The sequence below is a fragment of the Pelodiscus sinensis genome, chromosome 6 (assembly GCF_049634645.1).
Source record: "Pelodiscus sinensis isolate JC-2024 chromosome 6, ASM4963464v1, whole genome shotgun sequence".
In the NCBI taxonomy this organism is placed as follows: Eukaryota; Metazoa; Chordata; order Testudines; family Trionychidae; genus Pelodiscus; species Pelodiscus sinensis.
In genome coordinates, this window is record NC_134716.1 from 45,122,230 (window position 1) to 45,392,356 (window position 270,127).

Here is a 270,127-nt window from a genome sequence, read left to right on the forward strand (position 1 = left end):
GTAGTGGACAGGTATCCACATCATACAATGTCACACCATTACTATTTATTGGGTACTTGGCGCCCCAATCATGCTTCTGTTGTACTAGGTCAGTTATCCCTAGGTGGTAGGGTATGTCCCCTTGGCGTGTGTGCAAAGGTGGCACTGTGGTACCTGGGGCACATCCATAAGGGTGAGGATTGAGAAACACTAAACCCTGCTTTGCCCTATGCCCTGCTCTGGGCCTGCCCCTCAGCTCTGCCATAGCTCTGTACCTAGCTGCAGGCCCCCACCATGGCCCACATACTACCTCCCTGCCTTGGCCCCTGGCTGCAATTCCAGACCTGTCCCCAGCTGTGGCTCCAACCTCCTCCCTTCCCCCTGTCTGTTCCTAGGTTCCCTCCCAGAGCTGCAATCCCACTCTCAGCCCTGACTCTTGGAAGGAGGGCATGGGCAGGAGTGGAGGATGCAAACAGAAAAAATTTGGAGACCACTACACTGGGCACTGTACAAACTGAAAACAAAAGGACAGTCCCCAGCCCAAACAACTTACAATTCACTACCAAAAATTATACTTATTGGAGCAGTTGTTGGCAATCCCATCAAAAGCCAAAGAGTGATTTGGCAAGACCATTCTTGTTCTGAGACATTATGGCTGGTCCCAGAACAAGGTTGCAGTTTGCTGAAGGAGTTAATACTGTGTCTAAGAAGAGAGAGGTCCAGGAGTGTCAATCTGCCACCTTTCACAAACAAACAAAACCAATTAAGGAAAAGGGAAAAAAAAGTTAAAGTTCATTTCCATTTTTTTGGACAGCTTTGAACTTTCATTTCCTTTTGCTTGGAATGAGTGGTGGCAGGGACAGCGGTGGGACGGATAAGAAGGCTGCAGCCATGATTCTTTTCCTTTTCCCCTTCAAGTTCAAGTTCTTTAATTTGTGTAAATTTGGGAGAGAGAAGATCTGGATTATTCTGATAATCAAACCTTCTGCATTATTAAGTTATGATACAATTATACAGAACTTCAAGTAGAGGTGGTAGACTAAAGGCCAAACTGCTGGTTGTAATACTATGCTGTACACACAACAGTACTGAAATCATCTTCCACATTTGTAGAGGTATGGCTTTTTGTCTTTCCTAGTCACATTTTTATTGTAAAATATTACCTGTGAAGATCTTTCATCTTCATTTCAGTTTTAAAAGTACATTACGTACTAACCAGTAGTTGAAAAATCATAGGAATGTACCTGTCACAAACCTCTTTTTTAAGGCTAAAATAAAAAATATCTTCTCAAGATGCAAAAGTCCAGAGAGCTCCTTCTCTTGATGAATTATTATAGTCTATGGAAATTCCAGTGTTCTGAGCCAAAGTTCAGTGATTTATGCTCTTCTTAAGAAGAAGGAACGTAATTTGAAAACATGATTGTTTTGCAGACAAATGTGATTGTTAAGATGTTCCTGCAGTACATTTACAGTTTAAAAATCAGTCTTGAAACTTTTGTAACCATAAAATATATCCCTAAACCTGCTAAAGTGGGTTGCTATGCAGCATTTGATATTAGAGGGGACTGAACTTTCCAGTATAGTATACTGTTTAAGTGACTATGCATGTCACAACCTCTGCAGCAAATGTAACATCATTTAACCGGTCTAGTCTTTTGGGAAAAGTCTTATGGAATTTAATAGAGATCTATATCATTACCATAGTATTCTGATAAATGTGTTCACAATTCTGCAGAAAGAATACAATTCTCAATTGCATTCTATAGATTTTTAAAGTCATTTCTGTAAGTCTTTATTCAATTTCTATAGACCCCTTTAGTACATTGCTCTGCTCCTGGACTCAGGCAACCATCTTCCTCCATAATTTCAGAGCTTCTTGCAAGGGAAGACAGCTGGAGAAAGTGGAACTAAGAACATGTACATTGTTTCCTTCCCAATCACGGGAAGAATAAGAATGGCTATATAGGGACAGAGTAATGGTCAGTCTCTCTTGAATTCTGAGAGAGCCAGGTGCTTCTGAGGGAATGAATAGGACAAGACAATTTTAGTCCTTTATTGTCCAGTCTCCACCTCTGGCCATAAGAGATGTAAGGACACCCAGAGTACGGGGGCTGTGTCCTGACCATTTTGGCTAATAGTAATTGATGAGTTTCTTCACCATGAACCTCTCTAATTCTTTTTTTAATATAATTATACTTTTGGGCTTCACAACAATTCACAGCAGTGAGTTCGAGAGGATGACTGTGCATTATATGAATTATTTCCTTTTATTTGTTTTAAACCTGCTGCCTATTAATTTCAGGGGATGATCCTTTATTCATATATTAAGGGGAGAAGTAACACTTCCTTACTCACTTTCTCCACACAATTCATGAATTTTATACACCTCCTTCATATCACTCCCCCTCCTTAATTGCTTCTTTTCTAAGATGAAGAGTCCCAGTCTTTTTAATCTCTCTTAATATGGAAGCTATTCCATACCCCTAATCATTTTTGTTGGCTTCATCTGTACTTTTTCCAATTATAATAGATTTTTTTTTTAGATGAGGGGACCAGAATTACATACATACACTAGTCAAGGTGTGGGTGTAACATGGATTTTATATATAGCATGTGTTTATCTATCCCTTTCCTAGTAGTTTTGAACTTTCTGTGAGTCTTTTTGACTGCTGCTTCACAGTGGGTGGCTAGTGGGAACTCCATCAAAAATATATTGCCTTTACCTTGACCCTGTTCCAGGCTATAGAATCTCTTTTTAACAGTCAAACATTGACAGTGATAGAAGATTTCACAACCCTAGAACTGTACACAGTCTCAGTGTAGAAGGACTTGCTACCTACCACGCCCACCCTGCTTCAAATGAGGACTGCGGGTGGTGAGCTATAAAGGGGTTCATTCCCTACTGTAACAGTTCTGAGAGCCTTCCACCCAATTTCTGCTCCTTTAAAAAGTACCTCCATTATATCTTTCATTGGTCCATTTTATCTGATCACTAAATCCCTTCCCTAAACATTACTTTCATTGGACATATGCCCCATGCTTGTGTAGTGAGTTACAACACCATAACCTACCCCCCATTTCCTGTTTGCCCCTACTAAGCCTGAATCCCCTCTCAACAAGGTAAAAATGTCCCAACCTCATATTGATCAATCTGGTGGAGAGGGAAAAAAAAGCTTCCTAGTGCCCTGAGAAAGGACTGACTAGCATAATGTCCAAAGTGGATCACAAGAAATCCTGGTATTTAACTATTCCTATGAGAGGAAGGGCGGGAGCTGTTTGGTCTGTCCAAATAAAGAGGCTTTACTGTAGTGCCATGGACCTAAATATTTCCGTCCCTCCTCCCCCAGTCTTCTGGTCACCTGAGTCAGCATTCCCCTCCTAATCTGGCCTGAACCTGCCACAGCAAGTCACTCTTTCTCTAGTCTTTAAAGAAGCCACCCAGTTTTTCCTACTAGCCAGACAGCAACTCCTACCACAGGGGTCAGCAATAAGTGGTCCATGTGCTGGACGCAGTTCACCTGGATTATTCCCTAGCAGGCCACCAGATGCTTTATTTACCTGAGCATCTGTGGGCATGGCCAATCTCAGCTCCCAGCGGCCACAGTTCTTCGTTTCCACCCAATAGGAGCTCCAGGCTGCTTCCCTCCACTCCTACTGACTGGAAACAGTAAACTGTGGTGGCCAGTGGGAGCTGTGAGTGGCCATACCTGAGGATACTCAAGTAAAAAAGAAAAGCCTCTGGTGGCCAACCAGGGTCCAGTTCTGGCAAACTGTATCCAGGCCATAGGCCTCTTATTGCCCACCCATGGCTTAGTGCTTAGAAGTGCAGTGAGAGCATTTTTATGGAACATAGTTGCACAGGAAAGGTCATTTTAAACTTTGAAGCTTTATGTTGTTTTTGCTGGATTGTGTTCTGGTTGCTTTGTTGCTTAATTTATTCTGTGATCCTTTGTCATAAATTTCAGGTTTCTGAATGATAAATTCCACTGTTCTGGAAATTCCTGTTTGTTTTGGAAGCATCAGAAGTTGCTTATTCTGCACTGTAAAAATTTTTAGAGAAGCTATTTCATCTCAAATATCACATAGCATTACTGAGCTTTAACTAAATATATTTCATTTAACATTTTATATTTTGATTTTCACTTTCTCTTCTTTCACACATGCTGACATTGATTTAGTCACATCCAATACTAACCTGTTGATTTTTCTCATATTTTTTAAACTTCATTCTTGAGATAAATGTGGGATCACTCTTACATATATATGGTAATATAGGTTCTATATACTAGAATAAGAAGATAAATTGAGAGTATATATTCCATTTAAGTAAATAAAGTGATTGTATGGGCAGTTATTTTCTCATTTATATAAGCTATTTATTATTATTCTATTTGCAGAGCTAGAAATGTCAAAGGAATATTTTACCACAGCAACAAAAAGAAAGCAAAGTATAGCTCCCTGAAAACAAATTGATAATGATAAAATAAATTAAAAATTCATTGATATTATTAGGTCTCAGTGATTCTGGGTTGTATAAATATGCTTATTTATTTAAAATATCTCTTTAGTTCCTGAGTTAAGTGAAATGAAAATATCTTGGTGTAAAAAGAAAGTGTGCTTTATTTTATTTAGTATATTCTGCTAGTATATTTTTATATTTAATCTTATTAAATTTTATTGTATTACATTTCATTTTTTTAACTAATGGGTTTCATACTTTGTAGGATTAATTCTTTGCTTTTGTGGAATCTGAGATTATAACAAAATTAAACTGTTCAAAGATTAATATATTCTAAGGCCAGAAGATACCACTGTGATAACACAAACTGAACTCCTGTATAACACAGGCCACAAAACTTCCTCAAAAATAATTCCTTTAGCATATCTTTTTCTTTGGGCAGCGAGGAAGCATCCTATCTTGATTTTAAAATGGTCACTGATAGCGAATATACCATGACCCTTGATAAATTTTTCCAGAGCTTATTACTCCCACTGTTAAAAATCCTTTTCAGTATTCACTAACAGAACATGCTGTGAAACTTCCTAGATATGATGCATAACAGAATGTTACCCAAAAAAAGACATTTCACATTGCACTGCATACTGTAGCAAGTCCTCAAGCACAATACAAGTTAAAGACTCTTTTGCATCTTCACTATGTTTTACGATAGGTTGTAATGCTCCAGATGATCTTCTTTCAGTTTAACTGTCAAGCCTCTTCCTCTTTGTTTTGTCATAGATGTTGTCACTTTGATTAAACATAGATTAGTTACATACATGTTTGGAAGCAAAAAGTCAATGTTTAAATCCCAGCTACTGAAGCAGTTAATTAGAACTGAGATACACTAATTTGTGTTGGCCTGAAAGGCATTGTGCTTTTAAAATATAATCCACCGGCAATTAATTTGACAGATCAGAACAAAACTTACCATTAATGTCAGAAATGGGTACATGCTGAATTATTATAGCTCTTAAATGGTGAAACTTTCATTTCCATATTTTGATCAGTTTACTGCAAAGGCGAAGGCTCATAGCTGTTTTAAATTCCATGATGGAAACTTTGCTGCACCTGAAGGCTTATTTCTAGGTAGAGGATTCTACTGTTGTAAGAAACATCCTCTGTCTTGTCCTGACAGTAAAGTTCCCAGCTAACTGACAGTAGAAGACGCAGTCTTGTTATGTGTCTTATAACATTCAGTCTCCTGGCTAAACACAAAATAAAAATAATTGGAAGGAAGATTTATATACAGAAATTGCCCTTTAACCCATGTCATTTTTATCTTGGAAATATAGACATGGTTACCTTAGTACATGTAATGTGCACTTATTTATTTATTTAAACCCTCTCCTTTGAAGCGGCTGGGGAATAAACAGTAACATCTACCCAAGAATACCAAGAATATACTTCATCATCAATCTGCATCTGGTTGGGTGAGTGGTGGTGGGAGGGAGGGGGCACTGTACTTTTCTGCCACATACGGAGTCCTTTGCTGGGGGTGGGGTTGGCAGAGCTAAACACCCCCACTGAAATACACAGGAAGTACTTTTTTTGTTGTATTTTTCTTGAAGATTCAGGCAACCATTGCTGAACAAGTTATACTTTAGTCACATTTTTAAGTTTTTCTTCCGAACCATCTGGATTAGAAGTGTGGGGCTGGGAGAGGAAGAGGTGGAAAACTCTGCCCTTATTATAGGATTCCAGGAGTTGGCTTGGAATAGGCATGAGCCTATCATGCCAATTCTATAATCCAGCTTTAAATACAAGTCTGTTAGACTTTCTGTAATCAACACAGATGAAAGGGAGCTTTATGGAGAAGTCAAATGCAGACAGTCTTGCAGAGAAGTACAGGGAAGTTGTACCACAAATAGGGGAAGGAAGAAGACATAAAAGTTTTGTGCACAAAGATTACATCCAGATCTGGAATTCCTTACTCGCTTTAATATCTTTTTAATAATCTTTTCTTAGGCAAACTCCTGTTGAAGTCAGCAACAACAAGATTTAATCTGAGTAAGATATTTGTGAAATCTGAGTTCCAAATAACTCCCTCTGATCACAATTCCTGACCCTTTTTATAAGGCCACAGTTAAGGAATATGAAATAGGAACAGAAAAAAAAAAGTATTATGAACTTTGAGATATTTGACTGTTTACGTTTGGGCTGTGTCTAGACTGGCAAGTTTTTCCACAAAATCATCTGCTTTTGTGGAAAAACTTGCCAGCTGTCTACACTGGCCGCTTGAATTTGCGCAAGAACACTGACGATCTCATGTAAGATCGTCAGTGTTCTTGCGGAAATACTGTGCTGCTCCAGTTCGGGCAAAAGCCCTCTTGCGCAAATCATTTGCGCAAGAGGACCAGTGTAGACAGCACAGTACTGTTTTGCGCAAAAAAGCCCCGATGGCTAAAATGGCGATTGGGGCTTTTTTGCGCAAAAGCGCATCTAGATTGGCACAGACGCTTTTCCGCAAAAAGTGCTTTTGCGGAAAAGCGTCCGTGCCAACCTAGACACGCTTTTCCGAAAATTCTTTTAACGGAAAACTTTTCCGTTAAATGCATTTCCAGAAAATCATGCCAGTGTAGATGTAGCCTTGTTGTTTCCTACAGACGGGATCCCCAATTAAATTCTAAACTGAGAACACCTGAGTGAGATTATAGGCCCAGGACCTAAACTATGGTCTCCAGGACAGCAGGGCTACGTCTAGACTGGCCCCAAATTCCGGAAAAGGGATGCAAAGCAGGTAAGTCAGCATAGGGAAATCTGCGGGGGATTTAAATATCCCCTGCGGATTTAAATAAACATGTCCGCCGCTTTTTTTCCGGCTTGGGGAAAAGCCGGAAAAAAAGCGTCTAGACTGGCGCGATCCTCCGGAATAAAGCCCTTTTCCGGAGGATCTCTTATTCCTACTTGAAAGAGATCTTGGAGTCATCGTGAATAGTTCTCTGAAGATGTCCATGCAGTGTGCAGTGGCAGCCAAAAAGCAAACAGGATGTTAGGAATAATTAAAAAAGGGATAGAGAATAAGACGGGGAATATCTTATTGCTCTTATATAAATCCATGGTACACCCACATCTTGAATACTGCATACAGATGTGGTCTCCTCATCTCAAAAAAGATATACTGTCATTAGAAAAGGTTCAGAGAAGGGCAACTAAAATTATGATGGGTTTGGATCGGGTCCCATATGAGGAGAGATTAAAGAGACTAGGACTTTTCTGCTTGGAAAAGAGGAGACTAAGGGGAAATATAATAGAGGTACATAAAATCATGAGTGTTGTGGAGAAAGTGAATAAGGAAAAGTTATTTACTTGTTCCCAAAATATAAGAACCAAATGAAATTAATGGGCAGCAGGTTTAAAACAAATAAAAGGAAGTTCTTCACACAGCGCACAGTCAACCTGTGAAACTCCTTGCCTGAGGAGGTTGTGAAGGCTAGGACTATAACAAAGTTTAAAAAAGAACTAGATAAATTCATAGTGGTTAAATCCTTTAATGGCTATTAGCCAGGGTGTGTAAGGAATGGTGTTCTTGGCCTCTGTTTGTTAGAGGGTGAAGTTGGATGGCAGGAGAGGGATTGCTTGATCATTTCCTGTTCAGTTCACTTCCTCTGGGGCAGCTGGCATTAGCCACTGTCAGCAGACAGGATACTGGGCTGGATGGACCAATAGCTCCCTGTGGTCTTCAGAAGCATATGTCTGGAGGTGATACAGAATGCTTCTCATTCCTGTGGCGTATGAGTGAGTATACAACTTAGGCTGTGGCCTCCATCCAGATTTTGAGTTTCAATAGTCCTGCACCCCCTCCCACAATGCACTGAATTCGTGCCTTCCTGGACCATATCAGAGCAATTTTCTGCTGCTTTTGATCAATAGAGGTGAATGTTAATCTTGCTCCTAGAGCAGCCATCTAGCCCACTGACCCCACACGGATGTTGATCAAGATGTGGCCTGAGTACACCACTCTCCAGGACTTTCTTGTAGGGCAAGAACATGCATCTTTCCTTGGAAACTGCATGAGACTACAATAAGTGTGCATTGAATGGACTTTGGCCCAATGCCAAGAACAAATTACGTGCCTGAGGCTCCTGTGCAGATGTCAAAATACTCTTACAGTCAGTCTGGGAGGGCTCCCCATACACACCCTTAATACAATGAGCTGGACTGTCAAGGGACCTCACCTCAGAGTTTGAAGTGAAACACAACCCCTTTCTCAACCTTGTCAACCTCTCTGCCCAATGGGGTGCTAATGAAGATCAGGCTGAAGAGGTTGCAATGACAGGAAGCTCCAAAACAGCTAAGGATGAGGAGTGTGTGATTTTTGTGCCTCAACCCAGGTGAGCGAGCTGAGGAAGTGCCTCTGACAGACTCAAGAAGGACTCCAAGCTGTGGCAGGAGCCAGAACACCAGGCTGGCAAGGAACCCCTCCCCGCCCACACACACTCTTACCACTAATATCCGCCCCGTCCTGGTTCTAAATTACCATTTTTTAATCCCAGCTCCTGCTCTCCTTAACCTCCAAATGAGCCCTGAGCAAGGCATGGCTATAAATAATGATTTTATTGATTCCTGAGTAATCGCTGTTATGCATTTGGCAGAAGTTATATCTGAAAAAACAGATAATGAATGAAAAATCACTGTCCCCCTAAGTTTGCATATTTCTTGGCCAAAGGCTAATAACCTTGTGCTACAAGGAAGCAAAAACCTCACAAAGCTATGCAGTCCTAGAAATATGTGACAAGAGATCCCTTATGTTCCTGCCGTCCCTCCAGCAGCTGTCCAGGGTAGGAAAATGTCCCTCAGCAAAAGCAGAGGTCATTCTCTGCCTGCTTGCTTTACCAAGATGTGTGCACATGTGGTATCCTTCATTTCCCTTGCATTCTGGGAACCAGGAGCTCTGTGTATGTGAATGCGATCCAGCTAACTGTACAGAGTTTGTAAACCTGTACAGAGTTTGTACAGAGTTTGTGAACACTGGTTCAAAGCCCACTCAAGATGGAAGCACAAACTATTAAGTGCATTTGCTACACTGCACACATGTTCATGAAAAGAAGATTTCAGCCTACCAAACATGTACCGTGACTATTCGGCAGCAACTAAATTTGTAACTGAATTCCCTTTTGCGAGTTGTTTCTATTAATTATTCTGCTTCTGTGGTCCACCAAGTCTTGCAGAATGAGTGAATAGTGAACTTCCAATTCATATACTCATCCCTTTTGGTCAAATGTCAAAGACCCTATCCTCTGATATCTAGCTATTATGTCTAACATTTTGTTATGGCAACTACTCATGGGTAGATCATTGTTAATTGCCTTTGAAATCTGCACAACCATGACCCCACCAGTAGTTGGCAGCAGACCTACAGCTGTCAGGTGTTGCTAACGTCTATAGGCAATAGCCACCCACTTCTGCACTAGTATGGTTTCATTCAGTTGAAACTTCAAGAAATTGACACAAGCTCCTCACACAGTTCCACGAAGATCTCTTTTCTCATTTGGAAATCCTGAAGCTGCTGTTCATCATCTCAGGTTTCCAAAATGATGTAGTAATACAATCATACCATGCTGGTTTTCCTGCACCAGAAGTGATGGCCCACCCATAGCCAAACCAGGGCAATATCAGTATTCACCATCTTTGTAATGTGTGAGCTGAACAAATCGTCATTGACCTTCCATGGTCGCCATCTTTGAGTCAGAAAGTTGAGCCCTAATTCTGTCTTGCATCTCACTGCTCACCTTACTCCATTGCATAACCATTTGTCCCACAAAAAGGAGCAGAAGCAGAATTAGAACCACATCATTATTCCATTGCTTCTGCCTCGTTTGGCTGGGGAAAGATGTGATTAGGAGCTGGCATCAATAAATGAGTGAGGGAAGAGACAATACTAACAAGATGAACCCTAATAGTCTCCCTGACATAAAAAGACCTGGGATATTGCTCGTGAATTAGTAAAGCTACTATTGTGTCACAAAGGCAGCAGTTTTGGTGTATGTGCATATGCATAGTGTTATACTAGCATTCAGCACAGCATATGTTGAACTAGCATTCAGTACAGCACAGTTGGCATGACTATGGGGAGCATGGGCAATCATATCAAACACTTCTGAGCAGTGAAGTCAGACAGCGTAAAGCTGAAGTTGAATCCAGATAAGACTAAGGTTCTGTAGATCAGGAGGCCATCTGTTTGTAATGTGGCATGGCACCTGTTCTAGATGGGGTTACTCTTCCCCTGAAAGAACATGTACACAGCTTGGAAGTCCTCCTGGACCCTTTTTTAACATTTGAAGATCAGATTCCTTCAGGGACCAGGAGTGCTTTTGGGCAGCTTCGTTTGATCCGCCAGCTGTGACCCTTTCTGAACAAGCATGACTTGGCCACAGTGATCCATGCTCTTGTTACATCCTGATTGGATTACTGTAATAAACTTTATGTGGGGCTGCCCCTAAAGAGTCTTCGGAAACTTCAACTGGTCTAGAATGCGGCTGTTCAAGTCTCAACTAATACTCGTTATACAAAGCACATTATGCCAGTGCTTCGGCAGCTGCACTGGCTTCCGGTATGTTTCCGGGCACAATTTAAGGTTTTAGTTATGACCTATAAAACCTTAAATGGGGTATCTGAAGGACAGTCTTCTCCCATATGAACCTCCTCAGGGATTGAGGTCAGCTGGGGAGACTTTGCTTCGTGTTCCCCCACTTGTGGAGATAAGATTAACATCTACGCGGAACAGGGCATTCTCAGCTTTTGCTCCCAGGCTGTGGAATTCTCTTCTTTGGGATATTTGCATGGCGCCAGCGTTATCATTGTTTCGGCATCAGGCTAAACCAACCCTTTTTACTTGTGCTTTTATTAATGTTTGAATCTGTATGTGTGTGTTCCTCTTCTCTATATGTTTTTAGCAGGTTTTATGTCCTCTGGGGTCTCGTATTTTAAATTTTTATATATATTTGTATTGTGTTTAAACATTTTTTGTAAGCCGTCTTGAATATTTTTAAATAGAGAGGCATGGTAAAAATATTTAAATAAATAAATAAAAATAAATATGTCCACTTTGGATTGATATAATAATTTTTAAAAGGGAGAATGTGACATTTTGTTTTTCCTACTCTTAAAATTTCTGTTTTAACATAGTCTCCATTGCTTAGCACATGCTAATTTGTTCCTCATACAATCTGAACACTTCTCCAGATGTGCATCTCTCCACTAAACGTGAGTTATACACATCAGCTAGAGAATATAACCATTACAAAAGCATAATATTGACTAGGTAAGTTAAACAATAAAGCTAAATTATTCTTCTTTCAGGTTTACATGATTTAAAAAACAAAACCCTCAGGACGAGCTATAGTAAATTGGGTGATGAGAGGGAAAAAGGCCTTACATATGCTTCATACTTTCCTGAAATTTAGAGTAATCTGCTCATTCAGAGCAAACAGTATAATGGCAAGCATAGCACTTCAGGTTTTCCTCTAATACTTTTAGCAAAGAAGGATTTGCATTATATGTCCTTTGTCTAGAACAGCTTAGAAAGAAACAAAGCTAAAGGACTTCATATAGGGAGAAGAAAAAACTACACTGACCTTGGGGTTTAAATGTATTTTCATGAGATAAGGTGACCGTTGCATTCTTTGTTAGTTTCAGAATGAAACAGAGCCACAGGTCAGAGACCCTGGGGCTAATGAAGGAAAATAAAACTTGTAGTTCACTGCAAGAGCTGATTTATTGTCTTTGTGGAGTCTAGTTATTTTTATATCTTATTTTTGCTGAGTGCTTTTCCCCTGTGAAGCTGACTTTGTAATGGAAGTTTGTTTTTCCCTGTGGCATTTCCTCTTCTCTCACATTGCAGCCTAATTTTAAAGGTGGCATTATTTTGAACTGCAGAATTTTTGTGTGGACTGTTGTTTTGATTGCTATAAAGAAGATAAATAGAACTTTAGCATGGCAGCACAAGGAAAGAGATGCCATTTTTATGTCTTTGAGTATAATCATGTTTTTTTCTGTATTATTTATTGAGTAACAACAGTGTGCTTAGCACCATGCAAACATAGGAAGTATTACAGTCCTTGCCCTCAGTGACTGATCCAGGAAACAGCCTGTTCAGATGCTCAAAGAAGCCCCATCTGCTAACTCACATGCTTAAAGTTAACCATCTGCTTAAGTGCAAATCTAAAATACTACTGATATAGATAATTTTTTCACAAACAACTGAGGTAGTATATTGGACAGCCAAAGGAGTTGGAAGTGGTATAAGGATTTTGTAAACAGACAAGCAATTTATTTATCTAAAGGCTTCACTTCAATACAGGTAAGTTTAAATATAATTTTTACATGGTACCAATCACATGTTGTAACCTATGGGAATCTCCCAGATAAGGTTAGTCTTCACTTTGATTACAGGGGAACAAGACCTCCCATTTGGTACAGTTTCAGACACTTGGGATACTCTGTATGCATTTCCCATTCAGGAGTGAAAGGTCTCTCAAACAAACCAAAACCAACACACAAAACCTAAAAACACAAAACCCTAAAACAATTACAGTAGACTTCCGATAATCCGGAACCTGTGGGACCTAGATGGTGCCGGATTATCAGATATGATGGACTATCAGGAGGTACTATAAGCTGGTTATATATATACTGTATACATTATATACTGTATATAAAGTGTTCTTAACCCTTTTTACTGTACATACTGTATACAGTATACTGTAATGTTTTAGTTTTTTTAAGCCTTTTTTACCCTTTTTGCTCAGTTCAGCTGCTGCCATTGTTACCTTGTGACTCATTTTTTGCTGAGGCTCACTTGCTAGGCTCTTGCCATTTTGATGCCGGACTATCAGGAATACCGGACTCTTGGATGCCGGACTATTGGAGTTTTACTCCCCCACAGACACCCTTGTAGTTCTTAAGCTATGACTGCTTTTGATAACTGAGTTTCAAGGCTAGTGAATGCTTACAACTTCTATTGTAATTCTCTGTGCTCTGCCTTTCAAACACTGCTTGTTTCTGCTTCTCTGTGACCTCTGTCTCACTCCTGGCTTGTCCTTGTAAGGTCTTTTCCGTCCCTCATGTCCTACTCATTTTTGTTCTTTTCTATCTCTTCCAGAACCTCTTTCTGCAGCCCTTCTCCTCCCAGCCTAGCTGGCTGCCAAAATCTCATTCGTTTTATAAAGACACATGCAACTAGCAATATTAATTAACAGATTGGATTTTATTGGGTGGTTGAGCATTTTAAACAGGTACATGACTTTGGCTGGTTATGAGCCTATATAAAACAGTTTTGGATGGACTGGAAAGGGATTTAGAGGTGTCAGGGAAGCAAGAGGTTAGGGTTATCAAAATGCAAGAGGAATGTTAAGTGTAATATAGCCCTTTTGATATCTCAATTATAAATATGATAATTACTTTGTAGAGCATGCACAAAGTGTAAAAGCAGGTATTGGGTATCATTTTGTTACAGGACAGAACATCTGTAACAATTAGGAGTTTCAAATACCAGAGGGTTTTTAAAACATGAAGCACAATGGTAAACTCTATTAAACTGTAAATAAGGAAATCAGTGCTACCCAAGGATGCTTATATGAAGGCTGATGTATAAAAAAGTGACATGAAATCAATGTTTATTGTTAAACAGTGTTTAGTGTTGGCTAGACATTGATTTCTGTACAGGCTTGAGTTCAGCTATTTTAAGTAAAGTTCTGCAAGTTTTCAAGAACTACGAGACTTTGTTTTTTCTTGTTATTTATAATGTTTATCTAGCAAAGAAAGAATCTCAAAAGATTGGAAGTTTCTGAAAACTCCAGATACTTATTCAGCCCTTTCCCCGTTGTTTGACCTACATTACTCTGTTCTCCTTCATATTATTGATCTTACGTTCCTATTAGCTTTTTCTCCATCTTTCCTTCTTTATTCTCCTCCTAGTTTCACACTAGCATTACTAGCACTAGTGGTTACCTTCCCACATCATTATCTCAAGTCTCTCAATACAAATTACATATAGGATTACTGATGGCTAGGGGTGGGTAGGGAGAGGGAATCCCAAAGAAAATTTGGAACATATGGAAAATATTTGTACTGAGAATTATGCAAAACTCTTGTTTGTTTTATAGTATTTCCCCCGAATTTTGTGCTACTTATTATGACTCCCTAAATTTGATTTTGACTTCATTTCTGCATATTTTTTGATACAAAGTTAACTTTCCCTGAAAGTGGGTGTGTTTTCACGTAAAAAACTTTCCAATGTACCAAATATTTCATCGAAATGAGTAAATTTCTGAATGCTATAAACATTCATTGTGTCTTTTTTTTTTTTCATTTCCAGGGGATTTAAACACAGCACAGGTTAAAAAAATGCAAAAATGATCAGAAATAGTTATCATCCAATGAACTCATGAGGTGGTCATCTTAATATCATTCCCATTGAATAGAAACCCTCATTGTGGAAAACACCACCAGCAAACGCCAGCCTTCTCTGCATATTACACTTCATTTTTACATCAAAAGCTAGGTATGGGACACTTAGATGCCTTCCCCCCCACTCGTGCCCAGCTCAATGGGAGCAGGGGTTGCCGGGAGCGGAGGCGGAAGGAAGTAGGAGGCTGGCTTGCAGTACCTCACGTGCCCCGCAGAGCACTAGCTCCCATGGCTCTGCCCCTGTGGCCAAGTATTTACTGTGGCTGTCTCCTCTTCCCCAGTGAAGAGCAGTGGCACTGCCAGAGTAGGATGGACCCAACTGTTGCCAGGGGACCCTCAGAGGGACTGCTAGAGGGTTGTTGCTGCTGACAGAGCCCCACTGTGGAGTTGAGACCTTCTTGCCTGCCCCATGTGCGTCTCCCTGGTCTTGGAGGCAGGAGTACCCTGACTTTTCATGCTGCAGCTGCTCCTGCTTTCCCCAGGAACACTAAGTAGGCTGGAGCTACTCTGCCCAGTTCACATGTGGGTCATGCAGGCTGGGGAAGGTGGGGCAGGCGTGTCGCTATATGCATCACCCTCTCTCCAGGGTGGGAACGAGGTGACCTAGAACTGGCTCCTTTTAGGTTTAAGATCATGGAGGATTTTGTTCTGTTTTCCAAGAGCTGTCCTATAATCCCTCTACTTGGAATTTTCTGTTGTTTGGCAATCTTTAGTACAACAGTGGAGCAGCAACATTCAACCTTAATCTGGATTTTAAATTCAAATCCCGGGCTTCATTTGCAACTCCGATTGACTACATTACCACCCTAGTTTGAACTAGGGTGGTAGTGTAGACATACCCTCACTGATTTCCCCCCCTCTCAAATTTTTCATTAACCTCTCTTATGCGCACTCATTGCATGACTATTTTGAACTCCTTTATGTATAAAAACATTGTGTCCCACATTTACAAAAAAACACGCACACCTTCCACCACAGAAATTCTTGGGTACGGGCCTATAGTGGCTTCCCTACTGCTCCCTGGGCAGCTTGCATGGTATCTGCCCAAAGCTCCATCTGGGCTGTGGTGTGACTGCTCCTGGGCCTGGAGCCACCTGCATCTCTCTTTCCCCTCTCCAATACCTCTCTTTTGGCCCTCAGAGCTCCCTGCTCTCCCCACTCTCCCGCTTCCCACATGTCACTGCCTCACCCCCAGGAGCTCACTCCCTGCAAGCACAGGGCTCTGGAAGCAGCTTCCCTCTGCCCCAGGTGAGGACTCACAGCAGCCCTTGAAAGAACAGCCTGGGGCAGTCCCTGCCCTGCATACAGGCTGCCCAGGGAGCAGCTCTTCCTGAGGGGGGGCATGTTTCACCGTCTCCCCAAGAGGCAGGGGGGTGCTACCTGTGAGATTCTCTTAGGGAGCAGCACCACTGGTGGGTGTCACAGTGACACACACCTGAACAAGTGCACATGACCTTATTGTTGATGCACAAGACAAAACTCACTCCACTCATGGATAGAAAATCTTAGAGGGAACATTGCCTGCAGCCCTTAAAGCTGTGGCCACAGGGGAAAGGGCTTATGGCACATAGAAAGGGCAACCAGAGCAGACAGTGAGAAAAGTTTGCTGTCCCTCAAAGAGGTAGGCAAAGATGAAGAGCTTGATACACAACTGTATAGGAGGGTCTCCTTAAGCACAAGCCTCAGAGAGCAGTTACAGGAAGTGACTGCTTTCCTGATATCCTGCCCAAAGTGCTTCCAGGGTGCCTTAAATGTGATTCAGCCTCCAATCTCATCAGTGTGGGTTCTCTATTTTGAAACAGCTCTGTGCTATTTCAATGGGCATTTGCATGTAGTGTAGACATACCCTGGGGAGCCACATGACTACTCGTTGTTTTTAAAGTTACAGACTACATGGGTACTCCTCTGAGACAACCACTTTTGTCATTCCTTGTTGAAAGTGTTGTTAGAAACCCCAGAATTATCTTCTCAACTGTAAGAATGACCCTTCCCGAGTAAGGCAGGGAAACATTTTCAGTACAGTGAGAATGTGGTTAAATAGCTGCTTTACATGTTGTACCTGTCCTGTGGATACTATAGCATATTTTCCTGTTCTCACACTGGCATTTTTTTTCCTATTTGAAAGCATTGTTAAGGCAGTTCAAGCAATTCAAACTAATTATTTGCCAGGATGACATCTCAGAAGTACATTGAGCACTTATTAGTGTCTGTTAAGCAATGGAGCCTTGCTGAACTTTTACTTTTTGGCACTTAGCTTCAGGGCCTTTTATTGAAACCTGATGCAATGCCAGCACAGGAAACAAAAATGTCAGGTATACAATCTTCTGCCATCCACTCTATAAAATTAAGAACGTAACATTTGCTTTGAACTCATTAAGCTATTTTGCCTCATTATAAATAAATAAGAGCTACGTAATACCTATCTTTTGTTGTTAAAATACTTTCCCATCTGTATGAAACACCAAGAGTTCTCAGTTAAGAAAAGTTTTGTTCCTGTCCTCTGTCATTCAAGTAAAAGGGCTGGAATTTCCATGCTATAGTTTGAGTAGAAATATATCCACTCTAGAAATCTGGAAGAGCATAGAGCTTAACCACTGATGGCTGGGATTATTCAATTGACTATGAAGTGAGATGAGTTGTGCAGTTGCTCTGAATATGCTCGTTTCTCTGTGCTGAAAGCTGTACATGTCCTCAAAAATGTATGTTCACAGTGTGAAAAAATAACTGCAGTTTCTTTTCAAATGTCAGAGGCACAGCATATGACAAGCCTTTCACTTTTCAGCAGGGTATTCCAGCTGCCACAAAAAGCTTCAGAATTGCAGCTCCTAAGGTAAGGTGTCATGCCACATAAAGGTCAGGCATAGTAAACAATTGAGTTATATGTAATGCATTTTTGTAACCATTATGATTAAGATGTGAGAACTGAGTGAAACTAATTGGTCAAATTCTGCTAGGGCTTATCTGGGTTTCTTTTAAATAGCCAAAGAAAGTCTTCTCTGGGAGAACTCACAGCAATAAATTAGGGCCCAAAGTTGGTGCAGGGAATTTTTAGGGAGGTAAGGCAACACAAAATGTGAGGGGATGTGGTTATGGGTTAGCTGATGGTGGGCTGATTCAGCTTATTTCCTCAGTAGCCTGCAGCACAAAAAAGCTAATACAAAAGAAAGGGTTCCCAGGAAGTGGTAGCAGATAGAAGGAATCCTGTTGCTATATCTTTAAAGACCTGGGACCTGAAGCCTTGTAGAGAAGGTAGCACAGCGTCCCTTCTCCTAACCAGTAAAGATGAGTGGGAGAAGAGGCCAGCATAAATGCTGCATCTTCCAAGGTAGTGGGGTTGATGTCTGCAGATGCTGAAATGATAAGGAGGCTCCTGCAGTCCCCTGAGTTAGTAGGAACCAGAAGCCAGCAGCAGAGGGCTACTGAAACTCTAGCCTGATAACTAAGTGGTATCCGTTGAGAGAGAGAAGTTGCAACCTGGCCTCAGGAAGAAATGTGGGGATGCCTGGGAGAAGGGGGATAACTGCTAGAGTTACCCAACTCCAGGAAGAAGTCTGGGACTCCTCCCATGTGAAGAGACAAAGACATTAGGGCTGTCAATTAACACATGTTAATGCTTGAGATTAATGCAGGGCAGAATAAATGCATTAAAAAAATTAACACATGTTAGTCTAAGGTTACCACACATCCAGTTTTTCCTGGACATGTCCTCGTTTTCACCTGTAAATGTCTGTCCATCCGGCTTTTTTAAATGGCAAAAAATGTCTGGGATTCTGCCCTGCACAGGGGATCAGGGAGTGGGCAGTGGCACGTGCCTGTCAAATAGAACGTTTGGAGCTGCATGCATGGACTGTTCATAGCCACTCTGCACATGCTCCCCAGTGCCTGGAGGGAAAAGCATGTGGCTGTGATGGCAGGGGGTCCATGGGGAGGGCAGGTCTGAATGGGAGGGATTTGGCTTCTCCCAGAGTCACCGCGTTACCCTCTGCCCTGCTATGTGATGTCCTCTGGTCTGTGGGAGGGGTGGGGCATTGGGTTAGAGCAGGAAGATTGGGGGTGGCTGGTTCTGCAGAAGGGGTGAGGGCAAGGGAGGCTATATTCTTATTATTCATATTTGTACAGGGGTATCACCTTCAGCCCCTGGAGGCTCTCATCATTGGGCTAAGACCCCTGCACTCCTATACCTCTTATCCCACCCCTGACACCCATCCTCCCCATGTCCTTCACCGGAGTCCTTTTTCCCCGAACCAATGACCAGTCTAACTTACCCGCATCACCCACGGCAGCCAGCCGCAACTAGCTCTTCTCCTGGCAGGATAGACAGGAGGCCTGGGCCCGCCCTCACTCCAGGCCCCAGCCCAGGACCCTAAGGACAGGAACCCTTGTTCCCGTCCGGTTGGTGGGGGGGTGCCCCTTAACTCACCAACCCACAGGCTCCAAATGCCCCGTCGTGGGCTACTTCCTCCAGTCCCTCTCTGGGTCTTCTGTCCCCTCCTTGGCCGTGCCGATCCTCCATCCTTCCCCCCCTTCCGGCATTCAGCCTCTCGCCCTTTGAAGTCCCACGCTTCCTTGGCTCTGCCCTTCCTCCACCCCTGGCACCTCCCTGCACGCCTATGCACGTAGCCGTGGGTGTGGGCTGTGCTCATTGGCCACGTGCCACAGCCAAGGAAGCTCCACAATGCCTCGGTCTCGGGCAGCTCTCTCGCGCTGAGGCGAGTGCGGGAGCTGGTGAGCCCCAGCGGCAGGGGATTCGCTGCCCCATCACACATCCCCCCCTTTAAGTATCTTACTTCAGCCTCCGGTTCATCATCGTTCTCTTTTACGCGTGAGAAGACATCCACATTAAGGTGTCTTGCTCCTGCCCGATGTAGCACCTCGAACTGCAAAGATAAATACCATCTCATTATGTGAGGGCTGGTTTCTTTCATCAATTGGAGCCAGCACAGGGGGGCATGATCCTTTATATGCTTAAAAGAGTTTCCCAATAAATAATACCTTAGCACCTCTTTATGTTTTGGGGTCATGGCGATATGATGACATACTAAGGAGGTACGCTCCGGGACTGCCAATAGTACTTTTGGATAATCCCTGAGGACTGCCAATACTTCCTGCCACTGGTCTGCCCTCAGCTCATCCCCTAACCCTACCTCCTTGGGTCCTTCTAACTCCCTTGTCCAGGGCCCCAAATCGATGGGGATTGGGGAGAGGTCTATTAACAGGCTCTCTCCCAGGTTCCATTTTTTAAATAAGTTAACGTGGTAGACCTGCATCCCCTACCTCTTGCCTACCAACTGGACCTCGGAATCTACGATTCCTACCTTACGGATAATCTCAAAAGGGCCCTGCCACTTTGCCAACAGCTTTGACTCCTTCGTAGGCAGGAAAAATAGTACCCTATCCCCCAGTTTGAATTCTTTCAACTTAGACTCACGGTTGTAATACTCTGCCTGTGTCTCCTGAGCCTGCAGCATATTGGCCTTGGCGAAATCCCCTAACCACTACAACCTTACTTATCTAGATCCAGAATACCCCTCGGTTGCCACTCATATAAAAGTTCAAACAGGGAAAACACAGTGTACGATTGTGGGACTTCCCTTACCGAAAACAGTAAAACTGGTAACAACTTATCCCATTCCTGGGGGGGCCTCATCCTTAAAACATCTAAGCATACTTTTAAGTGTTCGATTAAATCATCCAACTAGTCCATCTGTCTGCTGGTGGTAGACGGACATACACAAGGTCTTAATGCGTAACAACCTACATAATTCTGTCAGCAATCTAGAAGACACATTGGTCCCCTTGTCGGTCAGTATCTCTTGGGGGATTCCCCACCCGAGAGAATATCTTCACCAATTCCCCGGCTAGTGTGGAGACTATAGTATTCATTAAAGGCACAGCCTCATGGCATAGTCCACGTGGTACCTCGTGGCATAGTCCACCAGGACGAATATGTATTGATAGCCTGCCTTGGACCTTTCTAAGGGACCCACAAGGTCCATAGCTACCTGATCAAAGAGTACACCAACCACCGGTAATGGTACCAGAAGTGCTTTTCGCTCTGACCGGGGCTGGGTCAGCAGGCACTTTGGGCAGGAGCTGCAAAAGTCCTGTACCTCCCTATGTACCCAGGGCCAAAAAAATCTTTGGGTAATTTATTGAAGGGTCTTTTCCTTCCCCAGGTGGCCAGCCCAGGGATTAGTATGAGCTAGCTGTAATAAGTGCCTTCGGTAACCCGCGGGTGCTAATAGTTGACATAGGGGTCCCCGTCTGCCTCCTGCCTCCGTTACCCGATACAGGCAGTCCCCTCATACCTCAAAGCAGGTCCCTTGGGGCCATCCTTTGAATCCACTCTTGCATCTACTCTTGATCCCCTGTCCTGTCTTGCTCCCAGGCCCTCTATAGGGAGGGTCCTCTTTCTGTTCCTGCAGGAAGTCTTTGCCCATCACCCAGTTGACTGTGTCGTTCAGGCCTCCCCGAGATGCCGCCCCTTGGCTCACATTGAGGGTCTTGTCTTTTTTGATTGCCAGCTTCTGAGCAGCTAAGGCACTCTCAGGCTCGTTGACATCTCTCTCCGGAACCACCCGTTGACTCTAAGTCCCTACAATTTGTTGGAACCCCGGCCAGGCCCACCCCAACACCACGGGGTATGCCAACTTCGGAGCTAGGGCCACTTGGCATATTACCTCTTCTACCTCATCCTCTATCTGTACCCATGATGTGGGGTAGGGCCGCACATCCCCATGTATGCACCGCATCCACACTAGCACCCCCGCCGGTTTGGATTCAATAACCAGATTGGCCCTAACAATTGTTTTCCCACACTAGGGTGGTTACCAGGGTTCCTTCTACCCTTACCCGAACCATCAGCTTTCCTGAGTCCCTGGGGTGGGCCCTGTGAGCTAAGAGCACTACTTGGCTGTTTGAACAGTCCATACAGGGACAATCTCTTCGGAAGTACCCCTCCTGGCCACATTCATAACAACACCCTCGGGTTTTTCCACCTCGTGTCAGACTATGTCTACCCTCATCCCCCCCTCCCCCCAGCTCCTTTTCCCTTCCCCGGGGTCTCTGTTTCATCAGCAACTAGTCTTTCTTCCTCCCTGTTCAGCGGAGGCCCACCTACCCACTGCCCCCTTCCTCCTTGGGATGGGCAGGCCCTCCCGGGTATAGGGAGCTCTACCCTGCCTCCCACTACGTCCTTACTTCCACCCCCCTGACCTTCGGCAGCTAAATAATCCTCCATCTGTGGAGGTTGCTAGTCGATGTCTACACACCCAGTGCTGGGCCTCCCCTGGTAGGATCTGTAAAAACTGTTCCAGTACTATAGTATTGGCCAGTTGGGTACTCCTACGGAATTCAGGTTCTAACCACCTCCAACAGGCCTTTCGTAATCTCTGCACCACCGCCGGGGGGCGCACCCCTGAAGGATAATGTTCCTGCTCAAACTTTTGTCTATAGGTCTCGGGCATTACTCTGGCCTGCTCTAATATGGCTTCCTTCAGTTCAGTTCATGATAATTTAAAGTATCTCTTGCCTCCAGAGCCCTATAGGCCAGCTATGCAGGTTCCGTCAAGTAGGGGGCTCATTGGGCCATCTGGCCGCTGTGGCCACCCTTTCGAATGTTACTAAATAGGCCTCGGGGTCATTCTGCGGGCCCATTTTCGTTAGTCGTATTGGTAGTTGTGGGGCCCCTGTCGGACTTGTCTCTCCAGGTGCCAGGTTCTCCCCCCGGCTCGTCCTAGAGCAATGCCCTGATGGAGCCACTGCTCACACTGGGCTTGTTGCTGGTCCGCCAACTCCCGCAGCAGCTCCCGCTGCTGTTCTTGATTTTGGGTAGCTAACAATTGAGTCTGTTGCTGCTGCTGTTGCCGTTGTTGTTCGGCCAGCCACTCAAACATCTTTGTTGGGTCCATCCTGCCCCCTTGTCCTATCCATCCATCCATCTATTTTTTTTTTTGGGGGTGCTCTCTGCCCCTCTCCAACAAGGGCTAGGGTTGAGTGCCCACATTCTCGAACATCTGTACAGGGGTATCGCCCTCAGCCCCCAAAGGGTCTCATCATTGGGCTAAGACCCCTGCACCCCTATACCTCTTATCCCACCCCTGACACCCATCCTCCCCATGTCCTTCACTGGAGTCCTTTTTCCCCAAACCAGTGACCAGTCTTTAACTCTCCCATGTCACCCGCAGCAGCCAGCCGCAACTAGCACTTCTCCTGGTGGGGATAAAAAGGGGGCCTGGGCCCGCCCTCACTCCAGGCCCCAGCCCAGAACCCTAAGGACAGGAACCCTTGTTCCCATCCGGTTGGTGGGGGGGGTGCCCCTTAACTCACCAACCCACGGGCTCTGAATGCCCCGTCGTGGACTACTTCCTCCAGTCCGCCTGTCCCCTCTCCGGGTCTTCTGTCCCCTCCTTGGCCATGCCGATCCTCCATCCTTCCCCCACTTCCGGCGTTTGGCCTCTCTCCCTTTGAAGTCCCACGCTTCCTCAGCTCTGCCCTTCCTCCGCCTCCAGTGCCTCCCTGCACGCCTGTGCACGTAGCTGTTGGCAGGGTTCGTGTGCATGCACCATGCTCCATGGCTGAGCAGGCTCCACATCGCTCCACATTGGGGTGGCTCTCGCACCACTGAGGGCTTCTGCTCCCCATGTGTGGGTGAAGAAGCTGGCGAGCCCCTGTGGCAGGGGGTTCGCTGCCCCATCACAGTATTGTTTAACAACACTATGGTGAGGGGTAATATCACTGCTCCTCTCCTTTTATAATCCAGAATGCTTCAATGAATCTGGTCCATTATATTTTGGTCAGATGTATGGTTGGTCAAGGGATAATATCATAATTGTAGTATGCTCTACCAGCTTGAAATGGACTAATGTCCATCCTTGAAGTAATTCAAATAAAGCCACACAGCATATTACAGTTATCTGTCACTTTTTGTCCTCTGTTGTTCATAGCAGTATCGGATATTCATCATCTTAACCCCGCAAGTCAGAACTGTTACCAAGCAACAACAAACAAAGGAGCTATACACAACCTTAAGAAGGAAAATGATGATGACACTATTCTCTTGGGGCCAATAATCTCTTTTGCTCACACTATTCAAAAGTCTTAGAACTCCATGATGGCAGACCCCTGAATCCATCAATTGCCTTAGCTTCAGCCACTCAGAAGTTCTTTGAGCATGGAGTAACTTCCCTTTCTTATGTTGGAATGCAGGGTGTGGTTGGGGGGGAGGGGCAGGAGTTAGAGGACTCTAGCATAGGTAAAGCAATTCATCTAACTCCAGAAATGAATCCAATGTTTGGCCAGTCTTAGTCTTCAGAATTGAACCGTATGAACATTGTGATTTTTTTTTAAAGGTTAATTTTATCTTTTTCATCAGGGTACCTTTACTCATCGGTCACATCATGGTGTAAATTTGAGAATAACATCACTGTAGTCAATCTACTAGCTCTCAATTTGCACCCCTGTCACTATGAGAATTTGTATTGGGATGATTGTTTGATATCTTTCTAACCCAACTAAACCTGAAATGGATGCAAAGTAATTATGGATTTTCATCACTGTTTGTCTGTTGGCTTTTAGGAACTTATCAAAAATCAATTTTTCCAGCATTTCAGCTGTTTTGTACTGGGAGTAAGCCGTACCATGTCAGCTCTGTAACTTTCAATGGCAGAAGTAAGCTGCACTTTCTGCACAGTGAATTATTACCAATTCAGCAAACATCCATGATTTTGGACTTCTTGTCCAGGAAGATTATGGGTATCTTCTTGCTGGATGAATTCCTAAAGAAGCTAAATATAGGTTTTAATATACCATCCAGGCACTTAATTTTCATTTCAATAATACACTAAAGAATATCAGAAATCATGCATGAAGGAAAACCACAATGTAGGTAATATTAGCCAGACTGAGGCATTTTTCAATCTTATTTCATAGTATTATAAATACATGAGAAAACTTGGAAAGCTTTCATTATATGCAAATAAGGCTTTCCTCTGTAAATGTGTTTCAAACTCAGAAGCACATAATTTACCTAAGTGGTGGTTGCCTTTTAACTTAGAAATGTTCTGGAAACGAGCAGAAATTAGCTCAAGTCAGAAAACATCTTTGGTTTGGCACACCTCTTAGTATAAATTCATTGCTATCATTTCCTCAGATGCTAGAGGGAAAGTGAGTTAGGATAACAGTGGTTACTATGCCGTAGAGGAAATCAATTTGTAAAAAATAATAATAAAGTCTTTCATTTAAAAACTCTAAATCAACTTGTATTTAATATTTAAATAATTTTTCTATATGATATCAAAATCCTACGAGTCAATGAAAGTTAAAAATTATACAAATTTATGCGCAATGAGAGAGACAAATAAATTCCAAAAAAGACTTGTTCAAGGTTTTGCAGGTATAGCATCTCATTTTAGCTCATATTATTCAAATCAGCAGTGTTTTAAATTACTTCATTTAAATTCATGTTCTATTACTCTGTTAATCACTGAACCATATAAATATAAGTCTACTGTGTTGTCTATCTCCATTAAAACAACTGATTTTTTCCAGCTTTCAAACTTAACTAATATAATACAAACTAGAGGAAGTACTCATAAAATGCAAAGATGTAATTTCTGGTTGTATGCATCTTAAAAAGATATCTGCATAAATATGTACTATTACAACAGCTTAAATTGTACTTTGTGTTGGTCAGATCTTATAATTATGTAAAGCAACAATAGGCCAATGAGTGGGCTGCGTGAGTAGTCTGCCTTTATTTCAGTGGGCAGCAAGACTGTTGTAAGCAAGATGGTTTCTCAGGATAAGGTAGTTTTGCTAACTGTGCTTATGTACCTAGAATTTGTGAGATGTGCCAGTTGAACCTTAGCAGCACTCTGATTGGGTGCAGAGGGAGCACACCCTCTTACAGTCAATGTTGTGTGCTATCAGCATGCATCTCACTTCATACGTCGTTTCTTTTCACTTTATTAATATTGGCAGGAAAAAAAATTACATGGATGGAAACCAGCAGAACCTGGCAAACCTGCATGTGAGCAACAGTAAACAAAGTATCTTGCAGGCTACACAGACAACCTCAATGAAGGGGACCTGCAGTTTCAGAAAAATGTAACAGCTATCTTCACAATGTAATTCATGAACAGTACCAAAACCACATTTGCTCAAAACATTGCAGGAAACAAAAATCTGTGGAATTAGGTATATTTAATATAAAGGCATGATCAAATTACAGTTACATTTTGGATTATTGCTCTCAATTTGAAACAGATGAGTAGCTGATTAATAGAAATTTGAGGTTCTTAAGAAGGGCAAACATCTTCTGAAGTACTGTAATAAGGGAACACCAAAAACCTGACAAAGTAATGCCAAAATAAACCCAGAAATGGCCATAGGAACTCTATTAAACATTAATAATTTGGAGCCAAAACATAACACAAAACATTGCAGGGATGGAGTCCTAACAGTCTTCAGGATATCTCCGGAATGACTACCCTGCCCTCTACTTTCCTTTAAAGGTGGAGTCCCAATGATCACTACCATGTAAGTTCTATTGAAAGAGCTTATAGTATTGCAGTAACATGGGTGGGATAAGTGTAACATGCATTCGTGTGGAGCATATCCACAATAACAATTTTGTTTCAAATGCCGTGGCTATGCGTTTAATATTGGGATAGTAATGTCACCTATAGTCATACCTTCCAGATGGAGAGAAGAGAGCACTAAGAGCAGTTTGGACTCCCTGTTAAATTCTATTTGGATGAGTAGACTCATCTCTTTCATGATACAGGAATAAACTTTTTAATTAGAATCTTAACCATCAACCATCTTCAGTCTCTTATTTGGTTTGGTTTTGTATTATATTGTTGTCTGAATCAGCAGATTCAAAACTGAAGTGACAAGGAGGAATTAGTCACCTAGATGCCGTTTGAGGCAGATAAAGGAAAATGTTAAGACACTACTGGAATTCACAGAACCCCACTCAGTTGTCACTTAACCTATTTGGTGTCTAAGTTCTCACTGTCAAAGTCTTTAAGGTACCTAACTTTTGGTAGCTGGGTACATGTACAACATCCTCAGGTATAAAGTTGCTGGACAGCTACAAGCCTAACTTCCCGTGGGATTTGTGAACCAGATGTCCTGCCTTTCACATTGAGTTTGATTCAGTAGGTATTCTCAGAATCGGCCAAATACATAAAGCCCCACACAAAACATAGCTGCTAGAGGTGGAGAGGTGTTACCCATCTTAAACGTTTAACTTAGCAATTAAGACAATTATGATGGTGGGAGACCCAAATTTGAATCCTTGCTCCCCAACTGGCAGGAGAATCTCTGGTTCTTCCTTATCCTGGGTGAACTTTCTTAAACCAGGGGTGGGGAACCTCAGGCCCGGGGGTTGTACGCATCCCCTGGATTGCCTGGATCTGGCCCCCCAAGGCTCAGGGCTTCCCCCAGAATTGGGGAGCACGCCTACTGCAGGAGTGGAACACACAAAATCTACTAGCCTGGGCCCCACTGGGCTCTGGTGTGTGAAGGGAATGTGGGGAGTGTCTTTCTTCTTCTCAGTCAGGAGCCACATCAGTTGGGTTTTTTTTTGGCCTCTCCCTTGTGTGAAGCCCCCAACTGATTTTTCTGTGGGTTAGTGGCCCATGACCCCAAAAATATTCCCCACCCTTGATCTAAATACTGCGATAAACATTATGGGAAAGTGGGGCCATGTCACTACCTCTTTCCTCAGGGTTATTAAATTGCTGGCCAGACTAACTTAGGTGACTAACTACAGGATCTGATGGCTGTGTAGCCCAAACAGATGTAGCTCTAATTCTCTTTGAGGAGTGGGGCTTAGGCTATATCTCTCTCCTTGGCATTTTCTATTGTCTAGTTAAGACACTATATAGGGAACATAGATGCTTTTATTTTCCCCCAGGGATGTTCCATCTATGCTGAGCCCTGAGGCCCTGCCCCACTCCTACCCTCTGAAGTCCCAACCTTAGTCTGCCTTTTCTGGCCACCACTGTACCTTTTACCCTAAGGCCTTGTCTGTCTGCTGCTGACTGTGCTCCACCCTACCCCAAACTCCTACTACTACTAACCACACCTACTAATTTATTATATTGCTTTTACTGTGAGTACTTCAGCCCCAGACCACCCATGGAGACAGAGTCAATGCTTATCATAGGGAGTCTGGCTACTTGACTCAGGTTTGAGAATTCTACTAAGCAGCAGGAAGTTAAATGTTGCAATGTCTCTAAGGACCCACAGTATTTTCAAACTAGAGGAACTAAAGGAATCCTTTGAAGTCAGGCAAATAACCCCTTCAAATTGACTCCTTTAACTGTATATGCAAGGTCATGAATTCCTTAAGGAAACTTTGTAACATTGTAGCAGAACACTACATTTTTTCATTGTAATCCTAGGTATTAGAAGTCTATTTATGACTGTAGAAGACAAATGTGATTCATAATAGTGAGCAAAGAAAACCAATAAAATATATTTTAAAATCAAACATATTTCCCTGATTTCATTTTAATTTTGTGTTATAATCAAAACTAATAAAACTTAGAATGTTTAAAATGTAAAGTTAATCAAGTGCTCATGAAAGCAGAGTGGATTAATGTAAATCAGGATGATTTAAATCCACGACTTATATCATGATTTAAATCACCTAGAAGAAAGCCTTGATTCAAATAATCTATTTTTAACAGCTTTTCCATTTGTACTTAAATTATTTTCTAAGAAAAGGTGCATTCATACTGGTTGATATAAACAGTAATATATGTTGATTTACAATTAAATGAAACTTAGGTTTGGTATCTTTTTTTCTACCTAGGAAAGCACTCTATATATGCATTTATTTCAGTAAATATATAGCTTAACATTTGCACATTCTTATCAATTAAACATTTTTAGCAAGTTAGAAAATGATGAATGGTATAATGCTTATTTACTAGATAATGTACTTTTTGTTCATGATTTGTGTCAGACTGTATTAGGGTAGTAACTGGTTTTACAAAACAGTATATCAGATGTATTAAACAAAATGTTCTTAAGTTCTGGATACATAAAATTCTCTTATCAAAGCATGTTTCACATTTACAACTAAATGATTTACTAAACATAAGGATTAACTGTAGTGAGTGAATTAAAGTGCTTAGGTCAGCATAGGAAAATTTTCAAACATAAATGAAAGTAACTGGTGCTTAAGTTCCTACTTGCCTAAGGCTCTCTTGAAATGAGACAGTCTCTTAACTTATTTAGCCTGACCAATTGTGCCATATTTATATAGCTTGATCTGAAAAATAGATGTTTTCCCGCTAATTATTTCTTTATATAGAAAAGCAGCCATTATCAAAAACCCTGTGTTAGAGGCTCATGGAGTCAGCATATTTACTTTTTATTGAAATGTTCTCAGATATTATAAGTAAGACGTTTAGACTTTGATACATGTATGAAATTCAGATTTTATTTTAAACAGATTTATTTGTAAAAAGAAAAAAGTTATCTTTAAATAACAAAATAAAAAAACACTGATTTTTTTTTTTTAGTCTCCCCTGAAAAAGTAATGGACTTTAAAATCCATCTTGCATGATGACAGATTGAACACTATAGCATATGAAACCTATTTATTTACAGGAAAAGCACTCCCTAAAGAGTGATATTGCTAACCTTCCTAATGTGCTTCCCAGGCCACATCAGTCACTGATATAGGAAAATGCAAGAACTGTAAGTCCATTCAAATATTTATTCAATTATATCTTATTAAATATTATATTTATTAAATTATATCTTAATTCAGACCATGATCTAGTAATAAGTTAACTTCACTACTGTAATTAGTCCCAATAATCTCAGGATAGAGTTCATAGCATTTCTATTTATTAATGGTTAATATATCTTTAACCATACCATTTTTGGCTTCTGTTCATTCTCTCATTAATAGAGTTGTAGCAACCATTAATCAATAATACTTTAGATTTGTGAATTTCCTTGGTGAGTTTTTGGGTTTATTTTAGCTTTCTTTAAGTAAAAATACAATTTATGTAGAAAACAAATAAGACTTCTATAGAGCTGTGAGATTTTTGTGGACTCATGGAAATGGAGAAATGTAGCACATAGAACTATTAAATGTGAAGTCTCATTTCATTGCATTCACGCTTCCACTTCTGTCCCCATTTATTGGTCCACATCACCTCCAAATTGCTCTAATTCATGTGGTGTTTGAAAATGTAGTGGTTCAACATTTGATACAAATATCTTCCATATTTGTTTTCAAGTTTCACAATTATCCTTGACCATTTTAGAGGTATGTAGTAGACTGGATATACTGGAAGAGAATGTGGAGACTTAGCTGTATTGGCAGGTTATTAACTTGGTTACATGAGTTCTGTAATTTGGCTCACTTTTAGCAAATTTCTTAAGCATATGCTTACATCTTTGATGTCAATAGGGCTTTATTACATACTCAAATGGCTTTTCTGTGTAAGAATGGGGTTACTTATACTTATTACATTAATATCTCCTTAAAATATCTGGTATACATTGCATTTGACAACAACACACTATATTAAAATAATATTTATGCTGCAAAGTCAAACATAGAGAATTGAGAAAATACTAGAATTAAGGTTGCCCTTCTCTCGTTATGATATAGTCTTTACTTTGCATGGTCACCTATTATTTTTTTGTCTGCAGGACTCCTGCTTCCTTTAGGGAATGGGTAGTTATTCCTCTTTTTTTCAACTTCCTCATTGTGTGTGTGGATGCATGCCTTTTTAGCGCACACCATGCAATGCCAAAATTGCCCATTAATTTCGGATGCCCAGCTAGAATCACCTAGGGCCTGCTTTTTTCAGAATATGTTTTAAAAATAGAACTTAATATGTTCAAAACTTAGTCCCAGTAAACATCAGTTGCATTTGTGAGCACTCAGCAGTTCTACAAATTTGGCCAACAAGGTCTCATGCTGGTTACGTCAAAAATGAGAAATACCCAATTAGTGGGCAGCTGGAAACATAGCGATTTCATTGAGTTGCTTAGCATCACATAGAAACTTCACAGAAACTCAGTGATGGCAAAGGCAGGGATAGAATCCAATTCTGTGCAGGCATTCAACATCTTTAAACAATATGCTCTCCTTTCCCTTCCTTCTAGCATTTTCCTTATTCACTGATCAGGTGCCAGATTCTAAAAATGAAACAGGGATGTGACGGATAATGACTTCCTTTGCTCCAAAAGTCTAATTCCCAGATCAGACCTTTCCTGTGCAAAAGGGAGAATGTGTTCATGTAATTAAAGACTATCATAATACATATGCACAAAGAGGCTGTGTCACATGGGCAACCTGAATTTTGGCATTTTCTAATTTTTTGAGTTTTTTTCCAAGCTTAATGTTTCTTTCATATAGGTATTTAAATGTTTTTTTATGTAATTTCCAAAATATTCTCAAAGATAAACTGAATTCTCTTCATATTGAATCATACAGATAATGGCTCCTCCAGCAAGGTCTCAACCTTGAGACCCACAATCCCTTCCTCACCCCTCTGCCTGTCCTCATCTTGCCTTCTAAACTTGTCTCCCTGTGCCTGTCCAACCTCACCCTAAGCTTCTTTCTGTGCAGGCATTCAACTTCTTGCAAACCCCATTATCTCCTCCCACTTAACTCATTTGTTAATCTCTTTGCTTCCTCTTATCATGCTACCTGGCTGGTAGCATTTGGATCAGGAAGAAGAGGGAATACTCTTCTCTCAGGTCATGTATACACTACAGGCAGTCCCCGGGTTACGTACAAGATAGGGACTATAGGTTTGTTCTTAAGTTGAATCTGTATGTAAGTCGGAACTGGCGTCCAGATTCAGCCACTGCTGAAACTGATTAGTTTCAACAGCGGCTGAATCTGGACGCCAGTTCTGACTTACTTACAGATTCAACTTAAGAACCCCAGGCATCCCCAAGTCAGCTGCTGCTGAAACTGATCAGCGGCTGATTCCAGGAAGCCCGGGGCAGGGGCTTCCTGTAGTCAGCCTCTGGTCAGTTTCAGCAGCGGTTGACTTGGGGACACCTGGGGCAGAGCAGCTGTGGTGCTGCTGGGTTGGTCCAGTAGCGCCCAGAGCGGTGCTACGGGACCAACCGGCAGCGCCCCAGCTGCTGTACCACAGGCGTCCGGAGCAAAGCTGCACAGTATGGGGGCAGCGGGACAGCCCAGATGCGCCATGGCTGTCCTGCTGCCCTCGGGCTCCGCGGCTTTGCTCTGCTTTGCTCCCCGTCTCCCTGGTCTGCAGACCAGGGGGACAGGGAGCAAAGCGGCGGAACACGCGGGCAGAGGACATCCCAGACGCAGGGAGACAGGGAGCAAAGCAGAGCAAAGCCGCGGAGCACGCGGGCAGCGGACAGCCCAGACGCATCTGGGCTGTCTGCTGCCCATGTGTTCCGCCGCTTTGCTTCCTCTCCCTGGTCTGCTGGAGATCAGGGAGACGGGCCCCGTTCATAACTGCGGAGTCGGATCCGCGTAACTCGGGGACTGCCTGTACATGGAAATTGATGCTCCAGAGGTCGATCTTCTGGTGTTCAATTTAGCAGGTCTAGTATAGGGCTGAAGGCAGGTCTGGCCAGAATCTGGTACTGCTCCTTTTGTGAAGAGTAAGGGAAGCCAACGGGAGTGTTTGCTCCCATCAGACTTCTGCCATATGGAGGGCATAGAAACACAATTTAAGATACGTTGACTCCAGTTATGTAATTAATGTAGCTGGAGTTGTATATCTTAATTCGACCTTCTGCTGTAATGTAGACCAGGCCCCAGTGTGATGCTACAATAACCCCCTTTGTAGATGGGAAAATCAATTTCAGAGAATGTCCTGCCTAGCCTGTACAGTTCTGCATAGGAACATGCTCTGCACAGATGAAATTTTTGAAGAACTTAACTAACAAACTCTGATATGTGTTCTTGTGCATAATGTGGGTTGGCTTTCAGCTAGGCCAATTTTGAGTAGACTTGCACAGAAGCATTAAAAGGCATATCTTGAACATAAGGGCAACACTCATGCCAAATTTCAAGCCACTGTTCCAAAGCCTGATGGCATCAGCGCTTCTAAAATAAAAGACTGAGTGATTTTTTTTACTACAGTCAAAATAACTGTCAAAACTGTCTCCAAATGTGTGGCTTAAGGTGGACTCCCAGCCAAGAAAATTTCAGCCTGAAAAGCAGAACTTTGACGAAATTTAAATTTATTATATACAGGATTTTATAATAAAAAACGTTGGACAACCTGAATTGTAAATGGTGACACAGGCTCTGTTTACAGAGATAGTGTGCATTTTGGCAGACTTAAAGTCCCACTGTCCGTTAGTTTCTTTCCATGGGGATTGTTTTGAACATTTTAAACTTCAGCTACAAACAGCTATCATTACAAAACATCAGTTTTCAAAGAATTTCACCATAAAGGAATCTTTTTGCCCCCAAATCATGGCATTTTTCCTATTAAATAGCATTGGCCCCAGTACCAAGCTGGAAAATATTCTGGATGGGTGGCATGATTCCGGTCTCATATTTCATTGCCCATTAGGGCAAAAAGTAAGCTTCATACTGTTATGAAGGGAGACATTCCCTGCTTTTAAATGTTGTACAAAGCATTTATTTCTATTCCTGGAAGATTTATTGGATTTAATCATGACTTTTTCTACCATTAAGAAGATATTTTTAGGTCAGTGCTGGGGTTTTCATCCCACAGCAGCCCTGAAGGGTTAAGGCGGCTTAAAAAGGACCATTTAATCTTCACAGTTGCACCAGAAAGGAGGCCCAGGGATTTACAAACGCTAACCACAGATGAAGAACAGCTGGAGGAGGAGGGGTGCTAGGTTTATAAAAAGAGGAAGGCTGTAGTAGCAGGAAGCTATATGTGGAGGGCCTGCAATTATTTGCTAGAAGTGAATAAACCCTGAAAGAATGGTCATCCCTATGGGAGTTAAAAGAAGAAAGTTTGAAAAGGCAGAAGCTCTGGGAAGGGAATTATGAAGATCCTGACGGCTGATTATAGGGTTCCTGGTCTAGAACCCAGTATAGAGGCAGGGTGTGGGGTCCCTATGAGCTAGTGGAAAGTAGGATAAGCATGTTGGAGGCCCCATCTGATGCAATGAAACTGATACCCCAGAAAGTGAATTATACAGTCCCAGCAGGCAGGCAGATGCATGAAGAAAGAGCATTGTGCATTATAGCAAGAGAGACAACCACAGAAAAAGAATGACCTGCTGTAAGGGATACCAAAGCGAAACCAAGCTGCTATATCACACCTGGACAGGAAGAGGCACGCTCACAGTAAGTGAACCCTGTTACTAGGTCACATTTAGAAATGTAATCAGTATATTATCTTCTTGCCCTAGAGACCTATACAGGTGAGCTTCTATTAAAAAAGGAATTTGGCTTTCCAGGTGGAAAAATATAGAAATAATCCCAATTTTCTAAATACCTAGATCATGTTCAATGGGGAGAGGGCTGTGTGCACACAGAGAGTGGGTTGATGCAAAAGTTTTAGTAGCATTCATTTGGGCTTCCTCACAAAATTTATTCAGGATTTTGCCCTACATAAGTAATATCACCATCCCAAACTCATGAGATAAAAATTATGCCCAACACTCCATGCTCCTACTTTCCCATAAGTGCCTACATATGAATATTACATACATCTTTCTATTTATGGTGTCTGCGTAAATTAATGATGTATCTTTCACATTGTTCGTGTGTGCGAAATACACGTTTTTACTGCTGAGGTAAACTTATCTTACTGCCCCACCTTCTTTCCTTTTCTGTTGTAAATATGGGTCTGCTCACAAATCTTATTTATAACTATAAATGTTGTGATTAATGGTCCAGACTCTTACATTTTTGTAGTTTTTTTCTTGTGTTTTACTTAAATATTAATCTAGTCAAAAAACAAGTTTGATAAGATTATTCCATTTGGAGAAATTCTGTCACTGCTATTATTGGGAAGGCTGTTTATTTCCATGCTTATCATAAAGTATATGGGAAGAGTATTGTTAAAGACAAACAGAATATTGGTGCTAAACTGGGAAATAGGACATAATTCTCTTGAAATTTCCCTGACAAAGTCTTGGCTAAATCTAAAAGTGCAACTGAAGAAGTCAGCCTTGACAAGGATTAGCTTTCTATTAAATAATGTTTCAATAAATGGATTTGGGTGGCATTTCCTTAATTTTTTTTCATAAGTTTATTGCCTCTGAAAAGATGTAGATAGTGACTTTTCTGTTACTCAAAGTTACTGTATAACAAGAAAAACCAAGCCAAATGATGTGTACCTCTTATAGGAATAAAGAGTCTTTAATCTCCTTTGGATAAAATGTAACAAATATTTACAAAAAGAGCAAGCGCAGTAAAAGTTGCTACAGTACTTGCAGTAATCTGTGAATATTTTTGGTAAATGCTGTAAATTCAATTCAGTGCTATTTGCCTGGCCACATTCATTGGGGTTGATCTTCATCGATCTAAATTGTGATATTATTTATCACAGCTATTCTGTTTATAGAAACTAATTTCATAATAAATTATCAGCATCAAGAGTTTTCTGCTTCAGGTTCCTATATTACTGATTTTTTTTAAACTAGATGTCTCCTCATTTTTTGTGTTTGAATAAACATAAAAATTATTCTTTTTTATATTTCTCATGGTTTCTGCATACACTTTACATTTATTTGCAGGATGTCTTTCTGCCAATCTGAGGAAAGACTTAGGCAAGACTTAATGTACTTCAGAAAAATCTTATCCTGTCTTATCAGTATTCTTTCAGTTTCTAAAACTCACTTTTCTCTTGCTTTAATCAGTGCTAAAATAGACTGATTAATGTGTTGCTTGTGGCATTGATCACCTCATGTCTTCTTACTGATTTACCAGCTTTTTTGTTATTAAGAATGCAGGTGCTATCCTCACCACCCCTGTATTCACATCCTAATCACTAAACTGCAATGTTTTTTTTTAAAAGTCATATGATACATCAAAAAATAGCTAGTACCAGGCTGGTTATTAATTTCCTTGTCAAATGCATGTGCTAACTTTATATGTGAAGTTGTAAAATCCTACAGTATGATCTTACTAGAACAGGTGTAAGACCAATAAGCTTAGTTGTGGAAGTAAAGGTGAAACAAATTTGTGCTAGATACAATAATGTGGGTTTATTTCAACTTACATATAGCAGTAAACAAAGCTATTGAGCTAAGCCAGCAGGGCTTATCCTGTTTTTGAATTTAAGAGTTGAAGAATTTAATATCTTTCACTCATGAGAGAGAGACATCAAATCCTTCGGAGGTCATCTTGAATACCTTTGGGAATATAAGCAACGAGAAGAGACTCCATCTTTATTATTCACTTTGGAGGATGACACCAAGCAATTTGATCTCTGATGTATCCGACCAGGCCAACCTGTTAAAAAAAAGTATACTGGAAAGAAAATTGTTTCTCTTACAGTCTGTTCAACATTGAGGGTATCTTGCTAAATTAAGTTTTGGACCTAAAGGCATAGTTTCACCCATTTGCCTGTAACTAACTGCCTTCTTAATCCATGCTTTCATGTTAATACACATCTTACTTTTACTGTAAACAACTCAGTGCTGTGTTTTGAAGAGAGTTACAATCCAGTTACAATGAGACCGTGATGTAGTGACTCTTTAACAGGGCAACAATCTTAATATCTGTGGTAGGGGCCTGTGAATTGCGGAGAAACATCTCCAAGAATCTTGGGGGCTGGAGATCCTCATTGTCATCTGCTAGGCAAAGCTTAGGGAGAGCTTTGAGGAGTTTGCTCATGAGGAGTATAGACAGAGAGGGGCTGAGACAGTCTAAGAGCTAGCAAAACTCAGTGTTGCTGAGGCAGAAGGGAAACAGTGACTCACAGGTCTGGGTATCCTCAGCAGCTAGTTACAACACGATTCTTTTAATTTTATTTGTATTATAATAGTGCTTTGCTGATCCAACTGAGATAAGGCTCCATTGTGCTAGGCACTGTACACAGTAAAATAGTTCCTGTGTCAAAATAGCTTGCAAACTAAACAGACAAGGAAACAACAACATTGAAAGGTGATGTACCCAAGCTCATACAGCAGGTGAGCAGCAAAATCAAATAGTTCATTCACTGGACTATTCTATTTCCTGACTTGACTTCATGTAGCATATCACTGAGGGTATGTCTACACTACAAAGTTAGTTCGAACTAACGGATGTTAGTTCGAACTAACTTTCATAGGTGCTACACTAGCGCTCCGTTAGTTCGAATTTAATTCGAATTAACGGAGCGCTTAGTTCGAACTAGGTAATCCTCATTCCATGAGGATTAAGCCTAGTTCGAACTAGCTAGTTCGAATTAAGGGGTGTGTAGCCCCTTAATTAGAACTAGTGGAAGGCTAGCCCTCCCCAGGTTTCCCTGGTGGCCACTCTGGCCAACACCAGGGAAACTCTATTGCCCCCCTCCCGGCCCCGGACCCCTTAAAGGGGCAAGGGCTGGCTACGGTGCCCGTGCCAGGTGCAAGCCTGCCAGCACCCAGCCAGCAGACCCTGCACCTGGCACAGATCGAGCCACCCACCCGATGCCCCCCAGCTCTCCCCCTCTTCCCGGGACCAGACTGGCGGCTCCCAGGAGCTTGCCCGGGACCGCAAGAGGCGGGCACCTGCCTGGGCTAGTGCGGACATCGTGGACCTCGTCCACGATCTCTGCACTAGGCACAGGAAAGTGGCCGGCTTGGGCAGGAGAGCAGGTGTGCAAGGGAATCAAGGGGGTCCACTGAGACCCCCGACCCTGAGCTCTGAGCTTACTATGGCCGTCCTGGGTCAGACCAAAGGTCCATCTAGCCCCGTAGCCTGTCTGCCGACAGGCCAACCCTAGGGACCCTGGAGGGGATAGACCGAAGACAGTGACCAAGCCATTTGTCTCGTGCCATCCCTCTCCAGCCTTCCACAAACCTTGGGTAGGGACACCACTCCTACCCCCTGGCTAATACCACTCCATGGACCCAACCTCCATGACTTTATCTCACTTCCCTTTAAACTCTGTTCCAGTTCTAGCCTTCACAGCCTCCTGCAGCAAGGAGTTCCACAGGTTGACTCTTTGCTTTGTGAAGAAGAACTTTCTGTTACTAGTTTGAAGCCTGCTACCTATTCCTTTCCTTTGGTGTCCTCTAGTCCTTCTTTATGGGAACTAATGAAGAACTTTTCTGTATGCACCATCTCCACCCAACTCCTACTTTTAGAGACCTCTATCCTGTCCCCCCTCCGTCTCCTCTTTTCTAAGCTGAAAAGTCCCAGTCTCTTTAGCCTCTGTTCCCAACCCCTGATCATTTTGGTTGCCCTCCCCTCTCCCAGCCTCTCTCTTCCCCTCTTCCACCTCCTTTTCCCAGTCTCCCCCAGTTTTGTTCAATAAAGACAGATTCCATTTTGGAAGACACGTTATCTTTATTTTGTACATCAAGAAGAGGGGCTAGGGAAGGGTAAGTGGAAGGAGGTGAGGGAGGAATGGGGCACGAGCCCCCGATGGGAAGGACTGGGCTGGCTCTGCGGGCTTCTGGGGGTGGAAGCTCTCCTGCAGCCCCCCAATTGCCCCCTCTCCCCAGATGGCAGCCTGCGGCAAGTGCAGCTGGGCTGATGGCCGAGTGGTGTGATGTGCCCAGTGTGGGCACTCAGGGCACTCCAAGCCAGGACTGCTTTGCAAGCGGGGCACCCCGAGAACTGTCTGTCCATGGAGTGGTATTAGCCAGGGGGTAGGAGTGGTGTCCCTGCCCAAGGTTTGTGGAAGGCTGGAGAGGGATGGCACGAGACAAATGGCTTGGTCACTGTCTTCGGTCCATCCCCTCCAGGATCCCTAGGGTTGGCCACTGTCGGCAGACAGGCTACTGGGCTAGATGGACCTTTGGTCTGACCCAGGGTCGGGACCCTTTAAGCACAGCCCTCGGCTAGCCTGAGACAGCATCTCCATGCTCTAAGTCCTCCTCTGATGCCCTGCCGGCACTGCTTCCGGCCATACTTAACCCCGCAAAACGCTAATTCGAACTAGTTTTTAGTTCTAGATGCATTAGTTCAAATTAGCTTAGTTCGAATTAACTAATTCGAACTAAGTTAGTTCGAATTAGCGCTGTAGTGTAGACATACCCTGAGAGGTGTTGCATGGATAGGTCAAAGATAAGAACTCTCTTTAGATCATACCATATGAATCCTTTCTCCAATTTAATTTCTCTTTTCCTGGGTTCACATTCTCTGGGTACTTTTGTTTGTACACTGCTTTGGGGAAGGATGTTATATAAAGCTGCAGGATTTTCTTGGATAAACTAGTTGTTATAAATTATTAAATCTGTGGTAATCAGGTGTCAGATGTATCCATTCTATTGCTATTCTACAAGATTTATGTATATGTATCTCATTTTTGTCCTCTCTGCTGATTAAGAGAACCTCACAGCATTACTTTATGCAGCGTGGACAGTGTTTGGGCAGGAGATATGCTGCTGCTATGTACCCCATCTCCATTCTTCAAGCTTCTAGTGTATTTTGCACACAGGTAGAGGATGCAGCTGAATGGTGAAGATTCTCCAAGTCTCTCCCACTCTCAGAAGGAAGTGTTGAGAGCAAAGACTTCTCCAGACTTTCCAGGGACCAACTCCTTAGCCCAGAATTCTACAATGTTTAGCTGTAGTATTTAGACTGGACTATACTCCCAACCTTTATTTTGTGTTTGGAGAAGCTTTTAATTGTCTCTGAGTAGTATGTTATCTTTCTTGGAAGCATTAAGATCTCTCCATTTCCTGTGTTACTTAGTAGCCAAAGAGAAATATTACTCTTATTTCTTGAAATTATAATTAGCAGGTAGGCTTAATGCTAGATTGCGGTGATCACCTGAAGAAGTGGGTTGTGCCCTCGAAAGCTCATGATGCTATCTACATTTTTTTTTAGTCTCTAAGGTGCTGCAGGACCATTCATTGTTCAAAGCTCTAATCCTGGGGGGGGGGGGGAAGCTTATGCATATGCATGGTTATGCCCACTGACTTCAGAGAATTACTTCTGATTTAAAACAGAATTGAGATGAGAAAGGCTGCATGTGACTTCTAACTGGGCAGTGACTCTTTAAATAGATTGATATTAAATTAATATGTTTCTAAACAAAATAGCTGTATATAAAATGCCATGCTTTCATAAAGCTGTACCAGGAAAGTGTTCTCACAACCCATTAGAACTTTCAGTGCAAACTAAACAGATTAATGCTTTAGACACAATTTCCAACGCTGATGATAACCACCACTATTTCAAACTCTGCTTGTTTCTTAATGGCTTTTTTCTAATGGGGTAATGAAGAGATGGGGCAATTATGTATGTTTTTGACAATATTTTGTGTTACTTGCATATCCTTTGTGTTCTAACAGCAACTTTCTCCAAGGCTCAAGTAACAGAGTAATTTGCCTCACTGTTTTTTTTTTTTTAAGTAATTAACCTTCTGCACAAAGTACTGATTGCAAAAATCAAATCCAGAAATCCAGCCTAGATTCTTTGTACATCACACCTCACATGTTATAAATGTGTCTGGAGCAGAGAGCTGCAAATCTGTATTTCTATAGATCCATGTAATCCTATGCAAACATAGGCTATGTCTAGACTGCAAGCCTCTTTTGAAAGAGGCTCTTTCGAAAGATACTTTCGAAAGAGGCTCTTTCGAAAGAGAGCGTCTAGACTGCATGTTGAACTTTCGAAAAAGCGGCTTGCTTTTTCGAAAGAAAGCATCCAGTGAGTCTGGATGCTCTCTTTCGAAGAAGCCCTATTTACATTGAAGAACGCCTTCTTTCGAAAGAGGAACTTTCGAAAGAAGGCGTTCTTCCTCGTGAAATGAGGTTTACCGCCATCGAAAGAAAAGCCGCGTTCTTTCGATTTAATTTCGAAAGAACGCGGCTGCAGTCTAGACGCAGGTGAGGTTTTTTCGAAAAAAGGCTACTTTTTTCGAAAAAAACCCTGAGTCTGGACACAGCCATAGTGGCATAGTGCTTCAGTGATGTAAAAATGTAGCTGCTAAAGTTACTTTAGCTAACTCATTGAAGTCAATTTACACTAGCTGAAGTTCTGTCCCCTGTTTGTGTTGTCTTATTTTACAGAAAGATGAAAGCACACCAACTTTCACTACACATTCAAATAAATTGTGTTTTAAGGGGTCATGACCCCAAACTGGGTCACCAAAATGTGTTAATGTCATATGGGTTCAGTGATCCCTCTCATTTTTCCCCCTTCCCAAGTTGAACAAATTTTATATGTACCAATATGGAGGTAATATGTGACACATCACCTCCATATTGGAGCACATAACAAAATTCGTGCAGCAGGGCTGGGGCCACGGGGTTCTGAGTGTGGGAGGGACTCAGGCCTGGGGCAAAGGGTTGGAGTGCAAGGATGTGAGGGCTCTGGCTTCAGGTTTGGCTCTGGAATGTGGTTGGGGATGAAAGGTTCAGGGCAGGGACAGAGGTTTGGAATGCAGGGGTGTGATGGCTCCAGATAGGGGTGTGAGTCCTAGGGCTGAGTCAAGAGGTTTGGGGTGAAGGAGGGTGCTCTGGTACTACTGCATGGACTCACTCTCCTTGTAGCAGAACCTGGGCTGGAAGGGACAGGCACCTCTCCTTGCTTGGCAGCTCCAGGCTGGGGCTGTGGAATATGTGCCCCTCCCTCAGCTCTTCAGGTTCTACCAGGCGATGGGTTGGTGCTGGGCCCTTGCCACAACAGGGGCCCTGGAGGCAGCTGTGGGAGAGGCAGCCCTCTGCTGATTATGGCAGGTCCCCGGGCAGAATCCTTGAGCACCTGCACTGAGCTAACTAGAAAACTCAGCAGCTATGCAGTTTATAGAGAAATTAGCATTTGAGGCCTGGTATGGGGGTAGGAAGGATCAGGTCATGCCTCCGCAGATCAGGAGGAAGGCCTTGAATAGAGGCGGCAGAGCCTGTGCTGCAATGATTCCATGGTGGCTCTGTCCTCCTGGGCTCGGCTTCCAATTCCAGGTGTTGTGCTGCAAGGGGTTGCATTGCTACTTGAGCGTGGCCCAGCCATCCCTCCTTCATGAGGTCACAACACACAGAGCAAGGAACCCTGCCACCACTATGGTGTGCATGACATATTTAGTATATTAACGTGTACAATGTAGGCAAGAAATATTTAGTAAAACTGATATTTTTTGTGCAAAATCTTTTTACTGGGTCACAACAGGCCATTCAAGTTTACAAATGGGTTCTGACTCCAACAGCAATTGAGTCTCACTGGAGTAATATTCTCTTCCAATAATCCAGTTTTACAAACTCTGCAAACTCATAAATTAGAGTGGTTACAGACCACTTAAATACCAAGGGACTTGTCATTCCCTCAACAAAGAAAGCAGGTGACGATCACTTAAGTTAGAGACATACACTTGTTAAACATGAGTAACAGCTAGAGTCAAAATAATAAGCTTGAAAGAAAGCTGCACTATCTCAAACTTTGAGGCTGTTTAGATCTGAATTTTGATTTATGCTCATCCATCCTAGTATAAGAACTTTGGTTGGTAAGACACTTACCAGCTGGAGGTTTTAAAGAGGAAACCCTTTAAATTATGGGGTGAACTTCTGACTCCTTTGAAGTCAATGTGGATTTTATCAATGATTTTCCAGAGGTAGGATTTCACTACTGATTGGCTAGCAGTTCAAGGCAATGATTTATAAACACATACTTGGTCCTTCCAAACCAATTGGGAAAAATACATGCAAATGCTATACTATGTTTTTCAACTAGAATAAATTACTATTTATTGCACTATGGAGCTGGGCTAATGGAGATGACACAATATTGGCATACCCTAGCAGTAGCAGTAGTTATTTTAGATATAAAATGCTGACTGCATATAGTTGTGGGGGAGAGTTACTTTTAGTGTTAAATATGTTTTCTAACAATCCCGGGGAATTCTTTGTTTTTATTTTTTTCTCCCCAACAGCTCCTTTGTTCACTGGGTTTGAAAAGTAATAATGGGTATCTTGTCCTTGTGATTTAACAATTTCTTTTCTTTGCCTACCATATTTGCATTCAAAGCACAAGAACTGTTCTATTTCCCAAGCCATGGTTTTGCCTATCCCATGAGAACTAGGAGCAAAATGTTCAACTTTAATTTTAAGTGCTTTTCTTATTAGATAGGACCCTGAATCTGTAAAGCAGCTATAAATATTACATAACCGTAATGCACTTGTTTTCAAGGTGCAGCTATGCAAATTTTGGAGGAAGAGTCCTTGAGTTCTGTATTTAGTGATTTGTCCACTATCTTAGTAATACAGTAAAAAGGGAGTTAAAATATGACTCAAGCATTTCAGTTCAGCAAAGTAAGGAACGAGTATTTCACTTTGTACCTTGTTTTTCTGCTGTTTTAATCACAAGGATTGGAGCCAATACCAGATCGTTCTGATACTGTACTTTCACCACTACTTTGATGTGCAATGAGCCAAAGTAATTGAAAACATCAGACTCCACAAGTCCAGCTGTCAGCAAAGTGACAAGTTGCATTAATCTTTCTCTTGAAGACAAAGGGCCATTTAGGTTTTATTTTCTTCATAATTCCAGTTTTAGACTTATTTCATTTTTCCTGCATGTATGTCACCTATGGGGTTCCTACCTCTGAAGCAACATTTATTAGAGTGAAGTACAGGTGGACATAGGGTAGATATACATATCTGTGGGCGAACTTTTCTAACATGGCCACAGGCTTTGATGGCCATCAGTACCTACCTTGTGACATCTGTGGCCTGATTTTTTTTTTATTGAGAACTGCAGTAATGAGGAGTACAGATAATAAGCATAACTGGAAATCCTATCTAAAGTTGACCTCTCCAAAATCAAGGTAACCAAAATCTGTGGCCTCTTAAACACTTGTCCATGATGCTTGTTATAGTAAATCATATAGTAGGTTAATGGATTCTGGTGAAAATTGTTTGAAATTTAGATTTGTATACCAACATAGGTGTAATTCAATTGTCTGAGCATCATGAAATGTTTTCTTGTCCTCTTTAGATGTACATAAAATTGGTTGAAAAGATTACTCTTTGGTTATGATGTATTACTAACAACAAACAGTACAAGAAAAGTTTTTTAAAGTGTATATTAAAATCACTTCATTGTGCCAGACTAGAAACCCTTTGCTAGTGTTTCTGAGCAGTCACGTTTGCTCCATTGGGATTGCTTGTGTGAACAATTGCTCACCCATAGGATTAAGAGATGCCTAGTCTGGTTCTAAGGGTATGTCTAGACTACAGGGTTTTGTGGACAAAAGTGGACTTTTGTTGACAAAACTATACCTGCATCTACACTACCGCTGAGTTCTGTTGACATAATGTCGACAGACCTCAGCAGTTTTGTCAACAGCGGTAAACCTCATTCTACGAGGAATAACGTCTTTTGTCGACAGAGTTCTGTTGACAGAAGACATTATTGTATCTACACTATCCTTTGCGTCTACACTTTCATGTCGACAAAGCAGTTTGCTTTGTCGACAGAACTGGATGTAGTTTAGATGTTCTGTCGACAGAAGCTTTGTTGATAGTATCTGTCAACAAAGCCTCTGTCGACAAAAGCCTGTAGTCTAGACATACCCTAATATGAGAAGGGAGCTCAATAGTTGTAGACCCTCATGCTTCTCCAGCAAGGTAAACTGGGTAATATCAAGACCCAAATTTCAATCTCTGAAAACACTGGGAATTTACAAAGTCTGTATCAGCCAAAATAAGAACTAATCATACTATTACTTTAGCCCTGGTCTACACAAGGGATTTATTTTGAAATGACCCCTCTTATTTTGAAATAACAAGTGAAGCATCCACTCTACCAAGTCCATTATTTCAAATAATGGGCTGGTTACTTTGAAATCTGTAATCTTGTTTTCCTCAGGGAATAACTTCTTTTTCAAAAGAGTTATTTCAAAATAATTTCCTTGTGTGGACATGCCCTTAGTGGGCTAAATTTTTTCACATTTGTTCATAAAGCAGAAACTTATTTTCACTCCCACAAATCCTTCTAACTTATGAAATACAAAGCATCTTTACACTAGTTGTAAGGATTCAATTGTTCAATGTACTTGGAGCATGATATGAATGACCCTTCAACTACATGAGAGACTGACTCAACTTCTAGTTCCTTGAAGTGAACTTGTGTTTGCAGAGTACAGTGACCTGTGAAATATTTTGATGACTGATTCCATAAGGCTGAATGTCACTGAATATTATTCAAAACTAATTATTCTGTGGGCTATTTAAACAAATTAAAGCGATAAATCATTTCATTTCAATTACTGTTAAATGAGGTGTTTGCAAAAGTAGCTTAGATTTTTTTGTAACTGAAAGGCATATTGAAGAAAGTGGTTTTTCATTAACCATCAATGAAAAATAAACTTGCTTATAGAGAGCCTTGTAGCTATATTTTTGTATTAAGACTAGATTGTGGGTGAACTGGGAAGGAAGGTCCTAAGGAAGTGTCAGCCATTGGTCTGTTCTGTGTCTGCTCCAGACCATCTAGAAGAGTTGGCTGGTTGTGGAAGGAGGAAGCTAGATGAAATGTATTATGAGAATGAGCAGGTGCTCATTGTGCTTGTTCTTCCTGCAGCATGTTCCTTTCTGGAGTTCCCTCTGGGGCACCAGTTTAGTACAACATTTTACTCAGTGCTCTGTGGGCAAATATTTAAGATATCCTAAATTCATATTCTTAAATATTGCAGAGATTTTGCAACAATGTTAAATTGCCATGATGTTTCTCAAAGCATATATTTGTGCCAAAGAACATAGATTCTAATTTTCATTATGGATGGTCTTGCATCTTCACTAATCAGATAAATAGCTATAGGGTAGCATGGCCGCCCACACCAACCTGTCAATTTCTAACAATTCTTTGAAAAAGCCAGAATAGAGAAGAAATGTATAGTAACTATAAGCTTGCTCTTGGACTATTGAAGTCAATAGAAGTTTCGTCACTGACTTGAGTGAGAGAATCGAGCAGTTAGTTGTAAACAGCATTAAAAAATGACAGTTTTATCTAAGATAGATAAAGGTTTCCTCAATGGTTTCCTCAGTCCCCATTAGTAATTCCTTTGAAAACTACAGATACAGAGCTAGTAAGCAATTTAAGATTTACAGTTACTCCGAGCAAACTGGGAGTTTTAAAGTATCACCACCTTACTATACTTGTAATTGCTATGAGTAACCTAGGGTACGTCTAGACTACATGCCTCTGGCGACAGAGATTAGGCTACCTGGTATAGGAAAATGAAGTGGTGATTTAAATAATCACCGCTTCATTTAAATTTAAATGGCTGCCGCGTTGAGCCGATTGGCTGTTTGTCAGCTCAGCATGGTAGTCTGGACACTCCATGGTCGACATCAGAGGCATTTGTTGACCTCCCAGGTATGCCTCCTGGGATGAGGTTTACCTGGGAGGTCGACAGATGCCTTTGATGTCGACCGCAGAGCGTCCAGACTACCGCGCTGAGCCGACAAACAGCTGATCGGCTCAACGCAGCAGCCATTTAAATTTAAATGAAGCGGCGATTATTTAAAGCACCGCTTCATTTTCCTAGGCTGGGTAGCCTAATCTACATGCCTCTGTCGCCAGAGGCATGTAGTCTAGATGTACCCCTAGTATATTAAGGGTGGTGGTTTTCTCTGGCAACATTGACTTAGTAACCATCACTCCAGATAACTTTTCTGTGTAATTATCTGACAAGGTGTTTTGGCAGTTATGGTGATCAGAGAGACAGATTCCCTTTTATTTCCTTTTAACAATCAAGGTTTTATTCAGCAAGTGTTGGCAGAGAGACCTGATCCCGCTCTTTGGCTGCCTAACTGCTCCATATGGTGCCTAGATTTTGTCTGGTGGCTATGCAAATAATATTTGGTTGTTACCATCCTTATGTTAGTTTTTCAAATCCTGCCCTGCAGCATGCCACTAGTGTTGGTCTTATTTAGTTTAAATACACTGAATAGCTTATTAAAATAGACACTATACTCTCTGAGACCATATCACCACCTACACTGATTTAACTGACACAGGGCCAAATGCTTACCTGAAATAATCTGGGCTAGGCCCATTTCACAATGGGATGGAGCTATCTGAATGATAAAGGATTCAGATATAATGATGTGTACAGTATAAGAACCAGAATAGAATTAGTGGAGAGTATTAAAAAAATAAGTCTTGCTTACTTGCTCAGAATTTTACATATAATTCAAGATCACTATTTCAGATGTCTTAAACACTTCAGAGGGACAGCCGAGTTAGTCTTTAGCAGGAAAAACTTTAAAAAACAACAAATAGTCTAGTAGTACCTTAAAGACTAACAAAACATGTAGACGATATCTTGAGCTTTTGTGGGTGCAATCCACTTCTTCAGATGACTGGAATATTAGAAGTCTAGATCCAAGAATAAATTTGCATTGCTGGTGCATATCTCCAAACACAAAAAGAAAGCTTGAGAGTATAGTCCAGTCTAAATACTACAGCTTAACATTGAAGAATTCTGGGCTAAGGAGTTGGTCCCTGGAAAGTCTGGAGAAGACTTTGCTCTCAGCACTTCCTTCTGTGGGTGGGAGAAACTTGGAGAATCTTCACCATTCAGCTGCATCCTCTGTCTGTGTGCACAATACATTAGAAGCTTGAGGAATGGAGATGGGTTACATATAACCAGCTCCTTCATAAGGCTCCATTGTGCTAGGCACTGTACAAAGTAAAAGAGTTCCTATGCCAAAATAGCTTGCAAACTAAACAGACAGGGAAATAAATTTATTCTTGGATCTGAACTTCTAATACTCTAGTCATCTGAAGAAGTGCATTGCACCCACGAAAGCTCATGATACCATCTACATGTTTTGTTAATCTTTAACGTGCTACTAGACTATTTGTTGATTTTCAAGTCTTAAACACTGTTACTCACTTACGTTTCTCTGTTAGGGTACATCTAGACTACAGGCTTTTGTCGACAGAAGTTTTGTCGACAGATACTGTTGACAAAGCTTCTGTCGACAAAGAGCGTCTAGACTACATCTAGTTCTGTCGACAAAGCAAGCCGCTTTGTCAACATGACAGTGTAGATGCGAAGGACAGTGTAGATGCAATAATGCCTTCTGTCAACAGAACTCTGTCAATAAAAGGTGTTATTCCTCGTAGAATGAGGTTTACAGCCGTCGACAAAACTGCTGAGTTCAGTCGACGTTATGTTGACAGAACTCAGCGGCAGTGTAGTCGCAGGTATAGTTTTGTCGACAAAAGTCCACTTTTGTCGACAAAACCCTGTAGTCTAGACACACCCTTAGTGTATGTCCCTTTAACCACATGAACCAACTTACTAATTTAAATTTTACATGCAGTCTTGTTGTAGCCATGTTGATCCCAAGATATTAGAGAGACCAGGTGACTGAGGTAATATCTCTCTTAATGGACCAACTTTTGTTGGTGTTAGAGACAAACTCTGGAGCTTACACAGAGCTCTTCTTTAGATCTGAGAGATATACTCATGGTCTCAGATAAATAAGGCATACAAAAATTGAGCATAAATAGTTAATAGAACCATTCAAGACAAAGCGACCCATTATCACCTCTCCAAGCATGGGAAGAGAGAACCTGGACGGTGGGGTTTAAGTGGATAATCAGCTACACATCTGCTGTTTCTATTCAGTCCATATTTTTAGTATCTAGCATTGTTAAGAATTTAAACTCCCAAGCTTATCTTTTGAAGGTGTTTGTGTTTCCTTTGAACATGAGGACTAAAGGGTCAAATAGAGTGATCACGCTTCAATGCAGAAATAAATCCCCTTCTGAATGCACACCTCTGTCTGTCACCACATTGGAACCCATATGTGGTGTCATCAAAGAGTTAGGACTTATATAGAAACACATCCTGAAAAAAATCTTTCTTGGACCCTCTCTCCAAGCTCATCAAAAGCTAACTTCCCATGGATCAGGACTCACCAACTCAGAGGTATCTGACACTGCTAGAACAACAGATGCAAAATCTGAAAACATCTTTCCTTTGCTGTTATGATCAATCCCCCCACAAGTCACTTTTTCACTGATGTACCTGCACTAAATTCCCTAATGATAACTATCTGGGGGTAACCAGACAATCAGTACATTTGAAACTTAATTCAAGGTGTTTGTCTTTCATCATTTTTCTATCACCTGTGAGTGAACACTTTTCTCAAAGTGATATCTCTATCTGGCTCTTCATCCTTAAAGGAAACTGCAAAATATTTTCACAAAATGTGCCTGGAAGTTTAATTGTATAACTGTGATAGATACTAAAAACTATGGACTGAACAATGACAATGGATGTATGTCTTATTGCATCAATCTGTAGCCCACTTACCGCACTCTCCCCTATACAAGGTGAAGTGACGTATTAACAACTCTCAAATTCATTAAAGGGGGTGGGGAGAGAAGAGCATTGAATGGGGAAGTGGGGTTTTAGGGGGAGGGTGTAGAGAGAAGTATGCTGGGATCAGGGCTTCTGGAGGAGGGGGAAGAGGCAGCATGGGGCCACGTTCAGGCTCTAGTTCTCTCTCTACACACACACACACACACACACACACACACACACACACACACACACACACACACACACAAAATTAAGATGCTTCTGCTGCTCCTGGTTAGAAAAACTTGTAGATGACATATTTGATTGTCTGGATTAATCTTGTTCTGGTGCTTTTCACTGTGGGCTATTATAACAGCATAATTTTCATTTTAAATGATTTTTAAATCAGCTGTTGATAATGGAAGATTTTCCTAATGCATGTGCAGAAAAAGATTAAGGTTACCTTGGGAACTTCTGCTTTGAATTTGCTACCTTATATAGTTTTAAAAATAAGAAGTTTAATTACATTTTAATATTTGATCATTTCATGGATATGTTCTGAGATGTAGCATGAGAAATGTTATGACAAGATGTTGGTTAATTGTGATTTTTTTATATCTGCATACATAGCAAATGCTGACCATGTTTTAATACTCCAAGACAAGAGTGATCATAGCACTCATTAACATCTCAGGAATTGCTTGAACAGTAATGTGAAGAAAAAATCAAAGTGACCAACAGGTCAGTTAGGCCAATGCATTGTTACTTTCTGGACAGAGATTTTCTTTGTAAAGGCAAATAGGTGACAATACAAATAAGTATATTGATCTTCATATGAATCCAGGAAGATAACCGTAGCTATATTTAGACAAGCCAAATTAGTATCTTAATTTCATTAATTTCAATATACTATTTATCAAGTGTCTTGTAATTATTTAAAAATGAAAACCAATACATCCTGTTCCTGTCAGCTACTTCCTGGAGGATATCCCCACATCTATGCAAAGAGGCATTGCCTTCAGTGATGTTTTGCACAGATACAGAAGAATACATCTTACAGGATCCATGACAGGTTTGTAATCATATTTTTGCTATATTGCAAATAGCTTTTATATTTGCTGATAATCACAATACAAGGTACAGTTTCAAAATGATATGAATGTTAACCACATAGTATGCACTGCTATCAAACATAACTGAAAACAGCATATTAATTATACATATTCTTGGTGACAAACTAGAGTTGATTTGGAATTTTTTGACCTTTTTTGGCTGAAAAGTGTAGATTTGTCAAGAACTAACCTTTCTGCTAGAAAAGGTCAGTGACAACTAACTTTTTAACTAAAAAAAATTATGAGCAATTCAAAACTGTCTGTTTTGCTTTGACATTTTCTAACTCTGGTTTTCTCCTTTTGTATGATTTTTTTTAATTTAAGCTAAGAACAGTTCAAACATATACAGTCAAAATCCAAAACAAATTTCAGAATTATTTAAATGTTTTGATGGATCTGTGACATATAGAAATTTCCTGAAATAACTTTGAAAAATCGTAATGAATTAAATTTAAATATCTTTGGATGTCACTGTATTACATGAAAAGATTTTGTATCATTGTGAGGCCTAGATGATTACAGGACCATTGAACAATATTGCTGACAGGAATGATCTTTTGGAACAATGTATAATGTGAATTACTAGGAAATATAAAATTCCTCCAACCTTTGCTTATGCTTATCCCTCTCTTTTGAAACTATGTCCTAAGGAAGGGACCATTGTCTATTCCCAGGACCTGAAGATCAAAGGCACAAGCAATATAAAGAACCAGATTGATCTGTCCAGTCTGCTTGTCTATTCTGCTGATGCTATTATGAACTTATTTAGAACCACAGGAAAAACTCTTTGGTGAGTTTGAATGACTGATTCAGGAGATACCTCTTGGTGGGATTGGAGGAGTGGAGTTCTGACAAACTTGTTAGTATGTATGTACATCCTTTTGTTTTATGTTTTCTCTGTAATTTTTTAATTTAAACAATTTATCTTTAAGGAGGAGCTCTGTGGTAACACATATATATGGGCAACTACCTGGTCATAGTCTTCCAAGAGAAAACAAATTGCAGACACTGGTGTTTTAAGATGTCTGGCTTGCTAGACATATTATAGTGTGGTTGGGGAACTACAGTTGGGAAAACCCTCAAGGAGAAAGAGGGATGCAGAAGAAAGGTGACTACTAGGAACAGGAACCCCTGCTTGACCACAAGGGGAAATAGAAGTCCTAAATATGCACTAGGGGAAGTTCTATGGCTTGTGTTCTTGTGGTCAGATTGGATCACAGTGGCCCCTTCTGGACTTGTAGTCAATGTACCTATGAGTTATCCTGAGCTGTGACAGAACCCAAACTGAAATTCAGGAAGTTAGTTTTTATTTTTATTATTTATTTATTTACATTTAATCACAATTGGAGGTGGGGATCTTTTTTTTTCAAAATCTGAAAAATAAAATAAATTGTGCAACAGGTATCTTTTTCTTGCCAGATCTAAAGCAAACCATTTTTAACGGTATTATGTGAAAAGAATATGAATGTCTAACAGCACAATAACTTGTTGTCACCCTCATTCTGGGAGAGGTGAGTGGTCCAGACATGGGATGATTCCTTGGTTGAGGCTATTAGTTAGATATAAACTATGGCTATGTCTACACTGCAGGCTTCTTGCGCAAGAACTCTTTTGTGGAAGAGTTCTTGTGGAAAAGGTCTTCCACAACAGCATTTCTACACTGCCATGTGCTATTGCGCAAGAGATGTACTTTTGCGCAAGAGCATCCATGGCAGTGTGAATGCTCTCTGGCGCAAGAAAGCTCTGATGGCCATTTTAGCCATATGGGTTTCTTGCACAAGTATCTACACTGCCTTCTTGTGGAAGAGCTCTTGCACAAAAGGGCTTATTCCTCATGGGGAGAGGAAAAACTCTTCCAGAAAAAGCCCTGTTTTCTGACGCTGTACTGTAAATTTACTTGCGCAAGACTTCCTGTGCAGTGTAGATTCTCTTCAAGTTTTTGCACAAGAACACCTGTTCTTGTGCAAAAAGCCTGCAGTGTAGACATAGCCTATGAGTTCAAGTCGATCTAAGCTATGCAATTTGAGTTACGTTAGTAACATAACTCAAGTCAATGTAGCTTAGGTCTACTAACTGTGGGCTCCACATTGTGCTGAGTGAAACTCTCCCATTGACTCCCCATACTCATCTCATTCAGATGGACTACCAAAGTGTATGTCTGAACAATTGGGAGTTGATTTAGAAGGTCTGTATTAGACTTGCTAAACTGATGCCTGGTGGATCGATTTTAGCAGCATCAATCCCAGCTGTAGTGAAACAAGCTCTGAGATAGAAGAAGGATAACTTGATCATTGCCTATTCTCTTTATTCCATCTGAATCATCTGACATTGGCCACTGCCAGAAGAAAGGATGCTATGCTAGATGGACCATAGGTCTGATCCAGTATGACCATTTTTATGTTCTTAAACTCTCTGAGTCATAGTCATTTTATTTTCATTTGGAATCTGGCCCCGTGACTTTGGCCTGTAGGCACTACGATAATACAAATTTCTAATAATTATTAGCAGTTAATGCATTCTGGTGGCTAAAAGCTGTGTGCTGGAGTGGTGGTTGTTTTAGGTTGGGTTTAATGAAGCTGCAGCCTGATATGTTCAATCCATTCGTGTTCTGTGTGTTTTATTATGTACGTAAGTGTGAAAATAGTTCTTATCCAACAGGTTTAAACTTAATTTATTCAGACCTATCTAAAATACTTACATGGTACACCACTTTAGTATTTGTGCCCCTTTTAATATCTTTAATGTATTTATCTGCATAATAGGCGTGTGAGGTTGAAATACTATCCCACTTTAAAATTGGGGAGTTGAGGTACATAGAGACTAAGTGACCTGCATGTACACATTCAGATAAACATCTGATTATCAGACCATGGGCTCAGTTTTACATATGATTCAGGCAAAAGAGCAACTGAGTATAGTGAGAATTTAATCTAAATATGAAAACAGGTTTTAATTGTTTACATTATTATTTAGTAAACCTCACCAGTTTTATGAGACTTACAGTAAAAAAAGTCCTAACCCCAAAGATATATAAAAAAAAGTCAAATCTTCTAGGTGTATTTAATTTGACAGACAAAGAAAGTGAAATATATTCCAGCTTGATATATAGAAATGTATATAAGAAGAAATTTATAGAAAGGTATGTCAAAGTGGATCAATCAGGTATATTAAGTTTCTCTTAGTCATTCAGATGGGAATGTGTTCTATTGCAAGAAGTATTCAAAATATGAAGTAGTAGGATGAGGACAAAAAAGCTAGTCTTATGATTTCTTATCTCTTCTGTCATGTCAATATTCACAGATGTGACATCCTGTTTAAAGGAATTTTCATTCTTCTATGAATGTGCAGGTATGATACAAGTGTGTAAGTGATATGACCATGTCACTTTATTAGAGACCAGAGATATTCCAGGGATTGAAAAATATGGATATCTCTTTGGGAATCTTTATGAAAGTAGCCATCCAAATGTCAGTTTAGGTATTTAACAGCTTTTATGGCTGTAATCGGCAGTAGACCATGTTACAAGTAATAAACATGTGCTGAACTCCATAAACAGAAATTGCAACAAAATGTTAACAACCACTTTGTTCACATGATTTCTCCAGCTACATAAAGAGCTGGAGAGGCTATAATAAAACAGATGTTATCTTATTTAAGGTGCAAATGAATAAACAATTGAACTTCAACCAGCTAGGTCAGTTGGATCCTGTAATTTTGGTATGTTATTCTTTGGCATCACATAAAGCATAGCTGTCTGTCTTCAAAGTAGATCAAGCTAGCTCTGTCATTATTGTATGGGTATCCATCTGAATATTTTAAAACTGTTTCAATAACAATTCACAGCTTCAGTGGTTCAGTTAAACTAGGGTTTGTCTATATTAAGGAATTATTTCGAAATAACAAGGCGAGTGTCCACACTACCAAGTCTGTTATGTTGAAATAATGATTTTGTTATTTCAAAATAATATCTCTGCTTGTGAAGAGGAATAAGCTTATTTTGAAATAGTTATTTCAGGAATTATTATTTCAAAATACCTTATTTCAAAATAACCTAGGGGTATGTCTACACTACCCCGCTACTTCGAACTAGCCGCGCGGCACGGGGTTCGAACGAGCGGGGATTTAAAAATGGCGGCGCCCCGCTTATGCAAATGAAACCCGGGAAATTCAAATCCCGGGCTTCATTTGCAAGTGCGGTATGCCTACATTACCCTGCTAGTTCGAACTAGCGGGGTAGTGTAGACATACTCTAGTAGTGTAGACATTGCCCTAGTATTTAAGAATTAAAATTAACATTTATAGTTAATGACAATATTTGTACTTGTTCATTAAGAATGTTACATAGATTATATTATAGAACTCTTAGAATACATCTACACTGCAATGCTATTTCGGGATACTAGAGTACCCCGAAATAGCTAACCCATGTCTTCACAGCAAGCCTGTTATTTCAGGTTTGCTATTCTAATGTCCCTGTAAAACTTATTCTACAAGGAGTAAGGGACTTGTTGGAATAGCTCTTTATTTCAAAATTTGCCAAATGACAAAATAAGCTATTTTGAAATAGCATTGAAATAAGCTATGCAATTTGCATAGCTCAAATTGCGTATCTTATTTTGAGTTACAGTGCTGCGTAGATTCACCTTTAGTTTCTTCAGTTCCTTCTCCAAAGAAAGTAAATTCCTTCACTGCAGATGGCTCACAGGAAAATAATGGTAAGACAACTAGACAAAGTTAATATCCCCTTGTAAGTACAACACAAGAGTGCAAAGATGTGAGAAGTTTCCCAAGAATAATTAGTACCCAGTAAGTCATATCTCTTAGTATTGTAAGGAATGAATAAATATGTTGATGGATGGGAACAACTAGCAAGGTGCTCATACTGAGGATGATAGTCAATTTGGAGCTCATTTCTTTTACTAGTGATCTTCAAGGCACATGCCAACATTAACCTGTTTCCCCAGCCCTCCTCCTGAGGACTGGAGGAAACCAAATGAAGAAAAATGGGAAGGGTATGGAGGTATTAGAAATAATGGAAGTTGAGATATCAAGGATAAATCTTTTTATTGAACTGCAATAATCTGCAAAAGAAGTCTGGGAGTAGTTGAGGGGATATAATAATAGTATTTGTGGTCCTGTGACCAACTGAACTGACTTTTTTGATACAGTGCACAGGGTACTGGATGGGCATATTATAAAGTGTTTATAAAATTAAATACAGCATTGAGGGGTTTTGAGTTTACAAATAGAAATGGTGTCTAGAAAAGGCATAAATATGCATTTTAAGTTTATCATCAACTCTTTCATAAAAAATGTTATTGCTTTTATATTACCTGTCAGAGGCTTTCTTTCTATCTGTCTACTGTATGAATAATATATCTGTCACTGAAGTATCTAGTTGTTGCTATCTAGGTCTCTTTTCCAAATTATTCTTTTACTTACCTTATCATTAATTCAACATGTCTATCTCTGAAGTACAATTTAAGAGGGGATATAAAAACTACATCATGGAAAATTTATTTTTTGCACTTAATTTATTCTGATAACTGAATATTTCTGGATTTTTGGACCATAGAAATTAGTAAATATATTTATAATAGGTTGTGATTGTGGAAAGTCTAATTTTTTACATACTATTCTCAGTGGACTTGAAAAAGAAAAATTGAAGTACTATAAATCTTAGTCATTAAACTATTCCCTTTAATTGCAACATAAAACTTTCCTGTATATACAATAATGCACAATACATTCTGACTGAGATTGTATCTGTTTATTACTGAACAATTGTCACATGAATTTTGGCCTGAATCCTGCAATTGCTTGACCACATGAATAGCTTTACTCATATGAGGAAATTTTTAAGTACATGCTTAAGTGTGTTTTGAATCAGGAACTTAAGCCAGATCTGGGCCTGGTTCAAGTCAGGTTCTGATATTCTGTGTGTCAGGTTCTGATATTCTTACTTGCACTTAGTATTAACTCTTGAGCAGTCCTGTTGATTTCAAAGTTATTGCTCCAGAAGTGAGGTACTTCTTGACGAGTGTAAGCAGAGTAGAAACTGCCCTATAGTAAATGCTATACTTCTAAGATATTAAAGAACTTTTGAATGTGTTGATTTTTTTTATTATCCAATAAGGACATCTTTAACCTCTTAATTTACTTCATTCATTCTTTTATAAATTTGGTGCCTTGTTTTCAAACTCAGTGAGATTTGGAAAACTTTCAAAGCTTTAATGGAGAGGGAGAGTTAGAGAGCTTGCATAAATTTCACCAATAAAGAATATTGTATATATGTTAACAACACTGGGTTGTTTAATTTTGTATTTCTGTTTTTCAATTTGGTCCACCATGAATAATTATCTCATCAATTTATAGTGAATTAAATCTGATGCATATTTTATATTATATGGTACATAGCGAACAACTTATCAGGAAGATATTATGTTCCTGATAGAGTTATGATCCTTCCTCCTGAATATCTATTACTCGTTTTAGTGTATTAAAGACATGAGTTATTTACATGGGGTAGTGACCTTGAAATTCTGAATGGCATAATGATGATGATACTGCTATTACATTATCTACTAATAACTGTATAGATAATGTCACTATTAGAGATGAATGAACCACTTTAAATAGAATGAGAATCACCCTTCTCTTTCTCTCTCACTCACCACTTCCCTGTCATCTCTCCATTTGTTCCCCCTTTTTCAACCTGAATTTTATTTTAAATGTTCTAAACTGTTAGGATAAGGTTTTGGTATGTTTAATCTCTCCGGATGCATCTATATTGTACTATAGGTTGAAATAAGATACAAAATTTGCATAGCTCAAATTGTGTATCTTATTTCAATGTTATTTCAGAATAGCTTATTTCAATGTTATTTCAGAATAGCTTATTTCAAAATTTGTCACTGTCTACACAGCATTTATTTCAAAATAAATTGCTATTCTGAAAAGTCCCTTACTCCTCACAAAATGAGGTTTAAAGGGAAGTCGGAATAGTGAGCCTGTTATATTTCAAAAATAATGGGCATGCTCAAAAGACACGGAATAGCTATTTTAGGATGCCTCTGCTATCCTGAAACAACACTGCAGTGTAGACGTAGCCTCCCAGTTTCCAGAAACTAAATACCAAATATTATTCACATAGCCTCTAAATCATCAATCCTAATGCAAGGTAAATGGCCAAGGTCCAAACTTCCCTTCCTTCTCTACCTCCCTCTCCCGCCTCACAAACAATAGTGATAGGTATCAAGTGTGTAGCTTTTTAAGAACTGGATTATTAAATATTTGTGTAGTGGACTGCAAACATTTTGAAAGGAAACAGAAGGATGTAAATGATACTGTTACAATTACAGTGGTCTTACACTGAAAGAAGAAAGCAAGTTTCTTATACTGGTTTAAGGAAAACCTAAGAGGAGAAAGGGAGAGATAACCAAGAGCTTTGGAAATGAAGAAAGGTAGAAATTGCCAGCTATATAGACTATCTGAAGTTATTTCCTTGTTTCAGCATATGAAGTGTGCTGATTACAGTTCTTGTGTGTTTTGTATGCAGTTTGATTTTTTTAAAGTATCTTCTGTGGCTCCAGGCAGAGGTTAAGTGCCATTGGTTTCTTGGTTTATATATATTTTCTTATTTTCATTAGCAGTCACACACTGAGGTTAAGCTTTTTGTATATAATCACTTGAAGATGTAAACTTCACTGTGGCATTAACTACAACTTGACATAATGAGTTATTCTGATAAGCTGCATGATTACTCACAGATACTGTACATGCAGTACCCGAATAGTTGTACATTTGTTTTAGAAAAAAGGTATTGGTTCATCAAGTCACCCACAACCTCAGTGATCCATGATAGAATTTCAAACAAAAGCATTTGATTTGTGTGAGCCAACTATACATGTTTTCCTTCTCCCTTCTGAGAGTTGCATAATTCATTCCAATAATGCATCCGAGGACTTGGTATGTAATCAAGAAAAGCACTGTGAATTTAACAGCAAGAGCAAAAGTACTTGTAGAAACAAACCCCACATTTGTTACCTATGAAAAATGAACAATTACATAAACATTTAAGGTTTATTTCTCCCTTTTGGATACAGTCTTAAGAAATTTGATAGTAAATGGTATCCTTCCTATAGAATTTTTAAATTAAAGTATGAGATGCTCTACTGATTCAATCTTCTTTATTAAATTATTTGTTATTATTTAAGTTCTAATAGGGTTTTTCAACATTCTAAAAAATGTAATATTCTATTACAGCCTATAGATTTTGTGAGTAATTTCTATACAATCCTGGCTAGTTTCTACACAAACCTATTGATTTCATCCCTATTAAATTCTACAAACCTTTTTATTAAAGGTCAAGACCCCCCTGTCCACAATTGTGAACTTGCATTAGTAACTTCATTTTAGCAAAGAATAACAAATAACAAGCTATAGGTAATGCCAAGATATAGTATACTTACTTTAACAGGGGAATTTTCTTTTGGTTATTTGCAGCAATATAGCCCCCCTGTGCCACCTGAGTGTGAAATGAAGTCATAACTATGTAGAGATTCTGACCTTTATGCAATGGTATCACCACTTTTCCAGATAGTAGAAAATCAAAAGGATTCACATTGAGGAAGTTTGATAACAAACTCCTGACTTTATTTGCAGTCCAAAGAATCTTTTCAAAAGACTGATGTATGGTTCATATTATCTGAAGTTCATTGCAAGTGTGATAAAACACTCTTTTGTGCATGTTTCTGATGTTAGAAACATGTTTTCTCAGCATGTATAGAAACAAAAATTATAAGTATCCACATATAGAAACCTATACTATACTTTATAATCTTTTGTAAATGGAATTTAATTAACAGCATTTTTATAGAAACTGTATTTTTCTGTTCCTAACACATTAAACCAATGGAGTGTATCATAATGACTTCAGTTCATAAAGTTCAGTACTAGAAATAACTGTCTTGGAGCAAATGATGACCTTAAACTCTAGCAATTACTGTTGCTAGTTCCTAATGCTAGGTGCTAATGTATTTGGAGTCAAAGGGTTAAACAAAATTGAGCAGAAATATCTCTCAGCTCAATGCCCAGGGGACTAATGTCATTTTCACAACCAGGAAAGGATCATAGAAAGTTAAATATGGATACATTGCTACTCAAATGGTGCTCAAAGTTATTTGCATGCCCCTACGAATAACTAGATGCACAAAACTGGTAACTGTCCATATGCATATTTTCTGGCACAACATAGGCACGGAGGATTGAGAATCGAAATATACATTCACCAATCCTGGAAGAGGTTTACTAACTTTGTGCTTAATTTTCCATTGTTAGAACTTAAGGAGTCTTAGCATCCATTAAAACAATAATATGGAAAATCAACCTATTATAAATGTTTTCCTGATGAGGTATTTATAAAAAAAACAACAACCCATGACTAGAAATAAGCATGCATGTTTAAGGCTAATCTATATAAAACACAGAGCACTTCCATTCAAAAGCTTCAAATAATTGTACAAATATTAATGAACAAATCCTTATAAAATAATAACCTTTATTCCAGTTTTGCAGTTCAGGAAATTGAATGACTCTGTCTCTTAACTGCAAGACTATCTTTCCTTTCTTGTTTTTTCTGTAGAAGTTACCAGAATGTGCTAATTGGTATAAAGGCATATAGGAAGTAACAGTGCTTACCCTAAAAAGCTTGTACTCATTGAGATAATTTTGTCTAAGGAATTAGAATGAGAGGTGTATAGTAACAATTTAAGGAGGGACACTTGAACATAACACGCTGTCTTGACACATGCATTGATGGCATGCACTCTTATATTTGATCTCTTGACAGTGTGCTCCCAAGTGTAATGCTGGGATGAGCTGGTGGCTGAGTGGTCTCTGGAAAGCCAGTGGATATGGTCTGATTTAGTTCATATAGCTCTGCCTACAGTCTGCAAGAAGCCCACTCAGAAAACTCTAATCTAAACTCTTTTGATCCCATCTAGAATTTGAGTAGCCCGTAGTATCCTTTGAGTGCTGGATAGTTACCCTTCCATTTTATGTCTTTGGTGGGTATCCCTGGTTTCCAATCCTCATTCTTTAGAGTAAGCAGGATATTTGTCTGTCCAGAACTATATCAGACTCTGATCATTCCTAATTACAGCTAGCTGATAGATTGACTAGAGCCACCTCCAGAAGACACCAACTGCCTGGGGAGGAAGGTGTTAGGCAGACAACCAGATTGTCCCAAGAAGACAACAGTGGTAAGTAGCTGCATCTGTGGAACTTGAGGGGTAAATCTGTTGTTTGGGAGTGGTTGCCCTGTGGGGGATGTGAAACAGGAAGATGTTCTGTAGAAACAGATTAAATAAAACTAAAAGAAAACTACTCAAAATGAATAAAAGCAAAGGATATAGTTCTTAACATCCAAGAAATAGGTGGATTTTGTGTGATATTTCACCTAGTGATCATTGGGTCACTTCATATTTTTAATGTCAAGATCTTTCAATGTTCACCATTTTGACACCCTCAGAAGACTCTTCCCTAGGATGAAGATATTACTTGCCTCCAGCAAAGCGAACATCAGTAATGGTAAAACTAAGAGCCACGTTACTTGGAAATTATGCAGTGAATTTTTTAGTAGGGAAGGTAATGTTCACTGAAATTATTGCTTCCTCAGTAGATTAAAAATTAATTTTCTAAAGGAGGTGGCTTTGTCAAAAAGTGACAAGAACAGAAGCAAACTCAGCATACTTTTGGATACTTTATTATTTAAAATGAATAGTACTTCACACCTATATAGCTATAATGGTGCGTACATCAGCTCGTTAATTCTCTTAACTACTCTATAGATAATTAAGGATTGGATTGAAAACCTATTGAAGTTGATGAATATTGAGAGTTAGGCCCTCAAAAATCTGGGGTTTGAAGCTGGATGTTCCTAGCTCCCAGGCCTGTTCATAGCCCATTGGATCTTTCCAGAGGAGAAAGGGCTTGCAGAAGCAGAAGACACAGATAATCCTTGCTTGAAGCCAATACCAGGGAGCCCCCAAACTGGGTAATATTGGCTGGGAATGAGCTGAAAAGGCAAATACACATTAAGCAGTTTCCATTATAGTACTTCTGTGAAACCCCGACCATAGTTAATAACTGTATTATCCAGAAGACAATAATGGTACAATACTGCCTAGCCATCCCTTAAGGAAAATACAATACAATACAATAGGCATCAAACCAGTAAGATGCTCTAAAACATAAAGGGGGTTCTATGGAAGTGCCTCTGTTTTATAAACTACATAGAAACTCATGCTACTGTATGAATGTACATATTGGACAATAACTAACTGCAGATTCCAGTGCTGACTGAACCTGGTGCTATTATAAATGAGAAAGAGCTCTCAACTATGCTTCCAGTGATTTCATTTGTTCCACACTGACTCAAAGACATTACAGGCTTCAGAGTGACCCTGTGTCAAGGAAGGAGACCATGCCTCCTTGCTATGAATTCTTCTGAGAGCAACTCATGCAGTAGGGAACTAGCTAGAAGTCACTTAGTTCTATCCTGTGGCAGGGCCAAGCAGCAGGGAGCAAGGCAGCAAACAGCTATGCTGGGCCCCTGGGAAAGGTGAGGAAGAGGTGGTTCCACACTCCTGGAAGGGTCGAGGCACAGCCTTTCTAATCCTTAGAGCATACTCATTGTGTACTGTGTGATTCTTTGGCAGATATTCAAAAGGCCTTGGGTGCTGGGCCTCGCAACTGCCGCAGTAGTAATAGCCAGGAGCTCCAGGCTCTTTAAAATCACCAGACCCTAGGGCTGTTGCATCCTTTGCCTCTCCTCTCTGTTGGAAGGTCTGGAAGGGGGTCTATAAATCCTGTATCCCTCAAGCAGGGCCTGGAAGTCTACAGCTGGAGGGCAGGGATAGGGTCCAGAGTGACCTAGACAGATGAGAGGATTGGGCCAAAAGAAATCTGATGAGGTTCAACTAGGACAAGTGTAGAGTTCTGTACTTGGGACGGAAGAATCCGAAGCATTGTTACAGACTGTGGACCAACTAGCTAAGTAGCAGTCCTGCAGAAAAAGACTTGTGGATTACAGTGGATGAGAAGCTGGATATGAGTCAATGCTGGATATGAGTGTGCCCTTGTAGCCAAGAAGTCTAATGGCATATTAGGTTGCATTAGGAGGAACATTGCCAGGAGATCTAGAGAAGTGATTATTCCCCTTTATTCGGCTCTGGTGAGGCCACATCTGGAATATTGTGTCCAGTTCTGGGCCCCCCACTATAGAAAGGATGTGGACGCATTAAAGAGGGTACAACGGAGGGCGACCAAAATGATTAGGGGTCTGGAGCACATGACCTATGAGGAGAGGCTGAGGGATTTGGGTTTGTTTAGTTTGCAGAAGAGAAGAGTGAGGGGGGATTTGAGAGTAGCCTTCAACTTCCTGAAGGGAGGTTCCAAAGAGGATGGAGAAAGGCTGTTCCCAGTAGTGACGGATGGCAGAACGAGGAGCAATGGTCTCAAGTTACAGTGGGAAAGGTCTAGGTTGGATATTAGGAAAAACTATTTCACTAGGAAAGTGGTGAAGTACTGGAATGGGTTACCTAGGAAGGTGGTAGAATCTCCATCCCTAGAGGTTTTTAAGTCTCGGCTTGACAAAGCCCTGGCTGGGTTGATTTAGTTGGGACTGGTCCTGCCTTGGACTCGATGACCTCCTGAGGTCTCTTCCATCTCTATGATTCTATGATTCTATTATTCTAGCTAGGGTCCTAGATGACATCTTTGCTAGCAATCAGTTATGGCATCAATTAGTCTCTCTCTACCCAGGGCCCTCTATTAAGGTGGGCAGCCAACAGTTTGTAGCTCTGGTCTGAGTCCATGCAGAGCAGCACAGAAGTTTAGAGGATGGGGGACAATTTGCTCTCAGGTAGGAGTAACAGTCAAAAGTAATTGGGTGCCCTAACTCTGGCAGGTATAAGACCTAAATAGGCTTCCTGGACTGATGGGGTGGCAGATTAGGGGCACACAGGACATTTCACTCCACTGTGTTCCAGCCCAGGATCCTATCAGATTGGGCTACAACATACTGACCAGTATACGGTTATTCCTACAGCCAAACTCTATTATGCTACCCTGGAATACTTCGTACCCTTCGAGTCCTGTTGTTCCAGGACTGTCCTTAGTCTCACTTTGGTAAACAGCCAGTGGCAGGGCCACCATCTTCTCATGGTCCCCTGGATCTGGCAGCTCTGACAATGTTTCTGGATCTCTGGCATGGTGCCAGCCTCCATCAGTTCTAAGCTCCAGCAGTAGGGAAGAAACATCTTGCTCTTCTTGCAGCTCTTCCTTTACTGAATGAAAAGGCTGGTCTTCTATTCTACCACTCTGATCCTGTTCTACCCCTCTGCTTTCAGCAGAGCAGCTGAGGATGTTCCAGTTCTGCCTACCTGGGAGACAGTCATGAATCTGTCCCTATCTGTCTCAGCAGGAGGCCATGCCCCCCTGTTCTCTACAGTGACAATCCTAGAATCTTACTATATCAATTATGCCCCACTGTAGAATTCTTTTTTATATATTATCAGAGCATCTAGTAGCCCACAGTCAGGGTTTGTCTGAGTGTACTCGGCAAAGGGAAATGAAGCTGCAATTTAAATAAGGCATAAAGGATCTGACGACAAAGGGTTCTGGGGTCGGCGGTGCCTCGTCTAGAGTACTGCACTGTGCCAACAATCAGCTGATTGGCACAGCGCGGCAGCCATTTTGATGTAAATGAAGCTGCGATTATTTAAATCACCGCTTCATTTCCCTTTGCCAAGTACACTCATCTACATGGGTCCGTCTATGGAGCCATGTAGTCTAGACACACTTGCAAGTAGTACAATAGGATCTTGATCCGCATTGTACAACCACAGAACAAAAATTCTATTTCCTAAATCTAAGGATCAATGAGACAATAGGTAGAAGCAGGCAGACTGATGGTGATGTACAAGAGAACAATGGGACAACATTGGCCAGAGTTCTGAGAAGGGGTTTGAAGTGGAGTAAATTGTTTTGGGAATTTATAGGACGCATCTCCCAAGTGTGAGTGGTTGCATGGGAACAAAGCCCAAAGATGCTTAACAAGTAGGTGAAGCAACTAGTATAATGATCTGAAAGGAGGCAGTTCAACATATTGATAATGAGAGTACAGGTAAGGTGGGCATAGGTCAGAAAGGGGTTTGAAAGTAAAAACAAAGCTGCTTACGTTTGATATGATAGAGAAGAGGTAACCAGTGGAGACTGGAATGATGCAAATAGAGGATAGATAGGCTCCTCTTTAGCATACCTCTGTGTGAAAACACCATTCCAGGAGCAATTTAACTAGAACATAAAACTACCAAGTTGACATATTCTTTGCTGTTCTGTGAGATGGTCCCTTTATATAATCTAAACATTCAGTGAGCATTTTTGCAAGGATGTTTGATTTAAGATTCACTGTCACAACGACATGTCTTCCAGCATTACTGTTTCCCAGATCTCTTACTCCTATTGAGCATGTGTGTTTTGGATTATTTCCTGTGCTTTGGATTATAAAGTGTTTATGGCAGGGACCAGGCTGATTTTGTGTGGAGAAGAGATCCTAGAACATTGTGGGTGTACTACAGTCCAAATGATAATATAACCGCTTAAAACTGATGGGCATGCACACACAAACACAAGTTACAAGGATCAATAGCCGAGAGAGGGAGGAAAAAAGATTAAGATGACAACACAAGAAATGGTATTGTTAGCTCTTCAAAAGAAGTCTGAAATGAGATTCCATGCCATCGCAATAAATAGAATGATAAAACTGGAATGGAAAGGTTAATGGTGTCTTTTGAAACTACTCAAGTAAAGTCTCATTAAGTCAAATAAATCTAAGTTTCACATTTTTCCCTTTGTGTGAACCTATGTCTGATACTGAATTCATACAGTGAGCACTCAGTTTTTATAAAATCACTCAAATGGCCAAGAAGTCCCTGTTTCTTCTAAAATGGTAAACTTTCATTGGCTATTAAAAGCTTTCTTAACAGAACATGACTAACCATCTTTTGTACCATATTGAATTACATTATTAAACAATTTTATTGATTTTCCCCACATCTGTGCTCCTGCAATTTAAGTACATTACTGTTAATAAAATCATGATGATTAATCCACATAGTAATAATCTAGTCAGTTAATAGCTGGATATATTTTATACCTGTAAATCAAGAAGGCTTTAAGAGGACAAACTGGAATTCTATTCATGTAAAAAAAAAAGCAATTCTGAGAATGGAGATTCTTCCTACTGCCTTAATAAATAGTGGCTTGGTTGGGCCATATACTGTTCTCAATTCATGCAGACAGTTCCCATTGAAATCAATAGCATTTAATTCTTGGTCAAGGGTAGCACATAATCCTGATGTCTCACCAGTCTAGACGCAGCTATGCATTCTGTCAACTTTCTTTTGGTTGTTGATATTTGCTTCTTCCCTCACCTTTCTTGGAATTAAAATGGGTTAGATGGGGAACAACACTAACAGTTTCTTTTACTAGTTTTAGGACAACACTAACAGTTTCTTTTACTTTCCATAGTAAATGCTCATAATCCAGCTGCTGTCACTTGGTGTTCTGTATCCATGTGAAAAAATAGAGCTTTCATTTATGGTTCTGATGTGCAGCTGTTGCAAATACAAATATAGCTAAGCCAATAATCAGCTAAGTGGGAAGCCATGACAGGGCTAAATAACAGAATTTCTAAAGAATTCATTAGACTGGATGCAGTACCAGGCTAAGCTAAAAGCATTTTCTTAAAAGCCTTACATAATAATTTAAGCTACTTCTCACACTTATATAACTGAACTACATTACATCAGTTTGAGTTGCTCATACTTCCCCAGTCACTAAAACTTTATTGCCTATTATATCAGTATTGTCTTGTCAAATAGACACAATATATAGTTATTACATATTGTAAAATCCCACTGGAATGGAGAAACAAGCCCTTATTTGGGATATGGCTGCCAAATTTCTATGCGTAGGTTGTCAGATTTGGCCTCTTTGGACTTGTACTACTATGTTGAAAACAGTTGTATAGACACAGCTTTTAAATTATTGATTGGGCTAGAGCTTGGGCACCCATAGACACCTCTAGGCCAGACCTAAACTGAGTTCCAGCACAAGCATTTATGTTTACCCATTTATTTTTGGCACCATAGTATGAGCCCCTTTTGCCTGAATCTGTTGAGACAGCTCAGAGGTTCACCACTATGGGCTGTAGATATATCTCATGATAATGTCCTTTATGATTGTGTATTTGTGATATGGTACCTATCAACTGACAACTCAACTGACATCAAATATCTCCTTATTAGAGATAAATCAGCACTAAAATGGTGGCTGCTGCCTTCTTTGGGTTTGAGACCATTTGACAGGAAGTGAAGGTGTTGTATGTGCCCAGGCACCTAGGAGATAAATCACAGGCTGGTGAGCCACTGGTTCCTAAGTTCTATTGTGACCTCTGTGTTACTGGCTGTTCTTTATTTTCCATCACAAGAGTGGGGAAAACCAAACCTAAAGGGAATAAAAAAGTGATTATGAAAATTATCACAAACAGCAAGAATAAAATCCGTTGCTGAGGAGGGTTACATTTAAACACCTCTCTTTGATGATAAATGAAAAATGTTTGAGCCTTTATCATGTTTCTGTGGCCTTTGTTGTGTCTTAAACCATGCTACATTGATCTATACTTGTAAAATTACAGACCACAAATATTTTAATCATAATTGTAGATGAAGATAGAAAAATCTAGATCATCAGGTCCTCTCCCCTTCAATTTGTCGCTTACAGCACATTGTCTTCCCCCAATCCAATTCTGATAGCAAACTAAATGCTTAGCAGTGACTCTTAGCATTGATTTCAGTGTACAGTATATCCCCATAATCAGCCAGTCAAGGGGAATACATTTAATATTATTGAAAATGGAGTAGGTGTTGCCCCTTCCACCGCAGAATCTTCTTTGATATCACCGAATGGTGTTTATTACCTTTAATGTAGCAAGAATTGTTAAGTAAATTTTATCCAGGGAGAAAATGTTTTAAATAGTGGTGTAAAGCTTATATCTATGTTGAATATCCCCCAAAGCTTGGGTAAGGGGGGCCTAAAACCACTAATATTAAGCATGTAAATGGTCCCATCCTGCAGGTGAATTTACATCAACACAGCACCCCCACTAAAGTAACTGGGCTCCACATCATTCGGAGTTCCACAAAGAGAGCAAATTGCAGGCTCAAGTGTTGAAGTGCAGCAAACCCATAAAATTCTTAAAAGGGAACAGTAATAAATAAATCTTTGTGCAAATGACTGAACAGAACTTCTTTAAAACTTTGAAAAACTGCCTATGTGTGTACATAATTACTTGATATAATTAAAAATATTGCCTAATTACATTAATTACATAAGTATAGCACAGTTAAAAAATATCAATCCTAATTAGTGTATATCTTTGCCTGAGAGAGTGTATTGCTCCCATTTAGTCTCAAGGGTAAAATATACATATGTTAAAAATACCAAGCCTAATTATATCTTTACTAGAGGTTATATCTGGTTATGTACAAAGAAAAATACTTTTTGTGAAAATGTTTAAATACATATTTACTAAAGAAAATCAAACAGTTCTTTGGAAAACTATAACTTCCTTAAACAAAAAAGATTGAATCAAATTTTAAAGTGTTTTATTTTCTTTCTGGTGGCTCTAAAAAGGCCGGTCATACATCAAATAAAAAAATTCTTTACAAAATCTAATTAGGTCTTAATTAGGCTGCTTTCCAGAGAAAATATTCATGAATGTTTGGACTATGTAAAAAAATTACTGATTATAGTTCTGTAGGAATTTAACTTATTAAATAGAAACGGTTTGAAAACAAACAAACAAAAACTCTGAGAATTTCTGATGGAAAGATGCAAAAGAGACCAGGTGATGCAAACCTTAACGAACAGAAGTAGTCCCTTTGAAATAATGTGCTCACTTGTTTGATTAAAGGTTTGTAGGACTGGGTCTTCTCAATATGGCGAATTTATATAAGAATGTGCCTCTTTTCTTCAATAATAGTGCCCTACAGTTCATTTAAACAATGAGGTAATTAAGATTAAATGAGCTGTTGGACCGCTAGAATGGAGCAAATATTTCCTCTGTACACCTCTTCTAATAAGTCATTTTGGAAAAAATAAATATAAGAATCTGTAGGATTACTGAAAGTAATCTCCATCATGGTTCATGTAAAGAGATGAATAGCAGTCATCAAAATATCCATCAAGTATGCAAAATACTGTAACTAAGGAAGACTGTAAGGGTTCTTTCAGAGACTCCCAATAATTTTCAAAAAAGCAAGAGCAACCTGTTAAGTGCAACTGTTTGCCTTGGCAATGTCTCCTGATCAATAATGGGAGAAGTACAGGCGACCCCCAACTTGTGACCTCCCGACTTACGATTCCCCTCTTTTACAACCATTTTTTTCATTCGAGATAGCTCCTAGAATCCCCTAATTTATGTCTGCAGCTCACATTTACAGTGGCGTACGATGCAGACTCCACCCATCATCCCAAAACAGGAAATGCACAAGGACAGTCAGAAGCCTCAGCCAGTACAGTCCATTGAGAAAAGCCCTCCAGAAACTAACTTCATCTTAACTAAGCTCCCCCCAGTAAAACTCACCTCCTTTTGCAAGTAGATTAGATTTTGATGATCTGGATGACCCAGCTGCAGTCTCAGTCCTGGAATTTTAGTGCTATACAGTATTGTATACTTAAGAATTTTCAAATGTATTTTCTGTGCTTTATTTTCATATTGAATGTTTGTTAATAAATGTTTGTAAATGTTGGCATATATTAGTGTTTTATATAATTTTCCTCCATTTCCAGAGTCAGTTTTGGTATTTTTAGGGTATGAAATTGGTTTCAAGGAAGAGAATCGCCATTTATAACATTGTGCTTCTAAAAAATAAGGGTTCGACTTACAACAGCTTGACTTACGATGGTTCTCCAGAAACCAATTAGGCCATAAGTGTGACCTATGTATGCAAATTCTGGTATACTTGATTCCCTATAGTTGATCTGACAATAAGCATAGTTTCTTAAAAGCTCTTCCTGGTGATTATTGTCTGATAAGCAGGACTGAAAGAAGTCTACAATTTTTTTTAATTGAATGAAGGAGGAATGTCAAAGTCTGCAGAAATCAGTTCTGTAAATGATTATAACAATGACAAAGATATCCCAAATTAGATAAATCAAGCATAGTCCAAGTTTTAAGTCTCTGTCTTCTGAATTCATCCAGTGCTATTTGGGGGACAGCCTTGAGATGATGATCTTACTAAAAATAATGTATGGATGGTCAAAAAATGTGGCAACAGGCTGCTAGATGACAGAAAAATAATTAATTTAAGCCTTAATTTATGCATATTCTATGGAGTGTTAGCTACTTCCGCACATTTCACATAAACTGAAGTTGTGCTGAGACTGCTACCTATCATGCCAACAAATGCTGCTTCTTTGTTTCCCGCCTCAAATATTTTAAATAAAGAGGTAGGGTACAAATATTTTTAAATACATAAATAAATATAGCATGAAGTTGGTTGGTTAAGACCATGTAAGTAAAAAGGAAACATACCCATTAATCATAAATCAAGGCCTACATGCTAAACCAGGGTAGCCTTTAAAATCCTCACAACTGATGAGCACCAATCTGAGGCATTGATGGACTAGATTGGAAATGGAATTACTGTTTCAAATATTTATAATGTGCTGGCATACATTTTTCTCCCTTATCTGTAGCTTAACTAATTCAAGTGACCAAAGATGGGGGACCTGCATTTGGAAGTCTCACTCATAACATTACTATATTTACATTTTTCTCTCTCTAAATTAAACAGCATTTCTTACTTTGATCCATTTGTAACTACTTTTTAGCTTTCAAGAATTTATCAGCTGACAGTCAAGCCTTAATTTTACTATCAGTGGAGAAGAGCTAAAATATTTAAAGCACCTGCTTCTGAAAGAGAATTTGTTACAGAACTGGTAATAACTAAACATTAAATGATCTGACCTCAATAGAAATGCAATTACAGTATATATAGAATCCTAGAAGTATGGGATTTGAAAGGAGCTCAATAAGTCATCTAGTCAAGTCCCTTGCACTCAAGGCAGGGCTAAGTTATAATAAAAAGACCATTCCTGACAGGTATTTGCCTAACTTTGTTCTTAAAAACCTCCATTAATGGAGATACTACAACTGCCTTAGGCAATTTGTTCCAATGCTTAACTTCCCTGACAATTAGGATTTTCCCTCTCCCCCTAAAATACAACCTAAACCTCCCTTGCTCTAATTTAAGACCATTGCTTCTTGTCCTATCCTTGGAAGTTGAGGAGAATTTTTTTTCATCCTCTTCCTTGTAACAAACGTACATATTTGAAAACTGTTATCATGTCCTCTCTCTGGCTTTTCTTTCCAGATGACAAATAAATCCAGGACTTTTCACTATTCCCCAAAGGTCATGTTTTCTAGACCTATAATTTTTGTTGCTCTTCTCTGAACTTTCTCCAATTTGTTCACATCTTTCCTGAAATATGGTGCCTGGAAATTACTGGATACAATATTCCAGCTGAATCCTAATCAGTACAGAGTAGAATGAAAGAATTACTACTTGCAACTTGCCTGCCACACTCCTGCTAATGCATCCCAGAATGATGTTTGCTTTTTCTTCAGAGTCATATTGACTCATATTAACTGGTGCTCCAATATGCAGTACTCCTTCTTAGGCAGTCATTTACTATTTTGTATGTGAGCAACTGATTGTTCCTTCTTAAATGGATTGTTTTGCATTTGTCCTTATTGAATTTCATTCTGTTTAATTCAAACTATTTCTCTAGTTTGTCCAGATCACTTTGAATTTTAATTCTATCTTCCAAAGCACTTGCAGTCCTTTCCAGTTCGATATCATCTGAAAAATTCAAATATACTCTCTATGCCATTTTCTAAATCATTGAAGATAAAATTAACAAAGCAGGACACAGAATTGATCCCCGTGGGATCCCACTCAATCTTGTTTGACTTCCAGCTTGACTCCTTGGGAACAGTTTTCCAACCACAGTAGTTACTCACAGACTATATTTCTACCAGACTTTGGTATAAAACTTCCCCTCCCCCACAAAATCTTAAATCCCTAGATTTTGGGAATAAAACTTCTGCTGCCACCACCCAAGTACTGATGTGAAAAATCAGGGAGAGATCACTTGGGAAATCTCAGCCCTAAAGTACAAAGCAGAACACAACCATTAACAAATACCAGGTTAATAAAAGAAAAAATAAAACTTTTATTATCACCACAATATTCGTGTTGCAAGCATAATAACTAGATGGAAAAGTAACAAATAATACACTCATGGAGAAACTCCATGGGCCTAAAAGTGCACAGACATCAGATCCCATACCCAAAACATAAAACAATAAAACCTAATGGATTTATCTAAACTTTACCCTTCTTACAGAAAGTGAAGAAAGAGTCTTTTCTTGGAGGGAGACATAGTGTCTGTCCCCCTCAATAGCTGGAGAGAACTGCCTCCAGAAAAAAAGGAGGGAAAAACCAAAAATTATTTTGTCCCAGTTTGAAATTCCTACCTACATTCCTATTGGCCACTCCACCTGGCTAGGTAAGGGACATAGTTAACCCCTTAGTCCCCAGGCTACTGGGTAACCGTCATGATCATGACACCTCCGTACACATTCTTCCCATGGGATCTTAACTACTAACTCCACATAATTTTGCTCAAAATCCATTTTCTTTTTTTTCCTGCTGTTTTCTCTCCTACTATGCCTAAGAATCATACACTTTCACTTCTCATTGGAGAAGAGAGGAAAGAACAGTGCTTTCCTATAGAACAAATAACTACCATATAGAACAATTAAATTATCTTGAACTGGTGACTCTAGTCAACTGAGTGACATGTTTGCTTACTGAGCCTCCACTTCAGAAAGATGCTGAGAGGGTCAAAGAATATACTTAATGAATGCAACTTATTGTTATTACCTAGCTCTCAAGGGAAATCCAGATATGGGAAACCACTTGCTCTACAGGATCTGTGTTGATTTTATGGGGAAAGGATGAGAAAATATATAGTGAGGCAAACTCAGATAGCTGAGAGGTCAGAAGTGAAAATATTTCATTATACAAATAGACATTTTAGTCCAACACTAATCTTCAATAACAAGCACTTTTCCCCCATTTCTAAAAAATGTCTATTCTGTAATGGCTTCTAGATCTAAAGACTATTACCATAGGCAGAACCAAACCTGGGACCTCTGGAGTTTTGTGCATGTGCCTCTACTGCTTTTGTGTTTTATTGTTTAATAGTGAATCTACTTGAGTCTTTGCATTGAGAAATCACTGGGGGAAAGACTTTTACAACTGGCACATTTCAACGCTGTCTGGATTGGGTGTTAATCTTGGGGCAGACATCCTAAACTGGTGGTATGTTCTTGAAGTGGTGCAGTAACCCACTCCAGCAGGGCAGGACCAGGTTAATATTTTGTAGGCTTGCCACCAAATATATTTGTGGTCCACATGTAGTCATTATTGGCCCCTTGCAAATGTGGGCCTTGTGTGGCAGTGCTATAGTATACCTGGTACAGGGTCTCAGAAGCATTTATAATTTTGATCACACACTTCTACGAGATTGTATGTACTTCTATACACAGCTTCATCAGCCCCCAGTTTTTCTCATTGAGCCATGTGGGCTTACCAGTGTCCACAGTGAGTAGAAATATCAGTCTACAACTACACTGCAGCACTATTTAGAGATATCGGAGGTACATATTACGTATTCCACATCTTTTGAGCACACCCATTATTTCTAAATCTAACAGGCTTGCTATTCTGACATCCCTGTAAATCTCATTCCACGAGGAATAAGGGACATGGGCAGGCCTGGTTTCCCCACTTGACCTGCACCTTGCCACAATGAAGCATGGCCTTTACAGACTGCAGCTTGTCCTTGAGGCAATGGGCTAGACTTTGGGGTTTCACCTGGCCTCTGAGGTTGCCGTGGTCCAGAGAGAAATGTGGGTCCAGATAAAAAAAATGGAGACAGGATAGTGGAGTGATGATTGGTGAGACACTGACCATAAGAGGACCATGGACTCATCTAATTCCCAACGTGACAATGGTGAATCAAACTGTTACAATTCTGTAACACCAACCCAGTCCCAAATGTAATTCCCACAGTAGCACAATGGAGTCACAGATAGTCCCCTTAGATATTCCAGTCTATTTTGCTACCTGAGCAATCTTTATTATGTGATGAATGGACATTTACATAAAAAAGTCACAAGGATTCAAGGTAAATCATGTCCCAAGGGACCAGTTCATGCAGGTCAAATTGCATCCTAGATCTCGCACCACAGGCTATGTCTACATTACAAAGTAAAGTTAGGAAAAGATACGCAAATTGCAAACCTCAATTTGTGTATTTTCTTCCGGTTTTTTCGGAAGAAGCTTTTCCAAAATTTGGCTCGTCTACACAAGGGCAAATTTCAGAAAAACGTCCTCTTTCAAAACATCCCTTATTCCTCGTGCATTGAGGAATACAGGGATGGCGAAAGAACGTATCCGCCTTTTTGGAAACTTTTCTGAGAAAGCAGACATATTCTTTGGATGTAGCAGAGCTTTTCCAGGAAACCTCTGCTTTTGTTCTCATTGCCACCTCCTCCCTAGAGTTGTTTTTACCCAGCTGCCAAGCTAAGATGCTTACTGACCCCTTTAGTAACAGTCTGTAGGACAGCACTAAAGGAAAGAGATGAATACATAGAAAAGTCCTCATGTTCAGATTCCCCCAGAGGTGCCTAGAAAATAACTAGAACAACAATGAGACCTGCAAAGCCTGAGATAAGCACCTATGTCTTCTCATTCATTGTATAGGGAGATGAGATACCTAAGATTGTGATCCACAAATGTTAGAGTTCTCTAAAGTAGACTTACCAGCATTCAGGGTATACCCTCAACTGGACTTAGGTTCATCCCAGCAATCTGGATTTAGGTATCTATCTCTACTGGAAATCTTTAGCTGGAAAGCCCTCTTGTGAAATCAGGCAGCTGGCAGCTTAGGAGCCTAAATAACTTCTTGTGAGAATGAATTAGGTGTCTACCTCACTCTACACAGCATGACCAGAGCAAGAGGAACAGCCCAATTTATAACTTTTAGTATAGTAGTTAGAATACTCCCCTGGATGTAAAAGATCCAGATTAATTTCCCCCTTCTGTCTGAGGTGACAAAAGGATGTGAACAGGGGGATTCCACCTCGCAGGAGAAACCACTGAGCCATGAAATGGGTCTCAAGCTTGCTTGTTAAAGTTTCACTATGTATAAATACCGAAAACGGTGTGCTAGAGGCAACAGAGTGACTAAATCGACAAACCAGTTGTTAGGGCAATCACTTGGGAAGTTGGTAAGCCAAGGTCTTAGTCCTTTTGTCCCAATGATTCCTTAATAATTTATCCAAAGTGCAAGAGTTTCAACAGTTTAGCCCAGGATAGGCATTAAGTGGTCCACAAGCTGGATGCAATTTGTCAGGGTTAGCCCATGGCAGGCTGCCTGACCCTTTATTTACCTAAGCGTCTACAGGTGCAGCCTTGATGGCTGTGTTTCACTATTCCCAGGCAATAGGAGCTGTAGGAAGCAACAGGCAATGGGATCGGTGATATATGGCGAACAGGAACTGCAAACAGCCATATCCGTGGACAGGCAAGTAAATAAAGTGGCCATCAGCTGGCCAGGGCTAGCCTGGGCAAACTGCATTTGGCCCATGGGCTGCTTATTGACCACCCCTCGTTTAGTCAGATGGCACTTCTCTTCCTAACTCTCTCTCTTGGTTTATGGAACATGTTCAGGTTTTGATGGGAGATCAGCACCTGGGATGAAACAGAAGTGGTATACCTATCCAAAGGCAAAATCTTAGGTGCCTGGAGAAATTTTAGGTGCAAAGCTAGCTTAAGCATCAACAGAGTTAGTTGGCAGCCAAGCAGGGATGTTATGAATTGCAGTGTGGCTTATGTCTGGGGTTAAAGTGAATAAGGCCATTTGTGGATCTGAGCCTTACTCATGTATGGAATTTAACTTGTGTGAGTAAGCTACTGAATTACTAGTGTAAGTAAAGTTGTAGACTGTGTGTTTAGAAAACATGGTTATGTTATGGTGTTCAAGCTTATGCAGCATTTTTATTCATGGAAAAGGAATATTGAACTACTTAAAGAAATCACATGATTTCTGCAGATTGTGGGGGTATATTCGATCATGGAACATATATAGACTACATAATGATGACTGGCAGGGAAGGAGTTAAATTTTGTTCGCTGAAGAGGAGAGCTACAACAGGAGTTTTGCCTCATATCAGGGTCTGTTGAACATCCCAACAATGTGGGGAATATTATTGGGCTCAACTGAGACCAGTTACTTTATTTAAACAAAAACAATCACAGCAGCTGGGATTATAAAATGAAAGAGCGGAGAAATCTTTTGTGTGTTAAGTTCCAAGAGCAAAATAAATAAATAAATACATACATTGGTAAATAGCTCATGTTTTTCTCCATTGTGTTCAGAGGTATGAAAGTACGAGAAAAGATTTTAAAAACTAGAACTTAGGATCTTTTTCTATTGTTTAATGGGGACCTATCTAAGCTCTAAAATTGCTCTTTTTCTCTTTGGTGTTGTGATAGAAATCCTATACTTTGCTACCTCAAGGGAATGTTATTTTGATGTTTCAAAAGCAGGAGTATGCCTTTATATTGTATGTGGCCTGATTCTGGATATAGAAATGTGATTGATCAAGAAAACTCATTTAACAAAATGTGATTACAGCATGGACATTGTTTTTATTTACATGTAACTGAAAACTACTTTTAATCCATATAGGAGCCTTTTCCTGCGTAAAGAAAATAAGAACCTGTCCCCCCCTGTTCCCCGCTCCCCACCACCACACTGCAGGTAGGATGACTTGCTAATATGCTGTGGGACTTAAACTTATGTGGGAATGACATCCCAGAACTTATGCTGTTGACCTCAGTGGGAGAAATACTCTCCCCTAAAATCATGAGAGAACCTAAATAAAAGGGAAAATCCATCAATTTTTCTCAATGAAAAGTTTTTTCAATGAGTAAAGGAGAGCTTTTCTGGCAAATATACATCTAAAAACAAAATTATTTCACCAAAAGCCAAATTTTGGCTTTAAACAAAAACAAAAATGTCAGTGGATGTTCTCATTTTTCAGCTAGTTCTCAATGTAAGTTTTATATTTGGGGCGGAAATGTGTAAATGGCAAGCCCATATTGTGTTTCACTCTTTTTAAATGAGTGAAACAAAACACAAAAGTTGCTTTATATATGAATACAAAAATGGACACATTTTGGTTTCAAGTCTTCATGTAACTGAAATTTAAATTCCTATGGTTGCCACTCTAATGATGTTTAAATGTATATCTGCTGCATTTTAGACCATGTGATTTTCCAGAAAAACTTGCCAGCTGTCTACACTGGCCGCTTGAATTTCCGGAAAAGCACTGACGATCTAATGTAAAATCATCAGTGCTTTTCCAGAAAAACTATGCTGCTCCTGTTTGGGCAAAAGTCTTTTTCCGAAAGACTTTTGCCCGAAAGGGCCAGTGTAGACAGCATAGTTCTGTTTTCCGCAAAAAAGCCCCGATCGTGAAAATGGTGAACGGGGCTTTTTTGTAGAAAAGCGCGTCTAGATTTGCCTCGGATGCTTTTCCGCAAAAAGTGCGTTTCCAGAAAAGCGTCCTGCCAATGTAGACGCGCTTTTCCGAAAATGCTTTTAACAGAAAACTTTTTGGTTAAAAGCATTTCCGGAAATTCATGCCAGTGTAGTTGTAGCCCTCCTGTACTTCAAAGAGAAAGCCTTTTATGCTTGCTGGAATGGTCACTAGCAAACACCTTGTGCTAAGGAAAATCACTATAGCAGTAAAGCCTCTCAGTTACTACCTGTGAATAAATTTGGAGCTGATTGTGAAAATGGTGATCGAGGTTTTTTTGCGGAAGAGTGCGTCTAGATTGGCCACGGGCACGTTTCCGCAAAAAGTGCTTTTGCGGAAAAGCGTCCGTGCCAATCTAGACACTCTTTTCCGAAAATGCTTTTAATGGAAAACTTTTCCATTAAAAGCATTTCTGGAAAATCATGCCAGTCTAGATGTAGCCAGTGGGTGTTGTGGAAGATATAGTTCAACCAGGGAAGCAAGTCTGTAGAGGAGGCTTCTCTTTATAGGCTTCTCTTTATATAACCTGATGTATATATTTGTTCACATTCATGTACAATTGAACGCTGCCTGACATGAATGTTTTTCATGCCTAACAGTTATGTAAACGCATTTAATCTGTGAATGAACATAAAAAGCAAGTGCATTTCAGTAGGAAAAAAACAGAAGGTCAGTATGTCCTATTAATACACACAAAGCCACATTTAAAACACATTAGCTTTGTGACACCAATTGGAAAGGACAGGAAATTGCACATTAAGGAGTAAGTGGTGCCCTGAACTCAATGATTATCCATGATAGCTTGAGTTAAGACAGAAATATCAGGCTAACTTTGAATTGCCTTGTTTCTACTGTTCGGAATTATATTTGGGGCAGGAACCTAAAGATTAAAATAATCCTGTTTATCTGTAGGATATTTACTAGTGCTTTACCCCCTTCTAAACAGGGCTGGCTTTACCATGAGGTGAACTGAGGTGGCTGCCTCAGGTGCCAGACTGTGGGAGGGGAAAGGGGCGCCAGTAGGACCCAGAGTGTAGAAAATTGTGTTTGCTGCCGGTGCATATGTATTCTCTCTTCTCTAGAGTAGAACAGGAAGAAGGCAGTATTGAGACCTTTCAAAGTTTTGGCCTAAGCAAGGGAGTATGGGGGCATCATTTGAGCTCTCCACCTCAGGTGCCAAAATGTTGTGAGCCGGCCCTGCTTCTAAATACCCCAGACAATGGGGACACAAATAATTACTAACCCAAACAGATCACACCTGTGCAATAATATAGTTTAAAGTCCAAGTGCAGCTATCTAAATATATACATACACAATTCAGATGGATAGTTATACATGCTGTTACTCAATTAATGAATGTACAAAGGTGGTATGATGGTTCAAGTTAGGTGTTCACACTTTAAAATAGTCATGAATAGGCGTTGCAATTTGAAATGGAATAATCAACTCCATACCCCTCAAATGACTAACACTTTAATCAGTGAAAACTCTGAATGTGACTGAAATTCAGTTTAGAAAGAGCAAAAGTGGAGGTGGGGAAGGAGGCATGCCTTGTAGAATCACTCATCTGTTTCATAGTCTGTTTCATAGTCATGCCTTGTAGAATCACTCATAGTCTGGTTGTCTCCAAAATAATACAATAGAAAATTCCTAGATTTTCTTAAACTAAGAGAATCTTGGGCCAGCATTTTGTTCTATTTCATTTGCATAACATGTTGTCACTTTCAATCCACTTTTTGCAAGCCGTGTGTCTGTACAGCACCATGTTTAAACATTGGTGACATGCTATGCCTACTTTGTATGCTTTCATTTTCAAAGTGAATTCAAGTTGGTTGGTGAGACTTTCTTGGTAAAGGCCAAAACTGAACTGACATTCTTTTCACTGAATCTTACCGAGTGAAGTCTGCCTCAGATACTCATTTATGCCTGATCTACACTAGGACTTCAGTCCAAAATTAGCCTCCCTCCCTCCCACCTCCCCCTGGTCAAATTTGTAAGCGATGTGTCCACACTACCAAGCCCGTTATTCCAGAATAAGGGGTTGTGGAATTCAAACTCTGTAGTCCTGCTTTTCATGAGGAATAACACTATTCCTGAATTTGAAAGTCTGAAATAACATTAGTGTGGATGCTCCAGTGCCACTAGTTTGAACTAATTGGCTTCTGGGAGGACTCATGGAGCTCCTCAGAGTGTTTCCTGGGCAGCAAGACTGAGGTAGCACATCCATACTAACGGAACTTGCCTCAGACTACATTTGATTCTTCCCTGTAGTGAGGACGTGGAAGTTCGAATGTGTAAAATCGAATGACCAGAAGTCAAACTTTGTAAATTTGAAATAATCTCCTTGTGTAGACATGGCCTTAGTGTGAAGAAAGAGCTTGTTAAGCAGGGATTAGATCTCTGAATCTTCAAAAATGACTGACATCCTTGACGTAAAAACCAGATCCAAATAATCAGTGGTAGTATAGTAACTTCAGTGTTTTTTGGATGAGGTCCTTGATAAAACAGGAGTGTCAATCATAATGACGTCATCCTAAGACCAATGACGACAATGAAAAAACTGAAATTGTAATGATAACAGTGCACTTCAGTGGGTGTGAACTTAATTTTTAAGTGAAGAATTGATTAGGTTTACAGTTATGGTATGTGGTCCAGAACATTCTTTGACCAATTTTAAATTGAGTAAAGGTCAGAGCATTTGGTAGTAAATCAAATGAAAGACTAAACATCTGAAAGTGTATATCATTGTGAACCTAGGTCTCACATTTTGGAAAGTTAAAAGTTATATAATATAACATATTACAACTAAAAAGCAAACTCTAGTTACTATGCAATATCAGACAGCCCATATCTGGGCCTCTGTTTGGCTTCTTTGCCCATCATTATATAATAACTGCCTTTGCTTTTGGAAATGTTGAATGCCTCAGTACAGATGCCCCAATGGGAATGTAAAGCATGTGCCACTGAGAAGAAAGAAACCAACACTGCCGGTATGTCAGCAGGTGTCTAATGTTCATTGCTGTCTTCACTAGTGTTCAGCTAAATATCTCAAAAACAAACATTTTGCTTGATTGTGAATATCCGCTTTCAATCTTGACACTGTATGTGACAAAAGTCATGTTAAGAAGGGTCTGTCAGCTGTATCTTCAGAAGATTTGACATTTCATTCAGTAGAAGAAAATTATTACACAGAACAAATGAAGTACTTCAGAAACCCTGGCTGACCCTTTAAAACAGGACTTGAACACATTTGCCTTAAAAAAACCTGCCTACATTTCTATTCTCACTTGACTTCTAGCTGAAACTCTCTGAGAGTAGTCTATTTTTTAAAAAAATCCCTCTTCTAACATTGTCTATTTTTATTGTGTTCAAGCTGCATTTTCCCTAAATGTGAAATTATTTTTAGCCTTATCACACTGTCCCCATCTTCCCAAAACACTTAAGCTTTTAAGAAGTCAATTTTCCATCCATCTGCCATTATTTTGTATTGTAGCTAATGAAGTCAGATAAGGAGGTGAAGATGCAACATAACGATCAGTCTGCAAATAAAAACTCAATGTACATATGTAACTCTCCTTGGAATTGCAGATTGTAAAAGTTTGAAGTACTACTTTGTAATGCCTTAACAGGGTCTTATTAACAGGGATTATAATTAAACACTAATGTTATATTAGCACCTAGATGCGAGTCAGGGGGAGACCCTGTTGCTTTTGGTTATGTAAAAGCAGGGAGTAGATAACATTATCATTGAATATTTAGTCTTGAATTTGTAATGCATAACTACTATTACTACACACACATACACATATTGCATATATGTGAATGTGCTGGAGCCATTGTAAAATATTGTCTGTATACAACTATTACTCTCTTGGGTCTCATATTGAAACTGCATAGAGCACCAGACTAAGGAGAGACTCCATTAGAAAGCCTTAATATAGGGAAAGGGATCATTCTGCTAGAAAAGAACAGCCATGATTTTTACAAAGGTGGAAGTGTTTTCTAACTCACTTGAGAGCATCACATTACCTGCAGTGATGCATTGCCATGTGTGAGTGGGGCTTACAGAACTACTACATAGATAAAGAGGGAACAGATTAAGGTGGAGCAAAACGCATGCTAGACATAGGAATCATTAGTCTAAGATGGCCCAGTTGTCCTAGTCACAAAGAAAATGGGGATTTATTAATATAACATGGGAGCTGTGTCCAAGAGACTGGTTAATCAGTATTAGGTGAGTTCCAGGACTTTTTTCTCTCAGATAAATTACAGCTGTTGCTAAATTTAGTGAAACTAAAGTGGAACACAACACATGTGGAGAAGATATTAAAAAACCCAGGAAGCAAGTTTCAGGACACATGGACTGATGCTCTGGAGGTTGACCTTCTGGCATTTGATTTAGTGGGTCTTGTAAGGGCCCACTAAATCAAACACTGAGAGCACCCCTGTCAGTGATGGAATTCCTACTCCTCACAAGGAGTAAAAAATGTCAACGGGAGTGTTTTTCCCATCAACCTCCCATTGTGGGGATGGCACCAAATTTTTAATCAAGATACATCAACTTCAGCTATACAATTAACATAGCTGGAGTTGCTTAATTCAAATTTATCCCCTTGTGTAGACCTGGCCTCAGTTAAGTTGTCCAAATGTACAAAGTGCAACAAAGATTACCCAATCTGAGTTGAGGGTGGCTACCAAATCATCCAGATCTCCTGAAAGTGGAAGCTGAATGGTCCACTATTATTGGAGGCCCTCTGGGTATGTCTACACTACAGTGCTATTTCGAATTAACTTAATTTGAAATAGTTAATTCGAATTAAGCTAATTTGAAATAATGCATCTATACACAAAAACTATTTCGAAATAATATTTTGCTATTTTGAAATAGCATGTCCATACTGAGTGGACGCTGAACCAAGGTTAAGGCTGGCCGGAACCAGTGCCAGCAAGGCATCAGGTTAGGACTTAGTGTGTGGGGATGCTGCCTGAGGCTAACTGAGCTCCGTGCTTAAAGGGACCCTACCCCCACCCCGGACAGACAGTTCTCAGGGTTCCCCACTTGCCTGTCTACCTCGATGAGGGACACCACAGCACTCGGCCACATGGAGCCAGAGCTGCCCCTGGGCATGCTGGTGCGTCTCGTGGGGTTGTTGCCATCAGTCCGGCTGCACTTGCTGCAGGCTGTCATCCGGGGGGGTATATCCCCTGTCAGGCTCCTGGGAGCTGGCAGACTGCTCCTGGGGAGAGGTGGAGGGCTGGCTGCCAGTGGCTTGCTGGCTCATGTTTTGGGGCCAATGGGTCAGGGGCCCCGGTGGCCACTGCTGGCTCTGGGCTGGCAGGCTTGGAGCTAGCACAGGCATTGTGGCCAAGGTCTACGCCTTTAATGACTCTGGAGCTGGGGGAGAGGAGGATAAGTTTTCCTGTTTGTGTCCAGAGTGGCCACCAGGGCTCCCTGGGAAGGGCTGGAGGGCCCCCTATTTCAAATTAAGTTTCTACACAGCACTTAATTCAAAATAGCTATTTCAAATTTGGTGTTACTCTGAATAAGGACTCCACTATTTCGAATTTATTTCGAAATAGCGGTTTGCCTGTGTAGATACTGCTGTTATTTCGAATTAACTTTGTAGTGTAGACATACCCTCTCTCTTGCTTGGTCCGGTCGTTACTGGGGGGAAATGGTCTGATAGTTCTATGGTGGATCCTGGAGTTGCAAGAGATGGTTGGAGTAGCAACCATGAAGGTAAAGCTCACTCCTTTGCCTTTTTTAGTCAGCTGCTTTGTGTCCAATTCCCCCCTTCTCTATTTCTTTATTTTTAAGAAAGACCCACAGAGGGGGGGAGATGGGCAGAATAATTAATCACTTTACTCTTTGCAAGTGAAACAGTGACAGAGCCAGTTGGTGAACTGAATCTTGGGAAGGAACATCAGAAGAGACTGTTGCCTTCATGATGCAGATACAGCTAATGGGCAAAATTGCTTTTGACGTTCATTCCCAAGATTCAGTCCACCAAGTGACTCTGCCATTGTTTCACCTACGAAGAAAGAAGTAAGTATTGTGCTCAGTAAAACCTTGCAATCTTTGAAATGTCATGTTTCACATCTATTGATGAAACCTATGTTGAAAAAGAGAATCAATGGATAGTGGATGACATGTACAATATTACTATTGTAAACTACTGAATGTAAAACCTAAAATGTAATAGGGCTTATAGTGGGACTATGTGAAGTAATGATCCTTCAAGATCAGTTGACACAAGGTCATGAAGTATAGAATAGGAGTATTTCCTGACTTGAGCAGATGAATTTATTGGCTATTGTAAGGAAGAGGCACTTGGAGTGAGTGTTTAGGATCGAATTAAGTTGTGAAGTTAATTTCTATCAAGACCACTTTGAGGGCCAGTTTCACAGCCTATTAATTTATAAATGTATCTGATTAATTGTACAGTAGCGGTATCAATTGGATGGTTATGTTAAACTTGTTTACAAGTATGAAATAACTCGGACTAAATGAATCTATAATTATATGGGGCCCACAGTAATTAACTATTTGTGATAGTCTAGTGCATAGCTCTGATGCATTACAAAAGACACATGAGGATGGGAAATCAGTGTGGTAAATTGACATGGTTAGATGGGCAAATTAAAAGATAGAGGGAGTTTAGGGAAGAGAAAAAGGGATTATATATTTAATATATAAAATTATATAAATGAATATATAAAACAAATATTAAATCATATATTTTCTATTTTATTAAATATTAATACAATAAGATATTAAATATTTAATATATAAAATATTAAAGGCCAGCTCCTCAGCTAACATATTTCAGCATAGTACTAGAAAGTCTATGGTGACTTATATCAGCTGAGAATCTGGCACAAATTCTGCATGTAGATCAGCACACTTAGGGTGTGTCTAAATTACATGGCTCCGTCAACGGAGCCATGTAGATTAGGCTGATCGGCAGAGGGAAATGAAGCCGCGATTTAAATAATCGTGGCTACATTTAAATTTAAATGGCTGCCGCACTCTGCCAACCAGCTGATGATCAGCTGTTTGTCAGCAGATCGGGGCAGTTTGGACGCGCTGCAGTTGACAAGGAAGGCTTTGTCAACCGGCGCAGGTATGCCTCGTGAAACCAGGTTTACCTGCCCCGGTTGACAAAGGCTTCTTTGTCGACCATGGCACGTCCAGACTGCCCCGATCTGCCAACAAACAGTTGATCATCAGCTGAAGCAGCTCTTATTGCAGGTGAAATGAGTCAAATATTTCATGTTAAAAGTGGTTTCAAAATAAGGTAACACTTTGCTAAAATGGGCTAAAAATTGAAAGTTTAAAGCATTCAAAACTATTGACTAACTGCAGTAATTTCAAGTCTCAATGTAGAGAGTGGTTACAAGTCTAGTTCATGCACAAAGCCTAAAATAAGATCAAGATATTTAGGAAAAACCACGTAGTTTTTTCAAAGTAACCAGTGGAGAATCTAATTCAAATCGTCTTGTAACGTTCTTGAGGCTTATTAAATAAAATGAATAAGAAAGAAATAAAACAAACTAGACTGTGTCTGGTGAACTGATACAGGGCTGTACGTGTTGTTCCTAACCCTCGCCTCCAGGACACATTTTGTATTTCCCACACTCACAGCATATTCCCTTCTGATTTAGAGACGCTCCCTCATAATCTTTGACAGAACTGTTTCTACAGTTCTCATAGAATTGAGACCTTTAACTGAGAGGAGTAGAAGTCAAAACAAAGACCCTCTAGGTTGGCTTTGCTGAATCCTGATAATCTGCTCTGATAACCGGGTACACTCTGGTTTTACTAATATAGTGAAAATATAAGGTTGAACAGTTGATTTCACTACATACTTAGACTCTGAAGATTGTATATTGTGCCAGGAAGTGGGGGATAGCCTAGATGCTAAAATAAGCAGCTATTTGCCTCCTTTCACCAGGTTTTAGACAAATTAGTTTGATGCTATTAACTCTGAATTGTGCTGTCATTTTGGATCTGTCAGATGCCTGTTTCTTGTGCAGTGTTACTGACATTTTAATTTAAGGTTGAAGGTATCCTGTTGCAGCATTCTGATATAGTACTAGTGAAAACTGAAGGAAACTTCATGGCTGTGTCTACATTGGCATCCCTTTCCGGAAAAGGGATGTTAATGAGACACTTCGGAATTGCAAATCCGCGGGGGATTTAAATATCCCCCAAGGCATTTGCATTTACATGGCTGCCACTTTTTTCCGGCTCAGGGTTTTTGCCGGAGAAAAGCACCAGTGTAGACGCAATTTTCTGGAAAATAAGCCCTTTTCTGGGAGATCCCTTCAAGTAGGAATAAGGGATCTCCCAGAAAAGGGCTTATTTTCCGGAAAATTGCATCTACACTGGCGCTTTTCTTCGGAAAAAACCCCAAGCCGGAAAAAAGCGGCAGCCATGTAAATGCAAATGCCGCGGGGGATATTTAAATCCCCCGCGGATTTGCAATTCCTAAGTGTCTCATTAGCATCCCTTTTCCGGAAAGGGATGCCAATGTAGACACAGCCCATATGATTATAGATATTGCCTTTATTACATCTGTTTGATAGCTCCATAGAAAACATCTGCCTGGAGAGCAAATGGTTTTGTGAGTTTGAAAAGCATTCCAGTTTGTAATCTTAAGGAGGGATTAATTAAAATGTTGCTCTTTCCTATGCATATGTGGTTTGCCAGTTTATCAGCATGGCTGATTTCAGAACTAAAGGATGCAAGAAACAATGGTAATATTTTCCTTACTTTGGCATATGCGAAACTTGTATTCAGTTTAGTGCGGCAATCAACAATTTAATGAAATGATGCCAACGTATTTCCAAATACATGAACTGAAATTCTGCCCCATTTTTTTAGACTCTTTGTATGAGAGAAGCCATTTTGTCAAGTCCTTGAGAGGTTCTGAAAGGCAAGTTACATTGTACTTTTAATATAAATAGGAATAATGGGTTTTTCTGTGAAAGCAATGGATTCTATGAAAAAGGATGTGCACATCCATTAGTTGGTTAATGGTTGGTTCTGTACATTGGATATTTTAGGGCTAAAGCAGGTATCCTTTTTAATTTTTCTTGAGTTCTATTATAAGATTGGCACAATCTATAGAGGAAACAAATTTAGCTCTTGCATGTGTCTGACAAGATAAGATGGTGTCACAAACAAACCTGAACATTATCTGCATCTTGGGGAGGAGGCTAGGACCTGTTTAATGCAGCCCTATTATAGATCTTCCAACATGTGTCAACTCTTGTTCTAGTAACCAAAAATGACTGCTTGAAGTGATGACTCTAAAGTACTGACTTCCATTTGCACTCTCCTCTGCAATATCCTCTTCCTGATTAATATTTCAAGGCATAAACTAGTTATGTGTTAAACATTTAAAGATAGATGATTTATTTTTTAGCAATTTCAGTGTAACATGCATGGTATTTTTGGCCAGGTTCTGTCAGGCATTGATTGTCAGGCATTGATTGGCACTATCCCTGATGCTCAGAGACTAGAGCAAAAGCACCATTCCAAAGGAACAATGGGCATAGGTTGGCCACAGACAAAACTGTTGCTATTTTCCCACATTTTTTCATAAAGAAGGATTGGTGTGTTCTGATTATTTTTAGCTGAAATGAAAATAGACTGGAGTATTGCCTAATGCTACATAGCTTTATGCCAGAATCACCATTTGTGCGCAGACCACAGAATCCTGCAACTATCTTACTTGTCTATATACAGTCAAAGAGGTTTGTGTACACATCTATGTGGTTTAATCAGTCCCCAATAATTCCAATGTAACTGACATTGCTAATCCCCACAGAGGAAGCCCACTTGAGGCTGGCTGAAAGCTGTTACCAAGTTCCTTTTGAGCAAGTTATCGTCTACAGAGAAAACAAAACTTTTTCCTTCCCATTCTTTTCCCTTTTAAGAACTGGAAGCATGAGGCAGGCTCTAGGTAGCATAGGAAGGAAAAGAGGGAAGCACTCTAAGCAAAGTTGCTTTTTCAATGCCAGTCAAATCTTTCTCATAAGTTAGAGCAGATTTAAGGCAAGTTTGGCTTCCACAAACCCAAGAAATTGCTCCAGGAGGTTGGGATTGTTGAGCACAGTAGTGCTCTGTGCTTGCCCTCTTCATTCTAGTTATACAAGAAGACTGAAATCTAAATGGCTTTTCATGATGTTCTTATTTTCTAAGCTGACTCAGCCTATAATACAGTGTTTCTTAAACTTTTTAAGAGGGAGGAACACAAAACAATAGTTTTTTTTATGAGGAACACCAAGGACTTTTTGTTGAGGGGAAAAAAAAAAGAGGCCGGGGAAAAGTTATTGAGGGAAAAAAAAAGGATCAGGAGGAAAGTTCTTGAGGGGGGGGGGGGGAAAGGAAAAAAGTCACCTGTTCCTTTAAGAGTGGTCATTGTGAACTCTGTTGTTCTCCGTGACATACCTCCAACTGCCTTGTGGCACACCGGTGTGCCACGGAACACATTTTAAGAAGCACTGCTATAATGCCTAGTATCACCCTCATAAGTTTTGGTCTATGTAAACATAGAATTAAAAGTATTGGTGGGATGCTCCCAGATTTAAAGTTGACAATATAAAAAAAATCTTTTTAGATGACTAATTTAAACAAAACTGTTGTCTGTTTTAAAATATGCTGAGGGCCACACAAATACAAATTCAATTAAATGAAAGCAATGCCTCCAATGAAAACAGAAGTCACTATGTTCAAAGTTTGCCCCAAATAACTGAGGTCAGAAATCTTCCCAGATGATTTAAAATACATATATAGACGATCCACTGTGAAGTATTGGCATAGACCATGGTCCTGCACTAATTATACAGCTACTGTTATTGCAGGGAAAAGACTAGGGGAGACACACCTGAAGTAAGACTATAGTACCAACTCTAGGGGTATGTTTACATTTTCACCCTCTTTTGAGAGAGGAATGCAAATGAAGACATTCAAAATATCCCGTGCTTCATTTGCATAATTGCGTTATGGAGCTATTTCGAAATAACAGACGCTGTTAAGACGTGGTTATTTTGAGAGAAAATCTTTCTCTTGAAATAACTGGTACACCTCATTGTATGAGGAATAAGGGTTATTTTGAGAGAAGGGTTTTCTCTCGAAATAACCGCATCTTAACAGCATCTGTTATTTCGAAATAGTTCTATTTTGAAATAGCGTCATAACACAATTATGCAAATGAACCACATGATATTTAAATCCCAGCTTCATCTGCAATTTTGAATATCTTAATTTGCATTCCTCTTTCGAAAGAGGATGCAAATGTAGACATACCCTAGCAGAACACGTAAAAAGCCTTTCTCAATGAAGCTTCAGAAAATGACTATGTGGGGCCCTGTGTATATTTTGAAGCCAAATGTGAAATCTCTCTGAATACAAGCTGAACAGATCCTCTGCCTGGGACACACTGATTCCAAAAAGGCAGTGCCAGGCCCTTTAAATTGCTGTTGGAGCACAGGCAACATGCTCCAGACTGCTGGCACGGAGGGTGTGGCACTCTCCAGGGGATGCTGAGTGCTGGCTGCCCCAGCCACGCTCCTTCCACCCTAGGCTCTGTCCCTTCCAGGAATGTAGAGTCAGGCCTCCCCATCTTGCCCAGGGGCCCAACAAATCTTGTCTGCCCCCTCACTCCCGAAGCTGAATGTGAGTCATGAAGTTTTTACCAGCTGAAAAACCATCAGATGCTGAATTATTTTCCCTTTGAATTTGTCTCTTTTTCAAACCCCAGGCTCTATTTACCCCCTCTCTTGGGAATTAGCAAATTGCAGTATACAAACAGACCTCCCCAAGTTTACATTATGATCCTTTATTATTGAATCAAAATTAAAGATGAGTAGCTGAAGGGTATGCATGTGTTCATTTTAAACAAAATGTGATTTGGAAAGTAGGTATGCTTAAAGAAGCATGCTGTGGCTCACCACCCTAGCAGCAGCCTAGAAAAGGCCAAGGGGAGGGGGGTGAACTCAACATGTGGAGTGGAGAAGTACAAGCATGTGACAAACAAAGCCATATATGGAAAGGTTGAATCTGATTGGTTTAGAAGTTTGTGTTATGTAACCTGTAACTGCCATGTGCTATAAAACAGCAAGGGGAGGGGCTCCTTGCTCGAGGGGCTCTGGCTGATTTTAGTACCAGTGGCTCTCCCTTTGTGCACATCGAATGAAGTCTTGTTGAATTGAAGACCCTTGATTCTGCCCAGCACCTGACTCTCTGGGAACCACAAAATCCCAACAGTAGCTAATTAGCTAGCAATTTTTCCCTAAGGGTATGTCTACACTAGCCCCCTAGTTCGGACTAGGGAGGCTAATGAGGGCGACTGAAATTGCACATGAAGCACGGATTTAAATATCCCGCGCTTCATTAGCATGTTTCCAGGCGGTCGCCATTTTGGAAATTGACTAGCCCGGAATAACTGCCCGCGTCTACACGCGGCAGTGAAACAGGAGTTCAAAGCAAAGCCCTTAATTCGAATTAGCTGTTAAACCTCATTCCTTCATGTAATTACACAAAACTTGCTTAGTAACAACTACAAATTTCATTGTCATGATCTCTCTACTTGAATATCCCTTCTGTTATTTTCTTAAGCTGTTTTATTGATAAAATGTAATGTTAATATATGTACTCTTGCAAGTCATGTATCTACCAAAACAGTGAGCTGGCAATATATACTAATGTAGTATTCTCTCAGGCTATGTCTACACTACGGAGTTTTTCCAGGATACTACTGGTATCCTAGAAAAACTCTGCCACATCCAGGGAATGGGTTTGCTTTTTCAGAACAGTTTCAGAAAAAGCGGGCACATTCTTTCAGAAGTCCTGTATTCCTCATTTTATGAGAAATAAGGGCTCTTATGAAAGAAGATGTTTTTCCCACATTTGGCTCCGTGTTGATGGGCCAATTTTTGGAAATGACTCTTCCGGAAAAAAAAAAAAGGAGAAAAAGGTACACAAATCGCATATCTTTTTCTGGAAAAAGATCACAATGTAAACATAGCCTCAGCAAGATTAAGATTAAATCAAGTCAGATTGTTATTTCTAACCATAAAAGGGAAGAGAAGAAAATGGAAATGTGTTGCAAGAAAGGTTAGGGCATGTCATCACCAGAATGTGCTGCCTTTAACTGATAGAAGCAGATGATGGCAAAAATGTTTGTTTATATTCTAAAGCAGGGCTACTCAACACATGGTCTGCGGATCACATGCAGTCCGTGGCCCATTTGTTTGCGGCCCGCGATGCAGTTTGGATTTACAGAAAACTGTTAGATGCAGCATGTGGGTGGGAGCCAAAACAAAAAAGTAGTCAGTATAATGGTCTTCTGTTCATATGCGTTTTAGTAGTTAAATTCCTGGATTGTCCTTGCTCATTAAAAGTGCTGTCATATTGGTGGAAATCAGGTAAATATTGCATTATATTTATATCAGCAGAACTGACTTAAATGTGGCCTGTGTGTTGTATAGTCTTGCCTTAATCTTTGTATTCATGGCTGTCAGTGTGAAATAAGCTATTTGCACATATATTTGCATATATATTTGCATGTATATACAACCACGCTTAAGTCGTGCCCCTCAGTGTGTGCTGTGAGTTTCATTGTGGCCCCATTGTGGCTTCCAAAGTTGAGTAGCCCTGTTCTAAAGCATAACAACATTTTAAATTTTGCATACAATGGTGATAGGTTAAACATCTAAAATCTGTATTTATCCAGATTTTGTATATCTTATTGTATATGTTTCTTTTTCATGTAAGGCAGCTAATGAGAATGAACTAAAAATTGATGAGACAAAAAGAATCACTTTAGACTGTTAAAATCTTATCTCAGTGCACAGGCTCAGTAACATTAATGGTATATGTTTTTTCTTTTACCTGCTGAGCATTATACATTAAGACTTATGTAGTATGACATTATAAAACACTCAAGCCCTGAGTTTAAAAGCAGAAAAGTACAAAGTAAAATTACATCATGTGAATATTAACATACTAGAACTAGACTGGCCTGGTAAGGTATGTCCTTCAGTTATAATATTCCTAGACAGCTACATTTTAACAAACTGTGGGAAGGTAAGGTGATCACAGAAGAATAGGGTTGGAAGAGACCTCAGGAAGTCATCTAGTTCAACTCCTGCTTAAGCCAGGACCAATCTGAAATAAACCATTCCAGTCATGGCTTTGTCAGGCCTGTCCATAAAAACATCTAAGAATGGAGATTGCACCACTTTTCTAGGTCACCCATTCCAGTGCTTTACTCCCCTCCTAGTGAAATAGTTTTTCCAAATAGACCTTCCCCACTGCAACTTGAGACCATTGTTTCTTTTTCTGTCATCTGCACCCACTGAGACAGTCTTCCTCCATCCTCTTTGGAATCCCCCTTCAAGTCATTGAAGGCTACTATCAAATCCCTTCTCACTCTTCTCTTCTGAAGATTAAGTAAGTCCAGTTCTATCTACTTCTCTTCATAAATCATGTGATCCAGCCCCTAATAATTTTATTGCCATCCACTGGACTCTCTCCAATTTGTACACATCCTCTTTTGGGGATGGGGGGAGTTCCAAAATAGACACAATACTTCAGATGTGGCCTCACCAGTGCCAAAAAGAGGTGAATAATCTCTTTCCTTGATTTGCTGGCAATGCTCCTACTAATGAACTGGTGTGCTCTACTGGTCTTAAACTATGTTACACGACTGTGCTGCAATTAAACTCAATTCTGATCAAAATCTCCTACAACTAGAGATGCAGGTGTGTTTCATAAACAGAGATTTCCAACTGAGGCCTTGGTGATGGTTTAGGTGTTTGGGGCTGGGAGGATAAGTTGTCTGAGTAATTTTTATCTCTGTTGAATGTGCTCAGTGCAGTGCATAGGGGATAGGGTCTTCATGGAAAATTTATACATAAACAACTTTTTAAAAATCACTTTTGGGGTTTTGAGGTGTGTGGGAAGCTATTTAAGAAAACTGTTAGATACACAGAAAACCACAATCCCACTTGAGTAATAATATTATGTTAGGTAGAAAGGGAAAGTTTGCTATCACAGGGTGAACCTCTCTAGTCCGGCACCCTTAGGATCTTACCAGTGCTGTACCAGAGAATTTGCTGGACCATGGGAGGTCAATATTGTCTAGAAGCATTATCAACACTTCAACTGCTTACTGTACTCCCTGAATACTTTTAGAGGTAGATTAGAGGTTAATAACAACACAGAACACTGAGAGCCAGTACTGGTGGCTTTAAACAAACTTTATGGGACTGCGGGAAAGTTGACCACACCCCTTATAAATGGACATCTGGCTAACTAAAATCATGACAGACCATGGATGTTACTGGGCCAGAGTGTGCTGGACTATAGAGGTTCAACCTGTAATATGAATCAGGATTGAAAGTTTAGAAAATTTTATAAGGAGCACAAAAAGATACAAGAAATATAAGGAGATATAGTTGGCACATCATGTTACAGAAGACATCTGAATTGTGCTCTTTCACAGAGACTTTACTTTTGTGTTTCATGTATTATTTCCCTTTCTCTGAAAATAACACACAAACAAATTCTGAAAGGTCAGTTAAAACTCTTTATTGTTTTTTAGTTCATGCATTCCAACTGAAAGAGGAATTGTGGAAAATAACAAGAAAAGCTTTTTACATAGTATAGTAGTAAAATTTAATACTTACCATACAATGGTATATCTGTCACCTTTTTTATAGGCAATAGATATATTTGGACACAGAAAGTACTACAATTATTGTGGGAAAGCCTGTTTTCACCCACTTCCACCTTTACCCAAAGTTATTCTTTCCTTCTGTGATTTACTTTCTTGGTAAAAGTCAGGTTTTAGATTGTGAAAAAACTTTCTATTCATAGGAATGTAATTACACTTCAGGTTGAAATGTGAAACTCTATAAACTGGGACTCTGGTCCAGCAACATCCATGGTCCAGCATCGATGTTGCAGGACCAGAGAGTCCCAGTGGAGAGTGAGCACTGTGGGGTCAGCAGGCTGCCTGAAGCGAGATGCTAGTGGGGCCATCCAGCATGCAGCCGTGGGACTGCCTAGCTGGACTGTGAGACCTGGAGCCTGTCTGCCTGTTAGGTCTGAGAGCCACAGCAGCAATAGTGGCTGCCCACATGAGGCCAGGGGCCCTGGCATGGCTGCCCACATGGAGCCAGGAGCCATAACAGTGGCAGCTGCCCAGCAGGGTTGAGAGCACCATCAAATGGTTGCCCAAAGGGGTCAGCAGGACAGTGGGGCCAGCAGCAGGTGGGGAGTCAATTGGGAGGCCAATGGGCCAGGCCAGGGCTGGAGGGGCTAGTGGCAGATGGGAGGAGTCAGAAACAACCTCCCCTGATCTAGCAAAATCCCTCACCTGAGTAACAAGCATGCTTTTTCTTCCCTTTCAAAATACTAAAGAGAAATCTATGTTTTTTGATACCTTTTTACTTTGGGCAACAAACTTTCTCTGTGCTTCTACATTTTTCTGAACTCCCATATTTAATTAGTATAATATAATGCATTGAAATATGAGTCATTTAATGCTTCACCACAAACTATGAAAAAAGTTTATTATATAATGCTAATTATGTCACTATCAGAAACTGCAGAGGAAATATTAGTTTTTAGGCAAGCACCAAACTATCTGTTTTCCTTCCAGCATATAAATAAAAATGAATGCGGCTCAGGGGAAGGTGTCAACAAAAACTCATGTTCTTCACTTAGTAAAATATACTGCTGAACCGAGAGTGTGTGGCAATGATGGTTGATCATTAAATATATCAGTTACTGTTTCTTCCAGTGCATGTCATTTATACTTTCATTATAATGGGACTACTTCAGTGTTAACTTTTGAAGCATGTACATTCTTCCAGCTGACAAATATCCAAAGAAAGATTCTCAAAGGTGCTTAGAAATTCAGGTAGGTGCTGAACACTATTTAGAAAATCACCTGAACTAGTTAGGCAGCTATGCCCAACCAGTTAAAGTGCTTCTGTAAATACAGGTAGGTGCCTACCTACATATCTTATGTATTTGGCCCCTACAGTTTGTGTACATGCAAAAAATGATGCTTTAGCTATAAACTGATACAAACACGCATAGAGCTTGGGCAGAAGTTATATACATAAACAAATTCTTATCAGTACAGCTTTCTCCATCCTATATGAAAATAAGTTCTATGAGCACGACTTATTTTCATATAGGATAGTAAACTTTAAGAACAGCCATATGATTCCTATATCTTACTGCAGTTTACTTGCCCAGTCACTATAGTTAGGGTTATTATCTCATAAACCTGCCCTTTAGTGTGGTCTGCTCATTACTCATTGCACAATGTTTTTGCCGGTCGGTATTCACAGGCATTTTATAAATCACTATGGCCAGTTTGCTATCTCATAAAAATTGCACACTCACATACCTGTCAGTGATTCTGTCTTAGAGAATTAGACAAAAAGGAGACATCTGAAAATTATTTTCAACTGCTCTAAAATTCTTTTGCCCAACATGATTTTCTATTTTTTTCTCTTCATTGATTACAATGGCAGTCCCAGGGCTTTTTCCGTGTTGTGGATGATTGTATAAGTCAAGTAAAGCTTCTAAACCTAATTTCTTTGGCACAATAAATAAAAAAGACCAAACAAATAGTAATAACAAAGTTTCATTCAACTTCATTATTTTACCTCCCCTGTTCTTAGCTGCTTCTTAAATTATTCCTTATAGAAGATGTATCTAGTACAATTTCAATTTGAATAGATAGTGCTTATCTAATTTTAACACAAGATGCTTTTTACCTGTGTAAAGGCTGAGATAAGATTCTATTAGCAACTATTGTGTTGTCTTCATATATAAATATGGGTATGTCTACACTACCCCGCTAGTTCGAACTAGCGGGGTAATGTAGGCATACCGCACTTGCAAATGAAGCCCGGGATTTGAATTTCCCGGGCTTCATTTGCATAAGCGGGGAGCCGCCATTTTTAAAACCCCGCTGGTTCAAACCCCGTGCAGCGTGGCTACACGGGGCTCGAACTAGGTAGTTCGGACTAGGCTTCCTATTCCAAACTACCTAGTTCGAGCCCCGTGTAGCCGCGCTGCACGGGGTTCGAACCAGCGGGGTTTTAAAAATGGCGGCGCCCCGCTTATGCAAATGAAGCCCGGGAAATTCAAATCCCGGGCTTCATTTGCAAGTGCGGTATGCCTACATTACCCTCCTAGTTCGAACTAGGAGGGTAGTGTAGACTTACCCTATGAGACCTAAGAGGCTGAATTGTATTGCTTGGTGCCAAAGTGGCACTTATACCAACACATTGCACAGTGTAAAACATGGAAATGTATAAAAATCAAGCAGAACAACATTAGACCTTGGGTTTTGACAGATAAAAGTTTAGGTAAGATTTTAAAACCCTCCCATGTCTTGATCTGTTCATTATATTGTACACATTCATTGTCAGGGAAACTCTACAACATGACTTTTGAGGATGACTTTTTTTCATTCAAATGACTCTATGATCCATATTCTTCATTATGGGGGTGCTTGTCTTTAATGTAGTTTACATATCCTACTGCATTCAAACATAATATAAATATTTTCTTAAATATCCTGTTTGAAGTTAAAAGTAATCCCTTCGTATCGCTTCTTAACTACAATGTACTCAGTCTTTTCTGCTTTCTGATGTGTGTTATGATACATTCTTCGCATTACATATCTCAAGGGAATGTTCACTTTGGTAACCATGTGTTTTTTCAAAAGTGACAACTACAAATATATAGTTTGAACCTCTGTAATCTGAGATTCTCTCATCCAGCAACATTTCTGGTCTGGGACTGTTGGTGATCTAGTGGGTGCTCCAGCGCGATGGCAATCACAGGGTATGTCTACACTAGGAAATTATTTCAAAATAACTACATTTGAAATAACTCCTGAATTAACAATTGAAATAGCATGTCCCCACAATGAGGGAGCCTCAAAATTAGTTTGAGGCAGGCTCCATTATTGTGGATAGCTACCTTGATTTAGAGCCCAAGGAAGCACTGGGAATACTTTGAATTACTCTGGGGAGTAGTTATTTTGAAATAACAGCAATGGAGTGGCCACACTACTGCTATTTTGAAATGACTATTTTGAAATAAGCGTTATTCCCTGAGGAAAGCAGGAGTCAGATTTCAAGATAACCAGCCTGTTATTTTGAAATAGTGGGCTTCATAGTGTGAATGCTCCGCCTATTATTTCAACATAAGGGGTGTGTGACAGGGAGCATGTCCTGCACTGGCCCTTTAAGGGCAAAACCCCAGCCCAGAGCCAGGACTGGAAGCAAAGACCCAGCTGAGGCAGGTTGGGCTAATGAGGGCCCAGCTGGGAGCTATATAAAGGAGAGTAGTTTCCCACTCAAGGAGGAGCAGTGAGGGCTGGCAGCTGGGAAAGCAGGAGGCTCCCAGGAGCTCAAGGAGTGCTGGGGCGGCAAGGCAGGGCCTGGGGAAGCTCTGGTCAAATGAGCTCCAAGCCTGTAGGGCTTGGAGCATGGCCCGGTGCTAGAAGGGCTGTAGAGGGACAGCCTTTGTAAGCGGGGGTAGCAAATCCACACCCCTTTGCCGGTGATGAGTGACCCTTACAGACTGCAGTTTGCCCCAAGACGGGGTCTAGATGAAGACTGTCAGAGGGTCACTGAGGCAGGGTGGTGAGTCCACTCCCCCATAGGAGGTTATTTCAAAATAACTTCCTAGTGTAGACTAAGGCACAGGGAAAATCTGGCATCAAGCTTTTCCAACTGCCTTGCTCCCTCTGTGTGCTAGCAACACTACATTTAGCAATTTCTCCTCTACTCTCCCAGAACTTTCAGCCCTCTGAAAACAGCTGATTTTCGGATTTAAAGTCCAGGGAGGGAGGTGGAGGTGCTAGTGGGGACAGTGTGCATTCAGGGGAAGACACAGGCCAGATGTAGAGCTCTGTGGCCAGGATCCAGAACAGCTGCAGAGGGATCAACATTGACCTCCTCTGGTCTAGCAAATTCCCTGGATCAGGGCCAGTCAGGTCATGAGGGTGCAGGTTCAATCTGTACTAGCTTTAGGGTATTTACTACTAGGTGCTTGTTCTGCTTTTCTGTTGGGTTCAACTGGAGAGATGTTAGACCCTGTCATTCTCCCAGATCCACAAACAGATGGATCAGATGATCCCTCTAGGGCTAACTAACCTGTTCATGAAGCCTCATACCCAGAATGAAGAATTTGGAAGAGAACATCAATAACTCTTCATGACCACTATTCTCCCACAAGAAATGATTAATGAGGACCTAAACTACCAGCTCATTTAAACAAGGTGATTTGCTCTTTGGGAATAGAAGGTCTATGATGTAAGTTACAGTGAAGCAAAACTAAATCTTAGATGGAGTCTTTATCTTCACACTTGGTGAAATCAAATGTCAGACTTTTCACCTTTCAATTCCTTCTCCTCCAAAAAGCAACAAAACCCTTACAGTTACACTAGGAAGTTGAAATGTCAAGATGTAATTACTATAAAATGGTGTATTTTGATTTACCCAGAGTTGCTTACGGATTTAGTGAGGTGCTTCTTGTTAGTGGATGGAAAAGGTTCAGTGGTGATGTTAATTCCTTTTTACTTGGCTTCTAGTGTGACAGTCTTGTACATGCTCTTTCCTGCTGATGTGCTTTCCTGCTGATGTTGTTGCTCCTGTGACAGAGATTCCCAAGTGCTTTTTTACCCCCCCTTCCATACCTTTATGAATTCCTCATGGACTACCTCCCTTCTCATTCATTGTCAGAGACTACCCCTTCTCCTACTCACAATTGTGCAGCACTCCCATGGCCAGGGCTTGACAAATAATACTCGCCACAGGCGAGTAGATTTCAGCCGCGCACCCCGTTCATTCGTGGCTTGCACATGCACATTGCAGATCTTGAGCATGCGCAGTACGGGGCTGGTGAGCAGTTTTCGCCACCGTTCGTCAAGCCCTGCCCATGACAATTACAGCTTTCTCTTACAGATGGTAGCAGTTGCTCTGTGGAACCTTGGAGAATGAAGCTGTGTTATTTATCTTTGATTATGGAGAGGTTAAGATGCATCCCTACTATATAATCTGTGGTCTGATTCTTTTTTCTTCAGCTCCATCTAGGAAAGCCAATGTGTAAATAGAAACTATTATTAAATTTCCATGGAAGTCAGTGGAGGTTGCCTAAATAGATAGTGAAGGAGGAAACAACCTCAGATTTCTGCCTACATATTTTACTTCTAGCCCTAGATTCAAGGTGAAAGGAAAGTTTTCAGAACTATCATTCTACTACTTATGCACCAATATTTTTATTAGAAACGGGATTAGCAAAGGAATAATTCTCTCTACTAATACAAGATTTCTCATTTCAATTGTAAACCTCATTTGTATTGAAAATCTACCAAATCTCATAAGTCCTCAAATCATATGCACCTCATTACAAATAAACTATTCCCTGTAGAGAATTCTAATTCATTTTTGTCAAGCTGGTCATGGAGATCTATCATTGATACAGAGAAAGGAACATAAATCTCTCTTGTTGATTACTTATACCAGTGCATATACACAAACTCAGAACTCTCTAGGATATTTATTTCTGTTCAAGAATACGTCTGCATTTTTCATTGAAAAATGATAATTTATAGAAATTGAAACTGTTCATAATTCAAAAAAAATCAGAATATTTTCAGAATTCTCAAAATAAAATGACCTGGTTTTCTAGTTTACATCAGCATTTTGTTTTGAAATGTAACCTAACTGGATGGCAACAAAGGGGTGAGGAGGAAGGATGAAATTAGTTAAACAAGATAGACTTTTATTTGTATTTAATATTTTGTTTTAAAACATGGGAATTTCAATTCTTCATCTCCATTTGTTCAAATATTTGTGGTATTGGAAAAGTTTCTTGAATAGCTCTGTTTATGAAGAGATTATGCAATACAATATTTTGAGCTAAAACTTTCTTTAGCATACCAGCACCCAAGTGTGCACCACAACACTGCCATTTTTTTAAATGATGGTCAATATAAAGGTTTTTTAAATTTATTTGAATCTCTATTTACCACTTGCAAACAATTGTATTAAAAGCCTCCTCCAAAGCTACACCAAACTGTAGGGTCTAAGGTTTTAAATTGCAACTCGTAATCTTTGTCAAACTTTGTAATCTGTGTAACTCTCAGCCACCTTGCTTGTAATGTTCCCTAAGCTGCATTCTCCCCTGGGTGAATGGAGAGAAAGTATGAGTGAGAGAGTGTGTTTGAAGAAGACTGGGAACAATGGACCACATGTCAATGAGTCATCACAGTCTGGGGATGTTCCCTGTTGGATAAAGGGAAGTCTGGGCATGCTCCCTGATGACAAGGTGAATGAGTCAAAGGAGCCATTCAGACACTATATAAAGAGAAGGAGCACATGTGAAACTCTCTCTTTTTCCTCCTCCGGATCCTGAGAAGCTCCTCTCCAGTGTCTCTCTTCCTGACTAGCTTCCCTAGCCATGATGAGCAGACAGACCCTCCAGGATCCACATGCCTTGGCTCCTTCTGCAACCCATATGTCTGTGTTAGTGGCTGAAGGCAGGAATGAATGGGTGTGAATGAATGGAGGGGAGTGTGCTTGCTTGCTTGTTTGTGTGTGAGTGTGTATGTGAGAGAGAGAGTTCTATCTTCTTTAGTTCAAACCTTTGGTGGCTGCTTTCTCCTCTTTAGTTTTACCTAGTGTAAATAAGCCCATACTAGTGTAACCCTGGATGGTCTCCAGTGAGAATATTTTGGGGGTAACACAAACTGGCAAATCTCAATATTCTGTAAACACTATCAGATACTATTTTTATTAGATAATAAAGCATAAAGGCGCTTGCCATTGTAGCTTTAGAGTTACTCTTTTTTGTGCACCTGACAGTGAGCTTAGTGATGCACAGAACAGAAGAAGGCACAATACCAAAATAAAAGACCCAAATGTTACACTTCTTCCCTCCCCCACCTGACATCTAAGATGATGAATTACTTCAAATATATAAATAACTACTTTATTGAGTGTATTCTCCACTTAGTAGGATCCAGTGGCTGATTATTCCTTTGTGCTTAATTGGGTGGGAATTTCCTTTCTTGATTCACAGAAAGTAGGTTATAACTGAGATTTCTCATTCACATAAAAAATCTTCCATCTATTAAAAACAGTAAATAAATCAAGACCTTCTTACATAGGTCAGAACGTCAATCACTAAGTAACTTGAGGGCAGATATTTGTGTGTCAGTGCTGCTCTTTGAGGGACAGATTTGTTTTATGAACCTGGAATGGAGAGAAGATTTTTACCAGAAAGCTTCAAATGAAGTAAGGGAAAACTGAAGTTCTTAAGGGAATATAAGAATTACTTCATGTGTTGACCTTGGGATGTACAGGAAAGTGGCAGTGCCATAAAGGTGAAGAATTGTTTAGAAGTTTTAAGAAACGGGAGTAAATTAAGAAAGAACATTTAGGCTGACTGAGGAGACCCTTCATGAGGCTCTCAATTATTCCCTCCTGGGAAGTTATGGCAGACCCATCACTTGAGTCATAATAGGCTGAAAAATACACTCACTAGTGTACAAAACAGAATAATCCTGTGTGGGTGGGGAGCTAGACCAAATGGGTCTTTTCCAACTTTAATGTCTATGTTTTTATGAAACAGTAAATGATCAGAATAAATAGATACTGAATCTAATTTACATGTGAATTGACTTTTTTCATTCTTAACTATTCCAGCGTGAACAGCTAATTGGCAGCCAACTATTAATTGGCTAGTCGAAACCAAAAGGCCAGCTGGCACAATTTTACATTTCTCTCTCGCAGGGTTTATAGATGCATTCTGGGTAAGGTGGGAATAGTGTTTTACAGCAGCAATTAGTTCATTCCTGAGATAAACTACAAATAGAAATGGATATGTACATACAGCAAGAAATGTGTTTTCCATTCCTCTGTGACTGAAGAAATGACAGCCAGTGGGCTATGGGCCATACAAATCCAAAATGCCATCTGACTACTGTCAGGTTCTTTTCCTCGTAAGCTTGAAGTTTGCTGCTTGGATGGTAAAGGGATATTTTGTTCACTGAATTACTAAACACTGACTATTTGAATAGTCGGTGACAAGCTAGTTGGTAGCTGTAAATTCAATTAAGTAACAACCAAGTCATATTGATTTTTATTACTGATGTCTGGTTGTACTGAAATCTTCCAGAAATTGAGCAGGCTGAGAATATTCTGTAAAACTTCACCAAAAACTAAGTGAACTAAGGGGCTGACTCAGTTCTTTGTTTTGAAAAAGTGGCTGAAAGTTCAATTGTTTTGTTTGTAAATGTGTGAGGAAGGGAATCTAATACTGGCCTGGAAATCTTGAGATAAAGCTTTCTTATGAGCCTTTCCATGTTTCTAGATGAACTGGAGATGACATGATAGCATCCTTTGGATGTCACAAATGTGAACAATAGTGGGAGAAATAAACAACAATCTAGGCTCTCCTTAAAGGTTCATTTGTGTGCGCTCTCTGTGCTGGTCCATGCCAGAGTCATATACACCTCACTCCTTACCCTATCCAAAAAAGGAAAAAGTTCAGTTCAATTTTTGAGTGAAGTCTGCTTTTTCTAAGCCATCTTATTTTAGCATGATCACTACTTCCACACTTATTTTATCTTCACTCATTAGGTTTTTTCACCCTGTATTGCATCAAGAGCTACTTAAAGGACAAGACCTTCTTCCTCATGCCTTTGATTAAGAACTGCAGAGGGTTTAGGGCAGGATCTTCACTCATTACCTCTCCTCAAAGGCCTAAAATTCATAGTCCCTTCTTTTAGTTTGGCTCTGCATGAATTACCCCCAAAGGATCTAAGACTCAAGTGTCATAGAAGAAGCTAAATTAGATAGGGGAAAAATAATTAAAAAGAAATGGCAAATTCATATCTAGCCTAAATTGGCAGTAGCTAATCTAGGTACAACACAGCCTTGTAATTGCCTAATAGAAAAGACTGAAAATGAAATTACTCACATCTTTTAGGCTCTATATGCCAATAACCCAGAATCAGTCTTTTCTCAACTTCAGTCAGCTCTTAATGACTCTCCTTGCTGTTATATAGGCTTAAAATGAGCCTGAGGAGTGAGCTTGCAGTAGCATATGGGTCTACAGAGGCATTCGTTTCAAGTTAGGGAAAGTTAATAGTTGCAGAACTGTGCCGATATTAGAAACTCTCTTCCCCCTCACAATATTATCAATATTTCCAGTTTTATTCACTATTATATTCAGTCTTGTATGAGAATATCATAGGAATCTGTACACAGCAGTACTTACCTCATACCAGAGTTTCTCTCCTTTTGGATGTGTATACTAATGGCTCTTGATGTCTTAGGCCAAATTACCATCATCCTTCACCTTCACACCACCCCACAGGACTCAATCCTCCCCTATATTCAGTTACACTAAGGAATTGGAAAGGTGACTTACTGAGCAAGTCTGCATTTCTCTTGTATAATGAGTCCCTGGGTGGGGTGCTTCCCTGCTTCCATCAGACATTAGGGCTTTGTTTTGATGAATTGGTATTTTCTGACAAAGTTTTACCCAAAGTGTATAAAAGTTTCCAGTCTGTATCTCCTGCATCGGACCACCTTCCAGAGATATGCTTGCCTAAACAAGAAAGCTCAAGAGAGGAGTTCCAACTGAAGAATATTTGTCACAGTTATCTTTTCCTACAATTTCTAAAGTTTTTGAAACGGCTACTGAATTTGGCCCGTAAATAATTTTCTGTGAATGGGAAGTCAATTATGAAATTAAATTCTTAAGAGAGTTGGTCCAAGGCTATAATTCTTTTTAATGTCCATCTGCACAATTGCTTATTCCACATAGCATAAAAACATGCACCATCCTCTTGTGCTGCAAAGGCTTCAAATGCTGCCTTATGCCAATTTATATAATCATTTGGGGAGAGGAGAATCTGTGCATTTGTGACACTGCTGTTGTAAAATGTCATTGAAACTTCTTGTATTACACATTTCTTTTGCAATAGAAGGATGATGCAAAACGTTAGACACTAGTAAAGTAAATTAGATAAGAATATGTTGTAGGAAGAAAATTGGAAGCCTAAATGACCACCAATTTGGAGAAAATTAATCTTGGTTCGTAATTTTAAAATGGAATACTAATGAAGGACATATGAGAATCAGAATAAAGAGGAAACTCTGTGGATGAGGAGTACCAATAATTTGTCTATCAATGATACCAGTGAAGCAGCAAGAAGCCACAATATATACTGTTCTAGTTCATTATAGTAAGCAGTATTAAATAAACTTGTCATGATAGAGCACAAGGACTTAGTCATTAGGAGTAACTTATGAGGTTTAAAATGACCATCCCAATTAATTTCTAGTCCACAAATTACAGTTAATATTTTCCTGTATAACATGATACTTAAATGTTAAAAGTTATTCTCTATGCTTTGATTCTTTCACTCCTGCTGTGTCTGATCCTCTGAATGTCAAATGCCAATTTATGTCAGCTGATTATGTGGACCAATATCTGTTTTTCTACTCAGTAGTTCAAGTACGTACAGTAGACTTAAAACATAATATTGATGTTAGGAAACTAATGTTATTTCTTTAGTGTTATGTTCTCAAAACTAATTTTTATTTTGGAATTCATTTATGGTCAAGTAGTTTTGTCTTGCACATCTGCTGCCTTTCAACCACTGGCACACACAAGTATATTTGAAATGCTCATATTAAATACAAAAAAGTACATGTGTGTAACATTAAGTGCTCTGATCCTCGTCATTAGAAAACACAGGAAGAGCCCCACATAAATGCAGAGGAGGGCTGTAGAGACTATCTTGGTTGATCTGGGGTCAGATTATGACACTGAAATGGGATAGATGAGAAGCAAGTAGGGCAACTGGAATTCAAACTGCATTTTAAAGTGTTCATTTTTATTTTTATTCTCCTCTCCATTTGTCTCTGTTACAAATTAGGCCACCAGAAATCAGTGTAGTCTGGTTTTCATAAGAGTGGCTCAAAATTGAATCAGTATTAATGTGCATTGGCAATACTAGTATGAGGATGATTGCATAGCACTTTCCCACAGGGTGACCCTGATCTCAGCTCACTGACAATGGAATCAGCAAAACACAATTCCACGGAAGTGTTTAATTTGGCATATATCCAGTGTAAAGAAGGACAGGATCAGGCCCTCATTTGTGAGCACTAATTTTGCTTATACATGGAACATTAAACTAAATTTGCAAGTCAACAGAGCAATTGATGCTACTCTTTCAAAGATCATTGTGAATGAATTTTGGGATTCCTCCTCTTAACACAGTTTACTAGAATTACTATCTGAACAGAGTTTATTTTGCAACTTCTTTTTTTCAAGAATTTAATCCATGCTGTGTATAGTTCAGCATGCAGGTTAATTTTGAGTAATTCTTGTTTGTCATCTAGCTATGTAACTAAGGTGACCAAGAGGCTGTTATCATTCTAAGAGGCTAAACCACTGACACACCATTCTATAAATTCTTAATAAAGCTAGGAAAAATTTCACCCATCAAACTTTTTCTATGTAAGTGTGAACAGGTACCAGTTTCATTACTGAAGTAAGTTTTGTTCATGCAGCTCTTAGAGAAGTGAGCTTTATCAGGTCCCAGCTCATGAAGCATAAGGGCCCACAGAAAATAAATAATTCTTGCATACATGATAAATCCTTCTGCCTGTCCAGCTGCTACCCCCATAGTATAAGGTTCTTCTAGAAGAGGTAGCTGGAGGTTTGAAGCTGTATGTGTCCAAACACTATATTTCATAATCTTTTGGTCTCACCTGTCTTTAGCTGTATGGAAGCACTAGATTACCAATGAATATTGGAGAAAAAAAACCCTCAATGCAATCTATCATCAGATTCTAGTGCTTGATATAAGGGAAGAGAATTCCTTTTGGTTATATGATTCTATGGAGAAGATATGATTATGGAAAATTCTAGAATCATTGTATGTTACCATTTAAAATTACCATCTGGTATGGCCCAGTAGTTCTTCTGTTGTAGAAAATCACATCAAAAGGCAGTAGACATTCATATTTATTTCAGTTAGATACAGATCCAATTCCTGTTGTGAAGATGAAGCCAATGATTATAAAGCAAGAATGATCAGCCAGCTCAATTTTCTAAGTCTGGCATGTCTTTTTTTTTCTTCTTCTTCTTCCAAAAAGAAAGACATGCACAATAGTCCATTTAATAGAGTATTTAAGATGTACTGTTATGGTTATTAATTTTAACTTCCAACCTCTCTGCTTCAATAATTTTGCATCATATTTGTTTCCTATTTTTGCAAAAGAGAAACAAAAGTAATTAAGCCATTATGCTTTCAAGTACTGTGGCCATATGATTTTCCCACAGGACCTCCAAAAAATTGACATTGATGATAAACAGAAGGGACTGAGATGGATCAAAGGAATGCGATTTGTGTAAATCTTAGAACTATGTGGGAAACCAGGCAGATTTTCCACCTCATACAGTGGTATAATATAATAAAACTCAGAATAATATAGCTTAAAGAAAAAGCAGTAAAACATAAGAGGACAGACTAAATGATCACATTGGTTGCTCCTGGCCTTAGATTGTATATGCAAATGAATTCTGGCATCATCTAAGGATCTTTCAACCTTCCCTCTTTATTTGTAGAGGGAGCCAGGATCTTCTGTTTCCAGCAAGCCTCCTAGATCTGTAGCTTACATAAATGTCAGTGCTGAAGGCTCTCGATCCCTCAGCTTCTGTCAGTTTCAGTTCAGAACTGAATAGACAAAGCAGCAGAATGAATGAATTCTCAGGTAGGCTAACAGTAAAAAAAAAAAAAAAAAAAAAACCACAAAACATAACAAACAACATCATCAACAACAAAACTTGGCATCAGCATAGAAGGACTGGAACAGAAAGTTGTATGCTTTATCTGGGTTGTATCAAATCTCTGCAGACAAATATATAGAATATACCGAAAATGGGGGAGTCGAGAGTACCCCCTCTGGAAAAAATAAGGAATACTTGTCGAAAGGGAGTTGGATGGAGGAAATTCCGTGAGGCTCATCTCTTCTGGAAGGAGAAGGAAAAACCATTGGGAGAAGTGGGATTTTTTTTCCTCTTTAGAGCAGAATGTCTTCAGAGCTTGTGTTGTAATGACATTAAGCCAAGTGTCAATAGTAAGATGACCAAATTCAAGCTACACAAATTAATTTTTTAGTTCACTGACTATGCTAAACTTAAAAATGGCCCTTTTCAAATATTTTGTTTAGAAAAATAAATGAAGTAAATAACTAGAGCAAAACATTTCACTCTGAATGTCAAAATAGAATACTTAGTTTCCTTAGATTATCCGCCCCTCCCCAACCCCCAAGCAAAAAAGATTTGCCAAATCATCACATATTTGTGACAGGTTTTTGCCAATCCAAATATGCATTTTTTAAGTGGGAAGTAAGTTTTTTTGGCCAAAATCTTACTCGTCATGTCCATATAATCACACTGCGGTACTGAGGCTATCAAACTAGAAGCCATATTATTCAGATTTCATTTCAGCTGTGCTCAGTCAGTTAGGAATGTTTGTCTATTTCCTGTATGTACTAGTTGTGCCCATGCTGAACATGAAGCTTTTAATGTTTCCTTACTGCAGTGGATATGGAAAGTAGCAGGTCCATTTCCAGAACTGACAAAATGAAAACATTCTATCTGCAGTATTTAACTATCAAACCTATTCCTTATTACAGTATTTTAATTAACATATGTAATATTTTCACTAAGGGGAAATTGACCACTGTGCTGAGGACCAGTACATGGCCTGGGCAGTGGTTCTTCCTTGATTAGGTGGTACAGAAGATTTGGTTGGTGGCTTTGCAGTAGTGAATTTGGTAATGATTTCAAAGATGTGCGTGTGTGTGTGTGTGTCTGCGTGTGTGTGTGTTTAGAAGGTACTTTATCAGCTAATTACTTCTCTTTCCCTCTTTTTCTGCAATTTATTTGCAACTCTGGAGAAGAAGAAGAAGTGGGTTGTGCCCACGAAAGCTCATGATATCATCTGCATCTCTTTGATAGTCTCTAAGATGCTGCAGGACTACTCGCTGTTTTTACATTTTTTCTCTCTCCTTGTTACTCTAATTTTACTTAATCATCTTGTCATAAGTAAAGTATATATCAAAAGATTCCATGTGATTACAATATAAAGGAAGCTGAAATGAGATTTACTGGCTCATTTAGGTGAACGTTTCAGAAATTAAAAAGGTAAATGCTAAATAAAGCTATAACAATGGCCAGTATCAGGAGCCCCAGAAACAATAATGGCAACCATGTTACATCTCAAATTATTTCAGGCTCTGGATGCTGATCAGAAATATAGCTTAGTATTACAAAAAAAGAATGGATTTTACTGCATTTCTAATGTCTGACATATGAGAGTTCATGGGCTGCAACTCCAGTTCTTTATGCATTTGGGGAAACAGGCTAAAAGGCTTCTTATTCCTGCTCCCTACCACTGCATGCCCAAGTTACTCCAAGTTAGCATTTTTCCTTATAGTTATATGGTCTTATGTGAAAAGTCTTAGCTCTCATTGTTCCTCTCATGTATTCTGAACCTGGAGACTATAAGGCTACATCTAGACTGGCATGATTTTCCGCAAATGCTTTTAATGGAAAAGTTTTTCTGTTAAAAGCATTTGCGGAAAAGAGCGTCTAGATTGGCACGGACGCTTTTGCACAAAAGCACTTTTTGCAGAAAAGCGTCTATGCCAATCTAGACGCGGTTTTGCGCAAGAAAGCCCTGATAGCCATTTTCGCCATCGAGGCTTTTTTGAGCAAAACAGTTTTTAGCTCTCTACACTGGTCCTCTTGCACAAAAGCATTTGCGCAAGAGGGCTTTTTCCCGAGCGGGAGCAGCATAGTATTTCTGCAAGAACACTGACAATCTTACATTAGATTGTCAGTGTTCTTGCGCAAATTGAAGCGGCCAGTGTAGACAGCTGGCAAGTTTTTCCGCAAAAGCGGCTGCTTTTGTGGAAAAACTTGCCAGTCTAGACGCAGCCTAACTGTATAAATATATGTTGTAACTATTTCCCAAGCAGAGCTATAATACAGCCATTTGAACCCTAAATTCTTTTTAGTGGGTCACTTGAGTATTTCCTCAGGTAAGTAAATCCTCAGCTGGAATAAATCCATGGTGGCATTTCTTACTTGCACTGGTTCTTGGGAAAAAGGTTATGATCAGATTGTCCCTATACTACAACATACTCCAGAGTGGTTTCTGGAGCTGCTGATGCTAGCTCAGTTTACAGCAGGTAACAGACCCAGGAGACCAGCTAACTGCTGAGGAAGATGAGTGTAAGGGGTTCAACTATATCCCTGAATTGTCCATCCTGACAGTGCCCTAAGCACGCTTCAGTTAAGTGCTGCAACATGAAAACAGAACTTATGGTTACAACGAACCTGACATGGAGGTGAGGAGTGTCTATGTGTTGGGGCGGTGTGTCATTCTACTTTACTTTATGTACCAGATTGTTATAAGTGAGGCTTGAAAAACATGTTTTTGTTTCTATTTTATGTATGCATCAACTGGTGTGTTTAAATGGGCATTTTAATGTTTAAACACTCATGTACCCACTTTTATTTAGTGTGAACTTTTTATAGAAGGCACAAGAATATATGTGGATCTAGAGCCTCAGCTAGGGTTGCCAACTGCCCAAACACCCTTTCCCCGACCCTTCCCCTGGCTCTGCTCTGCTCACTCTACCCACCCTCACTCACTTTCACCAGGCTTGGGCCAAGGGTGTGGGAGCAGGCTCTAGGGCTGAGGGTGGGGTGAGGGCTTTAAGAGGGGCCGCAGGATTGAGGAAGGGGATTGAAGTACAGAAGAAGATATGGGGTACAGATTCTAGGAGAGAGTTGGGGTGTGGAAAGAGGGTTAGGACTGTGGCTGGAATGTGGGATGTGGAAAGGGGCAAGTGCACAGGCTCCAGGCAGCAACACGGGAGGGCTAATGTAGGCTGCTTGTCTGCCCTAGCCCAGCACCATTAATAGAAGAGACCAATATATCCCTGTAACTCCTGACAGGCTAGGGGTGTTTATGCACTTCAGCACTGTATCTGCAGCTCCCACTCAATTGCACTTTTAACAGCCTCAAATTTCCTGGTTTAGCTCCAGGAGCATGTGGTAGATAGAGCCTGATTCTGGGAGACTCCCAGCAAAACCAGGAGGACTTGAACATAACTACATAGCCCAATAAGCAGAATTCTCTGTAGAGACTGCTTTGTCTCTGCTAAAGAATACATATAACATGTGTCTATGTGGTATGATTTTGAGGGAAGTTTTGCTATGTATTTTGAATCATCAAAGATCTAAATTTTATTCCAATTGCCACTATAGGTGTTTTAACTTTTAGTTTCAAAGCAGCCTAACTACACAACTGCTCGTTTTTTTCTTGTTGCTATAAGTTTCAAATTAAAAAAGCAGGTATTCGATACCGTCAGGAGAAAAGGGTATCACTTTAAAAGAACCCAGATAATGCTAGAAAGAAAGTTTGCCTAGCTGACTCTAACACACCAGGAGTGAGTCAAAAATCAGAAATAAAAACATTCCTTTTCAAGTCAAAGCTGTTACATAACATACTGCTAGGCGGATATTATCAAAATTGATGGCTGGTCAGATGCAAAAGAGGCTGTATTTTCATATGTGATAAATAGCTGCATTAAGCAAGTAGTTAAGATTATGGTACCAGGTGACCAGCAAAAAATAATTATATTTTATTACAGGCAGTCCCCGGGTTACGTACAAGATAGGGACTATAGGTTTGTTCTTAAGTTGAATTTGTATGTAAGTCGGAACTGGCTCCAGATTCAGCTGCTGCCACTGAAACTGACCAGGGGCTGACTACAGGAAGCCGGAGGCAGAGTTGCTCTGCCCCCAGCTTCCTGGAATCAGCCTGATCAGTTTCAACAGCTGCTGAATCTGGAGCCTGGGACAGAACAGCTGGGGCGCTGCCCGGTAGGTTCCCACAGGACCAACCCGGCAGCACCCCAGCTGCTCTACCCGAGGTGTCCCGCAACAAAAGCCTAGTCTGTTGGGGGGGGGGGGGCGCACTAGCTGCACCCCCTCCTCCCGCAGCAGACCAGGGAGACCCGAGCAAAGCTGCACAGGCGCAGGGACCCCGCTGCCCATGCGGCTTTGCTCCTGTCTCCCTGGGGTGCTGGGGGGAATCCCCCCCAGCACACCAGGGAGACCCAAGCAAAGCCGCACAGGCGGAGGGACCCCGTCGCTCGTGTGGCTTTGCTCCTTTACCCCCGAGCAAAGCCGCACAGGCGGCGGGATACCGCTTGTGCGGCTTTGCTCCTGTCTCCCTGGTCTGCTGGGGGAGTCCAGCAAAGCCGCAGGGGGACAGCAGGGGGACAGAAGCAAAGCCGCTGGACCTCCCCAGCAGACCAGGGAGACCGGGAGAATCTTTTCTCACCCTGGAGGACACGGGCGGCGACCGTAAGTCGGATCCGCGTAAGTCGGGGACTGCCTGTACAGTGAAATGAAGACTTTATCAATGAAAGTGTCTGCTGGGAGTGACTTGTTCTTAGATGTTTCTTTCTGCTATACCATATCAGAATTGCTGGCAAATTCATTGATCTCTTCCCTGACTCCCCAGTCATGTGTCAGGTCTAGTTGTGATTGCTCGCCCTTTATTTTTCTTTTTATGAGTGGGTGTCATGTTATTGGATTTTAAAGTGAGCAGACAGATCACTCACCGCTGCACCCATGGGCAGTGTTTGCCCCAACTTCTGTACAAAGTGGGCCATGTGACATGTCAAATGAAAGCTTATGCTCTACTAATTCTATGTATGAGACTCATGTGCTTCTATGTTTGTGTGTGAATTTATGAATATGGGCTCCATTCTCGTATTATAAATGTTCTCTGTCTGGAAGAGAGAAATGGCCCTGGACTGCCTGTTGTGAAGAAGGATTGTTCAGTGAATGGCTATGTTAATTAGCACTGCTGATGGACAACTGCTCTGAGAGTGGCCAATCCACACCTGAGGAATACGTCTGGAAACCTGCAGACTGGCCAGTGCATAATGGCTACTTGTATGTGAAACAGAGACAAGTCACTTGATCATGTGACCAACTCCAGTTTGGGAGACAGAGATATAAAGTTGCCATGAAACTGCCTCCAGTTTGTCTTCAATCTTGTTACTGATCCCAGAGGCATCCTTTCTAGGGACAGAGAGCCAGGAAGGATTGCTGACCTATCCTCACGTGCATTGCTGAGATCTACCTCAGCAACCTCACCACATCACATGGATAGCAACAAGGCTTATCTACCAATAAAATGGAGCTTACCAGAGTCCATCACTCAACACCATATATCGGCATCACACCACACCCAGACCACACCCATGCCACTCCCAGAGCACAAACAATACCAAATATGGTAATAGGCAATAACATGAAAACCACTGAGCCCTAAGTTCGGGCACGACTCCCAAATATTGGAAGAAAGAATCCGAGTCTGGCTTAGGACTGATCACCCAAAGGCCACCTCCCACCCACCGAATCTAAAAAGGGGTGTATGAATCTTGAGCATACTCCGATTCCTTGTATGTCTTTGTGCTGTTGTTGTTGCTGAGTTTGTAAGTATTTAATTTACCCTCACTGTTGTTAAGTGGTTTAAAAGAGACAGGTTAGAAAATATATTGCTCAGTTTTAACTTTTACCTTTGCTATTGTCAGTGTGTTTAAAGAAACAGGTTTTGAAATGTGTATATATTTGACTTAGCTGTAACTTAAGTAGAGTTTTAAAAATTGTCGTGGTTCAATTGTTTTGTGGCAAATATTGGGTAATTGATCATTTTAAGTTGTTCAGTTTAATAAATCATTCCTTCTTTGTTAAAACTTGTCTTCCCATCATTCGGTGTTTTCACTGGGTATTTGGCCTTAAGCCTCTGGCACTCCCGCCATTTTACCGAACCGAGCACCAACAAGTATATACACGAGAGACTTTTAAGCTAACACTTTGTAACATCTCTGCTAGGAGCCTGCATCAAGAACATGGCAATTGATGTATGTAATGTATTCTCCTTAACAGTCTTACTCTCAATCTTTTCTTTTTGTTATTAATAAATGTTTAAATTTTAGATTCTAAAGGATTGGCGCAGCATGCTCTTGTTGGTAAGATCTAAAGTATAAATTGACCGGGGACTGTGGCTGGTTCTTTGGGACCTGGAGAATCTGTTTGGAATTGGTGAGATTGGGTTCTATAACCCCTCACCTATGTGTAGGCCCGGGGCTGATTGTGGTAAAGGGAGACCTGGAGTGTTCGAGAGGTTTGCTCATGAGGCTTCCTGCTGGCTAGATTGGCAGCTGAAGTGCTCTATGTGACTGGTTTGTGGCCTATTTGGGGAAGGTCTCCAGTTGAGGGCTGTAAGTAGCCCTGGTTTTGTGCAATTCGCCCTGAGCAAATGCCCTCAGCGGTGTCTGTCACAGTGGGGTAAGCAATTCTTGCTTGCTTTCCTCTTGACACAACAGTTGTGATCCCTGGTCAATCTCGATAGTGGCTTTTCACTACTTGTTCATTGTGCCACTTCCATTATGCCCTTGGTACCTTGTAAGACCCATATTACGCTTCCCTTGTAGCTAGCTTACTTCTGTTTTATATGACTTTGCATTTACACTCCTGGAAAAGTGCAAAGAATCTTCTCATAACCAACAAAGAGATCCCAAAATAATGGCCAGAGAATGTAAGATAAGCACTATAAGCACATTGCTTCTAAGGGTATGTCTACACTGGAAGCTTCTTTCGGATTAAGCTTTTCTGGAAGATATCTTCTGGAAAAACTTATTTCAAAATAGAACGTCCACACTACAGAGAAGCTTCAAAATTAGTCTGAGGCAGGCTCCCCTAATGTGGACATGCTATCTTGACTTAGAGCCCCAGGGAGCACAGGGGAGAAATAACTTTAGAATGGCTCTGGTGAAGAGCTATTTCAACATAGCTGCAGTGGAGCACCCATGCACATCCTCTTTCGAAAAACCTTTTTTGGAAAAGGGCTTATTCCTTCTGGAATGAGATTTACCAACATCGGAAAAAGCCTTCCATTATTTTGACTCTCTGTCGAAATAATGCCATTGCTGTGTGGACACTAGTATGTGTTTCCAGAATAATAGCTATTATTCTGGAAAAAACGGTGCAGTGTAGAGGCACCCTAAGGCTGAAAGTGGGATCAGTAATATGTTTAAGATTACTGTCCTAAAACAAGGATACAGAAGTGACCTAAAGAATGTCCATGGGACGTGCATAGGAGTACAGAGCATTACTTACTCAGCTTTCAATTCAATTTTAAGCCAGGCACTTTTGTGCTGAAGGATGTTATGGTCAATTAACTACTGTAACTATTGTGACTGTCACATTGAGGAAAGGGAAGCTTTTTAAAATACACGTTTTTAATTTGGAATAAGAATAACCTACGTTCAGTTACTTGTTTAAACTTATTTAGTCATCTGGGGAAGAAAAACCGTGGAGAAAATTTCACAATAGCCAAGTTCTCTGATGATTTGCAGCATTCTGATTTAATCAGGTCTAAAATACCACAAAAATGTCTTCTCTCATGGCTTGTTCTATCTAATTTTTGCCCTGCTATGATCAGACGATGCAGTGGCATGCAAAAAAAAAAAAGCCAAGATATTGGGTAAAAATTTCAAAAGTCCATTTTGAACATGAGACTTGAGTGTCTAATGAGCACTCAGGAAAAATATATCTATTATCTAAATATTTTTGAACCTCCAAAAGCAGTAACTCTAATACTTCAGTTCAAGTTTTAGGTTTTAATATTATTAAAATGTTTTGCTTAGCCCTGCTATAAATGGTTTCATGTATGTTCAGAAGAGTGGAATATGACTATATTACAGAAATATCTACTCAACAACTTAGTATTATGTTGAAGTTATTTGTGGAGCAGTAAATATTATAGGATACCTTTTAAATTCCTTAATGAATATGGCATATGGTGGTCAACAGTAGAACTGTTCAAAAAATCAAATATTCAGTTCAAGTGCAGGTCTCAAAGTATTTACTTATATGTACATACAAAATGGTTTGTCAACCCAAAATTAAACCTTTCATTTTTTATTTCAAATATATTAAAACATTGACGTGAATTCTAAAATAAAGTCAAAAGGTTTCATTTCAGAAATTCCAAAATGAACTGTTTTGATACCTCCAATATGTTTTCTCCCTCCAATGTCACTGTAATTGACACATTTGAATATTTTCAGTTTACCAAAATCTGTATTTTTCTGGCAAAAATGAGAGGATGCAAATACAACTTAGCTTATTTTAGTTGAGAGATAAATATAAATGCTTTAATTTTAGAAATGCAAATCTTTTATTCCTTTTTGAAATTCAACTGGTAATATTTCATAATATGATCTAGCCATAATGTATTCAAGAAGCTTTTTGCTGCCTAGTTCATACTTAATATTGTACTTCATTATGTATTTGACTAGTTAGTTTCACCCTGTGCAGCAGCATACTGAAGATTATGTAATTCTGCAGCAGTTGATTGCTGCTTAAGTGTGGGGTATGCAGACTGTCAAAACTTCATTTCACACTTCATCATACAAGAAGCTTTTTGCTGAGTCTATTTTATTTCCAGAGAACACTAGAGTACATTCTTCAATTAAAGGTGCAATTGCAGAGTAAACTGTATTCTGTGAACATCACCTTATGGACGTTTACTGTAGACAGTGGTTAAAAACTTATTTAGCTTAAAATATGTCATGAAATGAAGGTCATATAAACATTTTTCAGTTCAGAATTGCTTCCTAGTGCAATCAAAACAAAATGTGGGACTATTCTATCTCAATTAACATTTCTGCTGAAGGTTAATGATAGTAGCATAAAAGACCATTGCTGCTGTTGGCTCAAATTCTTTAATAATGAATAGTTGTCTTAAAATAATGCCCTTCTTATAGGTGATAACACTTGGAATTCTGTTGTTTTCTGTTCCACTTGTCATCACTTATAGCCCTCATTCTCGCAGGCCTTGGGGAAAAGGCCAATCCTCACCTAGAAACAATCCCTTAATCGCAAACAAATTCTTTTCAGTAACTACGCAAGGCATCTCCATCATAATTTTACAGGAACCTACCCCTACAGTCAGCCCCAGTGCCAACTCTACCCACACATCTACACTAGCAATTTCATCACTGGACCCAACAACATCAGCCACTACATCAGGGGCTCATTTAACTGCACATCCACTAATGTGATCTATGCCATCGAATGCCAGCAATGCCTCACTGCCATATATATTGACCAAACTGGACAGTCTCTGGGGAAAGAATTAATGGACACAAAACCGATATCAGAAAAGGCAACACACAGAAATCTGTTGGAAAACACTTTAACCTGCCCAGGCACTCATTAATGGCTCTCCAAGTCACTGTGTTGTTTCAGGCCAATTCCACAAGCCAAATACACAGGGAAGGGTTGGAACTTAATTTACAAGTTTTCCGACTGTGGCCAATCAGTCTTATGGGACCCTAGGGATGTGTCTACACAGCAAAATTATTTTGGAATAACTGCTGTTATTCTGAAATAACTATGTGAGCATCTGCACAGCAATTCCATTATTTTGAAATAATTTCAGAATAACAGACAGCTTATTCCGACTTCTGTAAACCTCATTCTATGAGGAATAATGCCTATTCCAAAATAGCTATTTTGAAATAAGGTGTGTGTAGACACTCCACTTCTGCTATTTTGAAATAGACCCTCACCAGGGCCATTCTAAGTTATTCCTCCCTTGCTAAATTGATATAGCATGTCTACATTAGGGAAGCCTACCTCGTTCTAATTTTGAGGTTTCCCTGCAGTGTAGATGTGCTATTTCGAAATAAACTATTTTGGAATAACAATTACAGAATAGCTTATTCCGAAATAACTGTGCAGTGTAGACGTAGCCTCAGAGCCCAAAATCTTTTCAACTGTTCCACAAGAGTTGGGAATCCTGTGGGACAGAAGGCCCTGTGTGTGTTCTGGATTTTAAAAAATGCCCTGAGTGAATTTAAATACAAAGATTTTTTATGTCAAAACTTTCTTTGTTCTGTTGGTCTTGTGAAAAATGTATTTCAAACCAGTATATGCAAGCCTTCTTGGGTAGATGTTACCCCTGTTCTTCACTCTAATCTCCCTCAAACACACTGTTTGCAGTTCCTGGAAGAGTTGTGGTAACCTTCTCCTAATTTTCAATGGAACTTAATACAATATGATACCCAAAGTTATTGGATGGAGTATCTGTAATAGGGGGCTCTTCAGTCTAGCATGAAAGTTATAATCATATCAAATGGCTGGAAGTTGAACTAAACAATTTCAGACTAGAAGGCTACGTCTACACTGGCATGAGGTGTACAGATAGTTCGGAATGGCTACGTAGTTCGAACTATCTAGCCCGTGCCGCGTGTAGCCGTGTGGCATGTGGTTCGCACTAGCCGGCTTTTAAAAATGGCGGCACCGGCTTTATGCTAATGAAGCCCGGGAAATTCAAATCCCGGGCTTCATTAGCAAGTTCGGTATGCATACATTACCCTGCTAGTTCGAACTAGCGGGGTAGTGTAGACATACCCTTAGGGAACTATCCACAAGGACTCAAATCTCTTTCTTGATTGGTAAAAGCTAATTTAGACCTCATCATTTTATATGTATAGTTTAGATTGTTTTCCAATATGCATTACTTTGCATTTATCAACAGAGAATTTCATCTACCATTTTCTTGCCCAGTCACCAATTTTTAAAGATCCTTTGGAGCTCTTTGCAGTCTGCCTGGTACTTAACTAAGGTGAGCAGTTTTGTATCATCTACAGATTTTCCCACCTTGTTATTTATTCCTTTCTCCATATCATTTATGAGCATGTTGAATAAGATTGCTTCCATTAATTACAGACCCGTATGGGACACAACTACTTTCCTCTCTACATTCTGAAAACTGACCATTTTAACTACTGCTTGATTTCTATTTTTTAACCAATTTCCAATCCATGAGAGGACCTTCCCTCTTCTTCCAGGAGGGTGTGTCTACACTACAGTGTTACTTCAAAATAGCTTATTTTGAAATAGTTATTTTGAAATAACGCATCTACACACAAAATGCATTTCGAAATAGCATTTTGCTATTTTGAAATAGCGCGTCCACACTGAGTGGACTCTGAATCGTATTTAAAGCTGTCCAGAACCAGTTCTGGCAGGGCACCAGGTCAGGGCTTACTGTGTGGGGCTGCTGCCTGAGGCTATCTGAGGTCTGTGCTTAAATGGACCCTCCCACGCCCACTGGACAGCCAGGTCTCAGGTTTCCTTGCTTGCTTTTCAATGAGGGACAGCAAAGCATTTTGTCTCTGTATGCTCTGGTTGCTCTCACTCAGGACACCACAGCACTCTGCAACATGGGCACTCTGGTGCTTCTCTTGGATGCTTTGCTGTGAGCCAGGCTGTACTTTCTGCAGGCTGTCATCCGGGAGGTCCATCGGGGGGATGTCAGTATCCAGGAGGCCCTGTGGGAGAGCTTCCACCCTGAGGAGCACTAAGAGCCTCCCTGCTCTGGCCCACTGGGGGCTTGTGCCTTATTCCTCCCTCACAACCTCCCACTTACCCCTCCCTAGCCCCTCCTTCCTGATGTAAAATAAAATATATGTACTTTCATGAACACAAACTGTCTTTATTTAACAAAACTGGGGGGGGGAATGAAACTCTGGTGAGACTGGGGAAAGGAGGCGAGAGAGGGGAGGGGAAAACCTGGGAGGAGGGAGCTGAAAGGGGGAAGCAAGGGGAAGAAGGGGGAGGGAAGCTCAGGGCTCAGGGTTGGGGGTCTTGCTGGACCAACTTGATTTTCATGCGAACCTGTTCCTGGATTTCATGTGGCCTTTGGTGGCCAAGCTAGCAGCTATCCTGCCATAGATGGCTGCGTTCCTCCTTTAGCGTGGAGATCATGGTTGTTGGGAGCATCCCCCTAAACCTGAATAAGGTCTATGATCTCCACCCTGGACCAGGAAGGTGCCCACCTTCTCTGGGCCATGGCATGCTCCTGAGAGCTGGTAGACTGCTCCTGGGGAGCGGTGTAGGTCTGGCTGGCAGTGGCTTACTGGTTCATGTTTTGGGGCCACTGGGTCAGGGTCAGTGACTGCTGGCTCTGGGCTGGCAGGCTTGGAGCTGGCACAGGCACTGTGGCCAGAGTCTACCCCTTTAAGGGTTCCAGAGGGGGGAGAGGGGAGAGAGTGGAGTGTACTTGGTTGAGGCTGGAGTGGCCACCAGGGAACCCTGGGAAGGCTGGAGGCTTCCTATTTCGAAATAAGGGTATGTCTACTCTAACTCGTTAGTTCGAGTTAGGTAGGGTAATTAGGGCAAGCGGAGTTGCAAATGAAGCCTGGGATTTAAATATCCCGGGCTTCATCTGCATGTTCCAGGGCACTGCCATTTTTAAATCCCCCTTAGTCCGAACTCCGTGCCCGTGGCTACACACTGCACGGAGTGGGTAGTTCAAATTAAAGATCCTAATTCAAAATACCGTTACTCCTCGAGACATACCCTGGCAGCTTTCTTTGCTTAAGAGTCTTATGTGAGGGACCTTCTAAAAGGCTTTCTGAATGTCCAAGTACAGTATATCAACTGGATCTCACTTGTCCATATGCTTGTTGACCTCTCAAAGAATTCTAAAAGATTAGTGAGGCATGATTTACATGTTGATTCCTTCCCAAAAAATTATATTAATCTATGTGTCTGAAAAGTCTGTTCTCTTTTATAGCTTCAACCAGTTTGCCCAGTACAGAAGTTTTACTTACCAGTCTTTAACTGCCAGGATCACCGCATGAGCCATCTTTAAAAATTACCATCACATTAGCTATCCTTCAGTCATTTAGTATAGAAGCTGATTTTACATATGTTACAAACCAGTAAGTAAAAATGCAATGTCACATTTGACTTCCTTCCAAACTCTTGCGTGAATGCCTTCTGGTCCTGGTGGCTTGTTACTGTTTATCACTTTGTTCAAAACCTCCTCTACTGAAATATTAATCTGGGACAATTCCTTAGATTTGTCACCTAAAAGAATGGCTCAGGTTTGGGAATCTCCTCACATCTTTAGTTATGAAGATTGATGCAAAACTTCACTTAGTTTTTCTGCAATGACCTTAAGAACATAAGAATGGCCATACTGGGTCAGACAAAGGTCCATCCAGCCCAGTACCTTGTCTGCCAACAGTGGCCAATGCCAGGTATCCCAGAGGGATTGAATAGAACAGGTAATGATCAAGCAATCTCTCTCCTGCCATCCCTGTCCACACTCTGACAAACAGAGGCTAGGGACACCATTCTTTACCCATACTGGTTAACAGCCATTTATGGACTTAACCTCCATGAATTTATCAAGTTCTCTTTTAAACCCCATTATAGTCCTAGCCTTCACAACCTCTTCAGGCAAGGAGTTCCACAGATTGACTATGCTCTGTGTGAAGAAGAACTTCCTTTTATTTGTTTTAAACCTGCTGCCCATTAGTTTCATTTGGTGGCCCCTAGTTCTTATAGTATGGGAACAAGTAAATAACTTGCTTTTTTGAATGCCACTGCACACTGTGTGGACGTCTTCAGAGAACTATCCCCAAGATCTCTTTCCTGATTAGTTGTAGCTAAATTAGCCCCCATCATAATATATGTATAGTTGGGGTTATTTTTTCCAATGTGCATTACTTTACATTTATCCACATTAAATTTAATTTGCCATTTTGTTGCCCAGTCACTTAGTTTGGTGAGATCTTTTTGATGTTCTTCACAGTCTGCTTTGGTCTTAACTACCTTGAGAAGTTTAGTATCGTCTGCAAACTTTGCCACCTCACTGTTTACCCCTTTCTCCAGATTGTGTATGAATATGTTGAATAGGATTGGTCCCAGGACTGATCCTTGGGGAACACCACTAGTTTTGCCTCTCCATTCTGAAAATTTGCCAATTATTCCTACCTTTCTTTTCCTGTCTTTTAACCAGTGCTCAATATATGAAAGGATCTCTTATCCCATGATAACTTAATTTACATAAGAGTTTTTGGTGAGGGACCTTGTCAAAGGCTTTCTGGAAATCCAAGTACACTATATCTACTGCTTCCCTCTTGTTCACATGTTTGTTGACCCCTTCAAAGAACTCTAATAGATTAGTAAGACATGAGTTCCCTTTACAGAAACCATGTTGACTTTTGCCCAGCAAATTATGTTCTTCTATGTGTCGGACAGTTTTATTCTTTACTATTGTTTCAACTAATTTGCCGTTAGACTTACCGGTCTGTAATTACCAGGATCGCCTCTAGAGCCCTTTTTAAATATTGGCGTTACATTAGCTATCTTCCAGTCATTGGGTACGGAAGCTGATTTAAAGGATAGGTTAGAAACCATAGTTAATAGTTCTGCAAATTTCACATTTGAGTTCTTTCAGAACTCTTGGGTGAATGCCATCTGGTCCCGGTGACTTGTTACTGCTAAGTTTACTAATTAATTCCAAAACCTCCTCTAATAACACTTCAATCTGTGTCAAGTCCTCAGATTTGTCACCTACAAAGGACAGGTCAGGTTTGGGAATCTCCCTAACATCCTCAGCCGTGAAGACTGAAGCAAAGAATTCATTTAATTCCTCCGCAATGACTTTGTCTTCTTTAAGTGTTGTATTTCAGTCGTCCAGGGGACCCACTGGTTGTTTAGCAGGCTTCCTGCTTCTGATGTACTTAAAAAACATTTTGTTATTACCTTCTGAGTTTTTGACCTTTTTGACATTATCATTCCTGAGTGCTCCTTTAGCTTCTCGTTTGTCCAGTGGCCCCACTGATGGTTTGTGAGGTTTCCTGCTTCTGATGTACTTAAAAGAAAGAAAGAAAACTTGCTATTACTTTGAGATTTGGGTTAGCTGTTCTTCAAATTCTTTCCTGGCCTTCCTGATGATATTTTACACTTCATTTGCCAGTTTATACTCCTTTCTATTTTCCACACTAGATTTAACTTCCCGCTTTTAAAGGATGCCTTTTTGACTCTCACTGCTTCTTTTACATTTTTATTTTTTAGTCATGTTGGCAAATGTTTGACCTGGGAATAATATGATTGGCTCATGGCATGGTATTGGCTATGGTGACATTTTGCTGTAAAATTTACTCTTATGGAGGTTAGGCAAACACATGTTTAAGTTGGTGGGCATGATCATGCTCTTCATGTGGGATAACTGTAACAAGCTATTTGACTCATTTTTGAAGTAAGATAGCTAGAACACAAGGAATTCAGCTAGGATCCAAAACTCAGGCCATACAGAAGATGGCCAGAAGCTGAGTGATATGCACAGAGGTTTTTGCTGGGGGATAAATACAAATGTGGAGGGATTTTTTTGGTGCAGGGATTCAGGTGCTGCAAGCACAAAGCAATATAGAAATCAGCCAGAAAACCAAGGAGATGCACTTGCAGCATGAACCTGAACTTGGGGGGGGGGGGGGGGGGGGAGGAGGCTTTTTGGGATGAGTCCTAGTCAGAAAGAAACTAAGAACTGTGAGCAAATACATCTGGTATTTTTAGGTCAAACATTTTCACCCATTGAAGTTTAGCATTTGTGAAATTCAAAATTGTACATCACAATAGTGACTAATGCTGGTTTCGGATTGTCAGCTTTGAATCATACACATATCTGCAGTACCCATAATGCAATGGAAATAATGGATTAAGTTAAGGAATGTGGATGTAGGGTTTGACCAAAAAAATACTATATTCCATTGCTGTAAAAATCACAGGGTCAGATTCTCAATTACATTCCAGACCTTTTGCTCTAGGCCAGAAAGCAGTTAGAAATGATAAGCTGAGAATTCCTCATCGTTCAGTAGCTCACAGATGGCATAAAACCACTAGTACTTGCTCCTATCTCCCCAATCCCAAGATACAAACTTTGCAAAAAAGGACGAGACAACTGTCTAGCATGTATACACCTCATACATTTACCACTCAACATTTCATAATAATTCTTTATCTCTGCTAAGTAAACATTCCAATATCTAGCCAAAATATTTGCTCACATTTTTTCAATGAATCTGCTTCAGGTATGTTCATGTAATTCAGTGTTCAGTATGTCTGTCTTCCTTTGATTCAGGAGCTGAGTCTCTTGTAGCTTCCACCCACACAACTTAATTCTTTAGCTGAAATTATAAAGGATCATACTTTCAGTTCTGAAACATTTCAAACAGCACATGCCTTCCATCACTTCCACATGCCTTGTTGTGTTCATTTTTCACAAATATTATACAGAATGAGTTTACTAATGGGAATATTTGTAAAAATGGAATATTTTAAGTAAATATTGAAGAATCCCTGTGGGCAAATACATTAAGATTTGTAAGTTTACGCATTTGCACCAGAAACTTTAATGAGCACATTAATTTCTTGAGTTGGGAGGGGAGAAAAAAGAAACCTGATTTATGATCTATTTGACCAGCAATATATAATATAAATTTGAAATACTGACTGTACATAATGAATCCTGAACAATTTTCATATGCAGAATTGCTCACCATAATTATTGGGCAAATAATGTCAAATAACAAAGTTGAGAAAATCACAATCTGCTTGCAGAGATGAAAAATAATTTTCATCAATTATATGTTAAAAATGTATTTGCTGTATTGATCTCACTTCTGACCATAGGAAATTATAACCCATTCCAGGGAGATGCTGTGTTACCTATGAGAGGTACTACACACCTTCTATTCTCATTAAAATCAGTAGAATTTGATGGTGTTGAGCATGTCACACAATCAGGTGCTTGGTGTAATGAAAGTCAGCATGTTTGTGATGAGGAGAACATACCCCGCACTGAATTGGGGGGGGAGATAAGACTCTGTGGGTGTAGGAAGTCCTTCCCCTTTACCCAGACTAGGCATGTTCCAAGTGCTGGAGAAGTATAAGAGGCAACCAAGCAGCTCAGTCTTGAAGGAGAAGGACCTCTCACTGGAGCTCCTGAACTGCTGCAGCCAGCCACTTCAGGGGTGAGAACCAGAGGCTTGAGAGACAGCCACAATGCGACCCCTATGGGATTCCTGGAAGAAGCGGCCACTGGAGAGCCAGAAGACCCAACTTTCACATTGAACATTGATTCAACCAATGAGGTAGAAAGAGACTCAGGGAGAGTGCAGGAGTAGCCTCTCCCATCTCGGTGTCCTCAGTGAGTTTCAGCCAGATTTCCTGCTGAGGGAGTGGCAGACTGTACTGCTGCTCACAGGGTCCTGCTCCCTGTCACAAACATTACACCATAACTTCAGATGCAGAGCGTTAGCCCCCAACCGCACTGTCTGTGGCTAATAAGTCATACTGTCCTGGACTGTAGGCTATTACAGGCAGTCCCTGACTTACGCGGATCCGACTTATGTCGGATCCGCACTTACGAACAGGGCTTTCTTGCCCCGGAGGTCGAGGTAGCGGATTGCTGCCTGCGAGCTCCGGGGCGAGAAAGCCCCGTTCGTAAGCTGCTCCCGGTGCCCCTGGTCTGCTGGAGACCATCTCCAGCAGACCAGGGGCACCGGGACTGAAGCCGCAGCAGCAAAAGCCTCAGAAGTGTGGGAACCCGCCGCTGCTGCGGCTTCAGTCCTGGTGCCCCTGGTCTGTTGGAGACGGTCCCCAGCAGACCACAGGCACCGGGAGCGAAGCTGCAGCAGCAGCGGGTTCCCGCGCTTCTGAGGCTTTGCTCTGGCAAAGCCTCAGAAGTGCGGGAACCCGCTGCTGCTGCCGCTTCAGTCCCGGTGCCCCTGGTCTGCTGGAGACGGTCCTCACCAGACCAGGGGCACCGGGACTGAAGCCGCAGCCGCGGCGGGGTCCCGCGCCTCTGAGGCTTTGCCAGAGCAAAGCCTCAGAGGCGCGGCACCCCGCTGCCACTGTGGCTCTGCTCCCCGTGTCCCTGGTCTGCTGGGGGGGGGGGGGCGCAGCTAGTGTGCCCCCCCCAGCAGACCAGACTTTTGTTGTGGACCCTGGGGCAGAGCAGCTGGGGTGCTGCCGATTGGTCCTGCAGCGCTGCTCTGGGCACTACTGGACCAACCCGGCAGCACCCCAGCTGCTCTGCCCCAGGTCCTGATTCAGCTGCTGCTGGTCAGTTTCAGCAGTGGCTGAATCAGGACGCCTGGGGCAGAGCAGCTGGGGTGCTGCTGGGTTGGTCCAGTAGCGCCAAGGAGCGAGGAGCGGTGCTACTGGAGCAACCCAGCAGCACCCCAGCTGCTCTGCCCCAGGCATCCCCAAGTCAGCCGCTGCTGAAACTGACCAGCGCTGACTACAGGAAGCCCGAGGCAGAGTTGCTCTGCCCCAGGCTTCCTGGAATCAGCCGCTGATCAGTTTCAGCAGCAGCTGACTTGGGGATGCTTGGGGTTCTTAAGTTGAATCTGTATGTAAGTCAGAACTGGCGGTCAGTTTCAGCAGCGGCTGAATCTGGACGCCAGTTCCGACTTACATACAGATTCAACTTAAGAACAAACCTACAGTCCCTATCTTGTACGTAACCCGGGGACTGCCTGTATTTACTGACGCTAGCAGGTGGGTCATATTGCCCCAAATTGAGGGCTATTCATGAACTCGGGCTAGTGAGCCATATTGCCTTGGACTGAGGGATATGAGTATTGACTCTGGCCATTGGGCCACGCTGCCTGGCGAGCAGGGCCACTTATGGACTTGGGATTACTCAGAGACTGGTGAAGTTTCGTGGATTACAGAGACAGACAACTCCTGTAGCCAAGAAGGCAGTTTGCACATCCCAGAATGAGTTCACCCTAGTGACGGAGAGTGCTTATTCTGCTGCAAAGTTCTTTCACCTCTCTGTGGCCTTCCTTGTGTTTTATGCAAACAAGAAATGCACCCAGTTGACTTTTTCCTTTGAGATAGCCTTAGTGCTATTTTTTATGTTCAGACTGATTAGTATTGCATTCATATAATTTTATAGCTTCTTGCTTAAATTGCATATTGAGGGTTGGGTTTTTTGTTTTTTTTTTGTTCATAACTGCAGGCATTCTGAGGATGCTGCTAGGTAAGCACAAATAATAGAAATGCAGCAGCCTTGATAATGTAAGGTTTAATGAGTCTGGGAACACAGTGGAGTGTGATTGGGTTGGAAACATTACTTTGATTGAAATATATCCTTTCTAACAAGTCCTTCTACCGTATTAATTTAAACATAGTCATTTTGCCACTAAGCAGAATTGATTGTTAGCTGTGACTTTTTTAGCTGCTTTAGTGAATAGTTTGAATACTTCTAAATCTGGAGAGTAGTTCCCAATTCCTGTGTAAGATATTATGGACTAGTTTACTGCTCAGGAACTCACATGTGAAATTGCAGAATTACTAACTGTAGTTTAAAAGTCTCAGGGGGTAGCTGAGTTAGTCTGTAGCTGATCAAACTTAAAAAAACAACAAATGGCCCTGCAGCACCTTAGAGACTAACAAAATATATAGATAGTATCATGAGCTTTTGTGGTCACAACCCACTTTTGAATGAAGCAAGAGTGCCTGAGGAAGGAAGGTTAAGCCGTGATCTGAAGATGCATGGGCGGGGATAAACAAAGTAGAAATAAGTCCTATTTATACATTTTTAACTAGAACAATATTTTTACTGGAATAGTCTTTTGTTGGAAAATGCTGATTCGACCAAACTGAAATGTCACCCTGCTTTGTTTTCTGCCAATGTACCTACTCACCAGCTGACAGGCAGGCAGGATGCCCAGGTCTCTTCACTCGCGATGTTTCCATAACAGCCCTACTCCTTTAGGCTCCAGTGCTCCCTAGGCTGTTCTTCTGGGCTATGACTAAATAGTGGTGCTACTTTGGGAGTATCGCAAAATAGCTATTCTGTGTCTTTAAATGCTCCCATTATTTCAAAATAGATTTCAAAATAACTGGTGTGCTATTCTGATATCCCTATAACCCTCAATCCCCTGGGCTACGTCTAGATTGGCATGATTTTCCAGAAATGCTTTTAACGGAAAAGTTTTCCGTTAAAAGCATTTTCGGAAAAGAGCGTCTAGATTGGCACGGACACTTTTCCACAAAAGCACTTTTTGCGGAAAAGCGTCCGTGGCCAATCTAGACGCGCTTTTTCACAAAAAAACCCCGATCGCCATTTTCACAATCGGGGATATTTTGTGGAAAACAAATCTGAGCTGTCTATACTGCCCCTTTTGTGCAAAAGTTTTGCACAAAAGGACTTTTGCCCGAATGGGAGCAGCATAGTATTTCCGCAAGAAGCACTGATTTCTTACAGCAGGAGGAAGCTGGTAAGGGGAGCTGAATAGCCAGTAAGTAAACAACTGGAGTGACCCAATAGCAGCTTTCTCAGAGTGGGTCTGTGAACTACTTGAGAAACACTGCTCTAGATTTCTAAGATAAAGTGATAATTTTCCACAATTCTGAAAATCCTCTAGGTGTTTTAGCAACCCAATCCCAGATGATTCTTATAGACTTCAAAGCCGAAAGGACAATCAGTATCATCTAGTCTGACTTTCTGCATATTGCAGGCCATCACTCACCCATTCTTGCAATAGAACACTCAGTACACCCATGTTCTATCAACAGCTATGTGTCTAGTGGGAAAAATCTATTCAGCTCCTGTTGAGGCAAAGACCTCTTTCCTGTGGTTGGATATAATTTGTTCTGCTGTTTTTAATGTTTTTGTGTTTAATGATTACGATGTATTTAAATGTTATAAGTTGGACAAATACCCCATCAGGCTTCTATGAGCAGAGCACAGAACAAAGGACCCCGGTGAATTAATGTCTACCAGCCACTAGAGCACCTCAGCCAAAGCCACTTTCATTTTCAACTTCATCTCTGTCAGGGTTCCAATGGACATTCTGTTAGCCAGGAGGTGAGCTGACTTGGCACGAATCCTAAATAACCTTCACTGGCAAGATTCATATGGATCCCCCCAGGTAGAGTGTACAGCCGCCCTCTGGTGGAAAATCTGTCAAGAAGCATTTGTTTTGTCTGTCAGCACTTCTCCAGGGTTAAAACACCCCAAAGTCTATATTTTTGACAAAACACTAGATTTACATGTCTTTGGGACTGAATAAACATAAACATTTACAATATGATCTCCGGTGCCTTGCATTTTTCATCCTCAAGTCCAACTGAGCTACGTTCGTCTCAGGATTCAAGGCAAAGAGGGAAAGGAGTCTCGTGACTGATCTTGGAACAGCTTTAGACTGTTTTCACATAAGATGACAGTAACAGCATCTAAGGGCCATTCTGTTGTCCTAAGTTTGCTGTATCAGGGCACATAATCTTAAGGATAAACTATTTCCATGGTACAATGATCAAACAGTGAAGTTTGGTGTGGGTGGGGCTTGGAGTGGGGCCCTGGCCCTACTTCCTCCCTGTCTCTTTTCCGTATGATTTGTTTCCACGGGGGAACATATTTAGCAATTCTTGTAGTTTTTGCAGTTGTGATTGACCTTGTAATATGCTTGAAAGACCAATCGAGAAATAGTATCATTCTCACAGACTAATCACAATCTGAACCTTGTGTGTAACAAAGTAGTGCCTTCTAGTAGTGGGCCCACAAAAGATAAGATGCTACTACTCTCTCTCTAGGAAAACATGTGTTTTCCTTTAATACTAACACTTAGGTTTGGACCAGAGATGTAGGAATGCCAACAAGTGTGCATTTGTGATTTGCATAGTAATTTATGTCTAGAGCTGGATGAACATTTTCAGATGCAACTTTTATTGCACCCTTGGGGAAAACAAATCATTTAACATAAGAACATAAGAACAGACATACTAGGTCAGATCAAAGGTCCATCTAACACATTGTCCGGTCTTCTGACAGTGCCAGTGCCAGATGCCCCAGAGGGAGTGAACAGAATGGGTACCATGCCTACCCATCCTGGCTAATAGCCATTGATGGACCTATCCTCTATTAATTTATCTAGTTCTTTTTTAACCCTATTAAAGTCCTGGTATTCACAACATCCTCTGGCATAAAACTATTTCCATAGCAGAGGAGAGAAATAAAAACAAAACTAGAAATGTTTCATTTCAACACTTTTTCAAAACAAAAAGTTTCAACTCTAATTGAAAGTGACTTCATCTCAAATTTAACTTCCATTTTATATTTTTTCAATAAGGTAACCCCCAAGATCCTCTAATAAGATTAAAGTAGAACAAAATATTTCGCTTTAGAGCGCCTCCCATTTTTAATTATTTCTTTTTTACCTTCTTAAATTTGGTGAAAAATGCAACAAATGTTCATTTGGTGTTGACCTGAAAGGATTCTTTCTGTCCAGCTACTGAAACAAAAACAAAACAAAACAATCTGTTCACACAGCTTCAGTTGTATCTGACATCTTTCCCACATGGAGTATATCTTCCTTTAAAATCTTTCAGACGTTTCCTTTGATCACTGGATAATGTTAACAGCATAGTAAAATTAGAGTAACAATTACTATACTGAAGAAATGTAAAAAAAACCTCTGGCTAGTGGCTTCTTCATTTAGGTAAAGACTGTGATCACTGAACAGTAAAAAGACATGGGTTGTTATGGGTGGATGTTAAAATTCCTTGAAATAGGTGAAGAATATGCTTTATGATGGGGAGAAGGATAGCCTAAGAAAATGTACATTCCTTGAAGGACCATTCGTGCTTTTTACACTGGTGCATTTGATCAAGGACAGTTTATCTGTTATGACTCCTGTAAACACCAGAGGTGATCTGACAAAAGAATTTGTGCTGGAAATAAAACCCCACAAATTAATAACCATGTTTGACTGTGAAGTTTGCTTCAGGAATCATCTCGAAGGCGAAAGACAATATTTTTGTTGTGAACTTTCAGAAAACAGCCTTATTGTCAAGAGAGCTTATTTAAATTAATCCTTGGTTCTATTTGCAACCTACACACGAATGTAGCATTTCACAAAATGCTAACTTCTGAGGTTGTTCTGAAAAATAGAACTCCTAGGGAAGTTTCTTAAATATTTTTAATAAAGAGGAGCAGTTTGTTCAGATAAGTCAAATCATCCTCATTCTGAATATGAAAATTACTTCTCACCTTAAAGTTCCATTCATTTCTATGAAGAACATGGGAGCTATCTGTTTCACATTTATGAAAACGGTGGGAATTCTGTTTAATTGAGTGGGTGACTCTGAAATGTAATCCTGAGGTACTATAAGAAGGCAGCTCATGGTTACAGATAGTTCAATTGCCAATACCTAACACAACGAAGTTACCAATTCTTCTGAAAGGTCCCCAACATTCTGAGAGAAGTGGAAACCTAAATGGAAGATTTGGACCAAAGGAGCTCTGAAATGTATAAATAGCTTTTGATTTACAAGAGATGCTCTGTTTGGCGGTTAAACTGTCAAAGAGGCAGAAGTTGCATGGATGCAGCCTGTTCTTCTCATCATTTGTGCTGAATGGGGCAAGTGTCAAATGACATTTACTTAAACTAAGAAGAAAATGCTAAGTTGAGGTAGAAAATATGCATTTAGATTTTTGTTACTTTAACATCTTTCTCTTTATTCTATACACAATTAAGTATTCGTTTTTGAAGAAGTTGTCCTGGGTAAGTGCAATTTCATATTCTTCACAAGCTCCTGGACACAGTCTATATAGTAGTATCCAAATCCAATGGAGTCTACTGAAGTAATATGACTGAGACACAGGAATTCTATAAGATGGTAACTACACCTTAGATTGGGAGTAAATTGCAGGAATCCTGGAAGAAATACAGAAATGGGTGTGTCAGTTGGAAATAATGCGTACACAGACTGACACAGGAGTCAAAAGTAAAAATTAGCATTGCTGTCAGAGTAACTTTAATAAAATATCTATAAATAGGAGCACGAGTGGCTTATTTAAACTGACAAATATGGTTATGTGGAACAGTAAGTACAGGAAGAAAAACTGAGCCAAAATATTGCTAAAAGAAACTTCTAGTCTTTCTTTCCAAAAAATGTATTCTTCACTTTGCTGTGTAAGAGTTTCCATAATTAATGAGGTCTTAATAGCATTTTTGGCTCAAACCTAAAAAATAAATTCTGTATGAGTAATAACTAAAATTTATTCTAGCAGAAATGCAACACAGGAGCTTTTGCTCAAGTTTTTTATGAATTAAAATTGCACATAATGAGATATTTCTGTAACAAGGTTTTTTGAGTGCACACATTTTTGCATACAAATCGGTGTGCTGTATAACTCAGTTCATGAAAACATTTGGTGGACAAAACAATTTTTTGTAGCCAGTAAGAAAATTCTGAACAATTCCTTTTTTCATTATTATAAACTCCCTTTTCATCTTAAAACAATTTGCTTCCCGGATCAATATGCATTTCCTGTGCAACCATCTTTCATAACACAAACCAGCTAAAACTATTACAAGAAAATTAAGGATGAGAGAGATTATTATTAAATTGAGCAAGAGTACATGAAAAGATGTGGTGATAGTTAAGGAACAAGACACAATTTTCTACGCAGCTAAGCTGAAATATTTCCATAATTTGTATGAATTATTAAATATTATTCCAAGGATCTGGTGCAGCAGTGAGCCCCCCCAAATGGTTTTGTTTCATTATGATTAACATCTATAACTTTTCAAATTTTAACCTGTGATGATGTGCCAAGATATTGTTCCATCTATTGACAAATCTGTATTCAGGATTTCTGAATACAGTACCAAATTATTGTGGTTTTGTAGTTGCAAGTATCTCTTGGTGTTGACACCAATATCCAATAGGTATAATTACTGGACTGACAACATTAGTATCGAGGGGATTGATAGAGGTGGATTTGACAGTTTCACAGACAATACACTCTTGAAACTATATATAAAATCTGGAATTTCCATAGGAAGATAAGAATTTCCATGCTGGATCACGTCCATAATACCAGATATTGATTCAATACCAGATGTTGGTCAAGAAGGTGCAAGACAACTGTAATGGACAAGTATGGAAAACCCAATTATATCAGTGGTTTCATACTAAAGTCAGGCAGTTGCTGATTGGCTTTTGCCCTGCTCATGATAATTTGTACCACTTTGTAAATTTTAAAATAATTATGGACTTCAGTATTTGTCTACTCTGAACTCTTGGTTTTTAATATTTTGTGGGAGTGGGTTCCACAAATTTTGGGGGCTTTATGTATAAAGGAAACCTATTTTATGAGTTTTATATCTGTGTCCTGTTAACTTCCTTGGACACATCCTTGTTCTTGCATGAGCTAGAAAGGGAAAACAGGAGCCTCGGGATTATTTTCTTTGAAATGATCATTATTTTATAGCTCTTATTGGGTCACCTCTGCTTCATCTGTTCTCTAAATTGTATGGTGTTAATCTTTTTAATTGATCATCATGTAGAAATCTTTTCATGTATCTAATAATTTTCTCTTAGGGCAAGCTCTACCAAAATACTGTCCGGTTCTCTTAGACATTCTAAAAATTTGCAGGAAAAATATTTGGTACTATCTGGATTCAATGGATTGTGATTTTATTTGTAAATTACAGAGTTTTAGCATGCAAGTCAGATCATACATATCTATTGCAATTCACACTTCATAAATAAAAGAGCTGGGGAAATGAAAATTTCTTTTAGCCTTTCTGGCAAAGTGGCTCTGAATACCATGCAGCTATTTGCTGAACATAAATTAAGAAAATTAATGGATAAAATGCTGATAACTTCTGCTGAAAACATGCTGTGGTAAAAGACCAACATTTGTTTCACAATCTAACAAAAGCAACAATGCTTAATTAAAAAAAGAGCTTGAAAATCAAGTTAATTTTGATTGATAGCTCCAGGGTCTGTAGCTCAGCCATATTTGGCCTTCTGTGGTGTGAACTTCAAATAGAGCTTCTGTAATAAACTAAGCCATCCCTTGGCTACTGTGTGGGCAGGAGGGGGTTTACCTAGGGAAGTAGTAGAGTCTCCATCCCTAGAGGTGTTTAAGTCGCGGCTTGACAAAGCCCTGGCTGGGTTGATTTAGTTGGGATTTGTCCTGCCTAGAGCAGGGGGCTGGACTTGATGACCTTCTGAGGTCTCTTCCAGTTCTATGATTCTATGATTCTATCCCCCAGGGAACCTGACTGCAGAGGCTTCAGCAACCCACCCAGAGAGGTGGCTCAGTAGGAGAGGGTGAATATGGGGCAGTACCTAAGGCAGGGATAGTGTGTTAGGATGGTGCTAAGCACCTTCCCAGGCTGCTGTTGTGGAGCCTATAGGGTTAGGGTGCAAACAAGTTGGAAAAAGCTTCCTTCCCACAACTAGAGATCTTAACTGGGGGAGAAGGGAGGCACTTCTTTGTGCCAGTAGCATGTGTGGCTTTGACACATGCAGGGCTTGACTCCTGGGCCAGCGGGTCTTGAGCTTTCCAAGGCTGCCAGCTCAGACAGAGATTGGGGGCAGGAGGGGGAAGGACCCTGGAGCCAGGTTGTTGGTTCATTGAATGATCTGACCAGGGGCTGGTTATCTGCACAGTGCTGGAAGGACACACCCTGCCATGGGACATGGAGAAACAGCAGAGCTGAGGGAATTGAAAGTGTATGGCAAAGACAGAACAGGGACAAGGGCGACACATAAAGGGCTGTGCAGGACTATTCTTAGGATTTTTGGTGTACTTCACAGTACACCGAAACTACTACTAAACTGGTGCCCCTATGCTTAGCAAACAAACATAAACATACACTATTGGAAAACTTGCCAGATGTGCTTTATTAAAGTGAATTTAAACAAATTAAGCACATTATAATGCTGATGGTCTAAGGCTGCAGTAAAGAAGTAATTCTATAGAAACATTCTGATTTACTGACAGTATGATGAAAATGTACTATGTACTTGAGAGTTTGTGCATCTGTCTGTGGCCATCCATCCATCTGTGAGTCTGTTTGTTCTCCTAAGCGGAAAAAGCTAGGACCACCAAATTTAGTATGCCGCTTCCTCTTATCATAACTTAAAGGGTTTGGTTGTGCCAGGACAATGGGATGTGCTTGGAATTAATTTGTTTCTCATAAAATGGAAAGGAAGAGATCTGGTAGGGAGGACAGTTATACTGTAGAATGTTCACAGAAGAGGACAGCAAGGGGCCAGAGATGGGGATTGGGAAAGCTATAATTTCCTTGATGCATCACCAGGAACTAGGGATGGGAAAAGGGACAGCTATCTACTATATATTTTTTATGTGTTTGTCCCCTACCCAGGGTATATGCATGCCTTCTCTGTCTGTGACAGCTGCAGCAGCCATGAAGAGGTGCTTTCCACCTGGCCCCAAGCTGCTGCAGTGGGAGAGGGCTGGGTTGTCCTCTCTCCCCAGGGAAGCCTAGGTAATGAACATCTCATCCCTGGCCTCCCCCAGAACAATGATTTACATAAAGAGAAACAAAGCTTGTTTGATTTAAGGACCCCCAAAACACCAAGTAAATCTTCTAGTAATATAATATTTTACATCTGTCAACACAACATTTTATTGGAAATTATTACAAAGAGATATTGAAACAAGGATTTGTTTTTAATTAAAAGCAATCTTTCTAGCTTTTTTGGCTGCAAAATCAATAATAATGTTATCATATGACAAAGATGAAGTGATATCTTGTTCAACTGCAAGAATAGCAAGACCAGTCAAGCGTTCCTAACTCATTGCAGAACTGAAGTAGCTTTTAATGAGCTTTAGTTTTGAGAAATACCATTTTCCTTATGCTACTGTTACAGGAATTGTTAGTAGAATGAGTGGCAATGTATACATTAGGATATGTGTCAACAAACTTGTTGTATGTTTAAGTTGTACAAAGTCCATCCCCAGTTTTGTATGTGATGATGCTGATGACAATGTCCTCGATTTTTCATAGAGTTCAAATCCATTGAAACTAAAATCGTCACCATGCTTCAAGAGGTTCGCTAGGTTTATCCGCTTTGTCATTAGCTGTTCTTGTGTGATGGATGTTGGTTGTTGGTTACAATAGTTGTGAGTTAAAACTCTGTGTCAACCTTATATTGTAAATAGGTCTGTGGCATTATCCAGTTAACTCATAGCAACTGTGTATTTACTTCATGAAATTTCGACAAGACATTGTGAAAATATAAGCCATTGGCTGCCCAACTTCTGGGGTGCTAAAAACGATATTGACACACTGAAAAGCAAGAGAATCTTAATATGACATATGATCACATTATAACAGAGTGGGCAAGAGAGCCTCCGTGGGCTGGATCCATCTTGCCAAGTGGATTGATCCAGCCCACAGATGCCCTGCCACTCTCCCACTCTCAGGCCAACCAGGGTCTCCTTTCCCACCAGGGGTGCCCAGCACTTAGAAGGAACCACCAACTGAAGTACACTCTAAATGCCATTCACCCCTTGCAGGGTGGGGGCAGGGAGTGGAGACTTCGTGTGCTCCTCCCACCCCCACACCTTGATTAGCCTGGGGGCAGGAGGAGCGCATGAAGTCTCTCCCACCCTGTAAGGGGTGCAGACTCCTAGAAGGAACTTCCAGCTGTTCAGAGCTGTCAGTTCTCTCTCTGGGGTGGATAGCAAAGAGTCCATGCCCTTCCTCACTCCCAGGCCAATCAGGGTCTGTGAGTGGGAAAGCACAGAAGTGTCCTGGTCCCGCCCCTTCTTCCCAAGGCCCCTCCCCTCCCGGGGCATCCTTCTAAAATTATTGCCCACCCCTGCTCTATACGCTAGTGAGAAGATAAGTATATCAGAGTTGTCAGGAGTGCTCTATTTAGCAGTTACAAAGTTAGAGGAAAGTCGGTCAACAATTTTTATTTGATGTAAACTGGCCCACTCCTTTCCTCAACTCAAACGTGTCACAAATAACTATCAACTTAATTTTCTGTTTTTGGGGTAAGGTATTTGTTTTTTTAAAACAGGATTGTTACGCATTTTTTTGGAAACAAAGTTGTTAAATGAAACTCTCATGGTTTTGATAAAGATTTTTAAAATGTTCCCGAAATTCTGGCAAAAAAAAATAAAATAAAGGAAAGCTGGTCCATTTTCAACAGATAGAGTTGAATAAATGTAAAGAGAAAATAATTCATACTAGACAATAGCTCTGATCTTACAATATTCTATCGCTAACAACATATTCATGCTCAAAGCTGAGCAACAGTGTAAATTGCTTTCATGTTTGACTTTACCTCCAGGCCTCTGTAGGAGAGGAAATAGATGGAAAGCTGTGGAACACCAAAATCCATCTCTTATGGTGCAGAGTGCAACCACTAAGGCCAAGTCACGCCACTGGACACCCCTGCTAGCATCTCGGGGATGGGGGATTTGTGGGCCTGTGGCAGCTCCTCTTATCTCATGCAATGAATGGGGAATGGGGAGACAGTGGGAGGCAGTGAGAAAGATAGGGGAACGGGGGAATTATGGAGGCAGGAGAGGCAGTGAGAGAAATGGGAACAGGACAACCACGGGGGGAGGGAGGCAGGTGAAAAGAAATGGGACAGGAGCCAAGGGGGCCTACTGATCAAGAGGAAGCATGCAGCAGGGTCTGTGTTCATGAACTGGCATGGGAAGTGGCTAGCCTGGCACTCTACAGCTTTGCTTGACCTTAAGCCTTGTACATCCACCCTATCATCAGCCACTGGATCCCTACACTCACTGCTGGTGGATGGGCAGCTAGTGAGCAAGGATCCAACCAGCAGCTGGACTCATATGTACTGATGGGAGGGGAGAGATAGAAAATATAGGAAAAATTGCCTATTTTTAAGAAAAAGTAGACACACCTGAAGGAAGTTTTAAATATGGGACTGTCCCTTTAAAAACCAGACATCTGGTCACCTCAATGCAAGCTATAATGAAACATATGGTGGTCATTCCAGCAACTGGTACACTTAAATTGGTAGCAGTGGAATCCTATAGTGATGCCTCATGTATACTTGTAATGGTGGCATATATTTAAACGGGGAAAGTTGCCAATATTGACTTCATTTCAACAAAATATATATAAATATTTTAGAAGTCAAACAACATTGCAAAATGATGGGGCCAATCAAACCATAATACGTAGATAGGTCTACGGTTAGTGGCCATCTTGTCCCAGGTTTTATATGATCATCCATTCAAATTTACACTTCAGTGCTATTTGTTTCACAATTTCAGTAGGGTTACTCCAACATGTTGATTAACCCACCCTTCCCTAATATTATCAGTAACCTAGCAAATGCATTTTTCTCTCTTAAAATGGGTTTTTCAGGCATTACTTACAGAAACAAAACTATATTCTTTTCTAAAGATTCACAGTTCTGTTTAGCAGGCAGTATAAAACAAAATGTATTAAGTGTTTTTGAATTGATGCTTCAATTCCTGATATATTTTGGAGTGTCACTCAATGTGCAATCATCAAGTAATCTCAAAAGAATCCAAGACAAATTTGAAGGACCATCAAACACTTCCCATTTAGTGATTCACTGAAACAAATTAGAGACTAGTACTCCTTTAAAATACAGAAGGTTTATGTCAAGTTACAATGAGTGAAGGGTGGGCTTCTCAAGTTCAGAAGCTTTGGTTTGTATAAAACAGCTTGTTTTATGTTTGTGGGATTTTTTTATTGTTTACTCAGAATTGGAGGGTAACTTAGAGAAATATAACTTTATACCGGATGCTAGGGACTTCCTATTTTCATCTGGGTTGTAGATAAAGCTGAAAATTGGTATTTTTGTACTTTGATTCTGAGAGTAACCAAGTTTATGGATTTAAGGGGTTTTAAAAATAATTAAACATTTCTGAATCTTACAATACTCAGATCACATTTGATGTAATGTTTGAATGACAGGATCATTTGTATTTTATATGTACTTATTCAAACACTTTAAAATAAAATAATTTTGTAGGCTATGTACTTACTAGACCTATAGAAAACAAAATTTGGTTTCAGTGACTTGATTCTTGACAGTTGGATTATGATCCTTCATTTTTCTTCATCACCCTATGTGACTAGAAAAGGAGAAAGCTATATCTGGATCCATAGTATGATAGTGAAAGAGCATTCTGATCTTTCCTTAGATTAAAAAGTTCATATAGGTAGCAGTAGACTTGAACGTCCCATTACATTTCAGATCATCCTCAAATGGTGCATAATCAGAAATTCATAACTCTTGGCTACAGGTTTCATGAATTTCAAAGCTAGTTGCTTTGTTACACCATAATTTTTACCATAAGTATAAGCCAGATATTGAAAGGTATTTAGGCAACTAAGATGCAGCTAGGTGCTCAATGGGCTGTTTCCAAACTCTATGAAATGACTGAATGGGGTTAGTCCACAAACATTATTGTCGAACTCATCTGGAACTAACATAATTCAGATCCTGATTCCTTCCTTAATTATTTCCACCTGGCAGAAGACTGCCATAAGCACTCCCACACTTCCATACCTGGTCCCAGCCCATTTCTGGGACCTCACTGGTCTTTTCTCTAGCTAGAGAAAGGAGGGGTCCATCTCCTTGCTGTACTGAGCTTACTCATCTAACTCCCAGGAGGCAGTTAGGAGCAATGATGCTTTTGAAATTCCAGTATACATTCATTTGCATCTTTAAAAGCTAGAGTATTGGCTAGATGAAAATCTGCTGCATTGTACATGGTATTTTGCGTTTTCTGGAGCATAGATTTTTTAAAGATGTGGGTTGTTTTAAAATGATTTTCATTAGGACAGTGTAGCTAGACAGGAACCTTTTTTTGTAACATCCATTTTTGCTTGTTTGGAGCATACAGGGCACACAGAGCAGAAAGCCCAGGCTGTGTGACCGTGAATGGCTGTAAACAGAGATATGCCAATTGCTGACTAAAAGGCTGCTGAAGAGTGCCTTTGACTTAACCTATATTGACACGAAAACACAGCCGTCTGCGGGGGGAGGAATTTCTCACCCAGTAAAAAAAATGTCTAGTACTTACAATTTAGTTATTTTTCTTGCAAGTGTAAATTAACTTGAAACTTGCTTGTAAGAACTGGCACCATAAAACGGACTAGTACAATTTGGCATCTTAAGATAAGAAAGAGGATACGGGCCCTCAGGGGTATAAAAATGAGTCCAGCAGCACATTTACTTTGAGTGTTAATCTACCATCTATCTGCTGGTCAGATTAGGTGTTTGATCTTCCGAGGTTCCAGAGGGGATGCCCACCTCGTATTCGTCTTTCCTAGGAATTGAGAGACCGGCCCTGGCCTGACATGCTGGAGTCGAGAGGCACAGAAAAGGGTAAAAATTGTACCTGGATGTGGTCTTTTGTTTTAAGTGTTCACATAGACTTAGAACTTTTTAAAGATTAAGCTGTCACTTGGTACCATTATTTCTATTTTTTATCTTTACCTTTTCCTGTAACCATTTTTAAGACCTATATATATTTGCTAGCATTTAAAAAATAGAGCAATAGCTATTGTAACCATATGATTTATAAGCTTCTTTAATAAACCTGTAACTGTTTAAGCTTTAACCTGACTCCTTCAGTTGCTGTAACAGAACCAAGCACAATTTAAAAGAACTTCAGCCGGTCATAAAGGGACAGGCATAGGAAAAGCTTGGGCGTTTGGATCTGTGTCACTCCCAGGTGACAGGTTCATTGGGGCACCTTTCAGTCTTTCCCTAAGGCTGCCCACTGCGAAGGAACCCTGGGTGTGTCTAGACTACAGGGCTTTGTCGACAAAAGTGGACTTTTGTCGACAAAACAATACCTGCGTCCACACTGCCTTTGAGTTTTGTCGACGTATGTAAACCTCATTCTACGAGGAATAACGCCTTTTGTCGACAGAATTCTGTCAGTAGAAGGCATTATTGCATCTACACTGTCCTTTGCGTCCACACTGTTATGTCGACAAAGTGGCTTGCTTTGTCGACAGAACTGGATGCAGTCTAGACGCTCTTTGTCAACGGAAGCTTTGTCAACAGTATCTGTCGACAAAACTTCTGTCAACAAAACCTTGTAGTATAGACGTACCCCCTGTGTTCGAGCAGCTAAACTCTAAGGTGTAATAAGCTCTTCCTATAAACAGGGGTGTCTGTTGGCCTGCTGGCTACCCTCTGCGATGGGACCCCGGTCCTAGCAGTAAAGACACGGACGTTAAACCTTTTCTCGGAAACACACACACACACACTGCCCTGACCGTTGGCTGACAGAATTGGCGTAGTTGGCAGGATTGTGTTATTGGTTCACATACAGCAACATGAAGCCTGTCACTCTGGACATGGATTTTAGCTGTATAGAGAAAGAGTTTACCCAAGAGGGATGGGGCAACCCTAAATGGGATAAAGAGATGTTAGGGAAAGGCTTTTAAAGGGTGTGTGGCAAGCAGCCTGTACTAACTACTGGAACTTAGAAACAGAGCTTATCAGAGTGCAGAGAGAGAGATACGAACTCTGGGTGCAATGCCAGAACCTAGATACCCGGATGCGAACCCTAAATAAGGACATGGAGAACCTACAGGAACAGCTCCTCCTGAGGCTAGAGAGGGGAAAGAGAAAGTAATTAATGAAGAAAAATGAGCGTTTGGAGCTGGCTTTAAAACTTTGCTAGTTCAAACCCCTGCTCTCCCGCCTTCCACTGTAACCAAGATAAAACAGTACAGCTATGGCTCCAGTCTGTGAACTAATTAAAGTTTTGGAAAAATGAGGAATCTTAATTCGTACCTACTCCCTGTATAATTTCCTTGGCAAGCATGCTTGCTGGGAATGAGCCCCCTCCCATGAGGAAGCTCTGAGACAGCTGATAACGAGATATGCACTTATCAGTCTATAGGTCCAATTCACCCTAATGCCCCATTTTATTTGTACCTCACTGTGGGAAACACAGGAATGTCCTATGCCTTATGGCAAGAAGGAGAAACAGTACCCCGCCATCCCATACAGTTTGGCTCGAAGTTATGGCAGGGGTCACAGTTAAATTACTTGCCTTATGAAAAAGTGCTTCTGACAGCCTACACAGCACTAAGGAAAACAGAGGAGCTAACCCAAGCTCAAGCCATAACACTTCACACTCCTCTCCCAATCATTAAGCCCATATTGGAGGGAAAGGAGTTGCAACCGGGAATAGCCCAAAAGAAAATGACTGTCCAAAGATGAGCACTCTATTTACACTACAGACTTTGCTGCAGCATAGATGTTATGAAAACCCTATACTGAAAAGTTTAAAATCAGTAATAGCTGACTGCAATACTAAACAGTCAGATTTACCTATTAAAAGGAATCAGAGGGTGTGAGGGAATAATTAGAAAGCCCACCCTCCTTACCAAATTAATACTAGATAAACCTGTGTCATTGAGAAAAGTCATTTAGCAGAAATCAGGATGTATCATAAAAGGAAAAAGCATGTGAAAGGAGAAAGCAAAAAGTTTAGAGCTCTATAGGTATACAGGCAGTCCCCGGGTTACGTACAAGATAGGGACTGTAGGTTTGTTCTTAAGTTGAATTTGTATGTAAGTCGGAACTGATACATATTGTAGGGGAAACTCTAGCCAAACATTTCTCCAGAGCTCAGTTTTATTCTCCCACACCTCACTTCCCTCAGTCCTTTATTCTCAAGCTGAGGTGTCTGCTGTGAAAAGCCGCTCCGCATCTCCCTGGTCTGCTGGGGGAGGGGGCGCTAGCTTCGCGTCTCCCTGGTCTGCTGGGGGGAAGCAGCTAGTGCGGGGTTGCCTCACCCCGTTTGTAAGTAGGGATCCGATGTAAGTCGGATCCATGTAACCCGGGGACTGCCTGTAGTTGAAGGAATTAAGTGATTATTGTAATATGTGAAGGGAAACCTGCTTTAAAAATGACACCTTGTTTCTTTGCAGCCTCTTTCTTAAGCACTGTGCAAACCATCTAGGCAAAGAAACAATCAAATGTAAACATTTGTCTAGAGACACTTTTGTTAAATTTGCAACAGGAAAATTAAGGATTCTACTGAAACTTAATTAGTTAACTGCATAAAAGAATGAGCTCTATATATTGTAACTCTATTTTGTAGGTTTCAAATGAACTAGTTTTATTTTGTTTTAGACAATGTCCTCTTGCTTAAAATTGCAAACAGACAAAGCACAAATTAGTTAGTGCTTCTGTTGGGCATTCAACTTTTAAAGTTAAATTTGCTCTCTAAGAAAATCAAGTTATTGATTTAAGAATCCAAACTCTGAAACTTCACTGTGTCTCTGTTCAAGGCTGAGCTGATAACACTTTTAGCTTGCTCTCAGATCCAAGGTTGTAAGTAGGTGCAGACTGCCTGTCCGTTCTGAAGAGGTTTGAAACCAACTGTCCCTCCTAAGTAAGCCTGTAACATTGTACATATGATTCTTTTCAGAAAAATAAAAGCTTTTTGCTTGCAGGAACAGTAACTGGCCAACCAACACCTTGTGCTAAGGAAAAGCATTATAGCTTCACACATTAAGCCTGATCTGTGGTACAAGAGAGAAACTGAGGCATGCCACTGTTAGGGAAGGCTAGCAACTCTAAGGGTATGTCTACACTACCCCGCTAGTTCGAACTAGTGGGGGTAATGTAGTCATCCGCAGTTGCAAATGAAGCCCGGGATTTGAATTTCCCGGGCTTCATTTGCATGAATCCGGCTGGCGTCATTTTTAAATGCCGGCTAGTTCGAACCCTGTGCCGCGCGGCTACACGAGGCACGGAGTAGCTAGTTCGGATTAGGTTTCCTAATCCGAACTAGCTGTACACCTCGTTCCACGAGGAGTACAGCTAGTTCGGATTAGAAGCCTAATCCGAACTAGCTACTCCGTGCCGCATGCAGCCGCGCGGCACAGGGTTCGAACTAGCCGGCATTTAAAAATGGCGCCGGCCGGCTTCATGCAAATGAAGCCCGGGAAATTCAAATCCCGGGCTTCATTTTCAACTGCGGATGACTACATTACCTCTGCTAGTTCGAACCAGCGGGGTAGTGTAGACATACCGTAAGGTAATTCAAAGAAGTAGAAAGTCACAAGTACCAATAAAGCGCCCTTGTTCTCGGAAAGTTGCAGCTCACTAGCCCATGGAAGTGGTAAGGAACTAGCTGTAACCGGTTCCCCTAGTAGATCTTAGGCAGTATTTTAAGTTATAATGGACCACCCCGACGGGGTAGAAATGTTTTCTTGTCTTTCAGATCATCAGAAAGCGCTGGTGCCAGCTAAAGAAACAACAACAACAACAAAAAACCATGGTTCTGTGTCATGACACAATAAGTTTGTGTTCTGTCCAAGTTTGTCTTGTGTGTCTTAATTTTAATACGAATTGCAAATATTGTTGTGTGTAAGATATTGTTTTAATGAAAAAATACTTTAAGTAAAGCAGAAGCATGAATTTAAACCAACAAAATTAATAATTGGGCCCAATCAATTGGCAACTCTAAACTTAGCCAATTGGCAACTTTAAAATTCAGTAAAAAGATAATAGTTTAGTAATTGTTTAGGCTAGGAGAATGTTAACAGTGTCTCCACAGGTAAATAAAGAAGAAACTGGAAAGAAGCAAGAAGTGCATCACGTAAACAAAAAGACTGAGAGTGGGGTACCAGCCCTCTCCCCCACCGGATTGGTTTTGCTTTAATGGCCACACAAATGAAATATTTAGCTTCTGTAAATTTGCACACCAACCATAAAAGTGGTTTGGCCAGAGATAATAAGAAATCTATAAAAAACAACACGGGCAAGTGAGACATCAGCATATTTAAGTAAAAATGCCCACAACAATGAGAAAACTAGTAACCTCACCATTGCAATAACAGCTATTTGCCCTTCTACTCATTAGTGCCTGATGCCTTTAAAGGCCTCAAGAATTATGGAATTGCATGAGTTAACAATTAAACATCTGTGAACCATGCTTGGTCCTATAAGAAAAACAATGACTCTAGTCAACGTTACCTCCTTCAAGTCACATACATAGAACAATATACACTAATAGCAATAGGGAATACACGGCCTTGGGCCGCCCCTCATTCGCACATAATTATTTTCTTTATTGTAACAACATGAACACTACGAGGACAAAGAATACGCAGTCCTCTGAGTTAAAGTTTGTATGGAATATTGTGGGAAAGAAGCTAAACACTAACATCAGGCCACTGAAGTTGGACCTACTGACTCCCACTGGGACTTACCACTTAAAGCCCAGACAAAGGTAACCCCTAAGTCATGGCTGTCATTTGTTAACCAATGGCCATTGCTAACTTGCTCTCATTTGGATATCATCAACCAGGACCTTAAGGACAAAATAGAGCCTCCCAATTGTGCATCATGCCCTGAACAGGCCCCTGTCCCAGAACCAGGACAATTGTCACTAGTCCTTACCTTGGTGATGTTCCACACTGGTATAGACCAGCTGTGTGCTAGACTGGCTAATCAAATTGGTAAGTGCCTAATTAGGCAACGATGGGGCTTAGCAGATATCATTGCAGATTGGTTTAAGCCTAGAAACTCTGTCAGCAACACTTATGTCATAGCCCAAAAATTGTATAAAAATCCAAGCTGGTAGATGCAGTAATATCCAGTGCCCGTGAAGGCCTAGACACCAGCCAAGCTAATCAAGTGATCCTAAATAGTTTGAAAAATCTGCCCAGCTCTCTGTCCACTTCACTAGACCTAACCAGATATTTAAACCAGAGACTAATTAAATTGTTAATTAATAAAACTACATTAAAGGAATTAAAAGGCCAGTATTAAAAAATAAGATAGCTTTGACCACCCAGCCCTTACGGTAGTGAGTCCCCATCTCCCCCGTGCCTACCCATAGGAGTGGGGAAGTAAAAAATCCATGAGAACCCAAAAGCCCACAGATGGGAAATGGAAAAACAAATAAGACACTGTGGTAATCAAACACCCCAGTTTAAAAATGTAAACCCACGTACTGCACTCCTACAAAGGAAAAGGAGTCTGGACCACTGCAGATGCTGGACTAACACCAATAACCATTACTGAGGCTTGGATTGTATCCAAGACCGGCAAGCCTTATGTTTTATTACAGAAAACTGAGGCAATAGCCCTAAACAGTGCTCCAGTGGGATGTATCCCTCCCAACGCTGGTGTGAATCTGGGAATCCACCATGAACTTTTGGTATATATACCGCTTGCTGTTGCAGTGCTTGCAATCGCTGTTGTTATAAACTAAACTATGAAAAAAAACCTAAGCTGAAGCAAAACATGGTACTCCAACTTGCCATGGTCTTCTTTCTCTTTCCAACTGCTACTGCTGTACCAGAACACCCTACTCGACTCCTCTACCAGACTGGGAATCAAGTTTGTCCCTCTCAGCCCAAACAACTGGTGGAACAAGAGCAACATCTTCCAATGGGGACCAGTGTGGTTCGATGACAGCGACCACCGCAATCCTCAAAAGAACTTTAAGGGGAGGCAAGGAAAGTGGCAACGGACTGTATAGAGTAAGATATGCTGTAACTAAGAATGTAAACATCTCATGGCTAAATTGGTTAGCCCAAGAACTAGAATTTTCCTTAACTCCTTTCCTACACTCTATTATAACCATTGTTCTAATCATTGTAATTGTTGTAACCATTTTCTGCATAACCCTATGTATTGCAAAATGCCTAGTTAATGTAGCTATCTTTTCTGTGCACATTCGATACACAGCAGTAGGAAAGGACCCTAGACAATTCCTAGATCCTAAACCTTCTATTCCGGCCATTAGGCACTTCTAGATTCCCCCAATGTGGGCAAGAGGTGCTGGTATCACCGCCATCTTGTATCCTGGGATGTGGTGTGTCGTATCAGGGGGTGGAATGTAGCCAGACAGGAACCCCCCCTGTAATATCCATTTTTGCTTGCCTGGAGCATACAGGGCACACAGAGCAGAAAGCCCAGGCTGTGTGACCATGAATGGCTGTAAACAGAGATATGCACACATACACACACTGCCCTAACCGTCGGCTAACAGAAAGTCACAAATGAAACAAAAAAATGCTTTGTCTGGAAAGTCTTCTACATTGCAGGCAAGCATATTTGCAATAAGTCATGAGTGTTTATTACAAGTTTTGGGGAAAAGTGATTAGAAGGAAGGATGGGATGGTTACACAGATATTAATATGGAATAAATCCATAGTCTTTCTAGCTAATGTTCTTCCTCTGACAGTTACCTATGACCAGAACTTCAGTGGAAGGCAAATTTAAAAAAACAACTTGATACCACTTGAGATACCACTCTATGAGGGAAGTTGTCTTCCTGGATCAGGCTGAGAATCATGAAATGGGAGTATTGTGGATTCTTTAATTCTGTAATGTTCAGTTTTTTTCTGAAGATCCTATTTTTATTTCTGGAATATTTTAATTTTACAAAAACCTTCAATGTATCTTCTGGGGGAACAAGCTAAATATGTGGGCTTGTCTGATTAAAACTGGCCTACTCCCACTACACTAGCAATATTTTAAAATCTGTTTTAAACTGATTAGCCATTTAATTTAATTGAATACCTTATTTTTATATTTCCTAAACAATCTGATTAACGTTTCCTTGATCTTTCATAATTTGACATCCAGGATTATTTCTCTGGAGTATTTCATCTTTCCTTTCTCTTCCATACTTAGTGATTCCTGGCTTGGATCTATTCTAAAAATAAATTTCACTTTCACCCACTTTTAATCAAGGTCACTGATCTCTGAACTCTTCTGTTTCTGCGCTACCTTTTCTGAGATGTGACCAAACTGAGAACTATATAGGGTGATGATGTACTAAGTTATTGATACAAGCTTAATGCCATTATAATTTATTTTTTTTGCATTATTCACTGAACACTACCAATCCAGATACCGATCTTGGGGCAGCCTGCTATTAACCTCTTTTCGCAGAGAGAATTACCCATTTCTTCTCACACTTTGCTTCCTATCTCTTAAACAGTTTCTAATTCATATCTGAAATTCACCTCTGACACTGTGATTGTTGCCATTTTCCCTTAATGACCTCTTCTGAGAGGCTTTTATCACAATTTGTTGGGAAGTCTAAGTAAATTACAATTCCTGGTTCTCCTCCTTTATCACTATATCCAAAGAATTCTAACAGGTTAGACACATAGCTTGCAAAACATACTGGATTGTCATGGTCATACTCATGAAGGAGTTCTAATGATTTCTTGTTTTTCAGATTTTTTTTCTCTTGACAGATGACTAGGGAGGAGTATAAATATATTGCTTGAGAATGTAGGGGAGTTATCAGGAAGATGAAAGTGCAATTGGAATTGTAGCTAGCAAGGGATGTGAAGGGTAACAAGAAAGGTTTCTTCAGGCATGTTAGTAATAAGAGGGTGATCAGAGAGGGTATGGGGCCCTTACTGGATTAGGGAGGTAACCTAGTGACAGATGATGTGGGAAAAGCTGAAGTACTCAATGCTTTCTTTGCCTCTGTCTTCACAGACAAGGTCAGCTCCCAGACTACTGCACTAGGCAACATAGTATGGGAAGGAGGTGGGCAGCCCTCGGTGGAGAAAGAATAGGTTAGGAACTATTTAGCAAAGCTAGACATACACAAATCCATGGGTCCAGATTTAATGCATCGAGGGTACTACGGGATTTGGCAAATGTCATTTCAGAGCCTTTGGCCATTATCTTTGAAAACTTGTGGAGATCGGGAGAGATCCCAGATGATTAAAAAAGGCAAATGTAGTGCTCATCTTTAAAAAAGGGAAGAAGGACAATCCAGGGAACTACAGACCAGTCAGCCTTACCTCAGTCCCCAGAAAAATCATGGAGGAGATCCTCAAGGAATCCATTTTGAAGCACTTGGAAGAGGGAAAAGTGATCAGGAATAGTCAACATAGATTCACAAAGGGCAAGTCATGCCTGATCAATCTGATTAGCTTCTATGATGAAGTAACTGGCTCTGTGGATATGGGAAAGTCAGTGGATGTGATATACCTTGACTTTAGCAAAGCTTTTGATATGGTTTCCCACAATATTCTTGCCAGCAAGTTTAGGAAATATGGATAAATAGACTGTAACATGGATAGAAAACTGGCTAGACTGTCTGGCCCAACAGGTAGTGATTAATGGCTCGATGTCAGGTTGGCTGTCAGTTTCTAGCAGAATACCCCGAGGATCAGTTCTAGGGACGCTTTTGTTCAACATCTTTGTTAATTCCCTGGATGAGCGGATGGATTGTACCCTCAGCAAGTTTGCAGATGACAGTAAACTAGGGGGAGAGGTAGATATGCTGGAAGGCAGAGATAGTGTCCAGAGTGACCTAGATAGATGAGAGGATTGGGGCACAAGAAATCTGATGAGGTTCAACTAGGACAAGTGTAGAGTCCTGCACTTGGGATGGAAGAATCCTAAGCATTGTTACAGACTGGGGACTGACTGGCTAAATAGCAGTTCTGCAGAAAAGGACCTGGGGATTACAGTGGATGAGAAGCTGGATGTGAGTCAACAGTGTGCCCTTGTAGCCAAGAAGGCTAATGACATATTAGGTTGCATTAGGAGGAGCATTGCCAGCAGATCTAGAGAAGTGAGTATTCCCCTTTATTCGGCTCTGGTGAGGCCACATCTAGAATATTGTGTCCAGTTCTGGGCCTTCCACTATAGAAAGGATGTGGACTCATTAAAGAGGATCCAGCGGAGGGCAACCAAAATAAGTAGAGGCCTGGAGCACATGACCTATGAGGAGAGGCTGAGGGATTTGGGTTTGTTTAGTCTGCAGAAGAGAAGAGTGAGGGGGGATTTGATAGCAGCCTTCAACTTCCTGAAGGAAAGTTCCAAAGAAGATGGAGAAAGGCTGTTCACAGTAGTGATGGATGGCAGAACAAGGAGCAATGATCTCAAACTACAGTGGGGGAAGTCTAGATTGGATATTAGGAAAAACTATTTCATCAAGAGGGTGGTGAAATACTGGAATGGGTTACCTAAGCAGGTGGTAGAATCTCCATCCCTAGAGGTTTTTAAGTCTTGGCTTGACAAAGCCCTGGCTGGGTTGATTTAGTTGGGATTGGTCCTGCCTTGGGAAAGGGGCTGGAGGTTTCTCACAGCTCTAGGATTATATGATTCTATGATTCTGTGGAGGGGCTTAATAATTTTATTGAAAGATAAACAACTGGATTTTGGATATCAATATCAGTAAACAAGGGCCAAAGTGTTCTTAATATGCATATTTGCATGGGACTAAAATATCTGCATAAATACTGGTTTGTTGTAATTTATCGGTAGGAAATAAGAAGTGCAGGGATATTGGTGTATACATATATTTACTGTGGAAAGTAGACATTAAGGTAGCATAAATGGGAATGCTAGTGATTCAGTAAGACATGTTCTTGATAGTAATGAGTAATAGTCCCCGTCCCTTCATTCCAGCAGAGTGGTATTAAGCATAGTTACTATGGATTTTCAGTAGTGTAACAGTCACTACTTCCTCATGGCTACGGGCCTTAAGCTTGCCAGAGCTTCCCCTTGCACACAGCTCATTACCTTAAAGGGGGTAGAGCTTAAGGATTACATTTCAGCCTTTATTATAATCAATAGGAAAATAACCAGCAAAGCCAACTTCTTATTGTTATTTTAATGTGCTTTGCAACTAGCTGTGCTCCTTTGCAAGCTGTCCTTGTCTATTCTTCAGTGGTTGGTTGGATTGTGAGAGAAGGTTGTTCTAATCAGATTTTGGCTTGTCCTTTTTTTTGACATATCCGCTTTCAAAAAGTATGCAGACGCTATAACCAACCTATTTGAGAGCTGTGCATTTCAGATAAACCAAATCCACATCATGAACCTGTCTTACCATTTTATTGTTACTTTCATTTATTGTGGCATTCATTGGTAACAGTTGATTATAAAAAGTTGTAAGGACATTATTATGAAAGACCTTGAAAAGTAAGGAGGTTTTAAGGTTTTATTGAAGTTAAAAATTAAGTTTTGTCAATGAAACTTCTGCATAAATTATTCATGGAATACCATAGTGCATGAATAATTCACGCTGTATCTTTAATTAGACACATAAAGAAAGTTCAGTAGCAGCCTATTGGTGCTTTAATGATCTAGAAACAGATCAGATTTGAAAAACAAAGAACACTTGCTCAAAGTGAAATTAGCAGACAATTATTAAACATCTCATTGTAATTGAACTGCTATCAGTACTGTTTATACCCACAAACACTCAGTTCATTATGATGTATAGTGTATGTGAAATGCCAATAAAATAGGGTCCGGCAATGAGATTTTTAATGAAAATACAGTGGCATTTCTGGCTGTTATTAAAATTAGAAAAATGAACCATGAATAATAAGATTTTTGAGACCTAATAGTGCAAAATAATGGAAAGCTTTATATCAGTACATAATAACAATGGCTGGTTACTATTAATACATGTCTTGAAGTTTGCAAAATGGAATATCCTCATTACTGGAGTACTCTCCATCTTGGTTTTACTCTAATATAGGGTTATGTGTTAGGGCTAAGGTCACTGTCAGTACCAGAATATATTTGTCTTATTTTAAAACTTATTTTCTTACTGTGAAGACAACTGAGATGCATAGGCACAGGAATGCCAGAAACTACATAGATACAGCCACTAAAGCGCAATGCAAATAAGTGATCAGTGTAGTGGGTGCCTGGAACACTGGTCTATGAAGGTACAAGGGAAAATCAAAGTAAATATATTTTAATCCCATTTTTTATATTCTATGGCTGTTGTTATATCATCAGAGTATCAATTTTCCAGCAGTGGTTGCCCCACATCTAATGTTCCAGACCAGTAGTGCACATTCCAATAGGGTATTGCAAAGCACCAGATGCAGATCTTTAGGATAGTCATTCACATTTAACTGAAAAGGCCATGCAGAAAAAGCAGAGTTGTGCAGGGAATAGTCAAAAGAATATGTACAACTACCAAGGAGAAGTGTTATAATGCCCTGCCTCAAATTTATCTCTAGAGCCTTCAGAAATTCAAAACACAATTCAAAGGTAGTGTAATAGGCATTCTCATTCTGACTGCTCTGTGAAGCTCATAAGCCAATATGGTTAGACTGTTTTTGCTAGAAGTATTCGAATCAGTCAGTAGGAAAAGTTGGGGATTAAGAGATATTAGCAGAGAATACGAGATGCCAACTCTGTCTTCTACAGGTAATGGAGTACCAGGAGCTCAGAGTCTGGAGTTCATGGACATTCTTGCAGATGGTCTCAATATCAGGAGTGTAGCAGAAGCTGTGCTGTCAGCACCTTCCTTCTGCCACTTCCTTTCATGCTGCCACCTTCCCAATCCTGAGTGATATCAGTGTGTGATGTGGGAACCAAAATACAGTTATGCTGAGAGGTCACCACTAAGCTTGCCAAAAATCCCTGAGGCAATGATCAGGAGCAAGTTGCATTGCCTCTCTGCATCCCAGCCCCACACCAGTCTCTCTGAGGAGCACTTAGAAGACCTGGCATGGTGATAGCATTCTAAGTTTGTGTTTTCCCAACTTCGTTCTGTTATTTATTTCTGTTTATGTTGGAGGAGGGAATGATCAAGTTACCTAAAGGGAAAACAAAATTAATAGTCATTCCTTGCATTTTCCAGCTTACGTGTGGTAGTGTTGGCTTCTATTATATATAACTATTCCCTGAAAGGCAAAATGGTCCAGGTTCCTGGAGCAACTGACAGCTATACCAGAGGAAGCTTTTACAACTGCTGCTTTAACAGTCAGATGAAAAATAGTTACCCAAGTACAATTTATTGACAAATTTTTATGGCAATTTTTTTCTGTACACTTTCTGATGCTGCCTTCAATTCATTGCCTGCCATGGAACAGAAGATTGGCATTGGTAACATCTGTACCTTGGATAGAGACATTTTTAACCTACGCTGCCTTATTTTATTGAAATATTCCAGCAGTTCTTTAAAACCTAATACACTAGTAAATCAGTAATCACAGAAAAACCCTAGGCTTCTATTCTTCTTACACCAACAATGAAAGATGGTTAGGCAATGCCTAAAGAACAGTGAGCTACCAGCCTAATTTTTCTTAATGGCTTTTGGGGAAATGATGCGTTTGATTTTAATGGTGAAATTAAATGAATTAAAATGAATGCAGTAATACTATTTTTGCAAAATGACCTCCATTCCAACTGTCTAAAGAGACATTTTGCTCCGCATTGCTGCAACCTGCTACAAAGTAGAGCGACACGTTGTGCTGTTTCAACAAAAGCAACATTTCTATTTCTTTTGTTTTCTTACTAACATTATTGTACTCTGAAAGTACATATTTGTTTCTTGGATGTGGTAACATAGACCTCACCAGTGAATTCTAGCTACATTTTACTGCTTCAGTGACTCAAAAAAGTAAAATAAAACAAACAAATAAAAAAAACCAACCGCAAACTCAAAATCTGGTTGAGCTAGCAAAAGCATCTAAAACATGCCAGTCAATCTGGCTTCTGAAAATGACATCAGTGAACCTTGTTTCAATTATTTCTTATTTGTATGGATCTCATATTAATATTTGAGGGTATTTATGTGGATTTAGGATAATGTCTAGATCAAGGCTTATACAAGTTTTTATACTAATTTCACATTATGCATTTGATCTGGCTAAAAGCATATCCTTTCTCCCATGGGAGGAAAACAGAAATGAACATCAAAACAGAAATGAATAATCAAAATCTAATTCAACAATTTGAAGAGCAGGAAAATAATTGGGCATTCTGAGTCTGGTGGACTACTCGCATTTTCCCATTCTATGCCTTCAGGAAAACCAGTTCATCATTGGTTAGCCAAAGATATTAGTTTTCTAGAGCAGAACCTTTGTCTTTTTCTGTAGCTTTGATCCATGACATGAGCAAGATGTGGTGAGCTGTAGTGTCATTAATGCTCCAGCTGACATAGCCTCTCAACAGAAAATACTATAGAGCTATTTGTAACAGTCACTGAGTTTGACTAGACATTTGATAGAAAAAAGTCTAAATAACTGCTAAAGCATCAAAAGACATTCTCAGTAAAACGTATCTGCAGGGTGTGTGTGTGTGTGTGTGTGTGTGTGTGTGTGTGTGTGTGCGCGCACGCAAGTGTAAGTAATGTAGCTGTAAAATTTTAGCATCCTCTATGCCTAGAAGGCTGTGTTGTTTTCCCATTTTTCTTCTTTTGGCATCATGTTTTAAATTTTGGATTTAAATAAAAAGGATGTCAATAAAAGTGATGCTTCTTAGCAGGTTCAGTTGGTTTATCATTTCCCATATATTTATTCAGTGAGGCTGTTGTGTCTAAACTACATCTCTTTTCTTGAAAAAGGGATGTAAATTAGACACTTCAAAATTGCAAATGAAGTCGGGATTTAAATTTCCCACATTTTATTTGCATTTTGGCATCTGTGGTTTTTTTGAAAAGGGGTTTTTCAAAAGAAAAGTGGCTGTTTAGACAGGGGTCATTCAAAAATAAAACCCTTGTTTGAAAGATACTGTACTCCTGAAAAAAATAGGGAGAAGAAGAGGAGCATGTCAGGTTGTCTAGAAACCAGTGAAGAGGAGGGAGGGGTGTCATGTCCGACTGGTTACAGTAATTATCACAATTGAGGGCCCACAAGGCCCAGTACGGATGCATTCTAGAGTACTACTTCATCAGCTGTCACCTACCTTTGGAAAAGACCTACATATTTTGCTCTACCGATTGTCCCTTTCTTCCCTCCCAACCTTCCCTCCTTCCTCCCCTTAGTCTACGTCTAGACTGCAATGCTTTTCTGGGATACGGGAGGTATCTCAGAAAAGCAATAACATGTCTAAAGAACGCACCCGCTTTTCTGAAAAAAATTTCAAAAAAGTAGATGTGCTCTTTCGCCATCCCTGTAAATCTCATTATATGAGGCATAAGGGATGTGACGAAAAAGCACTTTTTCCCAAAGTAGATCTGCCAAATTTCGGAAAAGCCTCTTTCGAAAGTAAATCGGGAAAAGATATACAATTTGTTTAACACAAATTGTGTATCTTTTTCTCATTTAACACTGCAGTCTAGATGTAACCTTAGGCTGCATCCAAAAGTTCTGAACTCTGATCAGAGCATGAAAACATCTAATGACTAGAAAAGTGTCAAACTGCGTGTTGCTACTACAGCTTATATCCGTTAGCAATGCAATATGTTGCCATCACACACAACAAAGTGGTACCTCCCACATATTAAGAAAGATTTCTGAAAACACACCATTGACTTATCTTTCAGCTCCTAGACTATTTAACAGACGTGGGCTGAGAAATGAAGTTCAGGTATTGATTTGGATTATGTGTAAAACTGAGTATGGGTTTAAGGGAAAGACATGAAAACAAATTGGGCCCAGGAGTGCAGACAGTTAAGGTGATAGCTTTTGGGGGAAAACAAATGAAATAGCTTTCTGGAAAGGGAAACATATATTGTGGATTCTGGCTATTAAGAGCTCTTTAGATTCCTTAAAGAATGTAATTTTAGCTTTTCTTTCCTATAATTCAAGGGAGAAGCCCATCTAACTCAGTTTGCAGAGAAGCATAGATCGGACAAATTATGCTTGTTGTCTACTTGTTGATTTGAATTCATTTTCTCTAATGTGTTCTCCTATTTGTAAATATAAACATTCATGTTTTAGAGAAAGGGACACTGGACTGCTGGCTACAGGACCCCCAAGCAGGCACCTGAATCCATTTGGGCCTGTTCAATAATGAAGTGGATGGCGATATCTGATTCTGAACTAAGATAAGAGAATGAGGCCTGACATTTGAAGGTTTATAACCACAATGATTACTCAAATGTGTATATGCAGAGGTCACCCAAAGAAGAATAGCATCAACTGTATTCTATACTTGCTTTTAATCAGTTACTGAAACTCTATTTTACAGCATAAAACTTCAGGAAATAGAGGAAGATTATACTCAGTTTCACTTTTAAATGTTATTTTCTGTGTCTTTTCCCCATCTTTGTTTTTCCATTAAAATGGTCATTCAGTGTAAATCTAGATTTAGATATTAGTACAAAATGACAATGTGTAGGCATTTTTATCTGAAATTGCATTGCATTGTGTCTTAGTAATCAAAAGCTGTATCTGTATGAAAATTATCTTCACACATAATCTTATTTTCAAGGTATTTTGCTTTGATGCATTTGTTCTTTATAAAGTTGATCCATATAAGAATACCTAAGATTTTCCCTGAGGACATAACTATCTCAGTTTTCCATTTAAAAGTGGCAATAAGTGTCAGTTTATCCAGTGCATGTCTACTGTTTCCAATAATAATGCCTCAACATTTCATTTCTAAATTGTCCATATAGCTTAAATGCTTAATTGTGTTCAATATAAACTGAAAACAAATATGCAGAACAGAATACATAAAAGAAGGCAGTTTCTTTTCTCTCTTGGAAAAAGAACAGTATTATTTTCAAGGACTGTAAAAGGAATCAAAAAGTGTAAAATGAAAAAAATGCTAAATTATAGGGAAGACAAGCCTAAAGCAAAAATAGAGAAATTGTTTGTTTGGGAATTGGGGTATGCAATATATAAAGGAAACATGCCCCACAATACTATCTCAAAATACAGATACAATAGGGATCCTTGAGGCTATAATTTAAATAGATTGAGGGTGATACATAAGAAGCTATAATTGTGCCTACAAGAAGTTTAAGGGGATTTTACAGAGTAGCAGAGAATTGTGGAAAATAGTGATGCTGCAGATGGGGTTTACAAAATGCAGAGGTGTCAAACAATCAACCTGCTTTCATGCATTTTTGTGTACCTGTAGGATGTAAGATTCCGTGTAAAATCAAATGTTTCTAGCTCTCTTGGTCACAGCCAATGTGAACAAAGTAAAGCATGCAGTGTGGTCTTCCTGAGGCTTCAGATAGCCTGAAATAGACTGAGTCATGAGCTCCTTTTCTCCCCAATATTTCCTTTTTAGAATGTTAATTCTAAAGCTTAGTGATGACTCTTTGACTGTCAGCATAATCTGTTTACTTGTTGTTTAAGGTATGTCTACACTACAGTGCTATTTCAAATTAACTTAAGTCAAAATAGTTAATTCGAATTAAGCTAATTCGAAATAACGCATCTAGGAATAGGATTTTGCTATTTTGAAATAGCACATCCACACTGAGTGGACCCTGAACTGAGGTTAAGGCTGGCCGGAACCAGTGCCAGCAGGGCATCAGGTTAGGATTTAGTGTGTGGGGCTACTGCCTGAGGCTAATTGGGCTCCATGCTTAAAGGGACCCTACTCCCACCCCGGACAGAGTTCTCAGGGTTCCCCACTTGCTTGTCTACCTCGATGAGCGACAGCAAAGCAGTTCTGTCTTGGAGTTCCCTGAGTGCCTGCACTCAGGATACCACAGCACTCGGCCACATAGAGCCAGAGCTGCCCTTGGGAATGCTGGTGCGTCTCGTGGGGTTGTTGCCATCACCCCGGCTGCACTTGCTGCAGGCTGTCATCTGAGGGGGTCCATCAGGGGGCTGTCAGGATCCAGGAGGCCCTGAGGGAGACCATCCACCCCTCGGAGCCCTCGGATCCTCCCCGGTCCTCCCCACCGGGAGCTCGTGCCCCTTTCCTCCCTCATGCCCTTCCACTTACCCCTCCCTCGCCCCCCTTCCTGATGTCAAATAAAAGACATGTATGGTCAAAAATAGAAACTGGGTTTCTTGAACAAAACTAGGGGGGGATGAACCTTTAGGAAGACTTGGAAAAGCAGGTGGGAGAGGGGAAGAGACAGGGTGGAAGAGGGGAGGGGGAAACCTGGAAGAAGGGAGCTGGAAGGGGGAAGCAAGGGAAAGAAGGGGGAGGGGAAGCTCAGGGATCAGGGTTGGGGATCTCGCCAGACCAACTTGACTTTCATGCAAACCTGCTCCTGGGTTCGCCTGTGGCCTTTAGTGGCCAGGCTGGCAGCTCTCCTGCCATAGATGGCCGCGTTCCTCTGTCTAGTGCGGCGATCATGGATGTTGGGGGCATCCCCTCCAAACCTAAATAAGGTCCATGATCTCCACCCTGGACCAAGAAGGTGCCCGCCTCCTCCAGCCCCTGTCAGGCTCCTGGAAGCTGGCAGACTGCTCCCGGGGAGTGGTGGAGGGCAGGCTGCCAGTGGCTTACTGGTTCATGTTTTGGGGCCACTGGGCCAGGGGCCCCAGTGGCCACTGCTGGCTCTGGGCTGGCAGGCTTGGAGCTGGCACAGGCACTGTTGCCAGGCTCTACCCCTTTAATGGCTCTGGAGCTTGGGGAGAGGAGAGTAAGTTTTCCTGGTTGTGCCCAGAGTGGCCACCAGGGCTCCCTGGGAAGGGCTGGAGGCCCCCTATTTCAAATTAAGTGTCTACACAGCACTTAATTCGAAATAGCTATTTTGAATTTGGTGTTACTCCTCGTAGAATGAGGTTTACCAAATTCAAAATAAGGGCTCCGCTATTTTGAATGTATTTTGAAATAGCGGTTTGCCTGTGTAGATGCTATTAAAGTTAATTTGAAATAACTGCTGTTATTTCGAATTAACTTTGTAGTGTAGACATACCCTCAGTGAATGAAATAAAGAATGCAGTAGGGAGTGAAGCCTCCAAGGGATGGGGCAACGTGGAGTTTCCCAAAGGTTGGAACTACGGAATGTTATTGAAATGTGAAAGGTGAATTTTCACAAGCTAATATAGTCATTCATCAGAGAGCTGGCTGTAAGGACAACACATTATAGGCAGGGCTGGAAGTTTTTTTTATGAATCTCTCCTTATAAGACCCTGCTTTCAGTGTATAATCTTGTGAAACTAATTCAGCTGAAATTTTACATCTACCATCTCCTCCTCCTTGTGCAGTGGGTGAATGGCTGGCTTGGGGATGCAAGCATCTGCCCCTTCCATACCTCCACCTGAGCCCAGCTCCCGTACTGGCTGCTGGTCCCTTCCTTGCAATCTCAGCCCTCCCATTATGACCACTGGTCCCTACCACAGGCTAGTGCCTCCCCACCGGGACTGGGTAGCCCCAGTTCATCCTCTCTCCCTGGCCTCAGAGTTGGGTAACCCCAGCTTCTCCCTGATCCCCAGGGCTGCTGTACAGCCCCGGCTCCACTTTGGCCCCCAAAGTGCCAAGCAGCCATTCTGTGACACCAGCCTTGCCAGCCAGCCAGAGGGTGGGCAGCCCTCCTCATCTCCCTATCCTTTTGGGAAGGCAGTGACTTTCCTTGCATATATTACTGCCCAAGCTCCTCCTGATTTTGGGGGAGGAGGAGAAGTAGCCAAAATGGCTCAGCCATTTCCAAGAAGAAAGAAGGAACTAGGACTGGCTCAGCAAGAAAATTGGGGGAAAGCAGCTGGGTTGGGGCAAGTCACAATTAAAAATGGCAAGGAAACTGGGACTGAGATGAAAAGCTTAAGTAGAGTCTGACTGGGTAGGTGTGGAGAATGGGAATGCATTAAGGAGTCACACAGAGGAAGACACAGGACAGGGCCAGGTTGTTGCAACTGGGGAGAACCATGCTTTGGATGAATGAGCAGAAGTATTTCCGCACACTTTTCTCTCTCAAGCCTGGAATTCAATCCATCATTCCAGAGTCTCATAGTTTCTTTGTTGCCAGCAAAAAATCTGTGAAACCCACTGGCCAAATGTCTTGCCCCATTCTGGTGCTGATTCACGTAGGAGATAATAACCTACTACTTCTATCTGTCTGTGGCAGAGATCAAGTGGCAGAGATCTGGCATTTCCTAATTTTGAGTGTTTGAATTTGCAACCTTATTAATGTTCTTTTAACAGTTTTTGTCCAATATTAATGTTTTATATAACTGAAGGTTTCTTAAATGTTCCCAGTATGTGTTCTGTATAAAGGCTATATTTACTACAGTATTTAACAGTAAATTAATTTGTTTCTTGAGGAATAATACTAGTTACCTCCTGTAGATTTGAAAGAATTATTACAGGAATATCTTGTAATTAATTGTAAATTATTAAAATCATTGTCAAGACATAAGCACAGTTCAGTATAAGTGAAAATTATATGTTTGTGAAATCCCTTCCTGATCTCCTGGAGATATGCTGTGATAGTATAATAAAAGAAAATAATATAGTAAAAGCATATTGATTAAGAGAATTCTATGTGAGACTCTGAATATGGAAAGCAATTTGGGTGAAAGTGATTCTCAAAATCATGCCTTTTATTATTTGAGTGAAAGGAAGGCATAACTGCAGGAAAGTAACAACAATGGACCTAAATATTGGAGACTTTAACCAACTGGGAGAACTGGTAAGTAAGGTCCCCATGGAACAAAATCTGGAATAAAGGAGTTCAAGAAAGCTGGTGATTTTTCAGACAACATTAAAGGCACAACTACAAAATACTGATTTGAAGGAAGGAGGAAGAATACAAAGAAGCCAATATGAGACCAGCAGGACCATGGGCAGTCGGTAATGTATATAAGAATGACCATACTGGGTCAGACCGAAGATCCATCTAACCTAATATCTGTCTTCCAACAGTGGCCAATATCAAATGCCCCAGAGGGAGGGATCACAACAGGTAATCCTCATGTGATCCCTCCCCTGTCACCTACCTCAAGAAAAACAGAGATTAGGAACACCATTCCTAACTATCCTGGCTAATAGCCATTTATAGATCTAACCTCCATGAATCTATCTAGCTCTTGTTTGAATCCTGTTAAAGGTCTAGCTTTCACCACATCCTCTGGCAAGGAGTTGCACAGGTCGACTGTGTGCTGAGTGAAGAAAAACTTCCTTTTGTTTGCTTTAAATCTGTTGCCCAGTCATTTCATTTGGTGACCCCTAGTTCTTTTATTGTGGGAATAAGTAAACAACTTTTCCTTATTCACTTTTCCATACCAGTAATGATTTTATAGACCTCTCTCATACCCCCTCCCTTAGTCTCCTCTTTTCTTAGCTGATAAGTCCAAGTCTTTTTAATCTCTCTCCATATGGGACACATTCCAAATCCCTAATAATTTCTGTTGCCCTGTTCTGAAACTTTTCCAATGCCAATATGTCTTTTTTGAGATTAGGCTACCACACCTGTATGTAGTATTCAAGATGTGGGCGTACCATGGTTTTATATAGAGGCAATAAGACATTTTCTGTCTTATTCTCTATCCCTTTTTTAATGACTCCTAACATTTTAATTGCTTTTTTGACTGTTGCTGCACAGTGAGTAGATGTTTTCAGAGAACTATCCACAATGACTCCAAGATCTTTCTCTTGAATAATTGTAGCCAAATTAGTTCCCGTATATATAGTTAAGATTATTTTCTCCAATGTGCATTACTTTACATTTATCAACATTAAATTTAATTTGCCATTTTGTTGCCCAATCACTTAGTTTGGTGAGATCTTTTTGAAGCTCTTCACAGTCTGCTTTGGTCTTAACTATCTTGAGCAATTTGGTATCATCTGCAAAATTTGCCACCTCACTGTTTACCCTTGCTTGTCATTTCAACCAGAAAGGACACTGTCTGAATGACCTGCTAACCTGCATCCTACTTCAGAAGACATTCAAATCTGCACTTGAAAGGGAATCCTCTGAACTGGCATTCATGCTAAAATTCGACACTCTCCGCAGGGGAATTAACAAAGACTCCAATTATCTCACCCATTACAAAGATAGCTTCCCCAATTATCACCTCTAATACTATTAAGTCACAGACATTTCCTCTTCCCCACCTCTAATATCATTAACTCACTGGCATTCACCTTCCTTCCCCCCCCCCCCCCCCCACATCCCCCTTCTGTTCTGTAATGTGATTTGTCCTTTTCATGAGTGTTCATTTTTTTTATATTGTATCCTTTGGTATATATGGTTGTGACTATTTTCTTCCATTATTTGATCTGAGGAAGTGGGTCTGGCCCACGAAAGCTCATCATCTAATAAACCATCTTGTTAGTCTTTAAAGTACTACATAGTCCTGTATTTCCTTTCTCTAGATCATTTATAAATAAATTGAATAGGATGGGTCCTAGGACAGACCTGTGGGGGACCCCTCTAGTTACCTCTCTCCACTCTGAGAACTTACCATATATTTGTTTCCTGTCTTTTAACAGTTATAAGTCCATGAAAGGACATTCCCTCTTAACGCATGACAACTTACTTTACTTTGGAGCCTTTGGTGAGGGACCTTGTTAAAGGCTTTCTGGAAATATAAGTATACTATATCCACTGGATCCCCTTTGTCCACATGTTTGTTGACCCCCTCAAAGAACTCTAGCAGCTTAGTAAAGCATGATTTCCCTTTATAAAAACCATGTTGACTTTCCCCAACAAATTATATTCATCCATGTATCTGACAATTTTATTCTTTACTATAGTTTCAACTAATTTGCCCAGTAGTGACGTTAGACTTTCCAGTCTGTAATTGCCAGGATCACCTCTAGAACCCTTTTAAAATATTGGCATCACGTTAGCTATATTCCAATTATTAGGTACGGAAGCCAATTTAAAGGATAGGTTACAAACCACAGTTAATAGTTCTGCAATTTCCCATTTGAGTTTTCAGAACTCTTGGGTGAATGACATCTGGTCCCGGTGACTTGTTACTGTTAAGTTTATCAATTTGTTCCAAAACCTCCTCTAATGAGACTTCAATCTGAGACAATTCCTCGGATTTCTCACCTAAAAAGAATGGCTCAGGTTTGGGAATCCCCCTAATATCCTCAGCTGTGAAGACTGAAGCAAAGAATTCATTTAGCTTCTCTGCAATGACTTTGTCATCTTTAAGTGCCCCTTTAGCATCTCGATCGTCCAAGGGCCCCACTGGTTGTTTAGCTGGCTTTTTGCTTCTGATGTACTTAAAACCATTTTACTATTACTTTTTGTGTGTTTGGCTAGCTGTTCTTCAAACTCCTTTTTGGCTTTTTATTATATTTTTACAATTAATTTGACAAAGTATATGGTCCTTTCTATTTTCCCCACTAGTATTTGACTTCTACTTTTTAAAATATATATTTTTATCTGTCTCGGCTTCTTTTACCTGGTTGTTAAGCCACGGTGGCACTTTTTTGATTCTGTAACTGTGTTTTTTAATGTGAAGTCTTTATTTAAGTTGGGCCTCTATTATAGTGTCTTTGAAACATTTCTACATAGCTTGCAGAGATTTTACTTTTGTCACTGTACCTTTTAATTTCTGTTTAACTAACTTCCTCATTTTTGTGTAGTTCCCCTTTCTGAAATTAAAAGCCACAGTGTGGGGCTGCTGAGGTGTGTTTCTCACCACAGGGATGTTAAATTTTATTACATTATGGTCACTATTTCCAAGTGGTCCAGTTATATTTTCCTCTTGAACCTGATCCTGCACTCCACTTAGGATTAAATCAAGAATAGCCTCTTCCCTTGTGGGTCCCAGAACAGCCTTCCCAAAGCTGCCTACATGCCCAACCTCCTAAGGCTGGGACTGCCACCAGGGAAGGCTAACCCTGGCTGCCAGGGAAGGGCCAGGGCCATAGTGTGGCAGCCCAGATACACCCAGCTGCTGGGGGAGGCTGTGGTGTGGCAGCCCAGATACACCCAGCCACCAGGGCAGACTGAGGCTGTGGCAGCCCAGCTCATGACAGCCCAGCTGCCAGGGAGTGCTGATGCTGTGTCAAAGCAGCCCAGTTCTGCTCAGCCATCAGGGAAGGCTGGGCCAGCAGCACGGTAGGCCTGGCTCTCCACTTGGCCACCAGGGAGGGCCGAGCTGGGCTGGGGCTGCAGTGTGGCAAACCTAGCTCTTCACTTGCCCACCAGGGAGGGTCAATCCAGGACTGTGTCACTGCAGTCTTGGCTCTCCACGTGGCTGCTGGGGTGGGCTGGGCTGGGTGTGGGTGGGGTTTGGATCCAGGGGCGGGGCTTGGGCTTGCCTTCCCCAGTTGGGCTTTCACCTACTGCCCATGATCTGGACCACGTTAGTTACCTGAAAAGCTGGAATCCTGAACAAGTGAAAATAAAGACTCATTTATAATGAGTACAAAAGAATATTCACAACAGAGTAGGGACAAAATCAGAAAGATTAAGACACAAAATAAGTCAAGAAGACGTTCAAATACATTAGAAAGATGAAGAAAAATGTAAGTCTTCTGTTTGGCAGAGAAGGTGAGCTAATAAGCTATGATATCAAGAATGCTGAGGTGTTTAATGCCTATTGTTTCAGCCTTTATAAAAAAGATGCAGAAGTGATTCATTAAACAATCCAATTTGTAAGGACCTGGAGGACAACAGTGTTAGAAGGGATAACTAGCCTGTATTTGTCAATCATGCTAAACCAACTTAATTTCCTTTTTTTGACAGGGTTACTGGACAAATGTATGGGGGAAAACTGGATGTGAGTTCTTCATTATAATAAAGTATCATTGACATAGTATCCTATGACTTTCTTATAAGCAAACTAGTGAAGTGTGGTTTAAGTGAAATGATTATAAGGTGAGTAAAGTGTGTGAAAAAACACTATCAAGAATGTATTAATTACCTAATAATTAATAACTGATTTCCAAAAAGGAGGTGAATAATTATATTATTATTTTATTGTATTGTATTAGATAGTTACCTATCTTCCAAAAATTTATCCAAGTCATTTTTGAACCCCATTATAGTTTTTGCCTTCACAACAACCTCTTGGCAAAGAGTTTCACACAATGGCCATGTGTTATGTATAGAAGCACTTAGATTTGCTTGTTTTTAAAACTACCACATATTAATTTCATTGGGTGACCCCTGTGTCTTCTGATCTCTGAAAGCCCCCTGTAACATTCACATCCTCGACAACCTCACAGTGTTTTATAGATATCTGTCATATACCCATCCCCTCCTTAATCATTCCCAGTCTGTCTTGGGGAGACCCTGAGCAGTGTGGAGTGGGAGTAGTTCATTTTGTGTTCAAAGTTTCATTTTCAAACTAGAAAACCTAGGAGTAAGACTATTTCTGTGTCCTCTTCCCTTTCTCTTTCCTCTCTTGCTGGACTTCTCCTGGTGCCCTTTTTTTTTCTTTTTTTTTTTTTTTGTTCCTGTCTTGTAACACATTTCAAAAAACAATGAGGCAGGATTCCTGAATTATACAGTCAACTCTGCTATTTGCCACTACGTGAATTTGGATAAGCCTTTGTAGCACAGATTCTCTGTCTAAAAAATGAGGATAAGGATATTCTTCTGGAATTGTCCAGTGTCTGGTTATGAAAAAACATATATATCCAATGGTGGTGAAAAGTAGATTTTCCAGTCCTTCACCTCTCCTCTGTGCAGCACACAGATTAAACTGATTACTAAAACAGTGCTACAAACAATACATTTCAACATGCAAAAAACTCTCACAAATCCCAGGTGCATGCAACACAACAATCAATACAAGGCAGAGCTGTTAAACTCAGAAAGCTCTTTGGCTTGTCATCACCAATGAAGACATATATTAGACATTCCTGGGATCTACACCTTCTTTCTCTCCAGTGGAGCAAATAAATTCTGACCACAGGAAATCAAACAAATGTGAAATGCCCAATAAACAATATTTTGTATAGGTCATAAACTAACATTCCTTGCTACTAAAGTGATGCAGAAGAGCTGAAAAATGCTGGGCTTGAACAGTGGGCATGAAATCATTACAATTTTTAGATGCACAAAAAATGTGGGATTATGACCCACTTATAGTCTTTTCCCAATAGCAAAAATTGTAGTCAATGTAACATCAAAATTGTTACCGTAATCTATTTTTTACGTTTTGAAACTTTCCAGAAAATTCTTTTTTAGCCTGAAGTTTTCCATGGTGGAATTATGAATTTGTATGGGCTGTAAGAAGTGTTCTACACTAAAGGTTACCATATGTACAGGAATTAATTTTTACCAAGAAAGCTGCAGCTAGCATCATAGGTTTCCAAAGCAGCCAAAGGTATTATTGAGCATGGGTGAAATTCAGCGTTTACAATTTAAACTTTAAATATTTGGGGATTTTCTTTACCTAATGAAAGGATCAATCCAGAATAAGCCAATTTGAAAATTTCAGGTGGTAAATTCAGTTGTATTTTAAGAGGCTTGTCATGTTTTCAATAAATTGCAAGGGTAATTTTGTCATCATTATATAACTTACAAAAGGCTGAAGTGGAATTTAAGTGCTGCATGATGGCCTTATCCATCCACTTTTCAAAGGGGGAAATGACTCCACATAGAGCCAGGAAGAGGAGAATCAGATACTATGTTTTTGGAGCCTTTATGAAGGAGCAAAATGATTAGTATTTCAGCTTCTTCTAAATCTGGGATTGTGTAACAGCCTAAGATATCATTTGAAACCAACATCAGAATGAATCAATTGGCTATATTGCATGTCAGATTACAACATATATTTTTGCAAATGTTATATTTTATGCATGGGTGTTTGGTCTGTAAGGCAAAACAAGTCACAGCATACCCAAAGCTGAGCTGGGCTGGCTCTGCCCCACCCTGCCTCCAGCTGCCACTTGGGGTTGCTGTGGGATATTTAGTGTGGTTCAGGCAGGTTCCAGGGTGGCTGGAAAGGCAGAATAGCAAGAAGCCTCCTCAGCAGCCTGCCCCGATCCTGCATGGCATGTGGGCTGTGTCTACATTGGCATGATTTTGCGCAAAAACATGCTGCCTGTCTACACTGGCGGGGAGTTCTTGCACAAAAACACTGACGTTCTAATGTATGAAATCAGGGCTTCTTGCACAAGAACTATGATGCTCCCGCTCAGGGAGCCTCTTGTGCAACTGTTCTTGCGCAAGAGGCCAGTGTAGACAGGCAACGTTAATTTCATGCGCAAGAAAGCCCGATGGCTAAAATGGCTATCAGAACTTTCTTGCACAAGAGAACATCTACACTGGCACAGATGCTCTTGCGCAAAAGCACATCTCTTGCGCAAAGGCACATGCCAGTGTAGACGCTCTCTTGCACAAATACTTTAACGCAAAAACTCTTGCGTTAAAAGTATTTGTGGGAAATCTTGCCAATGTAGACGTAGTCAGACACAAGACTCCAATTACAGTCACAAGCAGTATTCCTTCTAAGCTAGCCCACAGCACAGCTTCATAGGTGATTAATTAGTCCCCCCACCCCACCCAGTTAGAGGCTCAGTGCTCCCTGTGTAGAGTTGACTGACTGGGTAAGGTTGATTAATCACCTGTGAAGCTGTGGTCAGCAGGCTCTCCCTGCTGTGATGCAACCTGAAGTTCCATTCATCTCACGGATCCAGGAGGATTGTTAGCTCTGCTCTACTGGTTTGTTCTATTCAGCTCATCCAGCCCCCTTTTACTGCACCTTGGCCCAGGGTGAGCAAAGTGGGGATTCCTCCTTTGCACTCTCCCTGCTCTGGTGGTTCTTCTGCTTGTGTGTGGAGTGGTGGTGGGTTTGGTTTCACTTTCCCAGCTACTGAGCCTACTGCTGGGGGCTCTTTTCCTCTTGCCTTTTCCCCCACATATGCTCCCCACAGTCACCTCTTCTACTAGTGTGTGGAATGGGGGGGAGGAGGGGGAAGGGATTGCCTCACCAAATGAGTCCTGCAGAGATAGCTGCCTGATTTTCCCACTCCCCTCCCCTTGTTCTCTTCCCCACAGGCTTCCTGTTTTCTATGCCCTGCAGTGGAGTTGTGTGGGGGTGAGGAGGTAGGAGAAGAGTCAGTGGGAAAGGAATGGGGAGTAAGAGGAAGGAGGAGGGGAGAGTGGAGAAGAAAAGGGGATGAGGAATTGGGGGGAAGAGGTGAAGTAACCAGGAGTCTAGCGTTCAGTGTCCTCTCAGTAGCAGCTGGAGCTCCCTGGTTAAGCAGGCCCATCTAATCCTCACCTTGACAAGCCCTGCTCACCTAAAACCTGAACTCATCCAACAAGCTCCCCCCACCCAGGCCACTGAGCCCCAGCAAGTTGCACATGAACCTCCTATCCTATGAAGTCCCACTTCCTCAGCACCTGGGTCTTACACTAAGCCCCACCTCCTCCTGACTCCTCCACTGAGTTCAATTAGAATTCCATTGCCCCTACATCATAATCCCCCAGTGAGCCCCTATGTACCCAGAATTCCCACTGAGTCATCCACACCCACACTGCCCCACACTCAGATTCCCCACAATAACTTTCTCCACACTTGGATCATGCTGGGCTGAGCCTGCCCAGTCACACCGAGTATACCTGGCATAGTGAAGCCCTTACACCGTGTTAGGGTCAAGTGCAGCCTCACTAAGGAGATCCTGTATTGGGGGGAAGCTGGGATTTCAGGGTGATCTCCATACCTCAGTGCAGCCTGTGCTGTTCTCTGCTAGAAATGTGAAGATGAGGGGTTTTTTTAATGGCCTTTCTGTCACAGATTTTCAGTAGGACATTGGAATCATCACTTAAGGCTTGGTCTCCAGGGTAGTTTTTCAACTGATTTAAAAAGAAAACAGTGGATAAGGAACTTAATTATTCTGTGCCTCAGTTTCTCCATTTGAGAAAAGGGGTAGTAATAATACATGCCTGCTTCACAGAAATTTGTGTAAATTCATTCATTTTAGTTAAGTGTTTTGATGTCATCAAATAGAAAATGCTGAGAAGAGCAATTTTGCAAAGCGTTTCTTACCATTTCAAAATCTTTCTGCGTTATTCATGTAGTAGCCACTGCTCTTGGATTACAGGAGAATTTCAATTTGGGACTTTATGGACTACTTCCTCCTCCCATTGTGTAATGCTGGAGCAATCTGCCCAAATGTAGTGCTGTTAATTAGGTACCTTCCGCATGTCCGGCACATGGTACAAAATATGCTTCGTTTTGTTGAGAGAGAAATTGCAGAAAAATAACTTGCTTAGGTTCAGGGATTTTGCTGGAAGGGGACAAGCAGACAGTGAGCAGGGACACAGAATGTGCAGGGAAGAGAGGAGGGAGACAGTGGGAAGGGAGCAGGGCCTGGGCTGGGAAGCTATTGTCTCCCCAAGTGGAAGCTTTGCCAACTTCCCATGATTTTATTCATTCAATTAATATTGTACTTCAGGTATTTAAGATTAAGTTCTAATAAATTTAAACACTGACATGCTACTATAAGATTTTTTTTCCTACAGCACAAATTGTATCATGATTTGTATCTTCTTTGTATCCTTTGACAATTTTATTTCTTGAGAGCACACTATAGACCTAAGCCTACAATCAATCTGCATAGACAATCTCATTGGCTTCACTGACAAATAAGAGCATAATAACATTTCAGGACCCACGTATGGGAACAGATCCTTAGCTATTCCAGGGTGAAAAACTGTTTGATCTCTCACTGTTTCCTGATATTTGCTTTTCTCATCTCAGTATTCTTTTCTTAGTGCATCTTATTTTATTCAAACTTAAGAACCCCTTTTCAAGATAGAAATTGATTATTCACTTCTCAACCTGCCCATTTGCTCTTTTTTATTAGAATTGGAGCATAGTAGTTGAATTATATAAAGATAAGAAGAAGAGTGTCCATGAAACATGACTGTCTTGACAGTCACACCAGCTAGCTTTCAAAATGACAATTTTGAATTCAGTGAAAAAAATCAGGAGTAAAAAATACTACTGCTTTTTAAACCAGATGCGCGGTATTTAGGGGAGACTACAATTTTAAATCATCATTTACTCTTTTAATGTCTTTGGTGTGGATGCAGCAATCTTCTTCTAAAATATACACCCCATTTTCATGCTTTTGAATGTATATGTTTCAAACAAGTCACAAATAATTCAAATTAAGACTTAACCTAATATTATTTAATGAAGAAGTTTTCTTGTGTGGTATTTGTTTGTCATATCCATTGAAGGATGCTATAAATCTCGATAACTAAAATTTGTATTAACCATTAAATTAACATGCTCTACAAATTTTATTATTGAACAAATCTTTAGTGTCATTACCTTATGAATCATTCTATGTCAAATTTGCCCCTTTGCCGCTTAGGAATAGCAGCCCTTATTTTAATTTTTTTTAAAGAGATCATTCTGCCACTATCCAGAATGATTAGCCTGTTAAACTTTTGTAATCAGTGATGGCCCCAGAACATTCAATTACTTCTTTTAACTCCCTATTACCACTTATATACAAAGTGGAATGTATAAAAAGGCTTCCACTCTTGTGTGAATTGTAAGAGAGATACTGAACTGCACAGAAAAGCAAATACTGCATTTTCCCATATCCAGATTTTTTAGGGGGTATTGTTGTCCTTGATGCTGATCATATTCTTCTCCATCAAATTTGTTTAATTTTTGGAGATATTTTGTTGTGTTGGTGTTATCATATCAGTTTAGATTCTACTTCTTTCAGATTACCAGCTTTTCCAATCATAATCTTTGAAGGAAAGATCACTATCTCTTGCTGATCCTGGAAAACAGAACACCGAAGAATGCATTTAACAAGTATATTAGGTGTGTGGTGTCTTTTTAGTAAAGGACCCAAAACCACTGCTTTACAGAGAGAGTTATGCATATTAAAGTGCTTTTTGGGCCTGTAGTTAATGACCTGTAACCTCCAGATCTTGGTGCAAGTACAAAGGGTAGGAAAGATGCTCTTTTGATTAAGTCACTGGATCATCTGATTGCCAGAAAGTTTGGCTGGCTTCCTGCTTCTGATGTTCTTAATTTTTGTGTCCTTTTTCTAGTTGCCCTTCAAATAATTCTATAGCCTCCTAATTATACTTTTATATCTGGTCTTCCAGACTTTATGCTCTTTTTTGTCTTTCCTCAAGATTTGATTTCCAGTTTGAGATGTCATTTTGTGTCTTTTGCTCTGTAGTATAGCTGTGGTGGCATTTTTGGTCCAATTACTGTTGGTGGGAATTTTTTTTTGGGGGGGAAAGGGGAGTGTGAGGACATATACATAAGGTCTTACAGTATATTACAGTGTGTTTAAAAAGTAACCATGCAACTTGCAATTTAACTCTTAACTGTTCCTCTTTGTTTGTGTTTGGACTCATTTTTGGGTAGTTCCCCTTCTTGAAGATAAATGCTCCAGTGGTGTGTTTCTTTGGAGTCTTGCTCCCTACAAGGATGTTAAATTGAATTACAGTAAGATCCCTATTACTGAGCTCTTGAACTCTGTATACCTCCTGGTCCAGATCTTGTGTGCTACATAGAACTAAATCGAAACTTCTCTTCCTTTATAGACTGCAGGCTAGCTGCTCTAGGATGTTGTCACTAATTCTGAATAGAAATATTATCTCTGTATCCTGTCCTGAGGTTAAATGTTTCCAGTTAATATGAGGATAGTTGAAATCCCACATTACTGGTTTCTTGTTTTCTTATTGTTATTGCACCTCTAATTTCACACAGCAGTCCTACTGCTATGTTCTTATTATTCAAACATGATTTTTTTTACCACTGAGCTCCCAGGGGGGAGGGATAGCTCAGTGGTTTGAGCATTGGCTTGCTAAACCCAGGGCTGTGAGTTCAATTCTTGTGGAGGCTATTTGGGGCAAAAATGGTCAGCAATGGTACTTGGTCCTGCTGAGAAGGCAGGAGAATGGACTCAATGACCTTTCAAGGTCCCTTCCAGTTCTAGGAGATAGGCAATCTCCTTTATTTATTTATCTGTTTGATTCATTTAAAGTTTTGACTTTATTCTTTCACATATAGTTCTACTCCCCCACTAGCCTAATCTATTCTCCTTCCTTTATACTCTCCTTTTCCCAAAAAAGACTCCCCATTTTCTAATATACCTAAATCCCTTCTCTAAAAACCATCGTCTCATCAATGCATTAAGACTTTGCAGTTTTTCATGTCTAACTGGCCTTAGATGTGGAACTGGAAGCATTTCAGTTTCCCTCCACTCCAGCTTAGAGTCATAGAACCATAGAGCTGGAAGAGACCTTGGAAGGCCATCAAGTCCAGACCTCAGCCCAAGGCAGGACCAATCCCAATTAACTCAACCCAGCCAGGGCTTTGTCAAGCCGAAACTTAAATACCTCTAGGGATAGAGACTCCACTACTTCCCTAGGTAACCCATTCCAGTGCTTCACCATCCTCCTAGTGAAATAGTTTTTCCTAATATCCAACCTGGACCTCTCACACTGCAACTTGATACCATTGTTCCTTGTTCTGCCATCCTTCACTACTGAGAACAGCCTTTCTCCAGCCTCTTTGGAACCTTCCTTCAGGAAGTTGAAGGCTGCTATCAAATCCCCCCCACTCTTCTCTTCTGAAGACTAAATAGACCCAACTCCCTCAGCTTCTCCTCGTAGGTCATATGCTCCAGCCCCCTAATCATTTTGGTTGCCCTCCGCTGGACCCTTTCCCATGTATCCACATCCTTCCTGTAATTGGGGGCCCAGAACTGGACACAATATTCCAGATGTGGCCTCACCAGAGCCAAGTAAAGAGGAATAATCACATCTCTGGATCGACTGGCAATGCTCCTTTTAATGCAACCTAATATGCCATTAGCCTTCTTGGCTACAAGGGCACACTGTTGACTCGTATCCAGCTTCTCATCCGCTATAATCCCCAGGTCCTTTTCTACAGAACTGCTACTTAGCCAGTCAGTCCCCAGCCTGTAACAATGCTTGGGATTCTTCCATCCCAAGTGCAGGATTCTACACTTGTCCTTGTTGAACCTCATCAGATTTCTTGTGGTCCAATCCTTCAATTTGTCTAAATCACTCTGGACTCTATCCCTGCCCTCCAGTGTATGTACCTCTCCCCCTAGTTTAGTGTCATCCGCAAACTTGCTGAGGGTGCAAGCCATCCCCTCCTCCAGGTCAGTTTGATCATCTCCTTACCTAAGATTAGCCTTCTGCTCAACAGCATAGAGGTTCTCAGACTGGGGATGGGACTATTCAACGGATTTTCAGAAAGTATCATCTGTGTTCATTGTTCTATCTTAGCTATTCCAATGGAGCCACTCCTTTCCCAAGAGGCCACATTTGGACTATAAGGGCCATGAGTGACTTGCAGCAAATACATACACATGTCACCTGCTCACAAAAGAAGTAGTGCTTCTTTCAATACAATACACTGGATTGCCTTCACTTTTGCTTCTGAATGTAATGTTTACTCTTGCTGGGGTTTTTTGTTCTTCTCTATGTGAAGAACAAAAACGTTAATGTCTTAAGTGAATCTGTCTGTCTCTCTCACTCACAAAACTCCTCTGTTTGCTGTTCCCATTCACTGACTCCTCTGGTGTCATACATGCTGGCTTTTTAAACCCCTCTTCTCTCTGAATTAGCCCTGCTTCCTCATCAAGTGATCCAAAAGGGATTAGACCTCAAAGATGGCCAGCTGGAGCCTTGTTAGAAGTTCTCAGCTTTGTCTGGCAAGCTTCTAGGCTCAGCACACAGCTCCCCAAAGAGACCACACTATATACTTCTATCAAGCAGGCACAAAAGCACACTGCAGTTAAGCAACTCAGCCCAACAATAAGGTGCCACAGGACTCCTCGTCGCTTCAGCCCAACAGTCACACAGTCACTTCTCACCTGGAGAACTCCCTCACCAAATGCACCTGTTTGCCATTCCTGTTCACTAGCTCCCCCGATGGGATGATGTTAAGAACATGCATCACTTCTGACTCTTGTGCAACTTTGCCCTGCTCTGGGACATCAGACTCCAGAGCTGTCAGTCTGGCTTCTTTCTTTCAGAAGCTCTAAAAGGAAAAGAAAATATAATTTCCTTAAAACATGTACAGTACGATATTGTTAATATTCTGTCGTGTTTGGCAATGTAATAAGACTGCTGACAAAAGACTTTGATTTGGAGGAAACTGCAGAGTCAGTGAAAGGGAAACTCAGAGCTCAATGGAACAGTAAGTTATTGAAATATGCAAACAGAAAAAGACCATTTAAATTGAATATCTCAAATTATCCTTTAAAAAAATACTCTCATGCTGAAAAACCTCAGAGGGATAGCTGTGTTAGTCTGTAACTTTAAAAACAATGAGTGGTCCTGAGACACCTTAGAAACTAATACAAATACATAGAATCATGAGTTTTTGTGGAACCCACCTCCTTAGATGAATTGGAGTGAAAATAACAGAAACCAAGAGATAGATGTAAATAACAGCATTATTGCATTTCTGTCAATTGTAAGACTTCTGTTAATGAGGCTAATTAAGTGGGGTGGATGTGACCCATACATAGCTTTTGATGTGGAAATGCAGATGCTAATGGCAGGAGAAATTGTCAGGTTGAAAATAAAAATATGTATACCCCTTTCCTATGAATCACCTTTATGTTTCAATGACATGTTGGTTAAAAAAAACCTATTGCTCAAAAGCTACATGCATAGCAATAAGAGTTGGCAGAAACATATTAGACTAGATGACCTAACTCCTGACTTCTAACTCTTAATTTTCTAATGTTGAAACCAATTGAGTTAAGTGCTCCCACCATTGCCAGGAGAACTCATTCCATAGTAAAGTTCATTGTCAGAAGTTTCTAATCACAGTCCATCTAATTATCTTTTTAATAATTTCAAACAATCATTTATATTTGCTCTGTTTGTCAACATTTTTTTCATACAGAGATGCTCAATGGAGCTTTTATTTGGTTTTTAAGTTTCTGGAGAATCCATTGTCATTTGAGTTGTCCAAGCATCAAAGGTATACTTTTCCTTGATATTCAGATAAAACTCTTGCATTCACATTGCTTAAAAACATAGGCACAGGAAGCAGGCTGCAGCACCTCCATACTTTGCAGCTGGCTTCCCACACATCCAGGGGCTGACACTGCTGCCAACCCTGCCATGGGGTCCCAACTTCTGGATGACCCCCATGAGGTCCTGATGGGCCTCCAGAGTCTCTCTGGCCTCACTGCTGCCAACAGGCCTCCAGCTCTGCCAGCCCTCAGGGTCTCATTGAACCCTACCCTTGCTTCCGCAGGCTCCGTTACCTGTTGGCTCCAGGGTCCATGCCACCACAGCAGTTGTCCCCAGCTGTGGCTCCAGCCTGGGGGCAGTGAGGCTCTGGGGTTCCCAACTCTCCTGCACAGGAATGGTGTCCAATGGGTCCAGTCCAGGAAGAGAATGAACAAAACAAATGTAGGAAGGGGGCACAACTCAGTACCTCCACCTAAAAACTGTTCCAGTGCTGCTACTTAACATGTCATGTTTCCTAGATCTAATTGAAATTTACAGAGCAAACTGTTTCAAAAAATATTCATTCAAAACCTTTAAATTGATCAGTGTTTAAATCTGACATTGTGGAAGCATGTTTAGATCTTTTTCCTAGTCTTTTTAATTAATGCATACCAGAGGCCGTCACACCAGTGCTTTATAGAACTACTTTGTTAACTTCTCTTATCTAGGTATGCAAGGTAAAATGTCGCAAAGGTATCTGGCAGGTAAACTGCTCCTTATAGTCAAATGCAGTTTTAGCCTCTAGGCTCTCTTGTGCCGGCAAATGAAATCTACACTGGCCTTTTCACTGCTACTCATATTTAATTTTCTTTTCACTATTACTCTTTCTTGTCTTTCAGTACCTCTGTTTCTGAAGATTCACCCTCCTAATGAGGTGTGTTTCAGTTTATTTTTACCCCCTTGCATTACTCTGCATTTGTTCCAGGTGCAACCTATGAAGAAAGGCTGAAAGAATTGGGTTTGTTTAGTTTAGAAAAGAGAAGACTGAGGGGGGACATGATAGCCATTTTCAGGTATCTAAAAGGGTGTCATAAGGAGGAGGGAGAAAACTTGTTCATCTTGGCCTCTGAGGATAGAATAAGAAGCAATGGGCTTAAACTGCAGCAAGGGAGGTTTAGGTTGGACATTAACTACCCTAACTGTCAGAGTAGTTAAACACTGGAATAAATTGCCCAGGGAGGTTGTGGAATCCCCATCTCTGGAGAAATTTAAGAGTAGGTTAGATAAATGTCTATCAGGGAGGGTCTAGACAGTATTTGGTCCTGCCATGGGGGTAGGGGACTGGACTCGATGACCTCTCGAGGTCCCTTCTAGTCCTAGTATTCTATGATTCTATGATTCATTGGTTCCAGAAGGGAAGATGGAAAACTGCTTGGGGCTAGCCTGAGTCCTTTTCCTCACCCACCCCCAAGCAGGGCTGGTGTCACTGAAGATCTGCCTACCCCCTGCAAGAGACTTGGATTTTGATTGTGGCTCCCCAGAGCTCACCATCCTCTTCTCTTCCTGTGTGGGGCTGACATTACCATTCACCCCCTCTGCATATTCCTCCTTACCCAACATCTTTTGGAAAAAAGTGGCCATTTGTCCCAATTGTTTTTGCCCAGGGGGCTGACAGAATTGCTGGGCCTGTCAGCCAGGTGGGTTACAGAAAGGGCGGGGCTTCAAGTGGAAGGGGTGGGGGTGTAGGCTAGCCTCCCTCTTCCAGTCGTTCTGCATCACCCAGAGCATGCAGCCCAGGGCTTTGCTGGCGATTTAAAGGGCATCTTGAATCAGTGGGTCCTGGGGCAACTACCCCTTTCCTTCCCCTCCAATTGGTGGGCTTGCTCTTGCCGAAAGAGCAAACAGGACAAATGGCCACTATTGCCAACATGTCAAAACACCTGGAGCAGGCCTTAAGGGGACTGTCTTGGCTGAAATGGGACATGTATTTTCACACTATGCAAGTGAGACCTCCAGCAGTCTGACACCTAAGAGCTGTAGCTCCTTTCACACTGGTATAAGACAGGAGAAATGATATTGATATCAATCATGTTAACTGGTGAAAGGTTCCTAATTCTTTATTTCATTTCTACTAACCAGATCTGTGTACAGGTAATTTAAGACAAATCTTTAGTAAAAGAGAAGAAGTCCAGGGGACGCTTTTAAACTGAAAATATTACCTTATACATTAGAAGTTTGATAACTCATAAAACTATGGTTTTACAATTTTGTTTCAAATAATTTTCCTAGAGAAATAAATCAATACATCATTCCATACTCCTGTAATTACTGACATTCTTTTATGGATGAAGTTAATTCTATTTTTTGTACATATAGGAACATATTGATTTTTTTCATTCTTGGATGAATTAATGGATTTCTTCAATGCTATTGTGTGCTTACTAAATTTGGGGGCAAATAATATGCTATTTCTGTTCTATGTTTCTATAAAAACATTAATGCTGGTAATTTAAGGTAAATGCAACTTGAGTGACTAACTTTTAGCAATAGTATTTAACTGAAGCTGTTATCTTAGGAAGAAACACTAGTTTCTGTATGGGAGTATGAACTAGTGGTTTCAGAAAGTCTTTCCAAATAATGATTTTTTACATACCTTCTAAAAGGCATTGTGGTTAAGAGATGCCATATTAAAGATATGGGTTCCATCCCCAACTATGTTAAAAGTGATATTCTGCAACTTCCTAATTACCTTATCTGGAAAATTGTGCTATTCCTTTCTGTGACATCTTCATCAGTAGTAAGGGCTATGAATATCAGAAATTTAACACCAGTCAGTGAAACAGCTAAGAGTAAAATTCATGCTTTCATGCTGGCTTCCAGCCTTGTGCATCTTTCTTTAGGTCAAAGGAGCCTGACAACTGCTGTTGCTGTATTCATTCTGGATACTTACTAGCTTTTGGGAATATGCTCAATAGAGTTGGGATATAAAAGGCTCTGGGTAACTAGCAGTGCAGATGAATGGAGATTTTTATCAGCAAGTCTTTGACAACTTTTGAGTCAGTGCAAATTGTAATTTTTTAAGGTTTATAGCCAATCTGTTTACAATCTCTAACAAAAACAGTAACTGATTTTTTTCCAGACGCTGTTTTGTTTATGGTAAAAAAATTGTGATTTGGTGAACATGGTTAGGAAAAATATAGAAAACTTTTTTTCAGAACTTCCTGTGAAAAATAGTTACTTTTTTGTCAGCTCTATTTATAATTCTGCAAAAACAATGTGAGTTTTTCATGTAGCTATAAAGGAAGTATGCCAAATATCTGCACAAAACTCAACCACAATGCTAATACTTTTCAAGGAAACAGAAGACGTTCCTAATATTGTCAAAACTACCTACTTTCCTTTCAGCTAACATCTGAAGCATCCAAAGCACAAAATTGTTCAGCCTGGCATGACAGACGCCTGACATGAAAAATTTTAGTCTGAATTATTAAAGTCAGTAAGAGTTAGAAACCATGGAAAATGGTGTTATAATGGCAAGTAGTGGACTACCTTAACCTTAAGGGTTCTTACCAGCTATGCTTACATTATCCATCTTTTTCTTCAAGTTTTGGATTAACAGATTTTAAAGAATAAGACTCCAGAATTGAAAATAGACCAAAAAACCCCCACTCCCAAATAAAAATAGATAAAAGTAAACCATAAACAAGTTGTGATATGCTTGATTTCCCCCCTATAAGTAGAGGGTTGAATGTACTGCACACAGATTTGGAAGGTTGTTGGCAGTATTGCCAATGTACTCCACTAGCAAAGCCATATTTAAACTCTGGCCAGGCTTCTATAACATTCCTACTGAGAGAGAACACATTGAACATGTGCTGAGTCATTGCTATTGACCCACCTCCTTTTTGAGCATATCCAAATTGTGGGCAGTGTCAACTTGTTCCCGAAGGAGCGATTGTTGCCAGCAGCTTGCAAGATCAAGAACCAGGTATCTTACCCCTACTGTGGGGGTCCTCATAATTTGGAAATCTGTTTCCATCCTTATTTTTCCCATACCAGCTTCTTTCATACTTGATGGGATATTGTCGGACTTTGCTTCTTTAGGCTAGGTTTCACAGACTCAGAGGACATGTATACTGGGACCTTGACGAGTGATGGTTTTCTTTTTGTTTCACAAGGAAATTTCTTTTAACTGACTTTGAATCATACCTCCCATGCAGCGTTCCCTGTAAGCTGTGCACTTGTGAGACAATTCAGGAGAGATTCAAATGCCACCCAGCTGAACAACAGAGTACCCACAGCTAAGTGTTTTGTTTCTACTAGTGGTGCACATTTGTACATGACTTGGTGCACATAACATTATTCTGCACATGGATGGAATGATTAGATGGAACATGGTTTCCATGTCTCTTCTACTCATTTCCCTGTTACACATTTTAATTTCATAGGATAGCCTGTCATGTATTCCACTCCGTTGCTTGCTTACTTATCATACCAATTGATACTTGTTGGGTCTATACCTGAAGCAAACAATGAGAATACTTTATCTCAGTCTTTTACATATGAGACAATAACTATGAAAAAAGTGATAGTGAAAGTGTTGGCCTTTTTACCATTATGGAGACTGAGTTCATCTATTAAGAGCAGGTAAAGCATATGCAGGTTCTCACCCTATCAATGTTTCTAGCATCTTGAAGATGAAATGCTATGTGGGTGTTATAATAGCCATTTTCTCCTGTCCATTCAAACCTTGGCCTCTCTGCTGAGGCAGCATCAGGAGCAACACATAAAGTCAATACAGTTGTGGCAGAGGCTCCTTTGAGACAATACACATGATCACTACAGATGCACTGATAGCAGCTCATTTTATAGAGGTCAGGGAACAATCAGCAAACAATGACAATTTTCGGTCACACTCAGTCGAGCTAGGCTGCACCAGAATCCAAGGCTAAGGCCATTTAAATACAGAATACTGACAAAATGTGTGTCACAAATGCCCCGGCGACTGTTCTGTGAGAGAATAATTTCCTTACATGGTAACAGAGGTTGGCTATTTATGCCATTAATTCAAAAACCAGAGGTCTGTAATGTATCACTAAGAACCCAGAGCCAAACCCTCCTGACAATACATATCAGATCAACTGTTGGATAAACTTTTACTCGCCCACTAAGTTATCCATTGACCTAACAAAAATGGAACTTGAAACTGACTTTCATTTTCAAAAGATCTACAAACAAGGACTTCTACAGCAAAACAACCTCCCTCCCATTTATATAGATAGTCATGGGTGGCTTTGTAATTTTGAAAATGAGTTATTTTAAATTGTATGATTGTAAAAATAAATACTTTCATATAGCTTCTTGTTCTTTACAGTGCAAAGGAAACAGATAAAGTATTGGTCTTATAATATAGAAATAATTGATAAAATTCATAGGAAAGGTAACAATACATTTATAGCATAAGACACTAAAAGGGAAATTGTCAATAGTTAAATTGGTCTGTCTCCTCCTGCTACTTATTTATATCTTGGCTGCATCTAGACTGGCAAGTTTTTCCACAAAAGCAGCTGTTTTCCACACAGGCCGCTTGAATTTCCGCAAGAACACTGACGATCTCATGTAAGATTGTCAGTGTTATTGCGGAAATACTATGCTGCTCCCATTCGGGCAAAAGCCCTCTTGCGCAAATGCTTTAGCGCAAGAGGGCCAGTGTAGACAACACGGTATTGTTTTGCGCAAAATAGCTCCGATCGCGAAAATGGCGATCGGCTCTTTCTTGCGGAAAACTGCGTCTAGATTGGCATGGACGCTTTTCCGCAAAAAGTGCTTTTAACAGAAAAACTTTTCTGTTAAAAGCATTTGTGGAAAATCGTGCCAGTCTAGACGTAGCCCTTGTGTATTTCATTTTTTTAAATATCTATTCCATTGCATGCAAATGGCAGTAAAAGAGTTGCTACATTTTCTCTTTGTATTTAATTGCATGATAAGTCTTGTTCCTTCATGATAAACTAATGTTGTTCCTGAGACTTGAAGGCTATTTTAAAGCCTCGCTCATTTGGAGCAGACCCTGTGCCAGTGCAAATATTTCAAACCAGCTGTTTGAGAATGCTACAGTCATCTGTTCAAACTATAACTGTAAAAGCTAATGGAAAACAGGATGTTAAATTGTCTGCCAGCTTGATTTGTGAAAATTGGTCTTTGCCATAAAGAAACAATAAGTAATTAATACATTATTGGGGATGCAGCTGGTATTTGCTCTTGGGAAGGAATAATTTCAACTTCCATTCTAGCCCTTACCTTTCAGGTACTTCAAGCATTCTCAAATTATGATTGATACTCCCAAATGGTACTATTAGTTTGGTTATGGCCTAGCATGTGAAAAGACCCTGTATTCCTGTACTACTTCTAGTTTCAATTAAAAATAATGTTCAAAACTTTGTGCATAAGTACTTGTGTGATTTGTGCACACAATTTTTTTAAAGTGTATAGATGCATGTGATATGTGCTTTTCTTCCTATACACTACTGAACTGCTGTACTGCACATTTCTTATATACTGACCTTTCACTGACTGACTTTATTTCTAAAGCGCAACTTGTAAATATATGAAGAGTGATTTATTGGCGTAGGGATATATTATACAGATGGTTTGAACTAAAATGTTTACCCATTGACAGTATTCCTGCACTTTTTAAAAAGTTTTTTTTAGTACAGAATGAGTGGTCCTGTAGCACCTTAGGGACTAACAAAATACAGACAGTATCATGAGCTTTCATAGGCCCAACCCACTACTTCAGATGACAGAACAGTACTGTATTTTTATTCTGTACTCTGTCCTTTACAATTTTTATTTAATTTAGCCTTTCAAGAGTTAATTTTTTTCTGCTTCTTTGACACTGGAGTGTAGCCAAAGCTCTCTAAATATCCTTAGTAAAAACCTAATTTGCAGAAAATTTCATTATAGGTAGCTGATCTTCAATTTCCGTCTTCCTTAACTTCTGACCATTATGGAGATTGAAAAAAAATTACCTTCATTTTCTTAAAGAATAGAGGACTATAGGCAATTTATTGCAGCACTTATTATAGAAGATGCAAGCAAAACCAGAGAAATCTTCTGATATAAATAGAAAAGAACCTTTATTATCTCCTTGCCACTTTCTTCCCTCATTTCTTGCTTTCATTCTTTCTGTTATATATCCTCTTTTCTTGTAGCTACTTTCCCCTCTTGATTCTTTTCTCCTCCCCTGTTGTACCTTTAAATATATTGATCAGTCTTTATATAATAACTGTTTTGCCTTCCTCTCCAAATTCATCTTGCTTTTAGTATAATGAGACTTTTTGTCCTCTTAGCTCAACAAAACCTCTAGGTATCTTCCTGGCCAAGACTTGAAGCCTCCTCTTCCTCAAACTTTCCAGTCAGCTACTGTTTATTAGGGAACACATTAATATCCTGTGTTCCATGGTTTTTGTGGCTCAGTTCTTCCCCTACCTCTCTCTTCTTTCATCGATTCCTTTAGCAGTTCTTTCTCCCTACTATCTCTGTCTGTGCCCCATTCCATTCTCTCTATGCTTTATTACCTCCTTGACACATTGATTCACTTATCTATATACTGACAAATGGCAAATCCTATTTCTCCATATCTAACTTTTCTTTCCCCACTCCTGTATTTTGGGACTCTTGCCAATCTCCTCATATCTCATTGATTGCCTGCCATCAATTCAGGTTTAGTAAAGCTAAACCGAATCTCATTGTAACTGAAGACTCACTTCATTGCCATTTATTTTTCACCATTGCTGTGCTGTGAAAGAGGGTGATAGCATTTTACCCTCTCTTTCTCTCACCCAGGATTGCAGTCTTAGGGTCATCTTTGCCTGTTTGCTTGGATATTCTTCTTGTGTATCCAAATCTTAGATATGTTACTCAGATTAAAACAGAAAAGTCATATTTTAGATTCTGACACTTCCTGTATGCCCTAGGATTTCATACAATAATCATTCTATCACCACATATGCAGATTTCCTGAGGCCCATTACTCTTGAAAAACTCTTGCTGCTGAAATATCATGGCTATAGATCACTTTCAAGACATTGACAAACCCCACCTGCATCCAGTGTCTGAAATCATTTTCCCATCTACCTGCCTGCTCCATTAGCAATGCCATTGATTTCTTTTCACTCCCTTCTCTTTATTTTTTCTCATGCCTCTCCTGTACAAAATATCCTCCCACTCCCATCTTGCCAGAGCATCCTTATTGATTTATCTGATATCTATTTGAGAGAGTGAGTCTGTCTGTCTGTTTCTCTGTTTGTTCAAGAACTCCTCTTAAACAGCTTTAGGGGGTAGCTGAGTTAGTCTGTACAGGATAAACTTAAAAAAACAACAACTAGTGTGGTAGCACTTTATAGACTAACAAAACATGTAGATGGTATCATGTGCCCACGAAAGCTCATGATACCATCTACATCTAGTTGTTTTTTTAAGTTTATCCTTTTAAACAGTAAGAGCTAGGACAACACAATTCAGTATATAGCTTCCCTTATCATAACTTAAAGCAAGGTAAAGGTTTGGTTATGCCAGGAAATGGGATTGCTTCTCACAAATCCATACAGAAATGAGACAGAATCACCAGGGAGGTGAAAGGGGTTGGCTGCGGGCGTGTTCCTCCCGTGAGCCTCCCACCCAGCAGGTACCTTTTTGGGGAGTTAGGGGGATAGGTGACCCCCTCTCCCCAGATTCATACTGAGACACTTCTGACTCTTCCCTTTCATTAAAGAACAAGGGGGAAGTGCACAATTTGCGGTATTCCTCACTCTGGCTAGGGAGGGCAGAGGAGCTATGTACTTGGCTTTTTCCCTTTCTGTCCTTGTCAGGAAATGAGAGCAAACAGCCATGGTACAAATGACCTCCCTGCCTATCAATCATCCCCCACTCCCTTCTGAGAGCCCCTCCTCACTCCCAATCCTGAAGCCCTCTTTAAGATGTCAAGGAATGCCAGGTAAATGTGCCAGTAAAATATAAAAGGATGTTCCAAGAACATCCCTTCTCAGTTCATCATGTAATCTGAGTTTATTTTACAAAATAGTCTTTGGATACAGAATGCTTTCAGTTATATCCTGTGAATGGCTAAATATAATTCCATATTTATTACTATTAAATAATATCCCTAAATTATTGAAAAAATATCTAACATCTCACTCCCTACAGTTTTTATAAGGCTGGCTATACAGCTCAAACTACAGATGTCAAAATCACAGTGATCAAGATATACTGTCGAAGATTTTGTTGATTTAAAGAGCCATGATAACTAAACATATCTCCTTTTTGTGGCCTTCAGATGAGAGCGCATTAAAATGCTTTAATTTCTATATGATAGGAAATAATTTGTCATCATCATCCTTTCATGCATGTCCTTGTCAATAATACATTTGGGAACCAAAACATTTTCATTTGCAAGTATTCTGAACACTAGCCTACATTTTAAGGAAATCTGTTTTACTACTAGTTGTGCATAATGCTCTGTGAAAGCTAAAGGGAAGTGACTGTTCACTATCCATACAGATGTCACAAGTATTGTGGGATTCTGCCTACTGTGGTGAGAAATAAATTGATTTTTAGGTTCTTCCACGCTAGAACCTCATTTAGTTTGCCTCGCCCAAGTTTTAAAATTGAGATAAAACAGAACAGCAGACTTATCTGATTAGTCAATTTTCACAGCCTTGACCTTAGTCAGCAACTTCTCTGTTTTAATTCCCCATAGCCACGGTGATAAAAATGCACTTCTACAAAGGCAAAGCCATATCCCTTAGCTTGTGTTTTGTTTTCGGTCTTTTTTTAAATACTGCTCCTAGAGTTCAAGACCAAAGTGGGTAAAAATAATATCTTTTATTGGACCACCTCTGCTGTTGGGAGACACAAGCTTTTGAGCCATATAGAGCTCTTCTATCCTTCACCACTATCATAATCACATATGTTTTTGTACTAGGTATCATTTGAAAAGTCATCAGTTAAGATTATTATTGTGTTGAATAATACATATGACCATTTGCAGTTAGGAAATTTGATTATCTACTTGTGAATAAATGTGTTGCAAGTTAGTAGCAACAAAGGAGCAACTAACATCCTCAAGACAGATTTACATCAGGATTAGCCACCAATGTGGCCCTTTAAGGGGAAATCTATTCTCCTAGTGAGCCCCTCCTGAAGACTCCTGAGACAGCACAGCATGCACACAACTGGGCTGTCTGTTCCTTCCTTCCCCCAATACACAAAAAGAGTACAAAATGAGGGTACTTGACTTCATCTCCTCCACCTACTATGAAGGCAACAAGAATATTTGGAAGAAACAGCCTGTAGACTGTGGAAACTGATCCCAGGTTGAGTAAGGAATTCAGCCTGGATATTAAGAACTGTGAACTGTTTTCAATGCCCATTGAGGTGAGAAAAAAACTGCTCGATTAAACTCTTGCTTAGTCTGAAAGTTTAGTATTTAGAATGTATGTTTTCCTATGTAACCATTTCTGACTTATGCCTACCACTTGTAGTCACTTAAGTTTAGCTATAGAAAGATAGATTTTTATTTTAATATTTTATCTTTACCTGTGAGTTGGTATAAAGTGCTTGGTCAAGCTATTCAAATTACCAAGGCTAAAGCATATCCACTCTGTTTGGAAGGAGTGGTGAACTAATTAATGAATTTACACTAATCAAGAAGGTCTTTTGTAGTTTGAGACAGTAAAATTCTGAGTTTAGGGTTGGGGATTTTCGGGTTTAAGTAAATATGAGCGACTGAGTGCCTGCATGTAACTTTAGGTGTGCTTTCATGTGCTAATGGTTATGTGAGGACAAACTCAGAAGGAGCTTCTTGTCACCAGCAGAGTAGCATGATGAGTACCCCGAGACAGAGAGGAAAGGGAACAGAGCAATTCCACAGCCTAGTTGTACTCACAATCACCTACCTTGTCTCTATAATATGGTGGGACCAACATGGATACAACTACACTGCATGTTTCTGGTTTTGTCCTTGTAATGCAGGAATTGGATCAACTTCCCTTTTTTTAGGTTCAGCTTTCAATAAAGTAATTATAGCAGTTAAGATGTGCAGATAAAAGAAGGTGCCTGAGCAAGTATTGTAAAGTTGCTCATATCCAATAGATCATTCAATTTAACTTAGAAATTAACAACACTCTCTTCATATTGGCAGTTTTATTTTCTCCAAGTAGAGTGAAACATGATGCTCTCTCTCCTGTTTTGCTAAGCCTGCATACGGAAGCCTTTATCCCCAGCTGAAAGCAACTATTTAAATGAAGTATGTACATTTTCATTTTATTTTCCAAAAACCAAAAATTGAGTTAAGCACCCAAGCAACACCAAATTAATCTTCTAGTTTTTTATACATATGAAATTTTACACTATTGTAGGACACTAATCAAGTATTGAACATGCCATGCTGCGTGTCTTAACTAGCTAAGAATGCTTTTGAATAAAACTCTTAACCTACACTCATTAAACCCATTATAAAATTTAAAAATGCAAATGTATTTTCATTGTTATTAATATTTTGCAGTTTATGTGGGCAGTAGTTAGTCTCCAGAGGCCATTGTCTGCAGTGTACAGTCTGTGTATCATTTGTCATAAGGAAAGTAATAGCATGTTGCTTGTAGTACTTGGCAAGGTCTAATCAGAGTTGAGCTGCCACAAACAGGAACTATTCAAGGACTCAATTAGAGGGGAAGTAATCTGCCCCTGGGAAAAGCTTCTAGCATCAGCATTTTGAGGTACCCATAGTAATTGCTATATGTGAATAAAAGCAAACTGAACAGCTAGGAAAAAAAATCCATTCCAATACAAAGTGAACATTCCAAGTTACCAATTCATTAGCATTTCAAATGGGGAAGTCTAGGTCAGAGATTCCATATGCAGAAATGGCCTTCAGAACACTCATAGCAAGCAATCAATTGAGAGAGTGCTCTTCTTTGTGTATCCCATGCAGCTCCTGGGCTGACCCTATCTCCCCATCAGGCAGCACAACTGGGAAGTAAGAATTATAAATAAACATGCCTTCACTCATATAAATATGGAATCTTGCTCTGCTCCACCAACCTAGCACTCCTGTCAGAAAACAGGGGAAGCCCTTGCCCCCCAACTCCGCTCCCTGGCAGGTCGAGAGGATTGCAAAGCAGAAGTGGTAGAGAGGGGACCTACTTGCTTTGGCTCAGGGTCTCATAAGCTCTCTGTTCAACAGAATTCAATTTTTACTTTGTATATAAAAAATATTCAAGGAACTATAATCCGGCAGTGAATTATACTAATAAATATCTTAAAATGCTTGGACTATGTTTTTTGTTGAATAACCAGTTACCTCCGGGTAGACCAACATTTGGTTTAAAAATCATATTTGTTGTGATATTGGATATGCTTAAAAATATCATAATACGTAAAAGCCTAATGTCTGCAAAAGTTGCATTTAACTCCCAAATCTGGCCTTATCATCGTCATTCACCAGAGGCCTGATCTTTCCATTGTCCTCCATGGACTATGGATGAAACGCTAAAGACTTGACCTTACACCATTGAAGTTAATGGGATGTTTTCTATAGGGACTGATACTCTCCCATGTAAGTAAGTGTCCTTGAAATTGCAGTGTGGATGTGGACTATGGTATTTTGGAATAACATCAGTTATTCTAAATAGGGATGTAAATGACTAGTCGACTAGCTGATAAGCATTTGCTCATTGGATAGTCGACATGCTATTCGATTAGTCGCTTCCTCCCCACCCCTTGCAGCCTCTATCTGAAAAAGGCAGCAAGACAGGGGGGAAGCAGAGAGGGTGCTTCAAAGCGGCAGTGTCATGGTCATCCCAGGGCCTGAACCCGGTACTGCTGCTTTGAAATGCGATGAGAAGCACAGGGCCAGTGGGAAACTGCTTGAATCCACTGCTGAGGCCGTACTCCCAGCAACACTTTCTCCTTTGAAGTGCAGCAACAGCCCTGCATTTCAAATTGCATTCACTATTAAATTAGCTAATTAATCAAAATTTTACATCCCTAATTCTGAAATAACACTCCTGTGTAGACATACCCTTAGAGAAGTTTCTCCCTCTCCTATGTTGTTTGTTTAAAAGATTGTGTTAGAAGGAGTTTATAAAGGTTGGCTCTGATATGGCAAATACTGTGCTCTGTTTAAATCTGTTCAGTTATTGGCACACACTTTTTTTAAAAAAAATGTTTGAGTACAAAATGATACCCAGGAAACAAGCTACTGTTAAAACACCTCCATGGCTTTTTGCACTCATCACAATTTTCCCTATGATTTTGCAAGATTTTCAAAATCTTCAGGAGGTCCACATTTTTAAAGGGATGTAGGTGCTGCTATGCTCATTGTTGTAACACCTAGATCTCATTTTCTACAGGGGTTTAGGCACTTGCGAGCCCAGGAACAGCTACATCCCTTTAAAAATCTGGAGGCTCATAACTTAGAAACTCAAGTCCCATTAACAGCTGTCACTTCCAAATGCATTAAACCCTCAAACAATGGAGGTATTTTGTGACTCACCCCACTATTTACATATTGGGTGTCTCCAAGTGCTTTTTCACGTTGAATGATTATTTATGGAGTAGAACTGCATGCAGTTTTCTCTATGTAATACTTCTGGGATGAATGATTCATATGTATTCTACGTCTTATTGAATAGACCTGGGGATAGGACTACTTAGAATGAGCTTTCAAATAATGTTACAGTCCTAAATTATACCTATTAGTTAAACATTTAATCTGTACCCTTTAAAGTGTAACCCCCCAAAATTTTCGAAGCATTAGCTTCTGATCAATTTGCTAAATACAGAGCAATATTTTCCAACAGATTTTTCTGCATGAATATTTTAAACTGCAAGTGTTAATATCTGGATACCAAAGTGTTTATTATGCCTTAAAATATGTATGTTTTAATTTCAAGGCCCATTACATTAGGCAAGAGAATGCAACTAGCCTTATAAAATCTCTCAGCTTTAGGCTGCAGAAGACATTTTAAAAAAAGCAATAAATCTCTGGAGATCATACCAAAACCTACATAAATGATTTGAAATGGAACTTGTGAAAGGTCATTGAGCCTGAAAATAATGCACTGAATGTCTCTTATCAAAACTTTGTAATGATGACCACCTGACCTTTTCATATACTTATATGAAGTTCATAACGTTTTCCTTTAGAATGACTCCTAAAGCTAAACTAATTCTTATGCTTTCTTACATTTTCTGTCCAGGCATTTGAACATGCAACTATGTACAGAATTTGCACTGTTTTATTTCTTCTAACTTTTGAATATATTAATTCCAAAATAGCTAAATAAACAAAAATATGCTATTCAGGGATTCAATGGGAGTTTCTAACTACTTTTTCTGCATTATGTTGAATATCATGAGGACTTAAATACCTAGATTTCTATTATGTCCTTTCTTAAAAGTTTATTAGATCACCATAGTCATCAAAGCAAAGGCACACCAGTCTTGCTTTTCAGATCTGACTTTTGGAGGGTTTTACACATTTTTACAAAGCACACCTAAATAAATGTCTTGTGCTTCCAATTCTAAACTTACTGGAAGTTAGTTATTTCAGTAAAGTGCCTGACTTTCAGCAGGACTGACTTGCTATTGATACAAAGGGAGCTGCACATACTCAGTATTTCTGTGTCAGGCTAATTATTCACCTGCCAAAATGTGCATTCACACTCAAGTTTAGACAAACAACTATTGATTTGTGTGGTTGATTAAAAATAAATATTATGCTCAATTTCCCTCTTGTTCTCTAACTCTGCTTTCATGGGATGTAATTATTGAACTGAAACTTTAAAAAACAGCTAAGTAAGCCCCAAATACATACTGTACTTGTTGTAGCTCTTCTCCAACTAACTTTGATTAAAAGCAGTTGTACTGTTAAAGTATTTAACTGAAAAAGGTAAAACTAAAACTAAACTAGCTTTTAAGCAACTTTGCTAATGTTGCTATTTTAGCTGAGATTCAGATGGAAAAAAGTCCGGTATCAGCAGAAGCAAGCTCTATTAACAGGATTAACTTGAGTTTCTATTAAGACAGCATTTAGCAGTCCAGAAGGAAGCATAAGATTACCACTTGGATCACAGGGTTGTTGAAAGATAACACCAGAAACTTAATGGGCAGAAGTGTAAAAATATTTCTTTCAACATTTGTCCTTTCTGAAATGTATGGTTCTGATGTGACCAGCCTAATATTAAATAGCTCGTATTTTATACATATATATTTAAATAGATGATGGTCCCATGTTAAAAAAATGAATTGAGTATGCTTGTTGTCCCATACTTTTTTAAACAAAAAATCTCTTTTCTTCTTTAAAGCGGACTTTAAAGTTAGAAATAAAATTTTATTTATTGGTTTCAACACTGTCTTTAATGGAACGGTGCTTTTCATTCTCTAGTCTACCTTATATATACTGTCTTTGCCAATATTTCTAACCGTCAGCATCCACAATCCCTCTCCCAAGATCCCTTTTTGTGAAGAAAATTTTCTCCAGTTTCTTCTTAAGTCTGCACTGGCAGTGAGAGGAATAGCTGGAGAATTAAGAACCATCCATAAGATTCCCTGAATAGGTTCCTAGATGCTCTGCATATTTCCCCAAATTCTTGTTTTGAAGGTCTTTGATGGAAACAATGGGTTAGTGGTAGGCTTTGGATAATCCCAGAATCAACTAATTCAAAAACAGAGGGTGGATGCCATAAATGGGGATGACAAATTCATTCTTTCTAAAGCTGTGCTGCTGTGGGGATGCATTACACTAGTGCTGGGACAGAACAACTGAACAATCTGGCTGCGTTTAGACTGGCAAGTTTTTCCTCAAAAGCGGCCGCTTTTGCAGAAAAACTTGCCAGCTGTCTATACTGGCAGCTTTGAATTTGCGCAAGAACACTGACAATCTAAGGTAAGACTGAGAACCATTTTGCGCAAAAAAGCCCCGATGGCGAAAATGGTGATCGGGGCTTTCTTGCGCAAAAATGTGTCTAGATTGGCACGGATGCTTTTTCGCAAAAAGTGCTTTTGCGCAAAAGGGTCCGTGCCAATCTAGACGCTCTTTTCCACAAATGCTTTTAACGGAAAAACTTTTCTGTTAAAAGCATTTGCGGAAAATCATGCCAGTCTAGATGCAGCCTCTGTGTTCCTAAAAAGATGTGATTGTCTATTTTTAAATACCACCATATGAGAGGGTGTCCATGGAACCTCCATCTAAAGGCAGCCAGAAAACAGCTTCACATGAAGATGTTAGCACTTCTCTTAATCATGAAGAGAACACTCTTTGGAAATGGCTGTACAACTTCATCTAACTGTATAATCCTACAGTGTTTTCCCACTCCCACAGGGGTATGCTACAGCAGGCTTGAGGGTAGGGTGTGGGGGAAGCCCTGAGCCTCTTTGCAGAACCCTTTTGCTAGTGTTTTATTCTTACATGAAGAATGCTATCTGGCCTGAACTACTTGCAATAAAATGATCACAGATTGACAGAGCCAGACAAGTACCCAGAAGTCACCTACTGCAGGACAGGCCCAACAAGAAAAAATAACACCACAGGCTGTCACCTACAGTCCGCAGCTAAGACCCCTCCAGCTCATCATTGACAATCTACAACCTATCCTGGACAACAATCCCTCACTCCCACAGATCATGGGAGGCAAGCACATCCTCACCCACAGCCAGCTCCCAACCTGAAGCAAATACTCAACAGTACCCACAAACCTTACCGAAGAAACATTAACCCAAGGATCTACCTCTGCAACAAATCCCATTGTCAGTTCTGTCCACATGGCTCTACAAGTGACACCATCACAGGACCTAACCACATAAGCCATACAGTTAGGGGCTCAGCCATCTGCACATCCACTAATGTTATATCTGCCATCAAGTGCCAGCAATACTGTTGTGTATAAGCAGTAGAACACTTTAACTTTTACAAAAAACAAAACAAAAACTTTCAAAACAGACTACCAAAAAAAAAAAAAAAAAAAACCAACAGTAGAACTGCAATTCATTTGCACATTTAACACAATCAAATTAGGATTGATTAGGATTTAGCATGTTTCTCACAGTAAAGACAGTTTTCTCTCTTTTGCTAGGCACACCTCCCCACCAATTGCTGGGAGTGAGCCACATCCACTCTGCCTGAACTGGCCTCATTAATACTAGTCCTACACTTGATAGTAACTCTCTTCTTTTGATATGTTAGTACATGCATATGCTCCTACTACTGTGATTTCCACTCCATGCATCTAATGAAGTAGTTTTTAACCTATGAAAACTTATGCCCAAATAAATCTGTTAGTCTTTCAGGTGTCACAGGACTCCTCATTGTTTTTGCAGATACAGACTAACGTGACTACCCCTCTGAGATTAATCATCACTGTAGAGAAGATAAAAATTGCATTTGCTACACAGCATAAATGTACATGAGTTTGAAGTATTTTCAATGGTGTAAGGGCACTAGAGTCAGGATTATTCAATGCTCTTAACATGTCAAAACAAACACTAAAGGTATGTCTACACTATGGGACAAGGTTGACTTAAGATATGCAACTTCAGCTACGTTAATTGCATAGCTGAAGTCAAAGTACTTTAACCTGAGTTTTGTCACTGTCCATACTGCAGGAAATTGAAGGAGAACTCCCTCCCTTTGACTTCCCTTACTCCTTGTGGAAGCAAGTCTACCAGTATCGAATGGAGTTCCCCTCTCTGTTTGAATTAGCGTGTTTTCACTAGACCTGCTCATTCGAACCCTGGAAGATTGACAGCTGCAGCTTCTATCTTCTTTGTAGTGTAGATGTACCCTAAATGTGACTATCATATTCGGGTTCTGCACTTGCTGCTCGCAGTGCTTCTGGCTTTTCTACATGAAGCAATGCACTATGGGTTGCCTTCAGCAACTCAGATAAAAAGTGCAATTAGGAGAATTAATATTGTAGAGGATATGTTCCCAAAAGATTTGTAATGAACTGGAATAATCAACCTAAAAATAAGACAACGTGGAAGCTTTGATTGCAATTCATAGAGAGAAAGTCTAATCATACAATAAACTGCTGTTTTTCAGGAATTTCTGTAACTCTCTCTGGATGATGCCCTAGATGCTAGTTTTATTGCCCATGAGAGGTTTTAAGCATAGAGCCAGCTCAGGCTAGACACCAACACATCAGAGAGGCTCATAGCTAGTTACCGTTCAGATGATAGACATGTATTGAACACTTTTATTGATTTTTTTTTTAAAGAAATGTTTACAACTAAGGAAGTCTCAAAGTGAAGGATTTCTGTTAGAATTCCAGACAGTTTGCATTTATTGGTTCACTCTGGATACTAGTTTCAATTTTTGTTGCAGTTAGTTAATTAGATGATAGTTCAGTATTAAAACTATACAGGGATTCTGTGAATTTTCTCATTTAAAGTTATTTCGTTAACTAAGGTTATTCGCTGTTACTATTTTGGATGCATAATCTAAAACTTGTCTTTTCTTTTATTAGGAAAATGCTTTTTCAAACTTTCCCTACATTTAGTTAGAACTAACCTAATCAGTCCCAATATTTTAAAAAAAAATCAAATTGAATATTGATGCTCCCATTGATTTAAGTGGGAGCAGTTATTATCCATTACACATTTGACACTTAGGACAACGACAAAGCTCATCCACTCCTATTTGTTTCTGGCAAGTCTTTCAGTGGTTCCCCAGCTATGCCCTGGGATTTTCAGCTCAGCTTTCATAGCTCTTCAATATGAGGTTTTTTTGGGGGGAAAGGGCGTTTGCCTCATTTTCACTTGCCTTTAGGGGTCCATTTTATTGCTATTTTGGGGACAGAATAAGTTTCCAACCAAAGCATATGGCCAATCCATCTTCAGAGCTTCCTAGTAATGATGGTGTTAATTTTTTCTTGGCTGCACTGAATAAATAGATCTTGGTTTGAGATTGCTTGAGCCAAAAGATATGGAAGGTTTTTCTGAGGCAAGTTATATGGAAAGAAGATCATTTGGGTATGTCATGCTTTCATTCCCCAGCATCCTGCAGCTCTGATAAATCTTGTATTAGGTTTTGGCATTACATTTTGATGATTTCCAATCTGCATTTAAGTTCTTGCAGGTGTTACTGACTTTATTGGGTCTGTTTTTGATGTCCTCGCTTGTTCCACTATCCTGGCTGCCAAAGTATGGGAATGTTTTTACACTGGTGAGAATATGATTCTTTGGTCATACTGCTAAGAACCCTGTCCCCTAAAAATAGGTACAGCAGTTGAAATACCACCAGGCATACCAGAAAGTCTTATGACTGAGAGACTAACATAACTATATTGTGAAAGAAATGACAAGTGGGAGCATAATTTACCTGAAAACTCTCATTGTCTGAAATGGGGAATGTGTTGTGCACATATTTTAGTCAGCACTCTGATATTGGTTTAGATAGTGCAGGAGTTCAGCTAATAGGAGGGTCCATTTGACTCTGAAGGAATTGAGGTGAGGAGTGTGACGGCCCGTGTGGGTGCGAGCGCCCCCTTCCGGTGGGGGAAGGGAGGTTCAGCGGACCCGCCGTCTGGTCGTTTGAGTGTGATCACCCGGCCGCGAGTCCGGACCGGGGATCAGCGAACTCGGGGATTCCTTTTCCTCGGGGCTGGCCCGGGGTACCAGTAAGCCCGGGGTCCCGGCGAGGGGACGGGGTCGCCTCCGGCGGCCTGCCCATAAGTCGGGTCCCCGTCGGGACAGTCCAAGTGACAGGGTCCTCGCCCTTTTATCTAGTCACCCCAGCGGGGTTCTGTGGGTTGGGGTGTCGTGGTAGGGAGGGGGGATGTGGGGGACCCGGACCCGCCCTCTCCACCGGGTCCCAGCCCGGGGCCCTAAGTGGGGGGAGAACGAAGCGTACGTTCCTCCCACGACAGGCGGGGTTTATCCCCGTAACGCGCCTGTCCACGGGCGCCAAAAGGCCCCCGCCCCGGGCTGCTTCCACTCTCCGCTCCCCTCCTCCCCGACGGGGGAAGTCCCGCAGTCACTTACCCCGCCCGAGGCGCCGTTCTCGTCCTGCGGCCGTCGTGAGGGTTCAGGGTCGCTCCCTCGTCTCCTCCAGCGCGGGGGGGGGGGGGTTCCCCTCGGCGGCTAGGTCGGCGGTGGTGGCGGCAGCTCTCCCGAGTGCCGCCCCTTCCTGCTCCGCCGGACCGCTTTTCAAGCGGCCCGGGTGATGACGTCAGGGGTGTTCGGGCCGCCCCCCCGGCGCCCTGGCGTCCGTCGACGTCACGGCCGGGGCGTCCCGGCCTGACGCCGGTCCCGTGCGGCTCTGGCCGGGCGGAACACCGGGCGGACTCCTCGCCCCCCTTGGGGGGTTGTCCCTGACCCCTCCTTCCCCGCCGGGGTTTTAGCCGCCCCTCCCCCTGCGGGGTTTCTTCCCCGGCGCGCTCTCCCTTGCTCTCCCGGCTGCCTGCCGGTCCGTCCGGCGGGCTCCAGGGGGCGCTGGCGGCCCTGGCGCTAGTGCGGACCGGCGGGGGTCCGTCACAAGGAGTCCAAGTGGGAGTAAGTTGAAAAGATGAGTGAACTATCCACTAGCACCGTTCACATGTTGAAGGCCCTTAGCACACTGGCTTCAGTGCCTAAGCGCTTCAGTGCATAAAGTTGGCTGTAAACATTTTTTAAAAGACAACTCAATAAAGAAGATCAATATCTGCCTTTCATTCTAGCAAAAGCTCCACTGTGCCACTGAGTGAATCTTATGTGAGCACAAGCCTAAAAACTCTTGTGTGGCTAACTTGGCAAGTGTCCTTTAATAATTATTAAGATGTAAATCTCCAGTAGGGTATGTTAGCCTAAACCATTCATCGTAACTTTAATTTTTACTATTTTAATTGGACTTTCAAATTAAATATTATTATAATTCAAATAAAGAAAACAAAGAAAAAAGCTAATTTTTAACCACATGAGTATTTTAGCATATTGGAGGACTTCAAACAAAACTTCATGGCTATGTCTACACTGGCGCATTCTCACGCAAAAACTCTTTTGCGGAAGAGTTCTTGTGCAAAAACTCTTCCAAAAGAGAGCATCTACACTGGCATGTGCTATTGCGCAAGAGATGTGCTTTTTCACAAGAGCATTCATGTCAGTGTAGACACTCTCTTGCGCAAGAAAGCTCTGATGGCCATTTTAACCATAGGGCTTTCTTGAGCAAGAAATTCATGTTGCCTGTCTACACTGGCCTCCTGCGCAAGAACAGTTGTACAAAAGGGCTTATTCCTGAGTGTGAGCCTCAGAGTTCTGGTGCAAGAAGCCCTGATTTCATACATTAGAACATCAGTTTACACTGGCCGCGTGTTCTTGCTTAAGTAGACAGGCAGCAAGTTTTTGCACAAGAGCAGCCACTTTTGCCCTGTGCACTCATACACACACACACACACACAAGCAACCAACTAGTTGCTTCTATTAGCCTCACTGCTCAGGTGAATTAGATTGGAGAGGAAGGAGCCAGGCTTCTCCTGATCCGGATCAATGCTCCAACATTGACAAGATGAGACCAGGGGTCACCTGCAAGACACTTTACATTTATAATAGATTCCCTCTCATGCAAATCAATTAGTCATCATGCTGCCATATTCACCTTCAAAGAGGGTTTATGAATTTGCTTCCAAAGAAGTCTGACTCCCAATGTCATCAATATGTCTGATCTTTTCTCAGTGAGTCCTCTTGACAGGTCTTTTTGTCCTTTGATCTGGTCCTATTCTCCTCTCCAACTGTTGCAGCCCTTCATAGACCTTGCCTTCCTCATTCACACCTCAGTCATTCTACAAGGCAATCAATTAAGTAAAAGGGGAGAGATCTATTCTACTCATAGCAAAGGACATTTTTCTTTACCTTGTCTATTCTTAGGGGTGATTAAAATTATGCCAATGCTTAATATAAAGTTCCTACATCAAAAGACTTAATACAAGGTTATATGAAAAGGCTTAATACAAAGTTATATGAAGATGCTTAATACAGAGATTTATCAAATGAAGATGTTTAATACAGAAATTTATCTATACTCGCACTCCCTCGAGCACTGTTTTGAGACCATTCAAAGATCTGAAAAGCCCAGACTGGTATCACTGTTTGCACCTGAAGGATGCTAACATGTTCAGGTTAAGGTGCAATGTCTTAGAGTTGTCAGCAGGAGGATTCCCTCCAGAGGATCAGTCTAAAAAATTGCACAGTTTAGTTGAGATATTGGGAAGTTGGAAAAGTTTAAAAAAATAAAGCCTACCTACAGTCAAGTATTCTGTGGTCCCTGAAGAGGACCACTTCCACTGTGGACCCTGTGAAAGTGATTTTAATTGGCCTATGTGCTGTTTCACACCTGAATTTCCTTCCACGGCAAATAAAAACATGATCTCTCCTAGCAGTTTTTATAATGTAATTCGCATATTTGGAAAGTTAAAATTGTAGAAGGGTGCAGTTTAAGCATCCTATCCCTCTCTTAAATTGGACCTTAAAAACTAAGCTTGTGTCTACACTGCACCCCTTTCCCGGAAAAGGGATGCAGATTAGACACATCGGAATAGCAAAATCCGCGGGGGATTTAAATATCCCCCGAGGCATTTGCATTAACATGGCTGCCGCTTTTTTCCGGCTTGGGGATAAGCCGGAGAAAAGCGCCAGTCTAGACGTGATTCTCTGGAATCTCTTATTCCTACTTGAAAGTATTCAAGTAGGAATACGTGATCCCCTGGAAAAGGGCTTATTTTCCGGAGAATCACGTCTAGACTGGCGCTTTTCTCCGGCTTATCCCCAAGCCGGAAAAAAGCAGCAGCCATGTTAATGCAAATGCCTCGGGGGATATTTAAATCCCCCGTGGATTTTGCTATTCCGATGTGTCTAATCTGCATCCCTTTTCCGGAAAAGGGGTGCATTGTAGAGACAGCCTAAATGTCGGGACTTCTGAACACGTGATTATTAATAACACATAATGTATTCAAGACTACTCAATGTGCTATATCAAGTACTAACCTTTTGTAATTCATTTGGGTTAGGGAACAGAAGAAATCATAAGCACCAGCTTCCGAACCAGTGAATGGTTGTTCAATCCTCTCTGCCCCAGGTCCTTCCCCCACTCCATCCCTTCTCCCGAGCATTTACCACCACCACTGACAGCAACACATCTTCACTCCTTCCCCATCCTGCCTCATAATGCCACAAAAATGTTTTGCAGCAGTGGTAGGCAGTGTTCCCTCTAAGCTGCGTGGCAGCATAGCTTCACAGGTGATTAATCAGCCCCTCCCAGTCAGTTAACTCCATGTAGGGAGCCCTGAGATTCTGACGGGGTGGGGCTGATTAATCATCTGTGAAGCTGTGCTGCCACTCGGCTTAGAGGGAGTTCTGGCAATAGGCTCTAGGAGGGAGAAGAGGAGGGCTATTGGCAACCGTAGGTGTTGAACACCCAATTTTCCCCATGAGTGCTCCGGCCACAGAACACTCATGGAGTCAGTGCCTACAGAATAAAACAAGGGATTAGCAGAACACACTTTGGAATGGTTGATGCACTTCAACTAGCTCATATCTGAACAAAATAATGAGATAGACGTCACCATTTTCAAACAATTAACCCATGGTATGCCATTGCAGAGGAAATAAGTCTTTATCCTGTACTTCTGACACGTTTTTAATGCTTGTACAAGTAGTAACCACCATTGTAGTCCTGGGCTGTGCTGCTGGATAATAAACCTTTTGTTTTGTAAGTGGAAATTTAGGCCTTGCATGAAAAATGAAAGGAACAGATGTTAACAGTGGGGAAAAAAATGAATTAGCAAGTGGCATTGTAAATACTATTTACCTGCAAGATACATATTAAGAAGAGGAATGTGTAATAAACGTGCAGCTGTGCATACAAATATACTTTGTTGCACCTGGATAGCTCATGGTCTATACAGGGATTGCTTCACAAAATTAGTAAGCCAATTAAAGCACGCAAAACAATGTAGAACAGTGTTTCTCAACTGTTTTTTATAAAGTAATCCTTTTTAAAAAAAAGTTATAAGTATCCCCAGTACCTACAGTTTTCAGACATTTTCAGTTTTCACAATTTTTTTTCTACCATTGCAACATTTATTTAAACAACTTAATCGTAGCCAGGTGGACGATGAAATTTTTGGGTGTAAAGTACAAAAATAATAAAACACTTTAAAAACAAATTTAGTTTTCTTCAAATTTCAGTTGTGTTGACGTACCCTCCAGACACCGAAAGGTATTTGTACCACTGGTTGAGAAACAGTGATGTACAATGTAACATGTGTGTGTTGGACTGTTTTTATACTTGTGTACTTTAGAGTTGTAGAGCCCCCTAACCCACATCTGTACATCTGAGCCTGATCGCTCAAGGTATAATTATATGCAATGTGAGTTTAAAAAAAAAACACCTTCAGTGATGAGTCTGTATTCAAACCCGCTTTTTGGATTCCAGAGAACTGGCTAAAGTTTTTCTCCCAGAACTCCTTTCAGAGGTCTGCTGAGCTTGCGTACCAGGAAGTACTTTGCTGTGGCCAGGGTAGACAGTTAACATGGTAAGATTACTGACAAACATCAGTATCCAAATTAAAATGTAAAGGGCAAAAACTGTTTGCAGGAATCAAGACAGTGAGCCAAAACTGCTGAACCACCCTCATTGTCTCATTCTAGGAGATTATTCATAATCTTACATAATATAGGTCATAAACTTGTAAGTGAATCTGAACAGAAAATGATAAGGTTTTTGTCCCAGAATCAGACTACACAGCATTTTGCAAGGACCCTGGAGATGTACGATAAGGGCATTCACAGTGAAAACAAAATATAGTCTCCAAGACTTTTATTGATATAAATGGAGTAATAATCAAATGGAAAAGTAATCAGTCAGAATTACAAAGTGAGTAATATTGTTCTGGAGCTAGATGTGCTTATTAACTTCCTAGATTAAGGCAATCACACTCTTCTTTGATAATAGGTGTTAAGAGACAAAAATGATCCTCACTTGTTGCATGCCAAGAGAGTCGGATGTTAGTTTCCTCATTTCTTGAGCAGGAGGTGCAGAATTTAGGAGATGCTAGAGAGCTAATTTATAATCTGACACTAATAGGGTGTGTTGCCCCTATTCTTGAGCCTCAGAACTATGTCCCTACTTCCCACATCCAAACTTAATTTCCTCACCCACAAAATATTAGGGAAAACTTATTCTCCAGGCTGGCATGCTCATTCTCACATCTGTTATTTCCATGTTCTATGTAGTGTTCCTGATCATTTTAAAGAGGGCATGAACTAATAGATGGCTATCTCCTTATGCCAAAAATCTAACTTGTTTAGTTTATTTTCACTTATCTAGGTTCAAGGTCTTGAACATATGTATGGTAGCTTGCTTTAGCTAAGGGTACGGCTAGACTACAGGCTTTTGTAGACAGAGGCTTTGCTGACAGATACTGTCGACAAAGCTTCTGTTGACAAAGAGCGTCTCGACTGCATCCAGTTCTGTAGACAAAGCAAGCCGCTTTGTCGACATGACAGTGTAGACGTAAAGGACATTGTAGATGCAATAACGCCTTCTATCGACAGAACTCTGTCGACAAAAGGTGTTATTCCTCATAGAATGAGGTTTTCAGCTATCGACAAAACTGCTGAGTTCTGTCGACATTATGCCGACAGAACTCAGCGGCAGTGTAGACGCAGGTATAGTTTTGTCGACAAAAGTCCACTTTTGTTGACAAAACCCTGTAGTCTAGACACACCCTGAGTATACAGGAGGTGGATCTCTTGTCTTATAGATTTGTCTACAGTAGCTTTTGGCTATAAGTATATTAAAACAATCAAATCCATTAGAAAAGCAAGCAGATATACCTATGGGCTACACTCCCTACCCACCATTTGAGTCACCATTTGGTCTTAAGATCCAGTCCCCTTCCCCCACAGAACAGCCTAATAGAAATGAAGTGGTGAGTAAAGAAAATGAAGAGGGCGAAAAAAAGAGAGAGATGTAGAAAGAAAATTAAACACATTGTAGAGTTCTTAAACTTGGGCATAGAGAAATACAAAAGAGACAAATATTTTGAAGAATGAATGCTGAAAATTATAGTCTTCTAAGGAGTCATCATTTTACTTAGAATGGGTAAAACTCAATGAATTCAATTTTAGTTTGTATAAATTTGTCAGATCTTATCCCTGAACCTCTTTTGTTGAGAAACTGCACAGAAAATGTAAGCAGACAGAATGTTTAATGACAGTTCTAGTATGTCTTGACTTCAGCCACACTAGAATAGTATCTCTCTCATCCATTTGGCAAGTGCTGTTTAACAGAGATGCAAGAAAAGATGATTTGGCAAATTTAACCCAACTTTGACCCAGAACTAAAACTTCTATGGAGAAACAAAGTTGGATCAGTTCTTATTATATCTGAAGTGACTAAGTACCAATTCACTACAGCTATGTTTAGACTGCATAGTTTTTCTGGGATACAAAATATCCTGGAAAAGCTCTGGTGCATCCAGAGAATGCGTCTGCTTTTTCGGAACAGTTTCCAAAAAAGTGGGTGCATTTTTTCTACATCCCTGTATTCCTCTTGGTGAGAGGAATAAGGGATATTCCAAAAGAGGAGTTTTTTCCAAAATTTGGCCTCGTGTAGACTGGCCAAATTTTGGAAAAGCTACTTAAAAAAAAGTGGAAAAGATATGCAAATTGCAGTTTGCAATCTGCATGCCTTTTTTCTGATAAAACTCTATTGTCTAGACATAGGCTCCCCCTAGAAAATCATTTCCAATGAAAAAGGATGAAAGTGTTTTTAACACTTTCTTCTCCCTACGGGAATCCAAGAGTTAATGTCAAGCAATATTTCCAGCTGTGTGGTGGGAATTCACTTCTCTTTCATATATAATTCATATGAGAAAGTGTTTTACAAGTTTCATTTTGAGGTTCACTGGATGTTAAACTGTAATGTTATTTTCTTTAAAATTATTCAGTTAAGTTTTTCTTCCAATGATTTTTCTGGAAAGCATCATCAGAGGGACTTTTTTTCCTTTTATTTGCAATTAAGATAATGAATATAGTCACAAATTCTAAAATATGTTTGATGAAAACTTAAGAATAAAAGAAAGAGTTCCACAACACCTCCACATTAATGAACAAGACAGGTAGAAGCATTTGGAAGTGTGCATTATTTCATTTGCCTCATTATTTAAATGAAAGTGAAATGCTTATTGTGTATAACCAATTTGGCTAGATATTTATAAGCAGCTTAAAATAGTGATGACAGACTCCAGAGACTGAGACTTAGTTCAGCTAAGAACCACAAAATACATATACCTATCCAGACTTCTCATAGATGATCTTCCTGATTCATCAAAATAGTGGTGAGCATAAGTACAGGCTCCCAAGAGATTTATCCTGTTTCCTGTTTTTGTTTGGTGAGAAAAGGACATGATACTAGCCTTTTACAAAATTTCAATTCCTTTACTTCAGACAGACCTAGAAAATGCAAAGTATAAACAAACATTTTTTTTAAATTAGTAAATCAAATAACATTTCTGGGTCACCCACTATTTGTCCTGGCCCCTGGAAAGAAAAAGTTAAAAGTGGAAATTTAAAAGAGATTTGGTAAAATATGAAAATAGCAGCTTAATTATCCAAATTAGTTTCTCCAGTCAAAATTATTTTTAACAGCTGCATTGTACTTCCATGATCAGAGTTTTACAGTCCTGCACTTATTTGATATATATATATATATATATATGTGTGTGTGTGTCTCAGGAATTAGAAGTGGGTAGCATTACAGAAGAATGGCAATTTTCCAACCTGATTTTGATAGCCTTTTAAAATATAACTGTAAGTGTACAAAATTTTGCATTTTCATAGCTATTAATAATTTTATTCTTTCAGATATTTTCATAAAGTTCCATGAAAGTGCACATCTACGGGCAATATAATCCACAAAAAAAAAAAAGGATAACCACAAACAAAGAGCAACTACAAAGCCACAGCTGAGCAGGTGTTTTGTAGAAAGAAAAGCACAGTATATTTTTAAATGTGAAATACAGTAGAGGGCAATTCCTGTTCATAATAAATCAACACAAATGCTGGTTTTATCTTAGAAGATGCTTGCTTGAACAGTAAAAATGTCAACTGAATTTAAGCTAAAGAAGCAGATGCTTTAATGGACCGAAACAGCAGCCCTACCTATGAGAGGGAAAAAACACATTTCCCAGATCTTTTCTCTGCTTCTGGAACATGATTATTTAGGGGGGTTATTCCTTGCCTTTCCAGGGATGATGTAGAAGAGAAAGCACAGAGCATAACTCCATCATTACAGGTTGAAGCTCTGTAATTCAGACTTCCCTGGTCAACAGATGATGATCCAGCATCACTGGTGATCCCATGGGTGCTCTGTGTCTGGAGACCTGGCAGACTGTGACCAAAAGCATTGCCAGTCCAAGGAAGAATGGATCCCTGAAGGACACTGGGGCTGGCACCCCAGGGGCCAGAGCAGTGGAGCCTTGGTACTCCAAGGGCTGATGGCCGGGAATGGAGCTGGGCCAGTGGCCAGGACAGAGGGACTGGCATTGACTTTCTTTGGTTTGGCAAATTCCCTGGTTCAGGACCAGTTAATTCCTAAGGGTGTCAGGCCAGGGAAGTTCAACCTCTAGGTCAAGACTACTGAACTTTGGAAGCCCTGGGGGCCACAATGATACTTGCAGCACATGTTGAGGGCTGCAACTTAAGTGCAGTTGCATAAATGTGCAAATATATATGAAAATATATGCAAATAGCTTCTTTCACACTGATGGGCATGAGTACAAACATTAAACCTTAAGCCACAGCACCTCTCGGGCTCTGCCCACAAGGCTAAGCAGCCAGCATTTTCCACAATGCCCCGGTGCTCCCAGCACTTCCTCTCTGGGGACTAGAAATGCCAACATCCTGAACTGTCTGTCCTGACAGCCCTTCCGCTTGCATCTTTCAATGCTCACCCCTCCTGGGAGTTCCCTCATCATTGTGGAGTGTGTTCCCAGTGGAGGCCATGTTCAAAGGATCCCATCTGCAGGCTGCATGTTGAACCCTGCATAAACTCAAACCACACCGCAGGCCACAAACAAATAGTCTGCGGACCACATGTGGCGTAGCCTTGCTCTGGGTGATACAATTTTTAAGAGAATTTTGTGACCACTAAGAAGGATCAAGAAATAGTTCAGGAGGCCATAAGAAGCTTAGAATTATGGTTAGACAAAGTGAGATTCAGGTTGAAAATGCAAGATTATAGCTGAGGAGAAATAATAGAAAATACGGAAACTAACTGGGAAAGAAAAACTTAAGCAGCATTGATGCCCAAAGAAATCTACAGTAGGAATGATGGTGACTCTCTCTTATTTCAACCTTAAGAGTTCTAAAATCACACTTTTAATAACAATGAGATTCTTGAATTTCATGCCAACCAAACAACTGTGTATTTTTCAGCATCTTCTCATTTAAACTTTAGAGAAACTGTCCACTCCTAATTTTTCTGCAATCATTTTAGTTTAAATATTCAGATCTTAAAATCACACACAAAGCTTCCCTCTGGAGCAGCTCACAGGGGTACTCCACATGTCTTCTGCCCATCTTCTGAGGTGAGGAACAAAATATTCCTCTTTATCTCTCTTCCTTGTCATCCTCCTGACTCTCTCAACATCATCCCAGATTCTATGCCATAGTCAGCAGTGCATACCTCTCTCTTCCTTCTAGCCCCAACTTGTCTTGCCAAGTGTCCTGCCCTATCTGTCTCTTGCTCTCTCCCCCAGGACATTCTCCATCCTTTACGTTATATTTCTATTTTCATTCTTTGTCTTTTGATCTCTGCATTTCCACATACTGCTCTTTTCATAATCCCCTTTGTTGCATTGGGAAAACTGGGTCCTGGCAGTATTTTTTTTTTATTTTGGTCAAAATAATGAGAACCCTTTTAGCACTTAAAAGGGGAAAAGGCAATGAAAACAACAACAAACCCTTTTCAATTGTGAGATGTGAAAACATTGGAACACCTGGCAAATCTGTAGACATGAGTTTGCAATATGATATGGTAGTAATAAAGTCAATGCTATTTCAGGCTGCACAGTCATGGAGCAGGGAAGTAACTGTTTCTCTTTACGCAGATCTATTGCAACTACACCTGGAAACTTCATTTACTTCGGCATACCCTGTTGTTACTTCAGAATGACAAACCGTCAGGAGCTCAGAATGCAGCTCTCAAAGTCTTCAGGGATGGTGAGATTGATTTATGAGTAGACATGACTAGTCTGGCTACTTAATGTTAAAGAGTGAAATATTTCTAAAGTGCAATTGCTAAGGAGGGAGAGGAATTATTTAGGGTGGTATGAGAGGATAACAGTTAGCTAGGAATGAATAGGATGACATTTAAGAAAAATGAGGTAAAGCTTTAACTATGAGGTAAAGCTTGTGTAACCCACACACACCTGCTGGGTGTGGTTCCCTGTCCTACATAGTAATCAGTTACAGAGAAAGAAAGAGTGAATTTCCTTTTTAGCCTTAGCTGAGAGCCAGCTGGCATTTAGCTCAGCAATAAAGGCTCATGCACTAAACTCCAGAAGTCTTAGGTTCAATTTTGCCTGTCTGTATGTATACTATGAGATATGTATTAGGCTTTAGCATAGGTTCCTAAGGGTTTAATGCATGTCACATCACTTAATATAACTAGACTGGATAATATATTAGAAAATATAGGAAATGATTCTGCATTGGCATGGAGGCAGATAAGTAGGCTCCATTCCCACACTGATTTCAACTGGGCCTCTGTTGACTAAAGTTAAGGATACACACACACAAGTTCCCATCCTAAAGCATTGCTATTTCAACCTTTGAAACGAAGATTTGTCGTACAAATAAATTTAGGGGCACAGTGAAATCTCAGTTCTCATCAGGGTAAACCTGTAGTATGTGGAATAATTTTGGATTTACATCAATAAATCAGATCAGAATCTCCTCTATCAGCACTAAAAATGTTCTATTTATAAATTTAACAGGGCTTTTATATTAGCAGGGGTGAAATTGTTCAGAGGCGACCTACTGTGTTTTCCATGTGCATTAGTAATTTAAATGTGGTTCTTCTACATATGAGAATATATCACAACTTTATTTAATATTACAGGAAACCACAAATGATCATTTACTATAGACTGCTTTTAACCCACAGCTTCAAACTGTGCACCTTTATTTATAATAAAATATTCTACAATTTTCTGCTGCTCAGAGATAATTACACAGATGGTGATTTAAGTACAAAGTGCTTTGAATAATTAGTCTTTCCTTAATTTACTAAATGAAAGATATTAAACAATAGTTTATTCCTTCTGAAAGTAAAAAAAAATGCATTCTGCCTCCAATTATAATATTTATAATAGAGGCTAAAAGAAAAAGCATAAAGTGATTGCTGACCTGTAAGCCTTAACTGACAACAATATTCTGCAACTCTCAGGATGACATGGCTGTTGCTTTTTTCTAAGAGATTTCATGTTCATTACCATAATTAACAGCTCAGAGTACTGAATATAAAGGAAGAATTTACATTTTATAATGTATTTTTTTTCACTGAACCCTCTGGGTCTAGTAGATCAAGTTGTCAAATACCTCAGCAGGTAGAAGCTTTAGGAATTTACCTAAAATTTTCTAACCATATATTTAGTATAAATGAACGCATTGACATTACCTTAAGATTATGTTAAAATCATTCGCCTGTCTTATGGACAATTTGTTCTTAAAGGTAGATTGGATATGAGCAAACTATACCTCTAATAAAGAGTTTCTGCTTCATTTGGAACTTGCTATTAAAGAATTTGGATGACAAATTCTCATTGTCTAGGCCTGCTATATTTCCTTAGGTAAGAAATTCTATTAACCGAAAAAAATATATTAGTCGAAAAATTGAGGGACAAAAATGTGTAGGCTCATAAATCCATATTCAAGTATCTAAATAAGTAGACTTATTTTCAGATGTGCTGAGCATCTATGAATACATGCTGGAGTCAAATGCCCTTGCTGGGTCCTTAGCATTTTTGAAAATCAAGTCTTTATTTGGGAACCTATTCTTTAGATGCCTATTTCTGAACATTTTAACCTTGGAACTTAACTTGTCATCTATTTTGATTATATTTGATTAGATGATTATTAATTAAAATTATATTAATCTTCTGAACTTGAAGCCTTCCCATGCTGTCAAACATTGCTTGTGGCATGAACAAAGCTCCACCTTCTTCCCTATCTTGAGATGCTTTTTTTACTTCTGGTATGTTAAATATTAAGTCTATATTGTTCAGAGGAATTCTTTCAGTTGACCACTTTTACATTTGTCTCCAAGTGCCCACCAGTGGCACACCTTTCATGACAGATGCTCTAGCTTTATTCTTAACACATGATCCTACCATTTTAATCTTCTTTTCTTGATAGTTTTGGAGATAAAGAATTGAATTTTCTAACACATGTTGGTATTAGTTATAGATTAATTTCATTTAACATTTAGTGTTTTCCCAAGGTGTTTGCTTTCAGAGCTTTGTCTGCACCACTGGTAGATTTCAAGATTTATCATTTATATCTCAAAAGGGAAATAACATTTAAGTTGCAAATTCACAGTGACCCTATGCTATGTCTTTAAATTGTAAATTGTCTATGAAAAAATCTTGTTTAAGATGAATTTATATGCCCACGTGCCAATTTACAACATTATTTCCTTCTTGACTTCCACATTACCTTGGCAATAGCATGCAAGTCACGTGAATTGATTTCTCTATTTTATACCCCGGCCTTCCATGTAATGCTTGATCTAGTAGTTGATGGTATTCTTATATCTGTCATTTTTATCACTGCTTATCTTTTTTACCGTTCTGGACAATCGTTCAGTCTTTGTCTCTATACTTGTTGAGCTGTTGTTTTAAAAAAGTAAGGTCATCAATCTAAATCTTCATTTTGACCAACAGGAAAGCAGTAAATTTCCTGTCTACTCTCAAAATCATATATTTACTCCTTTGCTTCCACCAAATCTACTGAAGATTAAAAGTTGTCCAGTTTGAACATCTGGGCATGGCCATTGCCATTCAATAACTGTTTTCCGAAGTTCCATAGATACCTAATACAGAGTAATACCTCTCTCTAGAAGGAGAGCACATATTAAAGTTAGCCTCAGAGCCCAGAGTCAAAAGGAAAAAAACTATGAATGCATGTTTGAGAAATTAAATATAATATTTTCTTTTACAGCACAGATTTTATAGATTCATTAATTTTAGTAGCAGTAATTGTAATCACATGCAAGCTTCATTCAAGAACTAGATCCCCCTTGTGCTTGGCACTGCTCACATATGGAACAGAAAGGTGGTCCATGTTTGCTAGGGTGGCTTCTGCAACATTTAAAACTAGACATGTAATAAACTGTGTCTACACTGGGCCACTTATTCCGGAAAATCAGCCGCTTTTCCGGAATAAGCTGCGAGCTGTCTACACTGGCCCTTGAATTTCCGGAAAAGCAACGATGCTCTACTGTACAAAATCAGCCGCTGTTCTGGAAAAACTATTCTGCTCCCGCTCGGGCATAAGTCCTTATTCCGGAACACTGTTCCAGAAAAGGGCCAGTGTAGACAGCCCAGTAGTCTTTTCCAGAAAAAAGCCCCGATCGCGAAAATGACGATCAGGGCTCTTTTCCGGAAAAGCGCGTCTACATTGGCCACAGACGCTTTTCCGGAAAAAGCCCTTTTCCGGAAAAGCAGCCCGCCAATGTAGACACTCCTTTTCCGGAAAAACTGAAAACGGAATAGTATTCCGTTTTAAGCAGTTCCGGAAATTCATGCCAGTGTAGTCACAGCCTTGCTGTGTCACTGAAGTCAATGGACCCTTCCCATTTACTTCAGTGTGACCAGAATTTCATCCTTTTTGTTTTACTCTTATTTTTCCTCTCTTCATAAATTTATTCTGAATGAGACTATTAGATCAGAGAATGTTTTGAGGAAAAATCACATGGCATGATCTTTCTGAGAATTTTCAGTAGTCCAACTAAGGAGGTAAAATTACTAATACTGGTTGTGGGGCTCGTTGTTTCTTTTTCATTTGTTTATTTTTGCATTTGAAAATGTAAATACACCAACACAGAAAATTTCTGCAGAAATGTAATTGTTTCAACAAAATATTCTGATCCAGTATATAATTTCTGGTCAGAATATGAGCACGAGAGGAAACCTCTTGCTTTCAATATTCAAAAACCTAGAGAGGTCATTCACCCAGAGTATGAGAATACACAGGCTATGTCTACACTACACTAATGTATCGGAAAAAGGTATGCAAATCACATCCCGCAATTTGCGTACCTTTTTTCTGATAGCTTTCTGGAAAGAGGCTATTCCGAAATTTGGCCCATCTACAGAGGGCCAAATTTTGGAAAAGCCTCCTCCTTTTGGAAGAGCCTTTCTTCCTCATGGGAGGAAGAAGACAGAGATTCTGAAAGAGCGTGTCTGCTTTTCCACAAAAAAAAGCAGAAGAGTAGACATGTCCCCTGAATGTGGCAGAGTTTTATAGGATACCTCTGGTATCCCAGAAAAACCCCATAGTGTAGACATAGCCTCAGATGTTCTCTTTCTTCTCCACTCCACTTCCTTACTTCCAGTTGTTCGCAAACTGAGCATATTTTGCAGAGAGCCCTACAAATTGTTTTCCTCCTCATTTTCTTTTTACAGGTCTACTTTGAGACTTTTTGGTCAAAAACAAGTTAATTAATCTGACAGTCTACTTGAGCCTTTTGAGCTCAAGCTCATCAACATTTTTATTTTTAAAAATAAAATTTATTTGATATTTTCAATTATTTTTATACATTTTAATAAGATTATACACTTCCCTTGTGATGTTTTGAGTTTTAAAAAGGAAAAATTGGTATTAAAATAATTTGTTGTACTAGAAAAAAAATCTTAGTCACAACTTTTAAAGTAAAAATCTTATTCCCAAATGGAGAAAGAGAAAAAAAGTAAATGTCTGAGAGTTCAGTCCCTCCACCCCCATTGAAATGAAACATTATAGTAGAAATAAATATCAAACAAATAAAAATTGTGAAAAAATCAAGCAAAATTATAAGAAATTATCTATATTTTCATAAGACATACTTACTTTTCCCCAAAGGGCTCTAATTTATCTACTTATCCTCAAAACCTATGTTTATAGAAAAGCTGGTATCAGAGAATGTATGTTTTTAAGGGTTTGTCTACTTCTGAAATGCTGCAAGACACTGTTATAGCACTGCAGTGCTTCAGTGAAGACCCTTTATGTGACAGCAGGAGGGGTTCTTCCCTTGGTGTGAATAATCAACTTCTGCAAGAGGTAATACGGGGCTGAGGTTAGGTTGGTTTAAGTGCATTGCTTAGAGGAGTGGATTTTTCACACCCTTCAGTAATTTAGCTACACTGACCAAATTTCCTTCCGTAGAACAGACCTTATAATCAGTGCTAGTTAGGATAGAAATGGTTCAGTGAGAAATGTCAGTCACCTGCAACAACTTTATTCAACTCAGTTGATTAAATCTATACCAGTCATTTGGTATAGCAAACAGAATAATTGATCCTAGGACAATATTTTATGTTCCCTACTTCAAAAATAAACTCTACATCTTTGCAGCAGGAGACGTATCCCCTTTTATCATCAATTGAACACTCAAGTACTTCTGTTAGTCTGTGTGGGAGGAGTGAAAAGTGTGTTCAAGATAAATTAAACTAAGTAGTATTCTTGAGTGAATCTTTTATGTAATATACTATTAAAGCTGCTGAAGGTCACCTCTAGGCAACTAAAAAGTTCTGTATTTATAAAGAATATTGTTTTTTCCTTATGGTCTGGATTCTGTAAGTTAAAGCTATTACTTCACAATTATAAACATTTTGTGATTGTTTTTTTTGGTGGACCAACACTATTTAAAAGGAAAGAAACACCAATCTCTTCTTTCTCCCCTTTTGAGGTACAACCAGATACTAAATTTAGTTGTAATCTGGAATCAAAATTTTAAAAGAAGTGATTGAGTAAAAACCCAAGTATGGCTGTTGAAAAATTAATTCCCAGTTCAACAAAAGTTAATTATCTTACGTAATAAACCCTCAAAGGGTGAAATGATCTCTGGTGCATGTCTGATGTAAGTAGTGTCTGCATTTTATTTGCATACTGCTCAAACCGTTTTAGAGGTCGATGTTGCAACTTATTTAACCAAAATTTTACCATTTCCTTTAAGAAAACTCAATTCCATTCCATGACTCTCAAGACATCTTAATATTATGGGGGAGGGGGATCTTGTCTTGAGCACAAGATTAATGTTTACAAAAACACCTAAGCATTTGGCCACATGTTTTTCTGAATAGAAAGATTTAAACATGCTTAAATGGATTCTTGAAATGGGGCCATGCAACTCAGCATTTACATAAAAATCTTAATCTGACCATACAGTATACTGTGGACTTTAATTTCACAGACTTTTAGGGCATATCTACACAGTCTTGTTAATTTCTCCTCATATGGAAGCTGTTCTTTACCCCTAACCATTTCTGTTGCCTGTTCTATATCTTTTCCAACTACAAAATATCTTTTTTTAGATGGGTTGACCAGATCTGCATATAGTATTCAAGATGTGCACATACAATGATTTTATGTAGCAGCAATATGATATTTTATCTTATTATATATTCTTTTCCTAATGATTCCCATTATTATGTTAGACTGATTTTTAGACTGCCACTGAACATTGAACAGGTGGTTTCTCCTCTATCCAAAATAATTCCAAGATCTCTTTCTTGAGTGTTAACAGCTATTTTGTATCTATAGTTAGGATTATATTTTCATTCGCATTATTTTGCACTTATCAACATGGAATTCCATCTGCATTTGTGTTGCCCAGTCATCCTATGTTGTAAAATCCCTTTATAGCTCTTTTCACCCCTTTTAGTCCCTGTTTACCCCTTTTTCAAGAACATTTGAAACACAGTAATCTAAATACAGATTCCTGTAGCACAACACTCATTCCTACTCTTCCCCATTTCCCCCCATCTTTGAAGTGGAGTACCCAGCAATGTTTTCATGATGATCTAACAATCCTTCAACTACTAGAATGCCCAGCTTTTTGTTATTTTTAATTTCCCTGCCTTCCTCTTTTAATAACAAACACCCTGCCCCAAAGGCAAAGCTTCAAGTAGCTCAAACTCTGTTGCATTTAAGAACTGCCTCTGGAGTCAGTGCATACAGCTTTTAGCAGACCTCAAGTATATAATCCCGGGGGTTCAAACTCAGGAGAGAGGGGCTACTGCCCCCATTAATGGCACCCTTGGTAATTCTTTTGATTTCTCATAGAAATAATCATGGTAGTACAGAAGCTTCAGGGGGTAGCCAAGCTAGTCTGTTACACAGAAAAAAACAGCAAGCAAATGGTCTGGTTAGTCACTTTATAGACTAACAAAACATGTAGATGGTATCACGAGCTTTCGTGGGTACAGCGCACTTCTTAAGATGACCAGAGTTATGAGTAGGGGATATGAAATAAATAAGAGAAGGGAAATGGGAGGGGGGGAAAGAGACAGTTACGTATATGTGTACACATTTGCAGGATCACAGCCTGAATCAATAATATTGCTTCACATCCTGATAAACATTGATCATAACTATTGATATTTTTCAAAACCAATTGTTTCATAGATTTACATAGAAGTACTTGGTTTCTCCAAATTAACTTGGATTTGTGTTAAACCCCCATCCATGTATATGATTATTTACAATTTTTTAACACATTATCCTATAGTGACAGCTTCTCCGTAAGCAAGCACATTGTGTAAAGTAATAAAAAAAGAACTCAGTCAATATAAAAAAAGATTCACAATAAAAACAAAATGCTGGGTATTTCTTATGTTAAAACTGGGTTTTGTGAATCTAAATTTATGGTTTGTAATTTATCAAGATTAAGGCTGGAATAGCTATTTCTCTTAACTCTTAAAAAAGTCTTGCATGGCTCCTGCTATGAAGAAATAATGCTTATGGAGGAACATATTTGGGAAAAATTGCATGATACATGTAGCAGCACTGCAGTATCTGACAAGCTGCTTGCTAGCCATTAAATGATGGGTTTGAAAAATTCAAACAATCTGAAAATTCAAAATATAAAACAAAATAGGTTTTGTTCCCCACGTGAAATGACCACCAATTCCAGTCCTAATGGGCATAACCTGGTTCCATATTCAGTATGGCATCATTTCAGTAATGTGCATGGACATACAGGTTGGACCTCTCTGGTTCAGTAGCCTCAGGAACTGACCATTCCTGAATGAGTGAATTTGCCGGCCTGGAGGCAATCCCCTGCTTCTGACCCCCTAGCCCACCATCCTACCCCACTGCCTTCCCCCCCCCCCCCCCCCCCCACACACACACCATGCTGCTGCAGCCCTGGTATCCTGGGCTGCTGTGTCACTGGCCCCGGCATTAGCCCAATTCCCGCTATCGGGGTTGCTGAGGCTGCTGCATCTCTGACCCAGCTACTGGGGCTGCCGCAGCCCCAGATATGCTATTGGGGCTCAGGACGCAGTCCCAGCCCTGCTGGTCTTCCAGCCACCAGCCCTCTTGCCATTGGGGATCCCATCCAGGACTCCAAGTCCAAGAACATTTGTGATCATGCTGGACCATGGATGTTCCCAGACCAGAGAACCCCATTTTTCAGAGGTCCAACCTGTAGATAGAAATAACTAAAGGCAGGGTGGTCCAACCTGTAAACTGAGGTTAATCAGTGAAAATTGTCAGACTTTTGTGGTTGTACAATTTTTTCCATCAATGACTGATGCATCTCACGTGCTCCTCAGATTTCTCTTTCTTTTGACTAGTTGTCTCAACATTCTTTTGCAGTGCATATCTACTCTGAACAGTGATGTGACAAATGATATGGGGAGGTTCTATGTTCATTTTGTTTCAGTATTCTAGATCGCTTTCTCTTACATTTACAAATTGAAATTGTTCCTTTCACTCAGCGCCAGTCCTGAAAACTTAGTCTTGGATTACAGTCAAACAGTGGGATTTTTTAATAGCTTCCAGACTGGATTACAGCAATACAATATATGATTGCTTGAAACACTACAGTTTAGGAAAAAGCTTCAATAGTTCAGAAAGCAGAACGAGAGCTCTTCATGGCCCAACAGATTGCTGAGAGCACATTCCCTCATTCTTTGTTTCAACAGCTCCCTACTCATCATGAAGTAATATATATATATATATATATATATATATATATATATAGGTTTCTTAAGATAATAGTGGATTTGTGTACCACAAGTTTGCATGCAGTATTCTCAGGAGCAGGCACAAGATTTTGGAATTCACTTCTACAGTAGCCACAAACATCACTACCTTTGTCCAAATGTAATTTCTACTTCTCTGACCTTGTGTACTCTCACATAAAATCACATTGATGAAAAAAATAAAGAAATATGATTTTTTATTTAAATTAGATTTTTTAATCATTTTTAAAAATCACCAATAAATAGTAAACTTCTCATTTAAAAATAATAGTTACAATTATATCTCATCAGATACATGCTACATCTACACTTACAGTCTCATAAAATGAATGAATTGCTCTCATCCTTCCAGCCAGCTACTAGCTCTTTCTTCTTGAAAGTTCTGGGCTTTCAACTTCTGTTTCTTAGCAGATTAAAAAGTAATGTGTGCAAAGAAAGACATGGGCTAGATAGGATTGTTTTTGTTATGTGTTTTATATGGTGGGGGAGGTTGGCCAAGCACAGTAGAGGAGTCAGTTAAGAATTATCTTAAAGACAGAGACAATATATAGGTAAGGACAGAGGCAGCATAAAAAGGAACAGTGGAATGGAATGGAAAGAAAAAGGGAAGACATTATTCAGCACATACACAGAGCTTTCTATATTTCCCCACACTTTGCCAAAGAAAGTGGCTTCTGGGTGTAAGAGTGACCCTATCTGGGAATATTTTGAAGAAATTCATTCCTTGTATAAAAAAGGAAAATGTGTCCAGTGTAAGAAGATTCAGGACCTAGTTGGAAGAATGAAACACGGCTTATGAGAAGATGTGGATATGGCTGAGTGGGTTAACTGGTTAGTAACTTAAATAATTCACTTTGGAATGCATCATTCTTTAAGACTTTTTCTATGCCTGTTACTATAAGTGAGCTTTAACAAGCTGTTTGCTGGATGTTGCTAAAAAAAAGTTTATCTTAGTTAATCCTTACGGTTTAATTAGGTTTAGTATACAATACAGGTTTAGTATACAACACAGAAAGCTGCAGTAAGAGAAATCTAGAGTTGCCAGTTTTTACTGTCATTTTCTTATTTTATATTACATAATACATGTCCCTTATTTTGGAGCAAAATGGTGATGCCATAAGTCTATTCCCTATATTACTTCAGCATAACTCAACCTTTAAAAGCAGTCCAATTCTATACTTGTTTTCTCAAAAAAAAACAGCTGTGCTGGTAAGTTCAATGGGGCTTACTACAAAATTAAGTGTATTCTAAGAACACTTAATTTTTTTATAAGGATTTAAATCACTGATATTTTGGTGATCTTAAATTGTGATTTAAATCAATTATTTAAATTGCCTTGATTTAAATCAATCCACTCTGATATTTACAGAAGAGAGTATAGAAAAAAGTAACAAGTAGTATTGTTACTTAAGTGTATTGAGAGTGAGAAGTTTAACTCTGTGGTTTATTTCATGAACTGTCCGTTAATAGTGTGTACATCTGTGCACAGACTCACATTTAAACACAGACTAATGTATTATTGACCTAAATTCATCTACCCAATGTATATGATTTTCTTGACATAATCTGCATTTTCATGAATTTAAGTGGTTCAACATTGAAGTGAAAATCAGTGAAAGTAAAGTAGCTTTTGTAAAATCCAGGAATTTTACAGTTAAAAATCAGTACAAATTGAAAAAAAGGGTTTTTAATACCACACCACACTTCCAAGAAGCCACTTTCCTTTAATTTCTTCTAAAGTTCTACTTGAGGGCATGTCTGCACTAGGGAATTATTTTAAAATAACAAACTTTTAAATAATAACTCCCGAAATAACCATTTTGAAATAAGATTATTCCCTGAGGAAAGCAGTGGTACAGATTTTGAAATAATCAATCCATTATTTCAAAATAATGGGGTTGGTAGTGTGGACGCTCCACTTACTAGTTCAAAATAAGGGGAGTTATTTTGAAATAACTCTCTAGTGTAGACCAGGCATGATAGCCAATTATCTCTGCTAGGCCAGATGGACTCTACCATAGCATTCCCAGAATAAGGGTAGCACAGTGCACTTGAGGGCACCTCTGACACTGGAAAGCTCTGAGTATTTGAAGATAATTGGTCAGAGTCCAACAGAAAGACTACTAGACCCAAGAATTATACTGTGGGGGCAAGTTTATGATACCAGCAGCAGTAAAGGGCCTTATATGAGTCAGAGCAAGGGAGATGCTAAGGTGAAAACTAGATGACCAGAATCTGTTCTGTGAAATGAAATAGAGAGGGCTATAAGTGTGAACCATTGCTCATAAAACCCTTTAAACACATAATTGAATTCAAGCTTATCCAGGTGCCATAGCAGGAGATGTATAAAGCTGTAATGAAGTACAATAGCATGACTCTGTAAGTTCTTCAGAGCTTTAACTTCAGAGCTTTAACTTCAGGAGCACGCGCGCGTGCACACACACACACACACACACACACACACACTGGCAGCCAGGCAGTGGAGTGCATTCATTACAGAGACAATAGCCTCGGTGCATTTGAAGTTGGCTTACAAAGTTATATCTGATACACATTTTGAATGGTATATAATTTTTAAAACTGTTTTTTTCCCGTCTCACCCTTTTATACATCCAGCTCTTTTATACAACATGCTCCTTTCACTGGCGTCTACCATCCTCTTGTTTATTGTACACTGCAAACCTCCTTTTAGAGCCTGGTCTTTCAAAGGGTGGAAAGAAAGATTTTTAAAGGTTTTTAAGCAGCCTAAAGATGCTGAAAATGCCTATGCTTTTGAAAATCCCTTTAGGTGCTTATCTATATCTTTGGGTACCTAAAGACATTTAAAATTCTGGCCCTGAGTGCGTCCTTCTAGGGGATTAATTTTAGTTGCCTGCCATTTAAACCAATGACATTTTAGGCACGCTTTCTCTGGATAGAGGCATTCATTCACTTACAGGTTCTAAACACAGAGTAACTCTAATGAAACTCCGTTAATAATGAAATGGAATGCAATAGCCCATTTGATTTGCTGCATTATAATTCTAGTTAAAATAAACTAAAATAGTGAATTTATGCTGGTTATTTTTGAGAGGAAGAATGACTACAAAAATTTCAATTCTGTAATGCACTTCTACTCTTGATGTGTATTTTTCCACAACTCAAAGCCTAGTTTCATTACTCAGGCCCTGATCTAACTCTCCATACAGTTAATCAAAAGACTTCCTCAAGCAGGAATGATGTAAACAGCATGGCTGTGTCTACACTGTACCCCTTTTCCGGAAAAGGGATGCAGATTAGACACTTTGGAATAGCAAAATCCGCGGGGGATTTAAATATCCCCCGCGGTATTTGCATTAACATTGCTGCCGCTTTTTTCCGGCTTGGGGATAAGCCAGAGAAAAGCGGCAGTATAGACGTGATTCTCCGGAAAATAAACCCTTTTCTGGAGGATCTTTTATTCCTACTTTTCAAGCTTTTTTTCAAGTAGGAATAAAAGATCCTCCGGAAAAGGGTTTATTTTCCAGAGAATCACGTCTATACTGCAGCTTTTCTCTGGCTTATCCCCAAGCCGGAAAAAAGCGGCAGCCATGTTAATGCAAATACCGTGGGGGATATTTAAATCCCCCGCAGATTTTGGTATTCCAAAGTGTCTAATCTGCATCCCTTTTCTGGAAAAGGGGTGCAGTGTAGACACAGCCCATGAGGTAAGCAAAGCATCTATGCCCTATGAACATTCTTACCAAGACTTAAATGAGACTTAAATGTAGGAATAGCCCTTGCACTTCTGCAAAGGGCGTTGGAGATACTTGTCTTATTTAATTATGAATATTGTGTTCATCTCTTTGGAGCTCTGGAGTGTACATAGTTGGTAATTCCAACTGGAGCTCTCTTTTCTTGACCAAGAACTAGGCAATGACTCCAATTCAATTGCCAGAGCTTGCTAAACAATACAATGTTTTTCTCTTTTCTTTCCTCCTCTTCTTACCTGCCTCCATCTTCCCTTATTTATTCTTATATCTGGACTTCTAATACTCCAATCTGAAGAAGTAGATTGTATCCACAAAAGCTCATGATACCATCTACATGTTTTGTTAGATTTTAAGGTGCCGCTAGACTATTAATTGTTTTTTAGGTTTTTCCAGTTACAGACTAACTTGACTACCCCTCTGAAGCCATTCCTGAAAGTTTACCCCCTGGGAAGATGCATGGATTGGACTGATCAGGTTTAAGTACCACAGAATTAACAAAGGGACTTTTATCTGCATAAAAATCTGCAAGGAGCGAAAATGAATGGGTGTCAGACTGTTAAGGTGGTCTGGCTCATTCTCTGCCTTGCCTTGTGCAAGGAAAGAACTAGATGAGCTGTTGATTGCTTCTAGTCCAATATTTCTATGATTCTGAGCTAAAAGTCTGAATTGAGAGAGAAAATAGGTGACTAAATATCTTTGAGAATCTGGGCCTTTGTTCTTCGTTGCTGTCTATCTTTTTATTTTATGTTAAAGAGAATAATTTCCACAATAAAATTTTAGAATCTCCTGTCCATGCATAATATCATTCAGATTTATCTTGCTATAATAAAATGTACATGCTCATTTTGCTGGCCATCACTTAACTCTATAGCAGATTTCATGAACTACCAAGCTCTATATTAACTAAGTGGACATGAAAAAATATAAAAATGTGACTGGTTGAAATAAATAACACCTTGGCAGGAACAATAAAGAATTATATCAGAGCAGGCTTTTCCTTTAACGTAAGAGTGTCCATACCAATGGTACATGTAATTTGGTAGTTTGACAATAGCTGGTGCCAGGTGCTACAGAAAAAATAAACAGAGCAGGGAAATTCATTAAGTGATTCTGGTATCCAGTTCCAAATTTAGGTGCTCAGATGTTGAGACATACCAAAGGCATGATTATCTTGGCTAATAGCCATTGATGGATTTATCTTTCATTAATTTGCCTAGTTACTTTTTAAACCCACTTATATTTTTGGCCTTCACAACACTCATGACAAAGAGTTCACTATGTTCATTGTGTAAGTACATCATATTGTTTATAAATTTGCTGCTTATTCATTTCACTGTGTGACTCCTGGTTCATGCATTATTGAGGGGTATATAAGACTTCCCTGTACTCTTCCTCTACACAATTCATACTTTCATAGACGTCAGCCATATCCTCAGTCATCTTTTTTTTTCAGCCGGACAGTCTTAGTATTTTAAATCTCTCCTTTTAACTGTCTACACCCATAATTATTTTGGTGTGTTGCTCTACACTTGCAGAACTGTGTTCCAATTCTAAAATATCTTTTTTTGAGATGGGGTGGGGAGGGAATGACCAGAAGTGCATGCAGTATGTGAGGAATGGGATTATGATATTTTCTGTATTTTTCATTCCTAATGGTTCCTAACATTCTGGTAATGTTTGGACACTGTACATTCAGCCAATGTTTTCAGTGAAGAAGTAGTGATGACACCACCATCTCTTTCTTGAGTAATTTAGACCCCAGGATTTTGAATGTATAATTGGGATTTTGTTTTCCAGTGTGCTTTGGTTTACATTTATCAAATTGGATAACTCTAAGGGCATGTCTACACTACCCCGCTAGTTCGAACTAGCGGGGTAATGTATGCATACCGAACTTGCTAATGAAGCCCGGGATTTGAATTTCAAATTTGGATTTGAACAAGCCGGCTTTTAAAAATGGCGGCGCCGGCTTTATGCTAATGAAGCCCGGGAAATTCAAATCCCGGGCTTCATTAGCAAGTTCGGTATGCATACATTACCCCGCTAGTTCGAACTAGCGGGGTAATGTAGACATACCCTAATTCTTCGCAATCAGCTTTGGACCTAACTACTGGGAATTATTTTGTAACATTTTGCAGACTTTGCCCCATCACTATTTCCATCTTTTTTCCAGAATATTTATTAACTAGCAGAAATACCTGGTGTCGCCTCGGGAAAATATAGTAAAAGGTGTGATGAATGAACTACGTCAAGTACATTAACATAGCATATTGTATTGGAAATACTTTTCTCTTATATATTACTTTAAGAAATTAACGTAGCTAGTGATGTGCTTACAAAACAACAAATCCCATAGGGTATCTTTTTTCAATCCCCACAAATCAGGAAGGCCCATCTTCCCTTAAAGACTCTATGCAAACCAATGCCTGCAGCCTTCTTGCCAGAAGCCCTGAGAAATGGAGGGGATGTCTCCTGGGCTCTGCAGCAGCAGCAAATCATTGTTCCACAAGTAGCCACTCCCCGAGTGCCTTCAGTGCATGCTCAATGGGACAACCTGAATGGACTTCCTAGCGGCAGCTGAACTGGTTGCATTGATCAGACAAAGCAAAACAGACCAGGTGCAATTAGTGATATCTAGATGATCAGAACATGCCACACCTGTTCTAATGAGAATAGGCTGTTCTGAGTGTACCATATCCTCTTCAGGCTCCACGGTGCTCAAAACCTTGTCCTCCTACCCACCTCTTCTTTGTACTGTGAGCTGAATCCTGCAAAATGCATAATGCCCGTGGCACTTGTTGATAACACACATGACCCTTCCAGGAGAATGCACACAGCCCAAATGAGGTCAAGTGGTGGGATGGCTTGTTTGGGTGTGAGGGGAGGAAAGCAACTGTAATTTCCAGAAGGGGATCAGTGGGAGCCCAGCTGCATGAAGATGTTGAGAGGTTGTGATAGCTGGTGGCTTCTCCCAGCCACAATTAGCAAGGCTAGACCCCAGCCAGCATCAGCCACATTTGGATCTGTCCTGGAGATCTGCTGCTGCCCTAGTATAGGGTAGGTTGCTGATTTTCTGCCTCACTGCAGCCTCTCCCTCTTTCCCTTGATAGTGCCCACACGCTTTATCCTCTAGGATCTCATAGTTGAAGTTTATGCTTAACGTGCTTAACAGAAGAGTCCAGCAAATGATTACGATCAGGTGCTGCTAAAAGCTAATTAACAGAGAGCCCAATTAGGGCTCTGGGGGAACCAATTTAGAGATATAACCAATCCACTTATTGAAGTTAGGAAATCAGTAGTGTCCGTGCAAAGTTTGGTGTTTCTATCTCTTACCGTTTCAGAGATCTTTCAGGACAAACAAAAAAACGAACCAACTTTCAGAAATATTTATAAGGTATGTTGTACAGCACTAGTCCTACCATAGATATTTATCCATTATTTACCCACTATTTGCTGTTCTGCTATGAAAATAGAACATTTACTCCTATCATTTTTCCTATCTTTTTAACCAGTTAGGATACATCCACACAACAGAATTATTTTGGAACAACTGATGTTATTCCAAAATAACATAGCATCCATTTGCACTACAAGCCTTTATTTTGAAATGATGTTGAGCTGGAGGACTTCTTACTCCGACTCATGGTAACCTCATTTCACGAGGAGTAAGGGAAGTTAAAGGAAGAGTGAAAGTGCCTAAAGCCTATTTAAGCTATTTCGACTTCAGCTACACAATTGATGTAGCTGAAGTTGTGTAGTTAATTCAATGTTAGCCCATTGGGGGTTGGAAAGGGAGACCAGGGACCACGCGCGTGAACTTTGCTTACCACAGATCATGCAGCAACCTTTGCACGTGCGAGCACGTGCTGTGCCACCCATGGCAGGTGGCTCCAGCTGGCTACCACACAGGGGCCTTGGTCTGTTAGCAACATGCATGTGTGAAGAGACATGACATGCTCCTGACTCTGGGGTGGGACACAGCAAGACTCCCTCCCTTCACAAGCCCCCTCTACATAGAGGCAGGGGACAGCTTCCCCTTCACCTCAGCAGCACTGTACACAGCACAGGGGCATGGGTGCAGTCTCGGGGCAGCTCCCACTCCCACGGATAGATGGACAATCTGACCATGGCCTCTGTGCAAGCACATCGGCTATGATGGTGCAGGGAATGGTTATCCTCACCTTGCAGAGGGGGGCTTGGCTTCACCCACTTTGTCCCCAGGGAGAACTGACCACTTCTCTTCTTTCTCCACAGCCGCACCAGCTGCACGTGCAGGGTGCACCACCCCACATGGGACATGCTCCCACACATAAGGGCTCTGCAGGAGGACCAGCCAAACACTGCAGGGGTACCAAGAGCAGCATCTGGGGGCACTGCGAGCCCTGCGCTGCACCCTCAACCGCTGGGTGGAATTAGATTTGGAGCTCCGGTGGGGACAGCTTGCCCAGGGTCATGCCATCTGTGCTCATGTGCAGACCCTGGTGAGAGTGTGCTTCTCTAGCACTTGCTGCCTCCCCAGCTCCCGCTCCTCCTCCCGCTCCTTCTCCCCTTCCTGCTTCTCCCTCCTCAACCTCCACACCCTCCTCCTCAATCTCCACACCCCAGACCTCACCCTCCACACTCTCCTCCCCATCCTCGTGGGGATGCCGAGGCCCCCGCATCCGCAGTGTTGGGAGAAAGTTGGCCTGGCGAGACCGCCACCCCTGAGCTTCCCCTACCACTTCTTCCCCTAGCTTCCCCCTTCCAGTTCCCTCCTTCAGCCGGCCAAAGGCACCCTCCACCGTGATGCGGGCCCTGCTGAGCCTAGCATTAAAGGCCTGTCAGGAGGGGTTGAGGTGTCTCATGTAGGGCTTCAGGCGCTAGGATTATAGGGGGTAGGGCACATCCCCCACCAGGCAGACAGGCATGTCCACATCCCTGACCCTGATGTGGCGGTCAGGGAAGAAGGTCCCAACATGCAGCCTCTGGCACACAGAGGAGTTGCTGTAAACCCGCGTGTCATGTGCTTTGCCAGACCAGCCCACATTAATGTCCATGAACTGTCCCCAGTGGTCAGACACAGCCTGCAGGATGACTGAGAAGTATCCCTTCTGGTTTATGTAGAGTGAGGCCTCGTGTTCCGGGGCACGGTTGGGGATGTGCATCCCATCGATTGCCCCCTTGTATTTTGGGAAACCCAGGGCACCAAATCCCTTGACGACCGTGTCCACATCGGTGAGGCAGACAACTCTGCGGAGCAGCACTCTATTGATGGCCTTGACCACCTGCAGAGGGTCACAGAAAACCACCGAGTGTCACTGAGGATCCAGGATGGCTGTGAGAGTGCTCCTTCCTCACTGCTGCCCTGCTCCCCCACTTCCCAGGAGCAATTACCCCCCCCCCCACACACACACACAATCTTGGCCACTGTGGGCAGTCTGAAAGGCAGCTGGGACAGAACAACCGTCCCATGGAGGGGACTTGCACCCCCTCCCCTCCTTTTCCTTGGGCAGCCCATCCACTCTTTGCCCTCCTCCCCCCAGCAGAATGGCTGGAGACTGCCATACCTGGATGAGCTCTGTTCCGACAGTGGATTTCCCCACGCCAAATTGGTTGCCGACAGACTGGTAGCTATCCAGAGTGGAGAGCTTCCATAGGGCAATGGCCACACACGTATGGAGGGGAATGGTGGGCTTCATGTGCATGTCCCGTTGCTGCAGAGCAGAGATGAGCCACTCACAGAGCTCGAGGAAGGTGTCCTTCTTCATCCTGAAGTTCTGGGTCCACTGTTGGTCTCCCCAGTGCTCACGGATGATGTGGTCCCACCAGTCGCTGCTGGTGCCCAGGTGAGGCGCCAGATGCAGCGGGGCATGCTGGCGTCCAGGCGCTACTCCTCCATGGGCCCCCCGGGGGGGGTCCAGAAGAGGACCTGGAGATTGGGCTACCGCAGCTGGTGCCATGCAGTCTCCAGCACTTGCTGCCAGGCTTGCAGCAAAACATCCAAAAGAAGCGTCAGAGTGCCTGGGGGCGGCCTTGGCTCCATGGTGCCGAGTGCTGTGGTGTTCTGAATGAGGGCAACCAAGCAGGCAGAGAGAAAAATGCTTTGCTGTCCCTCAGCGAGGTAGGCAAGCAAGCAGGGAAAGCTGAGAACTGACTGTCCAGGGGGGACCGTTTAAGCACAAACCTCAGATAGCAGCCACACAAAGCAACTACTGACCTGATGCCCTGCTAGAATCAGTTTCAGATGGCCTTAAATGTGAGTCATTGTCTAATCAGTGTAGACGCTCTATTTTGATTCAGTCAAAAGCTATTTTGAATTGCATTTTGTGTATAGACGCGTTATTTTTAAATTAACTATTTCGAATTAAGATATTTTGAAATAACATTGTAGTGTAGACATATCCTGAGTATTACTGTGTCCCATTGATTATCAATCCACCAAGTTTTTGTGGTACCTGTTACATTAACAATCTCATTTAATACCATACTTCCAAATTCACCCACCTTAGTATTTAGACTTCTAGCATTTATATGCACCTAATGCAAAATTTTTCAATAGTTAGGCATTTGTCTTCATGTGATGTTTATAATACAGGTAAGAACTAAAAATAAACAGCAAAATGGAAAACCATCTATCTTTTCCTCTGTACTAAATTGTAGAGTATCACCTTTAATAATCCTCCCAAAGGACTAGTTCTGTCTGAACTGTTTGCTTGCTTGCTCCATGCTTGCTGGTTTTCCCCAGTCCTTAAGGTTAAAAAAAAAAAAAAAAAAAAAGTTGTACAGGAGTTTTTATACTATGTGCTATCAGTCTGGTTGTTTGTATTAGGTGGAGCCCATCCTTCCTATGTAGGCACTTCCTGACCTAAACGTTTCCTTAAGTCTTTCCTCCAAGCAAAGTTGTCTGTCTTATGTTTGGAGACCTTGTAGTTTTGCCTAACTGGCTTTGTTCTTGGGACTGGAATATTTCAGAAGGAAGTGGAGTTGTTGGATTTTAATCTCTTATTTGGCACTCTAAATTTGGCCACCAGGAACTCTTACTTTTCCCTATGTTATTTATACCTACATGTATCACTACCAGCTCCTCCACAGCACTGCATATGCCTATCTTGATGTGGAAAAATGTCACGCTTTCTTTGAAAAATTGCAGACTTTTGACAGCGTAATATATCTGAAACAGCAAATAAATCTGATATACAATTCAATGGCATGGAGTTTTATTTACTTATTCATAGGAAATATATCCTCAATAACCCTGTGTAAAGGATTTAGTCCATACAGATACAAAAATTGAGTTTAAGATGTAAAGAATAGATTATACATTTGTTTTCTGAAGCCAAAGTACTCTGTAGAAAAACACTCTCCATCCGATTAAAATAGAAATGGACTTCAGTTTCTCAAATTTATCTTTGACAAATTTAAGTCATGGTCCAACTCTCACAGATTACAACAGCTCTTACAGGTGAGCCAGTCTTTCTAGTCTGGGCAGTAGCAGTACTAGAGGTTTTGAGTTTTTAAAGTACTTCATAGAAAAACAGGGAACCAGTATAAAAAGATCAAATTGGGGGCTTGCTGCTCACCATAACAACAACAGCTAAATACAACACTAACCCCCAAACAAAGCAGAAGTGACAAGAGAATCTTGGTTATGACTGTTCAATATCTGTTATATAGTGATCTTTGATCTTCTGCTAGTCATATATTTCACAATTTTGTAGTTCTGTACATTCATAATTAATATTTTACAAAATGACAAAATAATCCAATCTATAATTAAACATCAATGTACTTGGCTCAGTTGACTATATTTACATACATTATCTAATCTTCGATGAAAGACACTTTTCTAGAATGGATATTTTATAAGGATTTAAATACATGTTGTTATATTTGTGGATTTTATGTTATTAGTAATCTAAAGCAATTCTGTGATACAGTCACACACTGTAATCTCTAAGCAACCTGAGGGCTATTTGACAAATGTGTACATGGAATTATTTGTGCCACTTAATCTGTTTTCTTCCTTTGACTGTTTCAAAATAATCCCATTGTCCATACTGAAAGTTTTATTCCACAAGTATGTTGCCAGATGTCTGCTTTATCAGTATGTGTTGTTGAATGACCAGAAACTAAGGGAGATGCTAAAATCTGTTGTCAACTGATGAGAAGTGCTGCAAAGTAGATGTGAACATAGGCTGCTTGGTGACCTTTGAGTAGCAATAGTAACATTTTAAGGTCATGGGATTTATTCCAGCTCCTCGGAACTGTTGACATTTTACATAAAACAGAAGAAATTCTCATTTGATTTTGTTACCTAGGAAACATCTCCCTTTGGTATATATTTATATGGGTCAAAGTCATTCATGGTGTAACTGTATTACACCTAACAAACTTATACCTTGAATTAATTTCCAGATGTCTTGTAGGCATTAAGGATAAACATGCATCATTTGTGTGCAGGATAGTTACTGAACTTAGTTAAAATGGGTTTGTTTTATTAGATTTATTTTGTATTTACTTTGATCATTAATTCAGTTCTGAATAATTTCCTATCACATTTTTAGAAAGTGAATATTAAACTAACAATATTTATTTTAATATTTTCCTTTGCATTTGTGCTATTAAGGATTCTCTCACTTATTCATGCATCCTGGTCTAGAGGGTTAAAAAAAGGGGGACTGGCTTGGGACTGGACTTGATAATCTCTCGTTTGAGGTCCCTTCAGTTCTAGTGTTCCATGATTCTATAAAAAGCCATACTCTATTTGTGCATACATCTCCCAACTATTGCTAACTTCAGTGGGACATGCGTGCACACGCACACACACACAAAAGAATAGAAGCTGGACAAATTTGCAAGTAACGAAACACTGGATAATATCTACTCTCACATCCACACACATTCCCATGCACTAATTAATAATTTTAACTGAACATGGAAGTGTCAGCTTAAGAAAGAGAAAAAGAAATCTGGGTTGGGAACAAACTGAACCAATCAAGAACCACAACAGTGCTTAAATCTTCAAAAGCCATTAAAATTGTAATACTAGCAGCTTTGGTCACTTACTTTCTCTCAGGGGGCTATATAAATGTATATGAACTGAAGATCTCAATTATTACTTTTTGTTAAGATATATGACAGCCCAAGTCAAAGAAGTTCACCTTCCCGTCTGTTGTTTGACTTTGCCCAGGAGCTTATTGTATTAGCCATTAGGCAAACTAAACACAAATTGAATGGAACTTAGTACAGCTAGAGCAACTGTAAAGAGACCATGTACTTCAGACTGTCCTTGGGTTTCTTAAACTTTTTAATGAATTTGATCAAATGTTAAAACATAAAATAAACTAGAACAATCCTGAGTTCATGCCCATTTTTGTAGGGTGCTTTAGATCTCACTTTGTGGAGCTGAATTTTAACTGGGAGACTAATGCTATCAAATATTCTGGGATTCATATATCTACTAATGATAAATCTCTGCTAAAATTGAATCTTGACACTCCCTGCCTCATGTTGGCCTCAGTAAAAATTGATGTAGAATGGCAGAAACAACTGAATTTAACCCTCAAGAAAAATCAATATAATTAAAATGCATATCTTCCCAAGGCCATTGTACTACTTTATCTCTGTTAATACATGGTCCAAGGTTTAAAAAAACCTTCAGATAGAAAGCATAAAGGAATTCACTTGGTTTAAAAAGGGGAAAATAATTACTATTTTGTACACTAAATTTCAGGCGGGGTCCAAGCTACAAAGTTCAAAGGTCAATGTGCTTTTCAACTTAGGTAAAGTTCAAGGATATTTGGCACTGAGTTTGATTACCCCATGTTATATAGTATCCAGCTACAAATCTGAGAAATTCCTAAAAAGAAAAGAAAGAAGAGTATGTTTGAAACAGGAACTTTGCTCTGAGCCTAATTGTATTAAAAGATTCTTGCCTATGGAGGGGAAGTAGTTTTGAGTTTGTAATATCTCTGGAAAATCACAGATCCTAAAGTTTAGAAATGTTAAGTCAGCCTCACTAGATTTAAAATGGAAACTGATGAGGATTAATTAATTATTATTATTATTATTATGAAGATCACTGCCAAAATGGAAATTTCCAGAAGAACAGAATGGAGATCTTCAGTTGCAGGTGACACTGCTGAGAGCACAAAGTTTGTAGTATTTCAGCCATCATAGATGTACTTAATTTACAGTATAGAACAGACCACATAAGATAATGTAGCACTGATTTATACAACATGAACCCCCAAAAAAATCACTAAACCTTGCATGCCCTCTGTTTGTGAAGTCAGGCCCAAACATGCCAATTCAAAGAGAGACGACAGCTCTTAACTCACTTCCACTGATTTGATATATCACCTTGAAGTCCTTGATGAATATATCCCTCAGATCCATATTTAAATGTCCTTCCTGTCTGTGGCTAACATCTGTACATATCATATAACATTGTTTTGCTTTGACTGCATTCTGTTTAAGGCAGAGGCCATCTTTATGTGGGTGTCTGATTCCTGAATGAGGCCACAAGGTGTTACTGCCATATTGAAAACCAAAACAAATGAACAAAATCCAGCAATTTATAAATAACAATAACTGAAAGTTTTCACTGATATTTTTTAACACTTCCTCTGGAATAATTCTGAGTGATTTCAGTCTGCTTTATTTGTATGTCCAAAGGAATTGGTAGGAAAGAACCTTGTTAGATCATCCATTTAGATTCTAATTCCTGCCAAGAATTGAGCTAGTCTTTCTATTTTGTAAGATAGTCTTCAATATCAAATGTTTCTAGATATCCTGACTTTTGATTACATTTTTTAATGTTTTGCACCTACTCTAAAAAGCTTGAAAAATGCTTTTAACACCATTATTAAGTTTTTAAAAACTTCATTAGAAAAGTTGCCAGTTGTGACTTCTAGAAATGCCGTGACCTCTACATGAGCATCTACGTAAGCTGCGGCCTATTCAGATAGAAATAACTGTTTGCCTGTGTGAAATATTGAGCAAATGAAATTGATATCTAAGGAAGTTGAATGAGCAGCATTTCTGTGGCATTGTCATTTTGTCTTTTGTTGCAGGTGTATATACCTAATGGACTTGATTCTGCCTTACATCTTATCTATATCTGTGCAATGCTAGTGTTAATGATTTCAAAAGGTGCAGTTCAATGACAATGTATTTTAAAAAGCCTGAGCCCATGAGGGCAATGGCTAAAACATGGGCTTTGAAATATCTTCAGAATAACACATTTCCATCTCAATTAGAGGACTCAAAAGTACAGAAAAATCAGCACCAGATTTCTAGAATTTGTGAAAATCTTATTTCTAATCAGCACTCTTTCTCACACTGAAACAGATATTAATGCCTGGAGTCTTGTGTACCTCATTGTTGAATGCATAATTTGGCCTTTATTAACTGTCCTTGTCCATTACTCTCTGTATTATCAGAATTTAACTCAAAACTTTCTAGGGCACTTTGATTTATGTTAATTTTTAAAGTTTATTACATATAATTCAATACCATTCTTTTAAAAATAGTTTTATCTTTATTGTTTTTATGCATTTAAAACATGAACGATATTTATTTTCCATCCCACCCAAAGGCTTTTTATGTCCATGCCAAATAACATAGGCTCTTGAAGATGCGGAAAACAAACCTCTGTGAACACAAAATCAGGAAATGGGTAAGGCATCTAAGTACTTTATGAACCTAAAGTGGGATCAAGATCCAGTTTTACTAACGTATTTAGGCACCTAAGAGATGCACATGAGTGCCTACTGGAATTTAGAATTGTGTGTGTAAATTTGGGCTTTGTGGTTAGATTCACAAAGGGTGATTTGGACAACTAATTGCTACATTAGGGGCACAAAACCACTTAAGACCTGATGGCTCTGGGCTTCTCAGCACTCTGACTCATGCTTAAACTCTGACTAAATGCTCCAAAAGCAGTCAGTGAGGATTGGAAGCTGGATCTCCCATATCCCAGGTAAGTACTCTAGCAAATGGGCTATTAGGTATAAAGATAAACATAAATGATCTTTCTTTTCCTTCCTCCCAAAGGCTTCATTATTTATGACAAAGGATTGACACAGCTTGATACACTTATCCTTGGGAAGAGTTCACAGTTGTGAATCATAAGTGAAGAAGGTGTTTTATACTTCCTTTGAGGGGTGGAGCTTAACCCACACATTCAAACACAGTGTTTTTGATTAATTTAAGGTGCTATCCATTTAGCTTGTTGGTTTCTTGGGATTCCTTTCTAAGGTGACTGATTTTCCCTATGCAATGTATAGGTAGCTGAGATGCTGTCCTTGTATCTTAGGGGACTGTGATTTCTATAAGGTGGCAATGTCCTAAAAGTTAGACACCTAAGTTCCCCATTTGAATGTAGCCTTAAATAACTTTTGAAAATGGGATTTGTCAAAGTTAGTTTAAGTATTTTAAAAATATTTTGCGGACTTGCTTGCGTATTATATAAACATTTGAACAAACAATAAATTACTATGTGTTTCCAATTAATGTTTGTGAGTGGATCTATCTAAATAGTTAAGATGGCCGTAACATCCAGTTGGCGTATGCAATGTACCTGTGTTTGAACCTTCAGCAGAAAGGAAAAAAGGACCAGGCTGTATCAGATGGTAAAAATTCATGTATTTGCAGGGAGCTGCACAACTTTACCCCAGCTGAGGATCTTGTCCAAATAGTTCCAAACTAAACCAGAAGAAGATTATTTCAGAGTTTCTGAATGTTAGGGTGCAAAGCTTTGAATATCACTAGTTAGGGACAGTAAATCCTGTCCATTATAAACATCAAAGTCTTTTCTGGAGGAGTTATCTTCAAGTAACCATGCCTTACCCATCCAATGTTCCCAGATAACACAAGAAGAACAAATAAATGGAGATTGAAAGAATGATGGAAAATGTAAAATAATGCAAATTAGTTCAGAATCTTTCCTCAAGTGGCTATTTCCAAATGAGATTAGTAAAATTCATTTAACTTTCTATAAAATTCATTTAGCTTCCCTATACTAGTGTGTAACAACATTTCCCTTTGATCTAACTCATTTCCCACTAGTCTTATGCTTCCAGAACATTTTTTTCTCCCACTATGCACTTAGGAATGTGATGTGTATGTCTGAGATTTTGTAATTTTAAAAAACCCCAAAATGTGGACACAATCAGTTTTCCTTTCTATAAAGAACCACATTACATTACTAATTGTCAAACCAAAATTTAGCTGAGAGGGGAGGAGGTAATGTACATATAAAATAATTCTTCCATCTATTTAACAGTTTGGGCTACCTTGTTTTATACCACTGTAAGGCCCTTTAAATGTAAAGGTGCTCTTTCCTCAAATCATTCTCACCCCACATCTTCCTTTACCATAGTCTATTAATGTGATTTGTTGTACTTGTATTTCTATAAATTTATAAAGACTAATGGAAATGGCACCTTTTCACCTGCCCAAGTTATGACTACACTTTCTAAGAGCAGGCACTGTGGCCAATGGATGTTCCAAGCCCAGTGGCAGTATAAAACCAGAGTTATATCTGGGAAAAAAGTCATTCTCATCATATCTAATTGTGAGCATTTTCTTCAATTTCTCTTCAGTCTCCAGAAGAAAATACCCGTAGCAGAGTTAACTACTAACACTATTGAAGAAAACCTCTGTTGTACCCATGATATTGATGGTGCTGAAAATGATCAATTTTAAAGACAAGTTGTGCTGAAAATGACTTAGCTCAGCTCCAGATTTTTTCCCCAAATCCCATTGCCTTTTACTACGCAGACAGAGAACCTTGTAATGGTTATTTCTGATAGATGTGCCATTTTCTTTTAAACAGCTGTATTCTATTTTTATGGTATAAATAATTTGTTCGTAGGCAAGTAAAATAAAGTTAAGGTGGTTTTTTTTCTACATCTTAAAAACATGGAGAATAGGTTTTGTTGCTTGGAAGGTGACTTTTTCATGACAATTTTACAATATTTATAGATTCAATTACGTTAGTGCAACTGCACTGAAATAAATACGATAATTTTTGGTTTCACTAAGCTCAGAATCAGGTACTTTGTGCTTTCTGAGGGCAGGAAACTAATGCTTTTCTTTTGTTCTTGTGAATGTTACATATAGTAGACAGTACTTGAGTTATTGTGAAAGAAAGTGTTCTTCCAGAGAATTCAGCCAAATCCCAGGTGAAAATGAAAATAGAAGCTAATTAGCATAAATAGTTCCACTCAAGCAGCTCCCCCAAGTGATATTCCTCCCAAATGAGCTGTAAACAATAATTAGCTATCTAGAAAGTGTTCAATTAGTGTATCCGTGCCTGTAAAAAGTTTTCTGGTATTCCGTTTAGCTCAGAAGTGAAGGCCTCATTTAACTATGTAATCTTGGGAAAACTTATAAATAATAAAGAAATGAGTGGTTTCATATTTACCAGCAATATCCTGTACCTTGATATGACTGCACTTCAAATTCAAGTATATATCCAAGATTTAAATGATGTGGTTTCAGCTATTCCCTAAGGAGACTACTTCGTAAAAGCAGCATGCATACTTTGGCACAATTTTCTGTGGTTTCTTAGGGAAGGCCATAATTAAGTTATGCTGACTACAGAGAATACTCTCTGGGTCAGAGCTGAGGTTAATGGAAAGACGTTCATATAGCACTTGTGTGCCCACTGGGTCTTTGAATAAAAATGGAACTTCACTTCCCATTTCTTCCAATGCCCTCAACTTTCAAGAGCAAAAATACACACATTTAAAATGGAGTGAAATCTGAATAGTGTGCAAAATGGAAGCTATTTTTTCATTGCTCTAATGAAGCTTCTTTTTCATGTAAAAGACATGAACATTCAAAACACAACAAGGGACAAATCCTGCCCTTGCCTCTGTAGCTATAGAGACTGCCTTAGCAGTGGTGCCGGTAAAATTTGACTGAATAAAAGGGAGATTGGATTTTGGAGAGTCTTACAAGGTTGAAATCATCCTTTGTGATACAGAATAAGCTTTGCAAGATGACTGACTAGCAAAGGGGAGGGACATGAGAATGGTGAACAATGGATGGGACTATGAGAAGGGCAGAGAAAGTCATTGTTAAATTTTTGTTTCCATGGAATCAAATTGGGTATATATGGGATTCCAGAACCCTAATAGTTGGAGTAGCCTCTTCCAAGCACATCTGCCTAGAGTCTTATGTTTGTTGCTATACAGAAAATTTTGTTTGACTAGAACAACTGGAATAATAATCAAGGCAAGAATAGGCTGAAAAGTGGCTACTTATATCTTGATTTTTATACTGGTCCTCTGAAGCAAGAAGGTAGAAAATTGTACTATACTAGGTATTTCATACAGGAGGGACCCTTTCACAGTATGGACCCACCACAAAGACATCCATGGACCACGTCTCCTCTTGGTCTTCCAATGCACCTTAGATTTTTGATCACTCTTCATCTCTGTATCAGTTGCTACTGTGAATTTTATCTCAAGCTTATTTATCTCAAGTTAATTAATAGAATGCAGTAAATTCCTTGTTTGTCTTTTCTGAGAAAAGAATCAGTCCCTTTGGCTACCAACAACACTCTTTCAACACTCTTCCCCTCAACATTTTGACTACAACACTACTCCTTTCTGCTTTCCCTTCAACTCAGACTCGAATCACCCCTAAAGTCCATTGTTGGCCATACACACAATTAATCAGTTTCAATCTGAGGCAAAATCATTTCACTTCATCTCCCCCAATAAAAATAACTATTCCAAACAATATATAAAATACAGAGATGCATACATCATCACAGGTAATTCCCCACCTCTGAAATTTAGTTCTACTTAGTTTCCCACAATAACTTGCCCTGTCATAGTGCATCAGTGCTGCCGAGAATACCAGATGCAGGACAAACCACTAAGAAACTGAGAAGACTCACCACTCAAACTTGTTCTACGATTAGATTTACCAAATCAGTAACAAAAGTAAACTTGTTAACCAGGAGGATGAGATAGAAGTTGTTAACGTGGTCATCTTAAGCATTTCAGCCCTTGTCTCACTTTTCTGTACTCACACTGGACTAGGGGTGCTTCTAGTCTCAAAAATAAAGACACATAAATCTATATACAACTCAAATCTTGCCCAATAATCATTCTACTGCCAAGCCTTTAGTAACTAAATCTAAAGGTTTAATCATAAAAGAAAGAATAAGAGTACTGATAGTTAATAGATCATATACATACAAAGAATTGCAAAGTGCTCTTATCCAGTTGGATAGACTAGTGGCTTGTAAAGTCTCCCTGGTAACATCTAAAAGATTAGAAAGTTGTCAGTCCATAGTTCAAATGCTCGTTGTTGTAAATCTACAATCCAGAGAATCAGGGCTGGAACAAGGCAAATGGAGATATATCAAGGGGCTTTTTATATCCTCTGCAATGTGTCTAGAAATTTACTGTCTCATACAAACCTCATACTCCCAGACTGGGGAAAGCTATTGCTTAAAGATGTAATTTAGGGTTACATGGGCATATCCTATGTGCTAGCACGATCTGATGACTCACTGGGAGTAGCCATTGGGCCCCTTGGAAGCCGAGGCATCTACAGGAAGGCTTAATGAGATGAGTGAAGTATCCTTACTGGACCATCAGGCTTAGCTGTCTGATCTAAATCTTACTTGGAGGGTGTTCCCCAGCAATAAAAAATTGTGTACAATATCAGTGTGTAACCAATATCACTTTATATGCATATATCGTAAGTTGCATTTGAACATAAATAGAAAATCATAACTTTTCCATTAACACTTTACATGACACACTCTCCACAATCTTTGCTGCAATTGTGTGACTGTGGCAATATCAGTTATGTAAATGGTCATACCCAATCATCTGTCATAATTGGTTTTCACATCTCCATTTACAAATAATATTTTTTCTCTCTTCAGTGAGTATTAATTTCACCCCACAGAAATTGTATTTTCCTTTCCCTACACACATTTAACATTTTGTTAGCATTTTTTAACCTTGTTGATACTATGCAAATTCAGGAAGCTTCTTCATTGCAAAACAATATCTGTGTTATGGTGGGATGGACTCTGCCTCTGTGGGATGGATGACTGGGAGATTGGGATGGATAAATCCTGTCCCTGTTGGTGGCTTGGAGTAGGGCACTGCAGAGTGAGCCCACCCCACACTCACATCTCCGAGGTGGTACCTGTTGTGGGGCTGGCTGGGCTCTGCTCCTCCCTCTGGGTGCCGTGACCTGGCCTCTGGCTAAAATTTGGCCTAGCTGCCCCTGTCACAATTTCAGCTAAATAGTGGGGCCTCCTATACCATGATTCCTAGGAGCAAATTGGAATCCAATACACCTATGACGAAAAACTGTCACAATGAAAGCATGATGTATAATAAGAGCATAATGCAGCTCTTAGAAAAATGTGAGTCATAGGAAATGGTGCAGACTTGGACAATGTTTCCCATAGCTCCTATTGGCCGAGAACAGATAGGACTGCAAGCAGTCCTATCTGTTGATGCACAGGTAAATACAGTGCCAGTGGCCCACCAGGGGTTAATTCTAGTGAACTGCATCTGGCCACAGTCTGCTCGTTGCCTACCATTGATCTAGCACAATGGGGCCATGAAACTGATTCCTGATGAGGTTTCTGAGTGCTAGTGCAAAATAACATTGAAATAGATAACAAATAGAAACATGCCAATTTTATCTTTGTTAAGGGTAACCATTGTATAAAATTGCTTCTTGAGCAACCTGAGAAAAAGAATGATCTTCAAAATGTACTGCTAAAGCACTAGAGATTTTCATTTTCTTTGCATTCTCTTTGTTGATGGCCTCTATTTCTGGAGTCTATTTTGGTACATCATTCTTCAGGAAATGATTGCTTCTGTTCATCTTTGTTATAAAGTTTTTATAAAGGAAAACATAGATCTATTTCTATATGAGAGGTTGAGATGAAAGAAAAACAAGATTTATTGAGTTACAGACAGGACGCTGAGGTAAACAATTCTTGCTTTTCTTTAGCATCAGTGGGTTTTTTTTCCAGCACTAACAGCAGCAGCATTATGTTGCATTTGTTCCAAAAATATTGTTAGCTTTTAGGAAGCTCATACTACAGAACTTCTAGGCAATGTGAACAAACTTTGTGCAACTCACCTCACTGATGTCAATGGACAATTTGTATGGGTTAATACTATTCACAAGGAACAAGGGTTTGTAGGATCATAGCTCTACACCCATATCCAGTACCATATGGCATATAGATTAGTTACACTTTTCCATTGATTTAATTATATTTTAAAACTAATGACAATTTACTGGTTTTCTTTGACATTATCTAATAGTTAAAACGTTACTTTGTTGCCCTGTACCATACCTAACCCAGAGACTTCACTGGAAGACATTAATGTGTCAGGTACCTAGGAGCTGGGTAGAATGAGACATGGGAAATGGTAGCCAATAATGCCATAAGATGGAAAGAACTGTGCATAGAGAGACTTCTAGAGGAGCACAGGAAGTTGATTCTATATAAGAAAGCCAGGAATGGCCTGCAGACAGGGTTGTCTAACCTAGAGGAGCTGGAAAGGCTGTCAGAAGTAAAGATAAGCCCCAGCAAAGAGGATAGTTATCCTATCCTAAGCAAAAAGGCATTTGAGCCAAAGATTATGACTGAGAAAGACCTGTGGGAAAGGACTCTCCAGAAAGGGCAGGCTGGTATATAGACAACATATCCTGGGAAAGAAATGGAGTGAGTTGGGATTTAATGGAAGGTACAGAATACCTACTGTTAATTGGCTAGAAGAAGAGAATGACTTGAGGTCTTGAAAGATTGAATACTGAGACCAGGGAAAAGTGACTGGAGATTTTATGCAACAGGAGAGATGCTCAGAGGAAGGACTACATCTGCCATACTCCTGGAAGAAGCAGATCTTTGCCTTAACTGAAACATTAAATCACTTCAGCAACTGAAATAGGCTGAGAAAATAAGATGATGAGGGGAGACTAGTGCAGGGTGACTGCAATGCTATGCCATATGCAGACATACTCTGGAACTGCATCCTGTCACATACCTACCAACTTCTGCTTTTAACTACAATTCCATAAAGGCTATGTCTACACTGCATGCTTATTTCAACATAATTCATGTTATTTTGAAAGACCAGAGCTTGTGTCCACACAGCAAGTCTGTTATTTCAAAATAATGGGCTTCTAATTCTGACTTCTGTAACCCTGATTTCACGAGGAGTAAGGGAAGTCGAAGGAACAGTGTTCTTCCTTCAACTTCCTGCTGTGTAGACAGCTCCAAAATTCAAGTGAAGATACTTCAACTTCAGCTACTCAATTAACATTGCTGAAGTTGTATATTTTAACTTGATTTTAGTCCTCACTGTAGATGTACTCTAAATGACCTACGTCTAATTCACCATAACTACTACAGATTACAGTTTTTATAGTTAAAAGCATAATTTGTCCCTTTCTTCCTGTTGTTTTTAAAGCATTTGAAAACTCCATATTAAAAATGTATATTTCATTTGGTATCAGAAGATCTTCTAATTATTTTTTTATGCTCCATGCTAATTTGCAGGAGAGATCCCATTTGTCATAGAGGGAGGCAGTTGCTTCTAAATATAAGGCCAGGCATTGCACTCTCTCTCTTGAGGGAGAAGAGACAGGATGTATATATTTTTTATTTAGGGGACTTACACATTTACAGGTGTATATTTTTTATTTAGGGGACTTATACATTTACTCTCCTAGACTCTGTAGTTCAGATTGACCAATACAGCTTTGTGATACCCACATTTGCCATGCAAGAAATGACTTAGATTTAGTCTGTCTGCAGCAGATTATTGACTTCACTACAGAATAGTTTGGTTCTTTAGGAAAGACAGTTTGAATTACATGAATTTATTGTGTGAAATTCTAAGAGGTGAAGAACAAAGGACACAGTCCCGTGACTGAACTGACAACTGAAGTGGTCCCTTGCATAATGTGTGTAGCCTTGAGGACCAATCTAAGTTATGATAGCCTCTCTGTGAGCTGTAGAGTTATCTGGAATCTCTACTGCAACCCTGTGTCTTGTTCCTTACTACACTCCCAACATGCCCCTTACATCAGGGACAGTAAGAAGGTAGCAATGCCAAAGAACTCTTCCCCTGTCTGGACTGTATCAGATGTATCATTTACTTCTTGGCTTCAACACCTCTTGACCAATTAAAAATTGCTAATGCAGAATGTCATTAAATACTAAACCACAATGAATGGAATTCAAAATAAGTCATTTGTATCCTATTTTTCGATTCTGCTTTGTTCATATACCCCTTCCACTACTCTGTATTATTTAGCAATATAAAGACACAAAGACATTATTGTTTAGCAATAATAACAATAAAATACTACTTGAAAACTTCTGTTTTTATATGTACCTCTTCACAAAAAATCTGAAAAACTCATCTGCTGAATACCTGTTTATTTTGGTTTGATTCTTCAGACTCAAGCATGACTGAGTGTGGGTTTAGACATCTGCTGAAATGTTTCACTCAGGGCCATATTCTGCTCTGATTTATAAATTGTAAATATGAAATAACCTCATTGAAATCAATGGAGCTTCATGACTCCATCAATTGAAGGATTAGTGGCAGATATTTATAGTAAAGATGTCTGCTACTTCTTTTAGGCCATTTCTAAATTGTTCTTCAAGAAATCCCAAGAAAAAAGTATCACAGTTTATTCACCATCATAAATCCAGGACATGGATGCTCTTAGAAACTAGAAAGATCAAAGTTAATCCCCCACAAAAGAAACATTCCAAAGTGCCTTTCAAATACTTTATAGGAGAAATTTTGACAACTTCCTGACTTATTGAACATTACACGAGTTCAATTCCCTAAAAAGATGTTTTTCTTGGCTTATAAAATAGTGTGTCAGTGGAACTGCTGTGTATGGAATACCCCCTTATTAAGATGACAATATTTTTTGCTATTTAATTTAACTTTATTTCTTAAATATAACCTCATATTTGTTAAGAAAATTCCACCTAAGTCATTTCTTGTTCACAAAAATATTAAAGGTCTTGTCCATAAATGGTCCACAAGCATGCATTATTTTTGCAAAAATGTAATAAATTTAAAAACAAAAGAAATGCAACATAAAATGGGAATGGCCTATATTTTTAGATTATAAGTTGTTCAAAAGAGAGGTCTAGCTCTTATTATATGTGATAAGACTTCACTAGCCTTGATTGCCAGGCCTTACTGTAGCACAGGGGAAGATTCTTAAAGGCACATATGGCACACATTACCATATATTTTTTCATGACCTTGCCTAAGCAGACAAACTTTAGGAATCAGAGCTTCTGCCTATCATGCACTCATTATAACGGGATGAAATTCCCATATATGCAAAGAAAAGAATGGAGAGATTCAAGTCAAATTATTATTAGTAACATGAGTAATACACATATAGGAAGAGGTAGTTAAAACGCAGACTATGCTAACTGTGGCTTAACAGATAATTTGACTGCGTGTGTTTTCTCTCTGCATGATGTACTAACCAGACAGTCCATATAGCAATCTCTAGACAAATCACCCAATAACCACAGACTCACAGCGAAGGAACTTGGTAAATATTATTGTCAATGAAGCATGGTATTGGTGCCTTCTATTATGGGTTGATAAGAAAAAAAGTCTTCATGGAGGGTAGGTCTATACTACAGAGATTTTTTTGGAAAAACATTTTTCCAAAAAAACTTAAATTACGTCCACACTGCAATTGCGTTCTTTCAAAAAAAAAAAACAAAAAAAACCCTGAAAGAACACAGAGGTTTTTCTGACATTGGTAAACCTCTTTCTATGAGGAAGAAACCTTTTTCCAAGAGAGCTCTTTCAGAAAAAGGCGAGTGGGACCAGGGAAGAGGAAGTTGTTTTGAAAGAAGTGGAAAGAGGAATAAGCACGGGTGGCCATTCCACCCATAGAGTACGTCTAAACTACATGCCTCTGTCGGCAGAGGCATGTAGATTTGTTTTTTTGGCAAAGGCAAATGAAGCCGCAATTTAAATGATCGCGGCTTCATTTACATTTACATGGCTGCCGCACTGGGCCGACAAACAGCTGATCAGCAGTTTGTCAGCTCGCGTGCTAGTCTGGACGTTCCCCCTGTCGACATCAAAGCCCTTTGTCGGCAGCCCCGGTAAACCTCATTCCACGAGGAATAACGGGGCTGCCGACAAAGCGCTTTGATGTCGGCAGGGGAGCGTCCAGACTAGCGCGCGAGCCGACAAACAGCTGATCAGCTGTTTGTCGGCTCAGCACGGCAGCCATGTAAATGTAAATGAAGCCGCGATCATTTAAATCGCGGCTTCATTTGCCTTTGCCTATGTGTCTAATCTACATGCCTCTGCCGACAGAGGCATGTAGTCTAGACACAGCCATAGTAATCACAGTTTACATGCAAGATAGCGTTCATTCAGAGTGGACGCTATCTGTTGAAAATGCAGATCACTTTTTCGATGAACTTTCACAGTGTGGAGACTCTCTTTTGGAATAAGTTTTTTTGGAAGATCTCTTCCAGAAAGCTTCTTCTGAAAGAAGCCTGTAGTCTAGACATAAAAAGAAACTTGATAACACTGGGAATAGCTGTCTTAGCCTCTCTCAGGCTAAGCATTATTTTAACTATGCTTAAACTGAAGGCCCTGTGTGGGCTATTAATAATAATAAAAAAACACAACCTCCATGTCAAAATTCACGAGGTGATGACAGCATGAATATTGTGGGTCATGACTTAGGTGGAATGGCAGAATTAGGATTTAAAATGTGAACAATTCAAGTCTGCACAATATCTGCCTTAAAATAGTGCCAGAGTTCCGGTACATTAATAAACAGACGACAAAAAACTTACAGTTAGTGGATGTAGAACTAGGTTGTGTGTTATCCTAAGTAACATTTTTTTGGGTGAGAATATTACAAAAACACAATTGCTCAGGCAGAATAATTTCTCAATACTTTTTAAATTAAGCAATTTGCCAAGGTACACATATAACTGGAAATCCTGTTTGAAAGACTAGATCAGAATAAGTGTGACTTATGCAAAGTGACTTTTAATATCCATATTTTCTTTTCTTATATCTTTTATATTAGGTTTTACTTGAAGCTTTTCTTTAATACCTTAACTGATGAGTTTCCCTCCTGTTATTCTACTGTGTAGGCTAATCTAATCACCTCACAACTTTTATTAAATTAAACATTTTTCTGACCTTTTTCTTCCATTCCCCTCTTCCACCTCATCATGGCTTTCTAGAGGGGATGGGAGTGTGTGGGGACCAAAATGAGTTTTATAAAAATGAGTTTCATAAGATCTTTCGAAAGAGATCATCTAGACAGCCACAACTTTTTTTGAAAAAGTGATCCACTTTTTCAAAAGAGAGCACCCAGGCAATCTGGATGCGCTCTTTCAAAAAAGTCCTTTTTGTGGTCAAGAATGCCTTTTTTTGAAAAAGCTCTTTCAAAAAAACGCATTCTGTCTCACAAAATAAAGTTTACTGCTGTCAAAAAAAATTGCCGTGTTCTTTCAATTTAATGTCAAAAGAACACTGCAGCAGTCTAGATGCAGGTGAACTTTTTTTAAAAAAAAGGCCTTTTTTTTTAAAAAAATTCTGTAGTTTGGACATAACCAAAGAATCTGGTATCTCGGAAAAACTCCACCGCATCCAGAGTGGAAGAGCAGATGTGCTTTTTTTGTGAAAGAGCAGATGTGCTCTTTCAGAAGCCCTGTCTTCTTCATTCCATGAGGAAGAAGGACTTTTCCAAGAGGAAGTTTTTTCCAAAATTTGGCCCAGTGTATATGGGCAAAATTTTGGAAAAACCTCTTCCGACAAAACTATCAGAAAAAGGTTCACAAATTGTGGAGCACAATTTACCTACCTTTGTAAAAAAAAAAAAAAGCCTCTGTGTAGACATAGCCTCTGATAAATCTATTGACTGAGGTATTTAAAGAGCAAAACATTTTCTCTTTCTGGTTGTCCATATTGACCACTTTGAGCTTACCTTCCCAGTCCAACCTATTCTAATGGCATGGTGCCGTTTCTCTCATTCATCTTGTTCTCTCATACTTGTAAAGTATCTAGTGTGTAATACCCAGAAAACAATTGCTTCTTTTTTGTCCAATAGATTTTATAATATAGTCTTCAAGATTTTCCTGATAATTGTATTTGTTCAGACTTCATCCTGCTCCTTAACTATGTGCCAAAAAATAAAAGGTTCATACACATCTTGCCATCAGCACAGCACAACTGCATTTCCATCTTAGGGGGCTTATAAATATTTTTCTTTTGATAGGATTGTTGTGTAACTACAAAAAAAGATATCAGTTCATGAGGTCCATTTTCTAGACGTGAAAGCAAAAAAAGAAAACATGCAACCTAAATAAGGCATGCCACTGCATGGTTCTCCCACAGGAAGAGCAAACACACACTGTGTGATGTGTAATCAGATTGCTGAATGTCTACAGGAATGTGATCAGTACACAGTATATAACCCCCTACCTAGAAAAGAAACAGAGAGGTAGCCGTGTTAGTCTGATCTTGGGGAAACAAAAAAAGCAGTCATGGAGCACTTTAAAGACTAACAAGATGGTTTATTAGGTGATGCACTTTCATGGGGCAGATCCACTTCTTCTTATCTGAAGAAGTGGGTCTGACCCACGAAAGCTCATCACCTAATAAACCATCTTGTTAGTCTTTAAAGTGCTCCATGACTGCTTTTTTGTTTCCCCTACATAGAGGATAAGAAAACATTAGCTATCGCTATTCTAACATTGGTTCTCAAATTATTTCCTTGCCTCCCCAACCTTGGTTTTTCATGCCCCATATATGCTCTCCCAGCCACGTGAGACAGGAGTGAGATCAAGTTGCAGTGCTGAAGAAAGTGGAAGGCAAAGGGTGGTGGTTGGCACAGGGTGCAGGTGTCCATTGAAGGCAAGGGGCTGGGTGTCAGCAAGTGCATGAGTAAACTCATAGGATTCTAAGCATTGGGCAGCTGATGGGGAGAGTCAGGCTTGTGACCGCAATTTACTCTCACCTATTCCACTACTCACACCCCTCTCAGGAGTGCATAGCAGGTACCCAGCCATCTCCATCTGCAGCCAAACCCAGAAACTAGTTCCAGTTCCTTATTGCTTCTTTCTGCTAGCATAAGGCTACAGCTACTTTGATCCTCTCAACCCTCTCCTCTGACAAAATCTTGCACCCCTGCAGTGCTATGGTGCCATGCTGCTATAGTACCTACCTGACCCAAACTTGAGCAAAGCACCTTTCTGGAGCCCAAGCAAAATTTACAGATGAAGTGACAAGACAAGATCAAAAGAGAGGCACTTCTATGTCTGTGGGCCTGATTTTAAGATTGGATCACTTTAAATCTGGTGAAGCTCTTATCATAGAATCATAGAATAATAGGACTGGAAGGGACCTCAAGAGGTCATCGAGTCCAGCCCCCCGCCCTCAAGGCAGGACCAAGCTCCGTCTTATGATTTAAATGGGCCTAATTCAAAGTAAAGAAAGAGGTTCTGTTTTTCATCTTCTGTTTATACATAGATTATGGTTAGTCACTATGGGTACGTCTAGACTACAGGCTTTTGTCGACAGAAGTTTTGTCGACAGATAATGTCGACAAAGCTTCTGTCGACCAAAAGCATCTAGACTACATTCAGTTCTGTCGACAAAGCAAGCTGCTTTGTCGACATGGCAGTGTAGACACAAAGGACAGTTTAGATGCAATAATGCCTTCTGTCGACAGAACTCTGTCGACAAAAGACGTTATTCCTCGTAAAATGAGTTTTACCAGCGTCGACAAAACTGCTGAGTTCTGTTGACGTTATGTTGACAGAACTCAGCGGTAGTGTAGACTCAGGTTTAGTTTTGTCGACAAAAGTCCACTTTTGTCAACAAAACCCTGTAGTCTAGACACACCCTATGTGGGGAAGGAAGGTCGGAGTCCTCAGCATGAAAAAATACATTCCCATTGTAATGCCTTATAATTTATTTAATGTCTAATTGGACTGGTGCAGTACAAACATCAGACAAAATACTTATATTAATTTTCCTACTAGTTTACTGTGTAATTCAGATAAAAGTCATAGATCTAAGACATGTAGTGGTTTTTTTAAAAAAAGATAGCAAGTTTGAAGTTGAGTTGTTATGGAGATATTATCACTGAAAGGCTTAACCAATGAGCTCAAAGTTTTTAACGAAGGAGTTGAAAAGAAGAAAAGGAGGTAATTTGGCTCTTGAGAAGATTGAAAGCGTTTATTTATGCATAATGGTTGGCATGGAAAATGACAAGTGAAAAAATGGGGGAAGCATGCAAATGTCTAGTTAGACATAGAGCTGAGCAAATCATTCGCAGTGATTCATTCATTGAATTACCTCATCTTTTTTTGCAAGTGGTTCACAGACATCTCAGAGTACTCACAACTATTTGTGTATTTAAATCATTATGAAATTGAGTCAAAATAGGAGTTGCCTGGTACTTAGCACTTTTGAAAATCGAGCCATATATTTAGGTGCATAAATATAGCCGTAAGATTCTATTTTTCAAAATCTTGGCCAGTGTATGTACATACATTCTAAGGCAAACTGCACCATTCCTCCTGGAAGCACTGACAAGGAAGAATAGGCAATAGAAAGATAGTATTAGTAAATATATCTCTTAGAAAATTAATTAGTCCATTTTTTGATGTGATAGGTTGGAAAGCCCCCAAATTGTACACCCTTTCATTTATCATGCAACAGGAAGATGATGTTCCACTGTCAATGCTAAACTTCCCCGTCTTTAATATTACAATTAATTATTCTTATAATTATGTAAATAGTGAATCTATATTAAGAAGGTAAAACACTTAATTTCATTCCTAGTAAATGAGTTTCATATATTTTCTATGGAGAGTTATGAATAATTTTATATGTGATGCTTTGATGATTTTCTGATTTGATTTGCATTAATTGATTTATTAGCTCCTTGTTGAATAGTATAAAGGAAAAAGCACGGGGAGTGACAGAATAATTTGTTCAGATTGTCAGAGGTTGTGCTAAAAGCCAGAGTTAAAGTGTTTTTTGGTATAATGATTTGCTTCTTACCTTTTCAAGAAATGCTTAAAAGGGTTTAAAGACATGAGAACTGTTTGATTTTTGTATGGAAACTTAAACAAAAACAAAACAGAAAAAAAACCCCAAAACTATTTTTTTATCTTAGGCACTAGTTGTCATGTGAAAAGAATAAGGATTATTTTCAAATATATTAGCCCTGCAATGTGAAAGTGCAGGTACTACAAATATTTTTAAAATAAAGATAGACTGAGAAGGGATTAGTCAACCGGTCTGGAAAAGGGTGTGGGTGGGGAAGGATGTGGAGAGCTTTTTATCCTCTATTTTAAGAGTGACCACGACCAGGTTAGTGAGCCTACATCTATTCTAGGGGATAAGTTCAAATTAAGATACACAATTCCAGCTATGTTAATTGCATAGCTTAAGTCAAAGTATCTTAAACTGAATTTTGGCGCTGTCCATAGTGTGGGAGGTTTATGGGAGCACACTCTCCCTTCTACTTCCCTTACTTCTCTTAGAAGCAGGACTACCATCATCGATGGGAGCGACCTCTCAGTTTGAATTATGTCTTCACTAGACCCACTAATTGAAACCCCAGAAGATTGACTGTAGCAGCATCAAATCTCTGTAATGTAGACATGGCCTAAGTGAGATAAATAAGCTGTCCCCACACATACACACTTTAATCATAGAGGCTGTGTCTACACTGGGTCACTTATTCCGGAAAATCAGCCGCTTTTCCGGAATAAGCTGCGAGCTGTCTACACTGGCCCTTGAATTTCCGGAAAAGCAACGATGCTCTACTGTACAAAAACAGCCGCTATTCCGGAAAAGCTATGCTGCTCCCGCTCGGGCATAAGTCCTTATTCCAGAACACTGTTCCAGAAAAGGGCCAGTGTAGACAGCCCAGTAGTCTTTTCCGGAAAAAAGCCCCAATCGCGAAAATGACGATCGTGGCTCTTTTCTGGAAAAGTGCGTCTACATTGGCCAGAGATGCTTTTCCGGAAAAAGGGCTTTTCCAGAAAAGCAGCCTGCCAATGTAGACGCTCTTTTTCTGGAAATACTTATAACGAAAACTATTCTGTTTTAAGCATTTATGGAAATTCATGCCACTGTAGACACAGCCAGAGGGTATGTCTAAACTACGGGACAAAGTCAAATTAAGATGCACAACTTCAGCTACATTAATTGTGTAGCTGAAGTTGAAGTAGCTTAACTTGGCTTTTGGTGCTGTTTACACTGAAGGAAATCAAAAGAAGAACACACTTCCTTCCACTTCCCCTCTCACTTCAAATTACAGGCAGTCCCCGACTTACGCGGATCCGACTTATGTCGGATCCGCACTTACGAACGGGGCTTTCTCGCCCCGGAAGTCGGGGCGAGAAAGCCCCGTTTGTAAGCTGCTCCGGTGCCCCTGGTCTGCTGGAGACCGTCTCCAGCAGACCAGGGGCACCGGGCGGGTTCCCGCGCTTCTGAGGCTTTGCCAGAGCAAAGCCTCAGAGGCGCGGGGAACTGCCGCTGCTGCCGCTTCAATCTGGGTGCCTGTGGTCTGCTGGGGACCGTCCCCAGCAGACCACAGGCTCCCGGACTGAAGCCGCAGCCGCGGGGGGGTCCCGCGCCTCTGAGGCTTTGCTCTGGCAAAGCCTCAGAAGCGCGGGAACCCGCCCGGTGCCCCTGGTCTGCTGGGGGGAGGGGAGGAGCGCAGCTAGTGTGCTCCCCCCCCCCCAGCAGACCAGGCTTTTGTTTTGGACTCTGGGGCAGAGCAGCTGGGGCGCTGCCGATTGGTCCTGCAGCACCCGCTCTGGGCACTACTGGACCAACCCGGCAGCACCCCAGCTGCTCTGCCCCAGGTCCTGATTCAGCCGCTGCTGGTCAGTTTCAGCAGCGGCTGAATCAGGACGCCTGGGGCAGAGCAGATGGGGTGCTGCTGGGTTGGTCCAGTAGCACCAGGAGTGGCGCTACTGGAGCAACCCAGCAGCACCCCAGCTGCTCTGCCCCAGGCGTCCCCAAGTCAGCTTTTGCTGAAACTGACCAGCGCTGACTACAGGAAGCCCCAGGCAGAGTTGCTCTGCCCCGGGCTTCCTGGAATCAGCTGCTGATCAGTTTCAGCAGCAGCTGACTTGGGGACGCCTGGGGTTCTTAAGTTGATTCTGTATGTAAGTCAGAACTGGCGGTCAGTTTCAGCAGTGTCTGAATCTGGATGCCAGTTCCGACTTACATACAGATTCAACTTAAGAACAAACCTACAGTCCCTATCTTGTACGTAACCCGGGGACTGCCTGTAGCTGTCTTAACTGGATTACTAATTCAAACCCTGCAGAACAGCAGCAACAGCTTCAATCTTCCTCTGTAGTGTAGACATACCCAGAGAGATTAGGGACTGCTGTCTGCAACAGATACAAGTAGGATTAGTTAGCTTGCTTGTTAAGGACTATTTAGGAAAAATTATAAATTCAAAGCTTTATCAGAGTGTCATGTTAATTTTTAAGATCTGAGGACCTGAATCCAATTTGACTTACGCGAGTTTCGCCATCATAACTAACTGACTCACCACTAATTGCAGTATAGTTAATTAATCTGAATCAGAATCAAGCTCTAAGAGTGAGTATAGTAACGCAATAGTTCTGTATGTATTTGTTACAGATTTGAAGTTAAATTTTCTCCCTCAAGCTGAAATACATCCCGCTAATATTTACAGAAAACATTCAGATGCAGAAACATAAAACTTATATGGACAGTGTATTTAGTCCCCTTAAGGGCTTTGAGATCATAACATTGTTATTTGTTCCCCCCTCTACACCGAGCTGCCTGCCAGCAATCATTTTATGGTCCTCTAAGTCACTTTATCTGAAAAGATGAAAGTAGAATTGGCCTAGCATGCATCAGCATACAAAATTATTTAAGAAGTTGCTTTTCTGTAGTTCATAGCCTTTCTTCTTTTGAGACACGTTAGTTGTGATTCTGGCATATGCTAAGAACTTTTATTAACCAAAAAAATTAAAATAATGCTGTAAATAAATCAACTGTGGAGTAATTGAAAACCCAGTGATTTGCTTCCTCTGTACAATTTGTCTTGATATCTTTGACCATTCTCTAATTACCCTCTTTTGAAAGTTTTGATTCCCTGTCTCATGCTTTAAACATGCATTTTTAAAAAACATATATACATGAAAAAACATCAGAAAGTATACCTTTTTACATATTAAGCAGCATTCAGGGAACTTAGAAACTAAAGCTGGGTAAACAGCTTTATATAACAGTTTATACAGATGGAATTTACTGGCCAATGCATAATCAGTTTGCCAGCTGAATAATTTACCTCAGGCTTTCAATTCTGTAGTCCTTATGCACTTGTAATTGCAATTTCATCCAGTAAGAGTTCAGTATTCATAACATCTATAGATTCATGACTAAATGGATCAGACAATATTTCCTTTCCTTTATTCTTCTGGAAAAAATCCCTAATTTATTTTCCTTGATCATCATGTTTTCTTTTTATTCTCTGCTTTGCCATACTTTCCTCTTTCCTACATTACATAAATCTTCTTTCCATTATTTATTATGTACAGATTGCAACAGTTTTTGATGTCTTCAAATAACCCTAAAATTATTTTCACTTGAGACAATTACAAACATCTTTTCCCTCATCATCTTGGCTGTTTAGTTCTTCCATTCCTGGAGACAAGTAGGTTTTACACAGTAATAAGATAACAGCTCTAAAAATACTCTTTTAGATTTTGTTGAGTGTTGATATAAAGGTAAATTTTCAGGCAGAAAGTAGGAGGTGTGAATTTGGAGAGTGAAAAGTGCATGAGGAAAGGGTTAGAGAGCAGGAATTTGTGCATTGAACAACTCACGCGTAAAAATAAACAGCAAAATTCTCTTTAGTTTGTGTATTTAGATTATGGTAAAGTTTTTTCCAGCCCATACAGTCCTGGATTCTCCGAATATTCATGAAGACAAGAAGATATTTAAAAGGTCCATGCTAATTGTTATATTCTGGGAATGATTAACTGATCTCAGTGTTAATTTGAAGAGTCAAGGTTTGATACAAAATGAAAAGTCACTACCCCAAAATGCATAGTTAATCCAAGATAAACATGGATCCTAATAGTAGCGGTGGCATGGACAATACCAGGCACTGTCATATTATAATGAACTGGGTGAAATCTTGTTATGGGGGTTGGGCTAAATTAATATTGAGAAACTGCTGTTTTTGTCCTTGGGTTCTTCTACATTCAGAGAGACAGGATTTTGTACATTTTTTATAAATAAAACTGCATCAAAGGAATACCATTTTCAGCAAATTAAAATTACGTCCTGCCACTCCACCTTCAGAGGTGTCAGCTTCCCCCTCCATTAGGTCAGGAGGCCTGCACTGATCTGGTGTACACCCAAGCTAGGGACATCAGACAGTTTTGCTGACTCCTGCATCAAAGGACTAATCTTTCTTATCTTAGCTGTGTAGACTTAACCTTTGTGCAACCCTCATGCAAAATATTTCAAAATAACAGGCATGTTTCTAAGATGCGGGATAGCTATTTTGGGATACCTCGGTATCCCAAAATAGGCTAAGGGATTGTTCAAAATAGACTTGAAATAAGATAAGTAATTGGTGTAGCACAAATTTTGTATCTTATATAGAGTTTAGGATGCTTTGTGGACACACCCCTAGACTGCTGGGTTATTCTGCCCGACTGCAGGCCAGAGCCTATTATCTGGTTGCTGCCCCATGCTGATTGAGTGCCAAGGCAGATAGACTCACTACTGCTCTGCAATCCAGTGCTATTAACTGATTAAGCCTAGTCCTGATTGGTCTGATGCAATATGGCCATTCTTATGTTCTCAAAGGTCCATATAGCCCAGGACCCTGCCTGAGTATAGACCAGAACCATTAACTGTGTGCTGCCCCACTCTGGATGAGCATTGGGACTACAGACCCAATTGCTGCTCAGTCTGGAATACAGCCTGGAGCTAATAACTGTTGGCTAATTCTTCCTGGAACAGCATGGGAGGTGAGTATAAGAGGAAAGGGGAGACAATGCCTTCCCTAGGCTGTAGTCCTCAAGCTGTCCCCTGAAGCTGACCATTCCTGAAGTCTCCTGCTGCTGAAGGTTCCTCAGAAGCAGATCTAACTTGAAAAGCCTTTGAGCTTGCTAGCCCTATTAGCATAGCGTTGAACTTGTGAAAAAGCCATGAGGTGGGAATGAAACCATGTAACAGGCATGTGCCAACCCTGAATTTATTGACAAAAACAGTTGTGCATTACCATGTCTATAGGACGTTAGTTAAAATTTGCTTTAAATATTTTATTAGTTTGTTGCTGCATAGTATACAATCATAGCTCTAAAAACTCTTAGCATCACTACTTAGATGCACAATCTGAGTATTCAGCTTTAGCCTTAAATGTTTGGATCTTCAGACCTGTAATTTTTAAATAAATTCTTCAAAAGACCACCCTTCTTTAAAATACAAATTTTAATTACTCTAATATAAAAACTGATTTCCAACAGCTTTCTGTCTTCCCTACTCTCCTTTTATCCCCTTGTTGAAGAGAGCCCTTAAAGGGACAACATGCCTTTACTTTGGGATAGCTGGGCAAATGAGTTCCCTCATTTGACGAACCCTCCACCAATAAAATCCGTTATGTCTAAAATCCTTGGAAACATATTTTTAGCATAATGAAATTTCATTAACATGTCTTGTTATTAAAAATCACACAAAATAAATTAGCATTCCCTTTTTCTAAAAGTGATTAACTTTGTTATGATCACGCTAAACTGCTCTGACTGATGTATTTAAACTCACTGAAACAAAGACCTTATTTTAAATTAAAGTATTTTTTTTCTAAATGCCATTTGTTACATAAGGGTTCAGGGATTTGGCTCAAATGGGCGAGAAGTGAGAGACAATGGGGAGAGGGAGGAGCCTGGTAGAGCAGAAATGGAGTATGGGTACAGCCACAGGCTGGGGGGCTTACCTCCCTAAGGAGCAACTTCACCCAGCACCCATGACCATTATTCTATATTCCAATGGTTAGGGTACTTGCCTGGGTTGTAGAAGATCCTGGTTGAAATCCTCCAGCTGCCTGCTCAGGGCAGGGATTTCCTGCCTTCTAGGTGACTGTCCTTTGAGATGGCCATCCTTGTCCAAACCCCCTTTCTTTCTCAAGACACCATTGTCTTCTTGGGATGGGCAGGGCATTCAGGGATCACTCACCAGTGACTCTTTCCCAGGAGGAGGGAGATCCTCCTCCCTAGTTCACACCCCTTGAAAGAGCAGGGGAAAGATCTGGTGTCTGCCACATCCTGGGCCTATAGCCTGAACATGGTGGATAAGAGTGAGTGTGGGTTTTACTGCCCAGCAGTAATTCCTCTTTAATTAAAAGTGGCTGCAAACAGCCTCTTGATCAGCTACAAGGGGTCTTCTCTCACATACCAGAGTCCCTCCTGCTTGGCAGAGGAGGGAAAGGGGCATTCACACTCCACATAAACACTCTAATGCCTATACCCTGGTAAATAGATAGTCAAAGTGGACCACTTGAATGGCAATCTGATCTATTCCCTTAATTTTCAACAAGGATAAAGGGGATTTGAGCCAGTACCTCTTTGCCACTGGGACAGGTACCTAAATCACAAGAATACAGAAGGTGTCACAAGGGTTAAGTGGCCCAATTCTCATTTCATATTTACTGAACATGGCCAGCTGTCAACAGAAGACGCTGACCTCCAACCACCTGTTAGACCAGCACTTAGGCAATTTGAGAAGAGATCAATGATCAAGTCCCTTCTTAGGGAGCATAAAGGAGATTTGAATGAGCATTTGCACTGTTCAAGCAATCAAACCCCTGAACTACAGGAAGACTCATGGGGACATGTGGCTCAATGCCTATTTAATTATTTAGTGACAGTGGCCCATCATCAAAAGGAAACAATGAGGGAGCCAGACCATTGGAATACCACCTGGTCTAGCTCTTAAGGCCAATCACTTGAAAGGTAAGAGTTCAACAAGAAAGAAGGGGATGTGTACTCCCAACCTACCGGGCACACAGCCACCCATTAAGCTGCACTGGGCTATTTGTTTGGTTTTTAGCGCAACTGAATATACACTTAAAGTGGAGCAGCTTAAGCAGAAAAGAGCAAGGGAGGCCCCAGACGAGAATGGTGCCTAGTCCAGCACTTAACTCTTAAGTGAATGGCCTAAGAGACAAAAGTTCAGATCCCTTTTCAGCAAGCATAAAGGGGGATTTAAACCCCAAGCTAACCACACACCCAAACTGGTAGGCTACACAACGCTGATTGCTAGCCTTATGGCCTGCCATGGAACAACTGCTGCAGAACAGGACGAGGAAGGCCCACCTCCTACGCTACATCTATACAGCTTCCTTCTTCCACAAAAGCCTATGCAAATGAAGTGCAGAATAGCATATTGCCACACTTCATTTGCATAATTAATTAGGAGCCATTTTTGAGCAAAAAGGTGCCATCTACACAGTGCCTTTTTGTGCAAAAACCTCCTCATGCGCAAGAGCCATTCTTCCTGAAAAAATGACTGCTGGGAAGGGGATGCAGTTCCCATTTCAGCATGGGAAAGCCATTACAAAAGTGGGATAGGCTAGAGAGCGTTATAAAATTATGTAGAGAAGTGAATAAGGATATGCTATTCATCCCTCCAAATCACACAAGAGCCAGGGTGACCCAAGAATGGGAATAGAAAGCAGATTTACAACCAACCAAAGCTGCTACATCTTCCTGCAAGGCACAGTCAGCATGTGGCTCTCCTTGCTAGTCAATGTTGTGAAGGGTTCAATAAAAAAGTGAACAATTCCATGGAGAATGGCTCCACCAAGGGCTTATAGCGAAGATGGTCAGGGATGTAGCCCAGTGCTCCAGGCATTCCTAAAAACTGCTAGCTGCTGGAAGCGGACGACAGAGGACAGATCACTTGATAATTGCCCTCATCTGTCAATTGCCTTTAAAACATCTGACATTGGCCACTATCAGAAGCTGGGTGACTGGGCTAGCAGGATCATTGGTTTGACCCATTCTGGCCATTTATACCATCTTAATTTCCCCCTGTGAAGCAAATTATGGTGATGGAGGCTGGGGACCCCTTGAGCTTGCATGTTGAAGCTGAGACACTTTAGTTAAATAGTATTTGGGCATCAGCCACTCTGCACTTAGTCTAACCACTAGAATACAACCTCCCATTGTTTCCATTAATTTTTTGCCATCCTTGTGTGGAATAAATTTTGTTATATGCATCAAGGCATGTGGAGATGTGCACCACCAGGTTGGTGGCTCTGGGTGCGCTGCTAATCAACTGGGCAACATTTGAATTTTTCCTGTGTGGCTGCTGAAGCTCTCAGTTTACAAGGAACACTGCTACCTACCTTGCGTAGTGTTGCTGTGGGTTTGAAACTTCCCTCTGACTACCTTAAGAAGAGCTTTGGAGGGGTTTCAAACACAGTTGTGTTGCATGTGCCTTTGGCAACACAGGGCTTGCTTTCCTGTTATCTCTGGAAACTGATTAATTAAATGTTGGTTAGGCCAGTAGTTGCTTCAAGCTTCCTCTGTAGCCTGCCTTGGTGCCGGAGCCTGCCTCTGTTCTGTAACTGCTGTGGGCTTGTGGCTCTCTTGTCTGTTGAAGCTATTCCACTTGAGTTAAATATGTTTTGGGCCAGGCTCACAGATACCTTTACCCTCTAGTTCTTAAACAAGACAGAAAGAGGCAGGAGGCATTTCATATGCATTGCAAACAGCGACTGGTGGCCATTTTTTAGTGGTTTGATTTTTATCAGTACCAGGGATGTATTAATGAGAACTAGCTTTGAGAGGATTAAAGTGATCATTGGTCTCAGCCAGATGTAATATTTTGGTCATATAGCCTGCCTCGGAGGTAAAGTCCCTGAATACTGAGCCATGAAGATTGGACTCAAGGTCAGGCAGAGACATTGCCCAGCTATGGACGGGTGGCAGACTTGTGGTTATCCGTGATTAATTTCTCTATACCAGATCAGTAATAACTGTGTGGAACTTTTAAATGCCTGGAATAAAACCATACAATGTGGCCAAGGACGTTCAGCACTATGGACTCAGTCTGCCAAGCATATTGTTATTACGAAAGAGCCCTCAGGTACACTGAAAAATTCATAGAACTTTCAAACAAGTCTGAGCTGCTTTAAGGCTTTGCATGAGAACTGACTAAAATCCCCCATTTCCAGACAGTTTCAAACATTCATCTGTTTTGTTTTGACACTGTGGACTTATTCTGACATGAAATGTAAGGTTAAATGTGTGTATATGTGTGCGTATGTATGTGAATACTTTCATTCTGATTAAGCATTGGTTCTAGAGCTAGCCTGTTTTGAAGGCTCTAATACAATAAGAGCATGTCTACACTGTAGCATTATTTTGAAATAACTAGCTTTATTTGACATAACAAAGCAAGTGTCTACATAGCCAGCCTGTTATTTCAAAATTATTTTTAAATAATGGGCTTCTTATTCCAGAATAATAAACCTTCATTTCATGAGGAATAATACCTATTTTGAAATCTTTATTTCAAAATAAGGTGTGTGTAGACAGCACAGCTGTGATTATTTCAAAATAATTTGCCTCCAAAGCTTCTCTCAGCTGCCCTGGTTGCCATTCTGTCCATACCCATTAGAACTTTATAACACCCCTTCCCCTTCATCCTTTAAAGGTGCAGCCACAGGGGAAAGGGCTTGTGGCACAAAGCAGGCCCTGCCAGCCCTGTGCCATGAAACAACAGCCTTCACTGCCTTCCCGTTGCCATAGCAGACCCCCCACATTCCAACTGACACCCTCCCCCCATGGCTACAAGCAAGACGGCAGCCATCTCTGAAGTCTCTGCCCAGAGGCAGAAGAGAAGGGCACCATCCTGTTCTGGTGCGGAGATCCTGGATCTCATTGAGACCCCTTCCCCCTGTGGCTACCAAAGGTCACACACATGAGACAGTGGGACCACCCAAGGCAGGTGCGAATCTCAGCCCCCATCCCTGAGCCCATCCTCCCCCTTCCATCCCCTTTCTCCCCTCTCCCAGGTTCTTTCCCCAGTTACATTTGCCCCAAATAAAAATAACAGACAGTTTCTTATTCCAGATAAAAAAAGTCTGGTTTATTTGGTCTACAGTGGAGGGGAAGGGAGAGGAAGGTGGGAAGGGGGGTGTGGGGGAGGAAAGGTACACAAGTGCAATGTAGAGGCCCCTTGTGGCAAGGCCCAAAGGAGAGTGTAACAGCTGGACATCTCTGAAACGCTCCCTCAAGGCCTCCTGGATGCACACAGCCCCCTGATAGGCCTGCCGGATGGCAGCCATGCACAACTGCTCAAAGATCCTTGAGAGCTACTCTTGTTCTTGAACAGGTTGTGCAGGACACAGAAGGCCACCACCACCTCAGGGACATTCCTTTCACTGAGGTCCAGCTAAATGAGGAGAAACTGGAACCTCCCATTGAAGTGGCCCAAGGCGCTCTGCACCATGATGCTCAGCCTAGCATTGAAGAGTTCCTTAGTGGGGTCCAGGTGTCCTGTGTAGGCTTCATTAACCAGGGAAGCAAGGGGTTGGATACATTGCCCACAATGCACATGGGCATGTCCACGTTCCTGACCCTGAAAGTGTGGTTGGGCAAAAATGTGCCAGCATGCATCTTCTGGAAAAAGCAAAAGTGCCTGTTACAAAACCGTCCGATGTTACTGTTAGTGAAGTGGCCTCAGTAATCCAAGAGGACCTGCAGCACCATTGAAAAGTACCTCTTCTGGTTGATGTAATTGGAGTCCCTGTGGTCAGGGAGGCAATGGAGAGGAGACTGAGATACGGCTTGGATAGCCTCAGGTAACAGCTCCAAGAAGTGACTGCTATCCTGATGCCCTTATTAGAGTGCTTCTGGGAGGGCAGGTTAAATGCGATCAGTGTGGACATGCTGTTTCAACAGATCTTCACTATTTTGATGAGCATTTGTAGTGTGGATGCACTATTTTGAAATATTCCAGGAGTTATTCCAAAACAGGTAATATATAAATAAGGTAAAATGTTTTATAAGCATACATAGAGGAGCATATTAGGATTTTCTGTAATCTAAGATGAAAAATCTCTCCTTAAGCAGATGCTGTGATGTTGGCAGACTGGTCACCAGCTAATACCAAGGTCCTTATGTCTCAATAGGACCCTGACAGACACATAACTGGAATCTGTCTGGCTCATTTATAAGTTAGTACAGTATTGATAGAATAGCATGGGCAGCAGGTCTAGTAGGCAGTGGGCATCCTCAAACACCCTTTTTGAGGATTGTGGCCCATCCCACAGGCCAGCATACTTCCCACAGGAAATTGTGGTTGGCCAAGTTGCCTGCTTGCCATGGTGGATGTGCTTTAGGCTCCTGCAAGAGTGATGAGATAGAAAGGGGGTACAAGGGAGGGCCAAGTTCCAGCCTCCCCAGGCAGATGGGTGACTGGCTGCCCATGCAGAACAGTAGTTCTAAGAGCATTACATCAAGTGGTTAAGATCTCCCTCCTTGACAGAAAACCACAACCACCTTACAGAGATATCATGTTGAAATATTCAGTTTTTACTTTATTCTATTTTTAAAATGATTAAGGCCAGATGCTTAGTACTTCTTGATATATCTTATATTCTTTTTTAGACCAAAGTGTCTCCCTATTTGCATTGCAATGAAATAATCTGACACTGACAAATGAGTTTAAATGCTGGCCCTAATGATTTTTTTAAAAATAGAATATTTCAAACTATTATATGCTAGAACATTTTAATATTATGTCACATTATAACATATTAGTAGTAGCAACCAACATGCCAAGGAATGTACAATAATATACATATAAAATGAATTTTAAAATACATAATTGTGAATTTCCCTTCACCCAAAAAAAGGTTAAATTCTGTCCCCCTGCAATTGGGAGGATTTGGTGAAGATCAATATAATTTACAAAATACTATAATTTTGCAACAAATGGGAATTTTTCACACACACACGCCCAACATTTTCTGACTGTCTCTACTCTGAGGCCATTCAATCCATCAACACATTAGTTTAGCTTAAATAAAATGACCTTTGTTGGCAATTGTATAGATATAGAATGCATAGCATATAATGAAAAGGTACAAAAAAAATATGTGTAAATGAATAAAAATCACCAAACCAATACTAATCTTTGAGAATATAAAAAATTGCCTAGAATATGGCAGATTTTTGGCTTATTGGACCCTAAATTTGCTCTCAGCTACATGGAAACTTAAAGCAGCATGAGGGAGGCAAATACAGATTCCTGATTTTCAGCTTCGCTCTCCAGCCTTTGCTTAGAGCTGCCTGGTCACTACCAGCTGGACTGTCCATTAGCTGGAGCACAGTGCTCACTTGACACTGCTTCTGAGGCACTGGGGACTGCAGATATAGGTAGAATAGCAACTGTTTACATGCCTTCCTGTAACTCTCAAGCAAATCTCAGCTCCCTTTATGTCACCAGAATGGTGCAAAAGGAGTGGAAGAGGACATTTAATCTGATCATAACCATCAGAAAGTCTTTTGTAGAACTAACAAGTCAAAACTCTAAATCACAATCACATGATACTGTGCTTTGCAGTCAGTGTACAGTGGGTTCAAGAGAGATGAATAATGTTTGTAAGAAACATTGCAAAAAGAGCACCAATTATTAAACTCCTCCTTGTGTGTATTCTATAGTCAGTCAAACTATCAGAAAGGCTGGAAAGCTTCTGTCAGTCCTTCTATATAAAATCTTCTAGTTCATTGAAATACATGCTAACGTTTTGGCCACTCCAAAATAACTTGGTAATTATGAATAATTGACTAAAGTCAATATAATGGATTATAATAGCAAAAGATTTCTGCATCAAAGCTGTAAGGAAGATTGGAGGAAACTTAATGTTGTGCCACTTTTTTAAAAGGGTAAATTTTAGGCTTGTCAACCTGACATCAATATCAGGCAAGAGCATATAAGAAGGATGTGGGACTCATTTAATAGAGAATTAAAGAGAGGAATGTAATTAATACATGGATTTATGGAAAACAGTTCCTATCAATCAAACTAATTGATATATTTTGATGAGATTATAAATTTGATAAAGGTAATAGAATTAAATATATTTAAACCTCTGTATGACATTTGAATTCATACTACATTTTTTTTATTTAAAAAAAACTACAATGGTATAAAATCACCAGAGCACACACAAAAAATTGGATTAAAATTAACTATCTGATGATTCTGATAGCTACATGGAAATGTAGTGCACAGCAGAAAAGTGTAAGGCAACTTGCTGCAGACTAAGTGATGATATAGGCAAGCCATCAGTGGTGTAGTATTCTGCAGGTATGGTATACGAAAACAGTATTTTTCTATGACTGTATTGAAATCATATAACATATTATACAGTGTAAATACAATGAAATTATGACAGAACCCAATGTGCTCTACTTTGTGAAACAATAGCTCTGCTATATAGAGTTGAAACAAAGAATTATATGCTAATTTTCCTTCCAAGATGCTAGTTTCATGCAAGAGGGATAAATTCTGCTGTGAAAACTACATATTACTTCTTTAATAAATCTTCTTTGTGCCAGGTAGGACACTATATTTTTAATAAGATTCCAAATGACAGTCCACTGGTGGCAACACTTATTGGAAGAATTATATGATCCCAAACTATATTGTCTTCAAGATATATAAGAAAGGCAAGTTAACATTTTCTGGAATTTTTCTTACCAGTGCTAAGATTTTTTTTATTATGATTTACTATTTGTTTTTACAGAATATACTATTAGCCATAGAACTCATTGCCACAAGATATCAAGGAGGCCATGAGTATAGCGGTAGACAAAAAAGGATTACACGTTTTATCTGAAAACATAGAAAATTCTCTCTTGTGCACTCATGCCCACACACACATTATATAGGATAAAACATCTATAAATGCTCACATCTCAGAGAATAAGTCAATAACTGACAAAGACTGGGAAGAACTTCTTGTTTCTGTAGGTTATCTCATAACTGTCAACTATGAGTCTTTTTGTTCCTTCTTATGAACTAGCCAACTAGCCCATCATAAGACAGGATTTTCAGGTCTCTCTTCCACCTTGGTCTTCTCTCCTGAGCCTCTGGTCTCTCTCTCTGCCTCCCCACCTCCTCCTACTGCCTCCCCACCTCTCTCAGCTCGCCTCTGCCTCCTGCCTCTCTCTCCGTCTTTCTTTCTCTTCTCCCCCTCCTGCCTCTCACTCTCCCTTTCTCTTCTCCTCCTCCTCCTACCTCTCTTTCCCCTCCGTCTCTCCCCGGCCCCCTTCCCTTCCCTCCGTGGAGCTTGGCTGAGTGCTGCCTGCTCATCCAGGCTGCCATGGGGGGGGGGGGGGGCGTGTATATCACCACCACCTCCTTCCCCTCCCGCTGTGGGGGAGCCCAAATGGCCCCTTGTGCTGCTGGCTCCCCTGGTGGCCTGGCTGAGGGGTGCAGCACTCAGCTGAGTGCCACAGCAGGAGGGTAAGGGGGGCAGTGATGTACAAAGCCCTGCCCCCTGGCCATGTACGTCACCACCCCGCCTCCTTCCCCTCCCTCTGTGGCAGCTTGGCTGAGTGTTGCGCACTCAGCCGGGCCGCCACGGGAGAGGAGGGGCGGAGCGGTGACGTACACAGCCAGGGGGCAGGGCTAAGTCACCGCCCCCCCTTCCCTTTCCCTGTGGCGGCCTGGCTGAGGGGCACAGCATTCATCACCATGGCAGGAGAGGGAAGGGGGGATGGTGACGTACACGGCCATGCCCCCTGGCCGGGTATGTCAATGCCCTGCCCCCTTCCCCTCCCACCAGGGCTCAGCTGAGCGGCACAGTGCCAGTGCCGCTCAGCTGGGCCCCAACGGGAGAGCCAGCGGCAGCAAGTGGCCATTTGGGGTCTGCACTCCTCATGCATGAGAAGCATGGACCCCAAACGGCTGCTTGACACCGCCGGGGCCCAGCTGAGTGGTGCAGCGCTAGGTGGAGCCGCCATGGAGGGAGGGGAAGGGGGGCATGGCCGTGTACATCAGCGTTACAGACTCACAGACACTGGGCTACTATACATATGATTACCTATCACTATGAAAACAAGGGTACTTCACTAGCAAGACCACTGGCCTGATCCAATTCGGCAATTTCCTGTGTAGTTAAGTTTGTGATCTTGTTGGCTGAAATCATTTTTTTGTTAAAGCTATATGCTCATTGAACTGTGCTTTAGTATAATTTCACTGTTGCCCAAATATTTTTGTACCCAAAATTGTATTTAGGACACTAGAGATGCTCTGCTAATTACATGAGCTGTTGAACTGCAAACTTTGTTCTTTTTTCTACCTGGCTGTATTTCAATAACATTGACAAGTCAGATTATCTGCAATCCTTCATTTACTTAAAGAGATTACCTGACAGCATTTCTAACTGAAAGAAGGAATTGTGTTAGTTAAAAAATTCATGGTATGAGAGATCTCTGCCTCTGGAAATGTCTGTCATCTTAGAGTTTGAATAGCAGTTGAATAACAGCTGGAGCATTATAATTCTGCAAGCAGGCTGTGAGGATATCCACAAGTAGCATTCAGATCTGAAAATGATCCAGATTGGCAGCAGCTGTAAACTAATATCAATGAAGCTATGCCAGTTTACATCAGCTGAATATCTGGCACTCAATCATCTAACCCTTTAAAGTTTAAGATGTATATAAATTGGAGTATTATCAAGTTTATTCTTAAAAAGGGATCCATCTTTCATAGGTATAGGCTTCTTCACAACAGGTTTCTCATTTTCTTCTTTTTTTCATGCTTCTTCCCTATTTGAGGCCAGCAACATTTATAGCTTTCTTATAAAACTCATAATTTCTTCCACGTCTCATGATTTTTTCTAAAACTTTTATACATTTCTTTGAAAACACAAAACAAACTATTGCACTGTGTCAGAGATATAGGAAGCATGGGTTAACAAGGAGATCTTGAATGATCTAAAAATAAAAAAAGAGTCCTATAAAAAGTCAAAACTAGGTCAAGTTACAAAGAAAAAAATATAAACAAATAAGTTAAGTATGTAGGGTCAAAATTAGAAAGGCCAAGGCACAAAATGAGATTAAATAAGCTGCAGACATAAAGGGTAAGAAAAAAATCTATAAATATATCAGAAGCAAGAAGACCACCAAGGAAAGGGTAGGCATGTTCCTTAATGAAGTGGGAAAAACAATACAGAGAATGTGAAAATGGCAGAAATATTTAATAAGGTGGGAGAGGTGTTTAACTGTGTAAGGTCTAACTATCTTGCTGAAAACTGAAACAAAGATATCTTAAATACATTATTAATGTCAGTGAAAATGACTGAGGTAGGTTAAGAAGTTAAAATAGGGAAAGAGTAAGTTAAAAAATTATGTAGAGTAGTTAGGGCGTGATGAAATGTATCCTAGAATACTCAAGGAGCAGACTTAGGAAATTTCATCTACACTATGCCAAATTTTGAAATAAGCTGCTACCAAAATGTCCCTTAACCCTCATGGAATGAGGATTATAGGACGTTGGAATAGCAAGCCCATTATTTTGAAATCTATTTTGAAATAACCGTCTTGTTCAAAAGAATAGTGATAGAAATGTAGCCGTGTTAGTCTGGGGTAGTTGAAGCAAAATGCAGGACAATGTAGCACTTTAAAGACTAACAAGATGGTTTATTAGATGATGAGCTTTCGTGGGCCAGACCCACTTCCTCAGATCAAATAGTGGAAGAAAGTAGTCACAACCATATATACCAAAGGATACAATTAAAAAAATGAACAAATATGAAAAGGACAAATCACATTGCTCCCCCTTCTGTTCTGCAATGTGATTTGTCCTTTTCATATTTGTTCATTTTTTTAATTGTATCCTTTGGTATATATGGTTGTGACTACTTTCTTCCACTATTTGATCTGAGGAAGTGGGTCTGGCCCACGAAAGCTCATCATCTAATAAACCATCTTGTTAGTCTTTAAAGTGCTACATTGTCCTGCATTTTGCTTGTTCAAAAGACGAATAGCTATTTTTGAATAAGGAAGTATCCCGATATAGCTCCACTGTTCAGACGTAGTCTGACCTCCTGTTTAACACAGGCCATAGAACATCCTCCCAAATAATTCCTAAAGCAGATATTTCAGAACCATATCCAACCTTTATTTAAAAATTGCCATGATGGAGAATTTACTGCAACCCTTGAAATTGTTCCAGTGGTTACTTACTCGGTTAGAAACATACATCTTATTTCCAATCTGAATTTGAACATTTCCAGATAATAGGGTAATATGAGTTCAAATTCGAATTTATAACAAACACTCATTACCAATAAACATCACAACCTTTTATATTATAATAATATGGATTGACATTAATATTTCCCAGTCCTTGCCAAGTAACACAAAGTTGTAAGCAATCAAACTAGGAAGAGCTTTTATGTCCATGTAAAGACTCTGCTTTAGTACTTCATGGCCATGTGGTCTTAGACCTACTAGATTAATATGATGATCTATTTCCCTTTAATGTCCCATGTCTAAAATGTCAAATGACTTTCATACATTCTATATCACTGTCACTTATATTTTGTTTGTCATTAAACAAATATTAAGAAAACATGAAGAATATTAAAGCTGTCCAAGCATCTGAGCCAATCTAGCCACACACCCAGCTGGCCATAACTGATACATTTCTGCATTGGACTGTTATGAGAGTTGCTATATACTGCAGAACAAAAGACGGCATAGTGTATTTTTAGAATCCAATGAGTAAGACCCTTCAACCGTTCTTCTGTTCTGTCTTCCCTGTCATTGAGCCTTTCAAAAGAGAAGAATCTGTGATGTATTTAAATCAAGAGGAGATGAATTTGTTGCTTAAATATCTCCTGGGAAGATTTGTGGAGGCAATAATAATGAACGTAACTGCAAGCTTATAGGATGTAGGAGCTGTTAACAGTACTAACAGCTCAAGGGCCAGATGAACACATTCAGATTGGGTTTTAACCACAGAGAAATTACAGCAACTATTAGAAATGGAAGAAATCACACGTTGACAGCACTGTAATTTCTTTTTCACTTGTCAAAAGTTTCTTTGATAATTCAGGGAACTGTGAATTAAATATATGACCAGTTTCCAGCTGAGGAGACTTTAGTCAAATCATGCTTCATTGGTATATTGGAGTCAGAGCTTTTTCTCAACCAGACAGTGCAACATATCATTAAGATTTTAAACAGTAATGTGAGATAACCTTTCAAATATCCTATTAAGAGTTGACACTGATACCCTGAATGCCTGATGTGAGAATAGGTCTACACAACAATTACACACCCATGGCCAGCCCAGGTCAACTGACTTAGGCTCATGGGACTTGGTCTGCAGGGCAGTAAAACTGGTGTTTAGATGCTGGAGCATGAGGTCTGGGATTCTGGGAGGGAAAAGGTCTTCGAGCCTGGGTTCCAGCCTGAACCTGAATACTTGCCCTGCAATTTTTAACCCTGCAGTCCCATGAGTAAGCATCAGTTCTTTCTTGTGCTGTGGGTCATTTATTCCAGTGTACATGATGGCCGTGTGAACATCAGATTAGTTCCTATCTTGAGCTATCTGATATTACCTGCACATTGATATTACCAAAAATATGACACCTTTGCACTGATTGCCAGGCAAGGGTTTATCAGTCAATGTACCTGTTGATTCCTCCTGGTACCAGTGGGAGAGAACAAGGATGGGGTAACTAAGGGTATGTCTAGATAGCAGCGCTATTTCAGGATATGTCAGGTATCCCAAAAAAGCTTTTTCCGCATCTTAACAGCACGCCCATTATTTTGAAATGTAACTAAAATAACAGGCTTGCTATTCTGATGTCCCAGTAAACCTCATTCCATGAGGATTAAGGGACTTGTTGGAATAGCAATCTATTTTGAAAAAAACTCAAACTAAGCTAGGCAATTTGAGTAGCTCAAATTGCACAGCTTATTTCGAGCTAGTGCCGCAGTGTAGACACACCCTAAATGACAGGCTGATGGCACCAAAAATGAGAGTGTTTCAAATTTTATTCTTTAGAGGAAGTTCAAGAAGACATGGAGTAAAATGTACCTTTTATGTAACTACACAGAAGCCATCCATTTGGCTTTTTAAGTATACAACCTGAGTGTGTAATTTAGGTTAAAACTCAGAATCTGAAACAATTAAAGAGCTAATGCATTACCTGATTCATGACTTACATTAAAGGTTTTATCAAATCTCCAGATTATCTGTGATCTAATTTCATTTTTCCCATTTTTTTCAGACTGTGTTAAGACCCTATTTAGAGCTCTGTACCACTATTTATGCAATGGTAATTTAATTGGAGTCATGACAATTTTGATTCATTATATTATTTAAACACAGACTTTAGTCCCTTTTGAATGGCCAATGTGCAAAAAAATCTCCTGATAGAAACACCGAGAAGACAGAAATTTGCAGTATGTCCCTGTCCCACATACAGGGACGGAGAAGATGATAAAGATTGCCAATGGTGGTAAATTATAAGCAAATAAGTACAGTAAACTTCCGATAATCCGGCACCTTTAGGACCCAGGGGGTGCCGGATTATCAGATAAGCCGGACTATCAGAAGGGGGGGCTATGAGGGGTCTGGAGTGGGATGGGAGGGGATACCTTACGGTAGTCCGGCTCTGCCCCAGGCATCCCTGATTCAGCTGCTGCTGGTGAGTTTCAGCAGCAGCTGAATCGGGGATGCCTGCAATAGAGCAGCTGGGGTGCTGCCGGGTTGGTCCCGCAGCGCCTAGGGGCAGCTCTACGGCACCAACCCAGCAGCACTCCAGCTGCTCTTGGGGACGCCTGGGACAGAGCAGCTGGGGTACTGCCCGGTTGGTCCCGTAGCGCTGCCCCTCGGGGCTGCGGGACCAACCCGGCAGCACCCCAGCTGCTCTTGGGGACGCCTGGGGCAGAGCAGCTGGAGTGCTGCCGGGTTTGTCCCGCAGTGCCAAAAGACGGGTTTTCGGAGTTTTTTCGGAAAAAAACTGCAGTCTAGACACAGATCTGTCAAAAATAAACCCTTTTTCGGCAGATCCTGTATTCCTCAAAAAATGAGGTTTACAGGATCTGTTGAAAAAGGGTTTATTTTTGACAGATCCGTGTCTAGACTGACGGGTTTTTTTGGAAAAATCTCTGTTTTGAAAAAAAGCGGTGGCCATGTTTATGCTAATGAGGAATGGGATATTTAAATCCTGGCTTCATTAACAATTTCAATGTGCTTGATTTGCATCCCTCTTTCGACAGAGGGATGCAATCTAGACATACCCTGTGAGATTATACTATATATATATATATATATATATATATATATATATATATATATATATATATATATATATATATAAAAAAGTGATCCCTCTGCCAAGACAAATATTAAAAACTTTCTCCCATTGCCTATTTGTTGCAGTAAAATTGTTACTGAAGTTCAGATGTCTGTTTCTAGTAATGCACAGGAGAGTTCAAAACTCTCAAGCAACATTTATTGTATACAGCTGCAGACTTCATTGACATGTCTGCTTATGCACAGTTTATACAGACATATTGCTCAGACACATGAAAAGTTTTTTTGCAATGAAGCTGAGTTACAGTTTTTCATAACCCAATCTTCAAGTTTTTCTCTTCATGGATTTTTTTTTTTTTTTTTTTTTTTAAGAAAGAGTTTTGTGATGGAAGCTTTGGGGCTTACTGAGAAATTGAAAAACCTGGATTTGGAGGAGCCAAGAGTAGCAAAATCTGGAAAAGGAGGGGTAATTCAGAGATTGTAATTAATGGTTGATGCAAGTCTTGATATTTATGTCAGTGATAAAAATGCATGGTCATATAAATTCACTAGACTTAAGGATATTTAGATCCAGATCCTTGGTTATAAGGCCCACACAGTGCAATTTGGTTTCTGGCCTTTGTATTCTACCCAGGCCTTAGTGCCCCTGCTTTAAATGAACCAGCTGTCAACAGCAACTGGGGATCAGTCACACCCTTATGCTGACTGCAAAGAGTGGCTGGGAGTAAGGGGAGCATTATATCCCCAGAGGTTCTTTCCATATTAGGTCAACTCTCCTCAGGGCTGGATTTAGGGGCGGGCAACCCTATTACGGCATAAGGTTTCTTGAAATGAACGTTGCATTTTCTAAAGATGTGTTTAAGCCACATAGATTTTTTCAGCTCCATTAGATCTAACAATGACCTGAGCCTCCTTTATTTTGCAACTAGATTGGGGAATAGTAATGGGGATTTATAGAGACATTTGTTGGATAGTCACCAGATAGATCAGGAGGGATTATTTCTTTTTGACTGTTTAAGGACAAATGTGTCATCACTCTGTGAAACATTTTAATATCATTATATGTAGACTTCTGACAAGGAAGCATTTCAGCATTTTGAATATACTATATTGCACCACACTGCCCAAGTTACCTGTTTAAAGAGCTGTCAGTGCTATGGATACGGCTGCAGAGTATTAGAACTGCATGTCTGAGGTATAAAGCAGGAGCAAGATGATAATCTGTAAATCTGCAGAAATGATGAAATATGGAATTAACCTGGTAGGAAAATAGATTAGAGGAAATTGTGTAAACTTGTCAAAAAAATTTGCACACCTACAGGGAAAAAGAGTTTTTATTATAAATTCAAAGAACATTTATATTTAGCATCACATTTGCAAATTATTGAGAGTGAAATGTGGATTTAGTCAGAGACGAATAGAATAATCTATTATTAAATTGGATAGATTAACCCAAAACATAGCATTCCGTCAAACTAAGTGTCTTATCAGAACCTAATCCTTATCCATGTATTATAAAGGCAATTAAATATTTATCAAATGCCTTTTGAAAAATTATTTTTGCAAATGTACAAAGACCACAGCCTGTATTTTTCAAAGGCATTCCTTGCATAATAGGAATGAAAAAGCCTCACACACATTTCAACTATGTGATATTTTGCAACTATTTCTGAGTAATGTGTCCATGTCTTAAGCAAATACTCTTCTTAATCAAAGAAGACATGGCCTTAAAGATTGGGTGTCATTTATATACAGTGCTGCAAAAAGCCATTTGACTGAATATTTTCTTGTGTTTGCAAACTTACTTTTTCTACTGATGGTGACAGCAGAAATAACTGCTATATGCAGAAAAAATTACATGGATTTACTTGAGTAGGAAGGAAGTCTACTGAGGAATATCTAGAAGATTATCTCAAATTGTGGCTTGAAGGTGTCTAGTAATATAGATTCTACCATCTTTCTTGAAAACATTTTTCACTGGGCATAGCTGATCCTACAGTTGCTGGATTAACCATACTGCCCTACTTTGAATAGGACCTTACTTTGCAAGTAGCCCCATTAATTTCAATATGTTGGCCACTGGATAATGAGGCAGTCTAGTTTTATTTCAACAGCTGGTCTCTTAGGTGCATCTACTCAGCACCCTAAGGTCAAAATAAAATATGCAATTTGTGCTATTGCATATCTTATTTCAGTTCTACTTCAAAATACAGTAAAACCGGGGCTATTAAGCATCTGGAAAACTGTAAAAACCAGCAAATTTCTGACTCTGGGAAAAGAAAAATAAAAAACTGCAACAACAAAAAAGGAAACTGTCCCTTTAAGTGCTGGGCTGCTCCTCAGACGAGTGTGCAGCATGTACCTGGGGCAGGTGAGAACAGCAGCCGGAAGCAAGCAGCAAGCATCTTGGCTCCCCCTGCAACTTCTGGCATCCCTGGCAGGCCAGCCCCCCCTACAGGAGCCCACCCCTGCTATCTCCACCTCCCGCCCCCCCAGCTTCCACCTTCCCTCACCAGGCCACATCCTATCCCACCCCGTGGCTCGTGGCCCCCCTAGCAGCTTACATCCCAGCCCTGCACGGCTCCCGTGTCCTCCTCCGGTAGTCCCCGCATGGCTCCAGCCCTTCCCCCCCAGATAACCAAAATGTTTAGGTTACCAGCATGCCTAATCCCCAGGCATACTGGATAACACAGGTTTTACTGTAGCTTATTTTGAAATTTGGCGCATCTATGCAGTGCCAAATTTCAAAATAATGCCCTGTTTCAAGACATCCCTTAACCCTCGTGGAATGAGGGTTATAAGGATCCAAAATAGCATTCGTGAACAATATTTCAAAATAACGGAATGCTTGTTAAGACACAGGGTAGCTATTTCAGGATACCTCCGGTGTCCCAAAATAGCCACAGAGTGTTGATTAACTTGTTCTGATAGACACTGGAGAGTAGCAGTCTCTCCCACTTATCTAGGAATAATGGCTGTAAATGGGCAGTCCTGTGGAGAAAACTACCACTCACCAAAGGTAAATTCCAGTCTTACTAATATTGAGTTCTGTTCAGTTTCTCAGACCATCTTTTCTGTTGCTGTCTGTACCTCCTAACTCTGCTTTCCCATCAGAGTGCACCACGTGAAAGTTTCACTAGCAGTGCAGTAAGGGGCAAACAAAAATATTTTTGCCAGTTCCCACTAACTATTTCACAGAATCTCCTCTTCCAAATCAAACTAAAGTAACACTACATGGCTACATCTAGACTGGCATGATTTTCTGCAAATGCTTTTAACGGAAAAGTTTTTCCGTTAAAAGCATTTGTTGAAAAGAGCGTCTAGATTGGCACAGACGCTTTTGTGCAAAAGTACTTTTTGCGGGAAAGCGTCCATGCCAATCTAGATGAGGTTTTTGCGCAAGAAAGCCCTGATCGCCATTTTCGCCATCGGGGCTTTTTTGCGCAAAACGGTTCTCAGCTGTCTACACTGTCCCTCTTGCGCTAAAGCATTTGCGCAAGAGCTCTTTTTCCCAAACGGGAGAGGCATTGTATTTGTGGAAGAACTCTGACAATTTTACATTAGATAATCAGTGTTTTTGCGCAAATTAAAAGTGGCCAGTGTAGACAGCTGGCAAGTTTTTCCGCAAAACCAGGTGCTTTGGCGGAAAAACTTGCAAGTCTAGATGCAGCCCATATGTATTCTACAATATGTATTCTGATTATTGCCTCTAAAATAAAATTATTTATTTCTGACTATACGCAGTGAAAACTATTCTGAGTTTTTGCTTAAAATGGTTCTAGTTCCCCATTTGTTGTCAAATTGCACTTTTTCACTGCCACAGATGTACTGGGCTTCATATTTTATCTGAAGTTTGGAGCCAAGCAACAGGGACAAGAATGCTGGATGTCACTTAATTTCTATAGTACTAGAGGATTTACCTTGTATTGCTTGGTTCCTTGTGGGTGCTCAGGACAAGGGATTAGGAGTGAGGGGCTCAAAGCAGAGGATGAGGGGGTACAGGAATCATGGCAGGAGGTTGGGTATGAGGAGACTCAGGGCAGAGGGTAGAAGCACAGGAGTCAGGGCAGGGTCTTGGGAGGGAAGGGACTCACCAGGGCCAGATTAGTGAATCAGGCAGAACTCTAATCCAGGCCTATTGGGGGGTTCTCTGTGGCTACCCTGCCTTCTGGATGGCTACCTTCCTTAAAGGGCTAAGCCATGAATTACCCACCCACCACTCGTGACCATCAGGGACTGTCATTGTGGGTGTATGGGTAAGGATGACACTTTGATTCATAGGGTCTGATTCTTTTCTCACTCACTCTGGTTTTATGTTAGTGCCACTCCACAGAAGTTAGCCCTGATTGGCAGGGAAAGGTGATTCATAACTATGGTGTGATGAGAAATTACTAACGTGGCAACAGCAGATACACCTGCCACTATTACTGCTTTGTTAGAGCCATCTACTGCTCCTAGTCATTTAGATGCCTTTTCCTTTTTTCTTTTTGAATCATGAAAATGTATTTCCTACAATGTCCTTCAATTTCCTTACAAACAAAACAAGAACAAAAAATAAGTGCCTTTTAAAAACCAATTATTTGCACAGCAATGCATACACAAATGAAAGACAAAGGATCAATCTCTCCATTTAAAAGAGAGTTCTTTTGTAGTTAGTTATATTTTTATATTGTATTTACCTCCCCACAGGTAACTGGATGACTTTCCTTCTTGCTTTCAACATCTCCCCTTTGGGGCAATGAGCAACATTTCTGATAACAAGGAAGATACATAGATTGCAAGTGAGTGGAACAGGCAGCTAAACTGTTGCCGTCATCATCTCCCTCTTGTCTTGTACTGTAACATACTACTACAGCATGTGTGTCTATGTAGTTGAAAACTGGGAAATGGCACAGGGTATGGCTATACTGTGTGAAGGGTGGGGGTTCAGAAGAAGGTATGCAAATTGTGCTTACATTTGCATATCTTCTTCTGATTCTTTTTCTGGAAGAGGTTTTTCTGTTATTTGGCCCATCTACACAAGGCCAAATGTTGGGAAAAAACCCTATTTCAGAAGCCCCTGTACACTTTGTTTTACAAGGAATAAGCAGGCTTCCAAAAGAGGATTTTTTTCCCGACATTTGGCCCCATGTAGACGGGCCATATATCGGAAAAGCCTCTTCCAGAAAAAGAATTGGAAGAAGATATTCAAACGCGAGTGCAATTTGCATACCTTCTTCTAAAAAAAAAAAAAAATCCACAGTGTAGCCATACCTTCATAAAAAGCACTTTTTTCCCCTCAAACCTTCTGTGTGAGGGTATATACATATATACACATGTCAAGGCTATTGTCCACTCTGGCATCTTAAAATAACTTGTCACTAAAGGTTTTTGTTTAAAAACTCTCCAAGGTCACAGACTTCCTGACCTTGGGTAGTACATTGCCACTACCCAAATGCAAAAAACATGAGAAAGAAGCACTTGGGAACTTCACTCTGTGGGGTAACCCCAAGCTTTTAACCTTCCCTTAGGAAAGAGCTTGAGAACAAACTGTAATCTCTTAATAGATGACCTTCACTTCTGGCACATGGACACAGAACCTTCTGCCTTCTAGGACACAGAAATTAGAATATAGTCTTAATAAAATAAAATAAAAAATTAAAAGATATATTTGGTAAAGCATACTTGGTTGCTAGGTATTACAGAACATATATACTGACATTTTAAAAAAAGACTGAAACTTAATCCCAGAGAAGCAATTATCTGTGCTTTAGTTACAGTGTATAGGAGGAGTTAGCACACAGGAGGTTAACCAAACTAAAAACAAAGAAAATAACCTGATCAAATCTAACTAAACATTCTCTGTTGACTTATATATCCTTTGTTCCAGGGTTTAGTCTTTCCTTAGGCACAGATATCGCAAAAAAAAAAATCCATGCCTTTAATCCTGGTTCAGTACATCTCTCTCCCCAGCTCCTGCTCTAAACTCACACACAAAGGCTGTGTCTACATTGGCATGATCTTGCGCAAATTTGCACAAGAGAGCGTCTACACTGGCATGTGCCTTTGTGCAAGAGATGTGCTTTTGTGCAAGAGCATCCATGCCAATGTAGATGCTCTCTTGTGAAAGAAAGCTCCGATGGCCATTTTAGCCATCGGGCTTTCTTTTGCAAGAAATTCATGTTGTCTGTCTACACTGACTTCTTGTGCAAGAACAGTTGAGCAAGAGGGCTTATTCCTGAGCGAGAGCATCATAGTTCTTGCACGTAAAGCACTGATTTCACACATTAGAACGTCAGTGTTCTTGTGCAAGAACTCCCCACCAGTGTTGACAGGCAGCATGTTTGTGAGCAAAAGCGGCTGCTTTGGTGCAAGATCGCGCCAATGTAGACACAGCCAAAGGGAAAACTGAAACAGGACAAAACTTGTTTTATTTAAAAAAATCTTTCCCTTGCTTTCCATTGGCTCTCCTGGCTCCCAGCTAACTCTTTCTGGATATCCCCACCTCACTCACTTTCACCAGGCTGGGGTTGGGATATGAGAGAGCAAGTAGACTCTGAGCTGGGGGAAGGGGCTTGCGGTCTGGGAGGGGGTGCAGGATAGGGTGCAGACTCTGGGAGAGAATTTGGGTGTTGCAGGGGATGGGACGTGGGAGGAGGTGAAGGGTTCCTAGACAATGGGAGCTGTACAATCAGCATTCAAGGAAGAGACAGTGTGCAGGGAATCCCTGGCTGACCCTGTTCCTAGGAACTTCCAGGATCTGTGCAGAGCCAAAGCAGGTAGGATGCCCGCCTTAGCCCAGTGCATCACCAATTGGACTTTTAGTGGCCTATTAAAATCTCCTGGATTGATAACAGTAGCTAATGGGAAATTGATTCTAATTCTGGGAGACTCCTGGCCAACCCAATTCTGAGAGATGCCTGGCATCCTTGTTTGTGAGTGGCACAGGGAGCATTCATGCTATTTAGCTAGATGTGGGGCAGCACATGCAGTTGTGCTGAATGAAAACAGCACCTGAAGGGGTTTGCTGCTTGTCACTGGCAAAGCTGTGTGAGAGCCAGCCCAAGCTGGAGAGTTAATGGAGCATAGTAATACCCCAGTTCCAGTTTGTATCCCAAGGATCCCATCACAACAGAGCACACCAAAAAATACATATATACTGACATTTGAAAATCTGAACCAAAAGCCTTTTATACTCATTTTTCTTGGTAGGTGATAACAAATATAAT

The 270,127-nt window shown here is 40.2% G+C and overlaps 1 long non-coding RNA gene across 1 annotated transcript; it reads left to right on the forward strand.

The window, feature by feature from the left end:
• The first annotated feature begins 33,708 nt into the window (after positions 1-33,708).
• Positions 33,709-152,079, forward strand: LOC142829860 (uncharacterized). Its single transcript, XR_012904732.1, has 5 exons — positions 33,709-34,190; positions 60,517-60,616; positions 76,311-76,382; positions 138,290-138,406; positions 144,366-152,079. It is a non-coding gene; the product is annotated as an uncharacterized LOC142829860 (long non-coding RNA).
• The last annotated feature ends 118,048 nt before the right edge of the window (positions 152,080-270,127 follow it).